Genomic DNA, 288,358 nt, shown 5'->3' with positions numbered 1-288,358 from the left:
TAAGTGATTTGGTAGAACATGAGGATGTTCTTTTAGAACGAAACATGTCATTCTTTGTATATTAGTGTGTATTTTGCAGGTATGTTTATAGTGTTATAATTTATATTGTAATTGCTGTGTGTTTGACAGACTGGAAAGTGTTTATTGCATTATTGCCTCATGAGTAACTGTACGACAGTATATCCTTATGAGTAGTTATGTTTAGCTTGATATTTCTTAATGAGTAGCTATATGGGAAACCACAGGAAACCATTTTCAAGTTTGCTGATGGTGGAATTCGAACCCACCATCTTCCGAACGCAAACTCGCAGCTACGCCACCCTACCTACACCGCAAAATCGCTCGCTATATTGCTTTATGAGTAGGTGTAGGCCTATATAACTTGATACTGTTTTATCATTAGCTCAGTATAACTTGCACCTTTTTTTTTTTTTTTTTTGCAAGTTGCTTTACGTCGCACCTACACAGATAGGTCTTATGGCGACGATGGGACAGGAAGGGGCTAGGAGTGGGAAGGAAGCGGCCATGGCCTTAATTAAGGTACACCATCTCCCGAATACTGGTCACTGGCCGCACTTAACCGAGTGCAGCTATCGGGCTCGGTCAGTATAACTTGATATGAAATGGTGTATACCGGGCAAGTTGGCCGTGTGGTTAGGGGCACGCAGCTGTGAGCTTGTATCCGGGAGATAGTGGGTTCGAACCCCACTGTCATCAGCCCTGAAGATTGTTTTCCGTGGTTTCCCATTTTCACACCAGGCAAATGCTGGGACTGTACCTTAATTAATGCCACGGCAGCTTCCTTCCCACTCCTAGGCCTTTCCTGTCCCATCGTCGCCATAAGACCTATCTGTGTCGGTGCGACGTAAACCAAATTGCAAAAAAGAAACGCATGGCGTTTAGTTCCGGGAGTGTCCGAGGACATGTTCGGTTCGTCGGGTGCAGGTCATTCGATTTGACGCCTGTAGCCGACCTGCGCGTCGCGATGAGGGTGAAATGATGATGTAGACGACACATACACCCAGCCCCCCCCCCCTTATGCCAGCGGAATTAACCAATGACGGTTAAAATTCCCGACCTTGCCGGGAATCGAACCGGGGATCCCTGTGACCAAATGCCAGCACGCTAACCATTTCGTCATGAGTGGGACGCTTTATGAGTGTCTGCACGTGAATGTAACTTGGTATTCTTTATGAGTAGCTTGCATGTTGGTACGAAATGCCGTTGTAGCCTTCGGCTGAGAGGGTTCCGGATTCGATTTCCGGCTGGGCCGAGGTTTTAACGGCGTCTGGTTAATTCCTCTAGCCCTGGAGCTAGGTGCTTGTGTTTGTCTTAATGCTCATATTCATTTACATACAGCACATTATACTACTAACCACTACAGAAACACGCAGGGTTTGCGTCAGGAAGGGCATCCGGCCGTAAAAATCGTATAATTTTATGCAATGTGCCGACTCCACGTTAATTTGGAAAAGGCCAAGGATAACAAGAAGAGTATCAGTAGGCCTATACTGTTATATTGGTTCATTAATAGATGTATCTAAATACAACTTGATATTGCTTTATGAATAGCTGCTTGTAAGTGTATCATGACCTCCTGTATGAGGAAGTGTAAGTGAACATTAACTCTAACTGTTTGTTATATAAACAGCAATACGTCATTCTCATACATGCTCTCTTCGATTCAATATTGCCTCACGAAATGCCTGGCAGTAAGCTTTCAGAGAAGGTAGGGAATGGAAAAGGATAGGTGGGGAGTAACAGGAAGTGTGAAGGAAGCTTTCACTTAGAATCTATTAACCAAGTAACATAATATTGAATATACTATACCAAGCTGTCACTCACACATCACAGCTTCCCCTTGCGCTATATTTTGTTTAAAGGTGAATAGTTTGTTGCTGTTGTTCTATTTTTGCCTTGTTAAACCACGGATTCGAAGCTTTCGAATGTCATATTACACATCTAAATACTATACTAGTCTAAAGGAAAATGCCTATTCGAACAAGAATTCTTCGGTTTGATACCTGGACTCGGTAGTAACATACCGTATACCGATCGTGAGGATTTTTCCCTGTCAGTATCCCTATTCCTAGCATCGATAAAAAGAAATTTGGCACCCGCATTTTAACGATCATACGATAAATTGCGACGGAGGATGAACAATGCGGCATTTACATGGAATCTGTATGTATTTTAGTCTCACAACATTGTATGAGACTCTTTTGCCTATGCTCGATTTCTGTGAAGAATTCCTTTTATTTTTAAATGTACAGGTTTTAAAAGGCCAAAAGAGAGAAAATTGTGTGATGTTTAGAAAAGAGATAACTGGTATCTTCAGGGAAATTATAGTCAGTAAAAAGGTGGAAATGACTTCGGTTGTTTCAGAAAACATATCAATGTTTGAAATCTACTGCATAACAAACTGGGAACATTAGTACACAAACATAGACCTACTCGACCTCAAAATTCTCCATGGCTATTGGAGGACTCATCAGAAGGAAATGTGCTGCTGACCAACGGACATGGAATGATATAGGAAGAAGCTCAAGAACCAATCATAAGGTCACACTTGGCCTCTCCGCTACGAGGAGGTAACCGAAAACCAAAGTTTACAGTGCCGAAGAACGAGCAGAAAAACCTCATTAATTTCAGCAAAGAACTGTATTGTGTTCTTTACTTCTGCAAGGACAAACATGTAGTTGATCTCTGTGAAGGCATGAAGAATAATTTCACTTGATTTTCTCGAATGGCGTTTGCTATAATAAACAAGCAATTAATTTACTCAATAATAAAAAATGCCAACTCACTGAAAATCAAGGTGGAGATCTCATATTCGTTTGCAGATTTCATTTTAAGTGAGAAAATATGCATTGATAGTTAGGCATTATGGATCTATTTGTGGACACTACCATCTCTGAGGAACATACAGTGGAAAGTGCGCAGGAAATTAACTCTGTCGGTACGATAACGACACGAGAATAGGAAAGTCTGTCTCTTTGTGAAGAACGTCATATCTCTAGATTAGTCAAGCCGAAGCCCTGACATGAAATTGTACGGAAGAAATAACAAGTAAAAGTAATAGATATATAGTTTTACCAGATAATGTAATGGGAGTTTAATCATGGCTGAGAAATTATACCATGGGTGCGGAAATGTTCTCACGGAACTGGGGAGTTTATCACAGAGAGAGGATAAGAATGGTAGGAAGGGGAGCAGCCATACTGGTGAAAGAACAATTTGTAAGCTACAAAAATACTGAGGATTGGAAACATGAAATTACAGGTGTAAGGCTCATCTCTAAAGATGATGGGCACCGTCATGTTTTTGGGTTGTACAGACCTGGAAAGGGTGGCGCTCACATTGATGTGGAATTATTTGACAAGATAATCAGCTCTGTGGGTAACGACTTAGAAAGGAACGTGATTTTAGCGGCTGATGTCAATTTACCAAATGTCAATTGGTAGGACAATGCGAATGACAGGAAGCATGACAAACAAATGGTAAATATTCAATCTGGGAAGGACAGCTGAATCAGAAACCGATGTAACCTTCTAGAAGGAAGAATATTATGGACGTGGTGCTGGTAAAACCAGAGGAGTTCTATACATAATAATGTTATTGGCTTTACGTCCCACTAACTACTTTTGCGGTTTCCGGAGCAGATGAGCCCTGTAAAGAAACTGAAGGTATAGTGGTTGTAAGAGATCACGAAGGTACTTTAGTCGTAGTTACAGAACATATGCTATAAAAAGGAAGGTTGTAAAATTAGGACAAATCAATAAGTATCTGCAATCATTTTTTATAATTTATTACAGAAAGAGTACACACTTTTTATTCATATCATTTTTCAACATAGTCACCCTGCTTTTCAATGCACATGGTCCACTGATTCCAAAGCTTTCTGATACCCTCTGCAAAAAAGGTTCTTGGTTCTGCAGTAAGCCACGTATGCACCGCTTCCTTCACCTGTTGATCGGAGCTGAATCGACGGCCCCTTAGAACACTGTGAGCATATCTTTCCCTGCAGAAGGTTGACTCTTGAATTTCTTTTTGACTGGGGATCTGGGATGTATCCATTCCATGTTCTGACGTTTGTTCTCTGGTTCGAAGTGGTGAACCCATGTTTTACCTCCAGTGATGATCCGTTTCAGAAACGTTTCACCTCCACTAGCATGACGGTCCAGCAGGTGCTGACAGATTCTCACACGATTGCACTTTGCTCTTCATTGAGTTGTTTTGAAACCATTCTCGAATAGACTTTGTGAACGTTAAGCCTGTTATGCATGATTTCATGTGCAGAACCATGGCTAATGTGTATATGGTTTTCCGCGTCATCAACAGTCACTCGTATGTTATACAAGACCATATCACGCACTTGTTCATCAGTTACGGCTGCACATGGACGACCGGATCTTTCCTCATCCTTCACGCTCGTGCAAACTCTTTTGAACTGTTCAATCTACTGGTAAACACTCCGCTCTGGCAAAACGTTGTCCCCGTATTGTGCTGAAAGTATTCTATGAAGTTCCGCTCATCGTACACCCTCAGACCGCAAAAAAAAAAGCAGATTACGGAACGCTGTTCGCCCTTGATGCAAAACAGAGAATGGCGCGGCCATGTTTAGGTCACCACAGCGCAAGCTGTACTGATATGCTAACGCTGAAGCCTACCACAGACAAGGTCTGTCTAGGGAGGTCAAGTCACGAATGCTACTTATGGAGCCGCCATATTGGGTCTTTAAGCGAGCGTAACCAAAGGCAAGTGTATTCGAATTTAGAGGATTTCGGTACCGTACAATAAAATAAAAACAAAATACCAACCAATTTTGATAAAGAATTGAATTGGGCATCTCCTGGCCATGTATATATAACTGTATAACACTTAAATGATATGAATACATTCACAGCTATTTGAATAGGAAGATAATTAACAGAGCCTGAAATTCTAATTTTTTTTCTTTTTTGAGAAACAAGAATCAACAGAAAAGCTCATGTTCTTCCCTTTTACATCCTTACAACTTGGTCTTACTGTGTTTTTATTAATAACATCTGTCAAATACGTAATCTTACTGACAGAAACATAGAAATCTGTAGATACAGTACCTGTGTCATATTATGATTGCCGGTACATGAAATACTGAACTTGAAGTACTGTATTTAAAGTACTAAACGACGGGTGTAATAAATTACCTTCAGCGTTTTCTTTATTAAGAGAGTAATTTCCGATACTGCGTTTCTAAAAGATTACCCCAGTATGTTGACAAACACTGAATGCCTCTTGAGTTAAGTGCATTAAATTATGTATGGTAACTGTTGTTATCCATTCGTGTGGTATTTCTTTCGGTTCTAAGGCAAAAATATTCTGCACGTATAACATACAACAGGAGTGATGTTCTTAGCTACTCTTAACTAGTTTATTGATAACCCATGCAGCTATATAGTACAAAGTGGTGATGGTGATTATTGTTTTAAGAGGGAAGTACAACTGGACAACCATCTTCTATAAATACTAATCAGAATAAAACAAATGGAAGGGGACCAAAACTTCGAAAAATGAAGGTATCGGCAAAAGAAAGATGAAGGCCACAAAGTGCGTGGAAATGAAAAAACTTCCTAGGCCTCAAATGCGCTAATGCCGTCGAGGTCGGAAAAGAACAAGTGTTGACCAGGGGAGGTCGGATGGGCTAGAATAGTGAAAGCAATATCAAGACTCAGCTAAGGGCCTCGTAGTCACAACCCAAAATAGATTTTCCCCCGTGGGTGGGGGCAATTAAACAACAACCACGGTATCCCCTGCCTGTCATAAGATTATAATTGGTAACTGAACAGGAACAAGCATTTCAAATATCTGTGAAACATTTCTACGTTGCATGTAAGGTTAGAATGATACTGTCTCTAGTTTACATGAAAAGGAATGGAATGAAATGGCGTTTGGCTTTTAGTGCCAGGAGCGTCTGAGGACAAGTTCGGTTCGCCAGGTGCAGGTCTTTTGATCTGACCCCCGTAGGCGACCTGCGCGTCGTGATGAGGATGAAATGAAGATGAAGACCACACATACACCCAGCTCCCGTGCCAGCGAAATTGACCAATTATGGTTAAAATTCCTGAACCTCCCGAGAATCGAACCTGGGACCCCTGTGACTAAAGGCCAACACACTAACCATTTAGCCATGGAGCCAGACATATGAAAAGGAAATTTTCGTAAACATCAATACTAGTATTACACATTTCCTGTTACTTTCCTTGCTTGTTTTGAAAGACAATTCCCTTTCTTTGGGAGGTTTCCTATCACATGTCAAAGACTTAGGTGGATTAGGGACTTTGAAAATTGTTGGGATGGAATTCCACTTGAGTAGTTTCCGTCCATCTACCCTCTTTAGTTCAAATTGCGATTCCTCAAAATGATGCTAGAAGAAAATACACCGGGCGAGTTGGCCGTGCAGTTAGAGGCGCGCGGCTGTGAGCTTGCATCCGGGAGATAGTGGGTTCGAACTCCACTGTCGGCAGCCCTGAAGATGGTTTTCCGTGGTTTCCCATTTTCACACCAGGCAAATGTTGGGGCTGTACTTTAATTAAGGCCACGGCCGCTTCCTTCCAACTCCTAGGCCTTTCCACTCCCATCGTCGCCATAAGACCTATCTGTGTCGGTGCGACGTAAAGCCACTAGCAAAAAAAAGAAGTATATACACATAATAAGACCTATAAATATAAAACATCGTTTCCATATAAACATACTGTTATTCAGGAATAATACGAATGTATAATTTCACTAACCTCGCACAAGAAGCAATTATCTGTAGGTTGCCATTTGTCACGCCTACAGTTTTGTACCCACTGAACTCTCCTTTGCTTATCTTTCGGGAACCGAAACACTCTAATTCCGTCAGTTGTCTTATTTTGACAATTTGGTGTGGCGCAGTATCCCGTTTTCCTTCAAAACACGAGTAATAACTCACATTATTACATCGGGCACGCCCACGTAACAACTATATTTGAGACCCAATATGGCCGCCACCGCAAAGGATTGTGATAGCGTGACCAGACCTCCCTAGACAGACCTTGACCACAGACATAGACAACAGTGCCATCTAGCGGCGGGTGAGCACACAACGCCATAGAGCCAACCTAAAAACAATTAGAGCAAAATTTTAGATACTTATTTACTTGCCCACGTATTCAATCAGCATTATGTAAAGATTGTCGGTTTCAAGTATAATGTCCAGGTAGAGGAGGTGACTAATACTAACGAACGACAACAAAGATATTTACAATAATATACCAAATTTTAAAACCAGAAAAGCAGCTGAAATGTATAAGATTGATAAAGTTGGGATTCAGTATCATATTATCTGAAATAGGCTACATTCTTTATTACTGTTTGCATGAAGGATCTATACCAAATGAATGGAGAGCTCCTATAGAAGCCCCTGCGAACAAAACAAATGGTGATAAACATAACAACCATAATTACAGGTCAGTAAACTCGACAAGTGTTGCACACAAGCTTTGGGAAAGCATTCCTTCTGATTATATCAGACATGTTTGCGAAATTAGTAACTGCTTTGATATAAGGCCGTTCGGATTTCAGTAAGGTTACTCCAGTGAGCCTCAAATTTAAAGATTCCACCAAGATAAAGTAGATATTTTACATTCAGGAGATCATCCTATCAAACCAGTGGCTGAAGTACGGCTTAAACTAAAAGTTTCCCACAGATGTATGAAAATGAGAAAACTTGATATTATAATCCCTTGCAAAGGTAACAGGGATCCAACAAGTCTGAGACCCATTCAGAAATTCTGTGATAACAGCATTACAATCATCTGAAAACGACCGGACGACCCAAACAAAACAAAACAAAAGCTATGGCTATTAGATGAGACACTGCAAGTTAGTAAGACTAGGAGACAGCTTGCTATAAGGGACGTACACACAGAGGAGGATAAACAAAATTTACACGATCTCAACCAAAACATAAAACACAAATGTAAACAGGACAAACAAATGCAGGCCCACTACTCATAAATATGCGAAGAAACAGAAACACAAACAGAAAACCAACCAAGAAATCTCCTTAGGAAAATTAAATTCATTACAAGGGAGTTTAGGCCTAAAACATGGGCTGTTGAAGATAGCACTGGAAATTTGTGAAACAAATGTGGATGAAATAGCAAAACTGTGGAGGGCATTCTGTCAAAACATATATAAAGGAGACAAACACCAAGATTATGAAGATCACAAGGATCACCTGGAATAACCAGATACCCTTGAGAGTGAAATCCAAGCAGCAATGATGAGACTTAAAGTAAACAAGGCACCTGGAACAGATCTAATAACTAAATTGATACTGAATTCTACCAAGAACATTCGAATAGGTATTCTACACCACCTCTGCAGTAAAATATGTCACACTAGAAAATGGCCCAAGGACTCGACAAAGTTCACTATCGTCGTCATCCACAGGCAAAGAAAATATCTCTGAATTTGACACTAGAGGACCCTTACTCTCATTTCACATGCATGTAAGGTAAATAAGGGAAATGCTCCCTGTTATTAAAGGGAGATTGAAAAGCTATTTTCAGTTGAAATCCCACCTGAGTAAGCGGGGTTCATAAATGGAGGAGGCATTCGATAACATCTGCTGATCCTACGACAGTTCAGAAAATTCTAGAGAACTTTGTTTTCCATTACACATAACTTTTATCGACTATTGCAAAGACTTTGGCAAAGTAAAGTTGCACCATCTATGCATGTGTTAAGGGCAATGGGTGTGCCAAATCACCTCATATCTCTGATAGTTGAATTGAATAAACTAACCCTAGGATAAGTGAGAGTGCTTCAGACTCCATCAAAGGAGTTCCACTCAGAACGTGGAGTTAGACAGGGTTGTATACTATCTTTTCAACACTCCAAGAAAGTCAGAACTGATTGGAAGGAGATACTTCTGTTAATGCCCAAACCATTAAAAATTTACGCTTTGCTGATCGTACACCTTCATTAGCAAACAATCAAGAATAATTATTTGAACTCATTCAGTCAATTGAAAATGAGAGCCAAGTTCGGTTTAGAACTGTTCATCTCGAAAACGAAAACATTGATAGTGGACAGGCAGAATAATAACCGTCCAGAAATAAAGCACGTGGATCGATTTTAAGTTGCCAATAAATACATTTATAATGAAGCTCTGATAAAATAATTCTGCGTCATCGGGGGAAGAGAAAAATTGAAGATATATTCTGGCAAAATTTGCAAGAAAAAAATTAAGAAGACTACTAAAGGACCGACACGAAAATAAGACTGGTAAACTATCTAGTATTCCTCATACTAATGTACGGAAGTAAGTCGTAGACTCATGAATGACGTGTAACGAATAAGGCCGATGAAATCGACATGTTCTACTGGAGAAGGACGTTGAAAATTGCACGGACCTCTCACCGCTCAAATACTGTAACTCCATGCTAAAAGAGTTTAAAAAGGAAAGGAAAATCTCAGGCCATGTTTGGTTCCTTCAGTTTAAATAATTTGGCCGTGTAATGAGGAGAGGACCAGAAAATATGGAGAAGTTGATCATTCATGGAGAAACCAAGAGACAGAGGCCACGAATAAAAGCCATAACAAGGTGCATTAGCCAGATTACCAATACATGAGGAAGACCAGTGCATGCTCTAATAAAGCGGTTGAGTGAAAGGAAATCATGGAGGAAAATAATCTATATATATAAAATAACTTGTCCTGACTGACTGACTGACTGACTGATTCATCATCGCCGAGCCAAAACTACTGGACATAAAGAAATGAAATTTTGGGGGTATATTCATATTAAGATGTAGGTGCTGTCTAAGGATTTTTGGATATTACGTTGCTAAGGGGGTGAAAAGGGGAGTGAAATTTTAAAATGAGTGTATCTAGATCTCAAAACGTTAAAAGTTTACAGATGTAAAAATTGGTATTTATAATCTTCTTTAAAAATAAGGAAACACGTATTCTTTCGTTTTCAGAAAATCCCAATAGAAGGGGTGAAAAGGGTGCAAAAGGGTTGAATGCCTTTAATCAGGATACCGGTACTTATATCTCAGAAACTGAAGATATTACAGACCTGAAAATTGGTACTTTTAATCTCTTTTAAAAACAAAGAAACACGTAACTTTTTGTTTCTGGAAAATCTAATTAATGGGAGGGTGAAAAGGTGGGAGAATTTTTAAAATGAGTGCATCTATATCTCAAAACTTTTAAAGTTTACAGATGTAAAAATTGGTATTTAGAATATTCCTTAAAAACAAAGAAGCATGTATTTTTTTGTTTTCGGAAAATCCCAATAAGTGGGGTGAAAAGGGGTGAAAAAGGGGTTGAATGCCTTTAATGAGGATACTTATATCTCAGAAACTGAAGATATTACAGACCTGAAAATTGGTGTTTGGGATCTCCTTTAAAAATAAAGAAAGACTTTTTTTTTGGAAAACACAATTAATGGGGGGTTAAAAGGGGATGAATTTTAAAAATAGTATCTATATATCAAAACTTTTTAAGTTAGTAGATGTAAAAATTGGTACGGTATTTAGAATCTCCTTTAAAAATAAAGAAACACGTAATTTTTCTTTTCGGAAAATCCTAATAGGAAGGGTGGAAAAGGGTTAAAAAATGGGTTGAATGCCTTTAATGAGGCTACTTATATTTCAGAAACTGAAGATATTACAGACCTGAAAATTGATGTTTGCGATCTCCTTCAAAAATAAAGAAACACGTATTTTTTGTTTTTGGAAAATCCAATTAATGGGGGGGTGAAAAGGGTGTGAATTTTTAAAATGAGTGTATCTATATCTCAAAACGTTAAAGTTTGTAGATGTAAAAATTGGTATTTAGAATCTCCTTTAAAAATCAAGAAAAACGTATTTTTTTGTTTTCGGAAAATCCCCATAGTAAGGGTGATAAGGGTGAAAAATGGGTTGAATGCCTTTAATGAGGCTACATATATTTCAGAACCTGAAGATATTACAGACCTGAAAATTGGTATTTGGGATCTACTTTAAAAATAAAGAAACAGGTATTTTTTCGTTTTTGGAAAATCCAAATAATGGGGGGTGAAAAGGCGGGTGAATTTTTAAAATGAGTGTCTACATCTTAAAACTTTAAAAGTTTACAGATGTAAAAATTGGTATATAGAATCTCCTTTAAAACTAAAGGGATGTGTATTTTTTTGTTTTCTGTAAATCCCAATAGGAGTGGTGTAAAAGGGTGAATGCCTTTAATGAGGATACATATATCTCAGAAACTGAAGATATTACAGAACTGAAAATTTGTATATGGGATCTCCTTTAACAATAAAGAGACACGTATTTTTTGTTTTTGGAAAATCCAGTTAATGGCGGTTAAACAGGAGTGACAAATTCGGGTGAACTTGTTCAAAGACTATATCTACAGAATATCTTAGAAACGTAAAATGTTACAGACGTAAAAAGTGGGTATTTGGAATCTCCTGTAAATGTAAAGAAACAAAGTTGATTTGTTTTTGGAAACTCCACTTAAGGGGAACTAAAAAGGGGTGAAACTTTAAAATAACAATTTCTACAGTATATCTCAAAAACTTAACATGTTACAGAACTGAAAAATGGTAATTTTTATCTCTATTAAAAATAAAGAAACGTGTATTTTCAGTTTTCGGAAGTACCACTTGGGGGAGAGGGTAAAAATGATTGAAAATGGTGTTGAATTCTTTTAATTAGGCTAATGATATCTCAAAAATGTAGATGTTACAGACGTGAAATTTGATATTTGGAATCTGCTTTCAAAGTAAAGAAACACGTATTCTCGGAAAATCCAATGAAGGGGGGAGTGAAAGAATTGAAACATTAATTGACTTAATTGTATGAGAATACATACATCTAATAAAAACTAAAGTTGTTACAGACGTGAAAATTGGTATTTGGATCTCCTTTAAAAACAAAGAAAAACGCGTTTTGGGGGGAAACCATCTTCGGGGCCGGGAGTGAAAAGGAATTGAATTCCTTTCATGAGGACACATAAATCAAAAACTAAAGAAGTTAGAGTCGTGACAATTGGTTTTTAGAAGATCCTTTACTATTAATGAAACAAGTATTTTTTGCCAGAATATTCACTTAGGGGGAGGAGTGTGAAAGGAAGTGAAAAAAGTGAATTATTTTTATGGGGATACTTATATCTCAAAACTTAAGGAAATAGACGTGAACATTGGTGTTTGGAATCTCCTTTAAACATAAAGGAACCCGCCTTCTTTTAATTTTTTAAGTGGGGGGTGTTAAATAAGCTTAACGGCGGTGGGGTGTAAAAGGAGGTAAGACCAATTGATTTTACTGTTCGTACCTGTAAGGAGCCTCCGTTGCTCACGCGGCAGCGCGCCGGCCTCTCACAGCTGGGTTCCGTGGTTCAAATCCCGGTCACTCCATGTGACATTCGTGCTGGAAAAAACGAAGGCGGGACAGGTTTTTCTCCGGATACTCCGGTTTTCCCTGTCATCATTCATTCCAGCAACACTGTCCAATATTTCATTTCATTTGTCATTCACCGATCATTGCCCCGGAGGAGTGCTTCGGGAGCCGGCACAATTCCTATTGTCGCCGCTAGATGGGGCTTTATTCATTCCATTCCTGACCCTGTCGAATGACTACAAATAGGCTTTAGATTTTCTATTACTTATTCTGATCATAAACCGATCATTTTTAATCTTTCCTGGGTTCGTTTTCAACAGCCATCTTTTCCTTCGGAGAACGTTCTTAGATTACAGTAGACTCCCCTGGCATATAAATAAAAATTTAAACACATTTGAAATATACGATAGGAATGAGATTGACCGTCAAATTGTTCACCTCTATAATAAGGTCAATAATGCACGGAAGTATGTCATTCGTATCGCCATAAATCCCGCACACTTGCCTACGCGCGACAATGGTGCTGGTCACATTGTCAACAATGACAATGGCAGTAGATGTAATTTACCGCCAAATAGTGGTCTTGTATCTTGCTGTGGGGTCCAGAACATCTAACAAGAATAATAATAATAATAATAATAATAATAATAATAATAATAATAATAATAATAATAATAATAATAATAATAATGTTCTAGACCGTCGTCAAATTGTGCGGACCGCGCTGGAAACGGGTCCTGGCCTGCTAATGACTACGAATACAGTCCGGCCGCGGGTTCAGTACCGCCAAGGCACCCAGGAGGGCACCACGCCGGATCTCCTTTAGGATGTGATCCATACTAAAAATGCTTATAGGAAAAGATGGCAAAGATTTAGGGACCCAACTGACCGCGTGGAATACCTGGGCCTAGCCCGAGAAGTACGAAATCGATTGCTGGAAAGAAAGATTGAAAAATATGAGGAACTTTGCCGTAATCTCTCATAAAACGAGTCAGATCGCGAATTTCGGAGGATTATATATAAAACGTTAAGCATTCAATTATAAATTTCAGTATAATACCGTAGCGAAGCACGGGTATCTTGCTAGTCTATATATATATAAAATAAGAACTTTGTCTATACATTGCTCAGAATTTGAAAAGAATGGTATTTCTGTATCGATCATGTCCACAGTAACAAGGAAATGCACGTTTTACTTCTCCGTAATGTCTGTCTGTCTGTCTGTCTGTCTGTCTGTCTGTCTGTCTGTCTGTCTGTCTGTCTGTCTGTCTGTCTGTCTGTCTGTCTGTCTGTCTGTACACGCATCACGAGAAAACGGCTGAAGAGAATTTAATGAAAATCGGTATGTAAAGTCGGGTGATGAGCCACTACAATCTAGGCTATAAATTAATTTATTCACGCTGAGTGAAATGGTAGTTTAGGGGAAGGCCTGAAATGTAATTCTCAAATATTTATATTATTAGTGGTTCTATCGATAAATATTACATAACTAATGTTATATAGAATTAAATTTCCGATCATTTACGTCTTATACATTTTTAACGTATTGGCTATGATAACAGAAATATTCGTGAATTTGTATTTTTTGTTGCTAAGTCCATATCAACGCCGAGCCACGAGAAAATGGGTTAACAGAATTTAATTAAAATCGGTATAGGAGAATTGGGGAATAAGAAACTACAGTCCAGGCTATAAACAATTTTATTCACCCTGGATGAAATTGTAGTTTAGGGGAAAGCGCCTAAAACTTAACTTTTAAATACCTATGTTATTGGTCCTATCGAAAAGTACTACGTAACAAAAGTTAGAGAGAATACAATTTCCGATTATTTATGTTTTATTCAGTTTTACCGTACCGACTATGATAAGAGTGGTATTTCAGAGTCGGAAGAAAACTAAATATGAAGGCCTACAATATCGAAAGCACATGATATTCATCAACAATAACATTATATTGACCATTGCTTGTTGTGATGTTCTTTGTCTCTTACGCTGCCACTCAACTCCGATAGGTTGGATTACTGCTGCGTACAGAGTATAACAGCCTGACTGAATATTGGCGGGAAATAGCTGGGGAGTTAGAAAACTTTCTTCTTTAGCATGCCATTCCTCTGGTTCATACATTTCCTGATACTGCTGGTACGAAACACACTGGTTCATCATAGTATTCCATCTATTCGATCCCTACTGTGACGCGGTTTTGAATGAGCAGTGTGCACATTTAAGGCAGAAGCTCACTTAATAGTAGTAGTAGTAGTAGTAGTAGTAGTAGTAGTAGTATGACCTGGTCTAGAATTACAATTTAGGCCTATTCCAAATTATAGCTCCACAATTCACTAAATAACTCAAATTTCAACCCTGAAAAGAGCCGTTTCTTAAGAAAAGCATCTTCCTCTTCACTGTCATTAAATTCTACATTCATTCTATTCCAAATCAGCAGTGAAGAGGGGGTTCTCCTCTGGCTTGGAGAAGGGAATTTGTCTCCAAGTCAGGTAGTTCTTTCCGCCGCCAGTATATTGAGTGAATTGAGATTTTTCGATTTATCGGGTAGTGCTAGGAAATAGATCAGTAAAAGGGTATAGTTTTTGCTCCGGGACTCTCCACTATTCGACCCCCCCCCCCCCCCCCCCCCCGCCGAAAAAAGACAAAGATTGTTCACGGATCCCGGCTGTCTGCGGCTTGGTTATTCCAGCTCTGGAACTTTGGATTGTTAGATCGAAAGCGTAGTACTGGTCGTTAAAAGTGAGAAAATGCAAAACATCTGATTGAGGATTTCATATGAAATCATTGCTTTTAATCGTGCCATTCCTACTAACGTCATTGTAATGACCTATGTTCATTTCAGTTGGGAAATCTGCTAAGACAGTCTTTCTGAGGATGTAAAAAGGCAGGTGGAGATTGAGTGTCTGCCATTATAATGAAAACTCACCAACTTGATTCTGATTGATGGTAGGCAAGTGTGGCCTACACTTACAATGAAAATTCCCTAAACCAGTCTTCATATGAGAAAAGACGTTTGGTGACTTCCCTGTCGCGTTTCTAAGGTAACGTGAAGAGCTATGTAATTTAATACAATCTTGCTCACAACGTGTACACTACCTAGCCTAGAATTCTGTGTACAATGTAGAATTCCGTAGCGAAGCACGGGTACATCAGCTAGTCATCAATATAACTATGAAGTTGAAATCTGTTTCGTAATATACACTCAGTGAGTAAGGACTTACAGACCTAGTTATTTGATACCGGATAATAATATATTATTAATACTCCCAAATAACAAAATTAACTATTTATATTTTATTTGATATAAAGGTATGGAGGTATTTAGTACAGGCACTAAATATGCATGGTATTAAGAATCCAGAAAATGTGGTGTCTAGAACATATTAATATGACTATTATCACGGACGTTTCTAATTATGACATCCTTTATATGACAATGTAGAGCTGACATTCAGTGGTTAATGTAATATTACAGCTGTCACAGCCTTCTAGGAACAGAGAGGATTCAGGTTAATTCCCCCAATGCATTCATGCAGCAAATGTTATTATCTTACGCAGAAGCAATATGTACTTTCTTATAAATTATCATGACAGCAGGACTGAGACACATGGAGGCAGGTCAGGTGAGCTGTATGTCCTCTGTAATTCTGTCACAGTTAGCGACATGTCTCCTTCAGAAACAAGTGATGACGCATATTACAGCCGGTCGATGCTAACTGTAGTGTTTCAAATTCTATTCTCCTTCTTCTCTTCCCTTGAAAGAAGTTATTCTTCGCCGTTTCCAATACCTGCTGATAAAACGTACCGTACTCTTCATGCTTGCAAGAGCGAAGCAGAGATGCACCTATTTCCATTTCCGCCTTGCCCTCTTGCACTGGCGTCAAAGTGTGCTTTCTTCAAAATACATTGCGATAAAAGCACGTTCTATGTAGTTTCATTTCACCTTGACAATGAAAAGGAAAATGTTTTGTAAAGCAAGTAATCAGGTAAGGAACATCTCCGAGCCTGAGTCGGAGAGATCATAAGACAGCATCCTTCCTCCCCCTTCCAGTATTAGGGTCGGAGTGGTGAAAAGGTAGATGATGGCTGGGCTAAGTAGTTCAGACGGTAGAGGTTCGATCCTTCCTCAGTCCGATGATATTTGAAGGTGCTCATATAAGCCAGGCAAGTAAAAGAACTCCTGCGGGACAAAATCCCGACAGCTCGGCGTCTCCGAAAATCGCAATGTAGTTATTGGGACGTAAAACCAATAGCATTCTTATTATTGGTAGATAGATGAAATTTGACCCCGACGCACCCACTGAGATTCAAATTAACTCGTAATTTATTTAACTGAAACCCACATCCACGACGATGAATTGGCGGGAGGACTGACGAAACTAAGTTCAGTTATTCGATTCCAAGACATGGCGAGTTTTGGTAGATATCTCCGTGTATACCTGCTCCTCTGACGTAAATACCAGAATAACCCCTACTATGTCCATATGAAGAAAGTAAAGCGAATTCCAGATCATGAAGGTCTATGAAAAGAGTTCTGAAAGGTATAGGCTATCGCTGTACTTGACTGTTATTGACTGAGAAAGCAGATACCATGCTACGAAGATGCACTCAAGCCTCCTACATCCTACAGCTCTTCGCACACACAAGGGTTGAACCAGACTGATTCAATGAAACTTGGGCGAATAATATATTAACAAATCTTTAATGATGATTTTTGCCGTAAAATTGACAGTAGTACTACAATCAATTACTGTAAAAAAGCTGGACGGTTTAGAGCAGCTGACGATGAAGTAGAATGACACCTAGCAAGCAATGTAGAAATATACCGGTATTCTATTTTAAAGTTAGATAAAATGTTTTATACCGAAAATGAGAGTTAAATAAGAACAGAATTGCTCGCTCTACAAAACTATTTTCCTATCACGTTCAGTATACTCGTATGACCTTATCAAAATATTATGTTCCAATACTTTTGTACAGTTCATAAATTAAAATAGTATGCAGTACGAAAGCTTTGTCATCTAGTTTTGACTACGCAGAAGTAGTGAAATTGCAATTTTGTAAGTTTGTCGTACTCATCATCGTCGAAGTCGGTAGTATTCACTGCGGCACTTTAAGGAAAATGTCACACGAGCTGTGTGACTATCAGTCGTTCCACGCGTTCTCTTACTGCATGCGTGTTATTACAACAACTTCGAAGTTCATCACAGTTTTTGAAAAGGGTTCATTTTCAAAGAATAATCTTTAGACACTCTAGTGTTTTTGTTCAGTGTGAAAACAGACAGGTCCTCACAAACATGTGGAAGAAAGCTTCTAGAAATTTGAAATGCGGATTGAAGGAAACCTATGTATTAGGGCACATTTTAATGGGATGCGACTCCACACATCAAAAAAGTATGTACAAAGGGCACTAGGAAAGTTTTTCAATGTGAGTGAACTCTTTAGACTTTTTTCAAAATAATGTCCACCACACTCAATACACTTCTCCATACGTCGAAATCAGTCACCAACTCTGCCACTTTTCTTCGGTTACATTTTCACACTCTTGATCTCATGCTGCCAGAAGCTCCTCGTCGGATGCAAAACGCCGCACTTTCAGCTTCAGCTTCGCTTCTGGGAAGAGTGCGAAGTCACATGGGGCAAGATCAGGACTGTATGGAGGGTGATCAAGCACAGTCAACCCTGATCTGGCAAGAAAATCCATTGTTACATTAGAACGATATGCTGGAGCATTGTCGTGATGCAAGAGCCAAGTGTTGAGCCGTGACATTGGACAGAGCTGCTTGAGAACCTGGATGATCTGAAGCAGACAAGTCTCACTGTACCTTTTTTTTTTTTTTTTGCTAGGGGCTTCACGTCGCACCGACACAGATAGGTCTTATGGCGACGATGGGATAGGAAAGGCCTAGGAGTTGGAAGGAAGCGGCCGTGGCCTTAATTAAGGTACAGCCCCAGCATTTGCCTGGTGTGAAAATGGGAAACCACGGAAAACCATCTTCAGGGCTGCCGATAGTGGGATTCGAACCTACTATCTCCCGGATGCAAGCTCACAGCCGCGCGCTCTCACTGTACCACTTCGCAGTAACTGTCCTTTGTGTTTCTAGCACAACTCGAGACAGGATGCCCCATTTAGTGAAAAATACTGCAATCATCCTTTCCTTCACTGACCTTGACTTTCGCACAGTCACAGGAGTACCCTCACGTTCAAACAACCACACCTTGTTCTGAGATTCTGTTGGGACAATCGTAATAATAAAGCCAAGTTTCGTCACCTGTAACGATGCTATTGACGTTACGCGAAGTCCCATTTTCAAACTGTTTTAGCATTTGTTGGCAACATTTCACTCGATGTGCCCTTTGTTCCTCTGAAATTGAATGGGGCGCCCAAAGGGAACAAACCTTTCCAACATGGAGATGGTCGTGTAGAATTCAATGAATAGCTGGTGCATGGATGTGGGGTCTCTTCTACCTGCCGATATGTAAACCACCTCTCTTGCTGCAACATTTTCCTCACGGCTTCAATGTTTTCCTCAGTCGCTGATTCAGACTGATTCCCCCCTGGAACTCTTTGTACCAGCGAAAAATTGTTGTCCGATTTGGACAGTCTTTCCCCAGCACAGGAGCCATTTCCTCCAGGCACTGGTCAACAATTAATCCACGAGCAAAACTGTAGCGGATAATTGCGCGATATTCACCTTTAGACCACACTAACATCGTAACTTGCTTTCAATCCCACTGCTTGGTAACAACTGGTGTGAAGGTCGCGTCTTGCTGTCTTCTAGACCGGTTTTCACTCCTCTTTTCATCCCTCACCATAACAGGGGTATCTAGCCAACCGTTCTTGCGTATTGCAAAACTTTCCTAGTGCCCTCTATATGTCTGCAAAACATCTCCCAGTGGAAACTCCAGAAGAGTGGGTTCAACAGATAAGGAATACAAGTAAGAATCGAGATCCCTACAATATTTTTCCATTGATGCATAATGATTTCGTTGATTCCAACCAAAATAAGAGTAATTTTATAGTGGGGAAAATTGTACTTTCTAACAAACTGTGTGATTCCATTACATGAAGGATGCACAGTGTACGGTTCAGATAAAGACTAACAAGGGAAGTTCAAGGGGTCTCATACATTCATGTCAGACACAGATTCTAACCAAACGTAGCAGATTGAAAAAGCATAACAGGATAGGCATGCAGGACAAATGTGAACGTTAGGGTGCTAATCGTTAATCAGATATAACTTGTTAAACTGGACAAAAGAAACACAACCAATGCAATGCTTGCAAATACATGGAGAATCATGCGCATTTGTGCAGTTCGATGATGGCTTGCGTAAAACAATGTTCTGCATCAGTGTGCACATTGCGTTAATATCATCCATTTGCATGTGATACACTCATCATTAGTGTTTGCGTCGATACTGAATTGAACGGGTGTTCATAATGTTCCCAGTGCCTGATCTATACATCCAGCTATATGAAATGCATACAAATTAACGGTTTGAATTGGGATGTGGAAAATTTGTAGTACATCAGCTCTTTAAGTTTCAAGTAATTTGCCCAATTCCCTCTCTCATACTGTGGAACAATAGCTAATGCGGAATCTGTGGTATATTTCATGAAATTCTGGTAAGGACGGAAGCGGTACACCTCCAGTGGTTGTATGAGACCTGTCCACTATCTAGGGATATGTTGCTTGTCCTTGTATGCACTCCATGAATCAAGGATCAGTAGATTGTCTTGATGATGATGATGATGATGATGATGCTTGTTGTTTAAATGGGCCTAACATCTAGGTCATCAGCCCCTAATGGTACGAAATAAGACGAAATAGAATGACAAATTAAAAGTCCAAAATCCTCCACTAACCAGAATTCAAAACGTGAGGATGAAGAATGAATGGATATGAATTTAAAACAATCAGTAGATCCGACCCGCAATGTCTCGTATTCACAGAAACTAACGTGAAACAATAGCATTACTGAGCAAAGGATTGCGTCTATAGCATAATACTGAATCGATGATGCTTTTAGTCTAAAGGGGTCCGAAATCCAAGTCATCGGCCCCTCATAATGATACTTATCGCTAGGAAAGTAGAACCATGGTATTTGTCATGTTGCGGTACTAATCAAAAGTAGCGTACACTCGCGGCATTCCACACAGTATGGTACTACTCACAGGTAATGAAATTCGCACATGGAATACAGACCTATGGTGTTTCGCACACTGCGGCGCCATTTACAGCCAACGCAAACGAATGGTGTTCATCACATAAGTGTACTAACCACAGGGACCCGCACTATAGCGTGGTGTTCCTCATATAGTGGGTACTAATCATGGGCAAGCCAGAACCATGGTGTCGCTCATCCATGGTGTCGCTCCTAAAGTGGTACTAATCACAGGTATTGTAGAAGCCGGCAACGCACTCTGTTGCTACTAATCACAAACCTATTTGATACCTAACATAGTTTTACTACGCGCAAGAAAACCGACCAATGGTTCTCCCCGCGTGGTGGTACTAATCACAAGTAGTTGCATGGTTCTAATACAATCATCCCTTGGTCGTCCCCTTTACTCCCCTCTTACGACAGGCAGGGGATACCGTGGGTGTATTCTTCGTCTGCGTCCCCCATCCACAGGGGTGGTAGAATGTCTTAACCTGCGCCACCGGGGAAGATTATTTTCTTATGGAAGTCCTTCAAACAGTCTATGTTCATATTTGCACTTGCGGACGCAAAAGATAAGACATTAGAAACATATGCCTCTTGAACAAAGACATACATCGGTGACCACAGAGTGCCATCCATGGAAATCACGTCCATGATCATGTAACGTGTGCGTTGTGGATGCACTTGAACCACTACCAATAACGGCGAAAACCTGTTCGCTGTTAATCAGTCTTAACGTTCTGCCAGTATGGTCCTCATTATCGAAGCGACTTTGATCAGAGTTCATCCACTGTGAAGGCGGAATGTTGTTTGATGATCAGATCCCTAATTCTGCGAACTAAGTCTCCTGATAATAAACAGATCTTAAGGGTCATGTAATCTCGTCCCACACGATGCGAAATCGCATAAGTCACAATTCTTTTCCTCTGTTTAAGTAATTGGGCCCATCGGCACCATGGCGTGAAATTGATGGCAGGTGCAAATTCACTCTTATGTCGGGGCGCTACCTGTCTAATATTTCTATCATGAATTATGATGTTTGCTACAACTATCCTGCAGAAGTCTTCGAAAGCCCATTTATTGATAGTCACCACGTGCTCCTAACAGGTACTACCAGAACTGCAAGAGCACGCAGAACACTCCCCTATTCGGATCAACATTGTATTCTCCGGGAAGGTACTTTGCCAGAAGAAAGAAAACTGCTTTTAGAGCGGTTTTTGGCATCTGTAAACAAGAAAGAAGTAATACACTAATGGGCTGCTTTCCTCGCGTCTATCTCCCAGATCTCTTTGACTCTGGCGGAAAGGCTGCCTCTGTGCCTTATCTATCGTATCCCTGGCTCAGCCTTACGAAATTCATCACGCCCAGGCGCGTAGTGCCCATGGATACGTTGGAAGCGCCACTTCCGTTAAAATTTTTGTTACTACATGAATTTATTGAGTTAGAATTTTTGTGCGATATTTTAATTGTGTCTAACTTTCGCTAGTAAATCCGCATGACGTATAGCGCACTAAATACCGAGACCCGTTGTAAGTTTAACCGTCGGGTGGTAGGAACATCTGAGCCCCATGCATGTGATTTTCAAGTTACAGGTATTATCACGAAGTGGTACGAACACTTAATAAATTTACATCCCGCATTGCTCTTTTGTTATTCATTAGGTGCATTCACAACGTTAGTGGTATATTTAGTTAGTGTATGGTGCTATGTATATCGGTGAAGTGAATTCTACCCTGCGCTAGTGCTAAATTATACATTTGAGACTTCTAGTGCGTTGTATCTACCTGCTGTCATTTCTTGATGGATACAGTACTTTTGCATCCATCTCTTGGCACAGGCCAGAGTAAAGTGTAGCTTCCACCGAAGTCCCAGTCAACATCCATGGCAGTGACAATATGGAAGTTGCTGGGGTATGGGTAGTGCTGAGTAATGACATTCAGAGCATGACTAGTGCATCTGAGTGTTATGAAAGGTGCTGCTCATAGGGTCAGTTCTGCTGCAATAGTACTTTCTGACCCAGTGAGGAAAGCAATGGCAAACTACCTCACTCCTCATCTTGCCTAGTACGCCTCATTTTAGTGCTGCCATTGGTTTTTGGGGTTTCCTCATAACCGCATAACCTTTGGTGGTGCTATTTGAGGATCCAACCAGCCTCTGGGCTGATGACCTAACAGACAGACAGTGCGTTGTACACTAGCGTAAATGTATGTGAGTTAGAAACTCACATCCCACTGAACCCAGCATGGAAGACTTGGCGACAGCACGCAAAAGTGGTGTAAGTATGAACGGCGGTAAAGGGATTACAGACTGTAGTTTTAAGTCTTCAACTGAGAAACTACGTAAGTCTCCTTTCTCTTCGTTACCTTTTCATTAGAAATTAGAGATTGTTGCAAATGGTCCACCAAAGCGAAATATTTGCAAACAAAAACATTTACTCGACATTTCAACGAGCGCATTTGTGACTCTACACCATAGCTGCGTGGCTGTAAACAATTGAATAGAATGTACTGTTCACTGTTTTTTTTATTTACAAAAGAAAGGAACGTATTGAACACTCATAATCAGTGGCGGCTGGTGCAGAAAATTAGTTGTATGCTGTAACCCATCCCCCCTCCAAAAAATAAAAATATTGAGAAACATATCGGTACGCGGTTTTCAAGTGGCTCCCCACTGAGTTTTCCGCACTGAACAAACACGCAAGCAACCCCAACACATATACACATTCCTCATAATAAAACTATATAATTAAAAGCACAATAACACCTGAAATGGCAAAATATTCACGAACTCAAAACACTTGGTGTGAGCGCGCAAAAACAGATCTTCCCAATATTACCAAAATCATTGAAATAAAACCAGGAACGTCGTAATGCAAAATTACATGTTATGTTTTTATTGTGTCATTTATAAACTAGACATTTTTATTAAAGAAAATCACAATATCATGTCCTTATTTCGACAACATAAAATGTACAGTTTTTATAGTTCATCGATTTACAAAGGTGGGTATGGAACAGGCAAGTTGGGAGTAATCTATCCTTCCTGGTATTAAAAGACCTGGCGGGAACAGCTCTACATTATTTTGTTTTCCCGTTTGCTTTGAGCGATCCCCTCTTAAATACTACTGCTGAGTCAAGAGGGTGCCACCTGCTACGTGGTAATACAAGTGTGACTAGTGCTGCCTCTCTGTGGTCGAACGAAGAATCGCTGTGAAGTGATGTCTTGCCGGTCTTGGTTGTTGTTTCCACAGCCTATCAGAAAAGTTGGGCACGCATGTGCAAAAGGCAGAGTTCCTGCTTTCTCGCAAAAAGCTTAGAAATTCTCGCTGAACTGTGATCGCACAGCCACCCGGCGTGGAGCACACGACTAGTTACCTGGTTGTGAGACTGAGTTGAATAATTTCCTATTCTTTGGTGCGGCTGTGAGCTTGCATCCTGGAGACAATGGGTTCGAATCCCACTGTCGACAGCCCTGAAGATGGTTTTCCGTGGTTTCCCATTTTCACACCAGGCAAATGCTGGGGCTGTACCTTAATTAAGGTCACGGCCGCTTCCTTCCAACTCCTAGGCCTTTCCTCTCACATCGTCGCCATAAGACCCATCTGTGTCGGCGCGACGTAAAGCCACTAGAAAAAAAAAACATTCTTTGGCTGATGTCTTTTTCAATGAACTGTATTTGATTGCAGATAATATTTTTAAAGTAATTTATTTTACAAATAGGCAATGTGCTGCAGCACTTCAGCACATAAGCCCCTTCTCATAATTACGACGATTTAAATAACATGTATAAATCAGGTAAAATCACAGATATGTTTTCAAGTCATATTGTCTGTCTAAAAGAGCTTTAGTTATCTCTAGGCTTTCAGGGACTTAATTTTAAGGTCTTGACGAAAGTAGTCGTATCTTTGAACAGAAGTAGGCCTAATTATGTTGAGATTTTGAACATGTTGGCGTGTTACGACAACCTACTTCGAACCCACATGGAAACTTCAGTAGGTTTTCATGGTTACTTCCCTCGACATTCACAATGATTTAATATCCTGTCCCTGAGGTTATAACTCGTGAAATAAGGTCTGAAATATCAAAGGCGCGCGTTTTGTTGCCTTCATTCTTGATGAAGTGTCAATTGCCCTCTGTTATTAGATATGCGAGAAAGCATGGAAGCATAGAACGAACGATTTCTTTGCTTCACGATTGTTAATTCAGACAATTCAGCCAGTTCCCTCCATCAACTTGCTGTTACGATATTGAACGACTTCAGTTGCGGTAATAAACTTGTGGCTCAAACTTAAGATGGTACTGCTGTTATGGCAGGAGAGCATGCAGGGATTCAAGCGAAGACAGTGAGCCAGTATCATCAATTCATATTTGTACACTATTATGCATAGGCCTACAATTTAAATTTGGTTCTTTCTCTGTCCACAAGTTTGCTTTCTTTGCTTCCCTACAAGCTTTTGGAAATTTCTTCGCTGCTATGGCCACAAAAAGAATCCGCCTATGCATGGGGGAGGTAGAATAACGTCCAAGGTATCCCCTGCCTGCCGTAAGAAGAGACCAAAAGGGGCTCTGGGGCTCTTAACCTGGGAGCGTGGGTTGGCGACCACGGGGCCCTTAGTTGAATCCCGGCTTTATTTCCACTTATGTATGTCCGGCTCCTCACTTTCATTTATCCCATCCAACCTTGTTTGATCAACTCTCGTTCTTTTCTGACACTGACGTTACTAGGTGTCGTTGCCTAGGGAGAACTTCTTCAAACTTTAGATTCCCAAGTAAAAAGAAGTTTACCATCTTCACGCTCTTCATAGCCCTTGACTTTCTTCGGCTGACACCTTCATTTGTCCCATCTGATTATTATTAATAGAGGCTGGTTGCTCAGTTGTACTTTCTCTTAAAACAATAATCAACACCACCACCACCACCACAACAAAAAAGAAATGAGGCTTTAGATTCCCAAGTATAAAAGAGGTGAAAATCTGTCGCGCCAACTAGATGGCAACATCAAAACCGGTTGATATAAAACCGTTCACGGTTACAAATTAGAAGTTCAGTGTCTTCTCACTTCAATTACTCTTGGCGTGTCCGATCAGTGGGATTCGGATACCTATCTTCTGCCTATCCCCATTTGCCCCTTCTGAAGGATTTTCAGTTCACTTTGTGCTGGAAGTATTTTCGTCAATGTTTCCATTCTCTAACACCATTTTCAAGGTACTACAGTCAAATACTACAGACATTTTCTAAAGCAATAATAACAGATTGGTATCCGAATCCCTCCGATCGGACATGCCAACTGTAACTGAAGTTAGACGACACTGAATTTCTGATTTGTAACTGTGAACGGTTTCTATCAACCAGTTTTGATATTGACATCTAGTTGCACTGTTCAACACTGAAAAATCACTCATCAAGAAACTGCGGTCTAAAACAACATCCGAGGATGGAAGTTTCTCCATGAAAAACCGGAGAGTTGATCTAGTCGACAAGCAGTAAAGTAAGCAATAAAGTACTTAAATGCTTGCATAATCATTCATTAACTGTTATAAACCTAGGAAACAAAATACTGCGTTAGTTTTAAAGGTAATGAATTCAGCGAGAGGTTTTTGTTGACAGCTTCCTCTAAGTTTTATTTATCCTGGCAAAGTTAGGGATGTACTCCCTTTCTTACACTTAACCAGTCTTAACCTAGAACACTTAATAATAACTACTGATGACAATAATATGATAATATGGACAATAGTAACAGTAATACCATTAACAAAAGTAACCACACTTTAAAAAAAAAAAGATCATATCATCTATATAATATAAATCGTACGTAAAGTGCAGAATATAATTATGAATAATGAGTACTAAGAATATAATTATGAATAATGAGTACTAAGAATATCATTATGAATAATGAGTACTATAACAACTACTTAAGAAAAAGTTTAGAAAATATATACATTTCTACAGTACACCGAAATATCGCCTTCAGTTGAGAGGTGAAGAGAAGGATTAGTAAGAAGTAGAAGAAGAGGAGGAAGAAGAATATCTGTGAAAGGAAGAGGGAAATGATGATGATGAGGCGGTAGGAGTAGGTGTTTTCAGGCCATAATTTGATGATTCATGCATGTTTACCTAGTATTTCGACACAGGCATGTTTAAAAGCTAAGCTGCTGGACATGCTTCTGACGTCCACTGGTAAGAGATTCCATTGTCGGGCTGCGGTAACGGTGAATGATTTCGTGTAGATTGCTGTTCTGTGTACAGGAAGGGATAAACACATGGTGCTGCAGGATCGGGTATTTTTGTTATGGTCTGTGGAGAGGAGCTTCATTCGATCACGGAGATAGGCTGGTTGAGAACTTTTAAGAATAGTATGCAAGAAGCAAAGAGTATGAAGTGTGCGTCGTTCTTGCAGGCGAAGCCACCCGAGCCGCGTGTAAGACGGTGTGACATGGTCAGCGTAACGAAGTCCACAGATAAATCTTACACAGGCATTCTGAGCGCACTGTAATTTCCTTCCCCAGTCTACTCCTAGGTTGTTGTAAACTATGTCGCAATAATCAATGTAGAAAGCCACACTACGCCACTGTGCACATCCCTTGTAAGTGTGGGGATACCAACTTCATAAAGTTCACTTTCGAGCAGGGAAGGGGCCGCCCATCAAAGTCCGAACCAGTGAAACCTAACTCTACAAGACTCTGCATATCTTATGCCAACAGAAGGATCTGTAAAATCTTTGTAATGAACTGCAAATTCCGGAGGCACGTAATGGGTTCTATGAACACCTTTTATCGTCAGTAAAAATTAGAAATATTGTAGGCTCTATGTGAGCTAAACATTTCGGGAGTCAGAATTTGAATAATTTTTTTCATTACTTCCCGAAAGTGCCTTCAATTCGACAATTAAAAATCTTCCAACAAAAATATCATACATATGCTTCATTTTCTTAAAATCCCTCCAGTTATTGAGCACAATTGCATCTTCTCAAGTCATTTTCGTTAGCCCGCCTGGTGGCCATGATCGTTAAGGCGCTGAAGTCTAAAAACGGTCTAACACCGAGGTTAGCCGGTTCGAGTCCCGTTGGTCGAAAAAATTTTCACCATCAGAATGATGGCCAGCAGGGTAGGGGAGGTGGTGGTATACAATTTCTAATCACTAGATTGCGTGCCAAAAGCCTGGATTAAATTCCAAACCTCTCCGCAGTGCTCATATGGAGTGAGGGCATATGACGCTGTTGATGGTGATTCGTCCGTCGGATGGGGACGTTAAGCCTTGAGCAGACCCCTTGGTGCTATTCGACAGGAGTCGGCTATGTGCCGGCACCGGGTTTCACCCTCTCCCTACTATCATATATCACGTCATTCATTTCATCTCTCATTAACTCCTCTGATGAGGTTGACGTCAGGAAGGGCATCCGGTCATAAAAAACCGCCACGACAAATTCATCTCACCTCATACCCGACCCCGTAGGGAAACGGAACAAGGGTTGGACAAACAACAAGAAGTCATTTTCGTTAGTAATACGATAACAGTCGTAGTGAAAATCCGATACTTTAGAACACTGATGACAACCAGGAGGTTTTCTAAAAAATAAAAAAGCTCAAATAAAGTAACGAAGCTGCCATTTCTGCCCTAAAGGTAAGCACAGAAATTAGAACTGTCTTGAAACATGTTTCAAAATTATTTTTGTAACATATAAAACTAACCATAAAAATATAAACCCAGATTTTACATAAGAAGTCACAAGTTCTTTTAACTCTCCTGTTGATGTAACAATGTGCAATTTCATTAGTTTGCGAGAGTGGGGACGGGGGGGTGGGGGCGAAATCTTGGTGTATCTCTGAATTTGGCATATCCTGGCATGCCGAGCTCCCTGTATGGTACAGACATGCGGTGTAACGGCTCTAGTTGCGACACTCCTCTGGCAGTCACAAATCACGCTGCAAACACGCTGTTCTTCTTTTGGAACCTTCATTGCGATATGGATGTTTGTTTAACGAACACTAACTCCGAGTGGACGCATCTTGTCTAATGGGTTACCATGTCACTGAACGAAACCATTTAATCTAGTAGGAGATTGGCCCTCTTACTCATAAATGGTTCGACGGGAACAATTGACTGCCACTCTGATCAATTGGATGGATGTTGTTCACTGCTACGCAAGAATTCTGCAGTCGTAGCACGGGGAAGTCCGTCCATACTTGGTTAGACGTACGTGTGTGTGAGTGTGTGTGTGTGTGTGTATGTGTGTATGTGTGTGTATACTGAATGCTGATTCTGTGAGGCATAAAAACCAAAATCAAAATATTATTATTATTATTATTATTATTATTATTATTATTATTATTATCATTATTATTATTATTATTATTATTTGCCTGAAATAACAGATGATCACAAAGGCCGATGATTTTTATTGTTTAAACGGATCCACCACAAAGATCCAGAATACAATAACAAATTTAGCCTACAACAGTTACGAACAAAGGAAATTAAATATAAATGCCAACAATGATTTAATGATTTGCGGTGCATTATATGTTAACATGAGGATGAATGCAGATGATGTCTAAATATCTTGATGAACGCCTTTAATGCAGCGAGGGTAACAGCATGGATGAAATCATTACTCATTCTGAGTCTGTTGCAGAATCCGACAAAGAAAGTCGTAACCTTGCCTCTGGCTCCGGCCATAAGTCCTAAGATATACGGTTCTTGAGATGGTATCTATTATGATAGAAGGGTGTACACAGGTTGTATCTATTATTTAATTTTTCGTCGGATTCCACTGGCTCTGTCGTACCAATTTTGAGACTGACGGTTGGATCACTTACTGTATTTACCCGCTTTTTATTTCTTCATCGAAGGCAGTGATGTCTATTCAACGAGTGTTGGAAGAAGTCAAGATAACATGAAATTCTTCAATGACGATCATGCAGGAAACTTCCACGCTTATAACAGACCTCAATTCTTCTCTTCAGCGTAGACCACACTTTGCTCCGTTACAGACAGGCAACCTGTGATCAATAAATAGAGTGAATGATTGATTTCATGATTGATTTGTAGATGTATGCAGGAATATAGGTGATTGTCATTCAAAATTACCGCCATCCATGGTTATGGACTTCTGAAAACGCGTGTTGAGTTCTCGCGTACTTTGGGCGAAGGCAGTCTGTGAGATGCGGTTCAGTTCAGCAATATCCCCATAACTGTTGTCCTTTTAAGAGTTTCTTCAAGCGAGGGAAAAGGTAATAATCGACAAGGGCAAGATCTGGTGAATAAGAGCGGTGATGGAGCACAACAACTCCCTTACGTGCCAGGAACTGCTGCACGGTTATGGCGGTATGAGGGCGTGCATCATCGTGCAGCAGCCTAAGGTTTCGTTTGCGGTATACGGGGGAGGGGGGGGGGGGGGCGCACACATCAGATAAGATCCTCTTCAGGAGGCGATCCAAGATGTTCACTTAGGTATTCGCATTCATTGCCGTGCCTTCTCTATGAATAATTTCTCTCGCATCAAACAAGGTCATGAGAATTGCCTTTACCGAGCTCGATAGCTGCAGTCGCTTAAGTGCGACCAGTATCCAGTATTCGGGAGATAGTAGGTTCGAACCCCACTGTCGGCGGCCCTGAAAATGGTTTTCCGTGGTTTCCCATTTTCACACCAGGCAAATGCTGGGGATGTACCTTAATTAAGGCCACGGCCACTTCCTTCCCACTCTTAGCCCTTCACTGTCCCATCGTCGCCATAAGACCTTCATGTGTCGGTGCGACGTAAAGCAACTAGCAAAAAAAAAAAAAAAAAAAAAAAAGGAATTGCCTTGATGAGCGATTTCTCGTACAAACGTTAGGTGACCCTGGGCCGTTCCCCTCCATGCTTCGCCTCTTCGATTCTGGGTCGTACTTCAAGCACCAAGACTCATCACCTGTAACGAAGCGTTCAAGAAGGTTGGGGTCATCGTCCACCATGTTGAAAAAAGACCCCATACGCCTCCATACTGTCTTGTTTCTCATTAGGTGTCAGGGCTTAAGGCACTGACCGCGAACAAAGTTTACGCTTACCAACCTGTCGGTTACAATTGCATAAGCACTCCCATACGTCCGGCTCTATGGCTAAATGGTTAGCGTGCTGGCCTTTGGTCACAGGGGGTACGGGTTCGATTCCCGGGAGGGTCGGGAATTTTAACCATCATTGGTTAATTTCTCTGACACGGGACCTCGGTGTATGTGTAGGCTTCATCATTATTTCATCCTCATCACGACGCGCCGGTCGCCTACAGGCGTCAAATCAAAAGACCTGCACCTGGCGAGCCGAACCCGTCCTGGAATCTCCCGGCACTAAAAGCCATACGGCATTTCATTTCACTCTCATACGACACTGCTGAGGCCTCCACCAACATTCTAACCGTCCATCGACGATCAACCATTAGCCCATAGTTTTCTTTCAAGCAAGAAATGACGATTGTGAACATTTTTCTGTATCTTGCGAAAAACATTTGTCTTCAAGAAATTTCATAAAACGTAAGCAGTTTCTCTAGTAACTTATCCTGATATTCAACCTATATTTTCTGGTCTTTAAGTATCTCTATATAGCAAACCTTGTTCTTTTCAAGCCTAGCATCTTTGATTTCGACAGCAAGATTCCCCGATATTTTATCCTCACATGAAAATGGTCTTGAGTCGATGACTGCACATCGGCGGCTCATCACATCTAACGTATATAGGCTTATACAAAATAATGTAAAGAGTTATACCTCTACCTAGCTCAGAAATTAAAAAGAATAGTATTTCTGGATCGGTCTTGCACACAGTAAGAAGGAAATGCAATTTTGAATTTTACATCATGTCTGTCTGTCTGTCTGTCTGTCTGTCTGTCTGTCTGTCTGTCTGTCTGTCTGTCTGTCTGTCTGTCTGTCTGTCTGTCTGTCTGTCTGTCTGTCTGTCTGTCTGTCTGTCTGTCTGTGTATGTATGTATTTGCGCGCATCACGTGAGAATGAACATAATATAGTAAAAATCGGTATGAAATGCTGAAAAACAAGACCCCGTAATCTAGGGTGTAAATAAATTGATTCATACTGGGTGAAATGGTAATTTAGGAGATGTCTCAAATTTAATTTTCAAATATATATTATTGATCATATCTATATACACTACATAACAAAAGTTATAGACAATACAATTTACGAACATTAAGGTCTTACTCACTTTTCATGAAATTCGATTTTTATTGCTTAGTCCATATCAAAGCCGAGCCACGAGAAAATGGCCGAGGAGAAATGAATGAAAATCGGTATATAAAGTTGGGGAATAAGGCAGTATAGTCTAGGGTATAAGTATAGTTATTCACGGCGGGTGAAATGGTGGTTCAGGGGAAGGCTAAAAGGCAATTCTCAAATATCGATCTCATTAGTGGTCCTATCCATAAATACTACATAATAAAAGTTGTAGAGAATACAATTTTCGAACATTTACGTCTTAAACATTCTTTTTTTTTTTGCTAGTTGCTTTACGTCGCACCGACACAGATAGGTCTTATGGCGACGAAGGGATAGGAAAGGCCTAGGAGTGGGAAGGAAGCGGCCTTGGCCTTAATTAAGGTACAGCCCCAGCATTTCCCTGATGTGAAAATGGGAAACCAGGGAAAACCATCTTCAGGGCTGCCGACAGTGGGGCTCGAACCCACGGTCTCCCGGACGCAAACTCATAGCCGAGCGCTCTTACACGTTCTACCTTACCAGCTATGAAAAGAGAGATATTCATAATTTAAACTTCAGTTGCTTAGGATGGATGGATGGATGGATGGATGGATGGATGGATGGATGGATGGATGGATGGATGGATGGATGGATGGATGGATGGATGGATGGATGGATGGATGGATGGATGGATGGATGGATGCACCTCAGAATTTGTAGAACAATATGAGAGGGGCACAAAAGTATATAACTCTTTGCATGCTAAGTAAATGTCCCGACGACGGCACGCACACTGCTTAGCAGGATGTTAGAACATTTCGTGCTCAGTCTTAAACTGCATGTTCTTGAGTTTACTGTCTCATATTCCATCATATTCCTATTTTATTTTCTTATTCCTCACAGTTGATCAATTTATAATTTTGTATTTCTACCAGGTCTTTGTCCTTCCATCTTATCTCCTGTAGTGTTACTACCTCTGTTCTGTACTTCAACAGCTCCACCTCTAAATTTCCGCTGGCTCAAACCTGGAAGATTCTTCTCATATTCGATGTTCCCAACACCAAAATATTTGCCGCTTAACGCGCACACGTCGTCGTAGGTTTAAGATAGTCTGGTTATTTCTGTGATTAGGGTTCTCATAAACTTGCTTTTTATGGTGTTGTGGGTTAGTCCGAAGCCTAAATTCCACTCTGGGGGACCAGGGAATCCCATTTATTCTAGATCTTCACCTTTGACCTGTCCGGCTTGGGAGGCCCTATCAGTTATGCTACTACCGGCATAGATCTCGGGATCATTTAACCATACAAGCCCCACCTCCACGAGGTAAGGATACCAATGGGTGATGAAGAGGAATCAGGGAATGGAATGATTTATCACGGGATATGTTCGGTAAATTTTCAAGTTCTTCGAACTCATTTAAGAAAAGTCTATATAAACAATTGATAGGGTATCGGCCACCTGGTCAACAGTCCTAAATGCAGATCAATTATCATTGTTTAAAGGTTGATATTCTTCTTCTTCATCCTCGTTAGTTCCACTAATAACCGCGAGATAACATCTGTTTGTCTTCTTGCAGGCTCACCAGGTTTTGTCCTTTCATAGTGTGTTTTCTCCCATGCATCACAATGGACATGCTTTAGTAGATTTCGGACTTCTTCTTGATGAACCTGTCTAAGTTTGTGTTTGAGTGGTCCTCGGAGTTGGATGTCTGTTTCTGTGATTCCATTCTTTAAATGATCCTTATCGATCACCACCAATCAAGGAGTAATCGTTTCGAGACTTCTGAAGCAGGACAATAAAGGTTTACAGATTCTTTCAGCTGGCAATCTGAAGGGACGTAAAATGTTATCCTGTTTTCGTATAACGTTTGATATTTTATCCATGTGGATGTATATTTCTAATTTGCTCCGAAGTCTGTAAACAGAGTCTTTGAGGTTGGGACAAAGGATTTTTAGGATAATCCTATTTTTCTTAACTGCCAATGTTTTAAGTAGGCTACGTCTTTGAAATGTTAAACATTCTGCTGTTTTTAATGATTCAGGTGTAATTACCGTTTGAGAATGTGTAATTTCTTTTAATTTCGAGAGATATACTTATTGTTGTATATGTTTTGAGTCAGCCGGAAGGCTAATTCAAACTTGTCAAATACGTGTTAAGACGGCGAACTTCTCAGAATGGTTGGATTCAGCACATTCACCAAGGTATTTCAACCTTTCCACTTTCAAGATTCAACAGTGGGTAGTCAGAATACGTGGTGGAGCAAGTAGCCTATGATGTTGGAAATGAAGTGGCTTTTGGTATAGGAGATTGTGAGCCTATCATATCTGCGCATTCATGCAAGTAATTGATTTGTTGAGTAGCTAATTCAGGAGAGGAAGTAAGGAGAGCGAGGTCATCTCCAAAAGCAAGGCAATCAATATTGATACCATTACGAGTTCGTCGTATTTTCACTCCATTAGGGATTCCTTTAGATTGGAGAACATGCCTCCATTCTCGGATGACCCTCTCGAAAGTACGGTTAAAAGTAGTGGTGATAGTCCATCTCCTCACCGAACTCCTGTTTGGATTTGAAAGACTTCAGAATTCTGTGATCTGTATTTCGCGGTGGAAGACGTACTAGTGAGTACAGTATACTTTGGATGATCTGCCGGATCGTGTTGTCTAAGCCGAAATTTGGAGAACTTGGAGAAGGGTTGTGCGGTCAATCAAGTCATACACCTTCTGGAAATCTACAAAAGTGGTGACAAATAGTCTGTCCCTGAGTTTCAGGCTGGTGAATGTCACTTTTAGCTTCTAGATTTGTTCTGTGAAGAATCTGGATTTTTGGAAGCCGGCTTGGTATTTACCTATTTGTGAGTCAAGTTTCTCTACGGCTCCAGTGAGTAAGACTTCGGAGAGGATTTTAAAGTAACAGTAAGAAGAGAGTTGCAGCGTTAATTATTGACACACAATTTATCACCTCTTTTATGAAGGGGATAAATAAGAGCTGTATCTGAATGGTCTTCCAAATATGTTGGATAGTTTAGGGGAGGGGTTGTTGCGTGTTGCCATCCAATAATTTCCAGTATTCTGCGATCACTGAGTCTTCACCCGGAGCTTTATTATTTTTTTAGAAAAGTGATAATCTCTCGAAGTTCAGAAATGTCTGGTGGGGTTGGAACTGGATGCAGGTTAGGGATAAAAGTCGATTGTGTTGGATCACAGTTCAGAAGGGACTCGAAGTATTTTTCTAAAATATGACAGTTTTGTCCTTCATTGTGGGCGACGTGGTTAGTGGTTAGGTCACGGAATCACAGGTTTGAGGGTTGGCTAGGGTCAGTCTGAATGTGTGGTAAAAGTTTCTCGAATAATTCTTCGGAAAATTGGATTCAATGCTGGCCAGTTCATCCTTGTAGAAATTTATTGTAGTGTTCCTTATGATTCGGGCGGTATTCTTGCGGGTTTCGGGGAACTTCTGATATGTCCGCTGTGTCTTACGTGATTTCCAAAGTAGCCAGGCTTGCTGCCTGTCACTTAGGGCTACAACGCTTTGTGAATTCCACCAAGGGTGTCTGGGTTTCCTCGTTTGGGGTGCGATTTGAAGAGCTGCGTCAACAAGGGAGCATTCCAATCGTTCGAGGTCTGATGGTGAAAGAGAGGAGATTTGCTCTAAGGATTCAGTTTGAAGTACTTTATATTTCTCGGTGTCGAATCGAAGGAATCGTTGAGGTCGGTTTTTCCGTGTGTTTCTCGGGATGAACTTGATCTTTACTTTGGAGAGGTTAACGCCTCGAAGGACTTTGTAATTTTGAATTTCTTTGGAGGGCCCTGCAGAAATGGCGACGTGGTCAAATTGGAATTCTCCGAGTAATGTGTTTTGATATGTCCAGATCTTCCGCCACCGTGGAAGGTGCTTAGAAAGCGTGGATTTCAGTAGAAGCTTGTTTCTCCCACAGAGTTCAATAAACGTTCTCGATTTTGATTCGTTCTCAGATGTGCTGGGTAATCACAGACTATGTTCCGATATTTCTGTCCTTCGCCATTTTGAATGTTGAAATTAGCCAAGAGAATTTGAGTGTGCGACTTTGGAGTTTTGGAGATGACATCTACTGGTGGGCATCAGAAATTGTCCACAATGTCTGGATGGTACATATTGTCAGCGTTGATTAGAGTGTGAGCATTTACCAAGATGTATGCTTTATTAGCACACTTAACTGAAAGAGTGGAGAGTCTATTGGTAATTGGGATAAAACTGATGATTGTTCCGAGGACGATACGATTTATCATGAAACCAGTACAGGGATATGGTACTGCTTTGAGGATGTTTTATCTGTTCTACTTTCTAATACTCTTGAATTTCAAACGATACGTCGTCCAAGTAACGTGTTTTTTGAATCGCAGCTATTGATATTCGATGTTTCGTTAGTACATCCGTTAGCTGTTTGAGTCTACCTGCTTTGGGGAGTGAATTGGCGTTGAATATTGCAAAGAAATCTGAGTGCTTGGAACTGAATTTCTGCGTGTCAAATATTTCAGGAGACTCCGACTTCTGCTTTGAGCATGTTGGTGCAGACTCCCCATAATCCATCGGCCTGCACGCGGCCCCCTGAGGACCGAAGGATTGGTTACCACCTGGGGTATATTTTCAGTTTGAGTTGTCCATCATGCTTGAAGCTGAGCAGTTGAGAACCTTGCTGAGGTTTTGGGGGAAAAGCAAGCTCTTCCCGATAGCACAACTGAAGTTCATAGACCCAGAGGGCCTTGATATATTGGAAATTGTTTACGGTGGAGTATCATCCCTTATGCTAGCCCTCCTCCTTTATCCGGGCTTGGAACCGGCAACAGTACTATGGCGTACCAACAATCGAACACAAGGACAAAGAAACAAGTGACGGTATAACACCGCACACACACAGTGGCGATTGCGAGCACTACTACAAGAGAGCCTAGAGGTCATCCCAGCGCGGAATCACGCCAACAACTTAGGGTAGGCTTGGACCAAAACAAATGGAACAGCACCGAGAAGCGATGGAATCTGGGAAAACCAAGGTCAAAAGAACCTCAACAGAGTGTGGATAGTGGGAAAAAGGATAGAACAATTCATAAGATATACCATGAAGCACCATAAATAGTTTAAACCATATAAAAAAATTAGTGAAGAAGGATGAACACAATCATAATTTCATGAAATCAAGAAAACAAAATTAAATTAATCTAAATAAATTAAAGGTGTAACAAGAAATTAATTCATGCACTGAATTAATTAAAAGGAAGGGATCTTCCAAATTCATAGTTAATGCCTCCGGAATTTTTGAAAAGGTAGAATTGCAATTAATTCTAGTTTAAGAAATAAACTCCTTAAAAGTTTCTCAAATAAAAAATAACTTGTACACAAATAAAACCATTAGAGTAAAAACGTGCATCTTTATTATAAATTACAAGAAAGTTCAATTTATGGTACTTAATGAACTTAATCACAACGTTTTACACTATTTAAAACTTTACACACGACTGTAATTCTTTAAAACCAAACTTTTAATCGAATGGTCATATGAGCATACCTGTTGAGAGTTCTCAGTAATTAAGATGAAAAAGAACGGGGTACCCCTTTTATTATACTAGGGGCCGATGACCTTCGATGTTAGGCCCCTTTAAACAACAAGCATCATCATCATCATCATCTTATTATACTAGATTTTCTAATAGAAGTTTGAAGTGCATGATAAATTACAACTCTCATTTAAGAAGGTAACACAAAATGAAATCAAGAAAATTAAAAAAGGGAGGGGAAACATTACAACCAACTAATTTAAGACTCCATGAATGGCAGAAGCCAAAAGAGGAAACCTGAAAATTTACAAGTCCGCAAGATGCCTAAACACGGCATATTCACTCAAGAAAAACAAGGAATGTTTGCAAGATTACCACCACAAGTAACACATAATATATATACATATATAGTAGAGTTCACATATCTTAAATTACCCAGAAAATGTTATCTAATATGAAGAACGAGAAAACAAAGTCACCATCAATCAAAAACTTGACGTCTACGTAACTCAAGCGTCAAACCAACAACGCTTTCGGGAAGACAACGATAAAACTCATAAGGTAACGCAACGCATGTCTTATCTTACCAAAACAGATCATCTTGTTCCAACAATAGTATAACCCTTATAAGATGATGCAACAACAACAATCACAAGAATAAAATTTACGATAAAACGAATGTATCCTATACGTTAAAGAGAATGAGGCCCCAAACGGATAAATAGCACCTTCAATATTCTGTGGAAAATGAATGAGTTTAGCTACTAAGCGAACCTAAGTGCAATAATATTACGAAGAAATTAGGTTAAGTAGTACACAACTGAGTCCTTCAAATTTAAATATTAGTAATGATAATAATGTGATATTAGACATTAGCTGCACTCTGGAAGGTCTATAAGTTATAATACCACGCAACATTAGTTAATTACGGTGACCACAGGTTTAGTTTATTTTCCTTTAAGTTTAAACACATATACACATTTAGCAAGCTTCGTAGCATAACACTTGAGAATATCGAAGGAAACTCTTCCAAATTTCTTCAAATACTATTTCAACCAATGAAGCTCAAATTTCAGGCAATTCCACTCAGTATCCAAAGCACCCACGACACTTCACGTTTGCACGGCATAGCCAATATCGCAGTCAGATACGTTTGAATTTTGTGTGTACTCCGTGCGTCAAGACGGTTATAGTAGACAAGAAACCTTCTTTAAGGAAGTTTTCCAAACTTACTGACGAAGTGGTCCATAAACAATCCTTATAGGCACCCTTTTTAAGTAGTAGCACAACTCACAGTTAGTTTTTAAAATAACATAATTTAAATTACACGGTGATAATCATCTAACTGAAGTTTAAATTAGAAAACAAAATAAATTTATGTAAGAGCCTCCAAAGCCCCTTCAGGCCCATTACTAGGGCGGTAAATTATCACTTCATCTAGCAAAAATGGCTAGACAGAGCGTCGCTCCAATCGCAGCCATACTGGATGGTGACCGGTTCCTAACTGCCAGTCCACCGAGAGGTGAAGCAGCCAACGCACTTAGACAGTTGACGATCACATGTTCTTTTTACGGGGTCCCCCGTAGCTCGCTCCCCCGCCGTGGCAATCGACTCAATCTACATTGCCTCCGACATGCTATTAGTTTCTAAATAGAAAGAGATAGCAGGGAAGAGTGGGAAGTGATACAAGGAGTATCTGCCGGTTTCCGAGTTAGATTCGCTACCACGGCAAAGTTTGTGTTGGTAAGGTAGTGTTAAGGTGTGGTATTGAAGGCGCAGGAAAAAACCACATAGGCAGGAAAGAGAAAGAGCTTACGTGTAAAACCTGACATCTTTTGATAGCGCATGCAAAGATGTGGGCTGGAAAAGTCCAGAGGTTGTGTTAGTTAGGAATATGTGTCATGCAATCATAACCATTTCCTTGCCATTGTCTGTTATTATAGGGATCAGTCCTTCTTGTCACTGCCCGGTTGGCTCGGGTCCACTAGCGTCTGGGCTCTGGGCCACAGGTTCGTCCCTTTGCCCAGCAGCCAATAGTCCCTGGTGCCATGTCTCCGTTTGGAGAGGGGGATTAAGAGCCAAGCCTTACTTGGTGCAAGGGGCTTTCGTCTTCTTCCGCCTGGCGATGTCCCTCTGTGCGGTGTTGTTGGAACACACTTGTCACTGCAGATCTGCAACTATGCTAGGATTATTAGTAACAGTAAATATATATATATATATATATATATATTGAACCCATGACCTTTGTGCCCTAAGAACATTATGTATAAATCGACAATTAAATTAAAAGTTGGATTCTTGATAGCATGGATTTGACACGTGGCGAGGGGGTGATTACCTTCGGTCCCACGCTCTGGGGTACGTGACGTCAGCCACACGTGTCAACGGCGGAAGAATCTCAAGTCATTTTTGTGAACTATTTCAAAGCACGTGTACTTGGCGTGACCCAAGCCAAGTCAAAAAATATAGTGCCTATCAAAGGGGGTCAATCATCTCGCAAATCGAACCCGTAAAAATTTTAAATGTCCATGAACACTACCGCCAGAAATGTAGCAAGCATGTAGTCACTTTCAAAACTCTTGAAATTACAGTTTAGGTAAGTCAGAAAATTTATAGAAATTTTCTTGGTGGCAAAGGGAGATATCCGAAGAGAGGGGGTAACTGCTATAAATACGAAGGGACGCCATGACGAAGTCTCCTTCTCCGGCATTTGTGATACAAAGCGGACGAAAAATTGTTGAGCTGCTCTGCGAAATCAAACAACGAAAGTTGACTGAGTTCAACTGCAGATTTCAGCCAGTGTGGCTAGGTCGTGTCTCCATGAGGAGATAGTTTTCTTGAGTGAAATAATTGTACTAGATAGGACGGTCAAAGTACTGAATAAATTCTAATGTGATTAAGTAATCCGTGTGCGGAAATGATTATAGTCCACCGTGTGCGCTCAACAAACAAGTGAAGGGTATTTTCTTTTTTATGCTTTATTCCAGGAAACCTGAAGATATTTAAAAATGGTTTGTAAAGCCATGAATGTAAAAATGGCTAAATAAAATGCCAGGGTCGCAGGTGAGCCCTATGACTACATGAGGTAGGTGACTTTCCATCTTACTACCTCTTATATCTTGTCTCGTGATCTAAAAGCGTATTTGAATGGGGATATACGACGCAGTGGTCATCCCTACTAAGTTTTGTAAATGTGAGAGTACGACTAAAAGAGTCATTTGTTTTATTTCCCACTTGGATAAATTTTTGAAGTCTTGCGAGTGCCGTATAATGTTGTAAAAAGTTATTGAATAGGGTTCCGAAGTGATATCACGTCCAATGTAGATCGTCATCCGTGTGAGTGTACTGCCTATATGTTGTGATGCCAAATTAAGATGTTCAGTCGACGTAAATTTTTCCTGTCTGCAATTTGACGTTAATAATAATAATCCATGGTTACTCATTTTCAATCGAGTGGAAGCGCGCTGTCGGGTGAGAACCTAGGGTGATGAATTTGGTCACGGAGAGAAACGTTTTTCTAGGCTCATTTTAAACTGTGTCTGACTGACAATAAAAAGATCTAGTAGAATGTTTCAGTCATTTTGTTCATAAAAATCAAGTTATTAAATACGATCTCATTTATGCGAAGTTATTATGAGTAATGCATTGTGCCATATTAGACGTCGAGATTTCTAGTAAGGATTTTATTCCAGTTCTTTGTCGATGATAATTGTGGAGCTGGGGAACAGGGGTTAGTTTGTTGATATGAGATTTGTGGATCAGGTTGGACCTGTCATTGAAGCCGGGACATGGAGCCCGAGGAATGTTTTATATGAGTTGAGATGAGATGTGCGAAGTGTGTTAGAGTCCTATCATTGAAGCCGGGACATGATAGCCCGAGGAATATTTTATAATGTTGGGAATGGAAAGAAATTCATAGAAATCCATAGCGGTATTAATTGGCGACGCGTATAATTAGTGTGGGCATCTTGAAGCATAATCTGTGCATTTTGTTGGTTAGAATATCGTATTTGTTTAATTATGTCGGCAGAGTTTAAAGGGAGCATTTTGAGAAGTCAGTCAGTTAGAACGAACCGGGTGTTTCATGTAACTGCCAAGCGAACTTGGGGGGCGAGAGGCCTCAACTGTGATAACGGGACAGGCGTGGAATTGAGATTGTACTGTATTCTCGGCCAGGGAAAACGTTAAAATGCTGGATTTAGTTGAAATTCATAGCCGGTAATGATCTGAGTATTGTGAAATACTGTAATTGGGGACGTAATGAACATTTGAAATCACGAACTTTGAGTATAAGGAACAGAGTAACCAAATTCAGGGTTGTCCAAAATATAGAGCGATGGTTGTGATGATCGGTTTGTCTGTGAGGGGTGTGCAAAATTCATAAATGGTAATGACGAGATATGACATCGTAATTATATGGCGAGTTGTTTGGTTTGTACGTAGATTATTAGGATATCCAAGTGTTAATAACGGTTAGGACTAGATTAGATTTTAAAAGTGTGAGATCACGAGACAAGATATATAACTGGACATGAATTATGTAACAATTCTGTTCCAGCCAGATAAACATCGCAATACTGAATTCACATCACAGCTGCGCAGAAATTTGTGAAGAAACCAGAGTCCGCGGAGATAAAATTTGTTTTTCGTTAACATTTCGTCAAATCATTCAAAATTTATTTAATTATTAAATCCAGTGAAACCGCATTTTGAAATAACTTTAATCAAGCGAATAACTTGGAGATGCATTCTGGAAATTTTAGATTGTTTTTCTGGGGGAATATTAAAATATAAAGTAACGTTTAAGGGGACATATCCGAAGGAAATGGATTGTACTGCCACAAAGTTTGTGTATGCATTGTTATTGTTGTAATTATTGAACTTTGATTGATTGAGCAGTGAATGTGCTGGGGATAGTAAAGTGGAAACTTTGGTCATCAACCGATGTAACTTAATTGTGTTTAGCCTTCAGCCTAGAAACTTGGATGGTCAGGGGGTCATCAACCTCAGTGACTTAGATTAGGGCCATATGCCATTGTAGCATCCTTTCCTTGCGGTCATCATCCACAATGACTTTAAAGTAACTTAGAAGATTAGATGTCGGTCCATGACATAGACGCAGGTCACAGCGATTCAATTAAGGGTCCATGCCGTAGAACCACTGTGTGGCACACACCGATTGGACGGCCTTAATTATACCCAGAGTCCAGAGTTCGTGTTACGAGGGCTGGACCATAACGAATCACTATGATGGTACATGTGGTCTCACATGGAAGCCGAATTTAAGGATTTCCAGACTTGCCTTTCTTAAATGATTAATAATTGAGACAATGGTTTCTAGTATGAATGCCCGTCAGGCAGTTACGTTAAGGTCTCACTCCAGTGTTCTGACGTTTATGTAAAAATGATTGTGGTGTCCAGTGGACACAATTGACTTCTATGATACCATTGACATATCAAATGCTTCAAAATTTCCTGAATAAATAGGAATCTTTTAAACAGACCTTTCATTCCAGTAGATAGATTAGAATTACTGAACCCTACCTTTACCTCAGCAAGTGACGAAGAACCCGATACGACCCAAGAGACAGATCTCATGAGCTTTGCTGATAGGTAAAAAAGGTAGGTATCCCTCATTATGGACCCAAAGGGTTCAGTAAACAGGTGCTCGTTGGAATGCCGGCTTGCTTGCCTGCTCTCATGTCCTCACAAGGTGGAGTCACGGAATAATAAGCAGTAGAAATCACGCCTCGTCGTCCAACCAAGATTTTAGATGTACATCAATTAACCAATTACAGCCAATAGCTGTCTTGCAGTTTATGGTGCGTAGTTAAATGATACATTTTAAATAGTGAGCATAATTCCTCACGTACCAAAATTCATAGTTGGTCATAATTATACTAACGTCCCATAAATAATTATAACGCCTCAGTACCATTAAGCTACTCAATCTACCCAATGGTACTGAAGGGGGAGTTATTTATATTGTTGTTATTATTATTTGTAAAGATCAGCATACGAAATAAGGATCGAAGATTCGAAACAAGACTTCTTATGAACAAAATGGCTTATTTTATAAAGGCAACGTACACATTGGAGAGATGGTTTTGAGAATAATATGGTTTGAGTGCCTTACATAAGACGTAGATAGGTCTTATGGCGACGATGGCATAGGAAAGGGCTAGGAGTGGGAAGGAGATGACCGTAGCCTTAATTTTAAGGTGTAGGCCCAGCATTTTCCTTTGTGAAAATTGGGAACCACAGAAAACCATTTTCAAGGTTACCGATAGTAGGGTTCTACCGAATGCAAGTTGGCAGCTATGTAACCAAACCACATAAGCACCCACTCGGTCCTTGTGTACAGAAATTATATTCTGCTTCCTGACCTGGTCCACTTAAGTGCCTTTGAAACTTCATTGCAGTGGAAACTACATAATGAGGTATAATCACAAGTACTGCTAGCAATTACCGTCCCACTCAGGAAGTGTCACTTCTAATTACCCGGATTGCTATCCTTCAAGTCCGCTAGTTGACGGATTGCCCTTCCAAGGCTTCGTTAACCCAGATCCAGACTCTAATATCAATTTAAACACTTTAAGCACTGGAAGAATTCGAACCCAAAATCACCCGGTTATACTAAACTACTATGACATCTGTTTTAAATTAACCCAAGAAATAGGAAGTATCTTCTTCTCAGCTCCAAACTTTCGACCTTGAGTGAAGAGTCCTTATGACGATTATATACTTCTATATCACATTTATTCTGAATGTAACTTGAAAAGAAGAAAGTTTCTTTGGCAGTGGAGAAATTATAGAATATTTTCATCGTCTATTCCTGTATTAACAACAAATATAATATTAATTAATAATACGCTGACCACTTAGTTTTACCTCGTTGTAATCGATCATTATGTGTTATTGGACGCGCATCATTAGCCACGAGTAAAATGTAATATTCGATGCCTAATCTTATTTGATTTTCACGCCAGTATTAATTATTAAGAAGAATCATCATCGACAACATAAGCAAATGAAACACGAATAAGCGTTAAACATTCATGTGTTTCGTACTGCCCTGAACATGGTTCAATTGTGTAAAATGGACTGAGACTGTTGAATCTCTGAACTTTCGTGCCTCTAGCAAGAAAAGCCTGGTCTTTACTGAGGAATATTCATGTGGTAACCCAGAAGATCGTGTTAATACGGCTGTAACCGCCAGCAATATAGCAACCAATATAGTGGCCATCTCCCGAACTCCTCTGTCCGGAGCACACAATAACCCTGAAAGAATAAAAGCTGGAAAAGCTCCGGGATTTGATGCCATCAACGCAGAATTCCTCAAACATTGTGGTAATTTCACCAAAAGACGGCTCGCTGAGTCCTTTACGCACATCCTTCAGTGCGGCAACAATCATAACCCTGCCTAAACTTGGTGAAACAAGTGCTGATCTACATTGTTATCCCCTCATCGCCTTACAGAGTAAGATCTACAAGTATAAGCTTCTAGAGGGGATACTTAACAACGGAATTAGCCCTAGAATCTGCGAAAACACACCCGCTGAGCAGGAAGGATTACATCCCAGTCGTAGTAGCATATATCAGTTTCTATCACTAACAACTTTCATCGAAGACGGTTTAGAGAAGCAAAAGAAGACGTCAGTCACCTTCGTTGATCTTATAGCAGCTTACGATAATGTATTGAGGGAAGGCTTAGTTCTGAAACTTCTCTGAGTCATTCCGTGCTTACGCCTTAGCAACCTCATCAGTGCCAGTGCTCAGTAACAGAAGTTTCCAGGTATTGCTAGGTAATCGGATCAGTGAAGTTAAAAACGGTCTACCAAGTTGATTCATATTGGCTCTTCTACTGTTCAGGCTCTACATAGAAGACATGCCTGAAACTATTTCAAGAAAATTTGAATATACTGAAGACTGGGCGCTTGCTGTAAGTCATAAGGACCTACAAGTCGCAGAGTCCAGTTTGCCAGAGTCTTGTGCATTGTTGGCGTATAGCTCCGGAAGTGGAGGTTACAACCAAGTACTGCTAAGACGGAAGGGTCTACATTTCACCTAAGCAACAAGATGGCCAATAGAGAACTGAGCTATTTTGAAGGCAGATTACTTTCTCACATGAAGTTCCCGAAATATCTTGGTGCCACCCTCGACAGAACTGTCAGCTAAACACAACATTTAGTGAAAACTACAACTAAATTTCGAACCGAAACCAACATTTTTCACAAACTCTGCTGTACAAAGTGGGGTTCCTCAGTTTTAAAACTCAGGATTTCCACTCCTTGTTTGGTTTATCCTGTGGCCGAGTATTGCGTAGTGATCTAGTTGAAGAGTGCGCACGTAAGAATTATTGACACTCAAGTGAATCAAAGTATGTGCATTATAACAGGAACGATTAGGCCTTCCCCAACTTTCTGGTTACCTATTATCAGTCACATAGCTCATCCATTCCTACAGCAACAAAGCATGCCTGTTCGGAAGTATAAGCGTACATATAAAAACATCTTGCTGTATACCCACGATTACATTCCTGTCATCAAAGGAAACAGGCTTTGTTCCGTCACCCGTCTCTCAAAACTGCAAGCGAGCTAGTTGAACACGGATGTAACACTAACAACGAAACTTGCCAAACCAATGCTACAACTGAACAGCTTAAAATTCCCTGCATCATGAACAATACATCAGAATTTGACTTAAATCGTAGAACCTGGTCTGCTCTCAAAACGACAAGGACCAACTGTGGCAATTGTGCTGCCTCAATGCATAAATGGAGCAGATGATCCTCTCCAAGCTGCGATTGTGGAGCAGAAAAATAAACAGTCCGGCATATAGTTGAACAATGCCCACTCAGATCATTTTCAGGTGACCAACCTGAGCTCCTGTTGGTAAACACTAGAGCAACTGACTATATTCAAAATTTCAGGGGCAGATTCAGGGAACAGTTTATTTAGGGGGGGACGTCAACCATCAGACCTAGCGGATATGAAAATTTGGCAGGCGGAGGGGTTCGGAGCAATCCAAAACCATATTTAATCTTAGCCTTCGAAAGTGTCTGAAAGTGCTTCCAATCACCTGAAAGTAAATCTAATTATTAGTCAAACAATATGCTTTTATTTGCAGATAGACTTATTAGCCCTACTGTCCCCATATGCCACCAAAATCTGGTTTTACTCCGACCCTTGCTCAGTATATCAGTGGTGACCGGTTCACGCCCTCTCACGAACGTCTAACTTCATTAGACGGAGATTCTGGGGATCATATACTTCCTCTGACAAACATCAATAAGGTTGGAGCTATGCTAAAATAATTGCAACATGTGGTAAATTTAGTCTAATTTATTCAAAAGAAAAATCAAAAAAGTTAACTTGGCAAGACATGAATAAGGTTGGAGCTATGCTAAAATAATTGCAACATTTGGTAAATTTAGTCTAGTTTATTCAAAAGAAAAATCATATAAAGTTAACTTGACAAACACACCATACAACAACTACGACAAAAATAATGACATAAACACGAATAGAAATGTACTCAATTCCCTCTCCCAAATGTCTGGAATTCAAAATCTGTTTACTCGAATCTACCAACCTCGTCAGCAGTCGAATATTTGATCACTTAGCCGAAAGGCTGAATTATTTCTCACCATGATCCGCCTATCATTGATGAGTCCCTACCCGCCCCGCGCAGATGTTCTAGAGGAATACCACAGTTTAACCTAATCTAATACACTGTACATTCTGAGTGAATCGCTATCTTAATAATTACACACGCAACATCAAATAAACAAGAATTTCAACTCTCGCGTTGATTTCATTTACCACACACAATTATTCACAAAGCAATGAATCACAACACAAATTTAACCAAATCAACACACACATGTCCTTAAGAATATAATGCCACTCCGTTACCGCAAATACACTTTCACGTACACTCTCATTCAGAATTAAGCAAATCTCCATTCATGCCGATAAAAACTGATAACCATGGCAGAAACTAACAAATCTACTCAAATCTAACGTTGATGAAGTTCTTTCCAGGTCTAAATACTCGGTTGTGGAAATCCATAAATTATACTCGTGAGTAGTGCTGTGCTAACAATCTCATCATAAAGACCTCTGCAAATTTGACACTCCCTGTGATTCGTATAAATACCTTCGCAGTCCAGCTGGCATATTACATCAGCTGACAGCGATAGCCAATATCACCTACATATTCCGCCTTACATGGACGGGAATTCAAATACCTTCACTCCACAGGACACTCACCTGCACATACACCTGGAGAACGTCGATCCGTAATGACACACATGTTGGTAAATAATTTCTTGTGGCTATTTCTAGTCGAGTGCAGCCTTTGTAAGGCAGACCCTCCGATGAGGGTGACACATATGGTCCCAAGGCTTGTCAACCTTCTCAGATCATCTTACCTCAGTGGCCTCTCTGAAATCCCCATCATACAGGGTGGCGCACGAAATGTTATACACTGGAAATTGTTTATAGAAAATGTAATATACAATATATTGAATACAAAATGGCGTTACAACATTTACTGACATGTGCATGGTTAGTCCGTGTACAGGACATGTTCAATATGCCCACCTTCTCGGTGTACAACAGCTTCGAGACGAACCCGCATGTTCGTGATCACTCTACGACACAAGTCCTCACTCAACTCTCGGAAGAAGAACACAATGGCCGCTTGCAATTCCTGTACATTTTCTGGTTTCCTTTTTCGCTAGTTGCTTTACGTCGCACCGACACAGATAGGTCTTATGGCGACGATATTTTCTGGTTTATGGCGGTAGATTGTCTCCTTCAAATATCCCCACAGAAAGACGTCGCAGGGATTGAGATCGGGGCTATGCGTGGCCAGATAGAGCCGCTCTGAAAACGCCCGGGATATCGATGGGACATTACACGGGACCCGAAATGTTCATTCAGGAATTCCAGAACAACATTTGCTGTGTGCGAACGAGCTCCACCTCGCATAAACCATTGTGTCTCTATTGGTAGTCGTGATGCAAAGAGTTCTGGAAGAAAACTGTATGTCAACATGTCCAAGTAACGCGCACTGTTGACTGTGTCGTTGAAAAAGATTGGCCCAATAATTCCATGACTGGAAATTGCAGCCCACACACACACACTTTCACACCATGACTTCCAACCTTGTGCACAATAGCAGGCCGTTCTTTCGCCCAGAACCGGGCATTCTATTTGTTCACTGCACCATTGAGATAGACGTGTGCCTCATCACTGAACCATGTGTTGTGCAATACGGGATCACCTTCTGGAATAGCCCACGCAGCAAACTGTACTCGCCGTTGCTTGTCAAGCGCCGTCAGTTTATAACCTGTTGTCATTTTGTATGGAAACACGTCAAGGCCAGACTGCAGTATTCTCTGAATTGACCAACGAGAGATGCCCAGCTGAACACATGCAGTTCTGGTGGATTTGGAGGGGCTCCGAGCCACAGCCGCTCTCACAGCAGCAACATTCTCGGTGAGCAGACCGGCTTGAGGCGGGGCCGTTTTCTCTCCAGTATGTTGCCTTCTGTTTCAAATTGCCTGGTCAGTCCGTATACCGTCTGCCGGCAAGGAGCCCACCGAATACGGAAATGAACACGAAACCTTTCCTTGGTCCGAGCTACGCTCTTTGTTTCCACATAAAACACCACTATCTTCCCCTTCTGTCCACGCGTCAATCTCCCTTTGTCCGCCATGCTGTATAACTGGCAGCTGGTACGCATGCGCGACATGTGGTGCTGCCTGTCGGATCACGCATGAAATAAGGTTTCTGTTCACGAAAGGACATGGTTTTGAGCCCAGGTTTACACATTTTATAAAACATTTCCGATGTATGACATTTCGTGCGCCACCCTGTATATTAATATTATCAAATGCGCACTCTCAATAACATCACCTAATTGCAGATGACGTCTATTTAAGTATCAAAACCTCTATACACTTTCCCGTCACCATGCTAAATGTCCTAGCTCACAACTCATAATGATAGTAATTTCCATCTCATAAACTGCATATGATAATTCTTGAAATAACCTACCTTTATGAACTTCACATACGTTACCTTTTCTTTCACCTGATTAATAAACTAACTAGATTACTCTAGCCACGATACTATGCATTACTATACTGAAATTCAAGTTAAGAGCTTAGGAAAAGTATCCTTCCGCACGTGAGCACGTCCCCTGTTCCCCCTTCTCGTCGCGGTTCTCCATCTCCGCCACAACCAGCTTATCATTAACGCCATGCGTCCATCTGACAAGTACAGTACTTCATTCTGAAATAGTGAAGCATCAAACGAAATCACTGCCTTTCACATAGCTGTACTTTGATTACGTACCATACCTATTTATTCCTCCATTGACCATATAAAACCTACAGATTACTGACGAATTCCGAGGCAAGAGAAGCAAGAATTATTTTTGTTTCATAATGCGATTTGTGTGAGGCACATGGAGACTTACAACATACGTATACGATTCCGCTCTCTTGCAACGACTGTCAGTGGCAGTTTCTCATAGTTAAAAAAAGCTGAAAAACCCACCGGTGAGTGGGATTGCAAAATACAATGCTTCCAGGAATGTTGTAAATATTGTAGTCTCGTCATTCGGAAGGTAAAAACGAACTCATGATCCTCTCATGACAACATTTCTGTAGGTAGAGCGCGGTTGCGAATATAAAGTAAAGTACACATTATTATTATTATTATTATTATTATTATTATTATTATTATCATCGAATACGCCAAAGATCCTATTCCCATACCGTGTTAAGGCCCTTCCTGTTTCATTTACGGCGAGTGCTGAGCTGACACATCGTTCTTTCCCTGGAGACTTGGATTTTCCATTCCAAGCGAGCTGCGTAAACACTGTACACAGAAACGCCGATCAGCTGCGCGGACTTATTCACGTCTTCCACAGTCCACAGTGGATTCTAATCTCGTAGGCTACTATAAACGTTTAAAACAATTTGGTTTAGATTTTCTACTTTATTTTCCTCTACTTTTGTTAGCTTTAAAGTATTTCACAGGGAACTCAAGCGTCACAGCATCACACACGTCTTGCTCACAGCTGGCAGCCATTATGAATACTGAACAGTGAACACGCTGTTGCAGCCAGTATTGCCAACAGTTTTCTTGGATCCATCTTCAACGTCCCACCTATTATGCGAACTTATCAACAGTGGAATGAACTCGAACAAACTTACTAAGTACACAGTGCAATAAGATATCAATATCATATTAAATTATTATTATTTTGCTACATACACCACTGAGAACAATAACTATTCACAGCCATCTACGTATGAAATATAAGAGTTGGTAACGAACCCGAATAACATACAACCTGTGATATATTTTCCATATATATACAGGGCAAAAATTTTAATTCATCAAGTCAGTTTACCAGAATATCTAACCAAACTGAAGGAAGCTCCTGACTTCAGGAACAAGTAACAAACCTAGGGAACTATTTGGCGCTGCGGAAGCCTTTTCACCGACCAGAAGTCTGACTAACATCAAAGGGACCGCTAAGGTCTTAAGTTGACTCTTAGTATAATAACTTTCTCTAAGCAACGTTGACTCTGAAATAACAATCACATAATAATCACTTCTATAAATCGACTCTTTCCCACTAACACAAATTCATTCATGCGTACTACACTATATGCATGCATTACAGTCAACATTCTCTACGGCCCGGCCTGACATTATATTCCGTCCCATGTATGTGTCTGATTTCATCCCCTGACTCACATAACATTTAAATCTTGACTTCCTGTATTTAGGGGTACATGTATAACTTACCTCAAGTGGTTCCCATGCATTTAAACTAAACCTCCCATCATAACAAAAGATGAAATGAAATGAAATGAAACGAAATCACTCAGTTCCTTTTTTTTTTTTTTTTTTTTTTTGCAAATTCCTATCATTTACTGTACCGTACCGTAAAACTACGGTTTTCCAAATCTCAAGAATAATAAAAATCCTAAGTCTAATATTTACAAAATAAAATGTTCCCTCTAAAACTTTTGCGTGAGTTTTTTCATGCTAAAATTTTGTTCTACTCATCTTTCGGCCTCCATCTTTCCTCCAGCGTAAGGTATAATTCCCTACTGCTACTCCATCATGATGCCATCGCTGGTTCCCATTGAATCAACTGCTCCTTGGATGCTGGCCTGGACCATGACGCCTCCTATTCAGGATATGGTACTGCTACTGCTGTGGTCCCTCGCTTATTTGACCGGACTCGTACAGGTAGCACGAATAGTCTGGTAACCTCGTGACAGTCTGTAACGTCAGTCGGACCTCATTTATTTAACATTTGACTTAATATGTTATTAATCATTATGACTGGCTATCGTGATTTATTCGAATTTTGTGGATTGTATTTTTACCAGTACAGGTAAACCCCGTTATACGCGGATTCGTTATCCGCGATTTCAAATATCCGCGATTTTGGTTTTAAGTCTAGTGCTGCCATCTGTTAACAGTACGTGGAAAGTGTAATGCCCTAAGGCGGGTACAGACATGAGTTTCGAACTCTGTAACGTTCACTACATTTTGCCCCAGGTTAAACGGGGCAAGCGCATATCTATGCGCATCTTTTGTTGTTTGTCGATACGTGAATCGTCCGTTCCGGTCAGTAGAGCTGTGAAGTTGCACTTGACAGGTTTCGTATTTAAACTGTAGGGTAAAAGGAAAGAAGCGTGTACGAATGTCGTATTCGTTAGAAAGAAAGTTAGAAGTTTTGGATCACTATGAGAAAGGTGAGCGTACTGTAGTCATTCAACGTGCTTTGGAACTCAGTGAATTATCTGCAAGAACTATTCGTGACAATGCGCAATCAATTCAATAAACTACTCATTCTTCTACCAACATAAATGTGACTGGAGTGACCAAATCTCGCTCGAAAGCGATGGAAAGAATGGAAAAAAGTGCTAAGCCAGTGGATTGAGCATCACAACAAACAATACATGCCTCTCTCTGGAGCTGCTATTCAAGCTAAACCAAGAGTTTGAATGCAGAGTTTAGTTTTTTATTGTGCGTTGCAGTGTTAAATTTTAAGTGTATAAATTTTGCATTAAAATGCGTTTCAGAAATATGATAATGCTCATTTTTTGTAAAAATAGTAAGAATCTCTGCTATTTTAAACTTAATATGTGAGTAAACGGAAACCTAACTCTATATTTTACGTATAAAATGACTCTCGATTTACGCGAATTCGGTATGCGCGGCAATTTCGCGGAACATAACTATTGCGTATAACGGGGTCTGCCTGTACTCCCTACTGTATTTCTAATATTTATCTCACTCGCGAATGCCGTTCCGCGGATGTCCGTCAGAAACTTACGCGCTTTAGTTTAATTTCTGTAAAGCGACGGTCTTCGATACTCGGGCGCACACGTGATATGCCTTGCTCATGTCAATCATACTGATATTATATCCTCTACACCTGTTTACTGTTTCGAATACCTCGCGGTTACACCGTGTCCCTTCGGACTAATCTTCATACGAGCTGTGCGAATACTTTAATATTGTCTTCATATTTAACTGATTCCCGAATGACACTCTCCGTCTGTCTGTCTGTCTGTCTGTCTGTCTGTCTGTCTGTCTGTCTGTCTGTCTGTCTGTCTGTCTGTCTGTCTGTCTGTCTGTCTGTCTGTCTGTTAGGTCATCAGCCCAGAGGATGGTTGAATCCTCAAATAGCACCACCAAAGGTTATGCGGTTATAAAGAAACCCCAAAAACTAATGGCAGCACTAAAATGAGGCGTACTAGGCAAGATGAGGAGTGAGGTAGTTTGCCATTGCTTTCCTCACTTGCTCAGAAAGTACTATTGCAGCACGACTGACCCTATGAGCAGCACCTTTCATAACACTCAGATGCACTAGTCATGCTCTGAATGTCATTACTCAGCACTACCCATACCCCAGCAACTTCCATATTGTCACAGCCATGGATGTTGACTGGGACTTCGGTGGAAGCTACACTTTACTCTGGCCTGTGCCAAGATATGGATGCAAAAGTACTGTATCCATCAAGAAATGACAGCAGGCAGAGACACTCTCCGTACAGCATGAAATAATACTAAGTTTGCTTCTGAGAATAAGTTCGAGAGAGAATTCAGAATTCGACAAAGGCTGTCACTGCGAATGTTTCGCACGCATGAATTAACACTGCAACTACGAGTATCAAGAAATGAGATTGACAATCGAAATTCTAATGTGAATACTTTCAGAATGCCAGTAGGAATAGGAATGGAATGCCCGTACGAACTCGAACAGAATTTCCTTGCAAATACGAACAGAATGTCCCAGAATACCAAGATTCTGTCTTTTTAAAACTCCCTCAGCTGTTATTTCCATTACTTCCCCCTCTATCTGGCTCTTTACGTGTCCTCAAATCGCATCTACTCTCGTTCCTTTGATCCCATCACGTTGGTTGGTTACTGGGGCTTTGACATCCCTATTCTACTCAAGCTCAACTCCTGATATTCATTCCGCTGTACCATAGATTTCCAATTCCGTCGTATTGTCATCGCCTCCGCTTCATCATGGGGTGAGTGTGTCGAATGGCTTAAAATTTTGCACACTGCAGTTTTACGATTCTTCTTCCGGCCTATCTTAATTTTCTTAAAGAAAACCCTTTCTGACACTACACTCCTCCTTTCTTCTCGGCTGCAAAGTTTTTCTACCAGACTTCTACAACATTGCCTTGTGTGTGTGTGTGTGTGTGTGTGTGTGTGTGTGTGTGTGTGTGTGTGTGGAGCGCACTCTCGGCTACTTCAATTGTCTGTGCGTTTTCCAAAGAAGTGCTGTCCGAACCGTTAAGTTTTATAGCCACATTGTCAATGTCTGACCAAGTTCAACCTTCTGTTGTTGCCTCTCCTGGTCTGGCCTTTCTAAGTCCTTGGGTCTCGGTACTTCAATTGCATCAAATATCCTTTACAATTATTCTATTCTCATTACTCAATTTATTTTTGAGCGTGCCAGCACGGGCTCAATACTGACAAATTTCAAGTACAATAATAATTGAAAGGCCTCAGCAACTAGGTGCCAGTATATTGAGGTAACGCCATCTAGATTGCCTTTTGACGTCCCGGGTTACTCCGCCAGATTGCAATAGTGAACCCACCCTCTTTCGTGACCCAGGGCGAAAATTTTTATGATTTTTTTCGGGTAGACACGAAATGCGCAACCAGAGTTCTTTAACAAGCCGACATCGTACGAAATGGAGTGCGGGGGATTCTTTTTTCTTTTGTAGCCTTCAGAAATTCGGTGCCGCCCGATCGATGTGAGAAATGTATGAGGGCTACATGCCCAAGGCCGGAACTGGTTAAAGAAGCGAGGCCACATTACACAATTTCGCCGGTAGATGCAGAGTGCGTCTCGGCACATAAGTGGCCAGGGCTGGTCAGTGGTCTAACAGCTCTGCACTCTGATCGGCCAACCGAGCAGAGGACGGGGTGGATACGGCTCTACCGTGGCTCTACGACTCTGCATTCGGGAGACGGGACAGGGTTGGACGTCACGGCTGGCCCCAACAGTTGGCTGTCCTGAAAATGGTTTTCCGTGGTTTTCCATTCTCCTACACGAAGGCGAATGCCGGAATAGTTCCTAGTTCAGTCCAAGACCGCGAAACCCCTCACCTTCTCCGAGCATCTCCTTCAACGTAACAAATCTCCCGGCCTGAGAGACGGCGTCACCGTCTAAGAGGCTCGCCTCCCCCTTCAGGGGAGGAATGAAGACATTTTAGTAGTAGTAGTAGTAGTAGTAGTTACACAATTTGCGACGATCAACAAATGAGCAATGATTGGACACAAGCGCAAGTTAATCGAATCACTCAAGCTACGACAAAGACACTTACCAGATGGTGGCGAGCAGCTCCGTAGTAATACGAGTTCTTCAAATTTGTGTCGTGTTTTAATAGTAAGGTAAGATAAGGGTTGTTCTGCCCGAAGGCAGGTCCGAACCTCCGCAAAGGTGTTCCTGAGCCGGAGTTTACGTGCGGTAGGGTGGCCAGTCCCTTTCCGCTTCTCCATTCCCTTACCCCCCACCAACAGCGCGTGGCAACCCATCCAACTCCCGACCACGCCCAATGTTGCTTAACTTCGGAGATTTCACGGGATCCGGTGTTTCAACACGGCTACGGCCGTTGGCCTAATTGGAAAAAAGTGTACTAACAACCGTAATAATAGTACCTAAGCACTCTTTGACAAACCGAGAATTGTGTATGGATTTAAAAATTAAAAGACGCTTGTTAGTAATATCTAAATATGAAATTAATCATTGGATGTGGTGTGGAAAAGAAAGTCTGCGGTCAACCACAGAAACGGGTGGAGGGCACCTGGCGGGCAGCAAGGTTGCCTAACAATCCGCATCATTACTCCACCTTGCGACACTTTCCATTCCTCTTAGCGGAGACGTGAAATTGAGCCCAGAACCAAACTCGGGAGTCCCATTCAGCCGCCTGTGCAACGTATGTACTTCTAAAGGTCGTGTGAATCAGCTATTTGTGACGTGCAAATCTTGTCACTCACCAGTTCGCAGAACATGTGCAAACATTATTACATCTCCTCCGAAGAAAATCAACACAGGGGTTGAATTCAACGCTGTGCACCTTCATCAGCTGGAAACAAAGGCAGAAGCTGTATGGGTCGAATTCACGTGCGTTGGAAACAAGTTTCTTTTGAGTTACGTGTACCCAGCTCCGAACTCCCCCAGTAACATGACTGAGGAATTACTACTGCCTCTAAGCCGTGTACAAAATATCCAACATCGATACAAAGGTATCTACGTAACTGGTGATTTTATCTTGGAAGTTGACTGGTGGCACAACCGCCCGCACCTCCCTCCTATTCCCATCAATCCATTAGCAGAAACTTTCCTTACAGCATTCTAGGAAACGTTCCTTGACCAATTAATTACTGAATCAACCCGTATAACGAAAACCTCTAGTTCCACACTAGATTTATTCCTTACAAACATACTATCCTCAATACTGAAGACAGCAGTCATCCCTGGTTTCTCGGACCACCTAGCACTTACAGCTACCCTAAAATACAAGAAACCACCAGTAAAAATGCAATAGAGAAGTCAATAACTACGAAAATGCTGAATGAGAACTACTACCATACCTTCCCACCCCTTTCTCTTTAAACACTGCGGATATTAATGCGGTGTGGTATAGATGGCGAACAAGTTGTTTTCACTGTGTAAACAAAACGGTGCTTAAAGTGAAGATAGGTGCCAAGAAAAACTATCCATGGATCACAAAAGAAATAGTCAAAATAATGCGCACAAGGAACGCGGTTTACAGGAAATGGAAACAGGACACAAGAGATATTATGTGGGACAAATATAAATGCGTGAGGAATACAAACAAGAAACTCATCATCGAAGCATACAAAAACTGCATAAATAAGATAGGTAAGAACAACGAATTCCTCAATAGAAAACATGACAATTCAGCACCAAGTGCATTCCACTCTGACAGGAAAACAGTTATCTCCCCCGGGGTCATTGCAACAGCTTTCAGCGAGAAATTTAAAGGGAATTATAATGAGTCAGGGAAAAGTACAAATATGTACCCAAACACAACTCAGCCAACCTTTACTTCACGGAGATCGAAGTAATTAACAGCCTTCGAAACACTCGACCACATGCTGCTTCCGGCCCGGACAACATACCTGCAATTATTTTAGTGCAGTGCACAGAAGCATTAGTTCCCTCCTTGTGCGCCCTGTTTAACTTATCAATTAACAATGGGTGTGTACCCAGTGAATGAAAGTATCAAAAGTAGTACTAATTTTCAAAAGTGGAGGAAGAGGTAACATTCAGAGATGCAATTATTTTCAAACTCAGACATGTAGCAACGGCGGTATGGAGTGATGAATTGAGCTCGTTTTCAAATACGGCATCAACAAGACACGATAGGATGATGCGTCAGATGTTCGTACGTCCACTCTCCCCGGTGACATCAAGACGAGTTATCATACATATGACCGACTCGTTGCTGAATGGTCAGCGTACTGGCCTTCGGTTCAGAGGGTCCCGGGTTCGATTCCCGGCCGGGTCGGGGATTTTAACCTTAATTGGTTAATTCCAGTGGCCCGGGGGCTGGGTGTTTGTGCCGTCCCCAACATCAATGCAACTCACACACCACACACAACACTATCCTCCACTACAATAACACGCAGTTACCTACACATGGCAGATGTCGCCCACCCTCATCGAAGAGTCTGCCTTACAAGGGCTGCACTCGGCTAGAAATAGCCACACGAAATTATTATTATTATTATTATTATTATTATTATTATTATTATTATTATTATTATTATTATTATTATTATTATTATTATTATTGTACCGGGAGGTACACCTCTACGCCGCACATTTAAATCTTGCGCCAATAAGACCTCCTCTATAGCAGAAACACTGAATTTAAAACTAGACCTCCTTAAACTTTGCTCAGAAGATATCACTACCTTAATTTTGTGATTATGAAGTTGCCAGTACTGTGTGAATTTCAACTTGTTTTGTTTTCCGTTCTTCAAGAAGTGTAGATAATCTCTCATAGATGTCTCTACAAAAAAACTATGATCATGCACCCTGGTGCGAAGTGAAGAAACGTTTTTGAAGAAATTTTGTACTCATAAGTTTTTTCTTTACTAAATTTCGTTTATTCTTTTGTGGGTTGGCAATATTTAGCTTTTTCTTCCTCCAGTTTTGAATTTAGCCAATCCAGAATTTCTGTAATTAATTTCCTACCAATCACAGGCTTCTTCTTCGATTTGGTGTGTAACTTTAAGCTAGCCAATTAAATTGAGAGGGTGTGGCTGTTTTATTCATGAAAGGTCTCGAACTTTCCACGAGGGTGATTTTCACGTCTCTTGGCCACTTGATCAACATCTAACTAAGTGTGTGAATGTAAAGCAGGAGGTGGGAGGCGCCTCTTTCACCAGGCAGCAGGTCTTCAGCAAGGTAATGGCTTTTTAACATCTTTATTTCTTGCTAGCTCAGCAATTTAACCCGCGGGAAAGGTCCGAAACCTTTACAATGTAACCTACTCTTCTAAACATGTAATTCTCTGCCGATTTATGTAAAAACTTCATAAAATCTGTAACTGTAATTCGGGGATAGAGAGTGATTTACCCTCTTGAGCTCCCCTTCATTTTGGTTTGAGGTGACTACGTTTTGGTAACTGATTTTCTTCTCTTCCTTAATGTTTTAAAATTTCTTTCTTATACGGGTCACCTCCATAGTTTGGGAATAGCCCCTGTTTCATCGGCCTTGTGCCCGTTAGGTTTTAGGAAGCTACGTAGAGGAGTGCAAGTATCCCCCTTCTTCCTTTTTTGTTTGGGCCATTTATTTAACGGTTATTTCTTTTACTCGAAGGCCCTGTAGGCTGGGTACGAGATACCCATGTTTCAGTTTGTAAGCTGGGCCATGGAAGACCAGAAAGTGTAAGATATTTTTGGTGTTGCCTTGACTAGGCTTGAAAAACTGAGAGCGTGTCTACTCTTTTCAAGTATTGTAAAAGTGCCTCTAGGAGGCTTGACATTGTAAATTACGGAGCTAGTGCTCCATGTATTGAGGGGTGTTCTGCCCTTACATAATATGGTGATCTTTGTAAAAATTAGTGCGAAGATCCGGAATTGTTAAATGAGGACTTAAAGCACAAGTTCTGTTTATACCAACAATCTTGTCTTAACTAGACTTGTCTTTTGCTACTAGTACCTGTGATTTTGTTACTTGTTGTAACTTTTACAAAAGAAAAAATATAACCTTTGTTAAAATTTTAAATTAACTTTGACTCCGTAGTTAGGCCCATTCATCCCGGCACCTTCTTTCACCTCTACTGATCCACCAACCATGGTAACAATTATTATCATGCGTATCCCTTGTATTCTTGACCACCGGGTAATAATTTCTGACTGCGCCACGTTTGTAAACGTGCACACTTCAGTGGTCCTTTTCGCTAGTGTTGCATGTCTGACACAGAGATGTACACCTTCCGCTTTTAACGTGCACATGTTTGCGCAGGCAGGCTGATGTACTCCGGACCAGGTCAAGCTCAGCCCAACTTCGGTAGGCTAAAGGTTAACTTGCTTGCCTGCCAGCTTTCCTCTTCCTACTGTGCAAATCAACGTAGCAATTTATTTTACTTTTCCTTGTTCATTGTTTAGATATGAGACGGACGTGAATGCAGTCAGTAACGGGGTAATTATAATTTCGTGTGGCTATTTGTAGCAGAGTGCAGCCCTTGTAAGGCAGACCCTCCGATGAGGGTGGGCGGCATCTGCCATTTGTAGGTAACTGCGTGTTATTGTGGTAAAGGATAGTGTTATGTGTGGTGTGTGAGTTGCAGGAATGTTGGGGACGGCACAAACACCCAGCCCCCGGGCCACTGGAATTAACCAATTAAGGTTAAAATCCCCGACCCGGCCGGGAATCGAACCCGGGACCCTCTGAACCGAAGGCCAGTACGCTGACCATTCAGCCAACGAGTCGGACAGTAACGGGGTTAATAGCCTGAATTCATATAGGATTCGTCAAGATATTGAACCCATGACCTTTGTGCCCTAAGAACATTATGCATAAAACGACAATCATTTAAAAGTTGGATTCTTGATAGCATGGATTTGACACGTGACGAGGGGGTGATTACCTTCGGTCCCACGCTCTGGGGTACGTGACGTCAGCCACACGTGTCAACGGCGGAAGAATCTCAAGTCATTTTTGTGAACTATTTCAAAGCGCGTGTACATGGCGTGAACCAAGCCAAGTCAAAAAAATATAGTGCCTATCAAGGGAGGTCAATCATCTCACAAATCGAACCCGTAAAAATTTTTAATGTCCATGAACACTACCGCCAGAAATGTAGCAAGCATGTAGTCACTTTCAAAACTCTTGAAATTACAGTTTAGGTAAGTCAGAAAATTTATAGAAATTTTCTTGGCGGCAAAGGGAGAGATCCGAAGAGAGGGGGTAACTGCTATAAATATGAAGGGACGCCATGACGAAGTCTCCTTCTCCGGCATTTGTGATACAAAGCGGACGAAAAATTGTTGAGCTGCTCTGCGAAATCAAACAACAAAAGTAGACTGAGTTCAACTGCAGATTTTAGCCAGTGCGGCTAGGTCTTGACTCCGTGAGGAGATAGTTTTCTTGAGTGAAATAATTGTAACAGATAGGACGGTCAAAGTACTGAATAAATTCTAATGTGATTAAGTAATTCGTGTGCGGAAATAATTATAATCCATCGTGTGCACTCAGCAAACAAGTGAAGGGTATTTTCATTTTTTTTATGCTTTATTCCAGGAAACCTGAAGAAACATAATGGTTTGTAAAGCCATGCATGTAAAAATGGCTAAATAAAATGCCAGGGTCGCAGGTGAGCCCTATGACGAACACCGGCGTGACTACATGAGGTAGGTGACTTTCCATCTTACTACCTCTTATATCTTGTCTCATGATCTCAAAAGGTGTATTTGAATGGGGATATACGACGCAGTGGTCACCCTACTAAGTTTTGTAAATGTGAGAATACGACTAAAAGAGTCATTTGTTTTATTTTCCACTTGGATAAATTTTTGAAGTCTTGCGAGTGCCGTATGATGTTGTAAAAAGTTATTGAATAGGGTTCCGAAGTGATATCACGTCCAATGTAGATCGTCATCCGTGTGAAGTGTACTGCCTATATTTTGTGATGCCAAATTAAGATGTTCATTCGACGTAAAAAAATTTTGTCTGCAATTTGACGTTAATATAATAATCCATGGTCACTCATTTTCAATCGAGTGGAAGCGCGCTGTCGGGTGAGAACCTAGGGTGATGAATTTGGTCACGGAGAGAAACGTTTTTCTAGGCTCATTTTAAACTGTGTCTGACTGACAATAAAAAGATCTAGTAGAATGTTTCAGTCATTTTGTTCATAAAAATCAAGTTATTAAATACGATCTCATTTATGCGAAGTTATTCATGAGTAATGCATTGTGCCATATTAGACGTCGAGATTTCTAGTAAGGATTTTATTCCAGTTCTTTGTCGATGATAATTGTGGAGTTGGGAAACAGGGGTTAGTTTTGTTGTTATGAGATTTGTGAATCAGGTTGGACCTGTCATTGAAGCCGGGACATGGAAGCCCGAGGAATGTTTTATATGAGTTGAGATGAGATGTGCGAATCAGGTTAGAGTCCTGTCATTGAAGCCGGGACATGATAGCCCGAGGAATATTTTATAATGTGGGGAATGGAAAGAAATTCATAGAAATCCATGGCGGTATTAATTGGCGACGCGTATAATTAGTGTGGACATCTTGAAGCTTAATCTGTGCATTTTGTTGGTTAGAATATCGTATTTGTTTAATTATGTCGGCAGAGTTTAAAGAGAGCATTTTGAGAAGCCAGTCAACTGTGAATAAACCAGGTGTTTCATGTAACTGCCAAGCGAACATTGGGGGTGAGAGGCCTCAGCTGATAGGGGGAAACAGCGGGGATATAACGGGACAGGCGTGGAATTAAGATTGTACTGTATTCTCGGCCGGGGAAAACGTTAAAATGCTGGATTTAGTTGAAATTCATAGCCGGTAATGATCTGAGTATTGTGAAATACTGCAATTGGGGACGTAATGAACATTTGAAATCACGAACTTTGAGTATAAGGAACAGAGTAACCAAAGTCAGGGTTGTCCAAAATATAGAGCGATGGTTGTGATGATCGGTTTGTCTGTGAGGGGTGTGCAAAATTCATAAATGGTAATGACGAGATATGACATCGTAATTATATGGCGAGTTGTTTGGTTTGTACGTAGATTATTAGGATATCCAAGTGTTAATAACGGTTAGGACTAGATTAGATTTTAAAAGTGTGAGATCACGAGACAAGATATATAACTGGACATGAATTATGTAACAATTCTTTTCCAGCCAGACAAACATCACAATATTGAATTCACATCACAGCTGCGTAGAAATTTGTGAAGAAACCAGAGTCCGCGGAGATAAAATTTGTTGTTCGTTAACATTTCGCTAAATCATTTAAATTTATTTAATTATTAAATTCAGTGTAACCGCATTTTGAAATAACTTTAATCAAGCGAATAACTTGGAGATGCATTCTGGAAATTTTAGTTTGTTTTCTGGGGAATATTAAAAAATAAAGTAACGAGTAAGGGGACATATCCGAAGGAAATGGATTTTACTGCCACAAAGTTTGTGAGCATTGCTATTGTTGTAATTATTGAACTTTGATTGATTGAGCAGTGAATGGGCTGGGGATAGTAAAGTGGAAACTTTGGTCATCAACCGATGTAACTTAATTGTGTTTAGCCTTCAGCCTAGAAATTTGGATGGTCAGGGGGTCATCAACCTCAGTGACTTAGATTAGGGCCATATGCCATTGTAGCATCATTTCCTTGCGGTCATCATCCACAATGACTTTAAAGTAACTTAGAAGATTAGATGTCGGTCCATGACATAGACGCAGGTCACATCGATTCAATTAAGGGTCCATGCCGTAGAACCACTGTGTGGCACACACCAAATGGACTGCCTTAATTATACCCAGAGTCCAGAGTTCGTGTTACGAGGGCTGGACCATAACGAATCACTATGATGGTACATGTGGTCTCACATGGAAGCCGAATTTAAGGATTTCCAGACTTGCCTTTCTTAAATGATTAATAATTGAGACAATGGTTTCTAGTATGAATGCCCGTCAGGCAGTTACGTTAAAGTCTCACACCAGTGTTCTGACGTTTATGTAAAAATGATTGTAGTGTCCGGTGGACACAATTGACTTCTATGATACCATTGATATATCAGAATGCTTCAGAATTTTCCTGAATAAATAGGAATCTTTTAAACATACCTTTCATTCCAGTAGATAGATTAGAATTACTGAACCCTACCTTTACCTCAGCAAGTGACGAAGAACCCGATACGACCCAAGAGACAGATCTCATGAACTTTGCTGATAGGTAAGGAAGGTAGGTATCCCTCAATATGGACCTAAAGGGTTCAGTAAAATGTTGCCCAACGTGGTGGCTTCAGTCACTTAAGAGAGGGCCTAAGTACATCGAGAGAAGAACTACAAGTTAGGTTGGTTGACACCAGTGAAACGATTACCAATTGTAGGATTGTTATACGTTGGTCGACCATTAAAATGTCGCACCAACGTTGGGGCATAAGTCACGATAACGATGAGGGAACCTAAGTCACGATAACGATAAGGATATTTTGGAAAAATCGTGTACTAGAGGAAATGAGAAATAATGTTGAGGCTATGCCACATTATGGATGATAAAATCGTGCGCCAGAGTTGATAGTGAACTCGAAGAAATAGATAAACGCCCGATGAGTAAGGCTAGGAGATACCACTATGAGAATAATTTATCTACTGAATGAAAGGTATAATTTAAGTGTGTTAGAGTAATTTCCCAAATTTTTGAATACTGGTTTGAGTCTTTTGGCTGATCACTTTGATCGAGTGAACATTGAATTTCACATTTTATTAAATAAAATTTTAGAGAATGTTGCATTAACAGTGTGATGTGTTAGAGAGGAGGATGTTGTGATGTTTATCGTTGTAGTCCTATTATACGCCGTTGAAGTCTCGGGCTCACCGATGACCTATCGTTTTCTGTTAAATACAGTATGTTTATGCAGGAGGGAGAAATGGCCCAACTGCCGTTGTACCAAATGATCAAGGACTTAAATGAGAACGTTAAATCTATGAGTATGAAGTTGGATAGTACAGAGGCAGAATTGAAAGGTATGAAGGAAGTCGTAGGAACCATGGACAATAAATTAGATAGTGCGGATGTAGAATTAAAAGGTATGAAGGAAGTTGTTCAAAATGTTGACATTAAAGTGCAGGACACTCAGGATAGTTGTAAGGAAGCTAGCGTTGATATTAGGAAGGACATTGGTGACTTTAAACATGAAATAAATCAGCAGTTTATGGAAACTCGCTAGCTACATCGTGCTCTCAGTGAAAATCAGGACATAATTAGAGGGGACCTCGATAGGCACGTCAACGAAAGTAGGAAACTACATAAGCAGTTGATGTCAGATCAAGCTGAGCTTAGGGCCGATCTGAAGACAGAGGTAGAGAAGTTCAACATCATGCGTGAAGACGATAAGTCAAAGGTCTTCACAGCGATGAATGAACATAAGGAAATGTTGTGTAAAGAGATAGCCGTCTTAAATGACAAAGTAGACCAGGTAGCCGAAGACGTTAAGGCAACTGTAAACCAACGTATTGAGGCCATTGACTTGAAATTAATCCAGATGAATAAAGAGGATATGAGAAAATTAGGTACAACTCAGGAAGAAACGGCTAAGAGTATTGAGGAGGTACAAGCAGATATTGAGGAACTAGGAAAGGATCTAGGCGATACAAGGGTAGACCTATCGAAACAACTTAAAGATACCCAAGATAAGGTCATAACACTGAGCGACGAGTTGACATCTGTTCATGAGGTTCTTAAGGGGGAAGTTAGTGCCCAGAAATTAGAACTGGATGGATTAGTGAGCAATATCGTAGGAGTCCAGGCCAAGATAGAGGAAGTGGTTAGTAAATCTCGCCGCACCTCAGATATGTCGTTCAGTTGTCCTAGCAACACTAGTAGTCCCATACATCTTACAGGGAACGGACAATTTGACAATTCTACGCATTCTCAGGGGCAAAACGTCACGAATGTCATAAACATGATTCGACTTAAGGAAGATCAGCCTAAGAAATTCGATGGCAGTGGTACCCAGACGCCAAAGGGTTTTCTTAGAGAGTATATTCGCGATAATATGATACCTGAAGAGAGGCAACTAAGGACTGTGGAACGGTACCTAGACGGAGTTGCGTCGCTGTGGTTCAAAGGTTTCCGATATAGCTTTGACACGTTCGAGGAATTTCAGACCGCATTTTTGGGCAAATTTTGGAATTCTGAGATTCAGCAGAACCTAAGGCTAGAGTTATATAGTCGCCGGTATAACACAGCAGGACCGCCGAAATTCTCGTTATACTTTACCGAACAATTAGTTAAGTTCAAGGAACTGGAATCAGCCCCAAGTCAGCAAGAACTGGTTCAGGCTATCCAGAAACAGTTTCCACCGGATATCCAGAGGATATTAATTGCTGCGAAGGTCGAAACCCCGATGCAGGCGGAATTGATATTGCGACAGCTGGACCAGACCCATTCGCATCAATCAGCCCCGCGAATAGTCAGGCATTCAGAGCACCAAGTGAATGTCGTAAATCACAGCCAGGAGAGCGCGCCAGATAGGGAAGTTTCACGAGCACCGAGATATAAGAATGAGGGGCGGCGGTTCGACACCAGGCCATACCAAGGTAGGAAGAACTGGGAACAGACCAGATACCATCATGAGGAGTGGGACAGACGCCGAGAACAATGGAGAAGAAACCAGGGTCGATACCAGGGGAACTCAGATCTAAGACGAAGGAACCCACGCGGGAATGAAGGCAACAGAAGGGGGAGTGGTTACGAAAATTCCAGACGTTCTGATCGTTGGCACGGTCCTGAAGAGAGAAGGAGAGAAGGGGACCAGTATTTGAGAGAGCTGAGGTCAGGTACCGGACAGGACAAATGGAAGGACAGCATCCAGCGAAAGGAAGTCAACACTGACTGTGTAGGAGCTCAAGACATGTCCCATACTGGAGCTATCCGAAAGACCTACCACCAGGATAGGGAATTGAACCCTAACGCGCCTCATTTCGACGAAAGTCTGAATTCGTCAAATGAGCGGGAAAAAAACGCCAAATTTCCAGTAGTGGTTACGAGACAGGATTCCCACACACAGCCTGAATATGTTTCTCGCGACGGCTGGATAGTAGCCCAGGTTGACTCCTGGATTATACAACCAGATGAATTAGTGGAAGACCACCTCAGACAGGAGGTTAGGAAAATAAGAGAGCTACCAATCATTAATGTCAGGATATGCAACTTTAAGGTGAGCTGTTTATTGGATACAGGCGCCAGCATCAGCTTAATTTCACAAAATTTCTTTAACGAATTGTCTACTCGGAAGAAATTGCCAGAAATTCCTGTAGCAAATATCAAAATTAGAGGAGTCATTCCCGACAAAACTGCCATTTGTAAAACGCAGACATTTTTGGATTTGCAGATAAGAGACATGACATTTTCGCATCCTTTTGTCATAATTTCAAAGCTGCACTATAATGTTATTCTTGGAGCAGACTTCATTTGTGAAAGTAATGCCGTCATCGATTTAGGAAGGAGAGAGGTGAAATTTAGGAAGGATGACGGACCGGAATTAGTAGCTCTAAACGAAGAATCATTGGGTCAGACTGGGAGAAGAATGTGTGAGGAAGAAGTCCATTTCACTACCGTTTCTAAGGAGGCAGAAGAGGAGATAGAACAGGGAACAGAAGAGGTCAACCAGGAAGAGTGGGATGTCCTCGAGATTGAATTGGGAAAGGCTGTAGAAGATTTGATAAATCAGAAAGTATCAGAATGCCCAGGGATGGCGGAAGAGAAGATGAAGTTGAGGGAACTACTTCTCAAATATCAGGATGTATTCGATTCAAAGCCAGGATGCATTCCAAATTTCAAATATGTGTTGGCTGTAAATAGTTGGGAGCCGTTCAAACGTAGGCCGTATCCCATTCCGGAGAAACATCGCCAGGAGGCTGGAAAAATTATTAAAGATATGGAAGAAAGTGGGTTGATTTCCAAGGCAAATACACCATTCGTTAATTCCTTAGTTACCATTCAGAAGCCCGACGGGTCCCTGAGGGTATGCTTGGATGCGAGGGTCGTAAATGAGAGGCTAATCCCTGAAAATGATAGAACTCCTCCCATCAAAGATGTTATTAGGAAGTTTAGGGGCAAGCGCCGCTTCACTAATATTGATCTGACCTCGTCGTATCATCATATAATGCTCGATGAGAAGTCAAGATTGTTTACTGGATTCCTGTATGACCAGCACACGTATGTTTTTAACCGTCTCGCGTTTGGAAAAAAAACGCCGGTGCAGCTCTCATACGCGCCCTAGATCGCAACCTCACCGAACAAGTTAAGGCCATAACTACGCGATATGTCGATGACATATTGCTTTCGTCGAAGGATTTCGAGGAAAATCTTCATCATCTCGAGTTGCTACTCGAAAATCTCAGGGTGGCTGGTTTTAAAATCAACTTGAAAAAATCAAATTTTGGACAGGAGGAAGTTCTCTTCTTAGGACACATCATTGATGGTGAAGGAGTACGCCCTAACCCAGTGAAATTGCAGGCAATTGACAACTTTCCAAGGCCTATCAAGGTAAAGAACGTCCGACAGTTCTTGGGTATGAGTCAATTTTTCAGTGATCATTGTACAAATTATACGGAGGTTGTGGCTCCACTGCAAGATTTACTAGTAAAGATCAATCGATGGAAATGGTCTAGGGAACATGAGATTTCTTTTCGGGATACTAAGGAGATGTTAGCTAGAAGTGTGAAGCTAGGGTACCCGAATTTCGATAAGGTCTTTATCTTGCAAACTGATGCTTCCACCGTAGGGATTGGTTCAGTTTTATACCAAGAGGAAGGAGAAGAACCCAAGAAGAAGAACTACTTGGCATTCTTTAGCCGTAAACTTAGGAAGCACGAGCTAAAATAGAGTGTCACTGAATTAGAAATGCTTGCAATTGTTCAATCACTACAGCACTGGAGAAAGATGATTTTTGGATTCCCTATAACCATTAGAACGGATCACAAGGCCTTGACCTTTGTGATGAAGACGGTAGTTGCTAGCGAGAGAGTAGCCAGGTGGGGGCTGTTTATTCAGCAGTTTGATCTGACCATCGAGCACTGTTCAGGAATGTCTAATGTCCTGGCGGATGCCCTAAGTCGAAACCCAAACGATGACGAACATGAGGTGAACTTCGTGGAGTTAACTGACGAAGATAGAACCTTTCTAAATGAGCTGACACGATTACCAGAATGTCAACGACAGGACCAGTTCTGTGGCAAGTTAATTTCGTTGTTGAAGGGAGAACTTCCACATGACGACCCAGGACGTGGAGAAGTTGAGAAGCTAGCTGAGAGCTATTTGTTTGTCGACGACACCTTGTTGAAATTCATAGACAAGGATCACACTAAATCTCGAATTATGGTACCACCACCACTTAGGAAGGGTCTTATATGGCATACCCATAGGATAACCGGTCATGGTGGGATTGACAAGGTCACCGCTACCCTTCAGGAAACGTTCACCTGGGTTCATCTACGAGAAGACGTGAGAAACATTGTGATTACATGTGACACATGCCAGAGGGTTAAGGCGAACCCGTACCTCATTCGACAGGCACCGATACCTCTCTTACCAGCTAAACCTCGTGAATTGTTCGCGATGGATATTTACGGAGTCCTTCCCAAGTCACGTAGAGGGAATAGATATGTCTTGGTAACCGTGGACGTATTCTCTAAGTTCACATCGTTATGTCCATTACAGAAAGCAAACACTAAATTGGTATTAAGAGCTATAAATAGGACCATAATTCCAACTATGGGGAAGCCCATGTTTTTATTAACGGATCACGGCACACAATTTACCTCAGCTCAATTTAAACAGGAGTTGCAAAGGCTTGAAATTCGACATATTCTTAGTTCAGTTCGCCATCCTGAGGGAAACCCGTCAGAGCGAATTATGCAGGCCATCGCGAAGTTCTGTCGGATCTTCTGTGCTCAAGAGCATTGGAGATGGATGGATGTGTTACCTATCATAGAAGATTGCGTGAATAACACAATCCACGAATCTATAGGGTGCGTCCCAAATGTGGTTCATTCCAATATTTATCCTTTGAGACCATGGCACACAGTGGTGAAGTGTCCGAGAGACCCACGGCCGACTCAAGCGATGCGCATTGAAGAGACAGCTAGGCATCTTCGTCAGCAAGCTGACCGACGTTAGAGACGCGTCAAAAATAAGAGATTTCATCGGCCCTTGAAAGAAGGCGAATATGTGCTTGTTCGTAAACCCGCTCTTTCAAAACCTGAGGACAAGTATTACGCGAAGTTTGCACCGTTGTATATGGGTCCATTTAAAGTCATCCAGAGTTTCCGAAATAATTCCTATAAAATCCAGTCGTTAGATGGACGCTCTGAGGCTATTTTCAATGCAGCCAACTTGAAAGTTTATCGCAAACCTGAAGATATGGTGGTCCAGGAAGTTAACCTCATTGAATCAGTGGTGGATCAAGATGTAGAACCACTCGAAGAACAGCAGGATGACCCACTGAAACGATGTAAGGAATGCAGGCAAGTCCCAGACTCTGTGATATTGAGAGCATTTGAGGATTATTGGAATCTTACAGAGAAAATCTGGATAGAACAGGGAGAATTTGAGGAAGGTTCTGAGGAGGAAGACTTTGACAGCGAGGAAGACTTTGACGGCGAGGAAGGGATAAATAGCTCAGTCGAAAATTCAGTGGAGAACTACCAGGAAGCTGAAGGCATCAACCAGTATCCGTACACCAGAAGATGAGCGATTGCATAAGAGAGAAGAAAGGAATTCGTATTCAAAGGTCATGTTTCATCAGACGTCAAAATTAGAAATTTCGCCATCTGGAGTATTTTAAAGGAAATTTCTTGTCACTGTGCGAAAGGAATTCGTGTCTTGGGGGAAATATGAACCCATGACCTTTGTGTTATTGTGGTAAAGGATAGTGTTATGTGTGGTGTGTGAGTTGCAGGAATGTTGGGGACGGCACAAACACCCAGCCCCCGGGCCACTGGAATTAACCAATTAAGGTTAAAATCCCCGACCCGGCCGGGAATCGAACCCGGGACCCTCTGAACCGAAGGCCAGTACGCTGACCATTCAGCCAACGAGTCGGACAGTAACGGGGTTAATAGCCTGAATTCATATAGGATTCGTCAAGATATTGAACCCATGACCTTTGTGCCCTAAGAACATTATGCATAAAACGACAATCATTTAAAAGTTGGATTCTTGATAGCATGGATTTGACACGTGACGAGGGGGTGATTACCTTCGGTCCCACGCTCTGGGGTACGTGACGTCAGCCACACGTGTCAACGGCGGAAGAATCTCAAGTCATTTTTGTGAACTATTTCAAAGCGCGTGTACATGGCGTGAACCAAGCCAAGTCAAAAAAATATAGTGCCTATCAAGGGAGGTCAATCATCTCACAAATCGAACCCGTAAAAATTTTTAATGTCCATGAACACTACCGCCAGAAATGTAGCAAGCATGTAGTCACTTTCAAAACTCTTGAAATTACAGTTTAGGTAAGTCAGAAAATTTATAGAAATTTTCTTGGCGGCAAAGGGAGAGATCCGAAGAGAGGGGGTAACTGCTATAAATATGAAGGGACGCCATGACGAAGTCTCCTTCTCCGGCATTTGTGATACAAAGCGGACGAAAAATTGTTGAGCTGCTCTGCGAAATCAAACGACAAAAGTAGACTGAGTTCAACTGCAGATTTTAGCCAGTGCGGCTACGTCTTGACTCCGTGAGGAGATAGTTTTCTTGAGTGAAATAATTGTACCAGATAGGACGGTCAAAGTACTGAATAAATTCTAATGTGATTAAGTAATTCGTGTGTGGAAATAATTATAATCCATCGTGTGCACTCAGCAAACAAGTGAAGGGTATTTTCTTTTTTTATGCTTTATTCCAGGAAACCTGAAGAAACATAATGGTTTGTAAAGCCATGAATGTAAAAATGGCTATGAGCCCTATGACGAACACTGGCGTGACTACATGAGGTAGGTGACTTTCCATCTTACTACCTCTTATATCTTGTCTCATGATCTCAAAAGGTGTATTTGAATGGGGATATACGACGCAGTGGTCACCCTACTAAGTTTTGTAAATGTGAGAATACGACTAAAAGAGTCATTTGTTTTATTTTCCACTTGGATAAAATTTTGAAGTCTTGCGAGTGCCGTATGATGTTGTAAAAAGTTATTGAATAGGGTTCCGAAGTGATATCACGTCCAATGTAGATCGTCATCCGTGTGAAGTGTACTGCCTATATTTTGTGATGCCAAATTAAGATGTTCATTCGACGTAAAAAAATTTTGTCTGCAATTTGACGTTAATATAATAATCCATGGTCACTCATTTTCAATCGAGTGGAAGCGCGCTGTCAGGTGAGAACCTAGGGTGATGAATTTGGTCACGGAGAGAAACGTTTTTCTAGGCTCATTCATGCGAAGTTATTCATGAGTAATGCATTGTGCCATATTAGACGTCGAGATTTCTAGTAAGGATTTTATTCCAGTTCTTTGTCGATGATAATTGTGGAGCTGGGAAACAGGGGTTAGTTTTGTTGTTATGAGATTAGTGAATCAGGTTGGACCTGTCATTGAAGCCGGGACATGGAAGCCCGAGGAATGTTTCATATGAGTTGAGATGAGATGTGCGAATCAGGTTAGAGTCCTGTCATTGAAGCCGGGACATGATAGCCCGAGGAATATTTTATAATGTGGGGAATGGAAAGAAATTCATAAAAATCCATGGCGGTATTAATTGGCGACGCGTATAATTAGTGTGGGCATCTTGAAGCTTAATCTGTACATTTTGTTGGTTAGAATATCGTATTTGTTTAATTATGTCGGCAGAGTTTAAAGAGAGCATTTTGAGAAGCCAGTCAACTGTGAATAAACCAGGTGTTTCATGTAACTGCCAAGCGAACATTGGGGGTGAGAGGCCTCAGCTGATAGGGGGAAACAGCGGGGATATAACGGGACAGGCATGGAATTAAGATTGTACTGTATTCTCGGCCGGGGAAAACGTTAAAATGCTGGATTTAGTTGAAATTCATAGCCGGTAATGATCTGAGTATTGTGAAATACTGCAATTGGGGACGTAATGAACATTTGAAATCACGAACTTTGAGTATAAGGAACAGAGTAACCAAAGTCATGGTTATCCAAAATATAGAGCGATGGTTGTGATGATCGGTTTGTCTGTGAGGGGTGTGCAAAATTCATAAATGGTAATGACGAGATATGACATCGTAATTATATGGCGAGTTGTTTGGTTTGTACGTAGATTATTAGGATATCCAAGTGTTAATAACGGTTAGGACTAGATTAGATTTTAAAAGTGTGAGATCACGAGACAAGATATATAACTGGACATGAATTATGTAACAATTCTGTTCCAGCCAGACAAACATCACAATATTGAATTCACATCACAGCTGCGTAGAAATTTGTGAAGAAACCAGAGTCCGCGGAGATAAAATTTGTTGTTCGTTAACATTTCGCTAAATCATTTAAATTTATTTAATTATTAAATTCAGTGAAACCGCATTTTGAAATAACTTTAATCAAGCGAATAACTTGGAGATGCATTCTGGAAATTTTAGTTTGTTTTCTGGGGAATATTAAAAAATAAAGTAACGAGTAAGGGGACATATCCGAAGGAAATGGATTTTACTGCCACAAAGTTTGTGAGCATTGCTATTGTTGTAATTATTGAACTTTGATTGATTGAGCAGTGAATGTGCTGGGGATAGTAAAGTGGAAACTTTGGTCATCAACCGATGTAACTTAATTGTGTTTAGCCTTCAGCCTAGAAACTTGGATGGCCAGGGGGTCATCAACCTCAGTGACTTAGATTAGGGCCATATGCCATTGTAGCATCATTTCCTTGCGGTCATCATCCACAATGACTTTAAAGTAACTTAGAAGATTAGATGTCGGTCCATGACATAGACGCAGGTCACATCGATTCAATTAAGGGTCCATGCCGTAGAACCACTGTGTGGCACACACCAAATGGACTGCCTTAATTATACCCAGAGTCCAGAGTTCGTGTTACGAGGGCTGGACCATAACGAATCACTATGATGGTACATGTGGTCTCACATGGAAGCCGAATTTAAGGATTTCCAGACTTGCCTTTCTTAAATGATTAATAATTGAGACAATGGTTTCTAGTATGAATGCCCGTCAGGCAGTTACGTTAAAGTCTCACACCAGTGTTCTGACGTTTATGTAAAAATGATTGTGGTGTCCGGTGGACACAATTGACTTCAATGATACCATTGATATATCAGAATGCTTCGGAATTTTCCTGAATAAATAGGAATCTTTTAAACAGACCTTTCATTCCAGTAGATAGTTTAGAATTACTGAACCCTACCTTTACCTCAGCAAATGACGAAGAACCCGATACGACCCAAGAGACAGATCTCATGAACTTTGCTGATAGGTAAGGAAGGTAGGTATCCCTCAATATGGACCTAAAGGGTTCAATATTGTTTCATTTATGATTATTCAGTATTATATTCATCATTACGTTGTTATATTGAATTCATAACTAGCAGCATTCGTTAAAAAAACGTTCAGATAACGTGTCTCGATATAAAATTGATCTATGTGTAGCCTGGGTACTTGTTGGAACGTATACTTTTAGGATTTGTATTACCTGTTAATTACATTTCTTTCCAAGTTGCTTTTCGTAGCACCGACACCGATAGATCTTATGGCGACAATCGGTTAGGAAAAAGCTAGGAGTGGGAAGGAAGCTACCTTGGCCATAATTAAGGAAGAGCCCCAGCATTTACCTGGTGTGAAAGTGGGTTCAAACCCACTATCTCCCGGCTGCAAGCACACAGCTGCGCACCCCTAGCCGCACGGCCAACTAGCCCGGTACCTGTTAATTATGTGTGAAGTGAATTTTTGCAGATGTCTTTTGTGACTGTTACCGTGTTTTTGTGGAACACAGAGGTGAAAGAAGATGCGGGCATGAATGGATGGATATACAAAAGTTGAAAGATTAATTTAAAACTTCAGAATTTGAGGAGTATTTCTTTTCCTTTTTGATTTTCTTTTTAAACTTTACACTTTTCTAACAGCTTACAGGTACAAGACCTAGCGGGTGAGCTTGAGTGAAAATGTTAGAAAATCAGATAACAACAAATTAACAACCTGAGCTTGAAGCTCCCTAGTTACAAATTTAACAAGAGCACCATCGCTCCCTTCACTACATACACAAGGAGACGAAGCTCCCAATTTCACGCCAGTAGGGCGAGTGTCTTTGATCTACACTATTACTTCCTAGGAGGTTATTCTCCAAAATTATAACATTCCAGGCCTATGAAAGGCACAACTTATATTTAACAAAAACAAACAGTAGACACTGTCTTCTATGCTCAACAGTCTGATTTGCCTTCAAATGAAATGAACAAAGTTGACTTTAACAGGGGTAACAAGTACCTATTCTACGTGAACACTGGTAAAAAGAAAAGGTAAGGTTACTGGCCAAAACTCATAAATGTTAGGAGGCGAACATTTGCACTCCTTTGGAATTCACCAGAACAAACCCTATGTGAACTTATGGCCCGCAGTTACAAAGGCTAGTCCTATACTACGGAGGTGACTAGGCGAAAGGAAAATACTAAGTTCCAAAATTATGAAAACATAGTCACCTCAATATCAAGTTGAGAGGGAATACAAGAGGGTTCCTCACTCTTTATTCCCTAAGTTCGGTTAAGCTATTTTGATTTGTTTGAGAATTTACATTAAGAAATATAGGTTACATTGCGAAAGAAATTTTAAACCTTCCCCTCGAGCCAGCTTTCAAAGACTATTATGTTGTTAAACAGAATCTGCCATTACCTTGAGATGGTGGACCTTCCTAAGATGGACGAGGGAGCCCTTCCCCCTGCCTCCGCTACGAACACACTCTAAACCTCTTGACTGGAACGATCACAAAGACAACATGGCCCAAAATGTCCCAGATTTTATAGCAGAGTGGAAGGTTCCAGATTTCTCTGGGCCTAGGCCCTGACAAACCCACCATTCCTATTGGTTAATTTAATAAACATCAAAAGTTTCTGATTGCTTACTTAAATACATGTACAAAATTTCTAATTGGCGGAAATTTTAAGGTGGAGGGAAGAGATAGAAGTGTTGATAACTTTTGAAAACCAGAAACAAATTATTAAAAGTTCAGTTTAGGAAACCTTGATACACAAAATTGCTTTGAAAAGTAATAGTTCATCTTCACCCCAGAGGGCGCAACATAAGTTCATAGTAGCGACATCTGTCGAGAAATGTTCAAACTATTTCCGAAATGAGTTTCAAATTTCCTATTATAAATGGCCTTTTACAAGGCGCTAGTTTTAAATGCACAGAGTGGGCGTACCTCCAGTACAGTGACGATGAATGATATTTTACGAACTTTTTTTCACAATCTGTTTTAAATCGCAACGACACAGGTAGGTCTATAGTGACGCTGGGATAGGAAACAGCTAGCAGTGGCCTTAATTACGGTACAGCCCCCGGAAATTGCTTGGTGTGAAAACAGAACCACGGAAACCACCTTCAGAACTGCCGATAGTGGGGCTCGAGCCCACTCTCTCCCGACTGCAAACTGACAGCTACGTGACCCAAACCGCGTAGCCACTCACTCGGTTTTTACGAAATATTTTGTAGCTTTAGAGTTATTGTTGTGTGTTTGATTTGAAATTTTCATTTTAGAATATTTTGTTTCGCGTGGAACTTTGTTCTTTTGGCAGCCCAGATTGCCTGGGAAGTAGTTGATCCTTTCAAATAATAAAAGAAGCTGATAACTGTATTCATTTACACGTCGAGCTATAGATATGACGAACACGATTCCAACTGCCATTGGAACCGTCACCAATCAGGTAAGCAAAACCGAAAACTGTACGTGAAATACTGTCGACAAACCACAAGTCCACGGCTGACAGCTCAGTTGCCCAAACTACAGCGAGGAGACGTCATGCCAAACGGTGCTTACGTGTGCACCCGTAGAATTCCCGAAACGCACATGGCCAATCATAATGCTACATCATTGTTTAATAATTTAAAGATACACGGTAAGAAATTGTTATGCTACAGAGCTTTCGTCAGAATGCTTTACGATGTCAATCGGTTCAACCATTCTCTCAAACTCGCGATAACAAAAAGTAGCCATTTTTGAATATATAAGAGGACTTATTTGACTAATTAACAAATAATACTTCACTGTGTCAAATTCCGACTCGTTGGCTGAATGGTCAGCCCACTGGCCTTCGTTTCAGAGGGTCCCGGGTGCGATTCCCGACCCGTTCGTCGATTTTAACCTGGATTGGTTAATACCGGTGGCCCGGGGGCTGGGTGTTTCACATAACACTATCCTCCACTACAATAACACGCAGTTACCTACACATGGCAGATGCAGCCCATCCTCATCGGAGGATCTGCCTTACAAGGGCTGCACTCGGCTAGAAATAGCCACACGAAATTATTATTACTCTATCAAAAATGTGTACCTAAATAAATACCAGACGCTCTGAACAAAATATTTTAACATTTAAATTAACATTATGAAAATTGAGGTAATTATAACCATACCGAGCGAGTTGGCCGTGCGGTAAGACGCGCGCAGCTGTGAGCTTGCATCCGGGAGATAGTGGGTTCGAATCCCACTGTCGGCAGCTCTGAAGATGGTTTCCCGTGGTTTCCCATTTTCACACAGGCAAATGCTGGGGCTGTACCTTAATTAAGGCCACGGCCGCTTCCTTCCCACTCCTAGCCCTTTCCTGTCCCATCGTTGCCATAAGACCTGTCTGTGTCGGTGCAACGTAAAGCCACTAGCAAAAGAAAACATATATAACCATAAATGGAATTATGGAGCAAGATTAGAAGCGAAGAGATAGGTACTATACAAGTGATAAATATCTCAAAAACGATTCATTTTAGAATGAACGTCTTGTCACAGATTCAACAATTTTTTAATCCCCTTCCCAAAAAAACAAATAATTGTAAACCTAAGCACACATTTTAGACGTATAAATTTGCCACTTTCTCCCTTAGTTTGTGATCTCCTCATACGTATTGCATCCCAATACGGTTTAAATGCATAGACAAACTACCGAGGTGCCGGAATTTTGTCCCGCAGAAGTTATTTTACGTGCCAGTAAATCCATCGACACGAGGCTAACGTATTTCAGCACATTCAAACACCACCGGACTTAGCCAGGATTGAAGCTGTCAAGTTGGAGAGTCAAAAGGGCAGCGCCTCAACAGTCTATTAATAAGAACGACAACAACAACAACAACAACAGGTTGTTAATGTACGATGTAAGTAAGAACGCTTACTCAAACTTTGAAAAATCAGTCTCCTTGGCTGGATGGTCAGCGCAGGCAGCCATCGATTACAAGGATCCTTGGTTAGTTTCCCGGCCGGGTCGGATATATATATATATTTTTTTGCTAGTGGCTTTACGTCGCACCGACACAGATATGTCTTATGCTGACGATGGGATATGAAAGGTCTAGGAGTGGGAAGGAAGTGGCCGTGGCCTTAAGTAAGGAACCTGGTGTGAAAATGGGAAACCACGGAAAACCATCTTCAGGGCTGCCGACAGTGGGATTCGAACCCACTATCTCCCGGATGGTCGGATATTTTAGCCACGTCTGGTTAATTTCTCCGAGTCCGGGACTGGATGTTTGTGCTTGCCGTAACACTTACCTCTTAATTTCCCCACAACACACCACACACTGTCAACAACGATAGAAACACTTTATTGTTGTAGATATTCGTTTACATAGGGTTGACATCAGCCAAAGCATCCGGCCTTAAAACTGGGGCAAGTCCCTTTGTATGACAAAAATCGCACTGGCTATCCCATCAGGTGAGGGAAAAGTGACATGTTTGAAACGTGGAATGGTGAGAACAGATAGGTGAAAGGCAGTCCGTATGGAATGGCCACCACGTTTCTCAGACTTAGGTCCTTTAGAATTCTGTGGATTCATTTAACTGTATTATTTGTAATTTGGGTAAGTCCCGTCAACCAAACCCCACACTTCTTTTTTCTCATTCAGGCAGAAGGTGATTTAATCAAACATTCGACTGATGTCAGGGAGAGGGTGCGTGAAGTCAACTGTTCATTTAGGATGGAGACAGACATTTTGAAAACTACTGTGACACCCGCGCAAAGGTATAATGCATGGTGCTTATTTTAGACCTCAAGAAATGTTGAGTAGAAGAATGAAACCTTTGCAAACCTTTGAAAATTCAACGAAATTCCTTTGGTTTATTTTTTTAAATATTCTGTATTTGAAAAATATATCTGATGAGTCCTCAGATGCATATGCACATTCAGTGTATAGGGTTCTTTTACGTGCTCTGCTGTAACGATGCTGCTCATATTCCGTTCAAATTGGACATATCAATAGACAGACTGCTAGAGAATCGTTTCGTAAGTTGTAAGCTCTTCTTTTACTACAACTGGCTGCATTACATATTAGACTTCACCATCTGACTGCGTGGAGACCGCTTACAAGAGAACTTCCTTAGCATGAATAATGCTCGTAAGACTTCAGTTTGGTGGTTCGTAAGTTTTGACTACAGGATCGTTTCTGTACAAAATTGTCGTAGACCAGTGTTTCACATACAATTGTAAGTCCTGACGGGAAAAGTAGGAAAAAAAAAAAAAATTAACTGGTTGGAATTACAGTTACCTGGGAAATATTTTACTCAATTAGAATTACAAATTACTTTTTCAACAAGCAACCAGTAAAATTACAATAACTTCACAGAACACCAGTCTTATGGAAAACACTGACTTTTTCCGTATGATAACGTTTGCCAAAACATGTGTGTTATTTTGTGTTTCTTTTAGTATATACGCATTATCGTCACGTTCCTTCTTCTCGACCTTCTTCCCAATTTATTGGGGTTGGCACATGTGGCGATTTGTCCCAGTCTTACAGTCGGATGCCCTTACTGACGCCAACCATATGCGGAGCGATATATTCACTATTGCGTATTTCTGTGGTGGTTAGTAAGGTGCTGTTTTGTGGTGTGTGTGTGTAGATGAAGAGAACTGTATTAAGACGAACACAAAAACCCATTCCCTGAGCCAGAAGAATTAATCATATGCAGTTAAAATCCTCGACCAGGCCAGTACGCTAATCATTCAAGTGGCTATCATCACTAAGCGAGACTAAACATGATATACAGTACTTGGGGACAAAACATGACGACCTCGCCTCTCACCACTACTCTTCAGCGGCAGCCCGGTGTCTATTACCGGCTTATAGGATTTGCTACGTCTACACTAACCGGGCTTGCCAAATCGTCTACTGCACTCGACACGAAGAGAGTGCGGAAGAAAGTGGTTTGGCAACCTCTCCACACCAAACAAAGATCACTTAGAACTCGTTATCTCAGCAGGGTGCAGGATGTGATTGACCGCTGGCTTCCAGCTCACTTCCAGGAACTAAGGCCGTCATATTTTGTCCCTAAGTATACCTTGGTACTTTCAAAATGATTTTTTCCCATACTTTGTATTTTAGTTAGTGACATTTCGAATTTCAGACAATTTGCCATATACTTTACAAATACTTGATGTTTAAAATTCTCGTCACTAAACCTCGACCTCTTGGGAGAAAGTACATCTTGTCATTTCCTGAAAGGACTCTTTACAATATTACATAGAGGACTGTGTTTAATTTTAACAACATTCCCAGCAATGCTGGATGTTGCAGGGTAAGTTTAACGTTTGATATATAAAGTACTTCATCCAGCATTGGTGAAGCTACTGGTTCTGCAGTAGTATAAATAAGTGAATTAATTAATGAATTAATAGTAATAATAATGTTATCGATTTGACGTCCCACAGATCACTTTTACTGTTTTCGGAGAGGCCAGAACTTAAAATAATAATCGTTCATCAACACTTAATATTTCTCATTTCTGCTTCCATTCGATGAAATGGCGTATGGCTTTTAGTGCCGGGAGTGTCCGATGACATGTTCGGCTCGCCAGATGCAGGTCTTTTGCATTGACTCCCGTAGGTGACCTGCTCGTCGTGATGAGGATGAAATTATGATGAAGGCGACATATAACATCCAGTCCCCGTGCCAGCGAAATTAACCAATGATGGTTAAAATTCCCGACCCTGCCGGGAATCGAACCCGAAACCCCTGTAACCTAAGAACAGCACGCTAACCATTTAGCCATGGGGCCGGACTTACATTCGATGTATATCCATTACTGAAATGTAACGACTACTATTTAATTTCAAGAATAATTTACGAGTAAAAATTACATTTTGTAAAAAGTAACGATTACAAATATAAATTACTAAAGAATGTATTTGTTATAAGTAATTCTATTACTTTTATGCAGTTACTTCCCACCTTCAAACATGTCTCACCTCTGTAAAACGTAAAATACGTATATTTATTTACTTTATAGTTCTTCCATTTTTATCTGGCTTTGTTTTGTTAACAAGGAAACCGTTTTTCAGAGTCAACACGGTTAATAGAACATACATAAGCTTTTTAGTCTGACGAAACACGAAATGCAACACTTAGAACAGACACCTGTAAACATTGGACAGTTGTCTATTTAAATATGTGGCGAATTATAATTATGTTAAATTTGTGAGCCGCAATTTATTTCAGACACATTCTGTATATTCAATTATAACAAATTGTAAATAGGTTAAGATTATTATTATGATATAAATCAGTCTACAGAAGTAGGTCATTGTAACATACTTGAGGAACCCAGTTATTTTGGTACACATCCGTTACGCTAGAAATCTCCAGCTGTGGCCACAAGCTACAAACGGAAAATATTTAACGTTAAATAAAGAGGATGTTAGTGGATAATATACGCAGTGCCGTTTATAATATTTCCAAATTAAGCAACATTTAGACATGGAGTTAGGAAGTAACTTTAGTAAAAGTAATAGAATGACTTGTAATGAAATGTAATTTTTACTCATAATTTAATTATTTATTTAGAATATGTTGTTGTTGCTGTTGTTGTTGTTGATATGATGATGATGATGATGATTGTTGTTTAAAGAGGCCTAGCAGCTAGGTCATCGGCCCCTAATGGAACGTGATGGAACCAAAGACATGGTAATTAAAATTTTAAAATATATCCACTGACTAGAAAAACAAGTGATAATGAAAAATATTATGAAATTAAAATAATCAGTGGATCTAATGCACAATGCCTCATTTTCTGATAAAATTATAGAAAATATATATTACAATGAAATAAGGCATTGCTTTGAAGTACAGTGACATGAATCATTCAAGTTAGAAGTTAAAATATATATTTAAATTCACAAACACAAACTAAAATAGAGTCAATGGAATAAAAGCGTAGTTAAAAAATAAACACAAATAGAAAACGCACTTTTATACACGACAATAAAGGCCACTATCCCTCATAAAATGGATGATGAGGTCACTGTCGGCAGCCCTGAAGATAGTATTCCGTGGTTTCCCATTTTCACACCAGGAAAATGCTGGGGCTGTACCTTAATTAAGGCCAAGGCCACTTCCTTCATACTCCTAGCCCTTTTCTATCCCATCGTCGCCATAAGACCTGTCTGTGACGGTGCGACGTAAGGCAAATTTTTAAAAAATACTCGGCACGCAGCAGCAATCCTATCTATAGGAGATGAATAGCAATAGAAGACACAAAGCACATCACAACAAACAATGGTCAATGTAACTTAATGTCATTGTTGATAAATAGTATGAGCTTTCTATATTGTAGGCCTTCACATTTGATTTTCTTTCGACTCCGTGATATTAGGCGTCTTATAAAATTATTTATAGCATAGACTGTAGTTCCTTACTCTCCGACTTTACATACCGATTTTCATTAAATCCTGTTTACCCATTTTATCGTGAATCGGCACTGATATGGAAATAGTAGCAAAAATCCAAATTCATGAATATTTCTGAGATCATAGCCGGTATGGTAACAAAGTATAAGACATAAATGATCGGAAATGTAATACTACATAACTTTACTGTAGTTATGTAGTATTTATTGATACGACCACTAATAACATAATTATTTGGGAATTACATTTTCGACCTTCCCCTAAACTACCATTTCACTCAGCGTGAATAAAATTATTTATGACCTAGATTATAGCGACTTATTCCCCAACTTTTCATACCGATTTTCGTTAAGATAGGACCCATAATAACATAACTAATAACTAATAATATTTGGGAATTCCGTTTTAGGCCTTTCCCTAAACAATTTTTTTCCTCAGCGTGAATACAATTATTTATGACCTAGATTGTAGCGACTTATTCCCCGACTTCACCTACCGATTTTCGTTAAGATATGACCGTCAATAACATAAATATTTGAGAAATAAATTTTGGGCCTTCCCCTAAACTACCATTTCACTCACCGTGAATCAAATTATTTATGGCGTAGATTATAGCACCTTTTTCCCCGACTTTGTATACCGATATTCATTAAGGTTCAACCACTAATAACATAAAATATTTGAGAATTACATTTTAGGCCTTCCCCTAAACCACCATTTCAGTCAGCGTGAAATAAATTATTTATTGCCTACATTTTAGCGACTCATTCCCCGACTTTGCATACCGATTTTCATTAAATTCTCTTCAGCCGTTTTCTCGTGATGCGTGTACATACATACATACATACATACATACATACATACATACATACATACATACATACATACATACATACATACATACATACATACATACATACATACATAGGCCTACATACATACATACATACATACATACAGACAGACAGACAGACAGACAGACAGACAGACAGACAGACAGACAGACAGACAGACAGACAGACAGACAGATAGATAGACAGAAATTACGGAAAAGTAAAAAGTGAATTTCCTTGTTACTGTGGACACGACTGATACAGAAATACCATCCTTTTTAAATTCTGAGCAATGTACGGACAAAACTCTTTATATATAGATAATAAACTGCATTATGATGACCACGAAGACACACTTACTTATTAGCTACACTGTAGTGCATGACTATGATCTGCGGCTCTACCCGCATTTAACTTGAACTGGTCGTCATTATTATTATTATTATTATTATTATTATTATTATTATTATTATTATTATTATTATTATTATTATTATTATTATTATTTAATATTGAATACACTCTTATTAAACTGATTGTTACACATTAAACAGATATTTAAACCTTATAAGTTATTGGTAGCCAGTTACTAATAAACATGACAATCGTCTAAGGTGTGGGGGGCAATATCTTACTCGACGACATAACGTAATACAGGTTATGGAGGAGGATGAAGTAGTTAGATTTCAACATTGATCTAGGATTACTTTAGACTGTTCTACTTGAAATAATTAATTGACTGCACTTTATAACAAAACACAATTATATTACTTGCATTTAAATAAGAAATTCTGAGATTTATCGTTACAAAGGAATTAGAATTTAAAGGAACATGAAATAAAAATGAAAAAAAGCTACAGGCGCTTGCTTGAATTAAAATCTAGTCGGAACATACCACGTCATCTTCAAAATGCTGTATAGCTCCACTGGCTCGTGATACCTTAAATAGCCTCTGGAGGGATGCTGAAACTTCCCTCTAGACATCGACATCAATGACCTCTGCGATGTCGCTCGCACGGTATTCCGCTTATGTAAGCGAACCCAGTAGTCGAACTAGTTCTGAAGACCTAGTTTCGTGTTGGCGACCTAATGCCACCACACAAACTAACCTTGGCTTCGACACTTAAAAGACTAGCCAGATAGCCTACAGCTCCTGTTACAGTTAGGCATACTGCTTCCTGTTATGATTTCATTCGCCCTGCTTGTTATATTTACTATTAACCGGAATTTTGTCTATGCTGAAGGTACAGTGCACAGTATCAACTCTCTCTAAAAACTTCAGTACAAATGTACTTGTAACATATTAACCATGGCGATAGACCAAATGACAAACAGAATACGTCAAGTATAAGTCATGAATTAGAAAAAGTCAACAGTAGATAACGAGTAGTCTTACCTAGACAGTCAGCAGATGTAGACTTGCTGAATCGGGTGTGCCGGTAAAGCAGGAGTGGAGTGCGAGCGGTGCGTGGAAGAAGGAAGACGGGAGTGAAGAGGAGGATGATTGGTGTAAATCAATATCGGGCAGTTATCAGAAGTTGGCAGGGGTGAGGGAAGAGGGAAACAGCCAGGAGTGAAGGAGGTGAAGTGGAATCAAGATTGAAGTGTGAGATGATAATGGTGGTAACGGTGGTTATGCTATTGCTAGTCATAGGGGGTGTGGAAGCAAACCCCGGACCGACTCCCAATGGCAACATGAGCTGGGAAGATGTGGAGGTAATAAGGAGGGTGGTTATGGAGGTGGTGGAAGAATTATGCCCATTTGAACAGATTAAAAATATGATGAAAGAATAAGTGAATGAATTTGAGAATATGAGGCGATGGATACAGGGAAAAACTGATGAAACAAGGACCAAAGTAGGAATCAACGAGAGAGAAATTGCGTCACTTAAGGAGAAAATAAGGGACATGGAGGAAGAGGTGGTGAAGCTGAAGGCTGAAATAGAAAGCAGCTGCTAAGAACGAAGGAAGAAATGCTTATTTATATATGGAGTGCCGGACGAAAAAGGAGAGGACGATCTACAAGGTTGTGGAACTCATCCAAAAAAAGGATGAAAATCAACTTCAGTGAAGTCGATATAGACGATGTAGAAAGGATGGGGAAAGCACGGGGCAACAGGCTGATAAAAGTGAAGTTGTTTTCCATCCTGATGGCGTAAATAGTGATAAGCAGCGCGGATAAACTACGGAGCACGAAAATCTGGATCAAAAGAGACATGGGAAGAGAAGGGATGTGGAATATAAATACCCTAAAAAGACATTTAATCCGGGCCAGACCTCAAGGGCTAAGAGCTTATATTAAGGGGCAACATCTAGTGGTATCCAATGGCCAGTGAACTAGGTTTTGGCCAGTGACGAAACTACGAGATTTAGAATAAAATATGAAGAAAGAAGAAGAAATGGGGAAGAGAGTGGAAGAAAGGCAAGTTACGGTCAGCAGCCTTGGAGAAGATGGACACGGTGATAAGGAAACAACCAAGGGCAGTAGGAAGTTAAGTGAGGTAAGGCAGGGAGATGTGCATGGTGAAAGTGTGATAGTGCATAGTGAACAAGAAAGTGCAGTAGATAACGGGGTGAAAATAGGAAGACTTAGGAATACCGGTACGGACATAGGCAGTGAAGAAGAAAGTCAGAGAGGCGAATCCAGTGAAGGAATGGATGTGCAGAGTGGAGAGGTAAGAGCAGCGGAAGGTTGGAAGGTGAGTGGAGTACGGTTGGTAAAGTGCTGAAGGTGGAGAGATTTGGTGATATGTATGTTTATAGTGAGCAACGAGAGGTAACGAGAAAGTTGAAAGTTTGAGAAAATGGAGTGATTGTTAATAAGGAAAGATGGTTCGGTTGTTAAGAAGGAAGAAGTTATAGAGGCTGTGATAGTATCGTTAAAAATTGACAAGAGGAGGCAAGATGATAATGATAGATGTAGGGTTATTTGTAAGGGGTTGATTTGGTGGTTTGTGAAAGTGATTATTTATGAGAGCAACGATGGATAGAGATTGAGAGAGGAATGCAGTTTAAATGGCAGTCATGAGTGTGTCGATATTATGTATGGTTGTATATGTTTGAAGGGTAAGTTGTTTATTAGCAATCAAATGGTATTTTAAGAGAATATACTTTTAGCAAGTTAATGGTGGATTGGTATGTAAAGGTGGTTGGTTGTCGATACGAGACGATGCTTAAAAAAATAGATATAGTACTTTGAGTGGAAGTGGAGTGTGATTATTATGGTTGTTGGAAAAGTAGAGGGCACACAATATAAGTGTGTACAGTTGCATATGTATGTGTAGAAAGTAGTGGGTGGATGTCACTGGAGTGATGCGAGGAAGAAATACGCGTTTATGAGGAAAAATCATGGTGAAAAGTGGTGGAATAAGAGGTTGAATTGGTGGTATATAGCGAGTGAAATGAAGGGTTGAAATTAATAATTGTTTATGGTTGTATATGTTTGAAGGGCAAGTTCTTTATTAGAAATCAAATGGTATTCTAAGAGAATATACTTTTAGCAAGTTAATGGTGGATTGGTACATAAAGGTGGTGGTTGTTAATACGAAATGTTGCCTATTTTGAGTGGAAGTGGAGTGTGAGTATTATGGTTGTTGGAAAATTAGAGGACACATAATATAAGTGTGTACAGTTGCATATGTATAAATGGCAAGTGTGTATTAGCAAGCTAAGGATAATTTAAGGGTATATGCTTTTAGAAAGTAATAGTGGATCGGTATGTAAACGTGGTGGCTGGAGATATGAAATGATGGTTAAAGGATGGGTATGGTAATTGGAGTGGAAGTGGAGGTTGATCATTCTGGTTATTGGAAAAGTATAGTGCACCAAATGGTTCAGTATAGTCGTGGTTGATGTGATCGGGTAATAGATGCAAATTAAATTTGTAAGGAGTATTGTATACAAGGGAGATGGCATAGTGATTAAGTGTAATCTTACGTAGTGGTCAAATGTGATAATAAGCACCAAGTGGAAACAGGAAGGTAATGAAGGTCACAACTCAGCAGTAATGCAACGTGATGACTGGGCAGCAAGTGATAGTAGATTCAGCGAGGAGAGGTAGGTGTGGAATGTAAGGTCTTGGTGTTTCAGTCAGACGAGGTGAAGGAGCACTTTGTCCCCCGTATGAGTGGCCTTGTAACAAGAGGTCGATGTGCCGTTCTGCCTTAGTTCATTTTATTTTGTCATTTTCCTTTGTTATTTTTGCCTCTTTGCCTTATGTTCATTTAAATTGTTGCACTAACATGGCTATCGGTTCTCCAAGAGGGAGATGCCCGTGGGCCAATTGGCAGTAATTCATTTAATGCTATTTTAGTTATTTTATGAGAATCTGTTCTATGTGTATCTTAGATAATGCCTGTCTAGGTTGGGCACTATTATTTTTTCTCCACTAATGGATCAATAAGGTAGAAGTACTGTAGATCTGGAGAAAGAATAAAGAATAAAGAAAGATACCGGTAACTAGTATCCTTCAGCTCTCCAAGAAGTGCAAGCATTTATCACCTTGTACAGTCACTTAGCTTCCCCTGCTACAAATGTTCCCCCTCTCGAAGTACATCGGACAGCCAGCTAATTGTATCTCCGATCTATCACCCACGTGGTGACGCTTTGTTCAAAATCTTCTCGCCTTTTCTTAGTGTCATTACGCTACCGTAATTGTTAGCAAATACACTATAGCGAATACGTGACACTTTGCGAGATATCGCAAGACTTTGGTTACCAGCGCACCTAGTGGTACGACCTTGAAACTTAGAGAAGTAGCAATACCGATCAGCTGATGTAGGGTGAAACTTTGATCTTGGATTTGCATTAAGAAGAAGATTTTCGCAAAAAATTAATTTATCCGATGACGAAAGTTTTTGGAAGTAAAATCGGAAAAGCACTGAACCATGTTTGGTAAGGTTTGTGCTATTTTTGGCTGTTATAACTTTGAACGTGTTCAGCTATCGAAATCTTTCTTCCGCTCTCCTCGAGACAAAACATTGTAAATAAATTCCAATATTGTAAAACATTAGTGTACACATCACATTAGGTTTAACATTTAGTTGTCAACAAGTATTCTTATCTCGGATTAATTACATGGAGAAAATTAAAACAAAATACATACCGTAAAACAAAACTTCTTGTTCTAACGCTTTTCCCAGATCTGTGGGGTCGCGGGTGAGAGGTGTGTCGCACATGTGGATTTGGCCCTATTTTAAGGCCGGATCCCCTTCCTGACGCCCACTCTATATGGAGAGATTTAATGACGAGACCTCTGATTTTAGGGAAAGGCCTATTTTGTTCTTGAAGAACGAACTTAAAATGAAGCTGTATTTAAACGTTTCATGAATTTATAAGGTTAGAAACGGTGGTTCGATCGTGCCTAAAAATGCCTGGATTGACATTAGAACCTATATTTGCCTATCTTCCTATAATTACTATTTTTATCCCTTAAATCGGTTAAAACATTTGTAACATATTCCGTGAAACTAAAATATTTGCTGACTCATTTTCAGTATCTTAAACAATAGCTTAAAATCGGAAAGCTGTAAACCACACTCCCCGCAAAGCCTTAAGAACCTCCCGCAGCGAACACTCCCGTAGTCTGTCACGAGGCAGGAGACGGTATCCATTGACCTCCGTGGAAAAAATAAATAAATAAATAAATAAATAAATAAAATCCATTTCATTCTGTGAGAAAATTTTGGTGTTACCGTTTGTTCAGTGTGTGAATTATGCAGAAAATGTCAGATTCCAAGTCGTCTTTAATTAAAAAGTGGTTACATGAGTTTTCCCATTTAACATCGGATGGTAAAATTATATTCTGCGACGTTTCCAGCAAAAAAGGTAAGTCAGACTTGTTTTATATTTCCCCCTAACGAGTTATTATCAATTTAGCAACATAAACATGTTATTTTTAATTCTTGCCTATTAAAATACGTAAAATTGAAGCTGGCTAAAAATATTTTTGAACATATTTGAGAGCCTACTTTAGGCAGCTAAATAACATTTTAGTACCTAAAAATCCGGGTTCTAGTAATCACTATTGCATGTTTCTGTGGTGGTTGGCAGTGTAGTGTGTTGTCTGAATATGAAGAGAAAGTTGTTGGAACAAACACAAACCTCAGTCCCCGAGCAAGAAGAATTAATTAGACGCGATTAAGATCCCCGATCCCGCCGGGTATCGAATTCGTGACCTGAACAGGAGGCCACAACGCTGAACATTCAGCCAAGGATTCGGACGAAACGAAATCATTATTTCTAACGTCCGACTCTTTGACTGAACGGTCAGCGTACTAGCCTTCGGTTCAGAGGGTCCCGGGTTCGATTCCCGGCCGGGTCGGGGATTTTAACCTTAATTGGTTAACTCCAATGGCACGGGGACTGGGTGTGTGTGTGTTGTCTTTATAATCATTTCATCCTCATCATGACGCGCAGGTCGCCTACAGACGTCAAATAGAAAGACCTGCACCTGGCGAGCCGAACCTGTCCTGGGATATCCCGGCACTAGAAGTCATACGACATTTCATTATTTCTATCAGTTTTAACATTCAACATTTGCGGTTTCAGTATTGCTTCCTGATGTTTGAGGCCGGGCCGCCAGGTGGGCCACTGTCAATATGTGTCTCAGTTTAATATGGGAGAGTATGGAAGTGTCCAGTATTGTCTATAGTGTATTTGCTGTTAGCCTTGGTGTGGTTGCGCGCGACCTTGCCCTCAGGCAATGAATTCCGAAGTGTGTCCACACAACTTCGTATAAATAACTACTTTGAGCAATTATGCTAGCTTCCGAATTATTTAGTTAAATTTTAAAATCTTACGTTATTCAACAATTCTCACCGTATATACAAGTTTTTACCCTTAATTCTAATAAACATACATAATCAATCCTAATATCACATAAATGTCGGCAGCCCTGAAGATGGTTTTCCGTGATTTCCCATTTTCACACCAGGCAAATGCTGGGGCTGTACCTTAATTAAGGCCACGGCCGCTTCCTTTCCACTCCAAGCCCTTTCCTATCCCATCGTCGCCATAAGACCTATCTGTGTCGGTGCAACGTAAAGCAAATCGTAAAAATATATAACTGTGGCGGTTCGTGCATGAAGGCTTTTGGGCGCCGCCCCATTGCCTTGTCAAAAACATTTAACGTTAGTTCACTCTGTAACTGATTAATAAAAAGATGGACAAATGTAGGGAATCGGACTTATGTGGTGTGCTATTCAATTATGCAATGTTATCTTCATTATTTCGGATGTAAACATTTCGCTTTTCTATTTTCAGGGAAATGGCAAAGGTTTTCAGACCGTGGCTGCTGCCCAGCAAGCACAAGAAATGAAATGCACTGCTTACTGCATTACTTACTTTTTTCTTGCTTTAGCATTCCTGTCTGAACGTTTACGGTTAGATTTGTCTATTCCTTCATATATATATTTAAAAAAACATTGTATGATCACATTAAGACACAGATCGGCACATTACTGGCTTTTTCTCATGGAAGGACTACGTTTTTTCGAAAGGGGCGGTAGCATTTGATGTCTTATTCTTTGGGAGATTTTGTGTTGTAAAGGTCCCGGCTTTAATCTGAGAAGAGGGATAAAAGAAAGCATGAAAATGTTGTCGATAGTTATGTCTTGAGGAATATTTACGTACAATTACAGTAAAAATATAACATACTCTTGGCTGTATAGTCGGGGACTTCTAAAGTCGCTGGCCTGGAAATGATCTGAACAGATCTCATAAAAATTACTCAAGCGTAACGTCTCTTCTTTCTTGTACACCTTAACCAAATCACTTCTCTGACGTTTCTAAACCCATAGATCACATCTACAACACCACATCGGTATTGAAGGTAAACTGCTGCACTATACAATAAAATAAGATTATATTTTAAGCCAGTTAAAATATGGGTCTCTTTGTCAGTGCAAGAATATATATGTAAACACAATATTTAATTACATTTTATTGTCACGACGGAAACGGAAGAAAGACCACGAATCCTTCTGCACTTCATAATTATTACAGCCAAACACAGCACATATCTTTCCACTCATGTTGAGGGGAGTCCGACTCGTTGGCTGAATGATCAGCGTACTAGCCTTCGGTTCAGAGGATCCCGGGTTCGATTTCCGGCTGGATCGGAGATTTTAACCTTGATTGGTTAATACCAATGGCCCGGGGGCTGGGTGTTTGTGCTGTCCCCAACATCCCTGCAACTCACACACCACACATAACACTATCCTCCACCACAAAAACACGCAGTTACCTACACATAGCAGATGCCGCCCACCCTCATCGGAGGGTCTGCCTTACAAGGGCTGCACTCGGCTAGAAATAGCCAGACGAAATTATATAGGGCCTATGCTGAGGGGAGATATAAATGAATGACACACGCTACTATTTAGGGCCTACTTAAGTTAACTTACTGCAAACGCATAAATAAAACCAAAAACTTTACAAACTAATACACGTGCTCATATGACAGGATAAGTAATAAGTAACTCCAGGTCACCTCTAGACAGCTCTAATTGCTGTCCCTCGATATCTCGCAGACTGTCCTGTATTACGGTATCTCTACTGCATTTGATAGTAGTCGGGAATGCATCAGTTGTTAGCCTGTTAATGTGTGTGCATAAATGCCATTCTAGTGTAGTTAATTAATTAATTAATTAATTAATTAATTAATGTTGTAGTGCAAGCAGATTTCTATTCAGCCAGTGTCATCGGATTATTATTCATCTAAAAGTATCGTGGTGCTGGTCAGTGCACAGCGTAAAATACACTGACTGACAGAGCAAATGCAACACCAAGAAGGAGTGGTCAGAACTTTATGCCAATTGCAGGGTAGACTGACGTCACTGAGGTATGCTCATGATGTGAAATGTGCCGCTGTGCTGCGCACGTAGCGAACGATAAATGGGACACGGCGTTGGCGAATGGCCCACTTCGTACCGTGATTTCTCAGCCGACAGTCATTGTAGAACGTGTTGTCGTGTGCCACAGGACACGTGTATAGCTAAGAATGCCAGGCCGCCGTCAACGGAGGCATTTCCAGCAGACAGACGACTTTACGAGGGGTATGGTGATCGGGCTGAGAAGGGCAGGTTGGTCGCTTCGTCAAATCGCAGCCGATACCCATAGGGATGTGTCCACGGTGCAACGCCTGTGGCGAAGATGGTTGGCGCAGGGACATGTGGCACGTGCGAGGGGTCCAGGCGCAGCCCGAGTGACGTCAGCACGCGAGGATCGGCGCATCCGCCGCCAAGCGGTGGCAGCCCCGCACGCCACGTCAACCGCCATTCTTCAGCATGTGCAAGACACCCTGGCTGTTCCAATATCGACCAGAACAATTTCCCGTCGATTGGTTGAAGGAGGCCTGCACTCCCGTCGTCCGCTCAGAAGACTACCATTGACTCCACAGCATAGACGTGCACGCCTGGCATGGTGCCGGGCTAGAGCTACTTGGATGAGGGAATGGCGGAACGTCGTGTTCTCCGATGAGTCTGTCAGTGATAGTCACCGCAGACGAGTGTGGCGTCGGCGTGGAGAAAGGTCAAATCCGGCAGTAACTGTGGAGCGCCCTACCGCTAGACAACGCGGCATCATGGTTTGGGGCGCTATTGCGTATGATTCCACGTCACCTCTAGTGCGTATTCAAGGCACGTTAAATGCCCACCGCTACGTGCAGCATGTGCTGCGGCCGTGGCACTCCCGTACCTTCAGGGCAGTGGCGGTTTCTGGTATAGCGCAATGGAGCAATGCACCTCCAGTTTATATCAAATTGTACTCAGCTACTTAATTTTCACGATTCCCTTGTCATTCTCAAAGCTCGTGCTAAGCCCATCTGTCCGTAATATACTCGTACTGGCTCTTAATTCTTGTGAGCTGCGCATAGTCTGTGGCTGGAGACTCGTCTGGAATGAACCCCCATACAAGGCTGCATCTCCGTCCGTACTCAGGCGAAGGGACCAGTGAGGTGCGGGGGGAAGTCTGTCAGCATTAAAGCAAGACCTGGATATCGCAGAAAAGAATATCCGTGGTGTAGGCATGCGCAGTATGCCACTCTCTCTCAAGTCTGTCGCAAGTCGTGTTGTTGGGGTAAGAAAACTGTAATAGTATGTGCCTGCCATCTGTTGCCCTTACAGGAATTTAACCAGGCAGCAGAGAATAGTGCACATAATTAGCGCTAGTGTTGAACAGCATCATTACTACCAAAAGTCATATTAAATTGCCAAATTCCAATTGATACCTTGTCCCAAATATATCAATACTTACTAAACATCTATTCATTTGCCTTCTTTGGAATAATTACTTTTTTGGAGAGAAACATAGCTTAAAAATCATTGAGGCAAAGAGTAGCGGGAAGGTAATACCAATGAAAACGCTAATTGACCAGCTCACACTAGTTCTTAAAATTAAGTTACCAACATTGTGAAAAGTGCGAACATTCATTCCTATAGTTTCCTCGTGTTTTTCAAGTGTGAAACTAGTGTTTGTAAACGTTTGTACTTAGCAATTATCATAATTCGTAACATTATTGTACGCTGTGCAAGCGTGTGAGTGTTTTTTTGCACCGTTGTGCCGTTCTGAAACTTAATTTTTAGGATATAAAGAAGTTACAATCTTTTGTCCGTGTGCGTGTGTGTGTTTTTGTGCGTTGTAGTTACGTCCACAATCTTTGTGCCCCGGAAAGGTAAGGAGCTACATAATGAGTTTGAACAGTGTCCAGATACTTAAGAAGACAAACTTTTCTTGTCTCTCTCTTGAGCGAAAACTTGAGATTAAGAATGCCGGGCGCCCAATGCCTGATCTTGTTATAACGAAGCAGACTAAAAGTAAAAGTAAAGAAATCGTGCGTAAATTCAGAATGGATATATACAAAAGAACCGAGTGGATCTGTGGGTGCGAAGTTACTAACAGGTTGTTTTGTTTTCCGTGTTTATGCTTCGTGAGTGATGAAAGCGAAGGGACTTGGACCAAAGTCGGAGTAGTAGATTTAAGACATTTGTCCCAAAAAATAAAGAAACACGAAAGTTCTAAATCTCATATGCTTGCCCAGTTAGAATTCGATCTTCTGGGAAAACACGATATCCGGCAGCAACTTGATTGTGCTTACAGGCAGTCTGTCGAAAGACACAACGATCAAGTACGGAAAAATCGTTATGTGCTGTCAAAAATTATCGACTGTGTAAAGTTCTGTGGCGCGTTTGAGTTGGCATTGCGCGGGCATGACGAAACAAGTGAATCGTCGAATCCTGGCATATTCCGAGGCCTCGTTAATTTTAGTTCTGAAATTGACGTTGCATTAAAGGACCATCTGTCCAAAGCTACTGTTTTCAAAGGCACCTCGAAAGACATTCAGAATGAACTGCTTTCGTGCATGTTTGAAATCTGTCGCGAGAAAATAAAGAAAGAAATCACAACTGCGCCCTTCATTTCGGTAATCGCAGACGAGACCACCGATATATCAACTACAGCACAATTAGTTATTGTACTGCGCTACGTTCTTCCCAACGGTAAGCCAGTTGAAAGATTTTGGGGTTTCCTCTCACCCGCTAGTCATGATGCTAAGACAATAGCAGAGTGTTTAAAATCTTCTTTGAGCGATGTTGTTGATAGCCCAGATAAGTTAGTTTCACAAAGTTACGATGGGGCGAATGTAATGAGTGGTCGCCATTCAGGAGTGCAAGCTCTCATCAGGGAAGATTTTAAGCATGCACATTATGTTCACTGTTACGCCCATTCTTTGAACTTAGTCATGGCACAAGCGACAAGCCAGAATACGGATGTCCGTATATTTTTTGCAGATTTAAGTGAAATCCCCAGCTTCTTTAATAACTCCCCGCAGCGATCAGGTGTATTGACCGAAATAGTTGGTAGAAGAGTACCTCATGCTTCAAACACAAGGTGGAATTTTAAATCAAGGACCGTTGAAGTAGTTTACGAGAACAGAGATGCCCTCATCGAATGCCTTGATCAACTGGAAACTACCTCTCGACAGCCTAACACCATATCGCAAGCAAGAGGTATGCGTTTAAAATTGGAGCACCCGTTATTTCAGTTCTGGTTGGCTGTTTTCCATCAGATAATGCCTCATGTGGACATTTTATACAGTCAGCTACAAAAGCGAAATTCAGATCCGTTGGAAGTCAAAGGCGCACTTTCAGGTTTCGAGGCTGCTATAAAAATGGTTCGGGAAAATAAAATTGACCACATCGCTGACGAACATGATATACTGCCCCCGCCAGTGAAGGTATCACGAGGGCCGCTGCGTACCTCGAAACGAGTTGCGGCAAAAGAAGTTTGTGACACAGTCATTCTTCAAGCAAAGGAACGGTTTCAATTCACAAACCACCTTCTTGCAGCAAACTTGTTTCAAGCTGAAAATTTCGGCAGCTTTGAGAAGCAGTTTCCCCACTCACTTCTGTACAAAGCGTGTGAGGCCTACCCATTTCTCGACAAACCGAAACTGAGAACCGAACTTGAAATATTATACATGAGAAATGATTTTCGAACTGTTTCTGGGGCTACGACTTTGTTGCAGTTTCTTTTAGAAAATAAGTTGCAGAGTGTCTTTGGTGAAAGCATAAAACTTTTAAATATAGTTATTACTATTCCCATGACGACATCTGAAGCAGAAAGGTGCTTCTCAACCCTGAAAAGAATAAAGACTTTCTTGCGCAGCACAATGACCGAGGATAGACTTAATGCTCTTGCTATGCTGTCAATTGAAAAGGACTTGGTTCGAGACTCTGTGGACTTCAACGAAGCAGTTATAGATAAATTTGCATCCCTCAAGGAGCGCAGGATGGATTTTTTGTATAAGCTGTCTACATAGGGTAAGTCGATTGTGAAACATTTCTAATTTTGCATGTGGTAAATATCGGCATGTATTGTCTGCTTCTCTCGTATTCGATCACATTTTCAAAACTTCTATCATCTTATTTTGGGAGGTTACGGCCCACGACGGGAGAGGTGGAGGGGGGGGGGGTGCAATTTTTTTCTTCTGTTGAACCCCCAGTGACGAAAGTCACGCGCCGCCACTGCTTCAGGGGCTGCCCAATGCTCTGTTTCAGCAGGATAATGCCCGCCCACACACTGCTCGCATCTCCCAACAGGCTCTACGAGGTGTACAGATGCTTCCGTGGCCAGCGTACTCTCCGGATCTCTCACCAATCGAACACGTGTGGGATCTCATTGGACGCCGTTTGCAAACTCTGCCCCAGCCTCGTACGGACGACCAACTGTGGCAAATGGTTGACAGAGAATGGAGAACCATCCCTCAGGACACCATCCGCACTCTTATTGACTCTGTACCTCGACGTGTTTCTGCGTGCATCGCCGCTCGCGGTGGTCCTACATCCTACTGAGTCGATGCCGTGCGCATTGTGTAACCTGCATATCGGTTTGAAATAAACATCAATTATTCGGCCGTGCCGTCTCTGTTTTTTCCCCAACTTTCATCCCTTTCGAACCACTCCTTCTTGGTGTTGCATTTGCTCTGTCAGTCAGTGTATCACGAACCGCCACTGATATATAATGCATAGTTAATGATATAAATAATTAATAGCGAAATTCGATGTCGGAATTGAATAATAATAATAATAATAATAATAATAATAATACTAATAATAATAAAATAGATGCATGTTTGTAACCGAGTTGAACAGTTACAATATAATGACTTACAACTTAGGCCTACTCGACCCACTACAATCTGGTTTTCATCAAGCACACAGTACTACGACAGAGCTGTTGAAAGTCACAGAAGACATTCGACAAGCAATGGACAATAACGAAGTGACAGTTTTAATACTTCTAGACCTGAGCAAAGCTTTTGACTCAGTTGACATAGACATTTTATTTAAACTGTATTCCTCCCATTTCTAATAAGTCAGAGAGCGCCCTCCTTCTGTTGAATTCCTACCTGCATGGCCGCCGGCAGTGTGTTTCAGATAGGATAAACAAATCAACTTGGTGATCCGTGCACTATGGTGGGCCCCAAGGGATGTGTAAGTATCTTTTCTTTTCTTCTATTTACATTAATAACGTTTCCATAAAACCTAGCGCACAACAAATACCACATTTACTCTGAGGATGTACAAATTTACCTCAAATAAACTCCAGTTCAAATATTTTTGGCCATATAAAAATATAATTCGGGATCTAACATAGCTTTCTTCCTGGTCTTTGAGATGTGGTCTTGCGTTAAAAAACAGCAAAAACGCAATCCATCATCCCCGTATATCCGAAGTTACTTGCGAAGATCAATCGACCCGAGATTCCATCTGTAATGTTATGTAGCCGGGCTGAGTGGCTCAGACGGTTGAGGCGCTAGCCTTCTGTCCCCAAAATGGCAGGTTCGATTCTGGCTCAGGCCGGTGATATTTGAAGGTGCTGAAATACGTCAGTGTCGTGTCGCTAGATTTACTGGCACGTAAAAGAACTTCTGTGGGTCAAAATTCCGGCACCTCGGTGTCTCCGAAAACCGTTAAAAGTAGTTATTGGGACGTAAAACAATGACATTATTATTATGAAAGTTATGTAATACTAACATGCCATTTGTGTCCACCAGTAAGAGTCCTAGGGGTTACATTCGTTGATAACATGTCATGGACAAGGTATCTTACAAATATCACCCAGAAGACATTCTCCGCATTGCACGTGCTGCAGGGTTATGCTTATTTCTTGAAAAAAACTTTTTTAAAATTCTGGTAGGAGCTCTAGATTTCCCTCATTTCAACTATTGTGATGCGATTTACGGACACACTGCGGGCAAGTTATTGAGCACACTGCAACGTGGTCAAAATGCATATGCGAGTTTTGCCTGTAACCTACAGTACTATGACCATGTAACTCCTTAATACAACCACCTATCTTGGCCCCGACTATGCCATCTCCATAAAGTCCTTCATTCTTCACAGCCATTTTACTAATACTTCTTATTTCACATGCCTCACATTCTATCACATTTTTTTACATTAGTTCTACTAATAATGCCATCCTTGCTTTACCTACCCCTGAAACTGCCATTTATGATAATTTATTCACAGTACTTGCCTGCACCAAGCAAGTGGCCTTGCAGTTAGGGTTGCGCAGCTGTGATCTTGCATTCGGGAGGTAGTGGGTTTGAATCCCACTGTCGGCAGCCCTAAAGATGGTTTTCACTGGTTTCCCATTTTCACACCAGGCAAATGCTGGGGCTGTACCTTAATTAAGGCCACGGCCGCTTCCTTCCCACTCCTAGCCCTTTCCTATCCCATCGTCACCGTAAGACCTATCTGTGTCGGTGCAACGTAAAGCAAATTGTAGTGCCGTGAGTGGCACCTCCTTCCTGAAAGTATCACAGGGATAAGTTCTATTCGCACATTTAGAGAAGCTCTTTGGAGACATTTTATGCACCAATAAGGATCCTATGTATACTTGATGGTGCTACTCACAACGATGCTATTGTCACAGATGCCCTGGTAAAAGATTAATTTAAAATGCTTCATCTTTTTCAAATGTTATTAAATTTTATGCACTGCCTATTTTTTACATATAGGATATTAGTTTTAAGAATTTTTCCTCTTAATGTATCTAATTTATTTTTATTTTATTGCATAACTTATCATTATTTATAATAATATTAATTTAATTTAAATATTGTAAGGTAAAATAATGCAATATATATACTCCTGGTTAGACGTAAAAAAGGCCTGAAGGTCCTAATCTTGCCAGGTAAAATAAAAAAAACATACTAACTTCCGCCATCTTTACACAACGAAGCTATATGTAATTAAACATTGCTGTACTCTCTGTTAGCCTTGTGTAATTATTTACCGTAAGAAACAATCTCTCCCTACATAATTTACGAATTACGACAAATGAAAAATATTCACGAATGCATTTAGTATGTTAGAAGATGTACCATAGTATATTTAATAAATTAGGAAATACTCGTGAAACAACGCTGCAGAGCCGACAGCTGATCAAAATACGACCTTGACACGTGTACATGCTTATATCAGGCTTCATCTTCTAATAAACAGACTTTTAGACTGTAGATTTATGAAACACCATGTAGCCTACATCTTTTGTTGGAGTAAAACTGAATTAAATTTAGCGCTGTTCTATCGATTCAAACAGTACTCGACTCGGACGTTCTCGCACGCTGACATCGAGGGAATGGTCGATACGCAATAATAAAACAATAGTGAGTGAGGAGCGGTCTATTTTAGTGCGAGATGTACACGGAAGGAGTTGTGTAGGAAGTGACCTTGTCTTGATTGAAACGCAATGAATCATTTACAACTGCTGTTGTACGTCGTTGATGATGGTTGATTCATGCGGGTTCATCTGACGTTATGTTTCTGCATTGCTAAGATGAGCGAGAGATAAGAACAACAGCTGTTCTTATGGCTGGAATCAACGGGTTGTGGAACTATTGTCATGGAGCATCACCATCGCAATGGACCAGATGAGAGCGGAGATGTTGACTTGGATCCTAGAATTCAGGTACGGTAATAAAGAGATCATCACCGATTACAGTGCCCACCTGGATTACTATGATGCTAGTTCCACTGATAACTGAATATGCATTTCGATTAATGTTCCGTACGACAAGTGCATGTACTTCCTGAGTTTATTGAACCAGTGAATATTATGTTTTATTCATGGGAGATTTAGATATTGCAAGATAGGAAGACTGGAAACAACAAAGCAGTTTGAAAATTAGCACATATTAATAATTTCAGTTTTCATTGACGTTACTGAAAGAATTGTATGTTTAACCTAATTGAATCATTCCTTTTTACCCATCTAACAATGTAACTTGTGCATAGTTACTGTCCATTGAAAAGCCATCTATTGCTCTACCTCAACACACTATTTTGTAAAATTTCCTATCATATTTCAACTGTTTGAACCTGATAAAAATGTATTTCTCGTGGAATGTGAATGATGAAACAGCCAGTTAAACGTTGGAAATTTACATACATTGTTCTTGTGTTGTATAGGCTACATTTTGTGGTTGAATGCTTTAATGCTTTGCAAATCCAAGAAATTGTCAGAGACTGACATCAACATTTAGTCCAGTCTGTTAAGTTTGGAATACCTCTAGGGCTTTCATGAATTGCTCAAACTTCATATTGTTGTGGTGCTCACAGTACTGAATAGTAGGTCTAGGCCTACCATCTTATGTTCATAATATTTCTCAAGATCAACAATTACAGTTGATAATCTTTGTACATGTCCCCTGTTAGCCATGTAGTTGTTGATAATCAGAAAACTTATAAACAGAAGAAACTGTACAACCCTGATAATTTTGAGTGAGAATGATGTTTCTCCAGTCTGCTTAATGAATGACTATATTTTTGTAAACTTAAGTGCTATGCTACTAATTGTATTTTGTACATTTTAATATGACCCTCTTCTGTGCAGATTGAGTTGGAAAAGCTGAACAATGCCACCGATGAAATCAACAAATTAGAAATAGAATTAGACGTAAGTAGTGTGTACTTCAGAGTAAGTAACAGTTAAGATGTCTCACATACTATTAGGCTAATTATTTTTCATTTAATAGTCTTCATTCATACTTCTGAAACTGAAAAGAACAGTTTGGAATAATTTACAGTCAATTTTAACATGTATTAGCTTTTCATCATAGTCTGGCTCGAAACAAAATGACCTCTCCCCATCACCTTCTCATACCAGCATGCCACATAGTAAAGCCCAGATTACAACACTACTATGTTGCCATGGTTTAGAGTTGTTGGAGTTCTTTGACAAGATGATTCTGATATTTAAGTCAAATTAGAAGACCCAGGCTGAGGGGTCATCTACATGTTTACCCCTACACCATGGCCGTAAAAAAAGATAAACATTATGTTTGACATTATGTTTATCTAAAAACAGCTGCTCAACAAGTGTGACACACTGGAGGACTCCCGATTACAATGCCAGCTCAGTTGTATTGCTATGTACCCTGTCATAAAACAGGGAGAAGGTGAAAGTTTGCAGTTCCAGGAAGAAAGGTCATCATGTTCTAAACCAGGTATTACCATATTTTTGGTAAATTACCACCTGACCTTGTGACTTAACAGAAATTGCCACGGCCAAACACATTAATCTGACATAAACAAGAACTAACATACTACCACACTTTGATGGTTCTTAACATACCAGTGGTGGTAATATTTTGACCAATGTGTCTTCCATTTAAAATACATTATATCGATATGGGTAAAGAACTTCATTGTTGTTGATTTACTAACATAGCTGCAGTCACTTAATTGTGGCCAGTATCCAGTATTCGGGAGATAGGCTCTTCTTGAACCTTATATACTAGGAGATCCTGATAATTTTACTCCTTAGTAGGTTCGAACCCCACTGTCGGCAACCCTGAAGATGGTTTTCTGTGGTTTTTCGTTTTCACACCAGGCAAATGCTGGGGCTGTACCTTAATTAAGGCCACGGCCGCTTCCTTCCCAGTCCTAGCCCTTTCCTTCCCATCGTCGCCATAAGACATATCTGTGTCGGTGCGACCATAAGCAAAAAAAGAAAAAGATTTACTAACAGGTGCTCATGAATGGTATTATATGTATTCATGAACATGCAAGGAGCTAGTTAATGTGTAGGAGTCATAGTCTGATTAGTTCATAAAGCATACTCAACAATGATCAGGTGTAATAATACATTCTTGGAGTTACTAGAGAACCTGCTGGTATTCAGGGTAATATTTTAATTATGTTTAGCCGTGTTTGATTTGCAGCCACTAAGTATTCCTAGTTTTAAATTGCAGATTGCGAGTCATTCTATGGGTAATTAAAGGTAGAGAAAAATCTGTCAAGATAATAAAACAAAAAAAAACATTGAATAAAAGTTCCGAACAAAAGCATGGATAGACATCCCAGATGGAGTGATGGCCTACATGAATATACATGTACAAACAAGGGTATGTTGTGAAATGTTGGAATATTTTAAGGTGGGAATAGGTCTATAATTATAACTATATCTGAAGAAGGTAAGTGGAGATGATTAAAATGTCTACATGAAAGAAATTCTATGTATATTTCTAGGACGAATGGGACACACAAGAGAGAGATGGAGGCATGCAGGAATATAGTTGTCTTTCAATTATACAGGGACATTCTTTTATCTGTTAGGGCAATTGTCGCTCGCTCTCTTGCCTGTGCTGTGAGCCTGTCTCCTGCCGAGCACTTTGCCGTCATGCGGCCCGAGCTCGCCCGACACTGAGCCATAGTGTGTTTTTCCATATACATACATACATACATACAGACACACACGCTCACATGATGAAAATGGCATTGGAACAACACATTGAACACTAACCACGTGAACAATTGACTGAACTGAACCTTATGCTGATAAAGCTCTCAGCAGACTCCAAAGGAAGGGAACTTGTTGCGCCGAGACGTGGATTATGGCAATGTGCTTGGCGGGAGACAGGCTTACAGTACAGGTGACTGGGTGAGCGATGGTCCCCTTAACATATAAAAGATGTCCCTGTAGTGCTTAGAGGCTCCAGCTGTAGTGCTCGCATCGGCTTTCTTACGTGCAACGAACAGTTGTCAAGTGCAAAGTCATGGAATCATGGTTATGATATAGCTTTTTTTTATTTTATTGGTCTGCACATTCCCTGGTTAGTTACCAAAAAAAGCAGTGATCTAACACATCGGATGTTTAGCAGAGAGCCCCTCAAGTGGAGCAAGCTCCCACATAGTGGAGGTTATGCTTCTTGTCAGCCATTGGCCCACATTGTTTAGGATCCCACAACACGTATATGAGGTTAGAACTGGTTTCAATTAGGACTGTTTAGTACAGTGAAGTTAGCTAACTCATTATGTCTAACTGCATTGAATCCTATGAGTGATGCTATGCTTCATAAAATTTATCCAGTGGTAGTGGGTGCTCAGCGGAAGGTTGTGGGTAATGGCACAAGATTTACCAGTGTTTGGTTATAAAAGTATATTTCCTTTGGGAGTAAGATGGTGGGATACTAAGACTGGTGATGAACACATCCCTCCACAAGTATTTTAAGGTAACATTTGTATATTTCTCTTGCCAAGTAATGTGTTGAATGCTGGTTCTTTTGTCCTAGAGTTATACCAAATTCTTTATTTTTATCATTGTGCAGAGAAGACAAATAATTGAGATGACAAAACAGTATCATTTATGGACTTCGGAAAATATATTCACCGAGGAAGTGGCTGTGCGGTTTGGGTCACATAGCTGTGAACTTGCATTCAGGGGATAGTGGGTACGAACCCCACTCTCGGCAGCCCTGAAGGTAGTTTTCCGTGGTTTCCTGTTTTCACAGCAGGCAAATGTTGGGGCTGTACATTAACGCCACAGTCGCTCCTCCCACTCCTAGCCCATTCCTATCCCATCGTCGCCATAAGATCTATCTGTGTTGGTGCAACGTAAAGTAATTGTAAAAATTGAAAATATATTCAATATTCTACTGTCAGCCATCTGAATCAGAAGATTTTTGGAGCATAAATTAAGTTATTTAATTTATTTATTTTTTTTGCTAGGGGCTTTACGTCGCACCGACACAGATAGGTCTTATGGCGACGATGGGATAGGAAAGGCCTAGGAGTTGGAAGGAAGCGGCCGTGGCCTTAATTAAGGTACACATTTTCCTGGTGTGAAAATGGGAAACCACGGAAAACCATTTTCAGGGCTGCCGATAGTGGGATTCGAACCTACTATCTCCCGGATGCAAGCTCACAGCCGCACGCCTCTACGCGCACGGCCAACTCGCCCGTTTTTTTTAAAAGAGACTTAAGCGGTTATAGCTGACAGCATTATACACTAGATGGATGTTTGAGATTTGCCTTAACTTAAGCTAAAAAGATGTCTGTGGTGTTTATTCTACTGTGTATACTAATTATAATCATTATAAAATATCAATGCCATCTTATTAACAGTGCTGATGGTAGTACTTATAATTAATCATATACAGTTGTATGAGCACATTAAATTTTATTTCAAAAACCAGTTTTTGGACTCTAAGGTCCATTATCAGTGTTGAAATTATTTTAGAAACATTTGACTTTACATGAGTGCATTGTCACATTGAGTTTCATTTTACAGTTGAACTCAACAGGGCTCCATTTTAACTGTTTTAAAACTCAATGTGACAACACACTCATGTAAAGTCAAATGTTTAAAAAAAATAATTTCAACACTGATGGTGGACCTTAGAGTCTGAAAACTGGTTTTGAAATAAAATTAGTGTGCTGATACGACTGTATATGATTAATTATAATAATAAAAACTGTGTATAATTGCAATTAAGCAAAAAGTACAGTAAATAGCCATTGCCTTGAGAAAGGTATCTTCAGTGAATATGCCTGGAGTTAGAGGGACTCTACAGAAAACACTTTAAAGGATGGCTAATGATGGAATCTTAACGCTCTTGTTTCTTGAGTCCATTAGCAAGTGCTTTAGAATAGTAAGCCATCTTGGTCATTATAATGGTGAATATTGTAAATAGAAGAGAGGGAAATAGTATTTTGAACATGGGGAGGGAGGCTTAATTCGTAATAGATCATTAAAATCTGCTCGACAGGCAGGAAGTATATTTTAAAGCTTGGTTGATGTAAATGGAAATCATGTAGTGAATTCAGAATTCTGTAGGATGGGAATGGGAAGAAGAATAGTGGTTGAATAAGTGGAAAGACTTGTTATTAAATTACAATATAATAGCCTAAACATTAAATATAGGCTAGGTGAAATTAGACTAGGTATTGTAGCCGAGGAGGGATGAACTGACCTAACCAGGCTGTTGGCTAAATTTAGACCGAGCTCGATAGCTGCAATCGCTTAAGTGCGGCCAGTATCCAGTATTCGGGAGATAGTAGGTTTGAACCCCACTCTCGGCAGCCCTGAAAATGGTTTTCCGTGGTTTCCCATTTTCACACCAGGCAAATGCTGGGGCTGTACCTTAAGGCCACGGCCGCTTCCTTCCCACTCCTAGCTCTTCCCTGTCCCATCGTCGCCATAAGACCTATCTGTGTCAGTGCGATGTAAAGCAATTAGCAAAAAAAAAATTTTAAAAAGGCTAAATTTAGGTACTCTATAACAGGAAGATAGTCACACAGTCATCATGCTGATTGTGATATATCTGGGTACTTTAATAGGTATTCTTGGTAATTTGTTTGGAGACATTACAGAAACAAAGAGTACAGTTATTGATAGAAAATAAGAAATGAAACTAGTGCCATTTTAGACTATGAAGTGGTTGTTGGAACTAGATTTTTAGTTTGATCATTTGCTATTATTGGGATCTATGTGGTCTCTGGTACTTGAAATTTAATGGAAACTGTTACGTCAAACCTCAGTCTTAACTGAACAGAGTAGCCCTGATCAACTAGAAATTAAATATTTAGAACCAACTCCCTTTTTAGACAGTATAGGGGGCCAATAAGTAGACAAAATCAAATATTAAGAAGAACTAGTTTTTCACTCTCTTAATTAACTCTGAAATGTAGGTCCTGGCATCTTGATGATCATGGTTCAGAATCTTGAAGTACATTGAGCTACATACCATAGCCAGTCGCTGGAGGTGTGTGACTTCATTTGAACTCATGCCTATCAGCTTATCCATGAAATTGTCCTGTGTCCACATGTACATATTCTCATCTCATAAATTCCATCTCTTAATATATTACTCTAACAAGAAATCATGCAGATAAAATGTTTCTTGAAGTTGATTCCTGAAAGTATGTTTTGAAATGCAGTACTTGTTGCTTTATGATTATTGTTAATCCTTGAAATTATAGTTTCTAGATGTAGCATATTTGAAGTTTAGTGTCACCATAAGCACTGTGCTTTTCTAGCATTTATAAATCGCAGACAAGTGAATTGTATTTTCTGTATCCGAATGTATAGGTCTTATCACGCCTGGCTACAGAGGTAAGCCATTGAAATTCTGAAGTACACCAACAGCTTCAACCATAAGGAGGAATCTGAATAGGTAAGCAAAGCCTGGTTTCCAGTCCTGAAAGCCCTAAATCCGAAAGGACTTGATGGCCGAGGTAGAACAGAAAAAGCAACCGATGACCAGTTGCCTGTCTCCACCAAGGCAGGTTGATGTACATTGGGCTCCTTAATGCTTCAACCATTCGCCGAAGAACAGCCAATCAGCAACGCACGTCCTCTCCCCCCAAGCATGGTGGACTAATAGGTGAGCAGCGTACTATAGCGTGCACTATATAATGAGGTGGAATTACACCACCACTTCATTCCACTGAGAGCTTCGCTGCTATCGAAGTCAGTGGGAATACTTGACAATGCCGAACGCAGTCTTCGGTGAAATGTCGGGACAATCGCTTGCTCCTAGACCACGGCCTACTAGCCCGGAAAACACTGATACATTTTTGTTAAAAAATACCAGCATTCTCACCCTTTCGAGGTTGTGTCTACTACTATTTTCTGTCACTAATGAGTCCTGCTGTGCTGCACTTTCTCTCAGACAAGACTGTCAATAATTTTCTCAGCTCTGGAAACTACTTTTTTCTGATCATCCTTCAGGAATGTTGCAATTTCTTTCTGGGATGTGTTAACTGACAATGAATTTGATGCATCATTATTTTCTTGCATGATGTTGCCATACAAGCACCACATACTGCCACCAGGCAGTTTTTCTGGCTCCTAGCTGCAGTCACTTCAGTCACTTAAGTGCGGCCAGTATCCAGTATTCGGGAGATAGTGAGTTCGAACCCTACTGTCGCCAGCCCTGAAGATGGTTTTCCTTGGTTTCCCATTTTCACACCAGGCAAATGCTGGGGCTGTACCTTAACTAAGGCCACGGATGCTTCCTTCCCATTCCTAGGCCTTTCCTGTCCCATTGTCGCCATAAGACATGTCTGTGTCGGTTCGACGTAAAACAAATAGCAAAAAAAAAATTTTCTGGCTCCAAAGATTGGGTCATGAAGAAAAGACAACAATGTATTTAATAGGCTTAAACTATTTTGTAGCGAATATTTAAGTGTAACCTGTATGTTCCTCGAAGATTTGAAGACGTGAATACACAACAGATTTAAAAAAATATCTCTTCATGTATAGATTCAGGATTCTCCTGTTAAACAAGAAGTTCCAACAATATGTCAGTTCGGCATTCGACCGGGGAAAACTTTTGCTTTTAAACGGGGATCCAACTGAGTTGTAATGGAAGATATTTTGCTCTCTACCGAGCGAGTTGACTGTACAGCTAGGGGCGCACAGCTGTGAGCTTGCATTCGGGAGATAGTGGGTTCGAACCTCACTGTCGGCAGCCCTGAAAATGGTTCTCCGTGGTTCCCCATTTTCACACCAGGCAGAGGCCACAGCCGCTTCCGTCCCACTCCTAGCCCTTTCCTATTCCATTGTCGCCATAAGAACTATCTGTGCTAGTGCGACGTAAAGCCAATCGTAAAAAAAATTTTTTTTTGCTCTCTTTGGTGTCCTTGTACTGAATATTCATTTCATCCAGCAATGTCTGTTTTACTGTTGCAATTCCCTATCCACCGTGTGATGGCTTTTGAAGATGAGACATGACATTATTCACTATGGGGATTGTCTTGGATGCTGTCACTGTAAAAGAACATAAGGCGAATGTTGCTTGATCAGATATGTTTTAACAAATCAGTATGCTCCTATTGTGGTACTGTAAAATTTACTGGAAGGGTGAAGTCAAACAAGGCAAATACAATAGTCCTTTTGTTCTTTGTAGCATGCAAAGAATTGAATTCCATCGTGTAGGTTCATCTTTAATTAGGCAGTGTTGTGGTAGAGAAAGTGGTTTCTGTGACTGAGAATCTTGTTGATTTTGAGAAATGTTTGAAACTGTTTTCCTTGGTTTCCAATTTTCACACCAGGCAAATGTGGGGGCTGTGCTTAATTAAGGCCATGGTCACTTTCTTTCCACTCCTAGCCCTTTCCTATCCCATCATCGCCTATCTATGTCAGTGCAACATAAAGAAAATTGTTAAAAAAAACCAGATACATTGCAACATCAAAATGTATGTGTATTTTTAATCTTAGCTAGAACCGAAGTGTATGAGGAGGTGATGGGTAAATGTGGGAAAATTATGGAATCTAATAGGAATGGGAAGCACTTATTGGACTTCTATGGTATTATGTATGGTAGTATGTCTGGCTCCATGGCTAAATGGTTAGCGTGCTGGTCTTCGGTCCAAGGGGTCCCAGGTTCGATTCCCAATCGAGTTGAGGATTATAACTTTCATTAGTTAATTCCTATGGCTTGGGGGCTGGGTGTTTGTGACGTCTTTGGCGTTATATAGGGCTCCATCCTCACAGATGTGCAGGTCGCCTATACGGCATCAACTTGCAAGACCTGTACTAGGCCTCTCCAGAGGCCACATGCCATTATTATGCTAGTATGGGATTAGCAGTCACAGATTCATTCTTCAAGCATGAAGCCATTCACCACTACATGTGGGAGGGTAGGTGCACCATATCCATAATAGACTATATCTTAACAGACTTTAAATTCAGGAAATCTCTTAAGAATGTATGAGTATTCCAGGGATTCTTCGATGATGTGAACCCCCTTCTTAAAAGTTCCCAAACAAATCAGTGCATGCAATGTCATATTGACAGGGGGACTCCTACTGCCAATTTCTTTGTAAATTTGACTTGATTTTGTAATAACTGAAATAACATCACATACCCTCTTAACACATGAAGTTTCATCATCTTCATTTTTCTTCTTCTGCTTCCAGTCTTCAGGGTCAGGTTGTGAATCGAGGACCTCCACAGTTTTCTATCTCTCCATCACTCCCTCCCTTCCTCCAGTATTTCTTCTGCTTTTACTCCTCTCTCATACTCTCCTTCATCATACTTGTCCACCTCTTTCTGGGCCTTCCCTGTTGGTGTGTCCATACTGTTTCAGATTACTGGTCTCTATCTTGTCTTACAGTTTAGGGAATCCAGTTCTCTCTCTGATTTTATCCCTTTGTGTCTTCCCAATTATTCTTCTAAGGAATTTCATCTCAGCTGCTTGGATTCTGCTTTCATTGTTTTTTTTTTACCACCGCATATGTTAAAATTGGTGTGTAATACATTGACTGCAGAATATCAGAATATTCTTGCATTACATTGGGACGCCCCGGTTCCACAGTATATCTCTCACACATTGGTAAAATCCGTTGGCTTGTTGGATTCTCTTTCCAATTTTTTAATTTGTTTTCCCCATCTTCTGCAAGTATACTCCACAAATACTTGAAGCGTTTCACAACTTGTAATTATCTTCCATTTACTTCAATATTTCCTCTACCTTCTTGTATACCTTTCATCATCACTACTGTCTCTTGATCATCTCCACACTTATTTTCATTCCGTATTCCTCTATTTTCCGATTCCATACAGTAACTTTTTTTTTCTTGTATTTCCATTTCATCTTCTTCGCATATTACTATGTCATCTGCAAAGAGTACGGCCACCGAGCTCGATAGCTGCAGTCGCTTAAGTGCGGCCAGTATCCAGTATTCGGGAGATAGTAGGTTTGAACCCCACTGTCGGCAGCCTTGAAGATGGTTTTCCGTGGTTTCCCATTTTCACACCAGGCAAATGCTGGGGCTGTACCTTAATTAAGGCCACGGCCGCTTCCTTCCCATTCCTAGCCCTTTCCTGTCCCATCGTCGCCATAAGACCTATCTGTGTCGGTGCGACGTAAAGCAACTAGCAAAAAAAAAAAAAAGAGAGAGAGAGAGAGTAAGGCCTTTATCTCCTTGCTTTCCAGTTTTTGTTGTACACCCTTGTGGATTTCATCCATGACTGTGATGATGAGTAGAGGGAATAAAACACTTCCTTGTCGGAAGTCCTGTTTCCGTATTGAACCAGTTTGTTTGTTTGTTTGTTTGTTTGTTTGCTTGTCCTGTCTATCTTCACACTACTTACACACTTTTCATTCATGGCTTTGATCAGTTGTACTTCTGCTCTGCCTGCCTTTTTTTTTTAATCAATGCATCCCAGACCAGTTGCCGTGGTACACTGTCATATGCCTTTTCAGTATCTATAAATGTCATCGCTAAATCCTTCCCTTCTCCGTAATGTTCCTCAATGTAAAAATTAGATCAAAAGTTGATCTATAACTTCTAAATCCATATTGCTCTTCCTCCATTTTCTTTTCTGCTTCCATCTTCAGTTGTCCCTCTAATATTCTCTCAAAAGATCATTGCTACATGTGAAATGAGGGTGATTCCCCTATAGTTGCTACATTCTTTCTTATCACCCTTCTTGATTACTGGGACCAATCTTCTGTTACTTAATTTTTCTTCCAAATCACACAAAATAATCTATATATCCAATGTAACCCTACTGGTCCTGCAGCCTTTATTATCTCTGTAGCCACCTCATCCACACCCAGTGCTTTGTCACTTTTCATCTTCTTTATCCTTTTATTTCCAACATTGTTATATCTTCGTTTTGGTTTTCTTCCACCATTTCTTCTTGATGTTCCTTCTCTTCCTCCAGTTCTTTGAATTTTATATTCGTTTAGGAAAATACTTCTCCCATTGCTGGAGAATATCATCTCTTTGTGTCAAAATTTGTCCTGTATCTGTCCGTACAAATTTTGTACCTTCTCTCCTGTTTACTTTGCATTTAACAAATCCGTACAACACTTTCTTACTTCTTTAACATCCTCTCACAAGGTTTCTGTGAAATTTTACCAGCACCTCTGTTTTTCTTCCTGTACAATCTTCTGACAGGCTTTCTTTGCTTCATGATACTTTTGCCTACTCTGTATTTCGGTCTCCTATCCAGCTCCTTCATGCTTTATGTTTTTCTTTCACTGTATCCCTCACTTTGTTATTACACCAGGGTGTCTCCTTCTTCTTTTTCCCTGATACTCTACCACATTTATCTGCACATTTCACCATTCCTTGTTTGAACTTGGCATTTTCCTCTTCAACACTGCCAGCCTCTTTTTTGGGATTTCCCTGCCCCCCCCCCCTCTCAGTGCTTAATATATTTATTTATTTTGTCAGATGCATATCTAATTGTATTGACTAAGGTTGATTTTCAATTTTCTCCTTTTTTCAAAGAGAAATGTTGTGTATTGGGATGTTTATGACACTTTGCCATCTTCCTCTTTCCAACCACCATTGTTCCAATCCAGGTTTCATCTAATTATACCATTCTTGATTGTGTTCAACCACTTTAGTGTGGATCTTCCTCTTGCCCTCCATCCTTCTATCTGGGTCTCCATCATTCGCTTGTGCATCCGTGCCTCTTCCATTCACTTGACATATCCAAGTTTATCCCTCTTCATTCTATCTTGAAGCTTTACCACTCCAATTTTCTTTCTGGTGTCCTCATTTCTTACCCTCTCCTTGTCTTTCTTCTCATACATGTTAAAAATTTCATTTCACTGGCCTGGATGTTATTCTCCTATCTTTTTTCAGTATATAGGTTTCCAATGCGTATGTCAGGATTGTGCAGTAGTACATCTTATACATCAGCTTTTTACACTTCATTGGTTTCTCACACGCTGGTGGAGTCCTTTCACTGATCTCAATGTCTAGCCCAGCAGCAGTTTGCTTCCCAAGTTCTTGAAGCTCTCCACAATTTCAAAGTTTTGTCTCTTTATCTTTATCATCATTCTTTTCCCTTCCCTTTCTCCTCTAATCAACACCATTGCCTTACTCTTTTCCATGATGAATTTCATTCCTTAATAATCACAGTTAACCTGTATAGTTGGCCTTACATTTCCTTGCTGTTTGTTCCATCTCATCTGCAGACAACATTACCTTCAGCTTCCTGTCCCCATACTTTACCTTTGTCTCCTTCACTGTTTCATCAATAAGCATTATGAATAACAATGGTGACAGCACACTTCCTTGTCTTAGTCCAGTTTCATTTGAAAAACTATTCTGTCCTCCCCACATGTGTCTGGACACTGCTGCAACAATTTTTTGTACATTGCTTGCACATATTCCATCATTTGTTTTACATATCCTTTCTGTTGCATTACTTTCTATACCTTTACTCTGGATACACTATCGTAAGCCTTTTCTAAATCAAGGAATGTCATTACCTTGTCTTCCATACTCCCAATGTTTTTCCATTAACTGCCTCATACTGAAGATGGGGTCTAGTGTTGGTCTTCCATTTTGAAAGCTATATTGCTCCATTTATAATTGTCCTTCCACCTTTATTCTCAATCTCTTTTCTACTATCTTTTCACATAGTTTTGCTACCTGTGATACGAGTGTGATTCCTCGATAATTATCACATATATTCTTGTCCACCTCCTTAAATATATGTCTTATTACTGCAGTCATACATCAGCCTAGTCATAAAAGAAGCGTATTTAGTTGAAATTTACCCTGAAATGGTAAAACATACTAGTGGGAAGGCAGGGATGAAATCACGTTATAGAGTAATAGGATTAGGATGGAATTTTGGTAAGGTACCTTCTAATTGGACAAAAGCAGTAATTGGACCTTATCTATAAGCAAGGCAGCAGGAATGACTGTAACAGCTATGGAGGTATTTTGTTGATCAGTACACCAGGTAAGGTATTCACCGGCATTTCTGAATGAAGAATACAGTCATTAGTGGAGAGCAAGTTGAGTGGAAATGAGTATGGCTTCAGACCACAGACCATATTTTCAGTGTACACACAGTAACTGAAAAACCCTGTGACACAATTAGATAGTTCAATTTAAGTTTTGTAGATGTAGAGAAGAATTTGACAGAGCACAAAGGGAAAACCCATGCTGAGATATTGTGATACTGCAGGAAGGTTATTACAGTCAAAGGCAATTATGTTGATAATTGGGCTGCAGTGAGAATTGATGGTACAATGTGTTAGGCAAGGCTTTAATTTTCCACCCTTGTTCATAGTTTACATGGATCGTTTAATGAAAGGTGTTTTTTTATTTTTATTTTTTACAATTTTCTTTGTCACACTGTAGGTCTCATGGCGACAATGGGATGTGAAAGTGCTTGGAGCAGGAAGGAAGTGACCATTGCCTTAATTAAGGTATAGCCCTGGTGTGAAAGCAGTAAACTACAAAATAAAATGACAGGGAGGGATTCAATAGGGTGAAAAGCAGTTAGGCCAATGCTGGTAACTTGGTCTTGATGGCAGGCTGTGCTGAAAACCTGTGGTCTATTATCTTGGAACTTTAAAAGAGGTGCAGTGAGTATGATATGAAAATTAGCATTTCCAGTGCTAAAGTGATGTCAGTAGTAGGGAAGAAACCTAAGAGGATCGATCAGGGATTTATGATCTATATTCTGACAAGATGGTGATATTATAAGTGTGAAATGAAATAAAGGTACAGCAAACCAGTTGCGATGAGTTTGTAGGTATGGCCAGCAGTTTTCGTTAAGAAAGAATTCAGTTCCCAGGCAAAACACTTTTTTCACTGATCTGTTTTCTGACAGACCTTGCTGTATGGGAGTGAAATGTGGGTGGAGAACTCAGCATATCTTATTCATAACAGACATGAAAGTATCGAGATTGATTGTTGGTACAAGCAGGTGGTAACATTGGTAGGAGGGTTGTAAATGAGCTCAATGAAAGAACCTGGGTATATAAACCGTCATTGGTGATGGGATCATGAGGTGAATGCAGGAGGATAAATTATGTAAGTGAATAATGGACTCTGTCAAGGAGGTTAAGAGAAGGAGAAGAAGACATGATGGTTAGACTCTGTTTTTAAGGATTTAGAGAGAAGGAGTGTGGTACTGAATGAGGCCACAGAGCTAGTAACAAATAGAGGATTGTGGAGGTGCTTAGTTAAATCACAGATGCTTGCAGACAGAATGCTGAAAGACATAACAGTCTATAATGAGGATGTATGTATACAGTTGACATACTGGCACCAGACTGTCTGCATAAATATGAAGGAAGGAGGCTGCTTTTATTGAGGGGTCAGCGGTCTAGCATAGAAAAGCACCAGCTTCTTGCTACCTGCTATTCAGAAGCTTGTGAATGAGATGTATTCCTAACGACCCGTATAAAATGTGCTACTTGTGACAAATATATAAAAAATTCTTGTATTAATGTGGTTTGTTAAGAAGGAAGCAAGGTTTCATTAATATAAATTTCAAATTCTTAGGTGTTTGGACAGAAATATTTCCAGATATTGACTGTGACTTGATAGAATCTGATCATGTTCCTTTAAGAATGAAACATGTCATTCTTTGTTTAATAGTGGGTATTTTTATTCCTTGTTCAATAGTGTGCTTATTACAAGTTTGTTATAGTATAATATTTATACTGAACTTGTGTGTTCAACAGACTGAAAAGCTTTTAAGTTACGTATTAACATAGTATCAAGCTCTGGTAGTATTGTTTGATGTAGATACCTTTTGAGTATTTAGATCCCATCTCTGGTACACTGAAAAAATATAATTTTCTATCCTGATGGATAGATTTATTACTTGGGTTGAGATGTTTTGGGACCGAAAAATCACCCAAATATGCAGGCAAATATGCTCGTTAAAATAGCTACGTTTGACCCAAAAATGGAAAATAGGACCAAACGTCTACTTCCAAGGAAAGATTTTTGCCATTAGTTCTTTTATATAAAAGATAAAATTCATTATACAGTCTTATTGCACTGCATCAGTTAATTTCCTTACTAGTTCTTGTAACTTAATTCCACTAGTCTCTCTCATAAATTCATTATAAATCATTAAAACTGTGGTCAATATAAAAAAAAATGTAATTAATATTGGAGTCTTACACAATGGCGACAGCCTGCACTCTCGGACTTCTTCTTTCAAATACTGTGTATACAATACAATACAATCCAATCTTACCTTATAACAGATGTTGGAAGTGTCATTATTCCTGGTTTATAGAGGCAATGTGGGCAGAAAAAACAAAACCCCTAATTCTTGTGGTAAGTTTGGGAGAGATTTGCATAAATTTCATCTAGCTTTTACCCAGTTAAAACTGTTCATTTGCACTTGCATTTCTCGTTTCCCACTGAGCCAGTGCTGTCAAATGTATTTACAATATTGTGAATTGCTGTTCTAGAAGGTGGCACTTAACCAGGAAATGTCTGAACAAATTCAACTTGCACCCTACGAGCTGATTCGTATTTTAGATACTTTTCTACACCTGAAGATACGCTGCTGTAACGAAAGCATTTTTGCAAATGAACTATCCAGAGCTTTGATCTTTGATTGAGCACTCGCCACCGTACACTACAAACCAGCTTTCAAGGACAGAACCTGTTCTATTGCCCTCCTGGCAGTGGAGAAGAAAACACACTGTCATCGACAAGATTTAAAAATAAAGCCCTGTATTTAATTGAAGTGAAATATAGAAAACCATACAGTACTTACTTCTTATGCCTCATTCATCTCAGTATTTTTATGTCTAGCAGTATTGCTATGCTGGTGGACATTAAAATGCTTTATAATACTTGTTTTAACTTTGCACACTTCGCAGAGGATGATGATTTTTTTTTTTTTTTTTTTTTTTTTGTAGAGAACCATTCCTCCCTGAACTCTTTAATGCAATTTCTTAATTTAGAACTTTCACTACACTTTTGTTAGGTGTCCTTATGTCAGCTCTATCACTTTTAATGTAACTATGAAGCTTTGAAAATTGTCTCTTGAAATTCTTAAAAAAGGTGAGAGGAGAAGGGTAGTTTAGGTGCTACCTAAAGAGGTCACAAGCCACAAGTGCTAAGACAGATAAGAAGATAAGCCCTTGTGGTGTTTCCTTGTCTCATAATAAGGGTGACATTCCAGTGGGCGTAAATTCCCGTACTGCAAGTCTTTCTCTAATGGAAGTTATTCTAAAACTAGTAATATAAACTCAGAAGAGATACAGTAAGCATCAAGTTTTGTTACAGTGTCACATACACATTTACACAGGCAACATTGGACATCACATTCAAAGTACAGTTCATTTTCAGTGCAAAATATAACCAAAATATGACGTTAAACAACTGAAATGACCAAAACAATTTTTAAAAAAAAGGTAAAATATGCATTTATATGCCCTATAAAGTTAGGCTAAATATGCTCAGAAACGTCCAGTTCATGCTTAATTCCAACAAATAGCCAAAACGGAAGACAGGAGGAAAATAAGACATTTCCTGAACATCCGAACCCTATTTACTACTGGTGATTAGGCAATTATTGTTATTCATATGGATAATTTGGTTGCTATGAGAGTCAGTTCTAGAATGAATTTTTGATTTAGTGTAATTACAGGAATCAAACAAGATGGTAGTTTTTAACCAATACTGTGCATAATTTAAATAAGCAATTTATTGAATAACAAAACTTATAATATGGATCAGGAAGAGATGTACTGGAAGTAAGAAATTTACATTTCAGTAACCAAAGCAGTTTCATTATAATTATGCAGAAGAGTCCTGAAAAGATGGAACACTATGTAGGAGATTCCAGATAAAAGCGGGTCAACTAGGAAGGGCAGTATAGTGAGCAAAATCAAATGAAATTAAACCAAATATAATGTGGGGAGTTTGCAGTCTCAGCTTTTGTCTTGCTAGGAAGAACTGAGTTTGCATTCCAAATTATCCTTTTGTCACTGTTTAATATAATGTCCCAAACCTATAACATAAAGAAGCAACAAAAATAAGAATGTGTCTAAAACCGAATTACATACAATCAGACAAATATATTTTCAGTTTGTGTATCTCCCATGAGATCAGCAGATTACTGCATGCTCACATAAAAAATGAAACTGGACAGTCTTGTGTAACATTCTTTAAACAGATGGTTAAAATGAGAATTAGTATGGAAGAACAGAGCAGACATGAAATGCTGTATTTCTTTTTCATTTTTATTTTCAGGAAGCCAACACAACTTTCCGGTTGCTATTAAATGAATCAACCCGAAGGTTGAAGCTTCTCAGTAAGAAGTTAGGTAGCTGTATAGAACGTGCCAGGCCATACTATGAAGCTCTGGAAGTTGCTAGACAGGCGCAGTACGAGTGCCAGAGAGCGGCAGTACAGTTCCAAAGAGCAAATGGTAAGATATTGTGCTTTGGTGACCTATATTCCTGTTATCTGATGGTGAGACAAAGTGTTTGATACAGTTTGGTTGAGTTGTAGCATCTCTTCTAATTCCATCTGAACAGCCTCCACATCTACTTAATCTCACAATATGAAATAAATTTCTTTTCTGCGAATGTCAAGGAGTCGGCACTTATTTTCTAACTGTTGATAGACATAAAGGGTATTTTCCATTTATTGGTGTACTTGGGTTGATTTTTGGTAATTTTTACCTTGATTTTAATAATCATATTTTGAGAGAAAAATGCTTTCAAAGGTTTTCTTTTACTACACCCAGTGTTGTGCCATCAATTTTACTTCTAAAATGTTTTCAAGATAGAAGGTAAACATGTTTTTCAAAGTGTGTTTCCTGTGTTTCCTTAAGATGGCTAATATCACATATAGAAGAATTGGTGCAGTGTGTCCATCACATTACTCTACAATCAGCAGCTAAGCAGTTTTTACTTGTCCCTTATTTGATAAATATATACAAACTTGAAGTAAAAGATGTGAAAATGCAGATGCAAATTCATTTATATATAAATGTGTTCAGTAATAAGAAAGTAATATAGTCCATTTAATGGTTTCATACGTATAATAATTTGTGTTCTTCCTCAGGAAGTGTGAGGTGCTAATAATGCCATTTATTCCTATAATTGCTAGATTAAAAACAAAGGTGGGCCTCATATTATTGTGAGTCTTAGATATTTTATGTTTTTATCAACTCTCATTTCGACATTCCTCACGGATGTAAAGTGTTGAAGTATCGTTTTCAGTAACGAAAACTGCATTCCCTAGTGGCTTTAATTAGTATGCCCAACTCGTAAGAATTCCTTAGTTATCATTACATTGGAAACACCACTGAATACAATGTATGATGTATTTTTGTTGAAACTTCTATAGTTAGTATTACCATTTACAGATTCTTTGCTTGAATAGAATACCATATTTGCTTGTATATAACTCGCACTTTTTGGACAAAAAATAAGTGTGAACATTTTCAGTGCGTGATGTATGCGGAGATTTGTGTGCAAAAGATCGTATTCGCAAAAAAATCATAAAATTTGCATTAGGCTATTGAAACAAGACAACTGGCATATTTACCCTATTCATTGTCACTGCCTTCAGTCTCTGAGCTATTCTTGCGTGCATCATTCTCGTCACCATCCCATACTGCATCATCCTGACTTCCGTCCACCGCGTTTGCAATGCCCGTCTTCAAGAAACTCTTCACAATAACTTCTGTCGACACCATAACCCATGCCCGCATAACCCAATCACACACGAGTTCAGCTGACGGCCTCTTTATTTTGCCTGCTGGCATTGGCTCATGCTCCCCTCCTGCCATCCATTCGGCATACAATTTACGTATGTTGTCCTTGAAGGGACTGTTCACGGAAACATCTAAGGGCTGTAGATAATGTGTGAGTCCACCAGGAATTTCAACGAGATCAGTTTTCATTTCCTGAAGCCGTTTCTTCGTGTCTTCCACCAAGCGTCCGCGGAAACTGTCCCACACTAGCATTGCTGGGCATCGAAGCAGTGACCCTGGCCGTGCTCCCCACACCGTACGGACCCAGTCTTGGACAAGAGCTGTATCCATCAATCCTTTTTCTTGAACCCATACATGAATGCCTTTGGGAAACTTCACTTTAGGCACTGTTTTTCTTTTGAAAATAAAAGTGGCAATTTTCTTCCATCTGCGGTTATTGCTAGCATGACAGTGTCACACTGTTTTTCACACCCAGTTGTATGTACAAGCGCGCTAGAGTCTCCCTTCTTGTTGATGGTGGTGTTACATGGCATGTCGAACTTTATTGGGGTTTGATCTGCATTGCCAATTTGAGATAAGAGGTGATTGTTTTTCTTCCATTTTGCTATCACATGGCGATGAAAATCTATGATTTTGTTGCTGAAATCGCTTGGCATTCTCCGGCAGAGAGATGTTCGCCTTCACAGACACAGTCCCTTTTGTGTCATGAATGTATGGATCCAACCCTGACTCACTTTCAGATCCTAACAGCTAATTCCTCCCTTAATCATTAGTTCGCGCGACTTGAAATGTAGCATTTCGTGCGAGATACTAAAGCCATCATTTTGCAACTCTGTAACGTATTGAAGCCAGTTTTCAGCCCTCTGAATGCCTTACGTGTTCGGTTGGTGGTTTCTAGCATAGCTTTGTGTTTACGCCAGTAGCAAACATTAAACTCAGTTGCACTGAATTCTCGACCAGCAGCTCTGTTACTATGTTCTTCAGCATATTTTATCACTTTGAGTTTAAACCGAGCCGTATAACTCCAATGTTTTTCCATAACTTAAAGATCGACCTACACAAGAAAATTGAAATGAGAAACAAGAATGAAAAGTGAAGACAGAGTACTGGTACTTGTTGACAATACAACAGGTGGATGACACCTAATACTGTGATCACTTGACTGCCTGGACAGGGAAACACTCCCAGTTCACGTGCACAGCTCTGCCAGACAGGTAGCGATAAGCATATTGACAAAGACGGAAGAGTGAGAGGGATGGCCGAGTGTAACTGACTGGCTAGGAATGTGACCTTGGGGCGGGGGTTTGTGAGTTAGGTATTTTTGTTACAACAGCTAGCCTCAACTGTTCTTCATGTAGAAAGAAATGCAGCTTCTTCTTTTACTGTCACGTACAAAGTACCATAACAGCAATTGGTACAGTCCCGATATTTAATGTAGGCATGTCCACGATATACCCAAACTTTACTTCGTGTATGTCCTTATGGGCCGGTTGCATAGAGACATCTGACCGGAGATCAATTTAGAACCTAGTTCTGAGAATGCGACTTCGTGGCGTTGTACAAAACTAAACTCCGTTTACACATGTGTAGTTCAAATGTAATCTGAGTTCAGAAAAGTGGATGTTGCAACACCGCAAAACAAATGAAATACGAAATACCTTTGCCCATTGGATAATACTTAAATGGTGGGATTGAGCTGGCCATGACTGTCAACAAATGAACGTCGTTTGCAGCATGTACTGGAATTTCTTCATATATGATTTTCTTGCAGCGAACACAGGTGAAGGAAAAACGGATATCCAACTTCCCTCAGTCATCCCTTGTTTTTTCTGATCCCAACGGTATTAGGTTTGAGAAGACTAATGAGTCTTTCATTTTTACGGCCTTCTCTTTCCTATATTCATTCTTTGAAGAATCAATTAGAGTTAAGAAGGGTGATTGCCCAGTTGCACTAGCTCGTTTGGTCTTGTGTGGCTTAATATCACGTCAGGATAAAAATGTTATCACATACAGCCCATCACATGTGTAACTACTGCAAGCTATCGAAAATATGAAATGAATAAATGGTGAGTGAAATAAGTATAAATACCAAGACTGGGCGCCACCTGTAAAACAATTACAGGAATTTATAACTATGTAGAGCAATGAGCAACTCCTTCTCCCAAGGCGACGGTCATCAGGCTGACGAAGCTCCAGACTTACTTTATAACCTTACCTGTTTACCCCTGAAATTAGATGTGGGTAGCATGCCAGGTTCATCCTCACTCCACTGATAAAAAGATTTACTGCAAGTTTCGTACCATGACTTTACTCCCAAAATAAAAATATATAATAAACACCACAATAAACATCACTTGATGAGACCCACTCCTGATTGCCGTTCACAAAGGCAACTTACAAACAACTACGACCAACAAAAATCATTACTTGGCGAGACCTACTTGTTTGTCATTTACAAAGGCAAATATACACACTACTACCAACAACAAAATCATTACTTGACGAGACCTACTCGTTTGTCATTTACACAGGCAAATGTACACACTACTACCAACAACAAAATCATTACTTGACGAGACCTACTCGTTTGTCGTTTACACAGGTAAATATACACACTACTACCACCAACAAAATAATTACTTTCACTAGATATACATTTCTTAACATACCTCCAGGTAAGAGTCCCACTACACTCACTACTGTTACAGAACAAAAATCGTATTCTGGTAAAGAAAAGTACGACGACTTTCTCTACGTACGGATGCAACCTTCTTTACGAAGAGCATCCCTAACCTTATTTACACACTTCATCGACGTCTTGAGTCCTTCCCGACTGCCGCACAGGTAAGTGTGACGCCTCACATTTCTCTAACTGAAACTGCATACGGTACTCGGCCGACGATTTCCTTTACCAAGAATTAGCTCTGTGCACAACCACACATCCATTACCGAATGTAGTTTCAGTACGCATCACCACATCTACTGTACATTATCTCGTAGAAGAATTTTAGTCTAATTATTATACAGAGTTGGAATTACAAATAAACACTTAGTAGCGTCTTTTACATAACGGCCACCAGAAACTCGTAGCATCGGCGATATTTAGCGTGCTCACTCCGTAGGTAAAATATACTTAAGAACAATAGAGCATCACCTAGGAATCTGAGCAAAGTAACTCCTGCGCGCCGGTCCGATTGAGAAACACACAGAATCAAGAACACAAACCCAACCAGAATCAGCGTCGGAATCAGAGTCAGAGTGAATTGCCGCACACGCGTAGATACTTATATAGGCTTGCTGCACGTGGTTATAGCGTCCTGAAAAGTTTACTAGTAGCAACGCTCTCACAGGCACTTCTTGACGCGTCACTCAGTCAACCCAACCTCGCTTAAAACAAAGCCCTTGTATTGGCTATCGTGCGTCTGATATGACATCAAACGTCCACTTACGTACATCCACATTGATCCACTCCAGTCTTCAGCCTATACTGCCTGGCCATACCCTGTGTTTCCAAGCCACTTTGTTGCAACACATTCAAATGACTTCAACCGTCCTTCCCGATATAGTCGCAGTTTTCCCGGTTGCACAATCCTTACGGCTAGGCCATATTTACAGACTCTTACCCAAACGGAAATTTATACATAATATAATGATGCACATATGCAATATTCCCTAACTACTATAATATTACATTTTTTTACATTCTAAATAAACAAAATTACATGATTTTCACGATTACAAATTATTTTACGAAATTTCCTAACCTAAAATTTGGGGATCGTACTTTCGTACGGTTACACATGTCCGTTTTTCCTTTACAGTTCCTGTTACCTACAGCGATATTAAAGGTGTTAAATCATACATTCGGTCACAGCGTTTTTATGAGCACAGCAGAGTGAATACATAGCTGTCAGGAAAAGGTGAAGCAACTCTGCATGTCAGTAGCGAGCTCATGTTTCACACGTAGCATGAATCGAACAGGGCAGTCCCCAGCTGGCAAATGAAGCACGTTTGAATACATTACATTTTCTCTAGACGTACTTGGATCGATTTTCAGAATAATCACAGTGTTGAACTTGTAATGCTTGTAGATTTACGGCTAGGTGTAGAAAACAGTGTAGTTCCATTTTAAAAACAAAGTTAACAGCATTACCTCAGAGGATATTGACTCCATTCTATTTTGAACAGTCCATATGTTATTTGTGATGGACAACTTAGCTGAATAACCCTCTATATCCCACTAATCAGACATCTGTAAAACATGAACGAGATAATGTAATATCGTAAGCAGTTCATAGAGGTTATATTGTAGAATTATGTTTCACTGCATTATAAGAAGTGTAATATAGCTTATATACGGACAACAACTACAGCTAACAATGCATTAGGTTAGCCTTTTGTGTATTTTCTTATGATTTATTGTAACAACACAGGTAATATTATGTTCACGATCAGCTGTTCTTCTATCTCAAATAGAAAACAACTCCTTGAACTTCAATCAAAGAGTTTGATCGGAGGAATTTCTCCAGTCAAAGTTAATCCTAGTTCAGTGCGAATTGATGTCAGATCAACGTTTATACAACAAAATAATCCGAGTTTAGCATGAACTGAGATCAATTTAGTCTCTGATCTAAGGCTGTCTTCACACATACCACTTCTCAACCACAAAACAGTGGTTCGTGAGTGGTTCAGCTGTGGCTGCAATCAACCACTCTCAACCACAATTAAGTGGTTCTTTGTGGTTGTTTGAAATTTGCATCGGCCACAATCTTTCCAATCACTTTACACCTGTAAAAAGTTCACAGTAGGCTTACTGAAAAGCATTGCTGTGGCTTTTGTTACGTCGACGAAGACTAAATAGAATTTATTGGATTCATCCTATTATAGAAAAGAGGAGCGAAAGTCAGTTTCACTTACTGTATTATTCTTTGAGAATGTACGATAAGTTTTTAAATTATTTTAGAATGACCGAAGATTTGATTACTTGTTATTCCAAATAAAATGCCATTTACAATGGAAGAACACACCTGTGAGGGAAAGTATATCGCCAGAAGAACGTATCACAATCACAGATGTGTGCCGAGCTACAGCGCTGTTACTGACATGTGGCTGGTGTGTTGCACATGTGAACAGCGTTTGATCACTGTCAGTGACAATTTTGTGGGTGATATCGTCCACAGGCTGCGACAATAGTTGAACTTGACTGTAGTGTGTGGTACGTGTGAAAGCAATACTGCTTTTCCATGAGAGCTTGAGGCCGCCCACAGCCAACCACTGTGGTGTGGTTGCAAAGTGGTACGTGTGAAGACAGCCTAAGATCAAACGGTTTATGCAAAAGGCCATATGACGTCAGAAATAAATGCAAGTTTTGTGCAGGGAATTTTTTGCTCTGTAATTTCAAATGTTAAAAATGGGGTGCGAGATATACGCGGTGGTGAGTTATATGCAAGCAAATATACGGTATGTACTGTCTGTCAATGTTTAAAATAGGCCTACTCTGCAATATTTGTTATTGCAGATCTGGTTAGTGTACTGTTTCACGACAACTAGGGGCTTGCTCAGTTGAGAATATTTCATGTAGGCATTTTATCACCTCTTAGATTGCAGCCCAGGCCAAACTTAAACCTTGTACTCAGGGAGTCACAATATGACTTATGACTAGCATAATTTTGATGACCTAAAAATACCCCCAGAAACTTGAGGAAATTATCTATGTTTTAAAATGATTAAAACACAAAGAAATTCCCACAATAAAATCTAATGAATATCCCACCTTAAAACAGCTATCCACTCCATTGCAGAAAACGACAGTGTACAATTGAACATTTTTTAATGTGAAGGAACAGCGTTTGTCGGTGAGGACATCGTTGTAATCGTAGTATGCCAAGAAGCTTCTTTCCACTTCCCTACTGATGACAGGAGCATACTTGAATAATGACAATTCACTGGGTGTCAGTTCCTCTTGTATTTCTACTGTTTTATGACTTTCCCCTGAAGGTCATGCAGAGTTTTGTATCCTGGATCTTTGTTTTAACACTTTTGTCATTTTCCGTGAGACCTTTTTTTTCCTATATCACTAGTCACATTATTTAATTTATCCTACACATTTTTAACGAAAGCTATAGAATTTTCCATTGCGATATTCCTTTCTTGGAGATTTTGGATAGCTAATGTAAGCAGCCAAAATTTAATTTCATGTAAGCTAATTTTCCCTCTACTTCATTGTTAAACAGTTGTCAAGCTATCTCAATTGCTCTATCTTCTTCTGCATCAAGAATATTAACGAAGGATTTCACTTTGAAAATGTTCACAAAATTAAAAACAAGCTTCTAGCCAAGAACCCCATTGCGCTGTTAGTTCCAGAGGTAATGGAAACGCAGGAAGATGCATTTTGAAATTTTCTTTGTGTGAGAGCAATTTGACGAACATCTTTTTAGTATTTGGAATAAGTGCAGCCACTTGTGGAAGGTGTGACCGTACTTCTTCCACCACCTTTTACAGACTATGTGGCAAACAAGTTGCTTGTAACATTCATGGATAGAAGTCCTTTATTGATTTTGCTGGTTTGGTGGCATTAATGATAGAAAACAGCACATTCTGAAGCTGGATCCCATTAGGTCACAAGAAGGACATGGGTTTTCAAAATTGATTTACTTTCTATAGAACTGGTTCGTTGTATTAATCACCACCATCAGAAGTAAGCGAAAATCATTTACTTTGTCCAGTCAGATATAACATCCCTTCTCGTACATTGGCTACGTACCAACCTTCAGTGTCAGTGCTTTTGTTGGTGGAAACATAGATTTCCTTGAATGTGAAGAAACTTCAGTTGTTAGCGATGACATCACTTTCCACTGAGGAGCTTCTTTCCACATCTGTATTGATGACAGGAGCATACTTGAATAGTGACAAGTTACTCGCCCTTTCATACTATTGGACTTCGATTTTTAAATTGTGTATAACCAATCGTGGCTTCTGATGAGTAATAGTTAGTTCCTCTTGTATCTCCATTGTTTCAAATATTTCCTCTGAAGGAACTTTCTTTCACCAACGGATAGGGACTTCCCCTGTGATGTCATGCAACCCAACTGGAGACCCTTACACAGACAGGTAGGGAGTTCTGCAGTGATATCATGCAACCCAAGTGTAGTCTACTCTTCGGCAAGAGATGATATAATTTATTGTTTTAAGAATTATAGAGATTGCTACAATAATTAAAATTCCCCTATAAAATTAATAATAAGACAAGAAAAAGCCCTAAAATGTAAAAATTACCTGTTACTTAAAGTAACAGCTTTACCAGGCTTCACTTTTGGCATCATTGCAGGAAACACGTAGATAACACAAAAAAACAAGCATTTCCGTACTCTTAGAGATCAACTTGTTCACGGAACTGTAGCAAGAACTTTCTGTGATGTACACACTAATTATTCCCATGGTTTCATCATGGCATAAAGGAATATAATTCTTTCTTAATGTTGACTCCTCTGGTAAAGATGATGACGATAATAATAATAATAATAATAATAATAATAATATTGGTTTTATATACCATTACTCTGGTAAAGAACATCCCATGTGATGTTCTAGAAAGCTTTTTAACTTGGGGTTATGTATCTTCTTTAATGGAATATTTGCCAACATTAATACATCACACAACTCCTTAAAATTCTCTGAGGATGTACCTGCTTTTCCCCCTGTATTCTGAGAAGGTAGCAGTTGCACTTTTTTCCATTCATTAGTATCTCTCTCTCTCTCTCTCTCTCACACACACACACACACACCCCTATGTTTCTTGCATGCATTATATTGTTGCACTGTAAATCGTTTCTCAGCTGTTACTTTAGTTTCACAAAGCTTATAAATCTTATAGAACCCTCTGTTGAAAAAAACATCCTCACCATACTCACTAACAGTGTTCCCAAAACTAGTAGCTTTATCAGGCTTCACTTTCAGCATTATTGGAGGAAACACACAGATAACAAGAACACAACAAAACATGCACTGCCCAACTCACAGAGATCAACTGGTTCGCTGAACCGTAGGGAGAACTTACTTTCACAGCGGGATAGGTGACTTTCTCTATGATAACATGCAAAACCATCAGAGCCCCTTACACAGACAGATAGGGATTTCTATTATGATATCATTAGAGTTCGTGGTTTATAGCATTTAAAAATCAGAGATTTAGCGTTTTGATTTTCAAATTTAGCGTTTTGTAGCATGTAAACTTCTCAAATTTAGCATTTTGTAGCTAATTGGTTAAAAATAGGCATAATTTGCTAAACTGCACACACAACAGTTGGGAGTAAAATCATACTGTTTAATCACACATTGCTCGTCATGCAGTTTTGAATTCAGTATGGAAAATAAGACAAACATCAACATAAGACAGCAAGAAGTATTAACGCACACACAGGAATATGCTTATTTTCAAATTTACAAACACAATTTCAAAGTGAAGAATACTATTCTGAACGTATTTATTTATCACAGTACAACACACCTACAAGGAAGAGGAATTCCAATGATGATTAAAGTACAACATGCCAATTGCTTAAAAGGTGTCCTCCTTCATTTGAGACCGCTTATCAATTACAATTATGTTGTACTTGCTAAAAACAACTCTACATCGACACTGTTCGTAAAGGCCCAAATGGACAGAAGGGTTGCCAAGGCAAAGGAAGGACTGCAAAACAATTTTTTTTCTTCTTCAAATCTTTGATTGCATCTGTAGGCCATCTGTATCGCTTACATAAAAATGTCCCGATTTGTGACTTTTGGCATGCTGTTTGATCGTCACTTCGCTTCTATCCATGGCTACCAGACAATAAAATAAATCACTACCATACTTTTAAACAGTACTACTACTCAACACCAAAGTCAAGAATAACAGACTATGATCAAGGGTCAACACACAGAGAAAATGAACATGGTGCTTGAAAGTGTATTTGCTGTTTGATTGATTGTTCCTTGCAGTGCTCTTTAGCCAGTGAAAGAAATTCCACACATTGAATGATTTAAACCTTTGGCCTACCATTACTTGTGAAAGGAAATATTCCCTTACATACCATTTATTTTTTCATCACTTTAACATAAATTTGATTAATCACATAGGCTACATAATAATACACAAAGCAAAGTGAGCGTTTAGCTCGTCTGTAGTAACAGGAAACTAATGTTTTTGTTCGTAAGTATTACTGGTTTCAAGGGAAGCAGATAAATTAGCAAGAAATGTAGAGGCATAGGCATTGGTTTCCTTAGTAACGTGATCACAGAACTGTGGGGTTAGAAATTCATTCCCTAGGTCCATTTTTTCGGATTATTACCCAGCCCCCTCCCCACTATAGAGTGAATTTCAAAAACTGGTTTACATGTTACAGAAAGAGGCTTATTTTCAACAAGATCATAATTCCAAGTAGCATTTTACTAGACTTCTCACTGGGCGAGTTGGCCGTGCGGTTAGGAGTGCGCAGCTGTGAGCTCGCATCCGGGTGATAGTGGGTTCGAACCCCACTGTCGGCAGCCCTGAAGATGGTTTTCCGTGGTTTCCTATTTTCACACTAGGCAAGTGTACCTTAATTAAGGCCACCGCCGCTTCCTTCCCATTCCTAGGCCTTTCCTGTCCCATCGTCGTCGTAAGACCTATCTATAATATAGGGAAAATTGAGAAGTCTCCACCTGATCAATACATTAATTTATTTACTCTAAAGTGGTAAAATCATTCAATACCGGTTTCGATCCCTATTGGATCATCCTCAGTTGACACACGATTAAGTACTTATAAAAACATCACATGTAAAAGTTTGCATCTGGTAAGACTAGTTCAATTAAATTAAATATAAAAATTGTTAGGTTGTTAGTGAGAAAGTATTTGTATGTGTGTGGCACGTGACCACACTATGTCTAAGCTAATATACATTGTAGAGATCTTACATTTGTTCTCAATCAGTGTTTAGGATGTTACATTCAGTATTCTCTAACGGTGAGATGGCAATCCAGTTTCATCGGAATTGTACACTTGAATAGGACAAAGTTATATCTCTCAATTATGTGCTTAAAATCCATACTAAAGTTTTCTGTTGCACTACTGTCAGCACTTATTTTTTTCTCCTTTGATGTTTAATTCTCGAATGCCATGTCTGTCCTTACATCTTTGTAGCCAATCATTAGATACTGGTGGAACCTGAGAACCCTATCTTTTCATGAAATATTTGTGCTTTCTTTGTTATCTCAGGTCCATTAATAGGCACACCTTTGCCTCGCTTTTCCTAAAATCACATGAATAACACAGCATCCACCGAGCTCGATAGCTGCAGTCGCTTAATTGCGGCCAGTATCCAGTATTCGGGAGATCGTGGGTTCGAACCCCACTGTCGGCAGCCCTGAAGATGGTTTTCCGTGGTTTCCCATTTTCACACCAGGCAAATGCTGGGGCTGTACCTTAATTAAGGCCACGGCCGCTTCCTTCCCACTCCTAGTCCTTCCCTGTCCCATCGTCGCCGTAAGACCTATCTGTGTCGGTGCGACGTAAAGCAAATAACAAAAAACACAGCATCCATTTCCTTAAAAGATGATGCTGTCAGTGTTCTCGTACCGAGTGCATGCAAACTGTCAGAACTTGCCGCAAACTACAACACTTTTTCTTTATTTTTCAGTAAGTCCCCCACACCAAACTCTGATGCTGAAAGTTGAGACTAATTCACATCCCGAGCAAGTGGCTGTGCGGTTTGTGTCATATAGCTATCAGCTTGCATTTGGGAGATAGTGGGTTCGAACCACACTGTCAGCAGCCCTGAAGATGGTTTTCGCTGGTTTCCCCATTTTCACTTCAGGCAAATGCTGGGGCTATAACTTAAGCCCATGGTCACTTCCTTCCCACTCCTAGTACTTTCTTTAACCAGTGAATTATGTTCACTTTATTTTTGATGGTTGAAACTACAAGTTTTCTCTTTGCTATAGATTTCAAGTTCAACATTTCTGTTAGAAAGAAAAGAAAAAAAAAAAATTAGCTAATCAGTCACTCTTACCTTTCCTTGCCTTGCAGAATAGGACATAGCCTACATGTCTGTTAATAGCAGAATTATTCATCAATAATGAAATGAACAATAAAGTACAGTATGTTTGTGATTGTTGATTTTGAATAGCTTCCTTTTCTTTTATCATGGCTGGTCACATTTAACAGTTAAAAGAATAATTGTACACAGCATAATATTAGTGAAAGATATATAAAGGCATATCTTCAGTGCTGATTGCCAGCCTATGCGCGTGTACGTAGTTATGTTACGATTATGGACTCGTGTGTTGGAGAGTCAGTGTACAGTGCTCCCTAAGGTATCTTGACATCAAGAGTACGTATGCTCATTCTTTTTTGGAGCGACTGTACATTAGTTCGAAGAATTAGAGATTATATCTTTAGTTGATGGATAATCTGCAGAAGTGTTGATCAAGGTTCTACTGTGTAGTACATCCATAAGCTAAGAAAGTAGTTTTTCCAGAATACATGGACTACTAGTTAGAATCCATTAACCACTCAAGCCAGTTCGACAGACATTACACATCCACTCGACTGTACTCGTTCAGCTGGTTCAACGTACCACAAACGGCCGCAGCGGGTGGAAGTTAATATGTCTGTTACACATGTAACACTGCTGCTTTGCAGGATCTTTTCACCTTATGAATTGAGAAATTATGCCCTTTCATATCATCTCTGTTTCATAATTAGAACTATTACAAAATTGATTGATAGAACTATTACAAAATTGATTGATATCTGTTACTTTTGACTCATACCCATCAGGAATAAACCATGAAACACGCTCTACTGAGTTTCAAGGTAGTTGCTTTAGAAAGTATCACGGCCTTTCCTGCCATCTCCAGAATGTTTCATGAACTACATTTGACTTGAAAATTCTTGCCATATATGAAGGGGAAGCACCAAAAGCAAATACTTCGCATATATTTTTTTGCTTTGCAGGCCAGAGGCTACTCAGTCGCAGAGGAATGGCCGGGCCTAGTCCGTTCTCTTTTGGGCTCAGAGATTATTGGTTTGATAGAGGACTGTGGTGGAAGTGATGTATCGGGAAGCGATATTTTCGGTAGTGAAATGGACAATGACTATGCACAGCATGAGGTTACTGGAGAAGTTGCAGACAGTGCAGATGAAGAAGAAATAGCTTCAGCTGTAATAACGTCTGCTGTTCAGTGGCTGTAGTGAGAGGTAGATTTCATCACGAGTACACAAGAGATCCCCTTCATGGGTATGCCGGGTATAAGAAAGCATTTTGCATCTGTTTTAGATGCTTTTTTTTTTTTTTTTTTTTTTTTTTTTCCAACGACAAAGTGATAATTGTTCGAGAAACATGTAAGTACATGGCGGAATGTATACTTGGTACGCCCGTGAAACCAAGTGGGAGCCATTGACAGGGGAGGGAATTTATATGTTCCTGGCAGTTGTAATGTTGATGGGGATAAGACAGAAACCCATCCCGAAGAGCTATTTCACCAGGGATGGATTATTATAAACACTTATATTCCCTCAAACAATGGCAACTCATCTTGTGATGTTTACATTTTGTTGACAATTCAACACTGGATACATATACGGGACTTAAAATGCTTTTCAGAATTCAGCCTTTCCTGGAAATTCTACACAAACATTTTCAGTCAGCCTACATCTCCACCAAAAATATTTCTGTGGATAAATTGCTTACACTGGAAAGGCAGACTTGGAATGAAACTTTATATTCCCCTTGAAGGCTGCAAAATTCGGAATCAAAACTTTAGAGCTCTGTGAATCCTCTTCAGGGCATCTGTGGTCATTTTGTTTACAGTGGGGCTGACACAGATATTACACCTTCAGTTGAGGCAACTTATGATTTGAAGAGCTCAACAAATGTGGTCACACGTTGTGAGCCTCTAATGCAAAAGGAGTACACGTTGTGGATGGACAATTATTAGCTTTACTAAGCATTGTAAAATTATTATGATTCCCCATCACTTTCTATTCTTTAAGAAAAGGGCATAAATGTTGCTGGCACCCTCAGACTGAATAGAAGAATCTTCTGGGTTCAGTCAGATGTAAAAAAAAAAACTAAGGAAGGGAAAAGCCATTGCAGGGGAAAGCAACGGAGTGCTGCTGTTGAAATGGAAAGTGTGGAGGGATGTCTCCCTCATTTCAACATTTCGTAGCAATGAAATGGTCTGTTAAACTTTTAGGGAAAGGAAATTGAGAAAACTAAATGCATTTTTTAATACAATTTCTGTACGGTAGGAGTAGACAAGATGGACCAAATGACACAGCCATATCCCGTGACAAGGAAAAGGTCACAAAAGTGGTATATAAAACTGTCTAAGCGTTTCTTGTATGTGTCAATACACTGTTAATACATTTTGTTTTCAAAGAAACAGTCCACTGACAATCTGGCATACAGACTGGATTTGGTAAAATCAATTAACTAACTTATAGGCCACAAATAACTGCCTGTAATTCCGGATGCCCCTCAGTAAACCCCCCACCAGCATGGCTAGTGGAAAGGCATTTTATCGAGAAAATTCTACTAACTGGATCGAAAGCTAGGCCCCAAAGGAAATGTGCTGTATGTAAGGCACAAAAGAACAAACGGAAGGACACAGTATACTGTGAAGTATCTAATTATTTTGTGCATAAAATCACACATTCTTTAATGTGGGGACTAACGTACTTTCTGCATCTATTTCTCTTGCATTATTGAATTTGGCCATTTGCTGTCGCTCACTCCGTTCTCTTGCATGTCGCCATTCCCTATTTTTGTTCTTACTGGAGTTTCCTATACATTCATGACCATTAGTAGTTTTACTTGTGGATTACAAAGCAGGAAAGGTAATTTCCCACCATTTATCTCGATCCAACGTTAAAGTTTTCTAATTTCTATAACCCATTTCCCGAAGATCTTCAATGACTCCATCCATCCATCCATCTGGTTCTCGGTCGACCTCGTCCTCCTAAATCGCTCATCTCTGCTATGTGCCCGGTCTAACTCAATGTGGCTGATTTCGCTATTCTTCTAATAAGCGAATCTTTATAAATGACATACAGTTCATTATTGTACCTTCTGGAGTTTCTTATACATTTGGGACCATTAGTAGTTTCACTTGTGGATTACAAAGCATGAAGGGTCTAATTTTACTTTATAGCTAAAAATAATGTATGCCTACAAGCTAGGTCAGTTCTTGTTCGTGAGAGCATAATATAGAGAATTTGGCATGCTCCGAATCATGATGCTCAGACATTCATTCTCAGTATTTATACACAAGTTTGTATTAATCAGCAGATATTTCATCTCATATTCCAGTATTGTCAGTTTGAAATATTTGTGGATTATGGAACATACAGGTACAGTCCTTTTAATTCCTGCTACTGAAAAATAAAATAGATTGGGCCGATGATTCTTTGAAGTATCTTTTCTTTCAAAGGCATCCAGCATTGCAGTATCTTTTGCTATTAATCAGAAAGTTTCCGAGGCATATGTAAGCACAGGTCTTATAAGTGTTTTGTAGATGGTTAATTTGGTAGTACGAGTCAAGAGCCTTGAGGAGGTAAATTTTGTTAGTGCAAAATAGGCTCTGTTGGCTGCAATTAATCTCTGTTTAATTTCATATGATGTATCATTTGAGTAGGTGACTGTCTATCCCAATTATTTAAACTGTTCAGCTGTCTCAGAGGTGTAATTGCCCACAGTTACCGAGGTTGGCATGTTCTCCTTGCATGCTTTCCTGGCAGCCATATATTTAGTTTTCTGCTGGTTGATGTTCAGTCCAATTTTCCTACTGGCCTGTTCAAGGGCGGTGAATTGTCTTGCCACTATATTTGTATCATCAGCATAGGCAAGTATCTGCACTGATCTATGGAAAATTGTTCCCCTGTTCAGGAGGTTTGCATCTCTCATCACCTCCAAGGCAACATTGCAAAGGAGGCATGCCAGCGCATCTCCCTGCCGTACCCCATTTTGAATATCTAATATGTCAGACATGATTCCTCCCATTCTTATGCTGCATTGTGTTTCACTCATTGTCATTCTCACCAGCCTTACCAATTTTCCAGGAATTCTCACTTCAATCATAGCATGATACAATTTTAAGTTGTAAGGTGCATTTTCTCCTAATTGATATGTCAATTTAAAATAAATTACTTTCTCTTTATATTGCTTTGACTCTCACTTACTATTTTAATTTCTTTTCATATTCATTGTTATAGCAGAAGTGACCGTTTCCAATAGCAGTGTTTGAGTGCATGACCTTGATTATTAATCATTTGAAATAGTAAGATAAATGTGTTTGATTGGATTTTGCAATTAATTTTGGATCATTGGTCTTGATATTAGCCTCTTAAATCAACCACCATTGTCATTGATCAAATTGCAATGAATTTTACTTTATAGCTAAAAATAATGTATGCCCACAAGCTAGGTCAGTTCTTGTTCGTGAGAGCATAATATTGAGAATTTGGCATGCTCCGAATCATGATGCTCAGATATTCATTCCCAGTATTTATACACAAGTTTGTATTAATCAGCAGATATTTCATCACATATTCCAGTATTGTCAGTTTGAAATGTTTGTGGATTATGGAACATACAGGTACAGTCCTTTTAATTCCTGCTACTGAAAAATTCAATTCTGGCTATGAAGGAGTGGAAATCTTAAACAGAAATAGAGACGCAGATAGTTGCAGCCAACTGGTACGTCTCTTAAGAGTAGTCTTTCTGAAGATTTTGTTTTCATTGATTTTTATGTGGTGCAACTGTCTTCGGAGATGTTGTGTCCTTATTAAATATTCATATTTTTTGGTAGTGACAATCAAATTGGGGTCATATGCCAGTGCATTATTCATTTCTAAAATAAGTGCGCAAATTAAGCAGACTGTGCATCAGTAGGTATTTAATTTTAGGATGAACTGATTTTTTAAGATAGGTCTGCTGGTGTTAACCTCTTAACTTGTGTAATTGTTTAGAAATGAAACACTGCTTCTCTGGTACAACTCCTTAGCATATTTTACTCAGTCAATACCATGAGAGAATGTCTTTGTTTTATTGATTTCTACAGTGGACTATAGGTTCTTAGTTGGCTACTGTACAGTAATTTCGACTTGAGCATCAGCATTGGGCTAATAATCCTAGTGTTAATGTCCCATCAACTTAATTATCAGTCAAAATGTCAGTGCTGTGATGTTCTTTACAGTTTAAAAAAAAATGGCCTATTTAAAAAGAGACAATATGATCCATACACTCTAAGGTTAACAAAATTATGGACGGATTAATTGTCATAAATACTGTCCCACATTCTGTGCCTTAGACAAGAATTGAACAGGGAAATGAGATAACCTGATGAGAATACATCACTCATGTTATAATCTAGAAAATGTGTGCTGCCAGTGTTTTATCTGTCTGGGCCTCTTACCAGTAGTAGCATTAAAATATTGGATTGTGATGTTGCAGAAGTATGTAGGTCTAATTATTAAAGTCTACAGAGTATTGCAGTATTTTTATGGAAAACTTCTGTAGAATATAAGAAGTAGAAACAAACAAACAAGTGATAAATTAGTCATATATAGAATGATATGAACATTGATAGGAACACTTCAATATTTGTTCTTGTCTCTTTCGGTTGTTTCCTCTTCCCACATTGTCCTGTCATTATTTTTTATCCCATTGTGTGTTCCTATATTTCTACACATGATAGTAAATAACTTAAACCCTCTTATCTTCTTAGGTATACTTTTCTTTATTTTTCTTACTTTCACTATGGTTTCCAATTTCAGCCTAACCTTTGTCACCATATCTAATAGAACAACATTCCTCAATTTTTTTTATATGATATGCACTGTGTAGTTCAATATTTTTGAAAATTTTTTTTGAATTAATAATGCATGAATATACATGGTGTCTGAAAATAAGTTACGGAAATTGCAAGAGGACATAGAGTTCTGAAAGAAAAATTTATCTCTAACGTATTTTATTTCCTCCTAGTGAAAGCTCACCAGAAAATCGGCAAAGAAATGTAAGTTCACTCGTGATCATCTTATGTGTTAGCATGTTAGTGTATGCCTGGCGAAGCTCTCTTGCTTGATATCCTTGGGCGATGCGCCACCACAAGCACACTGATGTGTCACTCGCTCACATATAACCTTGCTAGTAATAGCGGTGTATCACAAAGCAGCATCTGATCATCATGCCCAGATAATATAGCATCTTTATTCTGATTAACATGTGCTAAAGTATCCTGAATCGACTGGCGTACAAATCTTAAATCCTAGTAGTAAAACTCTTTCTGGTTTCAGGTGAGCACAATGCCTTTGTTTTATGAAGCATATCGATAAAGACAGTACATTTTGTGCATGTCAAAGTTTGCCACACTGCAAAATTGTTACTGAATGACACATCCACTTGACATAAATTATGTAATAATAGTAAACATTGGAAACATGTCCTCTTATTTACAAGTATTAAAGACTAAGTTTAGAACAGAGTATCCTAGGATATAGGCTAGGAATACTAAGTCCAACGTAGTTCCTTACGTTTTTATTGTATTTTGATAGGTGTTTATCAGAAATGTACACCACACATTATTTAGGTTTCCTGGTGCAACAGGCTGGGTCTTTACAGCTTGACTTTTAGAGTCCTTAGGCCATTGAGGAAATATGTTTTGTGATAATTGATTTCTGTTAATTGTTTATGTATGCACTCGCTGTATTGCTTGTCATCTGCACAGCTCAAGTAAACAGCCGATACCGTGCGGTTCTCAGTCACACACTCATTTCTGTACTCCACTAAGAAAGGTTATCATTTTTGCGTACCCCATGCATTTTCCTTGGGAATTTTTAATGCTAATATTAACACTCTCCAGTACGTTCTGTTGCGAATTCAGTGCACTACATCGCAGGACATAAGATATATGAACCAGTTACCCCTGGCAATTAACCAGACTGTTTAGGAAAAAATGGATTGCGGATCCCCTCTTACATTATCGGGTTTATTATGCCCAACATTTTTCCATAATTTATTTTCAGACACTCTGTATAGGGTGGGTTACATAAGTATTTCGTATTTGCTCTCGTATTTTCTAACATTGGAGAATAAAATGCGCTGTTTTCACCTAGATCAGGATGGGCAACTATTGCACATTGCTGCTCACGTGCAAAATCATAGCAGATGACTCCTGCCAGAGATATTTGTAGTAGCTGTTGTGGCCTGGCTAGGTCAATGGTGACAAGAGAGGAAGTTGCCATCGATTAAAAATAACTAGGATGTGCAGTTGTTCTGTAATTTAAAAGACAACAATTCCAAGTCATAGCTATCTGGCCACATACCATATTTCCTTGCGTATTAGACCCCCTTTCTTCCGCTTTTATAGCCGCAAAAATTAACATGGGGGTCCAATATGCCTCCCATTTTGTCCAGTGACTTCTGGGTATAAAGAACTATAAAATGTACATGTAAGTATTATACACTATTCTTTAACAAATTTGTGACTGTAATCCGAGTCTTACTGGCTACCTTCGTTGGAAGGCAGCATTTCCAAATTCGAAAAATAAAGAAATGGTGAACACGTGACTTTCATGCCTGTGTATACTGTAAATATAGTCAGTTTTACTTACATTTATATCACGATATTTGTTTCATTTCATTAACTCCTCTGATGAGCTTGACATCAGGAACACTCGGTCATATACACTCGCTACGAAGATTCATCTTGCTTCATACTTGACCCTGTAGAGAAAAGAGTTAAGGGTAGGACATAAGTTTTATTTATCATATTTTGAAATTGATACAGAAGAACATAATAGCCAGTCATTTGTCTCTGTCAGTTGAGCAGTAGGCCAATCACAAAGTAAAGCTAATCACTGTTTTCATTTGAATTATCATCATCTTGTGCTGCCAACTTTCCTGCTACCAGCGTTGTCGTCATCCCAAATGACAACATCTTCACTGCCATTAAGAGCATTCGAGATCCCATCTGTTTGAAACTTATAAAAATAGTTTTATTCCTGATTATAGAGTCTGAACAGTTAGAATCTATTCACAAATGGTTCCTGGAAATGGTCTCTGTTACTCCTAGTTGGTGCATGTGTAGCAGAAGCCACCCTTTCCAAATAAAGTTGTGCTTTTAAAAGCATGCCAACTCACCAGCTGATTGCTAGCATATGTTATGAGTTGTACTTCTGAATTTAATACATATTGACAGGAAACATTCTTTGGATAACTGCGTGGCTGTTGAAATCCAGATCATTATTTTTAAGTATTTTTCATGCTTGTTCTCTACATTTATCCCATCAGGGTTTACCTAAACAGCTGTAATTGATACAAGAGAGACCACATTGTTTAGGTTAGGTATGCTATCAAGTGCTGGGATAGTGCCAGAAGATTCATGACCGGGCGAGTTGGCCGTGCGCGTAGAGGCGCGCGGCTGTGAGCTTGCATCCGGGAGATAGTAGGTTCGAATCCCACTATCGGCAGCCCTGAAGATGGTTTTCCGTGGTTTCCCATTTTCACACCAGGCAAATGCTGGGGCTGTACCTTAATTAAGGCCACGGCCGCTTCCTTCCTACTCCTAGGCCTTTCCTATCCCATCGTCGCCATAAGACCTATCTGTGTCGGTGCGACGTAAAGCCCCTAGCAAAAAAAAAAAAAAAAAAAAAAAAAAGAAGATTCATGACCAAAAATAATAAAAATAAAGAAGAGGAAAGCTTCCCGTATTTATGGATATCTAAAGATGTGAAGGTAATGCGTTTTAATATCTTCACATTTAATGTTGTTAGTTTGTTGTCTCCGTGTTTTTATTAATGCATAGTATCTTTTGTTTGGAATCTCCGAAAACAGTAAAAATAGTTAGTAAGACGTAAAACCTATAACATTATAATTATTTATTAGGTACATTGATGAGTAAAACAATCGTTATGATTAAATTATTTTTATCGCGTTTTAAACCTACTTCTCCAAAATTTACCTACAGTATATTGGCCTGAGTTACGAGACATTGAATGATCACTTTGTTAATTATCTCGTCTGCTATATTAATAGCGACAACCGTGAATATTCTTAACTAAAGTAAACTCGTGTCCTTATCCCGAGGTAGTGCAGCTCTTTTCAGGCACGCCCCCAATGGAGGTGAACTACATGTACCATTTTACCACATATCAACATTCCTGCCATTGTTAAACCTCTGGCAGTACCGGGACTCAAACTCTGGCCCCCGAGAACGGCAGCTAATTGTGCTAACCGTTATGCCGGTGGCCATCAGCTACAAAATACAGACATATCGCATGACTTGCAACTCACTGGTCGGACACATGAAATGTTCACCTGTTTGTGCGATGTCATCGGACCTGCAGTACACTACAAAGGTGGACATTTGTTAACTACGAAACACAGATTGTAAACACGATACAGAAAGTAAAAAACACTGTGGAAGGATGTACTGAGGGAACACACTGGCAGAGTGGGAATTTTCTGGCTTGACAGTGTAGGAGGGGAAGTGTACGAGACAACAACAGAATGTGCACAGGTTTGGGAGCTCTGTACAGGTGCGAGATGAATGGTATGAGTAATGCATACAACTGTGCATTGTTGAGTGCATTAATAATTGCAGAGCTAAGAATACAGACTTTTTCTTCTGTGGAACTACGTATTTTGATTTCAGCTACCTACATAGCAGCATTTAGTAGACACATTCGATAATGTGCATATACCAACAGAATTACAGTGAAACCTTGATTCTCCGTTTTTGGAGGGACCACAGGAAAAAACATACAACATGGGAAAACAAAAAATCCGGGAAAGAATGAACCATCAACAATTTGGCTAAACATCACAAAAATGAAATATGTATAAGTATAATCTTACAAACACTCCTAAACCAAACCAAACTACAACCCCAATGGGTCTACTGCCTACCAAGTGAACACTGCTCAGTCCGAAAGCCTGCAGATTACGAGGTGACGCATCGTCAGTGTGACGAATCCTCTCGGGCGTTGTTCCTAGCTCTCTAAACTGGGGTCGGCATCTCACCATTCGATAACTCCTCAATTAAAGGTAATCGTAGAATAAGTGAACTTGGAATCAACCCTGATATCCAGGTAAAAATGCCTGACCTGGCCGGGAATCGAACCCGGGCCCTCCGGGTGAGATGCAGGCAAGTTAGACCACGGGACCAGCTTCAGACATTAATTACCGGTATGCGACTTAAAAATCTCGAAACTTTACATTCGGTTTTACGGGGGAAACTTCATCAGTTTCCCGTGAAAACTTCTTTCAGTTCAGTAACTTTGGTCAGCCAAACTCTTCGAAAAATCTAATACCGGTAACGCCAAGCAAAACAACAATCGACTACAAGTAGTTTTTTTAAATTCTCTACCAGTAATCTAATAAAATAAAGCACATTAGGTACAAAAGCGCCTGACATGATGGCAAAATCCCTTTTTTTATTTAATCGTCCATTGTAATTTGGTCACCCGTATACTGTTCGTAGTCAGTTTATGGAAATCTTGTACTGCGTAAATTAGGATCGATTTTTAAAGGTTATGTTGAACTCAAGAATATGGTTTTGAATGTATCTATTCTCAAAAGTTCTCAAATGCATTCTATTCAGTTCTGCCCATCACTAATCACAGTAAAATTGGAAAGGGAAAAATTATCATCAAAACTGCAGAAATGACAGTTATCCGCGACCTTGAGCTCAGCTGGAAAGCACGGTCGCTGTACAAGTCGGTATGAATGCGAACAGATACAAACTTCTTAAATGTAACGTGCGCAGATAAAATGACTACGGTTTTTATAACATTTTAACACAGAAACTTGTAATCCCCAGTCTTATATTAGGACCAAAACAGTAATAGGCATTAGGCAATCCCAAAACCTCCCATGGCTTCATGTACCGGTATGTAAGGTGCAACATCTGTTCTGGTCTCGATAACACAATCGTATTACATGTAACTATTCTCACGTTTAGACCCGTATTGAAATTTGCTATAATTTACATACAATTTTTATTTTTTATATTCCACCTATTCAGTACAATTGATTTTGTGTTAGAAATTCATATTACTACAACACTACATTAAAAGGGACATGTTTTGCTCGGTTTCCGAGCATCCTCAGCCTTTGTAACTTAACTCAATTTGTTAATTTGCTTATAACTAATTTGTACTTAATTATGATTCTGAAAACTAAGTGGTAAAATACGTGAACATAGGCATTTATAAACACAATCGACAGTTTAACAATTTAAAATGACAGTTCTAAAATTGGGACAGACATCAATTCTAATAACACTGATGTCCAAAACATAGTAATATTTTCACAGTAATAAGGTTTGGTTAAAGTTCCCAAGTTCTTTGTTTTTTTAACAACAAATGTTAGTTGACTTATTTGATTAAAATTTGAGTCTTAAATCCTGTTAAAACTTAATAGTATCTAAAGCTTAAAGTCTTAATATGCATGTCGAAGAGGTTGGAAATATTCTGCATCATGTATTGGTTTGAGGCATGCTTCGGTAATTATTAGTTGTAAACGGTAAAATGCAACTTGTTGGTAGTTTCTTCGAACTGGTCTTGATTTGACGAGCAGACTTTACATTGGAAGCAGTTCGTATTTATGCAAGCTTGGTCAAAGGGAATGTCAATCTGAGAATCTTGAAATGTTGATATATTATCCTATCTCACAATATTTAAATGATGGTGCGTCTGTAACAAAGGAAATTACGTGATAAATGTTGTGTGGTGTTGTGCTTTCACAGTGATCGTATTGGTATGCGTCACTTACCCCTTTGACTGCTACTATAATGCCTCGCGGTGTTTGTTACATCACGGTGACTGCTTGCTTTCGTGTTTCTATTTCTTGTGTTATACGTATGAAGAAGTTGTTGTGAAGGGCGAGTAGGGGACTTATTGGAAGAAATAGTAGGCGGGGCGTTAGACCTTGGCATATAATGTGGAGAGGAGTCTTTATGCATTGTTAAGGTGGGAGTAGGGGCGTATTGTGTGAAGAGGAGTCTCTATGCATTGTCAAAATAGTAATTGTGTCTATTTTTGTGGTGGGAGTTTTCAGATTAAATGTCTTAAAGAATTTACTATTATCTGATTTGAATGTTTGTAGTAACATTGGCAATTGCTCAATTAACGGACTCTTTATTTCGAACACGTCATTCAGATTTTTTTCTCTATTTCTTACCAGATACATGGAACAATTTAATGCTTTAAAGCAGGGCCTCTCAGGATGCACGCGCTTGGTGCATGCACTGTGCACGGTGCAAAAGATCACTTCGCTTGGTTGACCAGAGTGCAGAACCCCCACTCCTCTTTCCCTACACCTGTCTCACCCGTTCGGCCTGTCTCCACTTTCCTCACCTTCACCGCTGTTTCTCCCCCACTGCGAAATGTTTACGTGTGGTGAGGGGAGACACTCAGTTATATGGGACAAGGTTACCAGTTTTATTAAAAACAACCTCTTCTTTCAGTTTAGTTTTGAGGGTCCCATTTCCTAAAGGCGGTGGAACAGGGTACTAAACAACTTTACAGGTGGTGCACGGCATGCTGAATATTTTCGTAATCTATAATCTTCATTTCCGTATTGACGAATTACACAATTAAAAATAGGAAAGAATTTCCACCAATCAATACTTGTTTTTTTATTGCTTATATTAAGCTACAGGACCGGTTTCGACCCCATATACAAGGTCATCTTTAGCTGAACCATGAATACATATTTATATGATGAAGCTTTGATTAAATTGCATTGTCGAAGGAATGTTATATGATGTGCATTTAGTCACATACAAATGGGGCATGTCTTATCGTGAATTGGCATATATGTCAGTATGTACAATATTGCAACTGTATGTCTAAAATATTATGTTGAGGTCTTAAAATTAGTGTATAAAACATATCTTCACTTAAACTAACTTATATATATATATGTACATGATAAAATACAATATATAAAAAACATTCCGTGCACATGAACATTCGTATCTTGCTTGTTGGTCAATTCATCAACTCTCGTATTTAAGTCCCATTTACATTTGTACACTCAGCTGCTGTTCTTGGAGTTTAAAAGATATGGTTGTAAAATTGCATGAGTAAAAGATTAGTCTTCATGTGGGATAAAACACTTTCCAATTTTAAAAACAAGGGTGCCAGATGTATGGATAAAATTCGGCTACAATATGTTCAGCTCTGCTATGTATGTATCCTTATGTTAGAATCAAATCTTGTTTTACCGGGCGAGTTGGCCGTGCGCGTAGAGGCGCGCGGCTGTGAGCTTGCATCCGGGAGATAGTAGGTTCGAATCCCACTATCGGCAGCCCTGAAGATGGTTTTCCGTGGTTTCCCATTTTCACACCAGGCAAATGCTGGGGCTGTACCTTAATTAAGGCCACGGCCGCTTCCTTCCAAGTCCTAGGCCTTTCCTATCCCATCGTCGCCATAAGACCTATCTGTGTCGGTGCGACGTAAAGCCCCTAGCAAATCTTGTTGTCCTGTGGCGTCCGTAAAATTGGGTTCAAAGTAATGGCTCCTTTCCCATTTGTAGCTGTGCAGTGGTGTTCTATTCAGTCAGAATCGACCTCCCTTTTGAGTGTTGAATTCAAGAGGAGGAAATACCAGAAAGTCAATGAGGACTTGGTAATTGGAGCGAAAGCTAGGGCATACTTGAAAGAAAAAGACTGTAATGAAGAGATGTTTTATAATTCTGTAAGAGAGTTTTATATGGCAGCTTGCAGTTACATTATCAGGAAATTTCTCCTTGATAATGAATTTCTTCATCATGCCGAAGTTGTAGACATCTCTCTCAGAATGAAGGTTTCCTATTCATCTCTTGAATAATTTGTTCAATGATTTCCAACTTTGGTCAAGGAAAGTGAACATGACAAACTTGAAGAGGAATTTGCAGTTTACCAGTGTGATACTTTCCCTGAATATATTGTCATGGACCTAACATTAATGTGAATTTGGGCAACATTGCAGAGCTTAAAAATGAAAGTGAACAAATTAAGTATAAAACCTTCAGTAAAGTTGTATTTGCAGTACTAAGTGTATCTCACAGTAATTCTCCCACAGAAAGAGTTTTCAGTGTTGTTAGGAAAAATCGGACAGAATTCAGGCCTACATTAAGTACATCTACACTGGAATTGCTTATGGTTCTGAACACGAAAATGTCATCTCAGGGGGAAGTATGTTTCAAGAAAACCTACACTGAAAAGCAGCTGCTGGGTGCGAAACAAGCTACAAAGAATTTTTTATTACAGAGCTAACAGGTAATGAGCATTTTTTTGTGTGTGTAATATGATATACTTTAGAATAGATTGCTATAGGAAAGGGCAAACGGGGTGCTTTGGATTGGACTCGTAAACGTTTTGATGGGGTAGGGGGTGGTGGGCGAGTAAAAATGGAGAGCTGTCGAAATGCACTCTGTCTCCTTCCAATTGTTGTGGTCACTCTCTGCTTTATGATTTCCGAGGATTCTCTAAACAATACCACCCGAACGCAATGCTAAGATGGTCCCTTATGCAAGTTAACCACCAATCTCTAATTATCGCAATGACGGGACGTTAACACCAAGATCCGTAAATATACCATAGCCGTCCTTTTGCGAGATACAGTTTCTTGAAAAACGTGTGATCAAGGATTTAGCGTTGATGGGACTGAAATTTCCGGACGATTGATCCGGGAAATCTTTCCTTCGAGGAACGGATAATGCAGGGTTTTTACAACGTGATTTAATTAGGATGCTTGTAGAACCATGTCATTTGAACAAATAATATGGGAAAACGTACTTTTCGGGAACGTATAATCAAGGTTGCAGTTCAAGGCACTCTGAGGGAGAATGGGGAGTGGGGGTGTCCAGGGAAGTTTTAAAATTTGAAGTCAAAATGACATGTTTTAAGACATTTCATCACCTAGAATATGACCTTTGTTCTTCAATTAATTGCAAGTAATTTCTGCAGTTGTTACGGGCCTGTAGAATGGTTTTACAAAGTAACAAGGGCAATTTTTCTTAGGCTACTCAGAAACTATGGCTGAGGCTGCCACATGGTATGACATCTGTGAATATGAACAAAAAACTGAATGACTACCGTGAGCATACAGATTTAATTTATCAAGCTAAGCTGTTCTAGTCATCTGTAGCAGAGTCCATCAAGATCAGCCTTACTCACTTAATAACAAGATGTATTGTTGAACGCACATTCACCGGGCAGATGGACGTTGGGTTAGGGGCGTGCGGCTGTGAGTTTGCATCTGGGAGATAGTGGGTTCGAATCCCACTGTCGGCAGCCCTGAAGATGGTTTTCTGTGGTTTCCCATTTTCACACCAGGCAAATGCTGGGGCTGTACCTTAATTAAGGCCACGGTCGCTTCCTTCCAACTCCTAGGCCTTTCCTTTCCCATCGTTGTCATAAGACCTATCTGTGTCGGTACGATGTAAAGCCGCTAGCAAAAATTAGAATGCACATTCAGAACATCACGTCATATGAAAACATGGAATCGGTCTATGATGGGAGACAGGAGGCTAAGGTGACTGGTTATGTATGTCCAGTGTTCACAGAAAAAGTGCAATGGATGAATTCACTGACATCGTGAGAAATATATTTACTGACTGAGTTGGCTGCGTGGTTTGGGTCATGTAGCTGTGAGCTTGCATTTGGGGGATAGTAGGTTTGAACCCCACTGGTGGCAGCCCTTATCTTACCCAAGGCCATGGTCGCTTCCTCCCCAATCCTACACCTTTCCCATCCCATCATTACAATAGGACTTGTCCATGTCAGTGTGATGTAAATCAAATAGCCCTCTCCTATCTCATCGACGCCTTAAGACCCCTTTGTGTCAATGAAACATGAAGCAAATATGAAAAAGACAAATTTGGACAGTGACCAAGAATGCTCAAATTTTTGTTTGAACCTTAATTATTTTAAAGGACTAGATTTTCCAAAGTTTTATTGCATATTTATCAACTTTCATGCATTGAATTTCTGTTCTGCTGATTAAAAATGTACACAAAATTCTGCTGTATAGATTCATTAGTATTACATTTCTGTTAATGAGTAAATTACATTCTGTATCACAATCTACTGTATATTTCTTTTGGATTTTCCCATTTGTCTACCTTTTGTATGAGCTCCCTTACAAGTGCACTTCCCTCCCCTCCCTCACAACACCCATGTATGTGTTCCTATCAGTGGATTTGTAGTGTTAGAGAAGGTTATAAACCCGCGAGTGGTCGCTAACCAAAATGTAACGTGAGTGGTCACGCGTGAGACTTTCTCTCACATTAAAATTAATGACATTTTTCACAGTTTTGTGGGGCGTAAGGCTGAAATTTCCTACTGAAATGAAACGCAAGTTCTACCTTATATATTTTAGATATAAAATGAAATAAAAAATGAAATGGTGTATCGCTTTTAGTGGCGGGAGTGTCCGAGGACAAGTTCGGCTCGCCAGGTGCAGGTCTTTTGATTTGACTCCCATAGGCGACCTGCGCATCGTGATGAGGATGAAATGATGATAAAGACTACACATATACCCAGCCCCCGTGCCAGTGAAATTAACCAACTATGGTTAAAATTCCTGACCCTGCCGGGAATCGAACCTGGGACCCTTGTGACCAAAGGTCAGCACGCTAACCATTTAGCCATGGAGCCGGACATAAAAATGAAATTAAGAGCTGTTTATTAAAGACACAAATTGCTACTTAAAATAACATATGCAATGTACATAAAAATAACTTCCGTCCTGAAGTTGTAAAAAATAAAATCTCACACATGCATTATATCTAGTAATATTTACGTAAAAGTAAGGTTTCTGAACACAATAACATTCTCAAAAACAAGAAGTGCTCATAATACAAATACTAACGCGTACAATAGGAGTAAGTTTCCCGCTCCACTTCAAAATAACACCAATGTCATTGGTCACGCGACGAGAGAAACTCTCATGCAGCGTGCGCGGACATATAGGAACCTTTGTTCTGACTAGGGGACGGGGTGTTTACCCTTCAAATGTGAATCGCTCTACTCAGGACAGTTATAAACTCAGCTAGAAGGGGGAGCAGTCACCTCCCTCTCATCACTGTGAAGTAATATCACAAAAAAAAAAAATAATGTGAGAGAAAATTTCATATAGCTGCCACTCGCGGGTTAAAATGTGCATCTTTTCAAATAGGATACCAAAGAACTTCAGTCACGGCTGTATATGAGCCATAGCTTTTTGACTTGTTTTCTTCAAGTAAATGTCTGAGCCTCCAATCTGTAGTTGGCAGTCAACACATGACATACCTTCTCCATCACCATTTTAACTGTTAATCTTGTATTAAATATGTACCAAATGACTTGGCTTTATGATTAATTTTCTGTGACTGCTTGTATTTGGAAGGTGGTTGAATTGAAGTCCCACCATCATCAGCCTCTGCAGTTTCCCCATTTCTATATCACCCAAATGCCAGGGTTGCATCTTGAGGCCATGACCCTCTCCTAGCTCTTACTTATCCCAGAAACATTGAAAACTTGCCGGTTTGTTACTACAGTAAAACTTGCTCAAAGCGGAACATCTGTAAAGCGGAAACTTGTCGAATGTGTACGAAAGTTATGGTCCCGGCTCACTGGATGTTATTTATGTTGTATAAAGCAGAATCTGTTCAATGTGGAAACAGAAATAAATTGTGAAAATAATTACTGTATAATGCGGAAATTTTGCTTTAGCTGTGAAATTTATTTAGGCATACGCAGTACTGCAGGTACATAAATATTTCGCCAGGAGAAGAGTCAGGTGTTTACAGACCGTAACATGCTGCTCTAATGAGGTCCAGGTTTCCCAAATTCCTGGTAGAATGGAATTTAAATCTCCATTAACTGCCTGGCTCTTGCCATGGTTCGTAGAGATCTTTATCTTGATGTAGAACTTGAGCCCAATTCTAAAGTAAACAGTTCTCTTACTTCGTGTCCCGTCAGTAAATGTGCATCAGTTTTGAAGACAGCACGATGGCTACAAAATATACATCACTACCACTGAACGAGAAAGTGAAAGTTATTGAAGCGAGTGAAAAGAAAATTTGTATGTGCGCGAAATTGTCGTGGTTCAGATGCAAAAAAAAACCTCAAGTTTATGAGAGTTCAGAACATAAGGACGACATTACTAAGCAGTGGAAGGAGGGGAATGGACAAATGAAGAGGAAATCTAAGGTAACAGGCAATGAAGAAATCAATGATTTAGTGTGGAAATGGTTTGTCAGTGCCCGTTTGAGAAACCTTCCGGTTAGTGGACCTATGATACAGAATGAGACTCTTTCCACTGCTAAATCACTTGGCAACACTGCCTTTAAAGGATCATCTGGGTGGCTGGAGACTTTCAAAACAAGACACAATATCATATGGAATGAAGTCTGTGGCGAGTTCAAAGATGTGGATGGAAATGTAGTAGCCGAGTGGAAATCGAAGCTGCAAAATTTAATTTCTGGCTATGAACCTAAAGACATTTTCAACGCCGACGAAACAGGATTGGTTTTTTGAGCCTTGCCTTCAAAGTTACTTGCACTTCGTGAGGAAAAGTGTGGTGGAGGTAAAATGTTGAAAAGAAAGACTTGCAGTATTGTTGTGCGGTAACATGGAGGAGGGGGGGATGGGAAAGACAGTATTGTTGTGCGGTAACATGGAGGAGGGGGGGATGGGAAAGTCCCTGGTAATCGTAAAATCAGCGAAACCAATGTGTTTTAAAAACTTGGACTTGCGCAAGCTTCCGGTAACTTGGGGGAACAATGGGAAAGCCTGGATGACCAGTGCTCTAATGGGAGAATGGCCGAACGAATTTAACTGTAGGATGAAGAAGGAAAATCGCAAAGTTATTCTTTTTCTCGACAATGCCACTTGTAAAGTCAAAGAAATATTAATGTTTATTTATTCCACCTATTCAATACATAAAAAGTGACTTTAAATTATAGGGACATGTTTTGCCCTTTATTTAAGGGCATCTTCAGCCTAAATCTCAATCTGAAAGATAAAAAATCAGGACCTGATTATAATTTAAAATCACTTTTTATGTATTGAATAGGTGGAATAAATAAACATTAACATTTCTTTGACTTTATTGTACAATTCAATACGGACCAAAATATGAGAATTATAACATGTAATGCCACTTGTTGCCCATGTGTTGCTTTCCATTGTCAAGCTAGCCTGGTTTCCACCTAACACAACCAGCGTTGTTCAACCTTTGGACCAAGGAGTGATTTACACTTTTAAATCTCACTACAAGCGTTTATTGATACAGTCACTGATCAAGAATGTTGATACAGCTGACAACACCTACTCCCTTGCACGCTCAGTTCCCATACTGGATGCTGTCTACTGGATCAGTTTGGCTATGAAGCAGATTAAACCTGAAACAGTTGTAAAGTGTTTTGAAGCGGGATTTGCAGGAAATGATGACGTCGGCACACCTGAGGAAGTGACTGAAGATGCTGCACTGATATCTGTGCTGAGCCTAAAACAGAATTTTGCATGTAATGTGGACGAATACATTCGCAGCGACAACCAGCTTGCTACTCACTACAGTTTCCAGTCTGCTGTACAGCTTTTGAAGATCTGCCATACAGAGAATGAAGAAGATGATAATTTGAGGGACGAAGACGAGGAAGAGGAGGAGGAGGAGGAAAGAGAAAGTCAGAAAAAAATACACACTCATGAACAAGCTATTGAGTGTGTCAGGGAAATTATGAAATTTGCTGTCAAGTCAAATTCGCCTCAACTTCTTGATCTACTGTACAGCACTAAAGACTGCATTGAAAAAGACATGACATCAAGGAAGGTGAAACAGGTTTCTTCGGAAGAAGGAATAATTTGACAAATACAGTATTGTGTGTAATGTGTTATATGCATACTGTAATTTGTTTATTAAATGTAAAATAAGGCAGAAATTGTGTTATGCAGTACATGTATATTGTAGTTTGTCTATTAAACATGTGGAATAAGGCAGGAATTGTCCGGTTTTCATTGAGTACGGTAAATAATATGTTGAGTGTGTTATAGCACAGGACTATGCAACAGTAATAAAAGCCTACTGTACATCAAGATATTGTGTTATTGAGATTTGCATCACCAAAACTAGACTAATGGATCAGGGGTAAGTAATTTGTGAATCTTTTTGTATAATTTTGTTCAATCCGGAAACTTGTCTAATTCGGAAAAGAAACTCGGACCCTTGCAATTCTGCTTTGAGCAAGTTTTACTGTTCAGCGCTAAGGCTCAGTATCATCAACAGTTAATACTTGGTACGTTGTTGAATCATTTTGACATTTGAATGAATGAAATGTATGTTTTATCAACAAATGTTAATGTTACTATGTGGTAACCCTTAAATGCACAGCATTGCATATGTGCAAAGGAAAATTTACTTGCTTGTTATATCTTCTTTACGAGTTTACAAGTGTGCATTTACTTCTGAAGTGTGGCAATAGTTACAGTAATCATACAGTTTTCTGACCCAAACTTGGCAGGTTCGATCCTGGCTCAGTCCGGTGGTATTTGAAGGTGCTCAAATATGTCAGCCTCGTATCGGTATATTTCCTGACATGTAAAAGAACTCCTGCAGGACAAAATTCCGGCACCTTGGCGTCTCCGAAAACCGTAAAAGTAGTTCGTGGGACGTAAAGCAAATAACATCATTAATCGTACAGTTTTGCACATGTCAGTACGTAAAACAATGAGAACCAAATAAATTAAAAATTTTTTTTTTGCAAGTGGTTTTCACGTCGCACCGACACAGATAGGTCTTATGGCGACGATGGGACAGGAAAGGGCTAGGAATGGGAAGGGAGCGGGCGTGGCCTTAATTAAGGTACAGCCCCAGCATTTAAGAATATTTATTTTGATAAATAATTTTTTTAACATTTTTCTGATAATGTATTATTTTTGGAATGAAAAAACATATTTTAAAGAAATAATAAATCACACATGTAAGGGTTAAGTTATGTGACGAACTGGGAAATTACTTTACTGCCATGTAATGAGTTGGGTAACATTCTCTCATAGATATGTTACCATATAATGCATTACAATACTTGTTCGTACAGTGAATTCAATCTTAACCTGGACACACCGATAAGCTTGAGGAATGATTCATGCAGATTAAGAAGGCACTGAAGCTCAGTCTTGTTTCTTACCACCAAAACGCCCTAAGATGCCACCACCGTGAAGTGTCATGGCATCTGAACACAACTTATACTTGTGCATTGGAAGGTTGCTGGAAGTTATATTTGTGTAGTGGAAGATTACAGCATATGATGTCAATTTACCAGAGCACTGGGTCATTTGAAGGTTTCTCTGGAGGGTAAAGGGAAATAAAAAGAGGAATAACACCAAAGAAACTTTCACAACCATTCAGTTCTAGACTAAAGAGGCAGAATTGTAAAACGGGGTATACAGTTCAAACTGTTTAAAAATATATTGGATTGAGAACCAAAAAGCATTTTAAAATTCAAACAACAAACATTGTGGGATTTCACAAATCTCACATTTCCTTACTAACATAAAGGCACAATAATTTAATTCATAGCAAATTAAATTAAGACCAAATATTTAATTAAATTTTACCAGCCCGTCTTGATTGTTAAGGCATCAAGCCTATATGGTCTGACACTGTTGTTAGCCAGTTTGAGTCCAGATGGTCAAAAATAATTTCCCCAATAGAACTTTGGCAGGCAGGGTAGGAGAGATGGTGCTATATAATTTCTAATCAGTTGATTGCATGTTAAAAGCCTGGATTCAATTCCAAATCTCTCTGCAGCGTTCATATGGAGCGAGGGCATATCACGCTGTTGATGATGATCTGTCCATCGGATGGAGACGTTAAGCCTAGAGCAGACCCTTTCGTGCTATTTGACAGCAGTAGGCTCTTTCCTGGCACCACATTTCACCCTCTCCCTTCCTAATTTCATGTCATTCATTTCATCTCATTAAATCCTCTGATGAGGTTGATGTCAGGAAGGGAATCTGGACATAAAAACCTTGTTTCACAGATTCATCTTGCTTCACCGGGCGAGTTGGCCGTGCGGTTAGGGGCACACAGCTGTGAGCTTGCATCCGGGAGATAGTGGGTTCGAGCCCCACTGTCGGCAGCCCTGAAGATGGTTTTCCGTAGTTTCTCATTTTCACACCAGGCAAATGCTGGGACTGTACCTTAATTAAGGCCACTGCCGTTTCCTTCCCATTCCTAAGCCTCTCCTATCCCATCGTCGCCATAAGACCTCTCTGTGTTGGTGCGATGTAAAGCCAATTCTAATGGGACAAGAGTTGGGCACACATAATTTCATGAAATTTCACCATTGCAAAACCTCAGATCAAGATTTGCATGTTTAAGCCAAATTTACACAGCACTCATGCTTAATTAAAAAGTTTTAATCATAAATTTAAACCAGAGTTAAAATTTTAAATTTGACACTCAAACTGGGATATCAATTTAACAAACAATCAAAGTAGTGCAAAATTTACATATTGAGATTCATTTACAAAATTCCTAACGAGAAAAAAAGGGAGAAGCTAATTCCTGGCTCACAATGAATGTTTAGGCTGGTATTGTTCACAAGAAACAGCTTACACCTATCCCTCAACCATCATCATATTAGCCGGGCTGAGTGGCTCAGACAGTAGAGGCTCAGTCCAGTGGTGTTTGAAGGTGCTCAGATATGTCGGCCTCGTGTCAATAGATTTACTGGCATGTAAAAGAACTCCTGTGGAACTAAATTCTGGCACCTTAGCATCTCCGAAAATCGTAAAAGAGAAGTTAGTGGGATGTAAAGCAAATAACATTATTATTATTATTATTATTATTATTATTATTATTATTATTAATATTATTACATCATATTAATTAACACTAGGTTTACCGCAGCAGTCAAAATGACAGTTTTCAGTTTTGCTTTCTCTATCACTCTCGTTATACGGTTAGAACATACAAACCCCTTTGGTGGCTTTTATTGATATTAAGTGTACTTTTCGGCATATAGCTTCAAAAATCCGTAACTCCTTTCTAGTTTGCGCTATGAGTTCATGTACCTACTTTTACCGGACGGTCATTTTTACTGGTATTGCAGTAGCTACCCCATCAGACTTTTGTGGCATTCATTTAGAACGGAATATCATTCTAAAAAGCTGTTACAGTGTACTTTATTACCGTAGTATTGAATAGAACTTATTGTTGTGCTGCAATGGGACAGCTGTCAGCTCTTTTCAAACAATGATACAAGTACACTGACAGGAAAATATAGTCAGTATTTGTTCAGTAATGAAAGGTGTGCATTCGTTACGAGCAATCAATTGCCGTGTTCACTCGTTACAAAATTCGAACTCGATTTCCCAATTGTTTATAATTACCCCGAAGAAACATGTTCTCGCGTAGTCTGCAAATGGATGCCGAAATTCTAAAGCATAAGCATATAATATCCCCATCACAATCAAGCGATGAAGCTGGGACTGATTTAGACCTCGATAATTTCGAAGAGGTATATAACTTGACAAACAGAAATAGTTTGGATAATGATTCTAGTTGTGTCAAGCCTGCAGAATTTCCATGTGAACATGAAATCACACAGCAGCCTTCGACCTCAAAGGTTAGGGAACTACTAGCAAGGAGCATGATATCAACTACAGAAGGCCGAGCATACGCTGTGGTAAGTCAACATATGGGCGTGGTCAGCACATGACGGTTGGCGAGGAAGAAGTCTCTTTGGATGGAACAGTGTGGACTCTTGTTGATCTACAAAGCCTGGCAGGCCGTCGAGGACAGTACAATATACTGAGGGAAGTCCGAAGTCCCACAGGACGTGCAAAATGCCACATTGAAGGAACTTGTGCCGCTACAGCTTGTCACCTTTTTATTGACGAATCCAAGCTGCGCCACATCGAATGATATACTGAGGTTGGAGCCCACGAAGTTCTGAACAATCCTGATCGGACACTTTGTTTGGAAGAATTGGACGCTGTCATTGGTATTTTATACGCACGTGGAACTTATGAAGCTGACACGGACATTCTCGATCTGTGGTCACAGAAGTGGGGTCCTGGAAATTTCTCCCAAACTATGGCACTAGGGCACGAAACCGTTTCCCGGATATCATGAGGTTTCTTCGATTCGATGAAAAATCTACCAGCAGGGATCACCTGAAAATTGATAGATTGGCGCTTGTATCTGTTGTGCTGGACAAGTTTATCCCTAATTTTACTATTTGCTTCAGATCAAGTGAGAACATTACCGTGGATGAACAGCTCTTTCCATCGAAATCTGCCCATTTGTGTAGTATATGGCCAATAAAACAGAAATGTTTGGGATGAAATTTTGGTTGGCTGTCGATGTGGTAGCTATGTATGTTGTGAACGGTTTTCCCTATCTTGGAAAAGATAAAACACGACCCACCGATCAGACCCTAAGTGAAAACGTAGTATTCCGTCTTGCTGAGTTTTTCATCAATCAGGGAAGAAGTGTGCAAAGGGAACAAGACTATTGAAAGGTGTGCAATCTGTAGAAAACTGGTCTGTGGTTAAGTTCACTTCAAAGGTGACAAGGCAAAGTGTGTGTGTGTGTACAATGCAACGAATAAGTTGAAAAGCAGACAGTGACATTCATGCAGATATGTAACTAATGTTAGCTAAAGTGTGTAAGAAGAACATTCTGCCTTACTAGTGTACTTATTTGTTTATTTATTTATTCATAATAGTGTTTACAAGTCATGCATGATAAAATTTAAATTATGGTCTGTGATGTTTTTATACTCAATTTGAACCTTTTCCTGGCACCAATATCCTCAAGAAACGAATACGTGCCACTATCGGTCAAAATGACCGCTTCGGTAAAAGTAGGTAGAAAGAATGTTTGGTAATCCTAGTGTTAATAACCCTTTTAGTACCACTTACAGGTGGTAAATGTGAATAATACCAGGCTTCTTTTTAAGAAATAACAGTGTTCAGATAAAATCCTTATAACTCTCTTATTGTTGAAGATATGGCCCCAAAATTTTGACCAGTCATTGAAAATTATTTGCTTTACATGTTTGCCAGTCACATGCTATGTTACATTAATACTACAACATATAAAATAAATATTTGTTTTGTGATTATCAAAATAAAAAATGAAAAGTCAAAAATTGGGAGAAAGGAACACAATTCAAAATTAGAATTATGTACTAATGATTATTATTGCCTGCAGCTACTCTTTGAAAAGTCAATTATCACAGACACCAGAGTATCTAATTTATTAAAAATGTCTTACACCACTATACACTATTTTTAGGATGGTCAGATGGAATGATGATGGATACTGTTGTCAGTAAGGTGGAAGATATTTAGAATTAATTGAAATCTACTGTGGGAAAACATTGTACTGAACCATGGAATTTGTCATTTAATTAGTCGACCCGTATAAAAAGTATATTTGGCCTTTTTGTAATACCCATTTGCAATACTATTGCCACCAAGGCTTTTCTGTACAATAACATGACTCCATTGTTGAGCTATTAAATGCAGCAACAATTGCTTAAGACTTACTTACTTGACTTGACTTCCTGTTGCTCCTCCTGGAGCATAGAGCTTCCGTAAAATACTAACATCTGTTCCTATTGTTGGCTAACCTCTTCACTTCATTCCAAGTTTTTCCCACTGTTAGACATTCCTCATCGATCGTCTTTTTCCAGGTCTTCTTCGGACGTCCGCGCTTTCTAGCGCCTTGGGGGTTCCAGGAAAAACTTAAAACGGTCCACCTTTTCAATACAAAAATGTTATATTTATTTATAACATGTATTTGCACTTGGAACTAGTTTCGACGCTGTGTTTGCGTCATCATCAGCCAAAATGTGGGAAATAGGCAAGATGTAGGCATTTATATTACACAAGGCGTTACATTAAACAATACACATCCTATAAGGAGATAAAAACAGGGACGAATATAGAAACAAATGAATCGTTGAGAAAACAAAAGTTATACATATTAAAAATAACCTTAACCACATATCTTGCAGTGCGAAAGTGTTCTTCTTGAATGATTCCTGAATATAAAAAAACACACGCGCACATATTTCTGGAGAGCCAGCAGGCAGGACAAAGTAAAGTGAAACCTTAAGAGTTCTTCTGAGAAGAGTTCCTCATTTTTTCTATGTTCCGACTAACTAATGAAGTCTCCCTTGAGTTCCTGAAAAACATACACAACAGGAAATTCTCCTTCACTCTCAACAATAGCTCTAAAGACCAACGGTATAATTTTTATTTTAAATATTGTGCAGAGACGTGAAAGCATGATTTTGAACATGATATAACTCCTTCATATAACCCAGTTTTTTAATACAAGGTGTTGCATTAAATAATACACATCTTACGAGGAGATAAAAACAGGGACGAATGTAGAAACACATGCATCGTTGAGAAGGCAAGTTATACATATTAAAAATAAGCTTAACCACATAACTTGCAGTGCGAAAATATTTGCCTTGAATGATTCCTGAATACAAAACGCGCGCGCGCGCGCGCACACACTTCTACAGAGCCAGCAGGCAGGAAAAAGTAAGGTGAAACCTTAAGAGTTCTTCTGAGAAGAGATCATCATTCTTTCTATGATCTGACTAACTAATGAAGTCTCCCTTGAGTTCCTGATAAACATACACAACAGGAAATTAAACAATACACATCTTACAAGGAGATGAAAACAGGGAAAGTTATACATATTAAAAATAACCTTAACCACACATCTTGTAGTGTGAAAATATTCGTCTTGAATGATTCATGAATACAAAACACACGCGCATACATTTCTGAAGAGCCAGCAGGCAGGAAAAAGTAATGTGAAACCTTAAGAGTTCTTCTGAGAAGAGTTCATCATTTTTTATGTTCCGACTAACTAATGAAGTCTCCCTTGAGTTCTTGATAAACATGCACAACAGGAAATCCTCCTTCACTTCCAACAATAGCTATAAAGACCACGGTAAATTTCATTTTTAAATATTGTGCAGAGACGTGAAAGCATGATCTTGAATATAATATAACTCCTTCATTTAACCCAATTTTTTACACAAGGTGTTACATTAAACAATGCACATCTTACGAGGAGATAAAAGCAGGGACGAATGTAGAAACAAATGCATCGTTGAGAAAGCCAAAATTATACATATTAAAAATAAGTTTAACCACACAACTTGCAGTGCGAAAATATTTGCCTTGAATGATTCCTGAATACAAGACGCACGCGCACATATTTCTAAAGAGCCAGCAGGTAGGAAAAAGTAAGGTGAAACCTTAAGAGTTCTTCTGAGAAGAGTTCATCATTCTTTCTATGTTCCGACTAATTAATGAAGTCTCCCTTGAGTTCCTGATAAACATACACAACAGGAAATTCTCCTTAACTCTCAACAATAGCTATAAAAGACCAACGGTAAATTGTATTTTAAATACTGTGCAGAGATGTGGAAGCATGATCTTGAACATGATATAACTTCTTCATTTAACCACCTTTGAAAGTTTCTCTCTGTATTACATAGCTTCATTAACACACCATTCTGTAGATGCACAAAATAATCTTGTAATCTTCACAGGTCCGGTATTCAGCTCGACAAGAATATAAAATAGGTATTAAGGAATCTTTGTTGAGAGTGTGGAGGTTGACTGTGCCAGTATTTGTGGTCTATTGTTGCAGCGTTACGTGTAGGGTGGGGGCAGGTTTCTATGATGTTTATTGCGGGACATGAGGCGGTAAAGCTATGGCACGAGATGAAGAGGAACAGAGCGTGTTGGATAGTTTAGGTCTGGGCAGCGGCCGTTGTTGGATTAGGAGGGGAGAGGGGAGGAGTGGAAGGGGGGGAAGTATGGAGTGTGATGTGGTGAAAGTGTGTGGCGTGACAAAGTATTATGCATAATCTGAAAGACAGATCTGTTTTTCGGGATATTCATGTTTTTGAAAAATTCAATGAGAAAGTCGAATAGGATCTTTGGTTTCTCTGAGATATCATTTAAGTTTAGGTTGGGATTGAAATATTGGTCTAAATGAATATAGAGGTTTTCAGTGACGTCTAGGAAAGAACCTTTGTTTAGAATATCTAATACCTCAAGATCTTGATTTATTTCAGTAAAGTTGTGCTTAAATTCTTTTATATGTAGGCCGACCGCGGAAAAACGGTTGTGTTTTATGGCGTTGACATGTTCTGCATAGCTGATTTTAAAGCTGCGTCCTGTTTGCCCTAGGTAAGAACTTTTGCAGTCTTGGCAAGAAAACCTATATACACCTGATTTAGAAAAAGGACTACTTTTATTTATTGATGAAGAGTTGTGTAGGATCTCTGTGCTTCTGTTGTTAGTACGAAAGGCTATTTTAACGTTGTGTTTTTTAAAAACGTTAGTGACGTTGTAAATTTCTTTATTGAAGGTAAATGTGGAAAACGTGGCAGTGCTAGTATTGTCTTTTATTAGGGTGGTTTTTGGGCGGTGTCTGAATTTATTGATTATTCTTTCAATAAAGGATTCATTATATCCATTGAATTTTGCTATAGAGCGAATGGTGTTCAATTCTTTATTTAAGTTTTTTCTTGACATCGGAATTTTGAATGCTCGGTCTACTAAGCTATTATATGTAGCCGCTTTGTGTGTTTGGGGGTGTAGTGAGTCATTTCTTATAGTAGTGGCCGTTTGAGTGGGCTTTCTATAGATACTATATGTGAACGAAGAGGAGTGCCCGTTGATTGTTATTATCGTCAAATTTCGTAACTATTAATTTCTTTGGTTCATATTTTTAGGGGTGGGATTGTATGTTTTCATCATTACTGCGTGTGTTTTATTATATAATTGATCTCATTAAATGGGTTTATCCTGGCATTTTAAAAGGGTAATACATTTTTGTATTGAAAAGGTGGACCGTTTTAAGTTTTTCCTAACATCCTTTCTCAGTTCAATACGGACAAAATGAAATTCCTATGTTTAAATTGGGGGTTCCAGTCGAGCGCTATCATTTCAATTGCTCCAGCGGGCTTCCTTACAGTATGTCCTATCCAACGCCATTTTCTCTCCCTTATTTGCATTTCATTTGGCTGCTGATTAGTTTCTTCCCATAGATCTTCATTTGAAATAATATCCGGTGAGGCGTTAATAATGTAAAATATATAATTTGGACTATTTTACGTGACATATATTTCAATTGCGTGGCTTGTGGGCACAGCTCATCTACAGTGATATATGCCTTGTGTACTTGGCCAATGTGTTACTAATACGTGTGTATCGAACTGTGACATTATTACTGTTACAATAACCATATTAAATTGGGATCCAACGCTATTAGACAAACTGTATTATTAATCTACGTATCTGTATGACACAGGTAATCTTCAGTGTAAGGGCGCACGGAACATGGTCTACATATCTACTACTCATTTTTTATGTGGCTATTGGGACATTTCGTCATCTAATTATTCTGAAACTATTTCTCTGTGTCGTATGTTCGTATTGTGGAGACAGCAAAACAAACTCTTATGCCATCTGTCTGTGACTTGTGTAACTCTCACTGTGCGGAGACTTTGGTGTACAGAGTGCCTGACTTCTTTGCTCTGCGCGGGCTACTAATAAAGGAAGGATTCTGCTGTGAGGTCTGGTCAGGGGTGGACGTGTTGGATAGCCATGTCGGTATTTCCAAATTCTAACATGATGGTAGGGCAGACCAGCATTGGCTAAATGGAACATCAAACCTTATCAGGGGATTTATTATTCATTCTTTTTAAAATGCTTATTTTACAATATTGATGTGACATTTTAATTTGTTTTAATTCTTACTTGTGAGTGCAGTAGTATTAGGTGAAACACAGTGAGTTTTGGCATATATGACATCGGTGTAAGTACGCCTGTTATGATTTACTTCTGTTACTAGTATGGGTCATTCAAATTTTAGCACTAGGACCGCCGGAACATACTGTATACCTAGAACCGCCGATGCGGTCATTTTGACCGCTGTATTCTAATTATTATTTTTATGCTCAATACGTATAGTAACTCATTATCATCGTTTCAAATATGTATTACTAAGTTTATAAAACATTAATTATGGGATCTAACACGGAAAAGATTCAAAATATTTAATAGTTTTGCAAATGTAGTATTTTCCTAATTTATTACAAACACAAAAACGTTTCTATAAAACACACTTATCTAAAAACAAACATTGTTTTTACTTCAAATTCTTTTAGTATAAACGGTAAAAATAGTTATTACTCATTATCAGAAAATAGAATTACTGTAACATTCCATTTAGTGCAATTTATGACCTGAAACTTGTTTGCCAAATCCACGTACCACAACATATTTGTCTCCTTCTTATCCTTCAGTGTATTCGCACACGCTGATGCAATCCTGCGTCTTTAGAAGCAGGAACTACATACATTAGTTATTTTGAGCAAGAACCACATACTCGTTGTTTGCACTTTCTGCAGGTAAAACTTGTCTTATTCCTGCATTTCCTCATTTGGCATTGCCTATTCTGTACATTTCCTTCCACAGGCTTCCTAAATTCGGGTTCTGTATCCACAGACTTAGGTTTCGATCCCATGTACCCCACACGAAGCTCCACTGCTAGTTTCAGGATGTCATTTCGGCGACTGATCTTCTTCCTGATCTAGGAGTTGAAATGAAATGGCGTATGGCTTTTAGTGCCGGAATGTGACCGAGGACACATGATGAAGACGACACATATACCCAGTCCCCGTGCCAGGGGAATTAAGCAATTTCGGTCAAAATTCCCGACCCAGCCGGAAATCGAACCCGGGACCCCTGTGACCAAAGGCCAACATGCTAACCTTTTAGCCATGGAGCCAGACATCCAGGAGTTGATAGCTGCCAAGGCAAGAATATTATGAAATACATGAACAGGTCATCTTCGTGTAACGGATCGAATAGTATATTTTCTTCCCATTTGATCTACCGTAGTAGAAATATTCTGTTGCGGGAATCCTTTTGGGATTGGCTTGAAGTTCAACTTCTGAGTGCAAAGTACTGTATGGAAGGACGTTCTTGTTTCGTTTTCCTTGATAAACAGTAAGTGTGTCATTGGAATGTTTCACGAGAGTTGAGTCGTAAAGACTAGCTTTCATAGCCTTCAGAGCTTTAGGAATTTCTCTCCTTGATCGTCTAATGGTTCCAACAATATTCGAACCATTACTTTTCAACTTCTTACCAAGTTTCACTGTTGCAAAGAAAATTATCTGTAGTCACTTGTCGCCCCTTCTTTTGAAACGGCTCCACCAACTTCATTACTACACTTTCGGGTAGAGCCTCGTCACGTGGTCTGAGATCGTCGTAAGGAAACCCACTGCACGGAAACTTTGAGTCAACGTCCACAAGAAGCCAAAATGTAATTCCAGTTTTATCTGGTTTGTTGGGCATGTACTGTAATAATGGACACCTTGTTTTTCTTGGAAAAAGCTGCTCATCAGCAGGCAGATTTTCACCTGGAATATAAGACAATTGACAATTTTCGATGAATTTGTTCCATACTTTTGATACTAATGCAAATTCATCAGTTTTCAAATGTTCTAATCTTGTAATTCTGACGTCGAAACGCAAAAATCTTTGGATTTCTCGACAAAAATTCCTCCCCATTGTTTCATTGAAAAATGGTGGTCCCCACTTTTCAGACCAGAGTTCATTAGGTATAGTGCTACTGGCTCCAAGTACACCACGAGCATACACTAAGCCAATGAATGCCTACAGTTTTCTAAACTTACACTCCACAATTTATCTCCTAATACGCGTTTTGCTTCAGTTTCCGTAGAGTGTATGATGTGTTTCAATATAGATTCATCAATAAAAAGACGACATGCACACGCTACACTGTCGTCAGAAACATGCCGCTTTGAGTATGGAGTAGGTCCTGGATTTTCTTTCAAGATGTTGTGACAAGCCATCCTGCCAGGTGTAGTCTTCACAAACTCTCCTACAGTCCACTCCATGATGTCATCTGTACCCAGTAACATATTACTTGGTCCTGGGAGGCTTGCGTTGATGCGTCCCTACTTTCATCCAGCTTTTCCTATCGCATTTTCTACTGCTGTAATAGAACAATCGGAAACTTTCAGTTCTCTGCCTACACCAGGCATAATTACAGTCTAATTGCTGAATTTCAGTACCAAGGTTGTAATGTTGACATCAAAATAACGTATATCATTAGGGAATCGTGACAGTGGAAGAATGTTCGCTACTCTCAGAGGACAGTGACCCATTAGCCGCCTTTAGAAAAATGAATAAAGAAGAGAATGAACAATGGCCGTAGATATACTGTCAGTTTTTCATAGTTATGCTTACATTATTGCAGGGAGAATAATGATAAACAAATGTTATCTCAAACAGAGGAATAAGCACATGTTCTAATACATTTTATTATGATAATCAATACAGCGGTCAAAATGACCGCTCCGGCGGTTCTAGGTATACTCGTTACCCACGTCCTAACCAATGACGCAAAATTAATTACATTTAATACGGACGATTCTGACCGGTAATCAGGAAAAGTCACTGAAGCTCTTTGCAATACGACAGAAAATGTGGTCAAAATAAGGTTTTGAAAAAGTGTAGCGGTCATTTTGACCGCTCCGGCGGTTCTAGTGTTAGTTGCTGTATTTATTGTGATCTGAATTGTATATTGGTATTTGTGTTGTATGGTGTTCAAGCTTCAAGTGAGTGTCGTGTGTAACGGTCATGCCATTATTGTTTCGGTAATGTTTGATATTTTACTTTGCCTGGCTAAATTTGACTTTTCCCTTGGATATATTTGCTTTACTTTGTATTAGTGTATTTCTGTGTTATTTCCTGGATGCGTGTGTGGTTATTATTTTAAAATTTTTATCGCTTCTGTTGGTGTGTTTTGGTGTACGTAATGGCTTTGACTTTTCTGTTGCCATTCTCATATGAATTATTTTGTGCAACTTTTCGTGTGTTTCGGCGTTCTCATGCCCGTGTTTTGACTCAAGTACTATGCTAGCACGAATCATCACAGTTTTTTAATTTTTATTATTATTATTATTATTATTATTATTATTATTATTATTATTATTATTATTATTATTATCGTCAAATTTCGTAACTATTAATTTCTTTGGTTCATATTTTTAGGGGTGGGATTGTATGTTTTCATCATTACTGCGTGTGTTTTATTATATAATTGATCTCATTAAATGGGTTTATCCCGGCATTTTAAAAGGGTAATATTCTGATAATGTAACTTGTAATATAATGGGTTTTCATGGAGGGTTTTGGACAGCCCTTATGTGAGCGATCTGAGGCTCGGGTCCTTATCTCTTCTTCTGATTGTTGTTGCTTATCATATCGTGGCTAGGCAGTTATGTAACTGATTGTTCATTATTGTCTTGTCTGGGATTGCATCAACTCTTGAGTAGTGTCGTGAATGTTATCGTATTGTTTTTCATCTTGAGGTGATTTCGTGTGTTTGACTTGGTTGTGTTAATTGTACTGCCCCGTTCTCTTACTTATTAATATCAGGTGTTTTGTTGATTACCTAGTTTATTAGGCTTTGTGGTTTAAATTGTAAATTATTTGTATTTATATTTTCGATTCTGTGTGGGCTTGTGTCGTACATTTTGGTCTGTATATGTGTATTTTTTTTTAAATTCTTGTGATGAGTTGTGGGACCTATGTTGATGTGGGTATTGCGGGGAATGATCCTCTCACTGGGTTCTGTCAGAAGCTCTCCTTTTAAGCTATTCAACCATTTTCATTTTTAATTACATTTTAATATTTTATTTAAGGTATATTCTAATAACTTGTTATTATTTAATTGGATGGTGCACCATCATTTTTTTTTAATTTGATGAAATGGTACCATTTATGATAGAAATATGTGTATTTACATTTAAATTATTCATTTACTAAAAAGTAATTATGCTATTAATTATTCTGTTCATTTCAAGTTCACCGGGCGAGTTGGCCGTGCGCGTAGAGGCGCGCGGCTTTGAGCTTGCATCCGGGAGATAGTAGGTTCGAATCCCACTATCGGCAGCTCTGAAAATGGTTTCCCGTGGTTTCCCATTTTCACACCAGGCAAATGCTGGGGCTGTACCTTAATTAAGGCCACGCCCGCTTCCTTCCAACTCCTAAGCCTTTCCTATCCCATCGTTGCCATAAGACCTATCTGTGTCGGTGCGACGTAAAGCCCCTAGCAAAAAAAAAAACCATTTCAAGTTCCCTTTATTTATCAGAGTTTTGAAGTTTTTTTAGATTTAATTTTAATGTAAATATTATTTAACTAATTATAACTTAGTTTAATTTTAATTTTTTTGAAAATTTGGTGTTTTTTTTTTTTTTTTTAATGTCCCAGCATTTCCTTGGGATCCTTGCTTCTTTTTTTTTTTTAATATGGGTTGGGTTTTCAGCACACTTTCTAGCTTCCACGTATGCTTGGTATGTTGTCACCTGATGTTCTGTACTGTTTGTTTGTTTTTCCTTTAATCCTTGTGTGCACATTACCTTCTGGCGTTATCTAGCCTGACGTCATTTACTGTAATTGTTAGGGGGTGTTGCAGTTGCCTCGCTTGCTGCTTTCTTGTTCCTGGAAAAACAAACAAACAGTACAGAACATCAGGCGACAACATACCAAGCATACGTGGAAGCTAGAAAGTGTGCTGAAAACCCAACCCATATTTTAAAAAAACAGGAGGCAAGGATCCCAAAGAAATGTTGAGACATTCACCACAAAACAACACCAAATTTAAAAAAATATATAATTAAACTATAATTAGGTAAATAATATCTACATTAAAATTAAATCTAAAAAACTTCAAAACTCTGATAAATAAAGGGAATTTGCAACGAACAGAATAATTAATAGTATAATTACTTTTTAGTAAATGAATAATTTAAATGTAAATAAACATATTTCTATCGTAAATGGTACCATTTCATCAAATTTAAAAGAAAATGGTGGTGCACCATCCAATTAAAAAATAAGTTATTAGAATATACCTTAAATAAAATATTAAAATGTAATTAAAAATGAAAATGGGTTGAATAGCTTAAAAGGAGAGCTTCTGACAGAACCCAGTGAGAGGATCATTCCCCGCAATACCCACATCAACATAGGTCCCACAACTCATCACAAGAATTTAAAAAAAAATACACATATACAGACCAAAATGTACGACACAAGCCCACACAGAATCAAAAATATAAATACAAATAATTTACAATTTAAACCACAAAGCCATAATAGACTAGGTAATCAACAAAACACCTGATATTAATAAGTAAGAGAACGGGGCAGTACAATTAACACAACCAAGTCAAACACACGAACTTGGCTCAAGATGAAAAACAATACATTACGTATAACATTCACGACACTACTCAAGACTTGACGCAATCCCAGACAAGACAATAATGAACAATCAGTTACGTAACTGCCTAGCCACGATATGATAAGCAACAACAATCAGAAGAAGAGATAAGGACCCGAACTTCAGATCGCTCACACTAGGGCTGTCCAAGACCCTCCATGAAAACCCATTATATTACAAGTTACATTATCAGAATATTACCCTTTTAAAATGCCAGGATAAATCCATTTAATGAGATCAATTATATAATAAAACACACGCAGTAATGATGAAAACATACAATCCTACCCCTAAAAATATAAACCAAAGAAAATTAAAATTTACAAAATTTGATGATGATAATAATAATAAAACTTAAGAAAACTGTGATGATTAGTGCTAGTATAGTACTTAGGTCGAAACACAGGCATGAGAAGGCTGAAACACATGAAAAGTTGCACAAAATAATTCAGATGAGAATGACAACAGAAAAGTCAATGCCGTTACGTACATCAAAACACACCAACGCCAGCGATGTAAATTTTAAAATAATAACCACACACGCATCCAAGAAATAACACAGAAATACACTAATACACAGTAAAGCAAATATATCCAAGGGAAAAGTCAAATTTAGCCAGACAAAGTAAAATCTCAAACGTTACCGAAACAATAATGGCATGACCGTTACACACAACACTCACTTGATGCTTGAACGCCATACAACACAAATACCAATATACAATTCAGATCACAATAAATACAACAACTAAAATTTGAATGACCCATACCAGGAACAGTAGTAAATCATAAAAGGCACACTTACATCGATGTCATATATGCCAAGATAACTTGCCGTGTTTCACCTAATACTACTGCACTCACAATTAAGAATTAAAACAAATGTCTGACTCATTGGCAGAATGGTCAGTGTACTGGCCTTCGGTTCAGAGGGTCCTGGGTTCGATTCCCAGCCGGGTCGGGGATTTTAACCTTCATTGGTTAATTCCAATAGCCCGGGGGCTGGGTGTCTGTGCTGTCTCCAACATCCCTGCAACTCACACACCACACATAACACTCTCCTCCACCACAGTAACACGCAGTTACCTACACGTGGTAGATGCTGCCCACCCTCATCGGAGGGTTTGCCTTACAAGGGCTGCACTCGGCTAGAAATAGCCACACAAAATTATTATTATTAAAACAAATTAAAATGTCACATCAATATTGTAACATAAGCATTTGAAAACAAATGAATAATAAATCCCCTAATGGGGTTTGATGTCCCATTTAGCCAACGCCGGTCCGCCCTACCATCATGTTAGAATTTGATAATACCGAGATGACTATCCAACACGTCCACCCCTGACCAGGCCTCATAGCAGAATCCTTCCCTTATTAGTAGCCCGCGCGGAGCAAAGAAGTCAGGCGCTCGTTGCGCGCTCTGTACACCAAAGTCTCCGCACAGTGCCAGTTACACAAGTCACAGATAGATGGCATAGGATTTTGTTTTGCTGTCTCTACAACACGAACATATGACACAGAGAAATAGTTTCAGAATAATTAGGTGACGAAATGTTCCAATAGCCACATATAAAATGAGTAGTAGACCAATGTTCCGTGCGCCCTTGCACTGAAGATTATCTGTGTCGTACAGATACGTAGATTAATAATACAGTTTTTCTAATAGCATCGGATCCCAAGTTAATATGGTTATTGTAACAGTAATAATGTCACAACTCGATACACACGTATTGGTAACACATAGGCCAAGTACACAAGGCATATATCACCGTAGATGAGCCATGTCCACAAGACACGCAATTGAAATATATGTCTCGTATAATGTTCATAGTCCAAATTATATATTTTACATTATTAACACCTCACCAACCATCTTCTGTTGATATGTCTTAGACAGCGATTCACAAGACTTGCAGTTGTTTATTCATCTTCTGGGTAACTTTCCACGTTTCACAGCTGTAAAGCAGAATGGACTTAACATTTGTGTTTAAAAGTTGTAGCTTAGTTTGTCTAGAAATGTTCTTGTTTCTCCATATAGGATACAATTGAACAAAAGCACCATTTGCTTTCCTGATACGACTCTTAATGTATTTTCTGCTCCTCCGGTCGTAGTAACCATACTCCCAAGATATATGAAGGAGTCTACTTGCTGTATCTCTTTATCATCTACAGACAATTTATCATCAATCTTGGAATTGACCCTCATCTCCTTGGTCTTATTAATATTTATTTTACCGGGCGAGTTGGCCGTGCGCGTAGAGGCGCGCGGCTGTGAGCTTGCATCCGGGAGATAGTAGGTTCGAATCCCACTATCGGCAGCCCTGAAGATGGTTTTCCGTGGTTTCCCATTTTCACACCAGGCAAATGCTGGGGCTGTAGCTTAATTAAGGCCACGGCCGCTTCCTTCCAACTCCTAGGCCTTTCCTATCCCATCGTCGCCGTAAGACCTATCTGTGTCGGTGCGACGTAAAGCCCCTAGCAAAAAAAAAAAAAATTATTTTAAGTCCAGCATCCTCTGCCTCCTTCTTCAACCGCTTAATCTTCTCTTCCATATCTCTGAACCGTTGAGCCAGTAGGCAGATGTCATCTGCAAAAGCAAGTTCTTCTAACCTATCTTGTAAGCCCCACTGGATCCCCCTTTTCCGACCTCGATACACTCTCCTGAGCACACTATCCAACACAAGTAGGAAAAGCGTCAGAGAAAGAATACAACCCTGTCGAACTCCCGAGGTCACATCTATTGGTTCAGTAAGATCTCCCATATGCAGAACCTGACATTTATAACCCTCGTACATATCCTTTATAATATTCAGAATCTTTTGGTGTATACCATATTCTTCAAGTGTTTGCCACATAACTCTTCTATATACGGAGTCGAAGACCTTCTCAAAATCAATGAAAGTCAAGTAGAGGGTGTTCTGCCATTCTGCACTTTGTTCCAAGATGATTCTCGGAGTGTTTATGAGATCAACACAACTACGGTGTTTACGAAAACCAGCCTGTTCCCTTCTAAGGCGCAATTCCACAACATCCTTCACCCGCTCTAAAATGATCCTTGAAAGCACCTTACTTGGCACCAACAACAATGTAATTCCCCTCCAATTACCACACTTAGTAATATCCACTTTCATTGGTATCTTAACAATCAGGCCTTTCTTCCATTCAGCTGGTAGCTTTTCTTCATTCCAGATCCTTTCCAACAGGGGGTACAATAATTTTGCCGAGGTCTCAATATCTGCTTTAAGTATTTCTGGCACGATATTATCCATACCTGATGCTTTTCCAGTTCGTATCTGTTTCAAGCCTTCTCTATTTCTGAACAGGTTGGAGGATGTAAATTTATTCTTGGGTCACTATCTACTGGTTCCATTTGTTGGTTACCATTCTGTTTGTTATCTCTATTGAGCAACTCTGAGAAATGTTCCTTCCATCTCTGTAGCTGTTCTTCCTGGGTGGTCAGTAGTTCACCTCTCTTGTTTTTAACGGGTTCATTCGTGATAAATCCTCTCCTTGACAGTTTCTTTGTGATACTATACAATTTCTTAGCATCTCCTCTTGCTGATGCCTCTCCTGCCATTCGTGCTTGTTCATCTACCCACTGTGTATGATCTTTTCTTGCGCTTTTCTTCACACTCTTATCAGCTTCCACATATTCCTTTTGTGCTGCGGCTTTCTGTTGTCTTGTTTTACACATATTAATCTTTGCCTTAACTAGCTTTCTAGGCTCCTTTTTTTTTTTTTTCCAAGTATCATCAGACATCCATTCCTTCTTGAGATAATTGTGAAATCCAAGCACCTTCTCGCTAACTTCTAAATGTGTGTCCTTGACTTTCTTCCAAGATAATTCATCATCCATCATAAGTTCTGGTTCAACAGCAAAAGCTTCAAAGCGGTTTCTTAATTCTGTCTGGAAATCTTTCCTTTCAATTTCATCTTGCAATTTACCTGAATCAAATTTCTTGCTTCGCCTTTCAAATTTCTTTCCACTTGCCACAATTTTCATTCTAAACTCTGCAACTACCAGGCGATGATCACTTCCAATATCTGCCCCTCTTTTATTTCTAACATCAGTCATTGATCTTCTAAACTTTCTACTTATGGTGATGTGGTCTATCTGGTTTTCTGTAACCTGATCTAGCGACACCCATGTAATCTTATGGCATCATTTATGAGGGAATAAAGTGCCACCCACTACCAAATCATGGCTAGCACAGAAATCAGTGAAAAGCTCCCCATTTTTTTTTACAGTCACCAACTCCATGCACTCCCATAATTTGTTCCAGCCCCTCATTGTTAGAACCAACCTTTGCATTTAAATTCCCCATCACATAAATAATATCTCTCTTTCCCACTTTCTAAATAGTCTCATTTAGCTGGCAGTAGAATTCTTCCTTTTTTTCAATCTCTGACATTTCTGTGGGAGCATAACACTGGATCACAGTCACATTGCGAACCCGGGTCATGAATCGAGCTGTCATCAGTCTGAGATGGGTTTCCAGTCAAGGAGGCTCCTCTTTGAAGTTTCATTCAATATCAATCCTACACCTTCTCTATGTTCTGCATCCTCCCCCATTTGCCCAGAATACAGGAATGTGGACCTGTCTGTGTTTCTCCGAAGTCTGGCCACCGTACTTCACTTAATCCAAGGATATCCAGCCTGTATTCCTCCATCACATTGGCCACTTGCTTCATTTTACTGCTCTCTCTCAGGGTTCTGACATTCCAAAAACCTATTCTCGTTTTCCGTTTCGTGTCAAAAGTCGTCAACTTATTATCCATCCGGTTGTGTTTCACTTTGGTTTCTTTAATGGTTTATATTTAAGGCTGCGCGAGTTATTAGCCCACAGCAACCTGAGCTTGATGGTAGGACTGCCACCTAAGCCTCCAAGCCTTCTGTTTTCTGTAGGGGTTGTCTCCCTTAGCCTTTGAAGATACCTCTTCACCACAAGGCAGTGGTTCTCCTTGTTTCTTTAAACCCCACGGGAAGAGGGTTGCCTCATCTGCCAGATTTGCCGTTCCAAAAGTACCCTTTTCCTGCGCATCTGCCATTGAAGACTTCACCAGAGCCCGGTTAGCCATCACTTTTCAGGGTTCCTGTTGGGCCTTCACAGCTACCGTAGCGGTCATGGGGCACACACGGTCCCCGCTGTACATGACCCCTGCAGGCAATCCCTTTCTTCATGCCATTGCCCATCTCCCACGACGTGGACGAGAGGTTGCTTAAGAGCAGACAGGAATTGATTTGCATGTCTGTTAATTTTTTTTTTTTTTTTTTTTGCTTTACGTCACACTGACACAGATATGTCTTATGGCGACGATGGGAGAGGAAAGGCCTATCAAATGGACTAACGCCTAAATTTCTCAAAAAATATAACAACAAACACAGAAACACTAACCAAACCCGTAATACACAGAAAAAGACAAACCAAATTTTGCTAAAAGAAGAAATAAAATTCTTATATAGGGAAAAACAACACCTCAATACACAACTTTACGAAACACACCTGAAAGCTTCCCATGACCTACCAGACAGTTACTGGGACAATTTCCAACAAATAACTAATGAAAAACTAACAAACATAGCCATCCAAAAACAGAACACATTAAATAGGAAGTTAAACGCATTGAAACAATCACATAGTCAGGATATGCAGAGTAATGCCCCCAATAGACACCATTTGACTAGACCTAACGATAGCAACCAACATACATTTCATCCACCAATGAAAAATCTAACAAATATGACATTCGATGAAACAGAATCCATTATACTGAGTAAGGGACCCAAACATAATTGGGGAAACAATTCAGTTTTCCAAAATATCACTACAATCATTACAGAAACTGAAAATGCCATAAATAAAATACCTCATGAACAACGCGATGAAATTAGATACGAAATTAGGAAAAAAATTACCGCAGTATATAAACAAAATCAGTAAGGGGAACAGCAACACAGGTACCAAGAACAATATACAGATTAAAAAACTCAAAAGCAAAATCAAACAGAACAATTTACTACTAACTAAAGCCGATAAAGGCAACACAACTGTCATCATGGACAAAAACGAATACATAGCCAAAACCAAAATCTGTTTTCAAGATGAAACTTTTCAAATCAAAAACAAAGACCCTACTAACAGCATCCAAAGAAACCTAAAAACATTACTAAAAAAACATCCATTTTCTTCTAAACAAACAAGAAACTGCAAAACTGATTACAATGAACCCAGGACTACCAACCGCTAAAGCATACCCGAAAATTCACAAAGACAACGTCCCAATGAGGCCTATAATAAACTACAGACCGAGTCCAACTTACAAACTGTCACAATTTATCCAAACATTCCTTAAAAAACACAACGTATTTTAAGCTAAAAAAACAATACAAAAATCAATAGAATTCTGCAACACCACAAAAGAAATAAAAATAGAACAACACCATAGACTAGCATCATATGATATAATAAACATGTACCCTAACAGACCCATGCAAAAAACCATAAAAATAATAGAATCTAATCTCAAAAACCACAGCAAACTCAGTACCCTAGAAATAGAAGAGTTCATTAAATTACTCCATTTTGCTGTCAACAACAACAATTTTAAATTTCATGACACCATATATCATCAGCAAGATTTACCAATGAGATCCCCAACATCAGGCGTATTAGCTGAAATCTACATGGATTATATAGAACACCAAGAAATCCAAAAAATAGACATTTTTTTCTGGTGTAGATTTGTGGATGATATATTTGTCATAATAGACAATAGATACACTAATGAAACCAAAATTTTAGAACATTTAAATGCAATAGACCCGCCACCATGGAAACAGAAAACAATCACACCATAAACTACTTAGATATATCTGTAACTAGGCACGATAATCATTTATCATACAAAATATACAGAAAGCCCACACATACACTGACTGACAGAGCAAATGCAACACCAAGGAGGAGTGGTTCAAAAGGGATGAAAGTTGGGGAAAAAACAGAGACGGCACGGACGAATAATTGATGTTTATTTCAAACCGATATGCAGGTTACACAATGCGCACGGCATCGACTCAGTAGGATGTAGGACCACTGCGAGCAGCGATGCACGCAGAAACACGTCGAGGTACAGAGTCAATAAGAGTGCGGATGGTGTCCTGAGGGATGGTTCTCCATTCTCTGTCAACCATTTGCCACAGTTGGTCGTCCGTACGAGGCTGGGGCAGAGTTTGCAAACGGCGTCCAATGAGATCCCACACGTGTTCGATTGGTGAGAGATCCGGAGAGTACGCTGGCCACGGAAGCATCTGTACACCTCGTAGAGCCTGTTGGGAGATGCGAGCAGTGTGTGGGCGGGCATTATCCTGCTGAAACAGAGCATTGGGCAGCCCCTGAAGGTACGGGAGTTCCACCGGCCGCAGCACATGCTGCACGTAGCGGTGGGCATTTAACGTGCCTTGAATACGCACTAGAGGTGACATGGAATCATACGCAATAGCGCCCCAAACCATGATGCCGCGTTGTCTAGCGGTAGGGCGCTCCACAGTTACTGCCGGATTTGACCTTTCTCCACGCCGACGCCACACTTGTCTGCGGTGACTATCACTGACAGAACAGAAGCGTGACTCATCGGAGAACACGACGTTCCGCCATTCCCTCATCCAAGTCGCTCTAGCCCGGCACCATGCCAGGCGTGCACGTCTATGCTGTGGAGTCAATGGTAGTCTTCTGAGCGGACGCCGGGAGTGCAGGCCTCCTTCAACCAATCGACGGGAAATTGTTCTGGTCGATATTGGAACAGCCAGGGTGTCTTGCACATGCTGAAGAATGGCGGTTGACGTGGCGTGCGGGGCTGCCACCGCTTGGCGGCGGATGCGCCGATCCTCGCGTGCTGACGTCACTCGGGCTGCGCCTGGACCCCTCGCACGTGCCACATGTCCCTGCGCCAACCATCTTCGCCACAGGCGCTGCACCGTGGACACATCCCTATGGGTATCGGCTGCGATTTGACGAAGCGACCAACCTGCCCTTCTCAGCCCGATCACCATACCCCTCGTAAAGTCGTCTGTCTGCTGGAAATGCCTCCCTTGACGGCGGCCTGGCATTCTTAGCTATACACGTGTCCTGTGGCACACGACAACACGTTCTACAATGACTGTCGGCTGAGAAATCACGGTACGAAGAGGGCCATTCGCCAACGCCGTGTCCCATTTATCGTTCGCTACGTGCGCATCACAGCGGCGCATTTCACATCATGAGCATACCTCAGTGACGTCAGTCTACCCTGCAATTGGCATAAAGTTCTGACCACTCCTTCTTGGTGTTGCATTTGCTCTGTCAGTCAGTGTACATCCAATACAATAAAAATAGACTCCACCCACCCCAACGCACACAAGAAAGCAGCATACTATAGTATGATATGTAGTACCTTTAATATACCACTAGCAAAAGAAGAACTAAATAAAGAACTCAATTTGATCCATGAAATAGCCAGACAAAACAGATATAAAAAAGAAATGATCAACAAAATCATATACAAAATAAAAAATCAATCCAAATCCAAATTAATCAGAACTGAAAAAACCAAGAAATATTACGTACTATTCACGTACAACAACACCCATATATATCCCATAACGAACATCTTCAAGAAACGAGGCCTAAAAATAGCCTATAAAACTACACACAGCAATATCAACATCCTACACAATTCCAAATCTATTAACAATAAAAATCAATACAGCCACTCAGGAGTCTATCGCATGAAATGCAACGATTGTGAAGCCAGTTACATTGGACGTACTGGGTGGAACTTCCAGATACGATACAATGAGCATATCAATGCAATAAAACATAGTCATTTTTCAGCCATAGGGCAACATATCGAAGATTACAAACACAAATTTACAAATATTGAAAATGACATGCAAATTCTAAGTACTAACCCCAAGAGCCCCTTACTCAATATAATGGAAGAATTTTATATAAACCTAGATCAATATGTCAACCCAAATTTTAATTTGAACGAAATCACAGAAAAAACCAACATTCTTTTTTATGCAGTCATCCCCCTCTTAAAAAATAATTACCTAAAAAGAGTTAAGAAGCAACACCCGATACACATAAAAGAACCGCCAAGAGATACCCCCCACTCCAGTCCCACTCTCCCAGCAGCCGCTCCTTCTACCCCTTCAAACTTCCCCTCCGCAGCCACAAGCAGCAGCTCTAGACAAACACGCAACAGTACTCGACGTGCTGCCATGTAATGCACAACAGATTCAACATCTATTGTAAGTACAACGCACACTCTTTTACCTCTAACTTAAAACCTAGTAGATGCAACTTCTCACACACTTCGTTTCTACTTACAGATAAATACGGCCTACAACATAAAAGGAAGAAGCCTTCACACTATCTTTCAAAGTTCAAGACATCAAGTATTGTAAAACAAATTGACACTTGACAAAATTATACAACATCAAATTAAGAAGCACGTTAAAAACAAAAATTCTTATTCTTAAAAACGTATTTTACTATCAGCTCAGCATTAGTATATATTATGAATCTTGTACATATATATTGACAATGCCTCAAACTGAACACTAGACAACTACCCAATTCCTCAAAAAGTGTGTCCAAGTCATTCCAAGACACTCATACTACCAGCAGAGGAACACGGTGAAATAAACAGTATAGTTATCGCAAGAATAAACATCCGAAATGTTTTAAACAATTAGCCATAAGTTTTAACGCAAAAATAGTGGACACTTCAAGAATACTACTATCAGTGCATACATAACATTGCAAGTTCCAATTTTTACGCTGATCAAAATAACAAAAACATTTGCAAATGACGTCTTTTTATACTACGTAATACTTTATAATCCAAGAAAAGAGGACTTATTTTATTATTTTAATTGTATCATTTGTCTTAGATGGTCTGTTGAATTGGACAATTGTCACGACTATACAACTATATTTGTAATTGTCACCTGAGGATGACCCTTGAAGGGTCGAAACCGGTACTGTGAATGATAGTATGTAAACAAATGTATTGATAAGGTGGAGGCTTCAGAATAAATCTTATGTTGTACTGGATACTGGCCACACTTAAGCGACTGCAGCTATCGAGCTCGGTTGTTAATTTCTTTCGTGATTAAATTCTAAATATATAATTTTAAAAATCAGGTTGAAATACTGCACAGGCTCTGCATCAGCAGGAGGGGCATGTTTAGGACCTGGTGTTCCGTGATACATCAGGGAAGGTTCAAACCAAGTGTCACATTCAACTGAAACTTCACTATACCCTGTGGGCCTATTATGTATATAGGCATTGTTGTCATTACTGCCTACACCATCTTCATTTGCGTCACTCTCCTAACAAGTAAAACTATAATTTTCACAAATTGAATTACCATGAAATTTATTGTACTGTAGAATGTCATCGCTACTCTAACTTCCTGTCTTAAAAATAACATGACCACCATCATTACAACATGACTCTGCTATTGCTAAATCATCATCAGACTCAGCAGTCATCATCGGCACAGAATCCTTAAGTATACTCGGCTAAATTGTCATTCCTGAACACATCCTGTGCGGCTCATTCCATTTTCCTACTCACGACCCTGCACGGTGTACAAAAATAATGGGCGCTTTGCAAAAGAATATCATATCTGTATAAACAAAGCAATTGGCGTGATAGTTGTGGTATATTTAGAAACTTAGGCTGCTTGTATTTTGAATCATCTGCTTTGTGCTGCTGTCAGAAAACTGAAAACTACAAGTGTATATAAAACTGCTTGCATAAGGAGAACTGTTGCGTTCCTGGTAGTTTATGCTACCACGCCAAGGAACGCTTTTGTGCTCTGGTATTCTAAGAGATAAGAAACACAGAGCTCGATAGCTGCAGTCGCTTAAGTGCGGCCAGTATCCATTATTCGGTAGATAGTAGGTTCGAACCCCACTGTCGGCAGCCCTGAAAATGGTTTTCCGTGGTTTCCCATTTTCACACCAGACAAATGCTGGGGCTGTACCTTAATTAAGGCCACGGCCGCTTCCTTCGCACTCTAGCCCTTTCCTGTTCCATCGTCGCCATAAGACTATCTGTGTCGGTGCGACGTAAAGCAACTAGCAAAAGAGAGAAGGAACAACAATTCCTCTTTTTTTTTTTTTTAATAGAGCATCGGAAAGGGTACATAAATAGTTTGAAAATATCAGTCTCTTAAATCACAACTCTAGGTTGAGTCTGGAAGTTTCTTAGATGATCAAACAACTTGAAGTATAATTCAGTTCCACGAAACAAACAAGTCTGGCATCAACAATAACATATTTCTGCATGCACAGACTTTTCAGGAAGGTACATTTCCACATACTGAAGCCAAGCAATTTTCGAGCAAGTAAGTATCATGAGATGTAACGAAAATTAGGGAGAAAAGAGAACCCTTCAAGTTCTAATAATCTTTAATTAAAAAGCTTTAAAGTACTAACTCCATGGATTGGTAGTGGAAAACACTATACATCATTGTCAGTTCCAATTCTGTGATTACCTCTCCACAATTCACTCTCAGGAAGCAGAAAGGATACTAAAACCCACATCTAATTAATAGAGGCGAATAGTCACCACCTAACCCAAATTATTTCTTTTATACGACTAGCTAGAGAACACAATCACTGATAACATAATCTCTCTCTCTCTCTCTCTCACCTTGGTTTGCAGGGCCATGGTGAAAGAAAATTCTGGGGGGAATCTGCTCCCAATTGTAGAATCATTGTATATTGCTTCTCCATCTCCAAATAACCGTAATAAGCCTCGTACTAATGAGAGTGAAGTATGGCAGTGGTATTTATTCTGCAAATGAAGGCATGAGATAACCTATAAGGTGAGAGATATGTTTTATGTAGTGTTCTGGATAGAGGAGTTGCATGTTACGGGGAATGACATAGCTTGGACACACAGTGAAGACTTGCCAGGGTTAGCAGGATGGATTATCCTGTGCATAACTTTATCACGGCGAGGTGTAGCTCTTCCATATGCAGGGGGTGAAGATAAGCCATGTTGTCACAGTTAATATCCTGTTCTCCCGTGTTAAATGTCTTAACATCTGCTAACTGTTCCATAATGGCTGCTGTGAATCATGCTTTGGTTCCGGAATTGCTGTATTTAGAATATTTGAATGACACTTCTGATAGAGGAAGTGTTTTGGGATGTAATGATTTTGGAAATATGATGGATGCATAGTTTGTACATAGATACAGTTATTGTAAACAGGCATTAAGTAAGGTAATTGTCAAAATTGAAGTGAGGTTAGAATACCCCACAAAGAGGAACTTGCCTCTTTCTCCCATGCTGCACCTTTTTGATAATATTTAGACATATTGCTACCAATTCGTTTCAGCTTTCTTCTCCTTGTCCACAAGTGATGCTTGCTGTGTGTTGTTCTCAAAGCATACTGTGGGATCCAATATCATTATCATCATCATCATCATCAAATTCCCTCGTCCAGCTCCCGCTGGGTTGATTTGTATATGGCTCCTTTCCATCTTCTTCTATCCAACCACCATTGTTCCTCCGTAACTGTGTTCCAATCCAGGTCCTTCTGATTATACTATTCTTGATTATGTTCAGCCACCTTAGTTTGAGTCTTTCTCTTGCCCTCCCTTCTATCTAGTCCTCTATCATGGCACTTGGGTATCCTTCCGTCTTCCATCCTCATAACATGACCAAACCATCTAACTTTATTCCTCTCCATTCTCTTATGAAGCTTTTCCACTCTCAGATTTTCTTCTTGACGTCTTCATTTCTTATTCTCTCCCTTCCTGTCTTTCCTATCAAACTACTTAAATTTTCATTTCATTGGCCTGGATTTTATTCTCCTGTCTTTTTGTCAGTGTCCAGGTCTCTGCTGCATATATCGGTATTGTGCAGTAGTACATCTTATACATCAGCATTTTACATTTCATTGGTACTTCCTTCCTCCATACCAGATTTCTTACTCTCTGGGAGAAAGTATTTCACTGTTGAATCCTTTTACTGAGATCTCCATGTCCATCCCTGCATCATATCAGTTTGCTTCCTAAGTACTTGAATCTTTCCACAATTTCAAGGTTTTGTCCCTTGAATTTTATAATTCCTTTACTTTCACTTTCTCCTCTCATCAGCACCATGGTCTTACTCTTTTCCATACTGATTTTCAATCCATAATTTTCAGTAATCTCGCTCAGCATGCCGAATAGCCCTTTCTGTTTGCTCCCCACACCACAATATTATCTGAAAACATAATTATAGTACCTTCAGTTCCCTGTCCCCATATTTTACCTTTTGTGTCCTTCACAATTTCGTTCATAACCATTATGAATAACAGTGGTTGCAGAAAACTTTCTTGACATAATCCACTCTCATTCCAAAACCACTCTGTTCTCCCTACATTTATGGGCACACTGATGCCGTAATTCTTGTACATTGCTTGCACATATATAATAATTTGTTTTCCAAAAACCTTTCAGTTACATTACATTCCATACCTTTGATCTGGGTACACTATGTAAGCCTTTTCTAAATCAAGGAATGTTGTCAACATATCTCTTCCATATTCCCATCATTTTTCCATTAACTTCCTCATACAGAAGATGAGGTCTAGTAGTGATCTTCCTTTTCGAAAGCCATGTTTATCTAGTAATTGTCCTTCCACCTTTCCATCTCATTCTCTTTTCTAGTACCTTGTCAAATACTTTTGCTACCTGAGATACGAGTGTGATTTCTCAATATTTATCACGTATCTTCTTGTTCCCTTTCTTAAATATGGGTGTTATTACTCCTTTACTCCAGTCATTTGGTACCTTTCCAGATACATCGAAATGGCCTTTACAGCCGTTTTAGACCAATGAGTCCTGCTGCTTTCCCCGCTTTCATAGTAGTTTCCACGTCTGCCATTGTGATTTCACTCTCGGATTCTGTCTCCTCACAATCAAACTCTCATCTTATTTACACCCCACCTTGCATTCAGGAGTTCATCAAAGCAATCCTTCCATCTTTTCCTTATCCCCTCTTGTTACCTCTCAGTTTTCCCCTTTCACCCGCTTTGTATAGGCTACTCCTTTTCTATTCCTTCTTACAAGTCCATATAGCATCCTTTTACCACTATACACATCAACTTCCAACTCTCGTGTAAATATTTCCCAGCTTTTCTTCACTTACCTTCTTTTCATTTCCTAATATTTCCTTCTACTTTCTTCCTTTTTATGAGTTTGCCTTTCTTCCTTCTTATGACTAACTCCTTCCTTTACCATCTCATTCCACCTTGGGGTCTGTCTATCCTTCACACTTTCAACTATTCTGCCACATGCACTCTGCACCGCCTTCTTGAACATGCTGCATTCCACTTCTGCACTCTCCACCTGGGTTCTGTGTATGTGTTGTTTCAGTTTATACTGAAATTTTTCTTCTTACTTTCATATCTAATCATTTCCATACTTTTATTTCTTTCCTCTCATGTCTTCCATTTTTACCATGTTTGCTACAACTAATATGCAGTCTACATCAAAGGCTACTTCTGGCATGGAAGGCTGTTACATCTAACAACTGACAACGATTTTCTCTTTCCACTAAGGAGTAATCAATTCCTTCTGTTTCCCCATCCATACCTTGTAATCTTTCTACTATTCTTCCTGAACCACGTATTGCCCACACAAAAAATCTTTCTTCATTCCTCTTTTCATATCCATAAGGTCCCATTACTTCCTTCTTCCATTTCTTTTCTGTTGCATCCCACCATTGCATTAAAGTCTCCCATGACAGTTGCTTCCATATCCGTTATTTCTTTTTCTCCAGTCTCCAGGAATTTGTCCATATCTTTTTTTTTTTTTTACATGCAGTCTGGTATGCATTCAGTTGGATGAAATCCTTCACTCCACGCTACACTCTTAACTGCTGTTTGATTATTCTATCACTTGCGTAGTCCACTTTATCTACATAGTCATAGTTGGTTATTGTCCCCATTCCATTCTCTGCCTTATGTCCTCCACAGCAGTAGAGTGTGTATCCCTTCCTCATACTCTACTTTCCTTTTCCTCTCCACTTAATCTCACTCAATCCTATCATACCTACATTCTCCTTCTCCATAAAATCAGTCACTCCTGCCTTTCCAGTCAGTGACACGGTGTTATTGCCACTGCCATTATGTTCTCTACTGGTTGCCTACTTCTCACCATTCCCCCCAGAATTCGAACTACACATCGCTTCCAGGGAACGCCTTTTCTTTTTCTGAAGTGCCCTTTTCATTTTAGGCTCTTATTACGATGGGATCACCACTCCCAAAGGTATATTAGAGCTACTACCAGCAGGTGATCAGGCCGCTTCTAACATGAGTACAGACGCCTTTTGCAGCCACCCCCTAACCTGGGGTCATGTGTTACTCAGTGGTTTCCAGTGTCATTTCGTACAATGAGGGGTCCATCACCTCACCTAAGGAAACTAATCTGCCCAAAGCCATTGGTCACTTTAGGGAATCAGGTTAGTTGAAATATTGGCTGTATGGTCTACTCATCACCGTAGTGGGGTAACCATTAGAAAGTATATAATATTTCCTTCAGTAGAAGAACAACAACAGACTATCCACAAATTCTATAAAATATGCCATTTTGCTGGCGTTTTATGTAATGGTACACTTGCAAGATCGAATCACCTGGAGGCAATAGAGCAGAAATCATAAGGAATATTTTTAATAAAAATTATTATTATTTATTCCATTGGAAAAACCCACTTCACAAATTAATCGATATACAAATTGTTGATATAAAGTTTCCCAAACAGAGACGTCCGTTCGCACTTGTGTATGACCACATGGATCTAGAAGATAAAATAAATACTTATTTCCATTGAAAAAAGAGAAGTTCTTAAACAATGATACAGTAACAAACCTAAAGTACTAAAGCATTAAAAGGAACATTACGAGCTATACAAAGAAAAAAAAGAAAAACTGAAGGACAATTAACAAAAATACAAATTTGTGGATTAAAGAATCCTTCAGAACCACAAGGGATAGATGCTGTAGATCACTAAGTGTTAATCCCAGCTTCTTGAGGAAGGATCTTATGTCCTTAAATGAGGTTCCTATGGCTCCAAAGAGAAAACCCTTCACTTCCCATATGTATCCAGTTGTATTGTAGCTCTCACTTAAATGAGGAACACATGGGCAGTAATCAGCTTCCCCCTCGTCCACCAGTGATGCCTGCTGTGCGTTCTTCTTAAGGCGTACTATGGGATCCAACAGAAGACATTTCTTCATCTTGTGGTTAATAGCAACAATGTCCTCATGTTCATTTGAGCCATCTTCCACGATACAGTGGACTTCTTCATACACTTTCCACTGCACTTTCTGTAGAGCAGTCTTGATGTATGAACGTACCTTTTGATATCCTATTTCTTAGCAACTCTCCTTTTGGACAGTGACCCAACACAATTCTACAGTCTCCGCTTCTTCACAACGTGGATATTGGATGCTATTTGATGACCATTCTGGGACTGCTCTTCTACTGCAGATGTATTGTTGAAAATTTTAATTGTGTTGGTCCATGTAGAAGATAAAAGATCTCTCCTGTCACTCATCAATGAAGTAGCCTTGAAATCATCTTTACATGTTTCTGCTTCTTTAGCTTTATGGAGAAAATGACACTGACTCTCATTCCTCAAATGTTGGCCAGATATTGAAAGGTATTTGATGATGATGATGATTGTTGTTGTTGTTTAAAGGGGCCTAAAAGCCTAATGGTACAAGGTGCAACAAAATTAAATGATAATTAAAACTTCAAAATGTATCCAGTGACTAAAATATAAAATGAATGATGATGAAAAAATGACCATGAATCCAAAACAATCAGTGGATCTAATTCACAATGCCTTCTTTTCAGAGATGATGTTTGTAAAAAAAAAAAACGGGGTCCACAATCCACGTCACCGTCCCCTCATAATAGTACTAATCACTGGTAAAGCAGAACCATGGTGTTCCTCCTATAGTGGTACTAATCACAGTTAATATAGACTCGTGGTGTTCCTCGCATAGTGGTACTAATCACAGGTAATGCAGACCCATGGTGTGTTGCACCTAATGGCACCACTCGCAGGCAACACAGACCCATGGTGTTCCTCGCATAAGGGCATCACTCGCAAGCAACGCAGACTCATGGTGTTCTTCATATAGTGGGACTAATCACGGGCGCACCGATATCCTCGTGGTATTCCTCACACAGTGGAACTAATCACAGGCCACACATACTCTTGGTGCCACTCACCTGGTGGTACTAATCATAGGCAATGCAAACCCACGGCATATCACGCATTATGGTACCATCCACAGGCAACACAGACATATGGTGTTCCTTACATGTCTGTCTGTCTGTCTGTCTGTCTGTCTGTCTGTCTGTCTGTCTGTCTGTCTGTCTGTCTGTCTGGTCATCAGCCCAGAGGCTGGTTGGATCCTCAAATAGCATCACCAAAGGCTATGCAGTTATAGGGAAACCACAAAAACCAATGGCAGTACCCAAATGAGGCGTACTAGGCAAGATGAGGAGTGAGGTAGTTTGCCATTGCTTTCCTCACTGGGCTAGACAGTGCTATTGTAGCACAACTAACCCTATGAGCAACACCCTTCATGACACTCAGACACACTGGTTGTGCTCTGAATGTCATTAATCAGCACCACCCATACCCCAGCAGTTTCCATATTGTCACACCCATGGATGAGACTGGGACTTCCGTGGAAGCTACACTTTGCTCTGGCCTGTGCCAAGAGATGGATGCAAAAGTACTGTATCCATCAAGAAATGACAGCAGGCGGGTTCCTTACATAATGGTACTAATCACACGCAACAGCCAAACCCGCAGTGTTCCTCACATAGTGGTTCTAATCAGAGGCAACGTAGACCCATGCTGTTCTTCATATAAAGTGGTACTACTCATAGTTAACGCAGACCCATTCTGAACACAAGGGAGCACACACATACCAATGCAGCGTACAGCACCTTTTCTCTCATGGATATTAGTCCATGCAGCCGAATGACCCCCCTCCGTCTCATCCACCCACAGGGGCTGAAAGGTACTCCTCATTCAAGGAAAAATCTAGTTCTTGAAGACCATCCTTTTTTTTTCAACTTCTATGTTTATGTTGGGAAAAATGTTCATCATTTGTCTGAAGCAAACATTAACAGATGTTGAAATTCTGGATACAAGCTTCCCATTCGGCTTCCGTTATGCCTTGTCCTCAAAGATTAACAATGAACATAATTACAGTACGCTAATGTCTATAAACTGAAAGGAAGATATTACTGTTATGTAACACAGGACAGAAATTATTTTAAACATATCATGAAGGGACTGCTAAGAAGTTTAGTCTCTCCTGAAACTCATTAGTTTGTGTTTGAAAGATGCAGGACTTTCCACAAAAATGTCTATGTCAGGTGACATCCTGTTCCCCAGTCTTTGAATGCATCTCATTGTACCATTCACATTATAGCTGGTTTTTACATGCCTCGGACTGAAGCATTCTCTTGATCTTGTACCAGATGGACAGTGGCAGTGCATATTCTCCACCAATTATAGACAGTCAGTCAGGCTAGAGATAATCCAGTACGGGAAGAAAAAGTTTTGGATATTTCTCCGTGTTTCCAGGGAATGAAGGCCAAGTTGATTCTCTAACTGTTCAAGTTAGACTACTCTGTAGTGGCAACCCAAGCGAATTCCCATAAACCATACTAACTTATTCTGTACAGCCCGAAGCTCATTAGGTAGTGTAAGTTGGTGAGCAAACCATACCATGTAACAGTACTCGAGAGTAGCCAGCATGTTAGCACAGCACAAAATCTTGTGTTTATAGATGAAATACATGTCTCAAGATGCATGTAAGTAGGCCAAGGCACTCAGAGGCTTTGACATGTATAGAATGAATGTGCCTCTCTGGATTTAAGTCATGTGTTAGAAGAACTCCAAGATCTTGTACAACAAAGAAGTGATTTAGGGTGCAATCATTTAATGAATTTAAAATGTAACAGTTCTTGTGTGAGAGAGAAGGTTATACTAGTTCATTTGTCCCCCTTACCTTCATGCCATTTGACATGCACCAGGTACCAACTATTTTTAAACTGTCTTGTAGTACTGTGCAGTCATTGAGCGATTTCTTTAATGATCTTCACGTCATCTGCGAATAGCAGACATTCTGCTTTGATGATTATGATGATGCCATTCATGAAAATGTTAAAAAATAGTTGTTCTAGGTGTGAGCCATGTAAGATATGAACCGACTAAGAAATTGGAAGACAGTGAGCCAAGGAATTTCACAGTTAATTTCCAATTTGTTCAAGTGAATGATCCTAACCTCCAGATCAGGGATTTAGTTACTAGATGCGATGTTTAGTAACTCTCATATCAGAGCACGGTTTGAAGTGGGAGACAAGCTATGAAGGGATCCTGATGGGCAATATACTCCGTCCATCAATTAAGTCCGCACGTGTCAATTGCATAGAGGAAGTGATAGAGCGAATGCAATGGATGTAGCCAAGCAGCTGAACAACTACTCACCAAATGTGTGGGAAGCTAAGCCAAGCCAAGGTCGCACCTCCCTCCTATGCTACACCTTCCAAGGCCTCTTGCCTCATTGGACCAGCAACAGACACCCTTCAAAACGCGGGCAACACGTTTTCAAAATAGCACTTCTGACTCTGTGGACGTAGTTTATTGGATATCTTTTAATTCTTCATTTTCATCCTGAAATAAAATATTAAGGCCTTTGTAATATAGCACAAACCAGGACTCAGAACATCTTGGAGAGGGGATAGAAGTCCGGTACAAGACTGTATCCCATTCTTAGTGGGATTGTGAATCAATTGTCAAGATAACCTCACTATGTCGACTTCGAGCGCCATATTTTATAGCTGAATTCAAACAAAATCACATCGGAGCATGCTCAAAAACTGCAGGGTTCTGTCACTGCCTTCTAGATTCACATTGTTCAACTTATATGAGAGTTAACAACATGTTATAGGCTGTTGGATGGAGGCTAGTGATGGGCAAATGATACCCATGTCTGAGTGGGATTGAACCGACCCATTTTTATTCAATTAATATGAGTAAATGCAATTTAACATAACCTCTGCAAATGATGTCATGACAGTAAATACATTGCAAAACCACATTAATTTTTTCCCCATGTACATTTTGGTTTATTACACGTTTTTCTTCTTTTCAAGAATATATCCCACTGCTAGTCCAAGAACCACAATTGCTGTTTGCCTTTCCTCCATGTTAAAACAAAATGCTATCGAACCTTGCCAAATCTCTTCAGATCTTTGTCAAACCTTCAGAAATACTAGACAATCTATGACAAGGTTTAGGCCTAAACAACTTTTCGTGTGAAGTATTGAATTGAAAGAAAAATTTGATGGTGTACAACAGGCATTAGTAAGAGCAGGACCCTAGGTCGCAGAGTGCACGCAAACTTAAACTTGTTCGAACTCTGAAGTCATCTGTTTGAGCAGTCAAGCCAGACTGATGCACATCACTACTGGAAATTAAAGCCCAATGTTAACAAACACAGTACATGTGGGAAGGTTGTATTCTGATTGGCTGCCGGCTCTGTTACGTTGTTCACCCAGAATTTCACGTTTTATTACATGTACGGCATCTTTAAACTTAACTAATGCATTCAAGAATATCATATTTCTATTGTAACCTTACTTAGTTAATCTTGTGGGGAGAGATGGTTTTGTGTAGCAAATATTGATTGCACAAAGACCTGGTTTCTTCAACGAATGTAAAGGGTTAACACTGCTGTTACGTAGACTTGACACACAATTCAACAAAATGGCCATCTCATCAAGAATTGTTAACTCTAACAACTTGTTTATACTTGTGTTAAATTAAAATGGCAAGAGCCCTGTGATAAACCTCTTAACGGCTGTTAAAATTTCAAAACGGTTGCTTGCAGAAGACTAAAGTTTGAAGCTTTACTGCATTATGAAGACTATTTATAAACTGAAGAAGGCAAAGGACCATCCATACTAAGAATAAACGACTTTTTAAAGTTGTCAGAAGAAAGTTTTCTACAAAGATATCTCCCAAAGCTATAATGAACAGGTTACCAGAGGAAATTGAAAATAGGTTAGAGTTTCCCACAAATTGAAACTTATCAGTGTCTCCAGTGCAGCAGCTGCTTATAGTTCTTATATATTATGCTTCAGACTCTTTTCATGTAATTGTAGGTGACTATGTTGAATGCAAGACAAGAGTGTGTAGAATTTTGCAAAGAATTCATGCTGCCATTGCAGCATGACATTATTTTTCCCTCAGTAAAAGAATGCCCAAGAATAATTCAAGATATATCAGTTATCACATTTTTCCGGTGTTGTACGTGCCTTAGCTTGCACTCATATATATTTAATGTTGTGATATAACTGCCCTTTCTTTCATTTTTCATGCACACTTGCATTCTTCATAATAACGCTTTTGTTGCCCCTTACTCGACGTGTTTACGTCGTAGCGGTTTCAGTCTCCGTTAGCCATAACCTACAATAACTTAAACCATGTGTGACAAAATACTATTTCATCATACCGCTAGGAGCGCTTTATGTAAGGGATCAAAAGACGCTCACCGCCAAACGCGTTCAGAAATATCATGGAAACGTATTAATTTGTTGGAAATGTGTTCGTGAAACCGGGTACATTTAACCGAAGTGTTAAATTAATAGCGGCAGAATTTACCAGAGCACGAAGAGCACAGGACTTTTGTGCCGACTAACGATAATCCGTAAGTAGGTCTGCAACGAACTTTGAGCGCATTGTATATTTCAGTCATATCTGTCTATCCCTTGTGGTTTTTATTCTGGTATTTATTGGCAGTAGAAGTTCAGTCACGTGGCTCAGTGCGGTTTCTTTTTACGAATGTAAATGTGGGTTAGGTCTTGACGTAATTGTCGCTTTTGCGAAGTTGGTCCATTTTTAATTTTGCAAGCGTACGAATATCATCGAGTGAATATCAGTCTTCTCGCACTCGATAGGCTCTACTTCAGATTGCGAACTTTAGTGGTTTAGGCCTATTTTGGATTTAAATTCACTGTGCAGCTTTCCGCGTAGCGAGAGATTTCTGAACGGAGGGATTCAGTTCAGTTTGTTTTGGCTTTGTTTATATCGGGCTGGTTACACCGAACAAAACATAACCAACATTTCTCCAGGAAAATTAAGAGAAACTCAAAAATCTTGTAACGTTATTTAATTTTTAATACGGTATTAACTTGTTGGTAGGCTATTCATTTAACTATTGATAAAACCGGGCCTGAACAGCTAGCAAGCAAAGCAACCGTACCTTTTTCTCCGCGACACGGAAAAGCATAGTAGTATCATAGATATGTTTTTGGACTTAGAAGACGAGAAGAGTGATGTAACTAAGAGCTTACGTTCTTTGAGCAAGGTATAGATGACGCTACTGGCCTAATATACATTGATGACGAAGACTGGTTGCTGTTGTTACAATGTTGTCGCGAAAATGATGACTCTTATTCCAGATAGACCCCAGCCCAGAAATATATACATGTCAATATGAATTAAAATATGACCAGTACAAGATATTGAAGCACATTTAAGGCGTATTAATGAAATATGCGTACCTACCAACTCTTGCAATTTAAGCGGAAGACACTTGATATTTTAGATGGCTTCTTGACTAATAATGGGTAGCTCGTGAATGAGTCGTTCAAAATGAACGCTTCACTCCTACGAAATGTGAACTAACAACTCAATTTCAATGAACTGGTACTTCAAACACTTAAGGCCCCATTCGCAATGCAAACGTAATCGTAAACATAACGACGTAACGTAACCGTAAAATTAACGTAAAATTTGAGGTATTCACAATGGAGGAACGTAACATGAAAGTAAAAGAGTACACAGCGGCCAATCAAAACACTGCCATGTTATTCAGCACGGAAGTTTTGGGCTATCACGCAGTTTTATATTTTAATACCTCGATGGAATCAAACAAAGTGGTAGTGGAATTCATATTATTTCAAACAACTCTTGCTTTGCTCCTGGGAGCTGTGTACCTGAAAAGAAGAACTAAGCAACGGTGCAGAAAATTGATTCATCCCTTAAATCAAAGAAAGTTATCTCGGGGCGATTTCGGTAATCTACTGTAAGAAATGGCCCTCATTAGTTCGTTTTGTACATGTGGATGAAACCTGAACTGTTTGACAATATCTTAGGATTTGATTCCCCTTTTCCAATAAAAAGAAGTGTAAGGTCTACTGTGCCCCTAGCTATCACACCCCGATGAGATGTTTGGATCTATTTGTTTGGATGATATCGTTTTCGTAAACTAGTAGTCCGTCATAATGTTAAGAAATATACAGGGACACTGTTATATCTATGGCAGGGATTGTCTCTCGTCCGTTCGCCAGCGCTGCGAGCTAGTCTCCCGCCATTTAACGTCAGATTTAATTGCTACAGGATATTTATTTCCACGCATTATTTTTCGGTACAGCGTCTTTGTAATTATTTTTCCTTTTATCATACATACACACAAAGATTATTTTGAAAGAGAATTACAAGTGTTTCGTCGAAATAAGTCATTATGGGCCATTTTCTCCAAATCGAGTTAAACCTGGTATAAATTAAACCCGTTTAACTTTAGTACCTAGTTTAAACTTGCGTCCATTTTCTCCACCAATTTCTGACACTCGTTTAGTTTAAACGGGCGAGCTGTCGTTGGCGCTAACGTTGGCTGCACTGAAGGAATAATCGAAGGCATGGTCGATTAGAATAGGCCAATCAGAGCCAAGTAATTCAATGACCGATATTTTTGTAATAATATCAGCTGTTTGTGGCGAATTAATGCTATCGTACGTAGTGAATAAAGAACAAATTCGGGATATTAGCTTTACTGATAAATAAATTGTTTACATTTGTGCGAAGTGTTGTGTCATATAATTTTACCTATTGCTGTCTAAAATTTCTTGGAACGCACTTTTATTTCTTCATGCTTTACCATAAACAAGTACCGTGGGCCTAATACATGTCTTTTGATGTCTGTATTGTCTTACGGAACACACGGGAACGTTGAAATATTAAAATCCTGGTCTTTCAGCAATAGGCCTACGGTATTCCTTTCCTCAGAAAATCAACATTTATGTGAATTTCAAGTAAACAAATTCCGAGCATGCTCGGGATCTATCTCCTATTAAAATCCATCGCCCTCGGCCGGGATCAATCTCACAAACCTTGGATCCAGCAGACAGACCACTGAGGATGTATTATTTGGAGATGTATTACTTGATTCCATATCCATTTATAACATAACCAAGTTCGCGATATGTCGTACTGTATGCACAATACTCTTCTCCCTATAGCATTAATATTGATATTGCTGGTATGCTGGCAATAGTTACGATGAAACATTCTTAACTATAATTTATTCTATTACAAGTTTACTAGCAAGCATTAAACACTTTGTTTTTCTGATCCTATAAATATATAATTAGCGATTAGAAATTGTATACCACCGCCTCTCCTACCGTGCCGGTCAACATTCTGATGGTAAAAATATTTTCGACAAACTGGATTCGAACCGTCTAGTCACGGATTCGGACTAGACCTAACGCTTTAGCGACCACAGCCACCAGGCACCGCATGAACAGCAGACGTATTACACGACTTATGTAGGAATATTTTTATGCTTCACATTACAGTATTCATACCACCAACAATATTTTACAGTATATAATATTATAAGGATACTGCAATTTAAGGTCTGTGGTACCCGTTGTTAATAAGAAAAATGCCTGCTGCATCATATCTTAAAGAAACCAGAATCATTGCTTCTAGCGAAATAGCATTATTTCGTGCAGTTGACATTTTAAATGAATCCTTCTTCGATACTAGACAATCCTTGCTGTTCGCTTATGAATTATAAATCCATCAAAAAACTCTGTTACATCCGATTTTCCAAGATTGTAAACTTTTGTTGGAATGCGGCTTCTTAACCTCACTTGCACATCAAAATTATTTCCTATTTAACCAAAGACTTCAATAAATTCTCCCATTTTTCTAATGCTAATACCAGGTTATAATTTGAGTACGTTTTCTATTAAAGTGCTGCAGTACTGGTAGTCAAAACTAACCCTTCTACTAGGAAAATCACAGATACATTAATAAAATGTCAAGAAGGTTGAATATAAACAGCAGTTTAAACCAAGAATATAGAAGGTTTAACTTTGAACTAAGTTTAAACTTGATACAAAGTTTAAACCATTATGGGGAAAATGAATGTTAGTGTAAACTCAGACTTAAACCAGATTAAAATAAACCTAGTTTCAACTCATTTGGGGAAAGCGGCCCTATATCTTGCACAAAATACAATGTTTACATCTGCTCTGATTGGCTGGTTCAGAAAGCTAACGCAAAATTTACCCCAAGAGCTTGGAGTTTGCAATCCCTTAATTTTACGGACTCGCAGTTAAGTTTACGTCGGCGCATTGCGAATGGTTCCATTAGATAACATTGCCGCAAACTTCTAAGTTAACGTCAATTTTAAGTTTACGTTACGTTACGCTTGCACATTTCATAAGGACCTAAGGGGATGTTTTCATTACCCTTCCCGAAGGGAAGGGGCGGGCCACCTAGAAGGTAACGCCTTCTCTCTGGCCAGGAGATTTGGCGGGCTTTGGAGGTTTGTTGGAGTTGGAAAAGGGGAGCGTTGGTTGTTTAAGGAGATGTGGCCTCTTGGCTGAGGTGCGTAGCTGTTCCGTGCTTTATTTACATTTGCAGTTAAACAATTTTACAGTGATTACAATGGGATTACATAGTTTTAGTGTTTACATTGGAGTTACCTTAAAGCTATTTTACATTCATATAGATTAAGAGGGTTATGTGTTGTTTTAATGGAGCGGGGCTGGGTGAGTTCAATTACTCTAGCATAGGTGGGTTGATATACCTGGAATTAGGTATGAGGTTAGGAGATGGAAAGTAGCTGTGCATTGTTGAAGAGAGGTGATGAGGATGCGTAGGAAGTCTGGTGTGGGAGATCGCGGGGTGATGTATGCTATGTTGGGAGGGGGGAGATATGGTGGGATTGGATAGGGGGGTGGCCGGGTACGGTGGTGTGCGTGGTCAGGGGTATGGTGGGTGGGAGGGGGCGGGGGCGGGGAATAGGAAGGTTCCACTCTATGATGTTGGCCAAATACTTGAGCTCCTGAGTTGCTGGACGTGTGTTTCGGATGGCAGCCGTAGTCGGACCATGTAGGTGGGTCCATGGTTGTTGCGTATCCTTAAGGCCCGTTGTGCTGGGATGCCTGCAGTTCGAAGTTCGTGAAGTATTTCCGGCTCGGCGATATTCGGAGAGATTCCACGTAGCACACAGCTGGGCCTGGCCTGGGGCGATGGTGGCTGCTGGATCAATGTTGGAAGGTTCGAAGTGTTGTCTGACAGCGATGGCGGAGCTAGTTCCTGCGGAGTGATGGGGTGAGCGTGACTTGGGATTTGGGAGAGATGATGACATGACTGGGGAGGGGTGGCAGGTTACGCTGGTAGTGATTACGGTTGAGGCCGGAGTACAGGGAGAGGTAGTAATTTTATTGATGGTGGTGGTGGGGGAGGTGGTTGTTATTGTCAGGGGTATTGTCCAGGATGGAGGCTCATGGAGGATGGGTATGTATTCCGGATCTTCCCGTAGCTGGTTCAGTACTGATAGGGGAGGTGGTATCACAGCATAGTTCTTGCCTCGAAATGTTGCTCTTGAGGTGAACAGGCGGCGCTCAGCTTCTTCTCCGCTGGTTTGTATTATGATGTGCGCTGTGGGTTTCCTGGTGCGGCCATCTTCCGGTCTGAATACGTTAACCACCTGGGGGTCTGCTGCTTTGAGCTCTTTATGTCTCTTTCTGAGATTGATAGGTCTACTCCTGGGATGAATACGTAGGGCATTGTGGATGGGGAGGCGACAGCCAACGAGGCGTCTGCCTATTTGTGCTTTATTGCGGTCGGCTGGGCTGCGATTAACGGTGAAGGCTGCCCGGCCGTAAAAAATTCTAGGAGTAGGGTATATGTGATGAGACCTGTGACTGGTGATGTGTGTGCATTTCATAACGCTCACAACGCATGCGATTCGTCTCTCTCGCTTTCTTTCCCCTCCCACTATCTGCGTAATAATTCATTACCCCTACACTCCCACGCCCATCCTACCCTGTCAGCTGTGTTCTTACATGTACAGTGGTTCAAAAAAGTATTGGTCTGTCGAGATATTCTACATATGAGGACGAGGAATCTAAGGGAATGATGATAAAAATTGACATATACTGGAATCCCTGATTATATATCATCTTTTGTAACATGTACATTGTAAGAAAAACATAATTCTTCCATGTCCATATAACTAAAAAGCCATAACTTAAAACCATCACTTTCACTTGCCACCAAAAAAGTATTGGTCTGAATTAACATAACACAATTTCTTGATCCTTCTTGAACGTTTCAGTACTTGGTAGGTCCTCCTTTCCTCTTTATAATCTCAGCTAACCTATTTGGCATCGATCGTACCAAGGTTTCCGTAGTTTTCTGTGGTATGTTATTCCATTCGGTGAGTAAGGCTTCTTTCAGGTAAGCTTTGTTTGATATTGCATGCTTTCCCACGTTTTGCTCCAAATAGTACCACAAATTCTCGATGGAGTTGATGTCAGGAGATTGTGGTGGAGTTTCCATCCAACGCGGTGTATTATATAACAGCCATAGCTTCGTGTTCAGGGCTGTGTGTTTGGGGTCGTTATCTTACATAAACGTATACTTTGCTGAGAGTCCCAATTTTTTGTACACTTGATGGAAGATGTGTGTTGAGGATGTCAATATATGCTTTGTGATCCATAGTCCCTTCAATAAAGGCTAATTCACCTACACCATTAGTACTCATGCAACCCCACACCATCAGGAAACCACCTCCATGTTTCACAGTAGCTGTCAGGTTCTTCTCTTCAAGTTCAGAATTCGTCTTCCTCCACACAGTCACTCGTCTGACCTGAAGAGGGTAAATTTACTCTCACCAATAAAAACGACTGTCATCCATTCCTCATAGCTGTCATTTCTGTGCTCTTTAGCGTACGCAAGTCTTTTCTTTCTGTTAGCCTTACTGATGTACGGCTTTCTAAGGGCTCTTCTGCCCGCATATCCTCTTTCGCGTAGCACATTTCGGATGGTTTCAGATGACATTTGCACTCCTACATCTTGTTGTAACGCAGCTGCTATCTTCGGCGCAGTTAGCTGAGGATTTTCGGCCACTTTACGCACAATTTGCCGTTTGTCTTGTACTGATAACTTTGAGGGACGGCCACTTCTTTGTCTATGTTCTATTGTCTTTGTTCGTTTGTACCTGTACACAATATTTTCAACAGTTGTAACAGCTCTTCCAATAATTTCACTTATGCGCCTGAAAGATTTACCTTCCTGAAATAGTCGCCCTACAATCCTCCTTTCTTCCACGGTTGTTTCTTTCATTTTCTTTCCTATTGCTAGCCGAACACGGAAACAGTGCTGAATATTACCTTTCTTCGTGTCAGCACAGACACAATGAGCCATATGCAGCAGACAGCACGATATCACGATGATATTGTGTACTAGACCAATACTTGTTTGGCGTATAATGACACACGCCGTTGTATTACTGATCCTTTTGCAAACAGCGTGAATCTCCTTGGCTCTATATTCAACCTACTGATGTATTTGACTGTCTTACATATCTGCGTATGTATAATTCCATTATATGGACCATTATTTGTAGCATACAGTTCCGTTCATACCACGGCTATGGGCAGACCAGTACTTCTTTGAGCCACTGTATCTCCTTCTTTGTATGAGGTAGGGACAAGGAAAAGATAAATAGAAGAGCCTACCAGCCATCAAATAGATGCAGTAAGGCGGATAAGCCATTGAGTGTCCATATTTACATAGCTCTGCCATCTGTTGGTAATATTTAGTATTATGAAGCTTTATTGAGTGAGTGAGCACGGTCGATTTGGAGTGACACCAGTGGCGTATCCTGGGATCAAAACGTGGGCTATCACTAGACTTAGGTTATCCCTTTTCGATAGTTGGTTTAGTGAACGTCAGGCCTTAAAGTCTTTTGAGCTGCAGCCAATAGCCAACGGAGTAGTCTGGTGTGTTGTCAAGGCTGTTTCACAAGCTACTGCCCTGACCTCTGCTACTGTCAATAACCAACACCTGATCAGTGGAGATGGTAGCCTAAGGTTTAGGAAGTTATGGTCCGGCTTCGTGGATAAATGGATAAAAAGCTTGGTTTTGGACTGTGTGCTTATGACGTCCTCGCTATCCATTTCATCCTCATATGTACTGCGTTTACATGCAGGATTCAGATCGATCTGAGTACATTTCCCGTATTGAAAACGCCATGTAAACGGGGACTCAGTTCGGATTGAGTCTCAAGGTCGATACGGTAAAATCTGGGATCGTATCGTACTCAGTTCGAACTGAGTTCCATGTAAACGCGGATCGTACTGAGATCGTATTGAAAACGACTGCGCACACACTCCATGTTTGTTCTGACAAAATCATTATCATTAAAGTTCTGTCGAAATGACAAATATAATAAGCCAGTAAATATATTACCGTACCTGTATAAATGATCAGCAACTGCAATCATATTATAAGACGGCCAGCCCTGGCGATTAAGAAAATCACGATAACCTTCTGTTGGGGGTAAAATTGGAATGTGCGTTCTATCTATTGCACCAATTACATTTGAAATACCACACATACTTTCAAAACTGAAAGTTATCTCCTAGGCTTCTACTTCATTTGGCGTTTTTAAATTCTAAGAGGTGATATCGATTTTACAACAATTCTGCATCGTCTGTATACGTCGATGTTGCCTGGCGGATTCAGTACGATACTCAACTACTGTACATGTAAACGGGGATCGTATTCAATACGGTAAGTGTACTCAAATCGATCTCAATCCCCATGTAAACGTACTAATGGTCACAACCAAGTCTATACACATGCCATGTATTATTATTAACACTTTGAATTTTACAGCATTAGCAGCGATCGCACCCATCGTTGAATGGTTTATTAGCTTCCTTGAGTTATCGGTGGTGGTGTCCGACCCATGATCACAGGTTCGATTCCAACAACAAAAAAAGAGAACATCAAACCTGAAAGATTGTATTTCATTTGAGCATTAGCAGATCTACCTATAAAAAGAGAACTATGTTACTCATATAACAGCAGCCCTGCAGTGTCTTCCTACAGGGATGTTGTAGTAGTAAATGGGAGTGAAATACCAGCACTATGTTATCTGTATAATTAAGTCAGAAGTATGAGGTGAAGAAGTATATACGATGAGGAACGCATGTTTGTTAAAGCGTCTGCACACGACGCAATCTAATGGGCCCGATCTGCGGGGACCCTGCTCCTGCAGATTGGGTGGTATGTAGGCTTGTCGGGACTGGTCGGGCCGACACAACTCATGTCGGGTGGTTGGTCGGGGCGTCCACACAATTTCCCCTCACTATTGCGACACTGCAAGTTGGGTTATGTTTAGGGCGATTGTGCAACTCGGCCGATTTGTCATAGAGCAGTTCATTGTAAGTGTCTATATCCATTCGTAGAAAGTTTCTAAAATCGAATGGTTCTAGTTCTTTAAATTCTTATAACCACTTTTAGCCCAATATTTTCTCTTTCGTATCGACTTCAGTGACAACAAAGTCAGTGCAATTCCTATTTTTTGGAACTTAGAAAATGAAGGAGCCATGACCACGTGTGTTTTCAGATCAGACCGAGCCAGCCTACTGCAGATCGGGCCCAGCACTTTGTGTCGTGTGGAGAGCAGCACCCGATTTACCACGCCAACTATCCAGCAGATTGGGTCGTGTGTAGAGGCCTTTCGTTAGCAGTGGCGATCTGACAGAGCAAAGCCTATCACACTACCCCCCGGCCCGGTCCCGCACTTACCTGACATAAAGCAGCATGCCGCGCGTGTTGCGGCAAGGAGAGAGGGACGCAACGCTTGGACTGCAATATCAGTCTCCGATGCCGTGCTCTCAGAAATTCGTGCGACGTTTTTTCTCGTTGCTTTAAAGTTTTGTAAATAGAACAATGTGTCTGATGCTTACATTAAACTGTGCTTAAGATTTCCATCGTTCTCATTTGAGGTTTGGGCTTCACCAATATCTTTAGTAGCCTTCACTATTCGCCACTGATAGAGACACTGTGAAAAAAAGTCGCTGTTGAGTGACAGTGTGAGCAGCTTCGTCAGGCTTCGTACTTCATGAACGAACTGCCTCATTTGAACGATTCACAGGAAAGAATATGAATGAGTGAAGTAGTTCATACGGATGATATGATTTGGTTCGACCAATCGCTATTCCCGGCCTCCCGGTCATTCAGTTAACTGCTGCTCCCAATTTTTAAAAAGCATCTTATTGGCCACTGTGAATGCCGAAAGTCCTTCTCTTATTGGCCGTCGTGTAATCGGAAGTCTTCTTCTCATTGGCGGCTTTAGAATGAGGAATGAATATGACGTTGCTCAAATCTGATGTTCTCTTTCTCATTTGCGTTGCATCGTATTTGTGCTTGCTGTGGTTGTCGTAGTGGCTGGAATAAGTTTAATTGTGATATGTTGTTAATGTAGTTTCTTATGGTAATTGTTGGTTCGTGTGATAGCGCGACAGACACTGCTACTTTTCATGTAAGATTTACAGAATTTTTTCGTATTGCGGTTGCAATTTACAAGAGTCGAATTTTTTTACGAATGTTTACGAAGTCGTATTGCACTTCATTTCACAGACAGTGATGCTCTGTATAAGTCAAGCTCCCGATTGTTGTATTCTCGGCGATATTTTATGTGAAATATACTATTAAGTACACACGCTACAGTCGTGCAGGGGTGAAGAAAGGCTGCCATTACCAAGACGAGTACAAAGGAACAAAGAGCAGGCCTATATGCCAAGGAGCAAACGGAATTGTGATGTCGCAACAGAAATTATGAACACCTCAGTTAGGACTGCCAATGTAATCATCAGCAATTTTCTGTTCCATCAAGGCAAGTGGGAGTATTTATGAGCTCCTTGAGTTCATCCTCTTTATCCACAGCTGATGTTTGCTGCCAATTTGCATCATGTTTGGCAAGGTTTTAGCAAATTTGCTTCTCATGACCGTCATGAGACCGGCATTAGGGCTTCTTACCATCTTTCTCATATGCGCATACCATCGTAATCCGCTTAGTTCTGAAGTTTCCAACAGACTTGTCCAATCCAAGGTGTTGCCAGATATTCTCATTCCTTATTTTGACTCTTCTTGTCTTTTGAAGATAAGAACAGAAGAACGTCAATAATAATGTTATTGGCTTTATATCCCACTAACTACTTTTTCGGTTTCCGGAGACGCTGTGGTGCCGGAATTAAGTCCCGCAGGATTTCTTTTATGTGTCAGTAAATCTACCGACACGAGGCTGACATATTTGAGCACCTTCAAATACCACCGGACTGAGCCAGGATCGAACCTGCCAAGTTGGTGTCAGAAGGCCAGTGCCTCAACCATCTGAGCCACTCAGCCTGGCATAACTTCATTTCAGTGGCCTGTACGTGGCTTTTTGCAAGTCCAGTCAAAGTTGCTGCTTCCAGTCCGTATGTTACATTTGGTACAAGATATGTTTTGTACTACAGTGTGATCTTTGAAGCTTGGCAAAATGTGTCTTCCCAAAGTAGTTGACGGACAGACTAGCAGAATTTTGATGCAGCTTGTATCCTATTGCCTATTTCTAGGTTTATAGTATTGTCAGAATAACCAAAGCTTTCTAAGTATTAGAAGTTTTTGATAATATCTACTTCATTTTGCAGGTGGACTGCTTCAAGATTTCCACTTGTCACCAAACCAACTGTTTTAGTTTGGTTAGTGACCAGTCCCATTCGTTCAAATTCTTCTTGCCAGAGATCTAGTTTAGCTTATACTTCTGCTTATGTCTTGCCCCATAGCGTAAAATCAGCTAATAACTTAAATTTTTCACTCAGTACATCATAGATCTCTTCTATCTCATCTTCCTGTGCTTTCTTTATTGATCAGTACACTCAAGCAATTCTAGCCCCAACCGTTGCTATAGCCATATCTATCCAGGTGTTTTTTTTTAATTTGATGCCTGGGGGGGATTATGGCATGCTAACTACACTGCTATGCAAAATTTAAGGGCGAAAGTAACTTTTGCATGTTGTGTCACTGCCGAGTAACATAGCTCGATGAAACTGCAACCATACATAGGAAGAACTGCTACAGTATGGTATGGTCGACAACTGAAAGGAATACACGACGGGACAAACAGAAATGATACTTTTGTACAGAGACAATAAATTACACGTAAATCACTGTGACTCATGATGGTCCCGTGGACATCACAAAAGAAGGGACATGGTTCTTAAAAGGGTGTGTGATCACCACGGAGAGCGATGCATGTTCTGCAATGTGTTCCTATGCAGGCCACAAGATTGGTAAGGAGTTCTTGTGGTAGGGATTTCCATTACTCCACCAGCGTGGTTGCCAACTGCTGGATGGTCGTTGAAGCATGTGGACGTGCTGCAGTAAGTTTGCCCAACATGTCCCACATGTGCTCGATGGAATTTAAGTCTGGGAAACAGGCAGGCCAGTCCATTGACTGAATATCCTGTCGTTCCAAGAGCTCCTCCACCCGCGTTGTTCGATATGGTCGTGCATTGTCATCCTTAAAAATGAAGTCAGGACCGAATGCAGCCCTGAAAAGATGCACATGGGGAAGGAGTACGCTGTCACAATAACGTTGACCAGCGAGTATACCTCGTTCAAAGATTTGGAAATTGGTATGCCAATGCAACATTATGCTGCCCCGCACCATAACACTTGGACCTCCAAAATAATCATGTTTGACGATGTTCCTGGGTGCATTACGTATTCCCACCTCTTGCCAGATGAGGGCACATCTAGAATCGCTACACAGACTGAATCTGCTCTCATCTGAGAAGAGCACTTGACCCCACTCCTTGTCAGTCCAGACCTGTTGCTCTTGGCATCATCGCAAATGGTGCCGCCAATGTGCGGGTTTCAATGGAACACAACGTATGGTTGTCGGGCAAACAGACCACCCCCATGCAGTCCCTGTAACAGTCCTACAAGGGGCCAGTGATACTACGTGCTTATTGCGAGTAGGGTTCCCACGTGTCCCGTTATTGTACGGGACATCCCGTATTTGAGGTGAAAATTTTGTGTCCCATATTATGAACTGTTGTCCCGTAGAATAAGCGTTTGCTTTTTCTTTTGTCTCTAAACATTTTAAAATTCATATTTGATTTGAGCGCCATTGAAGTTCAAAGTAGCTCCATTATATTTTCTCTTTGGAGCCTCAGAAGACAAAAATCTTGTGATGTCTCGCCATTTGCTGGTAGAGCTAAGCATGCTGGGTTATTTACATCATCTTCTGTCACGTACTTTCGTAGGTCTTCCATTCCAATTTCTAACATGATTGTTCATGCTGTTTGAGACTAAAACTACGTAAATTGCAAATGATGATGATGATGCTTGTTGTTTTAAGGGGCCTAACATCAAAGGTCATCGGCCCCGATTGCAAAATTACCAAAGCTCATTGAAGACATCAGCATTAAGGTATGAGATGTAATGTACTGTATGTATTGTTAAAAGAGTGTTAGTTTCTTTTATGAATTTCAATAATTATCTTATTCTGTTAATGAAACTAATTATAATCCAATCAAAATTGGTACTTAACATTTGATTTTCTAGTATTTATGAACTGTCCCTTATTTTTGTGAAAAATCCTGTATTTTTAGGTAAATGTCCCTTATTTCAAATATCAGAATGTGGCAACCCTAATTGAGAGCATTTGGAGTGTAAATGGAAAGATTGTTAGAATGGTGCAGTTATGCAATAGAGTAAAAAAAAGAGAGAAAGCCAATACCAGTATTCAAACCACAGATCTACTGCTTGATAACCAAAGACCTTTCCCATACACTAACACTGACATACCGTGAAGTGCTTCACACTGAGCTTCACTTGCCAGGTGTGTCCCTCACTTCAAATATTTATTTAACAATTATGGCAGTTTCTCGTTCTTTTCATTGTATTCTTTTATTCTATTCTGATATGTGGACAGTTGCATTTCATCAAGAATGTGTTGTTTAACAATAAGCAAGATGACCAAGTGAGTTGGCCGTGCAGTTAGGGTCCTGTAGCTGCAAGCTTGCATTCGGGAGAGGGTGGGTTCAAATTCTTCAGTCAGCAGCCCTGAAGGTGGTTTTCTGTGGTTTCCCATTTTTGCACCAGGCAAAAGCTGGGGCTGTGCATTAACGTGAGTTGCATCACAGTTTTTGGAGCTGTACCACCTCACCCGAGGATGATGATACCCAATGCAGAACTTAAAAAATTTTCATGCATCAATTTTTATTTTTATGATAAATAATAAGGTTATTAGTTATACGATCAGCTATGGTTTTTGGAGACACCAAGGTGTCGGAGGGTTTATCTTACATGCCAGTAAATCTACCGACACGAGACGGACATATTTGAGCACCTTCAAATACCACCGGCATACCTACAGATCTCTAAAAACAAAAAATTGGGAGATTATGGGAACATCGCTTTTATCACTGTACCGGGAATAGCCTTACCATATTGTGTTCATGTGAGTGCCACTTATCTCTAAGGAAGTATACCCACATGTCAAGTTGAGAACTGGGGTTCAAATACTGCTTTATGCATTACTTTTTTTTAAATCTTTCAGTGTCGCATCAATCAAATAACTTATATGTATATTTCTATTCATTGCAAGATAATCTGGCATTGTGTTTTTAATTACTGTATGTTAGCCCTGAAAAGGATGGTTTTAGACACGACTTAATACCTCGTCCAGTATCCTTTGGCTTGGAACAACGTGCTGGAGCCGATGTGGCATTGACTTAACAAGCTTCCTAAGGTATTCCTCATCGAGGGCAATCTCCTTCCATGCGTACAGCATAATACCCCACAAGGTATCATTTGAATGCCATGGAGGGCGAGGCCAGTGTTTCTTCATATGGCGTTTCCACCTTGCCCACATTATGTTCAGTGCAGTTCAAGTCTGGAGCTCGAGGGACACAATTGAGCAGTTTAGTGGAGTTCTGCTCAGCAAACCAGCCCTGACCACTACAACTCCTGGGGATTGGGGATTTGTCTTGCACAAACTGTATTACCTTATCTGAATAGTGTTCTCTCACACTCTGAACTATAATATTCTGTGGAATGTCCAAATATTGATTGGATCTATCTGATTAAGCATTCCAGCCCCATGAGACGATATTCACCACCTAACACGACACAGATATGCAGCCACTGTGTGAACACTTGTCTGTATATCTTTTGTTATATTAGACACCCCGTGGCCTGTAAACTGAACCGGCCCTACCTCTGCTAAATTGAAATATATCTTGTCACAGCAGATCATGTGATAATAATTACGATTTAACTCCATCTTGGCAAAGGTGCACCGATCGACCATCTGTTCATCGGAGAGGGACTCTCTGGCGGCAGCTTTTCTATGGTAGAGTCCGGCTTTTCGTAATCGCTTACAGACCTTGTATGAACATCCAGGAAATTAGTCACCTGCATAAACTCTGCCGAGTTTATGAACTGGTTCACCTGTGAAGTTTCAACTAACAGTTGTCTTTTTCCCTAGTAGAAATCCACTTTAAGCCAGTGCCCAGTAGGCATCCAATATCCTCTTGACACCCACCATTGCTGTATTCATCTCTGAGCAGCCCTAGGTGAAACACCGCACTGAATCACTGCCTCATGAATTCTAAAATTGCCATGTTGCTTTCTTGTTACATGTGAATACTAAGCCAAGTCAGAATGGAGTGAACCATTTAGCATTGAAGTTAGGTGACCAGAGTTAGTGTGTTCATTGCATGACGTTGTCATGGTGTATCATATGGGAATACAAAAGAAAGAAATTCACGCTAGTATTCAAACCATAGCTGTTATGATTGGCACAAGGAGAGAGGGTGAGGGCGACTGATGCAACGAGAGAACTACGGACAGAGTGCAAGACGCATCCAGCTGACTGTACAAAGCTGAACATAGCTGAAGTGGACTTTCTTGTATTGATTATGCTTGTTGTTTAAAGGGGCCTAACATCTAAGGTCATCGGCCCTTTCTTATATTTCACATCTGCAGAGATGCAACAATCCTTTTATTGTTCATCTATATATACCGTGTGTCTTCCGGTAAATAGATTGTCTTCTTATCTGTATTTGTATTTAATGTATTCTGACATTTGCAAGAGGAGAATGGATTACATTGCTCCATGGCAGCCTGAAATTTCACCTTCTACAAAGAAAATTTTATTCATATATGGACTCATAAGTGATTCTAGGGCCAGGAAAACTGTGATCAAGAACTACGAAATACTTGTCTGTTGCTGAAAAGTTAAAATAGAAATAAATAAAACCCTGATATATTTATGCCTACTTCAGAGCACTCTGATTTGAAACCTGGAAAACAAAACTTTTCAGTGTGTTAATCATTGAACTGTAGAAGGGACAGGTAATAAAGGCTGGGTGAACGGGCGCAGTGAGGGTACAGAGACGAAGCAGCTCTGAGAAATCAGGAGAAATTCCATTATGGTTTATAATATGGTAACATGATATGGGGGAAAATATTGTTAATAATTACTCTTTTTATAGAGCAACAAGAACCAGAACAAACAAAAAGACAAGAACTTTCATACACTGTTATCTCCAAATAGAGGCCTCTCTCATCAACCCTAGTTCTATATTCATTCCTTCTCTGTTATTATGTTTATCATGTTATGTGTTATTTTTAATGTTCCTATCATTCTATATATGACTATTGCCAAATAGATGAACTTAAGTTTATTAGCGTATTCATGATCATCATAAAACAAAAACTGGTTGTGCTACATAAAAACTTACCCACAACCAATAACGTGCAATATAAAATCACTCCCTGCGTTAATTTTTGGTGTAAATATATGTATCAGTGTAAAGACTAACTTGTTTAACACAATATCTGTACCTCCAAAGTCAAGAATCATAACTCCAGTTTTAGTGGTTTTGAGATTCTGGTATCATGAGAACTGTTTGAAGGAAATCTGTTGGAAGGTATGCAGCAGTATCTCCAAGCTTTCAACCTTTATTCAGATCCGTTACATGTAGCACACCTGCCAACCCTTCCGATTTACCCGGAAACTTTCCGTTTTTTAACTCGTCTTCCAATTTGCCGATTTATTTTTAATTCTTCCTATTTTTGACCAATATAACCTCCAGTACAGTCAATACTCTTCCCCTGGGATAAAGGATAAATTCTTATGTGCTTGTGTAATTTACCCAACTTCATTTTCAAGTGTTTTTATTCGATGCTTTATTTCGCGAGTGTATCGTCCGTCGCCTTCGTGTAACGTGTTTCCTGCTCGCTACAGCAGCATGTGTGCTTTACGGCTGGGGATTCGGGACGGCAATTGTCCTACAAGCAAGAGAGGCTAGCAAGAGCTAGCGACTCAGTTAATCGGGACAAAAGAATGAGTTTCATATTGTGTGGTTTGCGCACTATTAACATCGTTTCTGTGCATAATTTCGTTGGAATTGTATGCCATGTGTTTTTTCTAGCGGTTCAGTGCTTTTCCCTGTGTCAAAGTCGTATGTTAATAATGTGTGACCGGGCGAGTTGGCCGTGCGCGTAGAGGCGCGCGGCTGTGAGCTTGCATCCGGGAGATAGTAGGTTCGAATCCCACTATCGGCAGCCCTGAAGATGGTTTTCCGTGGTTTCCCATTTTCACACCAGGCAAATGCTGGGGCTGTACCTTAATTAAGGCCACGGCCGCTTCCTTCCAATTCCTAGGCCTTTCCTATCCCATCGTCGCCATAAGACCTATCTGTGTCGGTGCGACTTAAAGCCCCTAGCAAAGAAAAAAATAATAATAATGTATGAGACATACCGATCTGTTTTGTATATGGTAGTTTCGCGTATTTCAGTGCAATTTTTGTTTATTCTTACTTCATAATTTTAATTTGAATGTATTTTAGGGAGTTGTGTCGGTGACAGTTTCTGGTATTTTCTCTTCACGTTATGGCCCAAAAAAAACATAACAAACGTTGTCTCCAAGTGTTCAGAAATACCTATAAAATTAAATTTCCATTCATTTTACAGTCTAATAAAGGAAACTATTATGTGAATCGCCTCGGGAAATAAATTTTATTTCGAGTTATTGAAATTTCGAGATATAGAGAATACTGTTTTTGAGCATGTATAGCACATAATTGAATCGTGTATCTACGGGCTTTTACTGAATGCATTATGTTTAACGGTACTTAAAATTATACAAAGAAACTCTATTTTATGGCATCACCTTAATTATGACACTTATTATAGTAACTTTTTAGAAGACAGGACACAGTACATACAATAGTGAAACATGAAACGTAGCTCCATTAGCATGTTTGGAAAAAAATGCGTTAGTCTCTTCTGTTTGTTGCGGTTAACCTTTCCTCCCTTCATGTTGAAACTTCTTGTCAATACATGCAGCCGAGTTTTGTAAATGTAGCTTGTTAATTAATTAATTAATTAATTGACACCCGAGAAACAGCGAGGCTTTGCCGATTTGCCGATCACTAGAAGCTCGAGTTTTTCTGTTCCCTTCATATTAGTTTCCAGCTTCACTGGAACCCTTTATTTACTTGTTAACTTTTCCTCACAAACCGCGAATGCCGTATTGCACAGTTAATGTTGCACAAAATTCTCGTTGCAGAGTATTTTTTGCTTCAAGGGAGGAAATGTTTGCTTTGAGAAATCGAGAAATCATATAACCAAATTTCGACAATAGAGAAATAAATACACGTCAAGAATAGGACAAATGGCCGGTAAATATAAGTTAGTTTGAGATACTGAAAATTCAAGTAATGGAGGTTAGAGATATCGAGGTTCGACTGTATTATTATTCATATGTATGTGTCATAAATGAGAGTGATTAGGTATATTTTCTTGTAACCATTTAAATGTTTTTTTTAGTTTAAGGTTTTAGTGCTTTTGGAAAGACCTAGTAGCACAGGACATATTTTCAAATGCTGTGTGATTCCAGACTCCCTGTTTCACTCCAACAATAAGACAAGGCCAACAAGATTGCTTCTGCAAATAATGACTACCGCATAACCACGGATAACTACTATACCAAGATACTTGGAAAGTTTGTGTGTGCATCTTTCTGGAGGCAGTACCTGTTATTTTCTGATAAATCAAAACTAGCTGGGGACGTTTGATTGATAAAATTTCTCTTTTAATCTCCTCCTTCCATTTTGAAAACGGAGTTTCTCTTAAAATACAAAATAAATCCACGGAGGGTTCCATGTTAAAGCACGTCTTGGAGGGAACACTATTCTTTCACACTGTAAGAAAAGATTTAAATACTATAATACTACATATTTATATCCCTAATTAATTTCAAACGCATTTCCTCTCCAAACATCCATACGACAATAATTATTCTACCCTTCACATAGTAACTATGAAAATGCCAAGAATTCACCGTGTGAGCTGTGCTACTAAATGCTCTTCAAATGCGCTTATGTTATTTACAGTTCACTCACAATTAATCCGCCACACAGCCACGATTCACATTATAACAACGGATATTTATTTTCGCTGTGAAAGAATACTCTGTGCACCACACGTTCAAATTTATAAGAAGCTTGTTGTTACAGCTGTTGTAACAGTAGCCACAACACTCGCGACAAAATATACTAGTAAATGTGTCTTTGTTTGATTGTGTTTTAGCGTGAGATTGAGTTACTAATATTGGCAGCAATGCTGTAGGAGACCGCATGTGTTCAACCTAAACAGAGAGGGCGGGTTGGGTGGGTTCGGATAATATCGTCCCAGCTCGAGCCAAGCAGCCGAATATCCCAGAGACTCGCTGGGCTGCACCACGCAAAATACAACCGTATGCGTACTCATGACAGCCTTGAGCGTTGTCATGGCAACCGTTGTGTTACACGTTACACGTCACAAGTCAGCCCGCACTGCTGTGAGCATTGAGAGGGCTGCACTCAGTCCGCAGCACTCGTAAAGGAAGCGAACAGCGGTGCTTGCTTAATTATGAGCGCTACGCATGTTGAGTAATCACAACATATAGAGCGCACTCTTCGGTTTTTTCATTGAATATGTTTTAAACAGAAAATGTATGGATGCAGAAAATGATAGACAATTGTTTTGAGAAATGTTAGTGCAGCCGGGCTGTACCTGATGCACCTGAAAAGCCGCTACTGATAAATACCTTTGATTGATTTTAATAATCTACCTTTAATTCCATAGTCCCCCAGTATAGCGAACATCTTCTCCCTCGGTACCCTGTCGTATGCTTTCTCTAGATCTACAAAACATAAACACAACTGCCTATTCCTCTCGTAGCATTTTTCAATTACCTGGCACATACTGAAAATCCGATCCTGACAGCCTCTCTGTGGTCTGAAACCACACTGGGTTTCATCCAACTTCCTCTCAACGACTGATTGCACCCTCCCTTCCAAGATGCCAGTGAATACTTTGCCTGGTATACTAATCAGTGAGATACCTCGATAGTTGTTGCAATCCTTCCTGTTCCCATGCTTATAGATAGGTGCAATTACTGCTTTTGTCCAATCTGAAGGTACCTTACCAACACTCCATGCTAATTTTACTACTCTATGAAGCCATTTCATCCCTGCCTTCCCACTATACTTCACCATTTCAGTTCTAATTTCATCTATCCCTGCTGCTTTATGACAGTGGAGTTTATTGACCATCCTTTCCACTTCCTGTAGCATAATTTCACCGGGCGAGTTGGCCGTGCGCGTAGAGGCGCGCAGCTGTGAGCTTGCATCCGGGAGATAGTAGGTTCGAATCCCACTATCGGCAGCCCTGAAGATGGTTTTCCGTGGTTTCCCATTTTCACACCAGGCAAATGCTGGGGCTGTACCTTAATTAAGGCCACGGCTGCTTCCTTCCAACTCCTAGGCCTTTCCTATCCCATCGTCGCCATAAGACCTATCTGTGTCGGAGCGACGTAAAGCCCCTAGCAAAAAAAAAAAAAAGCATAATTTCACCAACATCATTTTCCTTTTCCTCATGAGCTGGGCTGTTCGCAACACCACAAGGATGATTTCCTTTTACATTGAGAAGATGTTCAAAATATGTCAAAAATAGTTACTTAATAAAAAGTAGGCTCTCTGAACAAAATATTTGAATATTTTAATAAACATAATGACAGTTGATGTAAATATGACCATAAATATTATGGTATTTGAGAAAATTAGAAGCAGAGATTAAATGCAGGTACAGGTCATCTGTTAAAGAGATTAATTTTATTGGTAACTTTTTGAAATACATTAAAAGTTTGGGAATCCTTTTTCCACACACCAAAAGAAATAATTATAAACCTAATCAGTTTAGAAGTGTAATTTTGCCAGTTGCTCTCTTAGTTTGTGGTCGCCTCATACTTTACATACTGCATACCAGTATTTAATGCGTGGACACATTATTGTTTGTGTGTATTACTACGAGGTCATTAAGTCTTTGCGCATCAAGACGGGAATGTTTTTCGCAGATTAAATTTCCCAAGCAGCTTAGACCCTCTCGCTGGAGGCACTCGTAGCGGGTACACAGGTAAGTCGGGGCAGTCTGTGCAAATTATTTTTCCACCACCGCAGTATATTTTTGTCACTAATAAACCCTTCTTGCAGTATGTACAGACCTCGTCGTGTATCAATGGCAAATTTTCTGCCCAATCGTCAAATTTCACTTTCTTACGTTGCACTGAATTATCTTCATTTGAAGAAGATGGGACTACTTGTCTATTTTGATTGGGTAGCTGCTCCGAAAATATATATGCCCAAATTATTGATATTTTATGCTAATGTTAGAATATTAAGAACATCTAATTTTTATAGGTATAATAAATAACAATTATATATGCTGAGGGACTTAGCAATATTGCTTCCCTTGCCTGTTACAAACGTAATTTTGCAAATATCTTCACGAGAAACACCAAGTCCTTTCAAACGATCTTCCAATTCCCTGCAAATATTTCGGACAGTTAGGGAAGTTGCAAGTGACTAACCTCATGTTTTAATCCGTATTGAAATCTGTTGATTTACAATAACAACGTTTTATTATGATCCACCAATTCCATACATTATAATGTTATCACATTTAAAATATCTTCATTAGGTAAAAAGTTATATGTGGGACATGTTTCGCTCCCTTACAGAGCATCATCAGCCAAATCTGAATCTCGAAGAATGGTTATGTTCGTAAATAATGACTTAAGAACTATTAGACCATTTTTCACAAACTTCAAACTTACTCTACTAGAATATCATAAAATACAGAATCTTTGGAGACATGCCTTAATAACATGTGCTTAATAGGAATGATACATTAAAATTGTGAAATGAGTTGTTCTAAAATATTTAAAACAAGTAGCATGTCTAAAATCTTAGAAAGACATGAAAATCAATCTTAAGAGCTAAATTTCAAGATTTTATTGGCAATGAGATCTGGTAAAAAAGGTTTTTTTATCCCTTAAGGATAAGAGTCTATAAAGATTCAAAGATCTCGTCAAGTCTTGACGATCTTAACTTTTTTTTTTTTTTTTCCCCGTATTTTTTTTTTTTCCCGTATTTTGCCGTCTCAAATTTAGGGTGCGGGTCTTATTCGGTGGCAGGTGATATTCGGGATTATACGGTAATTACAAGGGTGTGCACTATATGTCTGTCACTATGCACTATATGAATGCAGATTGGTCTCAGAATAAGCATGTATAGTATTATAATGTGTTCGGCCTTCCCTGACTGATTTACAATAACAAAGTTTTGTTATGATCCACCTATTCAATAGGCTACATTATAATGTATAAATTTGAGACGGCAAAATACGGTTTTAAAAAAAAAGTTCAGATAACTTACATACCTATTTAATTTTCTTCAAAGATACCACAAATATAAATTCAAACAGCTTACAATTAATAAAATCATCACAAAATCGTAAATAAAATCTGTCCAATACTCAGATCATTCACAATTCACCGTCGTCATCTGAAGTTTCACCATAGGAACTTTCATCGCTGGCATCATTCCACAAATAGTTGCCCTCACTACCACCCACTGAATTTGAAATTCCACATTTCTTAAGGCTTTTGGACACTAGATCGTTGGGAATGCGCACCCATGTGGTCTTGATCCAGCTGCATATTAGTCCCATTTCAGGCCTCTGCACTCGTTCGGTTGGTGTTAATGCGTGATCACCATCAGACATCCATTCGGTGTACAACTGTTTTATTGCAGTTTCGAAAGGCCAGTTAACGGACGCATCCAACGGCTGTAGAATAGAAGTGAGTCCTACGGGAATTATCGCAAGATCGGTTTTTCCTTTCCTCATCGTATCTTTTTCGACATCAGTTGTATATCCTCTGTAACTGTCCAACGCAAGCATGTTTTGTTTTTGTAACATAGCTACCAGGCGACGTTGCCAAACTCGCTTCACCCAGTCCTCAACTAACGCACTGTCGATCCAGCCGGACTCGTGTGATAACATTAACACCGGACGGCAAGTTTCCTTTCAGAAGTGTTTTCCTTTTCAGAACCACATATGGAGGGAGTTTGGTTCCATTCCACTAATATGCATAACATTACCATGCATCGTTGCTTTTCGTTACCACCTGTTCTGATGGTTACACTTTTAGAACCCTTCGTATCCACTGTATTTTCCAATGGCATTTCAAAATAGACAGGTGTCTGGTCAGCATTCCAATTTGCGACAGCAAATAAGAATTTTGCTTCCTCATATGTATAATGTTACGCTCAAAGGCCGTTAATTTTTCTTCATGCGCCCCAGGGAGACGACGTGAAATAGACGTATGTCTCCGAATGCACAATCCCTTTCTCTGAAAAAATTTTTCGGATCCATCCTCGGCTTGCAGTAAAACCCTGTATTTTGAATTCTTTTGAGATCTCTAGTGTTTTCAATTGACACATTTCACTAGAAACACAATATTCTAACTCACGTTTTTCTATCACAAATTTGTGGAGTTGTTCTTCAATTTCTGGAAACACTGCACTCCGCCTGCGGAACGTTCTGCGATCGCCGTTACTTCTTAGAAGTTTTTCCTTCTTCTTTCACCAATCACAAATAGACAATTCATCAATATCGTACTTTATGCCAACGGCACGATTTCCGTATATTTCAGCTTCGCTTACAACTTTAAGTTCTCACGCACAGTAAATGACCGCAGGCGCCATTTTGAATCCATCGCTTACTATCGAGACAGCACATTCATGAGACAGATATGGAATTCGAATGTGAGCGAAGTAGACATCCGTAACCAACAGTCTCGACTCTCGCAAAATACGATATCCTGCGAGATCATCTGTTTCGCACACCCACCGTGGCAGCAACACTTGTGAATCAAATGACGATCGAGCATCCGCAGCAGTGGCTTTCATATTTACCCATGTTCTTTGATTTACTGTATTTCATTACCTTACATTTTGCGTTTACATGCCACTGCAACCATATTGAGAAAAAATTGATCTTGTTTTTTAGAACGCAACTAAAACACAGTAAGACCTGAATGCCCGTTTACATGTGGTGTATTGGGTATGATAACCGTATTCCAATCTATTTCAGTACTCCATGTAAACGTAGTAAATATTTACGAGAATGAACGGCTTGAATATGACCTGCACCCAAGATTTAGAACAAATATTTTAGGCAAAAAAGTGCAGATGGTATTCAGGATTATATGGTATCTGTCCATGGGTAAGTGGTACTCGCACAGAAACCAAATTGAATAGCATGCACTATATCGGGAAGCATTTTACTGCACGCTTTCTTCACGAAGATTTGTAGTTTCCTAGCAGCTGTGACTCGAGAGGATATAACATTTTTAATATCCACCGAGCCATACTTTTTGCCCATTTCTATCTGTGTTTGCCCTAAATTTAAAAATCCTTCACCCTCAGTAGTTGTAAATGGTCTCAAGTCCTTGGCACACATTTCCACGCATTTGTCAGTCACCAAGTCCTTGTACTCCTTCAAAATATTTTTATACTGTGGCAAATTTGGGTCAAATTTGCATACATGTCGCAACATATTTGAGGTCCATGAATGGGTGCTGAGTAGCTGTTTACAAAAATTGCATTGCGAGTAACCTACTTGCTTATTTGATACCTGTTTATAAACACATGAAAATTTTCTCATGCTAGACTTGAGCCCTGTTTTATCGCTAGAATAAATTCACCACTTTTTAATTCTTCCTCGATTTCCTTTACGGTTGATTTGTTCATTTTCCTGCTGGTTGCACCTCTAATGACATATGCGCATGAGTAAAGTTGAGTGAGAGAACAAGTTGATGATGATGATGGCATACCCTATTGCCAAAACCGGTCCCAAATAAAATGAATATGTGATGACTTTATAATTATCACTATTTCTTCTATTGAATAGGTGGATCCCCATACCTAACAATTTTGAATGTAAACCTTTAACTACAGCGGAGCTGCACTCACTCGACGCAATAACTAGCTACACTAACATGACAGCACATTCATGTCCCATCGATACCAAACTTCACATTCACTCTTGTCAAGTACAACAGTCCGAACGGGTCCCGGGCAACCTGTCAGGCTTAGGGAAACCCAGGTTTTGATTTGCTATGACTAGCGCACTCAGTACGCGTGCACTCTTGCTTCACTGAGGCTCTAGCTAAGCTGCTTTGCTTGTTGCATAGCAGCTTGGGGCAGGCAAGCCTCAATTTGTACACCTTTGGTAGAGACCTGTGTTTTTCGTGTTATGTCTTGGTGGAAATCGGGGTTATTTTTGAAGAATTTTGTGTTATTTTTAATAATTTTACCATCATATTTAGGTATTTTAAAGACATAACACTAGCCGCAACAGAACACAGAGAGAAAATAAGACTGTTACTGACCAGCTTCTTAAGTAAAATGACGTACGTGCATGAGTCGAGTTGAGTGAGAGAACAAGTTGACTTGTAAGACTGGGTGTTTTTCTTTTTTTTTTTTTTTCTTTTTTTACGTCGCACCGACAGAGATAGGTCTTACAGCGATGATGGGATAGGAAAGGCCTAGGAATGGGAAGGAATCGGCTGTGGCCTTAATTAAGGTACAGCCCCAGCATTTGCCTGGTGTGAAAGTGGGAAACCACGAAAAACCATCTTTAGGGCTGCCAAAAGTGGGTTTCGAGCCCACTGTCTCCTGGATGCAAGCTCACAGCTGCACGCCCTTAACCGCACAGTCAACTTGCCCAGTTTGTAAGACTTTGATGGACACAATTGTTTATTCTGGCTGTGGAAAAACCTTTATAAGAAGGCAAACACTGTGAATTTGCATTATTATGCATATAAAATTAATAAAGTTGACATATTCGCGTTATTGTCTCGTTTCATTTTATTTCGCGAAATAAAGCTGGCTAATTTTCGAATTGTTAACAACATTAAGTATAGGTAACAGTTTCCCAAGCATTTCAAGGAATATTTTTAACAAGTCGGTGTTATCGCAAACGCAAAAAAAAAAACGCATGTCCCTAGTTATAGGTTGTCAAAACAAAGTCTTATCTAGGAGCTCAGTAGTATGCCTAGCCCTTAGAAGAAAGAATCATTTGATTATTGAGAGATAGTACCTCTACCCCACCTGCGTCCAAGTCGGAGTGGAGATAATCCCGGTAGCATCTCAGTAAGAAATTTATTTCAGCAATAATCTATTTATTTATCGTAGGTTCCAAGAAAGATCATCTTCCAGTCCTCTAGGTATCGCTCAATAAATCCTATTCTTGTCAGTGGATGTCTCCATTCGACATTCAGTAGTAATGTTCTTCAAGGCAAATGAATATGTGACCTTAACTCTATATCTTATCCTATCCTAAATAAATAATAAATCCAACTTATCATTTATACTAATTTATTAGCATGCTAATCTGAAGAAAAGTTAAACAAATACTGATAAATATGAGAAAAGAACAATGTGCTTTTATACGAAGTCAAAAAGAATTTCTAGTGTTCACTTGTGATATCATCTTTCCTATTTACACTATTTCTCTCTGGTAGCAACTCATAATTGAAATGGGATTTTTTTAAAGATATTATCTTATCCGTCAAATACTGAACTTCATGACATTCAATTATATAATATCATCTTGTAACATCTAAATCACAATTCGACTCCTCTGTTGGGAAAAATTAAGTTTAACGATATGAATAAACTGCCCTACTGAAAATATAATTCATGTAGTTTGGTTAGTTTTCATCTAACTTCATTTATATTTGATCATCCTGACATTCCTACACAAAAACTTTCATCTTTATTATCTTTATTATATGGGAGTTATCATAATTGGAGCCCTATAATGTCCAATTTTATCTTATGGACCTTTATTATTTCACATATAGTATCTGTGTTTCTTTTTACGACTTTGTTTTACTTGTGAGATTTGAGATATTTGATAAGTTTCCTTAACATGGCCAAAAATTGTTGTCATACCTTCAAAATATTGTTAGAAATGAAATATTCATATATTTCTCCTATATATTAAAATTCATCCGTGATATTAGCAAATATAAACAAGCTAAATCTACCTGCCATTACTCATCAACTAGCATAGTAAACAAATGTATGTGCCAAACATATATTATTTCACAATCAATCATAGTCTAACCTAATTACATATTCCGCCGTGCTATTCATTCGAGTTAGCTCAATATTTCAATCTACAGATCGTTTGGGAAAGAAAAATCCTAAAAAGGTCGATTATTCTTACTACATATCCTTACATCTTTACCATTACGTATGTGAAGGCTAACTCATAATATCTCACTATGTGTTACAAATTGACATAAAATCAGCTGGTCTCTTACTAATACACTCGTCTCAACATGAGCCTAACCCTATAATATTTACTCAATACGACCCTATATCAATACATATCGTACAACTTCGTAATATCTTCTCATTACATATAACCTTTCGAAATATTAACATTTAAATCTCATTATCTCCACCAATACACAATTCAAATCTATCTCTTCTTAGTCATCATTCTTCTCATTTCATTATTCTTCCTTATAACCTCTCATTTGTTATGATCATAATCTCCCTCGACGATAATACTTCCGCAATACTCATATAATTCAGGTAGGATCCATCTCTTCCTTTAATTCTTATAGGCGTGGTCATGTTTGTCAATATAATTGCCTCCAAGAGCTCATCTACATCTCACATAACATGCATTCTCCCCAATACTTTCTGATCATAACTGAATAGCCTTTCCAAGTCGATTGGTATCATCTATCGATATGTAATACACTCACTGAAGGCACCAACATAACCATATCACTTCCCATGTCAGTATACATATCAATTAAAATAAATAATATTTGTGGTTTCTATGACCAAGATGTGCTATTGATGGTTAGATTTTGGCACATAGAATAAATCTGACTGAGAATTTTGTTGAAAGAAAATATTTCTACCAAACGATATAAATACCTTTAAACAAGAAACTTATCTCATATCTTGTCACTCCTCCGGAACTGCCTCCTTCTTCTCAGGTGTTACATTTGCTCCATGCGGCTGCTTACCGCCTCTGCAGACGTCATCTCTGGTCCCAATGCATTGATGCTGCTATGCTTCGTTATGGCTTCCTAGGCAATCTTCTCCCTCAGCTTAAAGTGGACTCCATGGCGTTACAGTTGTTCATGAAAGTAGAAATCAACATTGGATTGGCAGAATACATATTTAAATTGCACATTTAGCCTCCTAATATTATTATTGATGCTACTTGAAATTTCGTATCTATAACTATCTGGATACAGCGTCTTGTTAGTAAATATATATCTTTCCAGGCAAATATGGATTTCAATTGCTAATCCAATTTGTCTTCTACATACTATATTGCCTGAAGTACAGAATTTTGCCCTCTTGTTTCTTCTCTGCAGCGGTCTCAACATCTCCTCCAGCCAGTATTTTAACTTAAAAATATCAGATCTTTTCCGTATTTTAATTTATGTTCCTATGCTATGTAGCATGCTATTCTTCTTCAATCTTGTATTTAAAATGTTCTTTCGATGTGCAGTTACGACAGATTCACCCTTCCTTCTTCTCCGATGTTTTTCATAATGTAATTTTTTTTTTTTTTTTTTCTTTCAGTAAAGAATTTTCAGAACAATATCTGTTCCTTCTCAACATTCTTATACATGGCCCTTGCAATTCTAAATTTAAGTTGATCTGAGTTTCGGTGACATTTTTTATTTATTTATTCTGCCTGAAGTTGCTGTGCACCATTTTGTCTGTCCCTTTCTCCTTCGTATTTGCATCTGGACTGTAACGTAATGGTACAGTACGTTAAAAGTGCACAGCATAAGTCAAATAATAAATAACTTAGTGCAAAACAAGTCCTAGGTATTGTACTGGTAGTAAGAGTGCAGTAAAGTATTTTTCTCCTCTCCTGAAAAGTATTATTGTTGTTAGTTATGGCTCTTAACCTCTGAGGCACAGATATATTAAGTATATGTAATAAGAAAGGCACACTTAATGATGCCATTACAGCTTTTCTCAAATTTTATACTTTAGGCCAAAATAATTTGTATATACGATGAATTATCATCTTGTGCATGTGTCTGTCTTCAGTGGTTCTGTCTAATAAATATTTCTCTTATCATTCATTTCTTCAACCCTTCTACTGTGAATGGTGACACATTTACTTGGATCAGTTAAGTTTCACCTAAATATTTTCCTCATATATTATGAAAAATTGAAGCAGCTCCACCCAACTTCCTAGTGTACTGCTCACAATTAATTAATTAATTAATTAATTAATTTCGTGTGGCTATTTCTAGCCGAGTGCAGCCCTTGTAAGGTAGACCCTTCGATGAGGGCGGGCGGCATCTGCCATGTGTAGGTAACTGCGTGTTATTGTGGTGGAGGACAGTGTTATGTGTGGTGTGTGAGTTGCAGGGATGTTGGGGACAGCACAAACACCCAGTCCCCAGGCCATTGGAATTAACCATTGAAGGTTAAATTCCCCAACTCGGCCGGGAATCAAACCCGGGACCCTCTGAACCGAAGGCCAGTATGCTGACCATTCAGCCAACGAGTCGGACACTGCTCACAATAATACACCTAATAAATCCACTTCACAAATGCACACACAATTTCTATTAGTATGCCATCGCACTTAACGTTTATTTCATACCGTACTGAAAGCTTATAATTGGCACATACTTTTTACATAATCATATGACAGTTTGATGCATTGTGTAAGTACCTGTCGCATACAGTACATGTGTTTGCAAAGGTGATGGAGCAGTAAATGATTAAATGCGATTGTTGCTTGGTGTACGACAAAGGAGAATCCAATAACGGACCAATTATATTGGTATTATTTAAAAGGAGAATCAACCGTCATGCCACCATTGACTTTCGTTGGGATGCCTATCAACAGAAAAATCTGGTGCAGCTGACTCACCTGGTATTGTAAAGAATAATGGCATCCTGTGCTCTGAATTAAATTCTTCAAGAATTTAGCACACCTGTTTTTCTTGTGCTTTTCCATTTCCATCTTTGTTGTTGGATAGGTGTTTTGTGTTTTTCATTTATAATTCCAAGTACAGTTGATTTTAACAAGAAAGAAAGTTGTGTAGTTTAACAGTGGCCTATAAATGAAGTCAGCAAATGCCGTTGTGGACTTTCATATTAAATTTGGTACAGACTTACCTTTAAGATTTCAAGTACTTTTTGTTATATACAGTATAACATTTTACGTATTTTGATACATGTAGTGTCAGCCCCATGTTGTAGGGGAAGTGTGTCTGCCTCTTACTTTGGTGCCACAGGTTTGTAATCTTGGACTAAGACTGAAACAGAATGAACTCAGCCTCATGAGACACAGCGAGCTGCTGCCTGATATGAGACAGTGGACCTGGTCTAGAAAGCCAAACACTATGGCTGAGTAAGTTGTCGCTCTCACCAAACACCACTTCAGTATCTGCAGGCCAACTGGTGAGGCCCTAGTGGGCCTTATGTCCCATGGGGGTGATCTTTCTTTGTGTATTGATGCTGATGCGCCCAGTAAGCTTTTGTACTTTGTGGTGAACAGTGTAGTATTATGAATAACAAAGCCCTAATAGTCACTTCATCTTCTTTGCAACATCTGTGTTATTAAATCTTCAGTCTTTCTGATTAGGTTCTCTTATTTCAGAAATACATCAGGCTGCTAAGGAGACGGTAGCTCTTGCAGAACAGAGGTTCCTAAGTAAGCAACATGAATGGCAGTTTGATAATGCATGGCAGGAAATGCTCAACCATGCTACTATTAAGGTATGTTTCTTCTAAAAAGGGGAAGTTTTAGGTTTCTCAGGAAAGTGTAAAGCAGCTAAAATCTTGAAACATGCAAATGCCAGTCAATATAGAATAATTTAATTCAACTGGTAGTTGCAGTAAGCTACATTTATGCAGATACATGTCTTTTGCAGGTAATATGAGCGAGGTGCTGCTAAAAATGAAGAAATATAAGCACACTCGATAATGAAATGGGAAATAGAATAGGAGGGATGTTGTTTGCATCAAGTTTCATTGCAAGGACTGCACATGTATAAAAATATTTGCACTGAAGCAATGTAAAGGCTTATGGTAGTTACACAAACACAATTCTTGGCCATTTTATTCACAGCAAGTCTCACAAGGGTTGTTGTCCTACCTGTATGCCATGTGTCTGTAAATGAGAGTGCGATGGTCGTCACACCGTATCCACAAACCCGTCGAAAACTTGTCAACTTCAATGAATGGATAATCAATTTGAATCATTTTGAAAGACAATAAAACTTACCTCATTACAGTAAGGGTTAAAATGCTCTCCCTCAGCCTGTTGACAAGGTTTGGAGTGTTTTATGATATTCCAGTTCACTCTCTTGCAATTCAGCCTCATGAATCTTCAAAATTTTTGTACGAATTGCATTTTTCAGTTCTTCTATGGTGCGGGAGTTATTTCTAACAAGAAGCTGCAAAGTTTAAATCGGGAGAGAGAGCTGGTCTGATTATTCTGTGCCCAAAAACATCATGCACTGCATTCATTGAATTACGAGCAGAATGTGCTGTCTTGCTGAAAATATCCGAGCAGCTTTTCTGTTCAGTCAGTTGAGGAAAAAACTATTTCTGTATTAATTCTATGTATGGGTCAGAATTAATGGTGCCATTAAATTAAATTGGCCATACATTTCTTTCAGCACTAATAGTGTACCAAACTCCTATTTTTAACATCATGAAGGGCCGATGACCTTCGATGTTAGGCCCCTTTAAACAACAAGCATCATCATCATCATAACATCATGAAGTGGAGTTTCATGAATTATTGTTGGATTCTCTCATGACCACTACTGGTTATTTTGCAGATTTACACATCCATGCAAATAAAACCATGCCACATCAGGCATAACTCAGGATTTAATTCACCACTGTTGATGGAAAAAATTTCAATAATATTTTCTTATGGCTGTATCTCTTGGGCTTAAACTTTGCACTTCCGTGACTTTGTAAGGCTGAAATTCCAGTTTTGTGGCCACCTGGCATGCAAAAAAATTTAAAACCTCACTTTTCTGAGCAAGTTTCCCTAAAGACTTTTGGGGGATCACTGCGGTTTTTCACAAATGTCCTGAATATCTTCATCAGTTATAACAGTCTGTTGTTTAACTTGATTTTTTGTTTTGCACTGAATCCACAGTTTTGAATTTATTCACAATTTCTGTAATTCCTTACTGCGTTGGCACTCACACTCTAGGAAATTGTTTGCTGAATTCTCTTCTCACTCATCCAACAGATTAGGGTAGTTTTTAAATTTACAGTTCACAAATACAGTAGAACCTCGATAATTCGAAATCGGTTAATTCAAAATCCCGCCTAATTCGAAGAAGCTCTTGTTCCCAGAAACATGAGATACCGTTTTGCATGTTATTTAAATTGTATAATTTGAAATATGGATAATTTTTTATTATCGAAATTCAGGCTTTTAATTCGAAACTGCATTTATATTTTAAAACAATAGTATGTTACAGAGTAATTTAAATTCAAAATTTATCCGCATCATGATGGAGCGCGTCTTTCGGAACGTGCAGGGGTAGCTTTCTGCAATTTCACACACGTCGGTGTGTCTACAGTGTGCTTAATAATTGCTAAGTTCGAGTGAAATCGGAATTCTTTTGTATACAACGTTTGAAGGAATGCCATAATATCACGCAGCAGGCAATGTGTAGAGAAACAGAATCTGCGAACACTGGCGATGCCGACAGTTGACGAAAAAGCGTGGCTCATATAATCAGTTCATAGGCACCGAACAATGTTGTCATTGCAAGTAATCAGCTTCATTTTCCGTATCAAAATCTAATCACTGAGATTTACAATATTGAAATTCTTCCACCGTTTTGATACTTTTTAATTTGCCTTTTAGGAAATTTTTATTTGTCAACAGTACATGTTTCGTTCCTACTTAGGAACATCCTCAGCTGTTATTAAAGCTTAGGTGAATTGCTAAGATTTTAAACACGTTAATTTGTAGGTACATTGATTCTCTTAAAAACTAATAAAATACTAATTAAATTAAATGATATTAAAAACAATGTAGGAGTTAGTGTGTTAATGATATGAGAACAGATGATTACATAGTTGGTCAGCTTAAAAACTATGTCTATTCATTTGAATAGTTGTTAAAAAAATTTTCATTTTGTTACATTAAAAATGTCTATTTGTTTGAGGTTAAAAAGTTTTTAAAATGTTTGTCTTCATGACACTGTTCAAATTGTTGAATGTTTCTTCTTCCGTTCTTTCCAGGTAAGTTGTTATATATTATGAGTTTGTTTAAAGTGCCTTTGATTTAGTCTAATGTGGAACTTTGAAGCTGATTGCTGATCAATATTTTTGGGAAGGGAGCTTACTCCCATTACAATAAAGAACTACTCATTGCACCCAGAATAGCAAAAAAGGTCAGCTTATTACAGTTACATATATAGGGCGTTTAATATACCTCGTACACACACAGAAAGAGAAAAAGAACTGCTCTTTATTCGCAAACAAGCCCAATACAACGGTTTTGAACTAAAAATAATAAACAAAATAATTGGTAAATTCAAACAGAAATTACAAACTAATCTAACACCCGAAACAAAAAAGAAAGACAAATATGCCAAGTTCACGTTCAATAACCCTAACTTATACACAGTAACCAATTTGTTTAGAAAATATAATTATAAGATCGCATATTCAACCAGCAATAACACAAAGCATAAATTATTTAATTACAATAGTGTTAATTCCCTAGGAAAAAACAAACATTCTGAATCAGGAGTTTACAAATTGAAGTGTCATCAATGTGGAAAAAGTTATGTCGGACAAACAGGGCGCAGTTTTACTGTAAGATACCAAGAGCATGTCAGTGCCGAAAGACATAAAAAATTTCCGCGATGGGCCAACACATGAGTTCAACCGGACATCAATTCACAACCATAGAGCAGGATTTAACTATATTGCATAAAATAAACAAAGGAGCTCTCCTAAATACATTAGAAAATCTATATATTTATTTAGAACAAAAAGCAATCAGGACAATAACCTGAAGGAAACAATTGACAATAGAAACTCTATATTTGAAGGAACATTATCAAGTCTTGAAATTTTAGGCAAAAGACACAATACAAATAGTAAAAGGATAAATAAGACCGAGCCTAGGCAAAAGACACAATACAAATAGTAAAAGGATAAATAAGACCGAGCCTCCGCCATTTTGTACATCCCCTCTCCCCACCCCTTCTAAAGTTGAAGCCGTGACAGTAAGCGACACGCCCCCTCCCCTCTCCGCAGCCTTGCCTCCCCGAAAGGAGGAGCAGACAACGGAACACGCACACCATTACTATACTAGACATAAAGCAGCATCAAACGTCCCTCCAGGGTCACAGTAGAATTGGAGTCCAACAATAGTAAGGTAAAGAACGTTTTTATACATTTAGTTATTACGTAAAGACACATGTTTTCAAACAAATTCCCATTTCCTTATTTTATTTCATTTCAGAAATTAAGACGAAGCTCCCTTCCCAAAAATATTGATCAGCAATCAGCTTCAAAGTTCCACATTAGACTCAATCAAAGGCACTTTAAACAAACTCATAATATATAACAACTTACCTGGAAGGAACGGAAGAAGAAACATTCAACAATTTGAACAGTGTCACGAAGACAAACATTTTAGAAACTTTTTAACCGCAAACAAATAGACATTTTTAATATAACAAAATGAAAATTTTTTTAACAACTATTCAAATGAATAGACATAGTTTTTAAGCTGACCAACTATGTAATTATCTGTTCTCATATCATTAACACACTAACCCCTACATTGTTTTTAATATCATTTAATTTAATTGGTATTTTATTAGTTTTTAAGAGAATCAATGTACCTGCAAATTAACGTGTTTAAAATCTTAGCAATTCACCTAAGCTTTAATAACAGCTGAGGATGTTCCTAAGCAGGAACGAAACATGTACTGTTGACAAATAAAAATTTCCTAAAAGGCAAATAAAAAAAGTATCAAAATTTTAATATTGTAAATCTCAGTAATGTTGTCATTGCCGATGAAGCTACATTGCTTTCTTTTAATGCCGAGCCCAAACGGTCTTATGGTTTTAAAGGAGTAAGTGCCAGCCGGGAAATCGTACAAGGGGGTGGGGGTCATTGTACTGTGTTGCAATGCACATCGCACACGGAAGCGAGAGAATTCCTCCCCTCATCATAGGAAAGTTCGATAAGCCACAATGTTTCAAGGGCGTCGGGCACTTTCCGTGAAAGTATAACGCATCTACAAATGCAAACGGTAGAGTAATCCAAAAGAAATAATGCATACAGCATATTTTATCCTCGTCTGTGATCGTGTGATTTTTTTTCTTTCGTTGGGTGAGGTTATGTTTGTCAGTGATTTATCCAAGTGCGTTATTTGAACATTGTAAATGCACCTTGTTGGATACATTTCGAAAATAGTTTTTTCCATGGCATTTGCTATTTGCTTTACGTCACACTGACACAGATAGGTCTCATGGCGACGAGGGGACAGGAAACGTCTAGGAAAGGGAAGGAGGCGGCCGTGGCCTTAATTAAGATACAGCCCCAGCATTTGCCTGGTGTGAAAATTGGAAACCACGAAAAACCATCATGCTGGAATTAGTGAAGGTGTTAGGTCGAGCATTGGACATTGAAGTGAAAAACAAAATGATCGACACCTGCCACAGAGTAAAGAAACAACCCCATCAGTCTTCAGCGGGAATCATTGTGAAGTTTGTGCGGAGAACAGATAAAGAAAACTTTATTCAGAGACGTAAAGTGAAGAGGAATCTGAACGCATCCTAGCTTAGCTTTCCAAGTAATGGAATAATGTACATAAACCAGAACTTAACTCCTTATCGTAAGAAGATTCTTGGGGATGCGCGCAGATTGAAAAATGAGAAGAACTACGCGTATTTATGGGTTGATCCTTCAGGCAACATAAAGGTTCGCAAGCGGGAAGAGGACCAGTACGTGTATAATCTAAAAACACCTGAAGACATTAGTAAGTTAAACTAAAATGACTTATCTTTCAAACTCATAATGGACTCGAATATAATTTCTATTTATTATCAGAATATGAGAGGTCTCAATACCGAACCAAATGAATTATGCGTAAATAGTACCGATTCAGAACATGATTAATTGTTAATTTCCAAGACATGGTTAAGTAGTGATGTCAGCAATAGTGAACTCTTAGATAATAGGTATAATGTATATTGTAGAGATAGAATGGGTACCAAGAGGGCAGGAGGGGTACTTATTGCTGTCAATCAGGAGATTATGTCACAGCAATTAGATTTAAAATTTAAGGATACTGAGGGCAGTATGTGTTAAAATAGTGTTACACCATCATACATACTACATTCTATCTGCCAGTGATCTAGTAACATACTTAACATTTTATAATTTATTTGAAACTAATGAAAAACTTCAAAGCCAGGATATCTTACTTGTAGGCGATTTCAACCTTCCATAAATATTTAGTTCAGATTATGATATGTTAAATGGTGGAATCGCATACAAGTCCTTAACTAATTTTACATCTCTGTGTCATTTGAAATCTCTCAATAATGTTTTTAACGTTAATGATAGAACTCTTGATCTCGTTTTAACTAATGTAAGTGGTGTAACTGTGAGCAGAGAGCAATATCCGTTAGTCCCAGAAGATGCACACCACCCTGCACTAACAATTCTTCTAGAAGCAAGAGGTGAACGTGATCGAATAAAGAAAATTCGTACTATAACGTATGATTTTTCAGAAAGCATATTTTCTTGGTATATATAACATTTCGAGAAATGTCCTGGTTTGATTTGTGAAAAACTGAAGATGTAGATGAAGCAGTAGACATTTTTATGGGAAAGTAATTTCTGTATTTGAAGCCACGGTCCCCGAAAGAGCTTTTTTTTTTTTTTTTTTTTTTTTTTCGAGAACTATATACCTGGTTTGGTTTACTTCGAAAATAATCCATAATATTAAGTTGAAAGAATTGCATAGAAGACGTTAAAAATTTTCTGATCACAGTTAACATGTATAGGTATAAACAACTCAGGAAATATGTTAAAAACTTAATCAACAAAGCATACAATCGATATATCTCTGAAATTCAAAACAATATCACGAAAGATACTAAATCATTCTGGAATTTTTTAAAAATAAGCGAAACTAAAAAAGATCCACCTTTACAGAGTATGAAACTTAATAATATTATGTTAGATAATAGTCAATGTATTTCCAATTGTTTTGCAACGTTCTTTAAATCTGTACACTCTTTTTCTCCACCTTCTTACGCTATTCCGGGTACACCGCAATCACTGGTAAATGATTCCCTAGGAGTAGAATTTATAACCACAAGTGAATATAAAGCAGCTATTATGAAATTAAAGTCCAAAAAAAATCGTGTGGCCCTGATGGGATACCTCCCTACATTCTAAAAGCATGTTCTAAAGTGTTACTCATTCCTCTTCTGAGAGTGTATAATTTGTTACTTAAGAAGCAGACATTTCCCAAAGCCTGGATAATATCGAGAATTTCTCCAGTCTTTAAATCTGGGGACAATTAGATGACTGAGAATTATCGACCTGTCTGTATTTATGCGCTCCGTGAAAAATCCTAAAACAGATTTTATATTATCGTATTTTCGCTCATGTTGTCGTAGGTACGACATTGTAACGGGTGTAAAACCTTCAGTTATTATGTTTAATATATTTTAATTATATTTAATTAAATGCTAAATTATCTTTTATTAAACGTTAAATATTAATACATGGTTTCCTTGTAAATATGTATTATAAATTTGTATAACCTCAAATACGTATTGTGTATAGGTTTAACCTCAAGATCTATATAGTCGAAAGCGGTAGAAAACTCTATAATGTTCGTATATTAGATTAATTATATGTACTATAATTTGGTGTATATGAAGGGTTCTGGAAACTTATGTAAGGTTTGTTATCCAGATACATGTAGTGACATAAGGAATGTTGGAGAAATTTCTATGTGTATTGGTGAACAGTAAACAAAAGTTCAAGCTGGATCCTTACTGGAGTACTCCATTTGACTAGCTGATTGATCGATGTTTCGAGTGTGTTCCATTAGAGTGTTGTAAGAACCCTTCCAGAAATCGATAATTCTAGATGGTTGATCGAACAGTATATATATCAAACCGTCAGTCAGTGAGTTCAAGAGAGTGTATGTTATAGTGTGCGAGTCAGTGTTGTTGATATCTGTACTTGTCAGAATCGACTTCAGGGTACTCCGCTATTAAGTGTTGTAGTGTCACTTGCTAGTGTGTATAATAGTGTGTTGTGACTTACAGTGACAGTAAAGTAATTTATACAAGGAAGTTAACGTGTTCTTGTGTACTATTTATTTCTGTCAAATAAAATCGCATTTGAGAACGATAATGTAAAAAGGGCTATAAGTGAATATCAGCATGGATTTATGCCTGGTAGATCCACAATAAGCAATCTTGTTAATTTTACACAGTATTCTTTTAATGTTCTACATAGGCAGGGAAATGTTGATGTAATTTACTTGGATTTTTTGAAAGCCTTTGACAAAATTGATCACGATATTTTATTGAAAAAGCTCTCTGAATTTGGAATGACTTTGCTAATGCTGTCACTGATTTCATCCTACCTTAGGGACAGAAAACAGTATGTAGCATATCGCAGTTGTAATTCAGACATTTTTTCTGTATATTCTGGTGTTCCACATGGTTCAAACCTGGGTCCGTTGCTGTTTAACCTTTATGTCAACGATCACCCATCTTGCGGATGATGTAAAATTTGCCAAAAAATTAAAATGTGATGGAGACATCGACAAACTACAAAGCGATTTAAATCAATTATATGAATGGAGTATAGAAAATAATTTATATTTCAATACAAAGAAATGTTGCTTCATAAAATTACACATGGCAAATCCCCTAAAGAACATGTGTACCTAGTAATACACATCACAAACAATTTGTCACTTTACCCACACAATTATGACACAATTAATGACGCCTACAAAAAACTGGGCTTCTTAATCCAACACACCAGAGACCTACACACTTTTGCTCAACACACTTGTGAGGTCCAAACTTGAGTACGCGTCGGTAATTTGGTCTCCCTTTATTAATCTTATCAAAACCATGTGGAGAAAGTTCAAAAATGTTTCTTACATTATCTTTACTTTAAAAAAGTAACAGGTTTTTCCCTAGTGGCATAATTCACTATAGAGATCTCCTGAAAGAATTTAACTTCACTTCATTATAATAAATTTTATTGTGCACAATGTGCAAAATTTGCATATTACATCAAGTAAATTACAATTCACTCAAGGAGAACTTTGTTCAGAGCAAAATTGATTCAGAGAGACTGTTCTCTTCTTGCATTTCATTGCGTGAAATGTATCACACTGTTCATTGCACAATACTGTACCAGGAAAAGTTGACTGTTAATGGCATGAGGTCTTTCTAAGCGGTACTGAGTCCTTAGGAGATGGTACAGAGAGAGGATGGCAAGGCGAAATAAGAGATATTACGCCTTTCATTCCTTTATTTCATTCTTTGGAATGCCCTTCTATTGTGTCGCCAAATAATGAATATTTAATTGAAACTAAATCCTCATTCTCCCTTTTTTTTTTTTTTTTTTAACAACAGAACATCGAAATTAATTCAAATGAATTTTAACTGAATAATATTTCCCAATTTGATATGTCCATCATATTCTTCATGTCATAAATCAAGAATGTTGTAAATAAATGAGAAATCCTAAAGTCTCTCTCTCTAGGGGTATTTGCGATTTCATATTTACACTTCCTACATAAATTGAGTAAAGCAAATTTCTTCTCGAGAACCCGTTAAACTTGAAATCAAATCTAGTCTTTTAAAGTTCTGAGCACACGTTATGAAAAATATGGCAAATTTGGAGTTTATGTTATACTTTCACCACGAATAGTGTACTTAATTGATACTTCAAAGTTCTAATAAATGGGAGTATACGGGAGCACTTTGTTGTTGAAAGTCCTTCTTGACTTGGAAAACGTTAATACTGTTCAAGTAGAATATTAATTAAGTAAACTCTTTAATATTCTTTGTCCGTAATGACTTAGTTCATAAAGGTCCTGCTTAAAGTCAGAATTTAATGGAAAAGCACTGACATCACCTGATATACACCTTCTCGAACAGTGGAAAACCACTCTGCGAACAGCAATCTGGGATTCGGCTGTGAGCAGGCCCCAAGCTGCTCCATGGTACCATGCCCCTGGAACCATTCCCACGTAGTACCAAATCTCCGTCGATCTCCGTCGTTCTACGTCGAAAACGTGCACTATTTGATTTTGCACAGTTATCACTGATGACTGTTTCACAATTTATCACCATTCACTTTGATGAGAAATACGTCGGAGCGAGTCTTTTATCGTCTATCACGATCATGAGAAATATCGTTCATGGCACAGTTCATCTAACCACTTACTGCTCACTGTTCGTAGGGTTAAATTAACTTACATTTGGAACACAGTTTGTAATTGCTCAACTTCACAGCAAAATAAATAAGCGACTCTCTCTTGTAATACCTCAATTATTCAAATATAAGTCCTATACTTCACGATAACACTGGGTACACAGTTAGTCCACATGCATTAATTTTAAATAGCACAGCCTGTTATGATGACGCGCGAACAGTTCTTCTACACTAATGACAGTGTTCTAGGCTCCCAAGACAATCAAAGTGTTATAACCTACACTCATGAAACTCAAAGTTCAAATAGTCCAAGATCATTACCATGCGAAGTATTTATGTTAACCCCAAGTTGGTTATGGTTATTCACACGTCAACTAAGATATTTACTAAGTGTCAAGTACCATTGTTGTTGAATACTATAAGTCTTTAAGACTTTGAAATTACACACGTTCATTTTCTAAGTCTGAATATCAGACGAATTACAAGTCCCACAATGTACAGGTTACTCACTGGTATCACAGAGACTAAGTATCAACTAGCCATCGAAACTTTCTAAGTAGTGCGAGGTCCGGTCGCAGGAATACTTGGTTCGACGCGCGCAGCGTGATATACTAGCCAGCTGTGAACGAATGTAGACTTGACGCGAACTCGATGTGAAATTGGTGCGAATTCGACGTGAACTGAATTGCTATGGCCTGGCTCTCTGCTTATATTCAGTACGGCTCAGGGCTGCTTGCTACGTCACAGAGATGAAATTGGCTTATATCTTTAGAATGCCTTGACGGAATTTACTGAAATTAATATATGTTTGCATTTGGAACATGAGCTACATGATGATACATGTCTCATGTCCGAAACTTAAGCGGCTGAAAAGTTAGGCCTTTTCTTTCTAGTACCTTCGATGGAGAGGCATGTTACATGTGATATTGACTTCACCTGCAGACTCGTTGCTCGTGACGTGTCCAGCTCGCTACAAGGAGCTTCGCCTTGCGCTAGCGCAAGATGTCGGATGCACGAACAGATATTATTGCCGTCCCTTTTTCATATGTTTCGGCAACAATAAAACAATGTACAGGGCTGGAACAGTTCCCGGTACAATACACATACACACTCCTGGCTGGCCCGGTGGTAGGATTTCTTGGCACAGATACAGTGATGAAAGTCGTGTATTGCAAAGCGTGTCACCAAATGTCTCAACTTATATTCCTCTTTCATCCAATCCTTATTTATCAGTGCATCTCTACTGTAAAAGCTTTCCTCGATCGAGTCCCTTTTCTGTTGTAGTTCTCGTAACAGCTCCTCGCATGTCAGAGTTTGCTGTAGAGGTATTTGTAGTCTTAAATCCTCTATCAAGAAGGTTTCCCGTGCTAAAACATATACGTACCGGGGTCGGGTGAATTTATATACCCCTAGGACCCTCTAAGGTATCTCGGTTTCATGCTTTCCAGTTCTCGTAGCTGTTTACATGATAGGTACTCCCATATTACGTATGTGAGCGTTGGTAGCACTTTGACTTGGAAAAGTTTGGTGGCCGTCTCCAGTGACATTCTTTGCAGATGTTTGATTTCACTTATGCTTCTAAGTGCAGCAGCTAATCTCTTCTTTATGTGTACTGAGAAGGTCGTCCCGGAGACTTGTAGTGTGATCCCTAGATATGTGAACTGGTTTTTCGGTGTTAATGTATGTCCCCCACATACAATGTAGTCCCCTTTCAATAAGCGTCCCCCTCTCCTGAATACCATTAATTCTGTCTTCTTTAGATTCATCCTTAGCTCGTTGTCATCCGCCCATTGTGTGACAAGCTCTATTCCGTTTTGCAAATCTTTCATGTTATCAGCGGCTAGTGCCATATCATCCGCATATATGTATATGCTTATATTTTGTGCTCCCTCTTTGATTTTTGTAGGGAGATCCTGGGTCAGCGCATTGAACAATAGAGGGCTCAAGGAGTCCCCTTGTAGCACTCCAATGGTCTGATCTATCCAGTCTGATTGGGATACCCCATCACTGATTTGCACTTGGTTTGCCGCTAGTATGTTAGCTATTAAATTTGTCATATCCGATCGTCCGACGAGGCTTTCCAGTTTCTCGATTAATTTCCTTCTATTGACAGTGTCAAAGGCTTTGGTGTAATCTATGAAGATTACATACTTCTTCCCGTGGGCTTGTGTTCTTTCTTGTATGTCTTTTAGCAGACAGCTCGCCGCTATCAGGGTGGATCTCGCTTTCTGGAATCGAAATTGTTCATCAGGTAACAGTGGTTCCATCAGGTTACTTATTTTCTATGCTAATAGTTTGGTGAGTATTTTAAATGCCACCGACTCCAGGGCTATCCGTCTGTAAGATTCTGGTTTACTCGTGTCACCTTGTCCTTTATATAGCATCTTTATGACTGCCTTCCACCGTGCATTAGGAATGTTACCGGATTCCACGCACTTGTTCATTAGCATTGTCCACACTGGTTCTAGGTAGGGTAATGTAGCTTTTAGATGTTCTGTGCAAAGTCCGTCTATTCCCGGTGCCTTGTTTACCTTGCTTGTTGAGATGGCCTTTCTCACTTCCTCACTAGTGAAGATTGTAGTTCTTTCTATCACTTTCCTCTCCTCTAACTTCGGTCTGGTTTCCTTAAGGACTAACACACCTCTCATATGATTCTCCCAGGTTTCCATGGGTATGTCTACTGGAAATCGCGGCTGCCGTGGTCTGAGTGCCTTATAAGGGTTCTTCTCAGCATCCTCTACAAGTTTTTCGTCTTCCTTTGCCCTAAATTGCCGCTTTTTCAGCTTTATTAGCATCTTGAATTTCTTCCACGCTGTCTGGTAGCATTCCAGGTCTCTTTTGTCTTTCGTTCTCCTAGCTATGTGCAGTTTTTCTAGTGTAATTCGCCTTTCAATGTAACACTCCTTGTCGAACCATTTTTGCACTTTCCTGGTGTCCTCCCTTGCTGCATTTCCTTCTTCGATGAATTCCGTTGTTCCTGCTATGGCCTCGTCCAGATTTCCCTCGCTGATATCTTGTAGTATGCGTGGTATCTTACCAGTGTTCTCCTGGAGCATATGTGGGTCCAACCTTCTTTGTATCCTTTGTGTTTTTATTTGTTTGTTCATGTGTGTGTTTGTCTTGAGTGTCGTTCTTACTGGTATATGTTTCCTGATTAACGCTGCCTCATTTCTTATTAGGACATTATTTTCTAATGCATCGAAACCTCTAATGAGTGTGAGGTCTATGGCGCTTCCTCCGTTGTGGCATATGTATGTGAGTGCCTTTTTGTCATTCACTACTGTGAGCCCTTCCCCTAGCAGATAGTCCAGTACTATTTCCGCTTTGTTATTTGCTTTATTTATCGGGCAGTTCAGGTTGCCTGCAATAATCACTCTTTCATTCGCCTGTATAGTGTCTAATGCTCTCTGTATACCATCTACTATGTCTATTCCGCTGTACTCTGGTCTGTAGTATACGCCTACTAATGTTCCTATTTTTGTTTTAATCACCAACGGATTCTCCTCCTTGAGAATTGTTTCAAAGGGGGTAAATTTCAAGTTTATTAGGCATGTTATTCCACCTGACGGCCTTCCTCTATTGCCTTTCCTCGCAAATGCGTGAATGTTACAGAATCCTTTCACTTCACACTTTGATTCCGCGGTAATGAATGTCTCTGTCAGTATACAGATGTCGAACTCTCTGAAAATGTCTCTTGGCATCTGTCTTAATACGCCTTCTAGCCCTTCTATGTTCCAATTGAGAACTCTCACTTGATCTGGTTCCACCTTATGATTTATTCCTGTACCTCCAGGGATCTCGAAAGGGCCGGCATATGACGTGCTTTGGCCAAAATGCCCCCTCATATACCTTGTCATGTTCTTTCATTGGGATACCTATTTTGAACGCTCTCCTGGTATTGGTGTCACTAACAATTCGACATTTTATTGTTCGACACACCCCATTTTCCTTTATGTATTCTTCGATGTCTTCTTCCATGGTTTCCGGGGTCAGATTTCCCAGATACAGAAACGCGTCTCCCTGTACTGCCTTCAACTGTCTTTCCCATTGTCTTGTGCCCCTTATTCTTTCTCTTGTTTCCTTTTCTCCTTCCCCCTCTGATACTCGTCCACTTCTGGGTCCCTTTCTTCCTCTCATCACTCTCGTCTACTGTCGTTCTTCTTCCCTCCGCTTTACGTTTTCATCCGCACTGGGTTTAGCATTTCTTTTGGTTCCGGTAACCACCTCAATCACTATTTTCTCCTTGGATTCCGTCATTCCTCTTGGGTATTTTTGCCTTGTCTTACGTTCTTCTTCCCTTATTTCGTATTCTCTCTCCTCCTCCGCGATAGGGTTTATTGCTTCCGGTGTGTTTGCATCCGTTTGTTGTGATGTCATTGATCTTCCAGTCTCATTCCTTATTTCCTCTTTTATTAACGATTTAATGCTGTTTGTGATATCCTCCATCATGGTTTGAAGTTGCCGGTTGATTTTTTCCATAATTTTTCCTTCCAACTCCTCGTCTTTAAGTACTTTGTTGCCCTTGCTTACTTGGCCCACTTGCTTCTCCAACCTGTCACTATTGTCGTCTCTGATTTGCTCTATGTCTGCCATTAACTTGCTGCTACTGCTCCCTCTATTCTGTGCTGTATCTATGGTAGCAGGTGCGTTCCGACTATTGAGATCTGCTTCAAGCGGGTTGTCGCTTGATTTCTTGCGGCTATCTTCTCCGTATTGATTTCCCCGTTAGATGTCGGGTTTGTATTATTTGTGCTTGTGGTTTCGTGCGCTGAGTCTGTAGATATCACTATCTGTCCTTCTTATTGGTTGATTGCCTTCCTGCCGTCCTCTCTGTATTGGGTCTCCCCGGTAGGTGTCGGATTTAGGTTGCTGCTACTTGCAGTTTCCCGTGTTGGTCCAACAGATGTTAGTTGTCTCTTCGGTCGTCTGTCTTCTTCATACTGATTTTCCCCATTAGTTGTCAGGTTCGGGTTGCTGCCGCTTGCAGTGTCTTGAGTTGGGTCGGTAGGTTTCTCTAACTGTTCCTCTGATCGACTGTCTGCTCCGTAATGGCTTTTCCCGTTAGGTGTCAAGATCATGCTGCTACTCCTTGTAGTTTCATGCGTTGAGCCAACAGATGTCACTAATTGTCCTGATTGGGTGCAAGGTGTCAGGCTCAGGCTGCTACTCCTTGTAGTTTCATGCATTGAATCAAAAGAGGTCATTAGTTGACCTGATTGGGTGCTAGGTGTCAGGATCATGCTGCTACTCCTTGTAGTTTCATGCGTTGAGCCAACAGATGCCACTAGTTGTCCTGATTGGGTGCTAGGTGTCAGGTTCATGCTGCTACTCCTTGTAGTTTCATGCATTGAGCCAACAGATGTCGCTAGTTGTCCCTCTGACTGGCTGTCTGTCCCCCTTCTATCTGATAGGTTTGTTGTTCCTTAACCTCATTTTGTGGCATTTCCTTACACTCGTTCTTATCGCCTATAGCACATTTAATTGCTATAAAACATTCCCTGATGACACTCACCGCTTGATGTATATTTTCCTTTACGTCTTTGCGTAGGTAGCCTCCTGCTTCTGCTATGTTCACTAAACTTCTTAGAGCACATTCAATTCGCACTTCCATACTGTCCGCCATCTTGGATTAAATATAGTAGACGTATAATAAATGATCAAAAATACCTCCATAGAGTTATCAATAATGTGGTAGATAACAGTTACTTTCTACAACAATTCTCTTTCAATATCTGGAAAGGAAGTTTAAGACACAGAAATCTCCTGTTTCTTCTGATTTCTAAAACAGTATTTTATAGAAGCTCACCGCTGTTCAGAATGTGCACTACATATAACGTTACAGTTCATAAATTTCCTGATCTTGATTTAGACTTCACTGTTAGATATGTAAAATTATTGAAGAATGAACACAGTTAAAGTAATGGTCGCACTATGCTCGTCACTTTGAGTTCAGTTAAAGCACTATTTAAGATGGTATACCCTATAAGTGTACATGTGTACTATATTTATACTTATGTCTTGGTTAGTTTGTGTTTCATTTTAATGTTTTGTTTTATTTAAATTTATATAATTTAAATATAGACAAACATAATGTAGGGAAAACTGCAAACAAATTGTCATTACTAGCATCTATTTGTACTTGAGATTTAATTTTTGTTCATATTGATTGCCACAACTCATCTATTTCATGCCTTACTTTCCATGATTTTCTTTTTATATGTTAGTTGCTTCAACTGGTGTCAGTTTAAGATTAGAGTGATTTCTTTTGTAGATACAAATTCTTAATTTATTTTATGTTTATGTATTTCTACTTTTTAATTCATTTTTAGATATTAAGTATTTTAGGTCATAAGTCCACTTCGAACTTGAAAAAGTAATAATGTGCTGTAAATTCTGTTTGCTACATTACTTATTAATAATACTGTATATTTTTATTTTTAGATATTAAGTTCTTTCTGACATTTGTTATCTATCTATATATATAAAATAAGAGTTTTGTCTGTACATTGCTCAGAATTTGAAAAGAATGGTATTTCGGTATCGGTCATGTCCACAGTAACCAGGAAATGCACTTTTTTCTTTTCCGTAATTTCTGTCTGTCTGTCTGCCTGTCTGTCTGCCTGCCTGCCTGCCTGCCTGCCTGCCTGCCTGTCTGTCTGTATGTATGTATGTATGTATGTATGTACACGCATCACTAGAAAACGGCGAAAGAGAATTGAATGAAAATCGGTATGCAAAGTCGGGAAATAAGTCGTTACAATCTAGGCCATAAATAATTTTATTCACGCTGAGTGAAATGGTAGTTTAGGGGAATGCCTAAAATGTAATTTTCAAATATTTATGTTTTTAATAGTCCTATCTTCATAAAAATTGGTATTCAGAGTCGAGGAATACGTCGCTGCAATCTAGCCTATGAATAACTTTGTTCACGCTGAGGAAATGGTAGTTTAGGGGAAGGCCGAAAATTTTATTTTTAAATATATACGTTATTAGTGGTCATATTTCATTGAAAATTGGTATGAAAAGTTGGAGAATGAGCCACTACAATTTAACCTATAAGTAATATTATTTACGCTGAGTGAAATGGTAGTTTAGGGGAAAACCAAAATGTAATTCTCAAATATTGATATTATTAGTTATCGTATAGATAAATAATACATAACCAAAGTTATAAAGAATTAAATTTACGACCATTTATGTCTTATACATTTTTACCGTACCGAATATGATAACACAGATATTCATGAATTTGTATTTTTGTTGCTAAGTCCATATCAACGCCGAGCCACGAGAAAATGGGTTAACAGAATTTAATGAAAATCGGTATATAGAGTAGGAGAATAAGAAACTACAGTCTAAGCTATAAACAATTTTATTCATCCTGGATGAAATTGTAGTTTAGGGGAAGGTGCTTAAAATGTAATTTTTAAATACCAGTGCTATTGGTCCTATCGAAAAGTACTATATAAAAATTTATAGAGAATATAATTTCCGATCATTTATCTTTTATTCAGTTTTACCATACAGACTATGATAAGAGTGGTATTTAAGAGTCGGAAGAAAACGAAATGTGAAGGCCTATAATATCGAAAGTGCATAACATTGATCAACAATAACATTACATTGACCATTGTTTATTGTGATGTTCTTTGTCTCTTATGCTGCCTCTCAACTCCGATAGATGGGATTACTGCTGCGTACCGTGTATAACAGCCTGACTGAATATTGGCGGGAAATAGCTGGGGAGTTAGAAAACTTTCTTCTTTAGCATGCCATTCCTCTGGTTCATACATTTTCTAATACAGCTGTTACGTAACACACTGGATCATCATAGTATTTCAGCTATTCGATCCCTACTCTGACGCGCTGTTTTGAATGAGCAGTGTGCATACTTAAGGCAGAGCCTCACTTAGTAGTAGTAGTAGTAGTAGTAGTAGTAGTATGGCCTGGTCTGGAATAACAATTTAGGCCTTTTCCAAATTATAGCACCACAATATTCAAAAATAACTCAAAATTCAACTCTGAAAAGAGCCATTTCTTAAGAAAAGCTTCTTTCCCTTCACTTTTATTAAATTCTACATTCAATTTATTCCAAACTAGCAGTGAAGAGGGGGTTTCTCTTCTGGCTTGAAGGAAAAATTTGCCTTCAAGTCAGATAGATTTTTCCGCCGCCAGTGTAGTGAATTGATATTTTCCGACTCATCGGGTACTCCTAGGAAACAGAATAGTAATTGGGCATAGTTTTTGCCCTGGGAGTCTCCACTATTCGACCTCTCCCCGCCGAAAAAAGCCGAAGAGTGTTCACCGATCACGACTGTCTGCGGTTTGGTCATTCCAGGTCTGGAACTTTGGACTGTTAGATAGGCAATGTAGTCCTGTTCGTTAAAAGTGAGAAAATGTGTGGTGTTTAATTTGAACGAGTATTTCGTAATATGAAAGCATTGCTTTTAATCGCGCCATTCCTATTGACGTCATTGTATGTTCATTTCAGTTGGGAAAACCACTAAAGACAGTCTTTCTGAGGATGTAAAAAGGCATTACAATGAAAACATCCCAACCTGATTGTGACTGATGGTGTGAAATTAGGTCTCCCGTTGCGTTTCTACGGTAACGTTAAGAGCTATGCAATTTAATACAATCTTGCTCACAACGCATACACTACCTAACCTAGAATTCTGTATACAATATAGAATTCCGTAGCGAAGCACAGGTACATCAGCTAGTATATATATAACTTATCCTGACTGACTGACTGACTGACTGACTGACAGATTCATCATCGCCGAGCCAAAACTACTGGACGTAAAGAAATGAAATTTTGGGGATATATTCATATTAATATGTAGGTGCTTACTAAGAGAGGGTTATTGGATATTCCATCGCTAAGCGGGTGAAAAGGGGGGTGAAATTTTAAAATGAGTGTATCTATATCTCAAAACTTTAAAAGTTTATAGATGTAAATTTGGTATTTAGAATCTTCTTTAAAAATAAGGAAATAGGTATTTTTTGTTTTCAGAAAATCCCAATAGGAGGGGTGAAAAAGTGGTTGAATGCCTTTAATCAGGATACCGGTACTTATATCTCAGAAACTGAAGATATTAGAGACCTGAAAATTGGTACTTTTGATCTGTTTTAGAAATAAAGAAATACATATTTTTTTGTTTTTGGAAAATCCAATTAATGGGAGGGTGAAAAGGGGGGTGAATTTTTAAAATGAGTGCATCTATATGTCAAAACTTTTAAAGTTTACAGATGTAAAAATTGGTATTTAGAATCTTCATTAAGAATAAAGAAACGCATATTTTTTTTTGTTGTTTTTGGAAAATCCCAATAGGACGGGTGAAAAGGGATGAAAATGGGTTGAATGCCTTTAATGAGGATACTTATATCTCAGAAACTAAAGACATTACAGACCTGAAAATTGTTGTTTGGGATACATAGGTGATTTGTTTTTGGAAACTCCACTTAAGGGGGATTAAAAATGGGTGACATTTTAAAATGAGAATTTCTAGAGTATATCTCAAAAAACTTAACATGTTACAGAAGTGAAAAATGGTATTTTTTATCTCTATTAAAAATAAAGAAATGTGTATTTTTAGTTCGGAAATACCACTTGGGTGGAGTGGGGGGGGTAAAAAGTGTCTGAAAATGGTGTTGATTTCTTTTAATTAGGCTACTGATATCTGAAAAATGAAGACGTTACAGACGTGAAATTTGATATTTGGAATCTGCTTTAAAAGTAAAAAAAACATGTATTCTCGGAAAATCCAACGAAGGGGGGTGGGTGAAAGAATTGAAAAATTAATTGACTTAATTTTATGAGAATACATATATCTAATAAAAACTAAAGTTGTTACAGACGTGAAAATAGGTATTTTGATCTCCTTTAAAAACAAAGAAAAACGCGTTTTGGGGGGGGGAACCATCTTGGGGCGCGGGAGTGAAAAAGAGTTGAATTCCTTTCATGAGTTCACATAAATCAAAAACTGAAGAAGTTAGAGTCGTGATAATTGGTATTTAGAAGATCCTTTACTATTAAAGAAACAAGTATTTTTTGCCGGAAAATTCACTTGGGGGGGGGGGGGTGGAGACGTGTGAAAGGAAGTGAAAAAAGACCGGGCGAGTTGGCCGTGCGCATAGAGGCGCGCGGCTGTGAGCTTGCATCCGGGAGATAGTAGGTTCGAATCCCACTATCGGCAGCACTGAAGATGGTTTTCCGTGGTTTCCCATTTTCACACCAGGCAAATGCTGGGGCTGTACCTTAAATAAGGCCACAGCCGCTCCTTCCATCTCCTATGCCTTTCCTATCGCATCATCGCCATAAGACCTATCTGTGTCGGTGTGACGTAAAGCCCCTAGCAAAAAAAAAGTGAAAAAAGTGAATTATTTTTATAGGGTTACTTATATCTCAAAACTGAAGGTAATAGACGTCAACATTGGTGTTTGGAATATCCTTTAAAGAAACACTCCTCCTTTTAATTTTTTTTGGGGGGGGGGGTAAATAAACTTAACGGCGGTGGGGTGTAAAAGGAGGTGAGACCAATTGGTTTTACTGTTCATAATGTACTTATAAGGAGCCTCAATTGCTCAGGTGGCAGCACGCCGGCCTCTCACAACTGGGTTCCGTGGTTCAAATCCCGGTCACTCCATGTGATATTCGAGCTGGATAAAACGGAAGCGGGACAGGTTTTTCTCCCGATACTCCGGTTTTCCCTGTCATCATTCATTCCAGCAACACTGTCCAATATTTCATTTCATTTGTCATTCATCGATCAGTGCCCCAGAGGAGTGCTTCGGAAGCCGGCACAGTTCCTATTGTCGCTGCTAGATGCCATCTTTTCCTTCGGAGAACGTTCTTAGATTACAGTAGATTCTCCTGGCATATAAATAAAAATTTAAACACATTTGTAATAAACGATAGGAATGCGATTGACCGTCAAATTCTTCACCTCTATAATAAGGTCAATAATGCACGGAAGTATGTCATTCGTATCGCCAGAAATCCCGCACACTTGGCTACGCGCGACAATGGTGCTGGTCACATTGTCAACAATGACAATGGCAGCAGATTTAATTTACCGCCAAGTAAGGGTCTTGCATCTTGCTGTGAGGTCCAGAACATATAATAATAATAATAATAATAATAATAATAATAATAATAATGTTCTGGACTGTCGTCAAATGTGCGGACCGCGCTGGAAACGGGTCCTGGACGGGTAATGACTAAGAACACTGTCCGGCCGCGGGTTTAGTACCGCTAAGGCACACAAGACGATACCACACCGGATCTCCTGAATGATTTGATCCATATTGAAAATGCTTGTAGGATAAGTTGGCAAAGATTTAGGGACCCAACTGACCGGGTGGAATACCTGAACCTAGCCCGGAAAGTACGAAATCGATTGCTGGAAAGAAAGATTGATGAATGGGAGGAAAATTGCCGTAATCTATTAGAAAACGAGTCAGATCATGAATTTTGGGGGATTCTCGCAGTGAACAAGTCAGACCGTGAATTTCGGCGGATTATATATCTAAAACAATAAGCATTCATTTATAAATTTCAGTATAATACCGTAGCGAAGCACGGGTATTTTGCTAGTTTTTAATATTTAATATGGGTATAGTGACTAAGCCACCTGTAATTGGAGAAAAATCTTTGTTGGTGGTATGAAATAAATACTTGTAATATTTTCTCCATCCTATTTCAACCACAAGAGTTTTTCCTTATTATTTTCTTTAACCCTGAGGACAGTTAGTTGCTCTAGAAGAAGTAATCTCTGCAGCTTATTGATTTTGTTCCTTCTGTTTCTTCAGAGCTGCTGTCCATTTTAGAATGATGATGAACTTAGAGATTTTAAATCCTCGTGACTACCACCTGGTTTTGCTTATGTTTACATGCTTCCAGTTAGAAGTATTATGCTGATGTCATAAGTGAGCAGTAGCTAAGTGATTGCTCAAGTCACAGAGCAAAGTGCCTGCAGTTGCAGACAACTTCTTCCTCATACGAAATGGAGCAATTGCTCATTCGAGTGAGCCACTTCTCCACTGCTTCTGAGAAACTATAGTTACTTTTATTCATATGACCCATGGTGAATACACTGAGACAATTCTTGTCCCAATTCCAACTGCCAAATCTACCCACATCATTCGCTCATTTACGTGCCTTACAAGAACTATGCATGCAATAGTATTCCTGATGAACAGTCCTACCCCACACTCTTCCCTTCCCTTTTTAACACTTGTCAAGTACACCATACAATCTCTTATCTCTTTCTTGTTATCTCCCCTTAGATGAATATCATGAACTCTTAACACATTCAGATGCATCCTCTTTGGTGACAGCCAATGCTTCAAAAACCTCTTAACAATAAGGTAACAGCCCAACAACACTTAAGGTAAGGTTTTTTTTTTTTTGTTTGGTTTTTTTTTGTTTGGTTTTTTTTTTTTTTTTTTTTCAACTTCACAGTCTCAATTCTCCAACGGATTCAATTTTTCTCTTTTCCCATCATTTCACTCAACTAATTAAAGATTTATCCTTCCTTTCAGATTTTCACATACGTAAGACAGCTCAACATTAATTACATCCGACAACGTTTTTAACTGTCACCCATTCAACCAATAAAACTGGAACCCCATACTTCAACAATATAAACACACGAAGAAACATAAAAACACTAGTCAATTTGGGAAGATCTAACGACATTTCAACTGCCCTCATTCAGTCATTATTTTTACTGTTTTCAACATGGTTCCTTTTGAATCAAATATCACTGTTGTTTACATGCACTAGGCACTCCGTCTTCATTGAGAGTGTCCAACGGAGGTGATTAGCCCAAGGATACTTAGACGAACTATTTTGTTTGAGTCTAAAATATAATTAGTCAATATAAACATCCAAGTTGAATTACGACGTATGCAACATTTTTACATGAGCTGATCATAAATCACATAAAAAATTTCACATCTTGAAGACATTTCGGATCAGACTGCACCAGGACTGTAATATTGAGGTCCGGAGTAATCTTTATGGAAATTAACACAAATTTGGAATGTTTTTTCCACATTATTTTTACAATGTAAATACGCGTTACAGTAAATACGCAATTGTATGTATTCTGCATTCATTCTCAACATTTGTACATAAATTTCAAACTGTCTTCGAACTTAGCACCAAATAAGACTTTAACTACCATTATTGTCAATACTGTACATAGGATGGCCTTGTTTCGAGTGAAAAATCACCAACCTGTTCACTAGTGTAACATTTTTTAATTAATTTTGATATTTCGTTAATGATAAGATCTTGTAAATGTTTTTTTTTTTTAATGTATTCACTCAGGTAACATATTTTTATAATTTCCAACCAGACGTCTGGTAAAATTTTGAGGTATTTGATATGACTGATGATGCCCCACAGAAGGGGCGAAATATGTCTCAATGATTTTTAACAATGTTTAATTAATATGTTAACATCTCGTACTGTATTGAATAGGTTGAGTTAAAATAAATTTCTCATTTATTATAAATATACATACATATGTACAAAAGTTACATTGTTTGCGTAATATGTAAATGTGTAATATTACTAGAAATATGCAAAATGAAACTGAACCATAACCATATTAGATCTATAAATCACAGACATTTTTCATTTTCAGTAATCTACTAATAAAGGAATAGAATATGTAATAACATAAGAATGTATGTCCTGGTCATTAGTCTTGTGTCTGCTACATGAGGAATACAGCTGTGGAATTTTATTGAATAACTACCAAGATACCCGTGCTTCGCTACGGTATTATACTGAAATTTATAATTGAATGTTGTTTTAGATATATAATCAGCCGAAATTCGCGATCTGAATCGTTTTCTGTGAGAATCCGCCAAAATTCGCGATCTGACTCGTTTTCTAATAGATTATGGCAAGTTTCTTCCCATTTTTCAATCTTTATTTCCAGCAATCGATTTCGTACTTCCCAGGCTAGGTCCAGGTATTCCACCTGGTCAGTTGGGTCCCTAAACCTTTGCCATCTTTTCTTATAAGCATTTTTAATATGGAACAAATCCTTCAGGAGATCCGGCGTGGTGTCGTCTTGGGTGCCTTGGCGGTACTGAATCCGTGGCCAGACTGCATTCTTAGTCATTACCCGTCCAGGACCCGTTTCCACCGCGGTCCGCACATTTGACGATGGTCCAGAACATTATTATTATTATTATTATTATTATTATTATTATTATTATTATTATTATTATAGATGTTTTGGAGCCCACAGCAAGATGCAAGACCGCTACTTGGCGGTAAATTACATCTGCTGCCATTGTTATTGTTGAGAATGTGACCAGCACCAATGTCGCGCGTAGGCAAGTGTGCGGGATTTCTGGCGATACGAATGACATACTTCCGTGCATTATTGACCTTATTATAGAGGTGAACAATTGGATGGTCAATCTCATTCCTATCGTTTATTTCAAATGTGTTTAAATTTTTATTCATATGCCAGGAGAATCTACTGTAATATAAGAACGTTCTCCGAAGGAAAAGTTGGCTGTTGAAAACGAACCCAGGAAGGATTAAAAAGATCGGTTTATGATCAGAATAAGTACATCGAAAATATACAGCCTGTTTCCAGTCATTCGACAGGGTCAGGAATGGAATGAATAAAGCCCCATTTAGCGGCGACAGTAGGAATTGTGCCGGCTGCCGAAGCACTCCTCTGGGGCAATGATCGATGAATGACAAATGAAATGAAATATTGGACAGTGTTGCTGGAACGAATGATGACAGGGAAAAGCGAAGTATCCGGAGAAAAACCTGTCCCGCCTCCGTTTTGTCCAGCACGAATGTCACATGGAGTGACCGGGATTTGAACCACGGAACCCAGCTGTGAGAGGCAGGCGCGCTGCCGCCTGAGCAACGGAGGCTCCTTATAAGTACATTATGAACAGCAAAATCAATTGGTCTCACCTCCTTTTACACCCCACCGCCGTTAAGTTTATTTACACCCCCCCCCCCAAAAAAAGGAGGAGTGTTTCTTTATGTTTAAAGGAGATTCCAAACCCCAATGTTCACGTCTATTACCTTGAGTTTTGAGATATAAGTATCCCCATAAAAATAATTCGCTTTTTTTACTTCCTTTCACACTCCCCCCCCCCCCCCTTAAGTGAATTTTCCGGCAAAAAATACTTGCTTCTTTAATAGTAAAGGATCTTCTAAATAGCAATTATCACGACTCTAACGTCTTCAGTTTTTTATTTATGTGTCCTCATGAAAGGAATTCAACTCCTTTCCACTCCCGCCCCCCAAGATGGTTTCCCCCACAAAACGCGTATTTCTTTGTTTTTAAAGGAGATCAAAATACCAATTTTCATGTCCGTAACAACTTTAGTTTTTATTAGATGTATGTGTTCTCATACAATTAAGTCAATTAATTTTAGAATTCTTCCCCCCCCCCCCTTTCATTGGATTTTCCGAGAATACGCGTTTCTTTATTTTTAAAGGAGATCCCATGTACAAATTTTTAGTTCTGTAATATATTCAGTTTCTGAGATATATGTATCCTCATTAAAGGCATTCAACCCACTATTCACCCTTTTACACCCCTCCTATTGGTATTTACAGAAAACGAAAAAATACTTATTCCTTTACTTTTAAAGGAGATTCTAAATACCAATTTTTACATCTGTAAACTTTTAAAGTTTTAAGATATAGACACAATCATTTTAAAAATTCACCCCCCTTTTCACCCCCCATTATCCGAATTTTTCAAAAACGAAAATATACGTGTTTCCTTATTTTTAAAGTGGATCCCCAATACCAATTTTCAGGTCTGTAATATCTTCAGGTTCTGAAATATAAGTAGCCTCGTTAAAGGCATTCAACCTCTTTTTCACCCTTTTCCACCCTTCCTATCGGGATTTTCCGAAAAAAACGTGTTTCTTTATTTTTAAAGGAGATTCTAAATACCATATTTTACATCTATAAACTTTAAAAGTTTTGAGATATAGATACACTCATTTTAAAAATTCACCCCCCTTTTCACCCCCATTATTTGGATTTTCCAAAAACAGAAAAATACGTGTTTCTTTATTTTTAAAAGAGATCAAAGGTACCAATTTTCAGGTCTGTAATATCTTCAGTTTCTGAGATATAAGTACCGGTATTCTGATTAAAGGCATCCAACCCACTTTTTTACCGTTTTTCACCCCTCCTATTGGGATTTTCTGAAAACAAAAAAATACGTATTTCCTTATTTTTAAAAGAGATTCTATATACCAATTTTTACATCTGTAAACTTTCAAAGTTTTGAGATATAGATACACTGATTTTAAAATTCCAACCCCCTTTTCACCCCCTTAGCGAAGGAATATCCAAAAATCCTTTCTTAGCGAGCACCTACATCTTAATATGAATCTATGCCCAAAATTTCATTTCTTTATGTCCAGTAGTTTTGGCTCGGCGATGATGAATCAGTCAGTCAGTCAGTCAGTCAGTCAGTCAGGACAAGCTATTTTATATATATAGATGAAAGGAATTGTCTGGGTTAAGTTTTTAATTTGGAATTGGGATTTGTTTAGGTTATGGATGCTGAAACGCAGAAGGCTGAAAGCGGACGTGAACATCAGAAGAGGGCCACACTTTTCAATGCAGCAGAACAGGAGGTAAAATGATAGTACAAATTTTGTAATACAAAGAACCATTAACTACTGTAGTTGATTTCAAGTCTGATTTAACTTTTCCTCATTCTCTCTCCAGGTGCAACGTCTTGAGCAAAAGTTACGAAGAAGTATTTCAAAATCTCGTCCGTATTTTGAAGAGAAGGCTGTTTGTCAGGGACAGTTGGCTGCTCAGAAAGAACGAGTTGAAGCCCTTCAAAATTCAGTGTCAAAAGTTAAACGTGCATATGCAAATTCATTAAAAGAATTGGAAAGGATATCGGAGGAAATCCATTGTAAACGTGGGGTTATAAAGGAGACTGTTCCTACTGCAGATGACTGTGAACTGCCTGTTGGCCCTCGAGAACCTGGTGTAGGTGCAGAACTCAATGTTTCAGTAGTTCAAGAATTTGGAATTGGGGTTGATAGTGAAGGAGTGATTGCAAAACCATTAACTGCAGATAGTGAGGAACTCAGCCTAGGACGTAAGGTAGTATTGGAGAGAGTATCAGAGTTGCCAGACTACGAATTGGAACTGGATCGTTGTGATATGCGCAGTATTGGAAGTCTCTCTGTTGGTACTAGCTCAGCAGTTAGTGAAAAGGATGACAGTGAGACTGCTGATGATGATGATAACGCAGAGGTAAGATCAGTATTTTTAATATGTTTGTAACTTTACTACGATTACTTGTTTTAAATTGTGTAGCAGGATAGGAGTGGGCATAACAACTGTCCCTGTGTATACTATCAAAACTATATATCAGTTACTTTACAGGTGAACACCTTAAAGCTACTTTTGTGTATATGTAGTGTGCTTGTAAGGATACTTAACACGAGATGACCTCAAGGATGATCGGTCCATAAAGCAACACAGGTGAAGAGATAAAATAATAGTCATAGGGGTGATAAAGCTCTAGTGGCAAGAGCACCTCATTTTTTATAATATGGGCAAAAACAACACAGTTCATAAACACAATGAAAAGATCTTAACTAAACAATAGTAGAGGATGATTGTCAGTTTATCCATAACTTATGTTTAACATTTACATTGCCTAACAATCCCCTTCATTTCTGTTTAGAATGATGAATTTTGGACAGATTCTTTTTGTGATGTTTGAAAAATGTCTCGTGTGAGGGTCCTTCTCCTGTAGAGTTGCAAGCTTGTGCTTTACTGTACAAGCCACTTTTTGAAAAGAAAAAAAAAAAACAACTACTGGAGCCTGTTGCAACGATGGGATCCATTTAGCCTGGGCTTCATTTGTGGTGGTCATGGCATGTTGACAGATGAGGAGATACCTAATCACCACGTGTTCGTTTTCAAATGAAGTTGACTGCGGTAACAAATATGATGATGAGGCGGATGCCCAACTGGAAGAAATGATGAGTTACATGGAATCTATGGTGCATCTCAAGAAAATGATGGCTTTCCTAGAACAACAGTCGGACATCACACCAGCAGAACTTATGATAGTTACAGGGCTGTGTGACCATGCTGTCTGTAAATGGCAAACAAAACGAACGTAGACGACACTTGCCAAATATTTTACTAACAAATATCTTGTTTTAAATTTCATGTTTTAACGGGCGTGGTCAGGAGTTGGATGGGTTGCCACGCACTGTTGGTGGGGGGGTAAGGGAATGGAGGAGCGGAAAGGGACTGGACACCCTACCGTACGTAAACTCCGGCTCAGGAACACCTCTGCGGAGGTTCGGACCTGCCTTCGGGCAGAATAACCCTTACCTTACCTAAATTTCATGTTTAAGTGATTAATAAGTGATTCAAATACAGTAATGAATGCATTTTTATTAGTTTATTAATTAATTACCGTATATACATGAGTAATCCCCATGTTTCTTTCAAAATTTGGCGCCACAAATTTGGGGCACGGGTATTATTTGCATCAAGATTGGTACAGTACTCCAGACCTACAGAAATTTGCAAGTTACTGTAGTATTTTTTTTTTCAGCCCATTCAATCAGTAAATCTTTTCCCCCCCCCGAAACCGAGAAGCATGCCGTGTACATATCACATTATTTACATGGCGTGAGTTTAACCCATTTGCATCCTATTTAAATACTGTAGCAGTTCACTGAGAAAACACATTTAAATCCCACACTCCGGCACACACTGTGAGGATATGGGCCATGGTGAAGTCAGCACCACAAAAACACACTGAGGTGTCTTACCCCTTTAGGAGTTAAAAGTGCGTAGATCTTCAATGACATACCGCCAGCCTACACAAAACTACGGCCTCTCGGGAGGTCATGTGGTCTCGCCGTAAATTTGCCCACCGTCGTCATTTGTATCACTTTCCGTGTCATCAGCACTACTACACTCATCACTCAAACTTGAACTAAGACCTTCAGGGTCTATTTCGTCGTCACAAACATCACTGTCTTCATAATCACTCTTCAAAACGCTATCTGTTAGCTTTCATATTCCATCTTCATCAATACCAACACATCTGCTTGACGGCATGATTGCAACTGATGTGAGCGAAATAAAATGAACAATGATTTTTTTATCTCTTGTTCCAGAAGTGTGTGATGACCTGGAGTACGGTAAATAACCAAAGCCACATGTCTAAACTTCAGCTCAGAATGCATACAAGTGGCATCTGTGAGTTAGTAACTGAACTACATGTATTGATATACAGCTGTGCATCGCTGCGAGCTGAGCTCATCATTGGATTCATATGCCACGAATAACTTTTGCGAGCTAGGGTCATCAAATGGTGCGATTGAGTTAAGTAATATCACATGATTTAAATGGCCAGTGAGTTTAAGTAATATCAAATGGTTTAAATGGGCAGTTGTTGGTTCTCATTGTAGGTCGTTCATGGATAAAGAAAAGCTGCACATTAATTGCACAGCTGGAAGAAAGTGCAATGAAGACAGAAGTTCCATTCGTGATTGGAGGCAAATAAGGTTCATCTTCAACAGACAAACAGTTACTGCCATGCATTTCAAAAACAAAATGCAAAGTTTCCTGAAATCAGAAACAGGATATGCAAATATATGACTGGGAAATATGCAGTCGCAAGTGAAATGTGTTGTTTGAAAGCTAGAGCAGAATCTAGCAAGTTAAAAATTATGGGTTGTAAGGCTAGCCATGGGTGGCTCACGCTTGTTTCAGAATTAAATGATTTCAGTTTCCATAGAAAAATTGGATCTGCACAATGTCTCCCAGCCAGTTATGTAGAAAATATTGTTAATTTCCACAGAGTTATGGGTTTGTGCCAGTGAAATTTATCAGTTTATGCCACTGAAATTATATTTAATTCACAAATTGGTAATGCTGACCAGACATATATATTGTACTGTAGCAAGAAGAAGTCAGCTATAGCGAGTGCGGCATATAGTGAGAGTTTCATGGTAACAACAGTTTCTTCTACGCCACTTAAAAATTTCTATTTTAAACTATGTAATACTGTATACTTCAGTTATACTGAGAACCCTTTCACTGTTTCTTTGATTATTACGAATGATTTAGCGCGCATTATTTTTTCAGTCATTTATATTTATGTACCATGGCATTTATATTGAATATGAATTATCATAACCCTTTGACTTACAACTCCAATCAAACACGCAAGTTTGACGTAAGGGAAGAACATGTATTCGCAATAAGTGCATGTATAGCATGGTTTATAGCAGTTGTTAACTTAATGGATGAAGTAAGAATGTGTTATTTCTCAACATACAGCAGCATGCATTACCGATTTCAGAATGTAGGTTACATAGTCTCCTGTATGTTTAACACTTTTAGTGAAAATACACAGCCCGTTTCCAGTCATTCGACCGGGTCAGGAATGGAATGAATGAAGCCCCCATCTAGCGGCGAGGATAAGAAGGCTGCCAAATAGTGTTGCACTCCACTGGTTAACCCTTTTAGTGCCAGGCAAAAATGTAAAGTTGTGGTCTACCAAGTGCCAGACTGTGTTAATGGAAAATGTAGGCCTTCAGAAATAAAAAGGACTAAATCCTCTGTTTTTAAAGATAAGAAATCAAAACTTTATCAGGAAATGCAAATCATAAGACATATAAATTACTGTGACGTCACACTGTTCAAAGTCATTCAGTGGTTGTGATGTTTGGGACATCACTGTATATTTTTAATTATTGAACTATATATTTAATTGATAAGACGTATATATTTAATCACTGATAGGTCATTTTTAAATTAATATGTATATATATATAGGGTTTTTATCATCCATTTCAATCATCATTTCATTTCTTTGTATCGCGGCTATAACGTATTCTGAACGAACAAATTATTGGGGAAAGTATTTCAACATCAAGCATATTTATAACTTGCAGTAAATTTTCCAATAGCCGTTGTGAGGTGACCAGAGTCAGCAGGCTAATTTCAGCCCAGTTCCAGGAAAAGTACGTCATCGAGGTAACGAGAGATATTACCCTCTCCACCTCATGAAGAGACAGTTGATATATTATTAACACCCACTTTTCAAACTCAGCTTCGGGACGCTTTATTTCAGCGGGAAAGTTCAGCCTATGTAAATGAACGTAATGAAGCAACGTGATGGATTCACAGCAATACATTGGAGAAGGGATGAGACCTCGAATCTTACTGGACCATGTGATATGGCTGATGGAAGGAGACTTTTGAACCGATAAATACCACCGACAAGGGCTGGAGAGGACATTCGGACATTCGGAGATTCGGACTTTCGGACTTTCTCATTTATATTCTTATTCATACTCTTACTACGATTCTACGTCTACACATCGGAGAAGATTTTAACTTAGTTCACTTCGCATCTGAGTATATTCTACTCAAAAGTTACTCTCATTGGGACTTGTTATCTCAATGACGAGAGGTAGTCAACGGGAGACCGGCTTTGACTAGTATAGGGCAGGAGAGCTCTTATTATGAATTTAGCTACGCTACTGTTCCGTAATACGGAAGAATACGAATGTATTCTCTCCATGAACATAACCCATGGTGGTTTTGCACTTAAAATTAGGACTCATTACGACTTTATGTAAGGATGTAGATGTTGATTCCCATAGGGAACCTAAAATATTTGTCCCGAATGAGTAAATTTATAATACCAATATAATGGTCCGTTATTGGACATTATAAATTTTCCAGCTAACTCATTCTTGGTTGCCTGCGTTTCGCCCTCGTGTGCTAAGTTAGGCTCGTCAGTTGGGACTTAGCACACCACCCAAGACGCAAGGCTAGTGCATACCATGGAGACTACTGCATAGGCTATTCGAAGCCACCAGCAGTGCCAATGCACTATGAGAGCTATGTCTTATTTCCAAAAATAGATGCCTGCCTGGCCATCAAATGATGTAGAGTAGCAAGTGTTAAGGACAGGAAATGTAGGACTGGAATCCAACAACAGAGAAGGCAGCCGGTACGAGATCCACATATCATCAGCTTCAAGACAACGGAGTCTACATATGGTGAGCTTATGGCATAAGTTACTGCAGGTCTTCGCGCAACAGTTCATTGTTAAAATTAATTTCATTCAATTTTTCTTTTGCTTCCGTAAGTTCAGATGTCGTTAAAACGCCGTTACGTCACGTTTTTCATCTTAATAAATAGCTGTTCTAATTTGTAATTTATGAAATGAGTATTAATGATCCTTAAATTCCAAGTTAGTGTACTTAATGATTTGTGTTCCGTTCACCTCACCCCTGGGAGTTTTTTGAGTCTCATTACGCACCATTATTATTATTATTATTATTAATTATCTACTTTTGTTTTCAAGCCATAAGCTTGAAGACTGGCGCCCTGGGGATACTGTTTCTGGAGAAACAATGACATATCATTTATTTATTTTAATATTAAAGTGACCCGCCACGTTATAAATTTGTCATTCATCTGTGGGCCAGGTGGGTACGTCACATATTGTCGCCACAACTGAGGGGCTCGTAAATCATTAAGTACTGGTATAGAAGGATAAAATCAGTAGTTTGGGGGTAACTGTTGTGTATCCACAGTATATTTTTCTAGTGTGTTTGATTTTGGGGGTAACATGGCTGAGCAAGAGGAGAAAGACATGACGCTGCGTAGTGGACACGTGCTGAAGGGTAGTACTTTAAGTAATTCTAAGGAAGAGTTAGATAAATGTGTAGAGGAAGAAACTGATATTAGGAGCGAAGATAGCGAAGGGAATAAGAGTAGGAATGACGAAGTTACGTTAGATTCAGACCATAGTACGATGGGGGGCGAGGCGGAGGTTAGTCCTAACAGTGAGGGTAATAATAATCAGTTACTTGAAATGATGCAGTTAATGTTAAGTAAGATAGAGGATAGTAAATCTGAAATAAAAAATGAATTGGAACAAATTTAAAAAAATGTAGAACAAATTAAATCAGAAATTAAAAATGAAGTAGAACAAACTAAACGAGAATTAAGTAAGGCATTGAATGAACACAAGGTAGAAGCTAATAAAAGGATGGACGAACATAGCAAACAGTTACAAGAATTATTTAAACAAAATGAAAGATTTAACAAGCAGATAGAGGAACAGAAAGAGATAACTAAGCAAAACAAACAAGAGGTAGAGAAGAAATTTGTAGAGCAGAGGAGTGAGTTGTTGGGATTAATGGAAAAAGAAAGCAACAACACTAGAAAGGAGTTAGAGACACAGGTGACAAGTATTAATAATAGAGTTGAGATCCAAAAGGAAGAAATAAAAGAATTTAAAGATCAGGTACAACTCAAGATCGATACCGTTAAGTGTATAATAGAAGACAACACTAGGGAACAAAGAGAAAAGTTTGCGATAGTAGAAGGCAATACAGTGGAAATTAAGACATTGAAAGAAAAACAGAACACTGTAGTGAATGAAATTCAAAGAGATAGAGATGTAGATAACCGCATAGCGATGGCAGAAGCACGCATACGACGAGAAGTAAGAGAAAGGCAAGGTAACACTGAGAGGCAAAGTCATGGAGGGATTTACAGTAAGGAAATTGAATTACCGAAGTTCAATGGGAAACAAACTAACCCATTAGAATTTCTGAAAATAGTAGAAAAACGGTTTGGGAAACGGATTGAGGAAGGGATTATGGACTGGGAAGAGGCGATCGACATTATTGATCATGCTTTTGTGGGAGAGACGCGTTCCTGGTTTTCAGTCTATAAAAGTAACATGAAAAGTCTGGAGGAATTTAAGACGAAGTTCACAGACAAATACTGGAACGAAAACGTTCAAAGCCGTGAAAGAGAAAGGGTATTATTTGGGAAATTCAAACGTAATGAATGTGTCTCTATGACTGAGTATTTTTTGTCGCATGTTATGATTTGCCAGAATTTAGACGGAATCACGGCTGATTCAGATGTAGTCAGATTACTGTTACGACATTTTCCAGACAGGGTACGCGAAGCAGCGTGTATGCAAAGTATTAAAACTATTCAGGAAATGGAGCAGTTATTAGGGAGTTTTGATGCACTAGGAAACATTGGGCATAGAACAGGAAACTCACATAATTTTGTTCCTCATAGTGAACCAAGGGACAATAGGAGACAGCCAAACTATGAGAATCGTAATCAGTTTCAGCCAAGGCATAACGGTAGGGGTGGCGCACCTGAAAATAGAACGGGAAATGCCCAACAAGTCAGAGGACAAGTTACTAACGAGCCAAGTGTAGGTACACGATCGCAACCTTTAAACTAAATGCATGCTGTAATGATGGGTCAGAATTCCAGCCTTACCAGGAAGTAGTTAGGAATTGTGTTATGAAACTATTGCCATATGACCTAGATGTTAAGGAAGACCGTATGTGTGAACCAGATAATAATTATTTAGATTCGGGTGATGAAGTGATTAATCCTGTGGTTCAGTTAGAAGTTTGGGTTGCGTATGTTCACGCGTTAATTGATACTGGAAGTCAGAAATCATGTATTAGTTCAGAATGGTATGACTCTTTAGTTAAACAGGGTATTATGATGGAAGAGATGCCTGTTAAGTCTACATTCATTATTACAGCTGTTGGTAAAAAGTCGAAACAAATATGCAAGCAGGTTGCGGTGCCGATTTGTATAGAGGGTTTTATTTCAGTACAGGTATGTTTGGTTATTCCTCACCTTGTATTTTATCTCATCTTGGGATGTGACTGGCTGACTTTAAAATCGGCTCAGCTAGATTACGATGATGCAACGGTAAATCTGAAGTGGGATAATAAGTATGTCAGACTCGAACTGAGAAATGAAATTCAGAGGAAAACGAATGTTTGTTCTATGCGGAGTGTTATTGAGGTTTCTAGATATGAGGAGAAACCCAGTGAGGGGTTTAATTTATGCCACTTGTGGTTGAAAGAGGATCAGAAGGATGCCTTATTTGAAGCTGCGAGTAACAGTAAATTAGAGGAAGTCCAGAGGGACGAATTGTTGGCAGTGTTATGTGAACACGCTGAGATTTTTTCTAAGAAACCCGGTAAAACACATGTTTATGAACATTCTTTTTCAGTGCTGGATGACAGTCCTTTCAGCAGGCCACGGTATGCTATCCCACACAAATATGCCAAGGCAGTTGACGATCAGATACAAGCTATGTTAGCTGATGGGATAATTGAAGTGTCTAATAGCCAGTATGTAAATTCTTTAATCGTTGTGCCTAAGAGTGATGGGAGCGTCAGACTTTGCATTGATGGGAGAGATATGAATAGACGTATTTGTACTGACCAGTTAAAATCACAGACTATTGAAGAGTTAATTCAGGGCTTTGAGGGTAAAAAATGGTTTTCATCTGTTGATTTAAGAAGTAGTTTTTGGCAGATTCCTTTGAGAGTGGAGGACAGGCCTCTGACAGCATTTAGTCATAAGTACAGCTTGTATCAGTTTCAGTACGTTCCCTACGGGACGAAGACTAGTTCTGCAGCCTTAATTAGAGCATTAAATATTGCATTAGGTGATGTGGCAGGGGATTTCGCCACGGTTTTTATTGATGATATGGCTGGAGTTTTATATCAAGGACCTTATCGTATACATAAGAAACTAGGACCTTGTGCTTATAAATTATCTGACGGTGATTGCATTTTATTGGGTTCATTCAACATTCGGAGTTTACGTAAATATATTACGAGTCCGGGGGATTTTCCATAGTGCTGGAATATAGGTCAGTGAGCCAGGCCACGCTTATCTCTTATATAATATACACCTGTCGCAGCGTGGAGTGACTGCTCTCTGGTAGGTGGAGTTTCCCAAGTTTTGTTTTGCTTGCTACACGATGTGTGTGCATACGATTGACACGAGTTCATTACCAAGGTTACGTCTGTTCTCTTTACGTAATGCCATGTATGGGTAATCTAGTATTTGATTTTATATAACGAGGATCATTAATATTGCAGTTTAAAATTTGTAAATTCCCCGTAGACTATAAGAAGTCATCACAAAGACTTGCAATAATTTTACCCTAGGCTAAAACCACGTGAATGTGTTAGCGTGTGTGAAGTGATAGTCATACAGCAAGAACGTAAAAACACTTGAAAGAGTAATACGATGCATTTTGTTTGTGTAAATTTTGTACAGATCTAAATTGAATTGTCAAGTATTGCATACACTGGATTCATAAAATCAGCAAGAGGTGACGAACATTTGAGAAAGTGAGACATCAGAAACTCGCTAAGTTGTAATATTGTGTTTTAATGGAAATTTTGAAGTGTTATATATTATCTGTTATTAAGTTGTAGGTGGAACCATCAAGTTGTAATTTTGTAAAATAGTGTTATGTTGTATACAGTAATGAATGAATGTACAGTTGTTTTGGAAACAAGTGAAACGTAAGTGGCAAAGTGTGGGTGTGAGCCCTCAACAGAAGTACTACTTGTTTTAGGCTCAGAGGGGCGAATGTGATGTTTGGGACATCGCTGTATATATTTAATATATATTTATATATATTTATATTTAATTGATAAGACGTATATATTTAATCACTGATAGGTCATTTTTAAATTAATATGTATATATATATTGTACCAGGAAAAGTTTTTGGGTAAAGGGCATGAGTAGGACCTCAGGGAGTGGAACTTGGTTTTGGAGCCGATACAGAGTAGGATAGACTCGCAGAGCGAATAATAGATGGTTAAAAAAATTTTTTTTCAAAACAATTTATTAATTCTTCACCCTGCGATATGATTATTGGACTCAAATCTGGCATTGAAATTAAAAGTTTGAACGTAATCTTCCTGAATTCTGTTCATGAAAATGGAATAAATATCACTGATTCCAAAGTCTTTCATATGTGAGAATATGAGGTATTGAATTTCCACCTAAAGTCTTTCTAAACCTAAGCACACACTTGTAATTGTAAGTTGATATGAGAAATTAAATTTCTGTTAAAAGTTTTCAGTTTTCAGTTTGTAAACCTTGATATATAGCACACTTGAAAAGCCTAAAGTCTTTCTGTGAGATATAAAAATGAAATGTGAAATTAAATTAATCACTTCTGAGAAATTATGAGAACTTTGAAATATTTGTTCACCCGCGGCACTGAAGTTTCCACTGTTCAAAATTAATGAAAAAATTTTAGTCAGTTTGTTACTACTCACTTATGGAAAGAAATGTTGCTACAAAATGTCGAAGGATGGACATCTGGAATGTTCCGTGGAGAATCAGGATCGGCGATGTTTCCTTAACACACCATGTTGACGTTCTCGATGAGATGATGACGGCTGGAACTGGATCATGTAGAATTGCAGCTTGTTAGGGTGATTTTTCGCACACGAAAATTCACTTAGTGCGAGTAGTTATCACTGACACTGTCATTTACTGTTGAACACTATTTATGGCGTATGAAGAATCACAGTCCTTCCTGTATGAAATACTATTTAAAGTCGTTACTGAAACGTTCATAATTACACAGTTCACACTTGAAAAGGCAAATCATAGTCGATAATCACAGTCTTTGAACACAGTCATTAAGTCACTAAGGATTATTTTCTGCTTATCTTGTTATTATAACGTCATATTACCTCAGAAAAGTTCTTAGTTTTCACTCAAATTACTACTGTAAGTCGTATACTGATGTGGCGTGAATAAAGAAATACAGTTCAATACTCGAAAAGAAATGAGTTCTGGTGATTCTACACATTAGTTTCTGTAGAAGTTCAATATCATTTGAAGCAACCTAAGTCTACACGTAATGACATATTCTGTGAACGTTAAATATTTGATGTTTGCACTTCAATAAGTTCACTCGTATTATATTCTTAAATGTCTTTAGAATTAGACTGTAGTCACGACGCGATGTACTAAATACAGTGCGACGTCTTTTATAATTCTGTCGGCGATATAATTTCGTGTTCCGGAAATGCGACGGCAAGTACTTTCACCGTGACTGCGCGAACATACTGTACGCGGGTCGGTCTCTCCTCTGTCTCACTCACACACATCTGTATACTTGTCCTTGTACTGGCTGCCTGCTGGCTAGCCTTGACATATATAGATACCAGCGCTGGGAGGGGTAGCATCTCTTGGCCATGTGACCGTGAGTGCGTAATTTCGTTTAGACTTTAAATTATTATAACTCAACAACCATGGGGTGAATTAATTCGAAATTCACAGGGATTAACTTTTATGACGTCCGCTACAATTCAGCGTTTGTCCCGTTGAAATTGGTTAAGGCGTTGAAAAGCTGGCAAAAGAAAATTCTTTTCAAGAAATATCTCTAGGGGAGGTGAGCTTCGAGCGACAGGTGACGTCACTTGACTCCGCCTAGTGCACTCGTGGGGTCTGGCACATACTGGAACATTCTTTACATAGATGTTCGTACATCGGTCGGATCTTTTATGCTGGAATAACGTTTCTTTCGATTGATATGGACCAGGACCTAGGCTTTCCTGGTACAATATATATAGGGTTTTTATCATCCATTTCAGTCATCATTTCATTTCTTTGTATCGCGGCTATAACGTATTCTGAACGAACAAATTATTGGGGAAAGTATTTCAACATCACGCATATTTATAACTTGCAGTAAATTTTCCAATAGCCGTTGTGAGGTGACCAGAGTCAGCAGGCTAATTTCAGCCCAGTTCCAGGAAAAGTACGTCATCGAGGTTACGAGAGATATTACCCTCTCCACCTCATGAAGAGACAGTTGATATATTATTAACACCCACTTTTCAAACTCAGCTTCGGGACGCTTTATTTCAGCGGGAAAGTTCAGCCTATGTGAATGAACGTAATGAAGCAACGTGATGGATTCACAGCAATACATTGGAGAAGGGATGAGACCTCGAATCTTACTGGACCATGTGATATGGCTGATGGAAGGAGACTTTTGAACCGATAAATACCACCAACAAGGGCTGGAGAGGACATTCGGACTTTCGGACTTTCTCATTTATATTCTTATTCATACTCTTACTACTATTCTACGTCTACACATCGGAGAATATTTTAACTTAGTTCACTTCGCATCTGAGTATATTCTACTCAAAAGTTACTCTCATTGGGACTTGTTATCTCAATGACGAGAGGTAGTCAACGGGAGACTGGCTTTGACTAGTATAGGGCAGGAGAGCTCTTATTATGAATTTAGCTACGCTACTGTTCCGTAATACGGAAGAATACGAATGTATTCTCCGTAATACGGAAGAATACGAATGTATTCTCTCCATGAACATAACCCATGGTGGTTTTGCACTTAAAATTAGGACTCATTACAACTTTATGTAAGGAGTACAGTAGGAAGTGTTAAGGACAGGAAATGTAGGACTGGAATCCAACAACAGAGAAGGCAGCCGGTATGAGATCCACATATCATCAGCTTCAAGACAACAGAGTCTACATATGGTGAGCTTATGGCATAAGTTACTGCAAGTCTTCGCGCAACAGTTCATTGTTAAAATTAATTTCATTCAATTTTTCTTTTGCTTCCGTAAGTTCAGACGTCGTTAAAACGCTGTTACGTCACGTTTTTCATCTTAATAAATAGCTGTTCTAATTTGTAATTTATGAAATGAGTATTAATGATCCTTAAATTCCAAGTTAGTGTACTTAATGATTTGTGTTCCGTTTACCTCACCCCTGGGAGTTTTTTGAGTCTCATTACGCATTATTATTATTATTAATTATCTACTTTTGTTTTCAAGCCATAAGCTTGAAGACTGGCGCCCTTGGGATACTGTTTCTGGAGAAACAATAACATATCATTTATTTATTTTAATATTAAAGTGACCCGCCACGTTATAAATTTGTCATTCATCTGTGGGCCAAGTGGGTACGTCACATGGTTTGTGAGTGTGGCCTTTGCGGCCAGCTCCGCTGGCCGCTCTTTTGCTATCAAGGTTCTTTGGTAGCCCTTAAAAGGGCTGTTGGACCTCCCAGGCAAGCCTGGTCAGACAGGAAAGGCCAGGATATAGGAGAAGGTTACACTTTGAAATACAGAGTGCAGTTGCCAAATACATTCATTTTTAATTGTGTTTCTTCAGATTTAACATTCATAACAAAGGCTAATATACGCCCACGCCACAATTTTGCTTTACGTCTTGAAAACTATCGAAGACTATTCACAGAGGTAGTAGATTCCTTAGAAGCAAAAGCAGTCATAATATTAGTACCAATAATTTGTTCATCAAAAACAGATAATGTTTTTAAGGGAGGTACTGCATCTCTAAATACACATACATAAGTATTCATACAAGCTTCACCTTGATCCTGCAAATTATAAATGCATAAGTTCATATTCCAGCCTAACCGAACTCCAGATTCCTCGGGTTTGTATAACTTGAGAGCGTGATAACCATCCCCCAAGACTAAATTATCAAGATGAATTATCGATTTCTTAACAATAGGCTGTGGCCCCCTGCAAATAAATGCATACGTCTGTACCGTACCATTATGAAATTTGTTCCTCACATTATTAATTCATTAATTGATTAATGAAAATAATTTATTCAGGAAAATATGTTAGAAAATTTGATTATTGCTATTACCACACGCTTACAAATCGAGTAAAAACGAAAACTGGAAGGCACACATACATAATACAAGAACCAAGAAACACATTTTGTTAGTTCTAAAAGTATCTGCAGGGGTGTCAGAAATTCAAAATTCTAAAATCTAGCATATTGAAAAAAATATACCAACAATGTCAATCATTACAAGTAATAAACTTCATTTCAGATCCATATTGACTTCAAATCTCTGAAGATGAAATTCTAAAAGAATTCAGTTATATTAGGGCCACCTATTCAATACATTTCTGCCATTTATTAAATGGTCTGTTTAAGAGTTGCATAGTTATTTGAAATACCTTGGACATGTTTCGAACTAGCTTACAAATAACAAAGAAAGACATACATCAAAAACAGTGATACATAAAAATCATAGATATAATACAGTCAACAAATGCAATGGGAGTTTATGTTAAAATGTACATAGCTTCAATGTTAAAAACTAGCAGTTACCCACAGCTTCGCTCGTGTGGATTTTGTAATTTGATCAAAGAAATCGTTCCTCGGCATTGTACTAAGATATTATCTGAAAATTCCTAAAGTATAAAAATTCACCCAAAAATTGAGTTTCATTTACCCCGGAAATTCTTTGTAAACCATGTTTGTGGTATTACCTTTTGGGGCTAAGATGACCATGCAACATAGAACTGTACATGTGAGAAACAGTCTTCTCTCAAGTCAAAAAAATAAATACATGTTTCTTTATTTTTAAAGGAGATTCCAAATACCAGTTTTCATGTCTGTAACATCTTCAGTTTCTAAGATATAAGTATCTCCATAAAAAATAATTCAACTATTTTTCACTTCTTTTCACCTCCTGTTAAGTGCCTTCTCTGAAAACAAAAAGGTACAGGTTCCTGTATTTTTAAAGGACTTTACAAATACCAAGTTTCTTGTCTCTAACATGTTAAGTTTTTGACATGTAATGTAGATATACCGGTACTCATTTTAAAAATTCACCCACTTGTCCAATTCTTTTCAGCCCCTTAACTGGATTTTCGGAAAACAAAAAAATATGTGTTACATTATTTTTAAAGGAGATTCCAAATACCAGTTTTCATTCCTGTACGTCTGTAACGCCTTCAGTTGTTTAGATAACTGTATACTCATAAGAATAATTCAACTTCTTCTTCACTTCGTTCCACCCCACTCCCGCATTATGTGGACTTTCTGAAAACAAAAATACGCATTTCTTTATTTTGAAAGGAAATTCAAAGTGCCAAATTTTCACGTCTGTAACAGATTCAGGTTTTTTTTTTTAAGATAATCCTCATCAACATATTTCAACTCCTTATTTACTTATTTTCAACCCTACACCCCTTACGTCCATTTTCCGGAAAAAAAAAAATAGTGATACATAAAAATCATAGATATAATACAGTCAACAAATGCAATGGGAGTTTATGTTAAAATGTACATAGCTTCAGTGTTAAAAACTAGCAATTACCCTCAGCTTCGCTCGTGTGGATTTTGTAATTTGATCAAAGAAAAAATCGTTAGTTTCTTCATATTTAAAGGAAATTCCAAATATCAGTTTTCACGTCTTTAACATCTTTAGTGTTTGAGATATAAGTATCTTCACATAAAGAATTCAACTAATTTTTCAATACACTCACCCCCCTTAATTGGATTTTCCAAAGACAAAAGAACACCTGTTTCTCTACTTTGAAAGAAGATTCCAGATACAAATGTTCATGCCTCTAACATCTTCAGTTTTTGAGATATAAGTATCCTCATTAAAAGAATTCAACTCCTTTTTCACCCCAGCCCGTTAAGTTGATCCCCCCCACCGTTCAAAAGTGCGTGTTCTTTATTTTTTAAGGTGATTCCAAATACAAATTTTCACATGTGTAACCTTAAGTTTTTGAGATATAAGTTTCTCCATAAAAAGAATTACATTTTTTCACTTCCTTTCACCCCCCCCCCCTCCTCAAGTGAATTTTCCAAAAACCAAAAAAAAATATTTATTTTTAAAGGAGATTCCAAATACTAATTTTCACATCTGTAACATCTTTAGTTTTTGAGATACAAGTATCCTCATACAAAGTATTCAACTAATTTTTCAATTAATTCACCCCCCCCTTAAGTAGATTTTCCAAAGAGAAAAGATTACGTGTTTCTTTACGTTGAATGAAAATTCCAAATACAAATTTTCATGTCTGTAACATCTTCAGTTTTTGAGACACAAGTATCCTCACGAAAAGAATTCAACTCCTTTTTCACTCTACCTCTGCCCATTAAGTTGGTTTCCCCCCACCCAAAAAATGCGTGTTTCTTTATTTTTAAAGGAGGTTCCAAATACCAATTTCCACATCTGTAACCTTCAATTTTGTGATATAAGTTTCTCTAGAAAAAGAATTCAATTTCTTTACTTCCTTTCACACTCCCCACTCAAGTGAATTTTCCAAAAACAAACAGTACCCGTTACTTTAAAAGAGCTTCCAAATACCAATTATCACGACTGTAACATCTTCAGTTTTTGAGATATATGTATCCTCGTAAAAGGAATTCATCTCAGTTTTCATCCCCCCGCCCCCTTACGAAGTTGATTCCCCTACCAAATGTGTGTTTCTTTATTTTTAAAGGAGATTCCAAATACCAGTTTTCACATTTGTAACATCTTTAGATTTTTTGGTATGTATACATTCTCATACAAATAATTCAACTAATTTTTCAATTGTTTCACCCCTCCGTTAACATTTTTTTTTTTCGAAAACCAAAGAATACGTGTTTCCTTATTTTTTAAGGAGATTCCAAATACCAAGTATTATGTCTGTAAACTTAAGTTTTTGAGATATCGATATCCTCATTTTAAAATTTCACCCCCCTTTTCACCCCCTTAGCAACGGAATATCCAAAAATCCTCCCTTAGTGAACACTACACCCTAATATAAATGTATCCTCAAAATTTCATTTATTTATGTCCAGTAGCTTTGGCTCGCCGATGATGAATCAATCAGTCAGTCAGTCAGGACATGTTATTTTACATATATAGATTCAACAAGTACAATGGAAATTGTAAAAAATGTACGTGGATTCAAACTTGGTCAAAATAAGTTGTGAGTGTGGGTCCAACTGTATTTAGTACAATATTAATTGGCTGGAGGAAATACTTTAAGAATAGTGAAGACAGATGTTGTTCTAATCTGTCATGTTTCTGGAAAACAGAGTGATGTTTTAAAAAATCTGTTATATTGCATCAACAGAGAACACAAGTATAGCCAAGATCTGAAAGTGGAAATAAAAAGCCAAGTATGAGAACGAAAAATGAGGTAAAGGTTAAAGATAGTATGGAGGAGTCACAAAATATTACGCACATCCTCTTTCCTGTGCAGGTTCTTTTGTTGAAGTTCAGCAATAGTTTAATATTTGTCTGGTAACAGGCACCCTATATACCCCCCCCAATAGCGCAACAGCCCTGAAGGACCATGGCCTACCAAGCGACCACTGCTCAGCCCGAAGGGCTACAGATTACGAGGTGTCATGTGGTCAGTAGGACAGGTCCTTTCGGCCGTTATTCTTGGCTTTCTAGACCGGGACCACTATCTCACCGTGAGATAGCTCGTCAGTTTTAATCACATAAGCTGAGTGGACCTCGAACAAGCCCTCAGATGCATGTAAAAATCCCTGACCTTACCGAAAATCGAACCGGGGGCGTCCGGGTAAGAGGCAGGCACGCTACCCCTACACTGTGGGGCAGGCCCCTATGTATTAGCTGTGAAGTATTTTATTTACAACAGTGCTTCTACGAAGCCCTGCTTTGAAAATCGATAGTATAAAGCTAATTGTCTTTTTGTGTGGTGTTCTTGATTTCTTGTAGATGTCTGTCTGAATGATATAGTTGTATCCATGCTTGTTCATTTGTTGCTGTAATTGCATGTTGGGTTATTGTGGCAGAAATTAGACTATAAAATTTTAAATGTACTCATATGGGATGTGGATTTTAAAAAAATTGCTGGATGATAATTGGACCCTATTTTTTTTCTCTCGCCAGGAACTGGAAGAACTTAAACTTCGTTTCCGTGAACTTGCCATCCGTCCTGTGGAAGGTAGAGAGGAGCAAGGTGGAAGTAGCAACAAACATTGGGAGTTGGAATTGAATGCTACAGTAGCCAAGCTTGATCACATGTTACATATGCAGGAATGTGTCCGTGAATTAAAACAGAACAGTAGCTCTACCCAAGACTAATTTGCTATATTGTGTTCAATGTTTTTGGTAGGTCATTCTCACTTCACTTCACTTCCCTTCCCTTCCCTTCCCTTCACTTCCCTTCACTTCACTTCACTTCACTTCACTTCACTTCACTTCACTTCACTTCCACAATATTTTTGATGGAGGATCATATAAAGCTGTGATAATGAAATTGTTTGAAGTTAGCATTTGTTAGTGGTACACCTTTAATCTTCCAGCTCTGTACTATCCATTATAAGTACAAAACTAGTTTGTCTTTTTTTGAGAGGCTGAGGTTCTTGCCAGCTGACATCACTTTAATTGCAGACTTGTGAGAGAAACAGTAGGAATGATAACTGCTGTTTAAGAATGACCCTTAGACCAATTTCATGGCTTCTGGTTCTAATATTTTGCCAATCTATTTGGGAAGTGTGGTGTTTTAATTGCAAAATCCTGCCACCTAACAAACTGTGAGCATGGAGAAAATTGGAAGAGGCCTATATTATAAGTGCATGGCTACAGGCTGAAAGAAGACGATAATGCCTACTATGACAATAGACAAATAACTAAGTTAACAAGGGGTTCAAAGCCCAACAATATTCCAACACAAATAAAAGGAAATAGGGTTTAACATGCTAGATGTGGGATGTGATCATATGTAAATGGCACTTACAGTAGAAGCAACAGCTTTCTATTGTAATGGGAAACAAGAAAAATATACCCTTCTTGGTCTTTCATGAATGGTAGCCTTAGGTGTAAGATGCAAGGTATAAGAAAATGTGATAAATGGTCCTTCAAGTAAGAAACTGGAAGCAAAAGCACTCAATTTTAGTGAGCAACAATAAAATATATTACTTCTAATCTTTAAGGAATGAGTGCTGTAAAGTTTGAAGCACTGGGCATGAAAGATGATGATAATAATTTAAGAAGGATATTGGAAGAAAATGCTCACAGTTGTAGTACAAGAAACATCAGTATTTTTTAAATTTTTAAAGCATGGAAGCTGTGGGTTTTGTAATGCAAGGCCTGAGAGAACAGTACACTTTTAGGATGATAATGGAAAGACAAGCTCACAATTATGATGGAGTACAAGAAAAATCTAATATCTGTGATCTTTCAAGAATGGGAGCTCAGGGTTTTAACATGTTAGGTGTGAGAGGTGGTCATACATAATTTCTGTATAGGGAACGGTGACTGTCAAACTGATCTTTATCAACAAATGGTTGAGGTTTGTTCACTGTGTTATACGCTTCATAACAAATATTTTGCAAACCCGTTCGGGAGTGTAGTGTTTTAATTGCCAAATCCTTCCTAACAAACTGTGAGCATGGAGAAAATTGGAAGAGGCCTATATGAGTGTGTGGTTACAGGGTGAAACAAGATGATAATGCCTACTATGATAATAGACAAATAACTAAATTAATAATGGGTTCAAAGCCCAACGGTATTCCAACACAAATTAAAGGAAATAATGTGTAACATGCTAGGTGTGAGATGTGGTCTTATGTAAATGGCACTTACAGTAGAAGCAACAGCTCTCTATTGTAATGGGTAACAAGAAAAATATATCCTCCTTGAACTTTCATGAATGGTAGCCTTAGGTGTAAGATAAAAGGTATAAGAAAATGTGATAAATGGTCCTTCAAGTAGGAAACTGGAAGCAGAAGCACTCAATTTTAGTGAGCAAGAAAAAAATATATTACTCTTAATCTTTAGTAAATGAGTGCTACTGGGCATGAGAGATGATAATGATTTACAAAGGATAAACTAATGATTATTGTTTATCCTACAGAATAATTCATACCACCTCTCCAAACACATTCTTTACACTTTTTCCCTTCCCTTGATGATGAGCTGTTATTATCTTGATCAACATGTTGATGTTTTCTTCTTTAAGGGTCATTCATTATTTGCATATAATTTCTGTGTTGGGAACAGTGACTCCCAAACTGATCTCTATCAACAAATGGTTGGGGATTGTTCACTGTGTTATACGCTTTGTAACAAATATTTTTCCAACCCGTTCGGAAACTGTGGTGTTTTAATAAGCAAATCCTTCCTAACAAACTGCAAGCATGGAGAAAATTGGAAGAGGCCTATATTTGAAGTGTCTGATTACAGGGTAAAAAATGATAATGCCTACTATGACAATGACAATAGACAAATAACTAAATTAACAAGGGGTTCAAAGCCCAACACTATTCCAGCACAAATTAAAGGAAATAGGGTTTAACATGCTCGGTGTGAGATGTGGTCATATGTAAATGGCACTTACAGTAGAAGCAACAGCTCTGTATTGTAATGAGAAACGAGAAAAATATATCCTCCTTGAACTTTCATGAATGGGTAGCTTTAGATGTAAGATGCAAGGTATGAGAAAAGATGATAAATGGTCCTTCAAGCAGGAAACTGGAAGCAGAAGCACTCAATTTTAGTGAGCAACAATAAAATATATTACTCCTAATCTTTAAGGAATGAGTGCTGTAAAGTTTGAAGGTCTGGGCATGAGAGATGATGATAATGCTTTAAGAAGGATATTGGAAGAAAATGCTCACAGTTGTGGTACAAGAAACATCAGTATTTTTTAAATTTTGAATGCATGGAAGCTCTGGATTTTGTAATGCAAGGTCTGAGAGTACAGTAAACGTTTGGAATGATGATGGAAAGAGAAGCTCACAATTATGATAGAGTACAAGAAAAATCTTATAACCGTGATCTCTCAAGAATGGGAGCCCAGGGTTTTAACATATTAGGTGTGGGAGGTGGTCATACATAAAATCTGTATTGGGAACGGTGACTGCCAAACTGATGTCTATCAACCAATGGTTGAGGTTTGTTCATTGTGTTATACGCTTCGTAACAAATATTTTGCAAACCCGTTCGGGAAGTGTAGTATTTTAATTGCCAAATCCTTCCTAACAAACTGTGAGCATGGAGAAAATTGGAAGAGGCCTATATGAGTGTGTGGTTACAGGGTGAAACAAGATGATAATGCCTACTATGACAATAGACAAATAATTAAATTAAGGGGTTCAAAGCCCAACGATATTCCAACACAAATGAAAGGAAATAGGGTTTAACATGCTAAGTGTGAGATGTGGTCTTATGTAAAGGGAACTTGGAAGCAACAACTATTGTTATGGGCAACAAGAAAATTTTAGTATTCTTACTCTTTCCATTTTTGTGAGCAACAAATATCCATAATCTTATGGAATGAATAAGTGCTGCTGATTTTGAAATACTGGGCATGAAAGATGATTATTGATTTAAGAAGGATATTGGAAGCCAAAGTTTACAGTTGTAATATAGTACAACAAGCATTTTTGAAGCATGAAAGCTTGAGAATAGTAGCTGTAAGAAGTAGTGATTCTGGAAGGAAGTCTCATAGGTATTATAGGAAAAGGGATAAATCTAAAATTCCTTATCTTACAACAATTAGAGGCCCTGTGTTTGAAATGGTTGGAGTGAGACTTTATTTATTTATTTATTTATTTATTTATTTATTTATTTATTTATTTATTTATTTATTTATTTATTTATTTATTTATGTATTTATTTATTTACCTTGTTTTGCTTGACGTAGTTAAGGCTATAAAGCCTTCTCTTACACTAAACCAAGATTAACAACTATATCAAACTAAGTAGGAAATAATTTTATGAATTGGCACATGACTTATAGCTAACATTACTTTAGTACAAATTTCATGATGATAACGATGATGATAATAATAATAATAATAATTCATAATCACAATTTAACAGTAATAACAGTAACAGTTTAAAAGGAAAGTGAACATTTCTTATACTGGTTTGTGAATGATGAGCCCGTCAGTCTCCATAACCTGTCGGGTATGGAGACCAGCAGAACATCTAATGTGAAGGAGTGGGAGTACCGTTAGGTGGTGTGTGCGGGGATGGACAGGATATTCCTGTTGTGGGAGCGGATATTGAGTTGACTAGTCTCCGAGAGTTTGGTAAATCTGAATGCTAGATACTGAGGTGTAGATGTCCTTAGAATATTGTGTAGTGTACTTTGGGCATGAAGTTGTCTTCTCGTTTCCAGGTTTAGCATTTACAGTTTGTTAAGAAATGGAGTTTTATGTGGATGCGGTTTTACGTTTAAGATTAATAGAATGCAGGAATTTTGAGCTTTCTGTAGTCTACTGGCTGTGAGTTAAGGTCACTATATACATCACAGTAATCAAATAGGGGCATTATTAGAGTTTCGACTAGGTTAATTTTTGTTGCTAGAGGTAGAATTTTTTTCTTTTATCTGTACAATGAATGGAGGGATCAACACATTCTTCAAAAAGTATATTTTACATGCTCTGCCCACAAGAGACCTTCATCAAACATAACTCCCAAGATTTTTTTACTGTTTTACTCAGTGCAACTTTGGTGTCATAACTCGTCATGTAGGTTCCCACTTTGAATATAAGTTACATATTGTTGCTGACCTACTATAATGATCTGGGTCTTTTCAGGGTTGATTCTGAGTCCATTTTATATAGCCCAATTTCAAAGCAATGACAGATAAGAATTGGGTTCTAATATGGTTTCAGAGATGTTACATAGGTTAGAATCCTAATCTATGATTATCTTGTGTCCTTTGTCTGTTTTGAACTACATATTAAATATGAATTTAAAATTATAATATACCACTAGGACTATAAAATTTTTCAGATTTCTTCAGTTTTATAGTAGGTATTATATTTCAAATGATCATGTTATTCCTTTTACTGTGATAACATTTACATTTACTGGTGAATACATTTAAATCCTAAAGAATCTCTGTGATTGATTATAAAAATAAATCTCTAAGGTGGAATTAAGAGACAAAGATTTAAGTGAGAATGACCTATGACTTAAGATTACTGTATTCTTTCTATTGTACCTGTCTTTCATGCTATGTAGATTTTTCCTCTTAATTTAATTTTTATACAAATTGTAAATATCCTCCTTCCCATTTCCTGAGTGTTTACATTATCGTATACATTGATTTAAGATTTTCTAACTTGAGGCCAGTGATTCTGTTAAACTATGAAAACTGACAGAGTACTAACCATATCAGACTAACTTCTTCATTATTTGAGGACTCATTATAAATGCTACAATTAGGTTTACAGTGATAATAACTTTACCTCTTCTCTATTATGCCCAAAACCTCATACATTTTTCCATTGTGAATTGGAGAATAAGGACTGTACTCAGGATGAATTTTAGTATTTTACTGAAAACTATGTATGCAATGAAAGAAATGGTTATATCATTTCCCTTATTGTTACATTATTGTATTTAGTCACTTTGTTAAGTCTCTAATAAATTAGAGGTTCAAATTAAATTATCTTTCATTGTTATTTATTATCATATCTTCACTTTTACCTTATCTTTGATTTCAAGAACAATTCCTTTTCAAGACTATACATAACGAATGCAGCTGTGGTATCTGTGGTACTATCTGCATCTTGCAAGAAGTCGTAGCAGCTTATAGGTACGGCATGAGTAACAGATACTACACTAAGCTACAAACATTAGTCACGATAAACAGTGCAAGCTCTCTGAAAGAGATGCGTGTTCATTATTAAACTGTTCATTGTACAGTACTTACAGTAAATGTGTAATTAAAGTGCCATTGCACTGCCACTCTGACACTTCACTGCAGCACTTTAGTTCACAATAATTACTGCGGACAGAACCGATGTTTCTTGTCAGGCCTTGAGACTTCTGAGATTGGTGTATGCACAGCAGCCATGCTTACCCTCCACACCCCTTACCCCGCATTTGTATTTAATAAGAATAATAGAATCAGCTGATTAGTTATATTCATATCTGTGGCCACATTGAAAATTTTTTTAAAAAAATCTTATTTGTACTGTACTCATGAGCTACATGCATTCACATATGTATGAGATTTTGTACATAAGTCTCTTCCGCATTTTAATTTTACTACGAGTTGGTGAAAGTGCAGCATTGCAACATTTTATGACTGTTCTCTTCTGACCTAGGCAGGTACAATTGTTGCTTAGGCCTAACCTGTTATGGCATTAAATCATAGTTACTGGTATAAGAAATACAATCTTACCTTAGTGTACAAGCTATCCTTCGAAGTTTACCTCAATTGAAGACAATATACAACCTGTGACAATAAAGTTTGGTGAATGAAGTCAGAACGGTCGATCAGGCAATACTGGTGACACACAATGCTGCACCTGTGTAACAGCAGGTTTTGACCACCTGCACCTGTGTAGCAGCAGGTTTTGACCACCTGCTCCTGTGTAGTAGCGGGTTGTGACTACCCGCTCCCAACGTTGTTCAGTTGAGCATCGTGTGTGTGTGTGTGTGTGTGTGTGTGTGTGTGTGTGTGTGTGTGTGTGTGTGTGTGTGTGTGTGTGTGTGTGTGTGTGTGTGTGTGTGTGTGTGTGTGTGTGTGTGTGTGTGTGTGTGTGTGTGTGTGTGTGTGTGTGTGTGTGTGTGTGTGTGTGCCGTGTAAGACCTGTTTGACACAGTGTGCGTTTAGTGCGTTGGTTCTGAACTGCGAACAGGAACATGAACGACCAAAAGGTCAATGTACAGTTTTGTTTTAAGCTTGGCAAGACACCGAAAGAAAGGCATGCGATGCTAATACGTGTTTATGAAGATCAAGCACTGTCCTTGAAGTGTGTGTACGAATGGTTCGCCCGTTTTCGAGGAGGCCGGGAAAGTGTTTCTGACAACCCCGGTAGAGGAATACCGGCAACCGCCGTCAGTGACGAAAACATTGAGAAGGTGAGGACAAAAACACATTCACTGCGTATTAGCAGAGCATGACATACCCGCCAACTTGAGCAAAATATTTGTGTGGGACTCTTTAAAAGTTGTAATTATCGAAGTTTTGTACGTTGGTAGGATGAGTTCTATCGAACTCGTGGACTTATCCCACTCACGCGCCTGGTGCGTGACCTGCACGGTGGTTGAAGTTGAGAAGTAATACTGGTCACCAGACGGATCACGCACCACGTGTGTTGGTAGATTACTGTGCATTATTTACCGCGGATAGCAAACAAATGCATAAAGTATGTTACAGACATAAATATACTCATATTTACGTCACAGCCTCTCACCGCTAGATACCGTGGTTCAAATCCCGGTGACTCCATGCGAGATTTGTGCTGGACAAAGCGGAGGCGGGACAGGTTTTTCTCCGGGTACTCCGGTTTTCCCTGTCATCTTTCATTCCAGCAACACTCTCCATTATCATTTCATAGCATTTATCACTCATTAATAAATCACCTTGGGAGTGGCGACCCCATTATAAAAACAGCCTATATATGTTTCATTCATTCCATCCCTGACCCAGTCAATGACTGGATAACAGGTTGTAGGGTTTTTTTCATTTACGTCACAATATCTCTATCATTACAGTACTGCCCAGGCGGTATTCCTTCTCTTGAAGCGCGCCTCTTAGTGAGTGGGTTTCGTGATGTCGAAGGAACCACATTGTCGGCCATTTGAAAAGAACATAATTAAAATAGTAGCATAAGCATCACGACGCAGTCAAAAATGATTATTGCAAGTTCTTTCAAGTTACTTATAAATATGATGCTGGAATAAATGACAACTAGTAGTTCTTTTGTGTTATACACATATATGATGCAAAAATAAATGACAATTACAAGTTCAGTTCTTTTACTGAACATATTGCAGTAGTGGAATTTTTTTTCAAAAGCAGAATCACTTGTAATTCTCTTGAAGTAAGAATAAACAGAAAATGCAGTGTCTTACCTCACACTGAAGTGGTCTTGCTGCTCAAAGATCCCTTAAATGAACAGTGACGTATGACGACAACTCTGGAGAGGAAATACGCGTGAAACGGAATACGCATGCGCAAATATGGCTACGGATGAATCTGCTAGTAGACTGGACTTAAACGATGTTCGGGATGACAATCAGAGCCATTCTTACCACGCTGGAAACCTGCGGTTCACATTTCCTAGCAACCATCCCATGACGCGCTAGGCGCGTGCTCCGCACATGCTTATAAAGTTGCGTCACGCCCAGCGCGTGATCCGCTCTCAACGTGTTAATCACGAGCGATCTGCGATTAACTGTGCGCATGATAGCGGATGAACTGCAGATTAACCGTGAATCCGTGTGACAAATCGTTACCCAGAATTTGGGGAAGAGGAAAACATGTTCTCGTCTTGTGCCACGTCACTTGACTGACGATCAGAAGCAGGCAGGTTTAGAGGCTTCACAGAATTTTGTCAAAACAGCGGATGCGACACCAAATTTCTTGAACTGTATTGTCACTGAGGATGAAACCTGGTGTCTCAGGTACGACCCTGAAACGAAACGGCAAAGCATGGAATGGCGTTCTCTGGGATCCCCTCGTCGGAAAAAGGTCAGAGCTGAAAAGTCACGCATCAAACTCGCTTTGAAAGGAAAGAAATTTCACGATATTCCTGACATCCACCGAAACGAGACGAGGCTTTTCAACACCATCCCAAAGGAAGCCTTCTTGCAAAGTTTCCAGGATATGTATCGCCGATCTCAGCAGTGCATAGTTATGGGAGGGAACTGTTTCGAAGGACAGTAAGGTCACTGTCGTGCATTGTTCATTGTAACGGTCTTTGTGCTTGATAGCGTCTTTGCTTACTATCAACTTGCTAGAAATAGCGTTGTAATTGAGACTTGCTTTCAAAAGGGTTCCCTTTGATCGGGACACCAGATAACAAAATATCAAAGTACTCAGAAACGGCAGTACACAATCGCGCAGAGTGCCGAGAAGCGTGCAGCATGAGAATATAACAGTTCAATACATTGTGTCAACATTACCGTAAACAGTGCAGCTTAGAGCTCCATACATGTGCATAAATAAGTTAAAAGGCCGCTACCCAAGAGAATTGCCGTGGTAGGTACCAGTGAAAACAAAAGCATTAAGGGAAAGGAACTCGAGGAAGAGAATTTTGGAAAACAAGTTTGAAAATAACAATATATATTATACCAATCTCAAAGGGGTAACAAATTATATTTTACATCAGAACAAATAGAATGAACCAGCATATGTCATAATAAAAGCGTTAAGTTTGATTTTAAGTTACGTAGGTGATACAAATTTTAATTACATCGTCATAATCGAATCCCTAAGCACCAATCACTACAATCTTTGGACATATGTTCCGACACTTCAATTAGGGGAAAAAGAAAGGGAATGGGGGGGGGGACCCATAAATTCAGAAATCAGTTTCTTTGCATTATATTACACAATATGCTAGAAGGGAGGTACATCAATAAGGTTTCAGGCTCGTGCCAGTAGAATAGAAAGTTGGTAGTGTGATACACCTGCAAGATGAGCTCACAAATTGATACAGTGTTTACAATAAGACATTGTAATGCAACCTCATGGCAAACAATTCAAGAGATTCAGAATTGAAATAAACCAATCTCGAATTTCAGGGAGTGATCCTATTGGTAGATTAAAAATAAAAATAAATAGGAATTCTAACAAGTGATCCCAGCAGGGATTAAAACACACACGCATGCGCAGAAGTGATAATAAAATAGAAGCTAACCAATGAACATACAAATTAAATTAGCAGACCACATCTTTTGAGCAAGTACCATTTTTACCCAAATTAAGCAGATAGATGGGGTAAGAAAAGAAATAAAGATAGGTACAAGATAAAGGATAGAATAAGGAAATAAAAAACGGAGGAATGGGATAGGATAAGGATCAAGCCGCCAAGTCCCCAGCGCTAACAGACGCGATGCAAGAGTTCATCTCAGAAAGCAGGAATGTTTATGGACTAGAATAGTAGATCAGCTGTCCAGTACACCATTTTACACCACATTTTAGGAATATAAATGTCCAAAAGGCAGAACATTTGCGCTGCTAGAATACTCAGATGTGTCCTGAAGGGACCAAAGTTCAATTTTCGTTACTACGGCGAAGCCCAAGTATAGCAAGGTAGGGCACGTTAAATGATAGAAAAAAAGTGTGTCTGCTCACCCTTGACAGAAGTCCAGCACGAAGTTTACAAGTAAAATGGACACGGACCAGCCGTGTGGAGAGTTCCAGCTCCCACTGTCTTCAACAAGGTTATACCACAACTGACCTGCCAAATAAACGACACAAGGCCATATATATATATGCCAGCGGGGTATATCGAGAACATACTATAGGTGTGACGTCAGAGTGGATGCGCCATAGAGGCGAGCAGTGACAGCAGTAGTACAAGCAGCGGGGAAGCCGACAGTTCGTAACAGCAGACGGAGAAAAGAGCACCAATTCGACGGGGAGATTATTATTATTTTTTTTTTTTAAACGTAAGGTAAGCACTAATAGTTCGCAACATATACTCCCACCACACGGGAAAAATCCGAAGGATTGGTGCGATGAACGATGAAGAAGCACGTCGAGCAAGCGATGGTTGGTGGAGCCAGCACAGATGAGGACGGTGAAGATGCAGCGCGGATCCCATGATGAACAGACGAAAGCAGCAACAGAAGAATGCAGAAGAAACGTAGACACGCAGATCCGACGAAGTCCAGACGTGGCGCATCTCCGGGGCCGGGCAGGATGCAGGAGCAAAGGGGAAAAAAAAGAACGAAAGAATGAGTAACAAGAAAGAAGAAACAAGAAAAAGAGGAACAAGTGGGGGGGGGGGGAAGGAGGAGGACAAAGGAAAATCCGGATCGTATCATAACAATAATACAATGATAAGTGGTCTGCAATCAAAATGTTTACAATAAAAGAACAAACTTGATCAATAAATATATATATATATATATAAAGAAGGTAACACAGATAACGAATATAATGAGAGGAGGTCAGGCGTGAAAAGATTAGACAGTTGGAGCTGGAGGGAGGGAGAGCAGAAACCAGAAAAAAAGGGAGAAAAAGGAGGACTGGACAGCAAACGATACCAAAGAAACAAGAAAAAAAAAGTATAGCAGGCCCGATCGCTACCCAACTCCCACCCTAGAAAGAAAAAAAAAAGGGAGGGGAGGGGGCCTTAAGAATGGAACGGTTTTAACATAGAAAAATGAGCTTTTTTAATGTCCGTGGGGGTATGAAGAGATTGAAGCTGAGCAGTATTAGGGGATGGAAAGGAAAGAATACGAAAAGGGCCTAACCAACGTGGGGAAAGTTTAGCGGAAACATTTTGTGAAGCGGAACTAAGAGGATGGTTTTTCAGAAGAACTTGGTCAAACATCTTAAATTTAGGTTGAGAGACCCGAGTTCTACAAGCTTTCCTATGTACTTCCCTCGCCTGAAGGAGCTTGTCATATGCCTTTTGCAATTGGGAATGGCTGAGGCGATGAGGAGGGGTGTCCAAGAGGGAGGGCAAATCCCACGTAAGAGACAAAGGGGTGTTCAATTCACGGCCAAGAAAAAGTTTAGCAGGGGAAAAACCCGTAGAGGAATTGATGGTCGAATTTAAAGCAAGCACAAAAGATGGAAGTTCAGTATCCCATAGCTTCTGATTATTGGAGTGAAAAATGGATAGGAAGGTTTTCAAATTCCTATGGTACCGTTCAACAGTGTTGGCTTGAGGATGATATGGAGAAGTACAGATTTTTTTGATACCTAATGAAAAACAAAAATTATAAAATAATTTCGACGTGAAAATGGATGCATTGTCAGAAATAAGAAATTTAGGGAGGCCAGTAATTGGAAAAATATGGTTAGACAAAAGATTTATAACAATTTGAGAGGAAATATTTCGCAAAGGGCGAACAATGAGAAATTTGGAGAAACCATCTAATAAAGTAAAAATATAAGAATTTGATTTAGACGATTTGACAATAGGTCCGACAATGTCAACATAATATTTCTCACAGGTGTAGGTAGCGGGAGAGGCGGCAAAGGTGCCATAAGGAAGGTGATTCAATGGCTTATGGCGTTGACAAGAGGCACAAGAACGCACCCATGAAAAAATATCCTTGCGCATTTGGGGCCAATAGAATTGGGAGGCAAGGCGTGCATAAGTCTTAGCTCTCCCAAAATGTCCCCCTACAGGAGAGTCATGAAAGTATTGATAAACCATGGACCGTAAACTGGAAGGAAGAACAAGGCGAGGAGTGGCCTTGGGAGTAGGCTTAAAAATGAGAAGTTGCTGCTGATGACGAAACGGGCCAGAATAATTAGGGGAAACCAGGTCACGAGAAATTTGTTGGCAGTAAGGATCAAGCTGTTGATGTTGTAAACACGATTGAAAAGAAAGCGGAAAATTAGTTAACGAGGAAACAGAAAAAACAGAATTAACAGGAAGTGAATCGAGCTCAGAGGGTTGGAAATGAGGTTCTTCAAATAAACGAGATAAGGCATCGGCAACGGAGTTGTTATATCCAGAGACGAATTTAAGAGAGAACTTGAATCGTGAGAGGCGGAGTAACCAACGACCCGTACGACCAATTTTCGGGGCATTATGGAGGAGCCAAGAAAGAGCCTGATTGTCGGTACTAACAATGAATGGGCGGTGGTCAAGATAATCAGCGAAGTGTTCAATAGAGAGGATTAGGGCAAGAGCCTCTTCTTCGTAGGTAGAATATTTACGTTCGGCAGGGGATAATAGACGGCTAAAATATGCAATAGGGAGTGTGCAATCATTAATAGTTTGTTGGAGAACGGCGCCTATAGCAATATCAGAAGCATCAGTGGACAATTCAAAGGTGACGTTAAAATCAGGAATCTGGAGAAGAGGTGCATGAGATAATTTAGTTTTTAAAAGATCAAAGGCAATTTGTTGTTGAGAAGACCAAAGGAATTTAACACCTTTACGTTTAAGAGCATTCAAAGGTTCAGAAATAGCAGAAAAATTTGGAATGTATTTGGCATAGAAACCGACCATTCCCAAAAAAGATCGTAAATGTTTTAAATTAGAGGGAGGCGGAATTCTAGTAATAGCAGAAACCCGTTCAGGGTCAACAGCAATACCATCAGAACTTAAAATATGACCCAGAAATTTAATAGAGGTTTGAGCGATCAAAACCTTAGACGGATTTACGGTTAAGCCGACGTTGCGGAGACGTGTAAGGACTTCGCGAACGTGGGACAGATGAGATTCAAAATCGGGAGAAAAAATCAAAATATCATCAATAAAAGGGAAAAGATATTTGTACTTAATATCAGAGAATAGGGAGTCGACGAAGCGTTGCATAATTTGGGAACCTAAATTCAAACCGAAAGGGACTTTTTTAAATTGGTAAAGGCCATTAGGGGTAATAAAAGCCGTATACCGGGAGCTAATGTCATCCAACGGGAGCTGGTTGTAGGCCGAATTAAGATCGAAAATCGAAAAAAATTTTGAACCGGAAAAATGTTGAAATGCAGAGTTTAATTTGGGCATAGGATACGCATCATAAACAATTTTCTCATTCAACTTACGAAAATCCACAATAAATCTCGCGGAGCCATCAGGCTTATCAACCACAAAGGCGGGAGAGGCGTAATCGGAAGATGATGGAATAATAGTACTATCATTCAACATTTTTTGTATTAGCTGATTTAAAACCTTCATCCGCGGAGGACTAAGGAAATATGGAGAGGAGCGAACAGGGGTGGTATCATTAAGATCAATATGGGCAAAAAAATCCCTGACAGTACCGAGCTTAGGGGTGATGACGTCCGAGAATTCAGTGAGCAAAGCTTGAACTTGATCGGAATGAATAGAATTAATTCTAGGAAGGGGGGAATAGAAACGAGAAGGGTAGTCGAGAGTATGAATTAAGGGAACAGATTTATCAGAAAAGGGAAAAGAAACTTTAGAATGCGCGGAATCAAGAAGAAGACCAGTATAAGCAAAAAAGTCATACCCCAAAATGATAGGGAGAGATAAAGATTCAGCGATAAGGAAGGTAAACGGCCAGGAAAAATACTGCATTTTAATATGCAAAGAAACCGTACCAATAATATTCAAAGGCTGATTAGAGACAGAAAGACAACGTGTAGAGGTAGGAAGATAATGTAAATGGGGATCTAGTTCGGTTAACAATTTATAGAATTGATAGCTGATAAGAGAAACAGCGGCACCTGAATCGAGAAGGGCGACAGAAGGAGAGTTATTGGCAGTAACTAAGATATGACAAGTAGGAGGTAAAAATGAAGCCAAATTTGAAGTGGATTGGGAAGATGCCGTTAATACAGGAGGCAGATTTTCCCCATCAAAGCGTCTACTGCCTAGCGACGCGGGTGGAATGCGTTTCCCGAAAATGGAGTAGTACACTGACGCGCAAGGTGGCCGGGCAGTTTGCACCGATAACAAATGATAGGAGGGCGGACAGCGTGAAGGGAAGGTGCGGGTAAAGCAGAATATGAAGAAGTAGAAGGAATAATCGGAGGAGGAACAGATGAATAGAACGAACGATCTCCTAAAGAATTTATAGTGTGCTGATGGGCTAAATTATAAAGTTGCAGAAGAGAAACAGGAGGAGCTAAAACGTTAAATAGCATGCGAAATGAGGGAGCCGCGTAAAACTGTATAATGGAAATTAATTCCTGGGTATTATGTGATATATTCAAAACATCGGTATAAGTTATGATAGAGTCAAGATAATCATGAGCAGGTTCATTAGGTAACTGATGTCGTCTAATAAATTCATTACTCAATTTATAACGTACTTCCAGGGGTAGAAAATAATTATGAACAGCGTGCCTCAATTCGTACCAGTTAGAGAAGTTGGACATATTATCAAGCCAAAATGTGGAGAAAAAACCCGTGGTTTTCGTGGAGAGAAGACCAATCAGTTGAGGAAAGGAAGCTACTTTAATATTTAAAAATTTACGGGCTGAAAATAACCAAATTGTAAGACTACGAGGATCTGTTGCCGATAACTGGGGGACTTGAAGTAAAGATTGTTTAATAATCTGAACATTGAGAGAACTATCCACCGAAGTGGTAGGAAGAACAGGGGAGGGAGGGTATGGAGGAGGGGGAGGGGCCATAGGGTATCGGAAGGGAGGTGGTTTACTCTCGTCAGATGTTACATCAGGCGCATGATCAGTAGAAGACGGAGAGACTGAGGAAGGAGAAGAAAACGAAATTAAATTGGGAACAGAAGGATTTGGGAGTGACAAATTTTGAGGAATTGGTGAAGACAGTAGAGAAAGGTCATCCCCTAAAGGGAAATTATCTGAAAAACAAGCCATGATATACAGAATAATCAAAGAAAAGGACTAAAGTAAAGGGTAACTCTGCTACCATATGTAACGGTCTTTGTGCTTGATAGCGTCTTTGCTTACTATCAACTTGCTAGAAATAGCGTTGTAATTGAGACTTGCTTTCAAAAGGGTGCCCTTGATCGGGACACCAGATAACAAAATATCAAAGTACTCAGAAACGGCAGTACACAACCGCGCAGAGTGCCGAGAAGCGTGCAACATGAGAATATAACAGTTCAATACATTGTGTCAACATTACCGTAAACAGTGCAGCTTAGAGCTCCATACATATGCATAAATAAGTTAAAAGGCCGCTACCCAAGAGAATTGCCGTGGTAGGTACCAGTGAAAACAAAAGCATTAAGGGAAAGGAACTCGAGGAAGAGAATTTTGGAAAACAAGTTTGAAAATAACAATATATATTATACCAATCTCAAAGGGGTAACAAATTATATTTTACATCAGAACAAATAGAATGAACCAGCATATGTCATAATAAAAGCGTTAAGTTTGATTTTAAGTTACGTAGGTGATACAAATTTTAATTACATCGTCATAATCGAATCCCTAAGCACCAATCACTACAATCTTTGGACATATGTTCCGACACTTCAATTAGGGGAAAAAGAAAGGGAATGGGGGGGGGGGGACCCATAAATTCAGAAATCAGTTTCTTTGCATTATATTACACAATATGCTAGAAGGGAGGTACATCAATAAGGTTTCAGGCTCGTGCCAGTAGAATAGAAAGTTGGTAGTGTGATACACCTGCAAGATGAGCTCACAAATTGATACAGTGTTTACAATAAGACATTGTAATGCAACCTCATGGCAAACAATTCAAGAGATTCAGAATTGAAATAAACCAATCTCGAATTTCAGGGAGTGATCCTATTGGTAGATTAAAAATAAAAATAAATAGGAATTCTAACAAGTGATCCCAGCAGGGATTAAAACACACACGCATGCGCAGAAGTGATAATAAAATAGAAGCTAACCAATGAACATACAAATTAAATTAGCAGACCACATCTTTTGAGCAAGTACCATTTTTACCCAAATTAAGCAGATAGATGGGGTAAGAAAAGAAATAAAGATAGGTACAAGATAAAGGATAGAATAAGGAAATAAGAAACGGAGGAATGGGATAGGATAAGGATCAAGCCGCCAAGTCCCCAGCGCTAACAGACGCGATGCAAGAGTTCATCTCAGAAAGCAGGAATGTTTATGGACTAGAATAGTAGATCAGCTGTCCAGTACACCATTTTACACCACATTTTAGGAATATAAATGTCCAAAAGGCAGAACATTTGCGCTGCTAGAATACTCAGATGTGTCCTGAAGGGACCAAAGTTCAATTTTCGTTACTACGGCGAAGCCCAAGTATAGCAAGGTAGGGCACGTTAAATGATAGAAAAAAAGTGTGTCTGCTCACCCTTGACAGAAGTCCAGCACGAAGTTTACAAGTAAAATGGACACGGACCAGCCGTGTGGAGAGTTCCAGCTCCCACTGTCTTCAACAAGGTTATACCACAACTGACCTGCCAAATAAACGACACAAGGCCATATATATATATGCCAGCGGGGGATATCGAGAACATACTATAGGTGTGACGTCAGAGTGGATGCGCCATAGAGGCGAGCAGTGACAGCAGTAGTACAAGCAGCGGGGAAGCCGACAGTTCGTAACAGCAGACGGAGAAAAGAGCACCAATTCGACGGGGAGATTATTATTTTTTTTTTTTTAACGTAAGGTAAGCACTAATAGTTCGCAACATCATCTATGTTGATAGTACAGGACTATTCACCGAACTTTATTGTCACAGGTTGTAAATAAAATTTTACAAAGCAGCAGTGTGTGTTTTATGTCTATGCACATATCTTGTAGTTTGAGCACTGAAATACAAATTGTCCACTGTTCTAGAGGGATCAAAATTCATTAATGCTGGCCCATTCATGATAATAAATATTAAGGTATTAAGGCTGTCTGACCCCACTGATGACCTCAAATTGTTCTTTGTTGGATTTTATTGAATTAAATGCTCTCACAAGAAATAACTGACACACGTAACACTGGCACATTTCGAAGCAACTTGTGTAAAATCAGAAATCTGTCTTTGCTGGACACAACTTAGCTTAAAATCTTGCTTGACTTTATCAACTTGCTAAGCTCTCTAAATTCATACCATTTGTGAATAACTTGATTTAATTTAGCATTCAGTTCCTCGCATTTGCTACAAACACTGATTTGAGTTCGTTTTCGGGAAGTTTTCCAAGAAGAGGTTATGTAATTTCCTAATGCTGAGCTGAGAACAAAGGTATTCAACTTCTTCCCCACCGTACTTTTCAAGCAACATGATGGTGAACCGCTGAAATCACCTTAAGAAGGAAGGGCATCCTTGTTGTCAAGAATCAGAAGCAGACTGAATATTCTCTTATGGAGCAGAAGAGCTGACCCTGGATGATACTCAGGAGTGCTCACACTGCAGGCACATATGTGGCCAGGGAAAAGAAGAAGATTGCTGTGCTGTTCTCTTGATGACTACTACTCGCTGGCATCCCATAACTAAGAAGTGGCAACAGTGTTTGCTTTGCATATGTACACACAATTCTAACTTTTGCGTAATTCTGAATTATGGATGATGCACATATAACTCTGGTCTAACTGTGACGGGCTGATGGGTTCAGACGGATGAGGCGCTGGCCTTCTGACCCCAACTTGGCAGGTTTGATCCTGGCTCAGTCTGATGGTATTTGAAGGTACTCAAATACATTAGCCTTGTGTCAGTAGATTTACTGGCATGTAAAAGAATTCCTGCGGGACAAAATTCCGGCATCTCGGCGTCTACAAAAACTGTCAAAGTAGTTAGTTGGACGTAAAAACAAACATTATTATTACTCTGGTTTAACTGTGAATACATTTATACCCACAATTATACTGTAGTAACAACAGTACGTTTATTTGGGTTGACCAAAGGTACAGAATTGTTCAATTCAAATACACTACTGCCCGACTGTAACAGTTTCTTCATGTTCTTCATAACCGAAAATAGTATTACTATCTGGAACTGTCATACTTTCTACTTTTGAACAGAATGAGAGTATAATTTGCCTCATCTCTCATAGAAAGCTGGACTGAGAAAACTAAAAAAAATCTTCTGAATGTGTTTATTTGGGTTGAGATGCACGATGAAGGGATTTTTTAAAATACAGCTTCTGCCCTAGGTTTAGGACATTTATCACAATAGCATAGGCTAATATGGGTGAAAATCAAATTTGTTGTAAAAGGACAAGACAAAGCTCATTTTAAGTCTCACGATGCGAGGAGCAAGTCTTGCAAAATCTGTGTTTTAAGGCCCTAAAACTAACCATTTTTGAGATATTGGCACCACACAGCCACTGTTCCAGGTCAATGTGCTGGAGAGCAGACTCGTGAACGAAGCGACCGGGAGGATTATAACTTCCGCTTCGGCAAATTGCATAAGACGATTGTAAGGGAATTACGTATGCAAAGACATTCGGACCGAACCTGCAAATTATTGAAGTTTCGTGTCCAATGAATGAACTGCGCATGTATCAGGTGTATATAAGGCGCGATTCTGAAGCGTAGCCTATGCTCAAAGTAGTTGTTGCATTCGACTTGCATCTTAACGTCGGCTGTAAGAATGCCACGCCGAAGAATTCGTGCTCATTACGAGCAGATGTCAGAGTTTGAAAGAGGTCGTGCAATCGGATTGAAAGAAGCTCGTTGGTCGAATCGCGCTGTCGCTGGACATTTGGGTCAAAGTGATGCGGCGATTAGACTATGCTGACAAGCGTGGGTCAGCAACGGCAGGCATCAGCGTCAGGACGGCAGTGGTCGACCGAGGGCCACAACAGCACGGGCAGACAAAGCGATTGTCAGAACAGCTGTCACAGCACCGGAGTCGTCGTTATCAACGATCCAGCGTGTGACCCGCACACATGTGTCCACCATGACCCTCAACAGACGCCTGAGCGAGAGGAATTTGCACTCGCGCCGCCCGTTATGCCGCTTACCACTCACGCCTGTTCACCGTCAAGCCAGATTACAGCGGTGCCGTGCTCGAGCAACGTGGAACTGCTCCGACTGGGGACGTATAGTCTTTAGTGACGAGTCCCGTTTCCAACGGTGCCCTGACGAAAACCGCAGACGTGTTTGGAGACGTCCAGGCCAGCGTGGGGATCCTGCCTTGACTATCGCACGCCACACAAGCCCACAACAGGGGGTGATGGTCTGGGGTGCCATCTCCTTTTATAGCCGGACACCCCTGGTAGTCATTCCTGGCACATTGACAGCACTGCGGTATGTTGATGACATTCTACGGCCGGTTGTGTTACTGTTCCTTCAGCGACATCCAGGCCTTACTTTCCAACATGATAATGCCCGGCCGCACACGGCACGTGTTGGTATGAACCGTCTTCAAGCTTGTCCTATCCTTACTTGCCCAGTTAGATCGCCGGATCTCTCTCCCATAGAGCACATTTGGGACGTCATGGGAAGGCGAATGCGAACATCCCGGAATGTCGCCGATTTACCCCAACAGTTGGAGACCATTTGGCACGAAATTCCGCAGGACAACATCCGAGAACTTTATCGGTCTATGCCACGTCGAGTGACAGCTTGCATCCAGGCCAGGGGTGGACCAACATCTTATTGACGTCCTCATTTTTTAACGCTCTAACTCTGCAATGAATTATCGTTTGTTCTGCAGTTTTGATCGTTTGTTTTTCTATGTCTGTTCCTCACATCCACCGATTTTTATCGCCATCGGACAATTCATTCCTGGTGCGTCGTTTTTCTTGTTATACAGTGTATGTAAATTTAAAATTGTCTATACAATTCTAAATATCCAGTAGAATTTATACATGTGGGTATGGAGGTACTTCCGTGTATGTGGGGCTTGCCCTTTCTCCATCTACCACTCCTAGATTGTACATGTTCAAGTTAAGGAGAATAATCTATCTATATATATAAAACTAGCAAGATACCCGTGCTTCGCTACGGTATTATACCGAAATATACAATTGAATGCTTATTGTTATATATATAATCCGCCGAAATTCGCGATCTGACTGGTTATCTGAGAGAATCCGCCAAAATTCGCGATCTGACTCGTTTTCTAATAGATTACGGCAAGTTTCCTCCCATTTTACAATCTTTCTTTCCAGCAATCGATTTCGTACTTCCCGGGCTAGGTCCAGGTATTCCACCCGCTCAGTTGGGTCACTAAATCTTTGCCATCTTTTCCTATAATCATTTTTAATATTGATCAAATCCTTGAGGAGATCCGGCGTGGTGTCCTCTTGGGTGCCTTGGCGGTACTGAACCCGCGGCTGGACTGCATTCTTAGTCATTACCCGCCCAGGATGCGTTTCCAGCGCGGTCTGCACATTTGACGACGGTCCAGAACATTATTATTATTATTATTATTATTATTATTATTATTATTATTATTATTATTATTATTATTATTATTGTTATAGATGTTCTGGACCCCACAGCAAGCTGCAAGACAGCTACTTGGCGGTAAATTACATCTGCTGCCACTGTCATTGTTAACAATGTGACCAGCACCATTGTCGCGCGTAGCTAAGTGTGCGGGATTTCTGGTGATACGAATGACATATTCCGTGCATTATTGACCTTATTATAGAGGTGAACAATTGGACGGTCAATCTCATTCCTATCGTTTATTTCAAAGGTGTTTAAATGTTTATTTATATGCCAGGAGAATGTACTGTAATCTAAGAACGTTCTCCGAAGCAAAAGTTGGCTCTTGAAAACGAACCAAGGAAAGATAAAAAATGATCAGTTTATGATCAGAATAAGTACATCGGAAATCTACAGCCTATTTCCAGTCATTCGACAGGGTCAGGAATGGAACGAATGAAGCCCCCATCTGGCGGCGGCAATAGGAATTGTGCCGGCTGCCGAAACCTGTCGCACTCCTCTGGGGCAATGGATAATGAATGAATGATAAATGAAATAAAATTATATTGGACAGTGTTGCTGGAATGAATCATGACAGGGAAAACCGGAGTATCCGGAGAAAACCCTGTCCCGCCTCCGTTTTGTCCAGCACGAATGTCTCATGGAGTGACCGGGATTTGAACCACATAACCCAGCTGTGAGAGGCAGGCGCGCTGCCACCTGAGCAACGGAGGCTCCTTATAAGTACATTATGAATAGTAAAATCAACTGTTCTCACCTCCTTTTACATCCCACCGCCGTTAAGTTTATTAACCCCCCCCCCACACACACACAAAATAACAGAAAGGCATGTTTCTTTATGTTTAAAGGAGATTCCAAACACCAATGTTCACGTCTATTACCTTCAGTTTTGAGATATAAGTATCCCCATAAAAATAATTCACTTTTTTCACTTCCTTTCACACTCCCCCCCCCCCCCCGAATTGAGTTTTCCGGCAAAAACCTTGTTTCTTTAATAGTAAACGATCTCCTAAATACCAATTATCACCACTCTTGATTTGTGGGACCTCATGAAAGGAATTCAACTCCTTTTCAAACCCGCCCACCAAGATGATCCCCCCCCCAAAAAACGCGTTTTCTTTGTTTCTAAAGGAGATCCAAATACCAATTTTCACGTCTGTAACAACTTTAGTTTTTATTAGGCGTAAGTATTCTCATACAATTAAGTCAATTAATTTTTTAATTCTTTCACCCCCCCCCCCCTTTTCATTGGATTTTTCGAGAAAACCTGTTTCTTTACTTTAAAGCAGAATCCAAATATCAAATTTCACGCCTGTAACATCTTCATTTTTGAGATATCAGTAGCTTGATTAAAATAATGGCATTCAACCCATTATTCAACCTATTGGGATTTTCTGAAAACAAAAAATACATGTTTCTTTATTTTTAAAGGAGGTTTTAAGTACCAATTTTTACATCTGTAAACTTTTCAGTTTTTAAGATGTAGATACACTCATTTTAAAAATTCACTCCCTTTTTCACCCCCCCCCCCATATTTGGATTTTCCAAAAACGAAAAAATACCTGTTTCTTTATTTTTAAAGTAGATCCCAAATACCAATTTCCAAGTCTGTAATATCTTCAGGTTCTGAAACAATAGTAGCCTCATTAAAGGCATTCAACCCATTTTTCACCCTTTTCCACCCTTCCTATTGGGATTTTCCGAAAACAAAAATATACGTGTTTCTTTATTTTTAAAGGAGATTCTAAATACAAATTTTTTACATCTATAAACTTTAAAAATTTTGTGATATAGATACACTCATTTTAAATATTCACCCCCTCTCACCCCCTATTAATTGGATTTTCCAAAAAACAAAAACACACGTGTTTCTTTACTTTTAAAGGAGATCCAAAACACCAATTTTCAGGTCTGTAATATGTTCAGTTTCTGAGATATATGTTGTAACCAAGGTTGAAGTTTACAGAACACAACTTTTATTGCTTCACTTTATAATATTTACACAAATAACTGAAATTTATTTTGAAGCAAAAAGGAATATTGAATCTTGAGAAAAGTCTGTCTTTATACAATATGTACAGGTTTGCAGTTTTATATACACTTCTATCTTGAAAAGATAGTCTTTGTGAATTGACACGTTGATAGTCGAGAACTATCTGGCACACTAACATAAATGTTCATGAGAGTCTTTGTTTGTTGAAGTGCCTGAATTCCTAAAAAGCAAGTTCAATTGATTGAAGAAATTCCACCTAGCGAAACTAAGGGAGCTTGCATAAATTAGGGAATGAAAATGGCTTGTAAAAGAATTACGGAACATAGGCAGCGGAAACAGGTAAGGGAGCGGTGACCAGAGGTGAAACCTCGTACTGCCAGAAATTCAGTCCACCTGGTCGAAGCACATTTTCAAGAGGAGTAGCCTCCGTGCTCGACGTAGGGTGTATTCTGGAGCTGGACACCGGGGCAAGTGGGCTAGTGAGCAGGCCGGGAGCTCCTATTTATAGTACACTCGATGGTCAGGCACGCGCACTGAGGGCTGCGCGTCGAAGCTAGCAGAATGATACACAGGCGCGCGTGCAGCTGGCTGGCGGAACGAGAAAGGGAGCGCCGGACATACAACAATATAAGTATCCTCATTAAATGCATTCAATCCATTTTTCAACCCTTTCCACCTTTCCTATTGGGATTTTCCGAAGACAAAAAAATACGTGTTTTTTATTTTTAATGAAGATTCTAAATACCAATTTTTACATCTGTAAACTTTCAAAGTTCTGAGATATAGATACACTGATTTTAAAAATTCACCCCCCTTTTCACACTCCCATTAATTGGATTTTCCAAAAACAAAAAAATACGTGTTTCTTTATTTTTAAAAGAGATCAAAAGTACCAATTTTCAGGTCTGTAATACCTTCAGTTTCTGAGATATAAGAACCGGTATCCTGATTAAAGGCATTCAACCCATTTTCCCCCATTTTCACCCCTCCTATTGGGATTTTCTGAAAACAAAAAAATACGTATTGCCTTATTTTTAAAGAAGATTCTAAATACCAATTTTTACATTTGTAAACTTTTAAAGTTTTGAGATATAGATTCACTCATTTTCAAATTTCACCCCCCTTTTCACCCCCTTAGCGACGGAATATCCAAAAATTCTCTCTTAGCGAGCACCTACAGCGTAATATGAATATATCCTCAAAATTTCATTTCTTTATGTCCAGTAGTTTTGGCTCGGCGATGATGAATCAGTCAGTCAGTCAGACACGTATTTTTTTGTTTTCAGAAAATCCCAATAGGAGGGGTGAAAAAAGGTGAAAAAATTTGTTGAATGCCTTTAATCAGGATTCCGGTTCTTATATCTCAGAAACTGAAGATATTACAGAGCTGTAAATTGGTACTTTTGATCTCTTTTAAAAATAAAGAAACACGTATTTTTTTGTTTTTGGAAAATCCAATTAATGGGGGGTGAAAAGGGGGTGAATTTTTAAAATGATCGTACCTACATCTCAAAATTTTAAAGATTATAGACGTAAAAATTGGTATTTAGAATCTCCTTTAAAAATAAAGAAACACGTATTTTTTTTGTTTTCAGAAAATCCCAATAGGAAGGGTGGAATAGGGTGAAAAATGGGTTGAATGCTTTTAATGAGGCTACTTATAATTCAGAACCTGAAGATATTACAGACCTGAAAATTGGTATTTGAGATCTATTTTAAAAATAAAGAAACAGGTATTTTTTCGTTTTTGGAAAATCCAAATAATGGGGAGTGAAAAGGGGGTGAATTTTTAAAATGAGTGTGTCTACATCTTAAAACTTTAAAAGTTTACAGATGTAAAAAATTGGTATTTAGAATCTCCTTTAAAAATAAAGGAACACGTATTTTTTCCCGTAAATCGCAATAGGAGGGGTGTAAAAGTATGAATAATGGGTTGAATGCCTTTAATGAGGATACATACATCTCAGAAACTGAAGAAATTACAGAACTGAAAATTTGTTTATGGGATCTCTTTTAAAAATAAAGAAACGCGTATTTTTTGTTTTTGGAAAATCCAATTAATGGCGGTTAAACAGGAGTGACAAATTGGGATGAATTTTTTGAAAGACTATATCTACAGAATATCTGAGAAACGTAAAATGTTACAGACGTAGAAAGTGTGTATTTGGAATCTCCTGTAAATGTAAAGAAACATAGGTGATTTGTTTTTGGAAACTCCATTTAAGGGGAACTAAAAAGGGGTGACATTTTAAAATGAGAATTTCTACAGTACCTATCTCAAAAAACTCAACACGTTACAGAAGTAAAAAATGGTATTTTTTAATCTCTATTAAAAATAAAGGAACGTGGGTTTTTAGTTTTCGGAAATAACACTTGGGTGGAGGGGGTAATGGTGAGTGAAAATGGTGTTGAATTCTTTTAATTAAGCTACTGATATCTCAAAAAATAAGATGTTACAGACGTGAAATTTGATATTTGGAATCTGCTTTAAAAGTTAAAAAAAAACACGTATTCTCGGAAAATCCAATGAAAGGTGGGGGGGGGGGGGTGAATGAATTGAAAAATTAATTGACTTAATTGTATGAGAATACATACCTCTAATAAAAACTAAAGTTGTTACAGACGTGACCATTGGTATTTGGATCTCCTTTAAAAATAAAGAAAAACGCGTTTTGGGGGGATCCAGTTTTGGCGGGCGGGTTCGAAAAAAAAGTTGAATTCCTTTCATGAGGACACATAAATCAAAAACTGAAGTTAGAGTCGTGATAATTGGTATTTAGAATATCATTTACTGTTAAAGAAACAGTATTTTTTGCCGGATAATTCACTTGGGGGGGGGGGGAGGAGTGTGAAAGGAAGTGAAAGAAAGTGAATTATTTTTATGGGGATACTTATATCTCAAAACTGAAGGCAATAGACGTGAACATTGGTCTTTGAAATCTCCTTTAAACGTAAAGAAACACGCCTTCCTCTAATTTTTTTGAGGGGTTTGTTAATAAACTTAACGGCGGTGGCGTGTAAAAGGAGGTGAGACCAATTGATTTTACTGTTCATAATGTACTTATGAGGAGCCTCCGTTGCTCAGGCGGCAGCGCGCCGGCCTCTCACAGCTGGGTTCCGTGGTTCAAACCCCGGTCACTCCATGTGACCTTCGTGCTGGACAAAGCGGAGGCGGGACAGGTTTTTCTCCGGATACTCCGATTTTTCCTGTCATAATTCATTCCAGCAACACTGTCCAATATTTCATTTCATTTGTCATTCATCGATCATTGCCCCAGAGGAGTGCTTCGGCAGCCAGCACAATTCCTATTTTCGCCGCTAGATGGGACTTTATTCGTTCCATTCCTGTCCCTGTCGAATGACTGGAAACAGGCTGTAGATTTTCGATGTACTTATTCTGATCATTGATCGATCATTTTTAATCCTTCCTGGGTTCGTTTTCAACAGCCATCTGTTCCTTCGGAGAACGTTCTTAGAATTACAGTAGATTCTCCTGGCATATAAATAAAAATTTAAACACATTTGAAATAAACGATAAGAATGCGATTGACCGTCAAATTGTTCACCTCTATAACAAGGTCAATAATGCATGGAAGTCAGTCATTCGTATCGTCAGAAAACCCGCACAATTGCCTACCCGCGATAATGGTGCTAGTCACATTGTCAACAATGACAATGACAGCAGATGTAAGTTACCGCCAAGTAGCGGTATTGCGTCTTGCTGTGGGGTCCAGAACATCTAATGATAATAATAATAATAATAATAATAATAATAATAATAATAATAATAATAATAATAATAATAATAATAATAATAATAATAATAATAATGTTCTGGACCGTCGTCAAATGTGCGGACCTCGCTGGAAACGGGTCCTGGACGGGTAATATCTAAGAATGCAGTCCGGCGGCGGGTTCAGTACCGCCAAGGCACCCAAGACGACATCACGCCGGATCTCCTATAGGATTTGATCCATATTAAAAATGCTTATAGGAAAATATGGCAAAGATTTAGGGACCCAACTGACCGGGTGGAATACCTGGACCTACCCCGGGAAGTACGAAATCGATTGCTGTAAAGAAAGATTGAAAAATGGGAGGAAACTTGCCGTAATCTATTAGAAAACGAGTCAGATCGCGAATTTTTGCGGATTCTCGCAGAAAACGAGTCGGATCGCAAATTTCGGCGGATTATATATCTAAAACAATAACATTCAATTATAAATTTCAGTGTAATACCGTAGCGAAGCACGGGTATCTTGCTAGTAATCTATATATTTTTTTGTTTTCAGAAAATCGCAATAGGAGGGATGAAAAAGGGTGAAAATGGGGGAAAATGGGTTGAATGCCTTTAATAAGGATACCGGTTCTTATATCTCAGAAACTGAAGATATTACAGACCTGAAAATTGGTACTTTTGATCTCTTTTAAAAATAAAGAAACACGTATTTTTTT

The 288,358-nt window shown here is 39.2% G+C and overlaps 1 protein-coding gene across 1 annotated transcript; it reads left to right on the top strand.

Annotated features, from left to right (window-relative positions):
* Positions 1 to 98,949: 98,949 nt before the first annotated feature.
* LOC136864705 (SH3 domain-binding protein 5 homolog) lies at positions 98,950 to 262,025 on the top strand. The gene is made up of 7 exons (XM_068226395.1): positions 98,950 to 99,226; positions 100,151 to 100,213; positions 116,536 to 116,713; positions 216,694 to 216,812; positions 243,103 to 243,186; positions 243,281 to 243,823; positions 261,119 to 262,025. Exons 1-7 carry the CDS (start codon positions 99,161 to 99,163, stop codon positions 261,311 to 261,313), a joined length of 1,248 nt encoding a protein of 415 aa, XP_068082496.1. The 5' UTR covers positions 98,950 to 99,160; the 3' UTR covers positions 261,314 to 262,025.
* The last annotated feature ends 26,333 nt before the right edge of the window (positions 262,026 to 288,358 follow it).

The sequence above is a fragment of the Anabrus simplex genome, chromosome 2 (genome assembly GCF_040414725.1).
Source record: "Anabrus simplex isolate iqAnaSimp1 chromosome 2, ASM4041472v1, whole genome shotgun sequence".
Taxonomy (NCBI): domain Eukaryota; kingdom Metazoa; phylum Arthropoda; class Insecta; order Orthoptera; family Tettigoniidae; genus Anabrus; species Anabrus simplex.
This window is presented reverse-complemented; position numbering and strand designations above follow the sequence as displayed.

What these genes read in the sequence shown, in the direction of transcription:
- LOC136864705 (XM_068226395.1), top strand. Translation starts at nt 99,161, where the DNA reads ATGGAGCATCACCATCGCAATGGACCAGATGAGAGCGGAGATGTTGAC. An exon ending in ACAGTTCCAAAGAGCAAATG is followed by an intron (nt 116,714 to 216,693) that starts GTAAGATATTGT and finishes CTCTTATTTCAG; the next exon opens with AAATACATCAGGCTGCTAAG. An exon ending in TCAATGCAGCAGAACAGGAG is followed by an intron (nt 243,187 to 243,280) that starts GTAAAATGATAG and finishes TTCTCTCTCCAG; the next exon opens with GTGCAACGTCTTGAGCAAAA.